The sequence below is a fragment of the Phyllobates terribilis genome, unplaced genomic scaffold, assembly GCF_046119375.1.
Source record: "Phyllobates terribilis strain yellow unplaced genomic scaffold, ASM4611937v1 Scaffold_3__8_contigs__length_932513732, whole genome shotgun sequence".
Taxonomy (NCBI): domain Eukaryota; kingdom Metazoa; phylum Chordata; class Amphibia; order Anura; family Dendrobatidae; genus Phyllobates; species Phyllobates terribilis.
Window position 1 is genome coordinate 506,686,203 of NW_027362763.1, and position 205,079 is coordinate 506,891,281.

The 205,079-nt window shown below is 43.6% G+C and overlaps 1 protein-coding gene and 1 non-coding gene across 9 annotated transcripts; one reads left to right on the top strand and one right to left on the bottom strand.

Annotated features, from left to right (window-relative positions):
- Positions 1 to 6,795: 6,795 nt before the first annotated feature.
- Positions 6,796 to 6,867, bottom strand: TRNAE-CUC (transfer RNA glutamic acid (anticodon CUC)). Its single transcript has one exon. It is a non-coding gene; the product is annotated as a tRNA-Glu (tRNA).
- Positions 6,868 to 35,264: 28,397 nt separating this feature from the next.
- Positions 35,265 to 174,864, top strand: NCOA7 (nuclear receptor coactivator 7). Of its 8 annotated transcripts, none has more exons than XM_073676019.1 (16): positions 35,267 to 35,663; positions 67,398 to 67,535; positions 93,527 to 93,732; positions 126,034 to 126,113; positions 129,361 to 129,468; positions 133,092 to 133,196; positions 136,664 to 136,789; positions 137,595 to 137,779; positions 140,365 to 141,245; positions 143,583 to 143,751; positions 150,352 to 150,499; positions 166,093 to 166,227; positions 169,236 to 169,388; positions 171,577 to 171,672; positions 171,924 to 171,997; positions 173,135 to 174,864. In XM_073676019.1, the coding sequence occupies exons 2-16, from the start codon at positions 67,486 to 67,488 to the stop codon at positions 173,268 to 173,270; spliced, it is 2,652 nt and encodes an 883-aa protein (XP_073532120.1). In that variant the 5' UTR covers positions 35,267 to 35,663; positions 67,398 to 67,485; the 3' UTR covers positions 173,271 to 174,864. The 8 variants fall into 8 exon arrangements, with proteins under 8 accessions (XP_073532125.1, XP_073532120.1, XP_073532124.1 ...); XM_073676023.1 differs by having other exon boundaries at positions 140,398 to 141,245; XM_073676021.1 differs by having other exon boundaries at positions 67,401 to 67,535.
- Positions 174,865 to 205,079: the final 30,215 nt, after the last annotated feature.

Genomic DNA, 205,079 nt, shown 5'->3' on the forward strand with positions numbered 1-205,079 from the left:
TCCATAGCTGTGTGTCCGGCAAATTCTCCTGTTCTGTCCACATCCACTGTACTACTAATTTAAAACTTGCTCCAATTACACCTCTGGCTCCTCTGTTTTTAGTATTTACCCTGGGCTCCAACACCACTAGTTGCTGCTTAGAAGTGCCGTCTGCACAGTCAACGCTTGCTCCAGTGTTATTGGGGTTCAGTAACGTCAGCTGATCCCCAGCTGTGTGTCCGGCAAATTCTCCTGCTCTGTCCACATCCACTGTACTACTAATTTAAAACTTGCTCCAATTACACCTCTGACTCTGCTGTTTTTAGTATTTACCCTGGGCTCCAACACCGCTAGTTGCTGCTCAGAAGTGCCGTCTGCACAGTCAACGCTTGCTCCAGTGTTATTGGGGTTCAGTAACGTCAGCTGATCCCCAGCTGTGTGTCCGGCAAATTCTCCTGCCCTGTCCACATCCACTGTACTACTAATTTAAAACTTGCTCCAATTACACCTCTGGCTCCTCTGTTTTTAGTATTTACCCTGGGCTCCAACACCGCTAGTTGCTGCTCTGAAGTGCCGTCTGCACAGTCAACGCTTGCTCCAGTGTTATTGGGGTTCAGTAACGTCAGCTGATTCCCAGCTGTGTGTCCGGCAAATTCATCTGCCCTGTCCACATCCACTGTACTACTAATTTAAAACTTGCTCCAATTACACCTCTGGCTCCTCTGTTTTTAGTATTTACCCTGGGCTCCAACACCGCTAGTTGCTACTCAGAAGTGCCGTCTGCACAGTCAAAGCTTGCTCCAGTGTTATTGGGGTTCAGTAACGTCAGCTGATCCCCAGCTGTGTGTCCGGCAAATTCTCCTGCTCTGTCCACATCCACTGTACTACTAATTTAAAACTTGCTCCAATTACACCTCTGGCTCCTCTGTTTTTAGTATTTACCCTGGGCTCCAACACCGCTAGTTGCTGCTCAGAATTGCCGTCTGCACAGTCAACGCTTGCTCCAGTGTTATTGGGGTTCAGTAACGTCAGCTGATCCCCAGCTGTGTGTCTGGCAAATTCTCCTGCTCTGTCGACATCCACTGTACTACTAATTTAAAACTTGCTCCAATTACACCTCTGGCTCCTCTGTTTTTAGTATTTACCCTGGGCTCCAACACCGCTAGTTGCTGCTCAGAAGTGCCGTCTGCACAGTCAACGCTTGCTCCAGTGTTATTGGGGTTCAGAAACATCAGCTGATCCCTAGCTGTGTGTCCGGCAAATTCTCCTGCTCTGTCCACATCCACTGTACTACTAATTTAAAACTTGCTCCAATTACACCTCTGGCTCCTCTGTTTTTAGTATTTACCCTGGGCTCCAACACCACTAGTTGCTGCTCAGAAGTGCCGTCTGCACAGTCAACGCTTGCTCCAGTGTTATTGGGGTTCAGTAACGTCAGCTGATCCCCAGCTGTGTGTCCGGCAAATTCTCCTGCTCTGTCCACATCGACTGTACTACTAATTTAAAACTTGCTCCAATTACACCTCTGGCTCCTCTGTTTTTAGTATTTACCCTGGGCTCCAACACCGCTAGTTGCTGCTCAGAAGTGCCGTCTGCACAGTCAACGCTTGCTCCAATGTTATTGGGGTTCAGTAACGTTAGCTGATCCCCAGCTGTGTGTCCGGCAAATTCTCATGCTCTGTCCACATCTACTGTACTACTAATTTAAAACTTGCTCCAATTACACCTCTGGCTCCTCTGTTTTTAGTATTTACCCTGGGCTCCAACACCGCTAGTTGCTGCTCAGAAGTGCCGTCTGCACAGTCAATGCTTGCTCCAGTGTTATTAAGGTTCAGTAACATCAGCTGTTCCCCTGCTGTGCGTATGGCAATTTCTCCTGCTCTGTCCACATTCACACTACTACAGATTTTAAATTTGCTCCAATTACACCTCTGGCTCCTCTGTTTTCAGTATTATCCCTGAGCTCCAACACCGCCAGTTGGCGCACAGAAGTGCCGTCTGCACAGTCAACACTTGCTGCCGTGTTATTGGGGTTCAGTAACGTCAGCTGTTCCCCTGCTGTGCGTACGGCAATTTCTCCTGCTCTGTCCACATTCACACTACTACAGATTTTAAAGTTGCTCCAATTACACCTCTGGCTCCTCTGTTTTCAGTATTATCCCTAAGCTCCAACACCGCCAGTTGGCGCTCAGAAGTGCCGTCTGCACTGTCAACACTTGCTGACGTGTTATTGGGGTTCAGTAACGTCAGCTGTTCCCCTGCTGTGTGTACGGCAATTTCTCCTGCTCTGTCAATATTCACACTACTAGTCTACTACTGATTTTAAAGTTGCTCCAATTAGGCCTCTGGCTCCACTCTGTTTTTAGTATTTACCCTGGGTCCCAGCAGTGTCTTTGGCACGGGTACTCCCTACTGCCCAGCCTGGTTCCAGCACGCCAGCTGTTTCCGGGTAGTGTCAACGACACTTTGCCTCCAATGCTTTGTCCTGTCGTGTTGCGGTCGGGTTAGCCGACTCTATGGTGCCTGCAGTTTAGGTGACTCCTATGTGGGCTGCGGGATCTGGCAATGAAGGCTGTTTCCATAGTGCCAATAGGCCAAGCACCCCCTGTAGGACTGTGGGTTTCGGTAACTGCGGCCGGCTCACGGCCTTGCAACTTTTTTTTTCATGGGTACCTTCTGCTACCCATCCGAGTTCCAGTACCGTCAGCTGGTTCTCGGCAGTGCCTTTGGCTTAGGTGCCTCCTTCTCGGTATCCAAGTTCCACCAACATCTGCTGGTCCTTGGTAGTGCTTTCTGGCACAGGTACCTCCTGCTTAGTAACCGAGTTCCAGTACCGTCAGCTGGTCCTCGGTAGTTCCATTGGCTCTTGTACCTTCTGCTACCCATCCGGGTTCCAGTACCGTCAGCTGGTTCTCAGCAGTGCCTTTGGCTTAGGTGCCTCCTTCTCGGTATCCAAGTTCCACCAACGTCTGCTGGTCCTTGGTAGTGCTTTCTGGCACAGGTACCTCCTGCTTAGTAACCGAGCTCCAGTACCGTCAGCTGGTCCTCGGTTGATCCATTGGCTCTTGTACCTTCTGCTACCCATCCGAGTTCCAGTACCGTCAGCTGGTTCTCGGCAGTGCCTTTGGCTTAGGTGCCTCTTTCACGGTATCCAAGTTCCACCAACATCTGCTGGTCCTTGGTAGTGCTTTCTGGCACATGTACCTCCTGCTTAATAACCGAGTTCCAGTACCATCAGCTGGTCCTCGGTAGTTCCATTGGCTCTTGTACCTTCTGCTACCCATCCAAGTTCCAGTACCGTCAGCTAGTTCTCGGCAGTGCCTTTGGCTTAGGTGCCTCCTTCTCGGTATCCAAGTTCCACAAACGTCTGCTGGTCCTTGGTAGTGCTTTCTGGCACAGGTACCTCCTGCTTAGTAACCAAGTTCCAGTACCGTCAGCTGGTTCTCGGTAGTTCCATTGGCTCTTGTACCTTCTGCTACCCATCCGGGTTCCAGTACCATCAGCTGGTTCTCGGCAGTTCCTCAGCCTTCTTGTACCTTCTGCTACATTTCCAAGTTCAAGCTTTTTGAAATGGTTCTTGGTAATCACTCTGGATCTCCTTGACGAGGACCATGAAGACGAGGACCCTGAAGACCACCCAGAAGAAGACGAGGACCCCGAAGACAAGGACCCTGAAGACGAGGACCCTGAAGACCACCCCGAAGAAGTCGAGGCCCCCGAAGACGACGACCCTGAAGACGACGACCCTGAAGACCACCCCGAAGAAGATGAGGACCCCGAAGACGACGACCCTGAAGACGAGGACCCTGAAGACCACCCCGAAGAAGACAAGGACCCCGAAGACGACGACCCTGAAGACGACGACCCTGAAGACCACCCCGAAGAAGACCAAGAAGATGACCCTGAAGAAGATGACCAAGAGGACAAAGAACAAGAAGACAACCACCAAGATACAGAAGAACAAGAGACAGAAAACCAAGAAGCAGAAGTACAAGAAGCTGCAGAACAAAAAGCGGAAGAACATTAAGCATAAGACTAAAAATCAGAGCAAAAGATATTATCTAAATTATGCGCAGAAGATGACTAAGCAGTGTATGGGGGTGAGTCCGTTCCTCCTCGTGGTGCCCCTGGAAAAGACCTGCTGCTGCTGCAGGCAAAACTGAACGCGGACAAATCCTGTTGTAAATCTTTTGTAACGGGCAGAATGAAAGGTGTAATGTTCAAACTTTTAGAGATAACAACTACAGGAATGCCTGTCACAAATAAGAATATGATGAAGAAGAAGAATATGAAGAAGATGAAGAAGTAGAAGATGAAGAAGAAGAATAGTTGAATAAGAAGAATATGAAGAATGTAAAAAAAAAAGAATAATACGAAGAAGGTGAAGAAGAAGAAGATGAAGAAGGTGAAGAAGAAGTTGATGAAAAATATGCTGATGCTGAGGATGATGAAGGAGAAAGTGTGGGAGAAGTAAAAAAGGTGAAGAGCATGGAAGTAGTGAAACATAAATATCTGACAAAATATAAAAATACTTAACATAGTCAATATTTTCGTAACTCAGAACATCTTAAAAAAAATATTAATTCCTGCTATTCCATTTGATTGGGCTAAACCTCTATGCCTTTACTGTCTCCCCCACCTCCCCCAATACATTCTACATTATTCTTAGTTGTTTTCCTTCATGTAGAATTAACCTACAAGGAAAGAAAGGGTTTATTTTCATTCCGATATTTGTGTCCCATTGACTTGCATTGGTTTCCGGTATCGGAATCGGCGATATCCGATATTTTTTTGGTATCGGTCCGATACAATCTGCTCCGATATTTCCCGATATCGGAAGGTATCGCTCAACACTAATGGTGAGTGCTATACTAGAAATGGACAGTAGGTGGCACTAGTGACAAATACATACAATACATGGTGAGTGCCCTACCAGCTATGGACAGTAGGTGGCACTGGTAACACATACATACAATACATGGTGTGTGCTATAACAGCTATAGACACTAGGTGGCACTAGTGATAAATACATACAATACATTGTGAGTGCTATACCAACTATGGACAGTAGGTGGCACTAGTGACTAATACATACAATCCATGGTGAGTGCTATACCAGATATGGACAGTAGGTGGAACTAGTGACAAATTCATACAATACATGGTGAGTGATATACCAGCTATGGACAGTAGATGGCACTGGTGACAAATACATACATAACATGGTGCGTGATATACCAACTATAGACAGTAGGTGGCACTGGTGACACATACATATATACAATACATTGTGAGTGCTATATCAACTATGGACAGTAGGTGGCACTAGTGACAAATACATACAATACATGGTGAGTGCTATACCAGATATGGACAGTAGGTGGAACTAGTGACAAATTCATACAATACATGATGAGTGATATACCAGTTATGGACAGTAGGTGGCACTGGTGACAAATACATACAATACATGGTGAGTGCCCTACCAGGTATGGACAGTAGGTGGTACTGGTGACACATACATACAATACATGGTGTGTGCTATACCAACTATAGACAGCAGGTGGCACTAGTGACAAATGCATACAATACATGGTGAGTGCTATATTAGCAATGTACAGTAGGTGGCACTGGTGACACATACATATATACAATACATGGTGCGTGCCCTACCAGCTATGGACAGTAGGTGGCACCGGTGAGGCATACATACAATACATGGTGAGTGCCCTACCAGCTATGGACAGTAGGTGGCACCGGTGAGGCATACATACAATACATGGTGAGTGCCCTACCAGCTATGGACAGTAGGTGGCACTGGTGAAGCATACATGCAATACATGGTGCGTGCCCTACCAGCTATGGACAGTAGGTGGCACCGGTGAGGCATACATACAATACATGGTGAGTGCCCTACCAGCTATGGACAGTAGGTGGCACCGGTGAGGCATACATACAATACATGGTGAGTGCCATACCAGCTATGGACAGTAGGTGGCACCGGTGAGGCATACATACAATACATGGTGAGTGCCCTACCAGCTATGGACAGTAGGTGGCACCGGTGAGGCATACATACAATACATGGTGAGTGCCCTACCAGCTATGGACAGTAGGTGGCACTGGTGAAGCATACATGCAATACATGGTGCGTGCCCTACCAGCTATGGACAGTAGGTGGCACCGGTGAGGCATACATACAATACATGGTGAGTGCCCTACCAGCTATGGACAGTAGGTGGCACCGGTGAGGCATACATACAATACATGGTGAGTGCCCTACCAGCTATGGACAGTAGGTGGCACCGGTGAGGCATACATACAATACATGGTGAGTGCCCTACCAGCTATGGACAGTAGGTGGCACCGGTGAGGCATACATACAATACATGGTGAGTGCCCTACCAGCTATGGACAGTAGGTGGCACCGGTGAGGCATACATACAATACATGGTGAGTGCCATACCAGCTATGGACAGTAGGTGGCACTGGTGTTACATACATGCTTGCACGCCTTTCCTGCGAGCCTGCAATAAAATAAAGAATTATATTTAAATAAACAAATACATTTCATATCAAGGGAAACAAATGAAAAATACCTTGTAGTCAATGACTGTGATCAAATGAGAGTGAAATGAGACTAAGATACTGAGGTGACCCATATATTGCACGAGTGTGCATAGAATATCATTTACACAAAGCACTTATGTACAGATTTGATACATAGTTCATATATGTTCAAGATCATAGCAAGCAAACATTAATATAATATATTAATTTTAAAAAAAAATCCACCCCAAAAAAAAAAAAATCTTATTCCCTGACCGGGAATCGAACCCGGGCCGCGGCGGTGAGAGCGCCGAATCCTAACCACTAGACCACCAGGGAAGCTGCACAGTGTGGGTTCTGCAGGATACATCAGGTTAGAGGGCATGTGTCTGCTGTTTGCTGATCCTTGTCTTCTGGGTATCTCCAGTAATAATTGCATACGCGTTTTCTGCGCAGATATACAAAGCCTCATTTGGCATGTGCCAGTTTTACAATTGGATTCACATTGCATTTGTTGTTGAGGTTTGTAGTTTTCTCTGTGGAAGCTCTCAGCATATAAAGTACTTTAACCCCTTCCTGCCATGGTAATTTATTTTTTTTAGAAATATAAATTGAAAAAATCCATAATTTCCTTAAACTTAAAAGCTGTTTTTCACTCCTTTTTTTCCCTCCCTTTCTTACTTTCTTACAAGACTTAACTATTGTTATTTTTTCTATTTTTTTCCCTGGAATGACTATTTTTGTCTTTGAATGACACCATTCATTTCATCATATAATCTGAAAAAAAAAGGAAAAAAAATCCAAGCGCGGTGAAATGGTGAGAAAAACTTTAATTCAGCCATTGTTTTTGGGGGTTTCACCTCTAGGGAACGTTCCCACGTTCAGGACCCGCTGAGGCCCCGAAGCTGCAGAACGTCCGCACTATTTTATGCAAATTAGCAGACTTTTTTTTACACATGCAGATTTTCCCCATCTAAGCAAGTCTATTGGGAAAATCCACATGCGGACTCACAAGAGAAATTGACATGCTGCGGATCTGAAAGACGCACTGCATGTCAGTTTCCGCGGGTGATCCACTGATGTACAGACACGCACAGTGGACATGCGATTTCTAGAAATCCCATCCACTATGCTGTAACATCTGGACGCTGCGGGTTTAATGCTGCATAAGTCCGCAGCGTCAAAACCGCAGCAAATCCTGAACTTGGGAACGCATCCTTGCAGTTTTCTTTACGTGGTAAAAAGGAACCATCAATATGATTCTTCAGATCAGTACAATAATGGAGATACCAAACTTGTATAGTTTTTTTAATTATCATAGTTACTTAAAGGGGTTGTCCAGGACTTTAACATTGATGTCCTATCCTTAGATAGGTGATCAATGTCTGATGGGTGGCAGTGCGACACCTGGCACCCTTGATGGTCAATTGTTCCCGGTGTCGATGGAATAGCAGCCACGGCTAAGTACTGCACATTCATTCCCTATTGATTTGGGGTCATGGGTCCAATGATGAAAATGTATGTCATAGGTTATTAAGGGGTTAAAACAATTCTGTACTTTGTAGGGAAAAAACTTGGTTTGCGTTGGTATTATGGAGCTGTACATGGGCTTGGGTTTTTGTGACATGGTATAATTTGGGGTACATATGACATTTTGATAACTTTTTCTAGTATTTTTTGGAGCTGGTGTGAAGAATGAAAACCGGTAATTTTAGTGTTTCAATTCTTCATGTTTTTTACAATGTTTACTTTATGGCTTAAATAATTTTATATTTTGTGCCAGCTCCATACAGTTGTCCACTACTATGATATTGATGACCTATCTCTAGGTCATCAATATCAGACTGGTCGTGGTGTCAGGTGTCAAGCCCTCACCGATCTGATATCAGTGTACACAATGAGTTGTCGACACTTATAATACATGTTGCTGCCTTTTAGTATAGGTCCATGATCAGCTGTTATTAGCTCTGGTGGAGACCAGACGTACATTGTACTGACCTGAAACATCACAGCTTAGTACACTATGTAGAGGCCATTCAGAAGAAAATTCAGTAGAACTTGTATTTTATTCATTGAAATATCTTCTCATTGTGTTCTTACCAGTCAATTGGGAGGTCATATTAAGTAACTGACAGATTCCTCTGCATACTTATACAGGGAAGGCCACCAATGATTGACTCCTAAGCACAGATTAAGCAGATTCAATTAATGAAATACCAGATATAGTACTTGGACAACCCCTTCTTGAACTAAACGTTTGGCCCCGATAAAATAAAAAACCTATAATCACCTCCCGTGCCAGCACCGTTCCAGCCAGTGGGGTACCGCGAATGGCAGCAGGCCACGCCATTGAAATGGGTCCCGTGAGCCAGGGGGGTCCACAGCGGGCCTTCACCGCAGTGGGCCCCGCCTCCGACCGTCAGCACCCGCACTGCTCGGGCCACCTGCACAGAATGACGGGGGTGGAAGCGTCTGCTGATGCTCCCTCTCCCATCATCATTGCTTGCGCTGAAGGCCAGAGGGCGGGCTCAATGCGAGCAATGATGTTGGAGGAGGGAGCGTCAGCCGACGCTTCCACCCCCATCATTCCTCCTCCGCGCCTGACGTCTCAGAGCAGAGGGCGTGATGACATCATTACAGGGCACCCGCTGCTCTGAGATGTCCGGCGCATCACACCACACGCTGAGGAGACTGAGCATTGGGTGGAACCAGGAGAGGTGAGTACTGTGTTTATTTTTTTAAATCAGTGACTGGTGGCCATAATACAGTGTGGGGGTGTATGTATTATATTGTGTGAAGGACCATGGAGGTGCATTATATTGTGTGGAGGACGATGGGGGGTGCATTATACTGTATGGAGGACCATGGGGGTGCATTATACTGTATGGAGGACCACGGGGAGTACATTATACTGTATCGAGGACCATGAGGGTGCATTATGCTGTATGGAGGACCATGGGGGTGCCTTATACTGTATGGGTGCCTTATACTGTATGGAGGACCATAGGGGTGCATTATATTGTGTGGAGGACCATGGTGGGGTGCATTATACTGTACATAGGACCATGGGGGTGCCTTATACCATATGGAGTACCATGGGGGTGCCTTATACTGTATGGAGGACCATGGGGTGCATTATATTGTGTGGAGGCCCATGGGGCTGCATTATATTGCATGGAGGACCATGGGGAGTGCATTATATTCTATAGAGGACCATGGGGGGCATTATATTGTATGAAGGACCATGGGATGCGCATTATATTATATGCAAGGCCATGGGTGGTGCATTATATTGTATGCAGGACTATGGAGGGTACATTATATTGTATGGTGGACCATGGGGAGAGCATTATATTGTATAGAGCACCATGGGGAGTGCACTATATTGTATGGAGGACCATGGAGGGTGCATTATATTGTATAGAGGACCATGGGGAGTGCACTATATTGTATGGAGGACCATGGGGGTGCATTATATTGTATGGAGGACCATGGGGAGAGCATTTTATTACCTGGAGTACCATGAGGAGAGCATTTTATTATATGGAGGACTATGGGGAGTGCATAATATTCTATGGAGGACCATGGGGAGTGCACTATATTTTATGGAGGACCATGGTGAGTGCATTATATTCTATGGAGGACTATGGGAAGCGCATTATACTATATGGAGGATTATGGAGGGCCATTATAATAAGTGGGGGTCCATTATACTGTATGCAAGCAATTATACAGTGTGAAGGTTTGTGTGGGTCCATCATACTGTGTGGGGGCCATTATACTATTTGGAGGGCTAGTGTGGACCATTATACTGTATGTAGGCCCATTATACCGCATGGAGGGCTTGTGTGGGGGTCACATTTGGGGGATCACACTATGTTGGGGTCACCATAATTTTCCTTGGGAGTTGACATGGGTTCCAGTAGGGTCATTATACTGTGCATGTTGAGGAATTCACCATGGGGGTATCATACAGTGTCTGGGGGCATTTTTGTTTGCATAACACTTTATGGAGAAAAGTGTTGGAGAAAAATTACTATGTAAAGGCTGGAAAGTTGTGAGATATGCTCTTCTGTGACTGTGAAAATTATTTATTTTTGAGGGGGGGCCCAATTAGAACTTCTGCTATGGGGCCCCATGATTTCTACGTATGCCCCTGGTTCCAGCGGTATCAGCACTGGCAGTCCCAGAGCTCTGGTGTGGTGGAATGACACTTGGTGCCCAGTGACCAATCAGTGCTGGGGTCACTGGCCCTGCCTTCGTACAGATTGAACATGAAGAGGAAGTCAAAGATCAGCTGAAGCCCAGACTTCCTCTTCATGTTCAATTCGTATGAAGGTGGAGCCAGTGATGCCAGCGCTGATTGGGGGACGAGCATCAAGTTTCAGTCCACCACATCAGAGCCCTGGGACCGCGAGTGCTAACACTACTGGAACAACACCAGCACGGGAGGCAGGTATAGGCTTTTTTATTTTATCTGAGCAAAACATTTAGTTCAAGAAGGGGTTGTCCTAGTAGTGGACAACCCCTTTAATCTAATCCCCAAATTTATAAACCAATCTGTTCCGGTTTGCCTCATCTCTAACATTCTGAAGGCAGAATTGCCTATTCCTTCCGACCACTTATATACATTAACTTTGGACAAACATGTATATGTTCTCAGTGGGCAAAGGGGAGTAACTAGATGGCCGACACCTTTCTAGGTCATCTTATCTCCCATGAAAACAAGGCATCAGGCATAATGAAATCCAACATGTCTGTTTCTAGTTTACCCTAACATTTGTCAATGTGAGGACTTTGGACACCCTCATAAATATTATCTGGTTGTCTGATTCGGCCAAAATGGCTTCTTCATACAATGTTCATCTAATGCACATATGTCAAACTTTGGTCCTCGGGCCAAATCTTGCCAGCAGGGTGAGCATATATGGCCTCTCCCTCTGCATGTGATGTCTCAGCACAGTGGGTGCGATGATGTCATTACAACGTGCCTGCTGTTTCGGGCAGCGCAGAGGATCAGCAGATGCACTGCAGAGACTGGAGCAGTGGTGGAACATGGAGAGGTGATTATTTCTTTTTCATTTTTATTTGAGGCCATTATACTGTATGGAGCACTATAAGGGGCCATTATATTGTATGGATCACTATGTGGGGCCATCATACTGTAAGGAAGGCAATGCAGGGCCATTATACTGTATGGAGCACTATGTGGGGCCATTATACGGTATAGAAGGCAATGCAGGGCCCATTATTCTGTATGGAGGACTATGTGGGGCCTTTATACTGTATGGGGCACTATGTGGGGTCATTATACTGTATGGAGCCCTATGTGGGGCCATCATACAGTAAGGAAGGCTATGCAGTGCCATTATACTGTATGGAGCACTATGTGGGGCCATTATACTGTACGGAGGACTATGTGGGGCCAACATACTGCATGGAAGGCAATGCAGGGTTCATTTTACCGTATGGAGGACTATGTGGGGCCATTATACGGTATGGAGCACTATGTGGGGTCATCATTATACTGTATGGAGCATTATGTGGGGCCATCATACTGTAATGAAGGCAATGCAGGGCCATTATACTGTATGGAGCACTATGTGATGCCATTACACTGTATGGAGCACTATGAGGGACCATTATACTGTACGGAGGACTATGTGGGGCCATTATACTGTATGGAGCACTATGAGGGACCATTATACTGTACGGAGGACTATGTGGGGCCAACATACTGTATGGAAGGCAATGCAGGGTCCATTTTACTGTATGGAGGACTATGTGGGGCGATTATACTGTATGGAGCACTATGTGGGGTCATCATTATACTGTATGAAGCATTATGTGGGGCCATCATACTGTAATGAAGGCAATGCAGGGCCATTATACTGTATGGAGCACTATGTGGGGCCATTACACTGTATGGAGCACTATGAGGGACCATTATACTGTACGGAGGACTATGTGGGGCCATTATCCTGTATGGAGCACTATGTGGGGTCATTATACTGTATGAAGCACTATGTGGGGCCATTGTACTGTATTGACCACTATGTGGGACCATCATACTGTATGGAAGGCAATGCAGGGGACATTATACTGTATGGAGCACTATGTCGTGCCATCATACTGTATGGCTGTATGGAAGACAATGCGGGGGCCATTATACTGTATGGAGCACTATGTGGGGCCATTATACTGTATGGATCACTATGTGGGGCCATTATACTGTATGAAGCACTATGTGGGGCCATCATACCGTATGGAAGGCAATGCAGGGCCCATTATACTGTATGGAGGACTATATGGGGCCATTATACTGTATAGATCACTATTAGGGGCCATTATACTGTACGGAGGACTATGGGGGGCCATCATACTGTATGGAAGGCAATACAGGGGCCATTATACTGTATGGAGCACTATGTGGGGCCATTATACTGAATTGGGCACTATGTGGGGACATTATACTGTATTGACCACTATGTGGGGCCATTAAACGGTAGGGAGCATTATGTGGAGCCTATTATACTGTATGGAGCACTATGTGGGGCCATCATACTGTATGGAAGGCAATGCAGGGGCCATTATACTGTATGGAGCACTATGTCGGGCCATTATACTGTATGGATCACTATGTGGGGCCATTATACTGTATGGAGCACTATGTTGGGCCATTATGCTGTATGGAGGACTATGTGGGGCCATTATACTGTATGGAGGACTATGTGGGGCCATAATGCTGAATGGAGCAGTATGTGAAGCCCATTATACTATATGGAGGACTATTTGGAGCCACTATACTGTATGAGGCACTATGTGGGGCCATTATACTGTATGAAGCACTATGTGGGGCCATCATACTGTATGGAAGGCAATGCAGGGCCCATTATACTGTATGGAGGACTATATGGGGCCATTATACTGTATAGATCACTATGAGGGGCCATTATACTGTACGGAGGATTATGGGGGGCCATCATACTGTATGGAAGGCAATGCAGGGGCCATTATACTGTATGGAGCACTATGTGGGGCCATTATACTGAATGGGGCACTATGTGGGGCCATTATACTATATTGACCACTATGTGGGGCCACTAAACTGTAGGGAGCATTATGTGGAGCCTATTATACTGTATGGAGCACTATGTGGGGCCATTATACTGTATGTAGCCCAATGCAGGGCCCATTATACTTTATGGCGCAATATGTGAGGTCATTATACTGTATGGAGCACTATGTAGGGCTATTATACAGTATGTAAGGCAATACAGGACCCATTAAACTATATGGAGTACTGTGTGGGGAAATTATACTGTATGGAAGGCAATAAAAGGCCCCTTATGCTGTATGGAGCACTATGTGGGGCTATTATACTGTATGGAGCGCTTTGTGGCACCATTATACTGTATGGAGCGCAATGCAAGGCCCATTATACTGTATGGAGAATTATGTGGGGCCATTATACTGTATGAACCACTATGTAGGGCCATTATACTGTATGGAGCACTATGTGGGGCCATTATACTGTACGGAGGACTATGTGGGGCCATAATATTGAATGGAGCACTATGTGAAGCCCATTATACTGTATGGAGGACTATGTGAGGCCATTATACTGTATGGAGCACTATGTGGGACCATTATACTGTATGAAGCACTATGTGGGGCCATTATACTGTATGGAGCACTATGTGGGGCCATCATACTGTATGGAAGGCAATGCAGGGCCCTATTATACTCTATGGATCACTATGTGGGGCCATTATACTGTATGGAAGGCAATCAGGGCCCATTATACTGTATGGATCACTATGTGGGGCCATTATACTGTACGGAGGACTATGTGGGGCCATCATACTGTATGGAAGGCAATGCAGGGGCCATTATATTCTATGGAGCTCTATGTGGGACCATTATACTATATGGAGCACTATGTGGGGCCAGTATATTGTTTGGTGCACTATGTGGGGCCAGAATATTTTATTGACCACTATGTGGGGCCATTATACTATAGGGAGCACTATGTGGGGCCTGTTATACTGTATGGAGCACTATGTGTGGCCATTATATTGTAGGGAGCACTATGTGGGGCCATTATACTGTAGAGAGCACAATGTAGGGCCCATATACTGTATGGAGCACCATTTGGGACTATTATATTGTATGGAGCACTATGTGACGCTATTATACTGTATAGAGCACTGTGTGGTGCCATTATACTGTATGTAGCCCAATGCAGGGCCCATTATACTGAATGGCACAATATGTGAGTCCATTATACTGTATGGAGCACTATGTAGGGCCATTATACAATATGGAAGGCAATGCAGGGCCCATTATACTGTATGGAGGACTATGTGGTGTCATTATACTGTATGGAAGGCAATACAAGGCCCCTTATGCTGTATGGAGCACTTTGTGGCGCCATTATACTGTATGGAACGCAATGCAGGGCCCATTATATTCTATGGAGCACTATGTGGGGCCATTGTACTGTATGTAGCCCAATGCATGGCCCATTATACTGTATGGCACAATATGTGAGGCCATTATACTGTATGGAGCACTATGTAGGGCCATTATACAGAATGGAAGGCAACACGGGACCCATTATACTGTATGGAGCATTATGTAGGGCTATTATACAGTATGGAAGTCAATGCAGGACCCATTATAGTGTATGGAGGACTATGCGGGGCCATTATACTGTATGGAAGGCAATGCAGGGCCCATTATACTGTATGGAGGACTATGTATGGCCATTATACTATATGGAAGACAATGAAGGGTCCATTATACTGTATGGAGTACCATGTTGGGTCATTATACTGTATGGAAGGCAATGCAGCACCCATTATTCTGTATGGAAGACTATGTGGGGCTATTATACTGTATGAAGAACTATGTGGGGCTATTATACTGTATGGAGCACTATGTGGGGCTATTATACTGTATGGAGGACTATTTGGGGCCATTATACTGTACGGAGGACAATGTGGGGCCATTATACTGTTTGGAGTACTATGTGGGGCCATTATACTGAATGGGGCACTATGTGGGGCCATTATACTGTATTGACCACTATGTGGGGCCATTATACTGTAGGGAGCACTATGTGGGGCTCATTATACTGTATGACACAATATGTGAGGCCATTGTACTGTTTGGTGCACTATGTAGGGCTATTATACAGTATGTAAGGCAATACAGGACCCATTATACTGTATGGAGAACTATGTGGGGCCATTATACTGTATGGAAGGCAATACAGAGCCCATTATACTGTATGGAGGACTATGTGGGGTCATTATACTGTATGGAGCACTATTTGGGGCCATTATACCGTATGGAGCACTATGTGGGGCCATTATACTGTATGGAGGACTATGTGGGGCCTTAATACTGAATGGAGCACTATGTGAAGCCCATTATACTATATGGAGGACTATGTGAGGCCATTATACTGTATGGAGCACTATGTGGGACCATTATACTGTATGAAGCACTATGTGGGGCCATCATACTGTATGGAAGGCAATGCAGGGACCTATTATACTGTATGGATCACTATGTGGGCCTATATACTGTATGGAAGGCAAAGCAGGGCTCATTATACTGTATGGAGGACTAATTGGGGCCATTATACTGTATAGAGCACTATGAGGGGCCATTATACTGTACTGAGGACTATGTGGGGCCATCATACTGTATGGAAGGCAATGCAGGGGCAATTATACTGTATGGAGCACTATGTGGGGCCATTATACTGTATGGAGCACTATGTGGGGCCAGTATAATGTATTGACCACTATGTGGGGCCATTATACTGCAGGGAGCACTATGTGGGACCATTATACTGAAGAGAGCACAATACAGGGCCCATATACTGTATGGAGCACTATGTGGAACTATTATATTGTATGGAGCACTATGTGAGGCTATTATACTGTATGGAGCACTGTGTGGTGCCCTTATACTGTATGGAGCACTGTGTGGCGCCAGTATACTGTACTGACCACTATGTGGGGCCATTGTACTGTATGGAGCACTGTGTGGTGCCACTATACTGTATGTAGCCCAATGCAGGGCCCATTATACTGTATGGCACAATATGTGACTCCATTATACTGTATGGAGCACCAGTGGAGGTAGAGGGGGGGTACAGTAGGGTGATCATACCATGCATGTAAAGGGTGTTCTGTGTGGAGGAATTCACTGTGGGTCTTACTTTGTTTGGGGGGCACATTTGTTGGCATCATACTTTATTATCTGAATTATTCAAGGTTGTTAATGCTTTGTTATTACTTATTTAAATTAGGCCATTGGGTCATATGCTTTTTACTGCTCTTATGTTACATATTATATTCCAATATACTAGGATCTATTAATTAAGCTGTACTTTGTTCGAGGGACAACCCCTTTAAGTTTATGTTTGATGACAAGGAAAAACTTCCTCAATTGTAGACATTTTTTCAATAAATATCAAGGTTGCCCCGTGACTTGTCTAAGCTTTTAATTTTGGCCCTCTGTGTATTTGAGTTTCAAATCCCTGATCTAATGTGTATGTGCACCTCCTAAATGAAGTAGCAGCACAGTTAAAGTGTTGCATCCCCTTGTGACAAAATCACTGGCAAAGTATGTGATTAAACACCTGTAGACAGGGAGGAGGTCAGAGGATAAATTCCCAGCCTTTTAGAGCATTTGGTGTGGGGTGGGCCTGGAGGTGAAAGCTCTGAGCTGATTTGTCATGTGAAGGAAAACTAAACATTGGGTTGTTTGTTCCTGAAGCGGGCGGTTACCTGTAGCAACAAGGACTGTGCAATACGTTATGTTTTGTTTTTCCAGTTAGGTCGGGAAGGCCATGTTTGTTTTGCTAACGTTGCCGTGGTTTATGAAGTGCTCTTAATAAACCACAGAAGATTTAAAGAGACAGTGTTCTTGTGTCTACCTCTATGTGCCACCAAGTGAGCTGATCTACTACACTTTAAAAGGGTTGTCCAGTCCAAAATGATAAGTCTGCAGTCACTCTGTGTGTCCAGAAGTGAACGTCTGCAGAAGTGATCAGGAGCTGTGAGTGAACCGGGCCATTACTTCCGACATTGACGTATGGTACAAGGGACAGCCAAGGGTGGTGCAACAGATGGGTGGGGGCCTACTTGAGTGCGGGATGCCCAGAGAGCATTGATTGACTTTGTGAAAAGGACTTGCGGCCTAGTGGGAATAACCAGAGAATCCTGCAAGAGCCTGAAAGATAAAGGGGATAGTTAAAGAGATATACTTGTTACTGTGAACATTGTTCTCATTTGAAACTAGATATATATTACACAGTGACGCCATGCTGCAAGAGTTACAGTGCTTTGATAATAACCAGGATATTATTGTATAATGGACATTGTACCCTGCAAATACCCTGTTGCTCACGAATCACTCTTTGTTCCAAACACTCCCTTCCCGTCTTCACACTCAGAATAGTTAAGCAATTTACTTCAGCCTTGTCCTTGTCTGCGAGTTGCATCCAGTGACCTGCTTACAGGTACGTGTGCTATTGCTTATTTTTGCTGATGGATCACCAAACCATTATAAACAATGCGCCTTTTCGCAAGTCCTTTTTATCCACAAAAAAAGAAATGGAGACAAGTCCTACTTTGATCTGTCCTGCGGATGAAATTTCAATGGCCATGTAAAAGGAAAATGTCATCCACGTGCTGTCTATATTTTATCGTTTAACGAGAAGGAGAAGCTTATTTATTTTTTTTTTCATACATCAAAAACAGATGTAACACGGATTGTAAAAACTGACATTGATCTAAAAACGGGTCCAGATTACTATAAAAAAAAAAACACAGACCATTTTTCACCTATGAAAAAAAAGAATGATTGAAACCGGCCTAAGGCTGTGTGCCCACGATGTGTTTCCGCGGCGCCATTTCAGCCGCGAAAATGCATTAAAAATGCATGTTAAGTTGTCTGCCATGTTCCCCAATGATAATCCGCATGTGCTGCAGAAATTTTCGCTGCGGATTATCATTGCAAAAAAATCCGCAGCACAACCATTTCTTGTGCGTAATCGCGGCGAAATCGCTGCTGTTGACTTGCATTGAACCACATAAAATCCGCATGCATGTTATGTGGTTCAATGCGCATATGGTACCCGAGTCTGGAGAAGAGGAGACTCTCCTCCAGACCCGGGTACCATTAGTAGAAAAAAAAGAATAAAATGTAAAAAAAAAACAAAAAAAAAACATTATACTTACCTCTCCAGCAGCCCCTAGTCTCCTCTCTGGTGGCTTCCTCTGTCATCAGTGTCCCGCGGTGTTCTGAAAAGACCTGCGGTGACGTCATTTAGTCATGTGATGGTCACGCGACCGCTGACGTCGGTGGTCGCTTGACCTGTCAGCTGACTAATTGACGTCAGCGCAGGTCCTTTGAGAACACTGCGGGACGCCGAGGACAGAGCACGCCACCGGAGAAAGAGACCGGGGGCCACCAGATAGTATAATGTGTTTTTTTTATTTTTTACATTTTAAATTCTTTTTTTTTTACTATTCATGCTGCATTTAAAGCAGCATAAGTAGGTCACACACTATAAATCCATGCCAGTTGCATGGATTTATATTGTGTGACCAAGTTGTCAAGCACTTTCCAAGTGATGCTCAAAATCGCTTGGAAAAGCGCTTGAAAAAACGCATGCAGAAATGCATGCAAAAACGCTTGAAAAACGCTTATCCCTGGCAGAAAATACGCATGTAAAATCCGCATGCGTTTTTTTCTGCCAAGGAGATGCAGAAATGCTCAGGAAATTTCTGCTTCATTTCTGCATCGTGGGAACATAGCCTTAGGCTATGTGCCCACGTTGCATTTATGAAGCAGAAAATTTCTGCTGCATAAATGCAAGTCCTCTCCCGGAAAAACGCATGCGGAATTCCGCACGCGTTTATCGCGCATTTTTCGCACGTTTATCACGCGTTTTCCACATGCGGAATTGCCTTGCGTTTTTTATGCATTGGACTAAGGCAATTCCGCTTGCGGAAACGCAAAATTAAATGACATGCTGCGGATTTTTGAACGCGGCATAAACGCTGCGGAAAAATCCGCAGCATGTGCATAGAAGTTGCGGAATCCCATTGGGGACCATGGGGTGCGGATATACATGCGTTTTTCAAGCGTTTACGCTGCGGAAATTCCGCAGCATATACGCTTGAAAAATGCTACGTGGGCACACAGCCTTAGGCTATGTGCCCACGTTGCATTTATGAAGCAGAAAATTTCTGCTTCATTTCTGCAAGTCCTCTCCCGGAAAAACGCATGCGGAATTCCGCACGCGTTTATCGCGCATTTTTCGCGCGTTTATCACGCGTTTTTCACATGCGGAATTGCCTTGCGTTTTTTATGCATTGGACAAAGGCAATTCTGCTTGCGGAAACGCAAAATTAAATGACATGCTGCGGATTTTTGAACGCAGCATAAGGCTATGTGCCCACGTTGCATTTATGAAGCAGAAAATTTCTGCTTCATTTCTGCAAGTCCTCTCCCGGAAAAACGCATGCGGAATTCCGCACGCGTTTATCGCGCATTTTTCGCGCGTTTATCACGCGTTTTCCACATGCGGAATTGCCTTGCGTTTTTTATGCATTGGACAAAGGCAATTCTGCGTGCGGAAACGCAAAATTAAATGACATGCTGCGGATTTTTGAACGCAGCATAAACGCTGCGGAAAAATCCGCAGCATGTGCATAGAACTTGCGGAATCCCATTGGGGACCATGGGGTGCGGATTACCAAGCGTTTTACAAGCGTTTCCGCTGCGGAAATTCCGCATCAAAAACGCTTGAAAAACGCTACGTGGGCACACAGCCTAAACGCTGCGGAAAAATCCGCAGCATGTGCATAGAACTTGCGGAATCCCATTGGGGACCATGGGGTGCGGGTTACCAAGCGTTTTACAAGCGTTTCCGCTGCGGAAATTCCGCATCAAAAACGCTTGAAAAACGCTACGTGGGCACACAGCCTAACAGTTCCTTCGTACAAGCTGACTCCTTGATTCGGTGGCCATGCTGGACATCCTCCTTTCTTGATTCTTAACAGTTTTTGCACATTTTTGCTTCAGAATGTAGTCAACAATACATTTCTTCCTCTTATCATAAGTTTTTCCTGTTTTAGTGGAACAAGTAAACATCATCTGACCACCACCATTACGGCATGCTGTGATTTTAAAAACCTGAGTGCCTGGATTCCCATGTCAAGGCTTCAGAACTAATAAAAACACAAAAATGAAATCTAGATGCTAATAGTTCGCTGTGGTAACTAGGTGTCAGAGCACAAAATGGGAAGTGTTGTCATCAGGAGCCGCCGCACACAATTCAGGGAACACCAAGTTCTTTACAACAGGCAAACATTTACTGGTCAGTTCAAGTTCATCATGTGGTGACATGTGGGATAGGGCACAGCATTTCACATTTCCTTCCTCCTTAGGACGATACCTATTCAGCCCTGCCACCCATTTGTCCTGGACTACCCCTAAACCCGCTGACTCCATCAGCATCAAGGATTTCTTGTCCATTTTGGCAGTGCACCCAGGACCAGCCACCTGCCCCTCATGTAATTCCATGTCCAGACTCCAGACATTACAGGAATGTCCATCAGGGAACTCAATACTGCCTCCCACTGAAGATTGGCCCCTAGCAGCCCACTGCACCTGAACTTGACCTTGACACTTCACTTCTCATCAGGAAGTGCCCCATTTTTTATCAACACTAGTTCCCACCCACAGGGATAGTTCTATCCTTAACTATTTCCTAACCTATAGACTAAACCTATTGTTTTTATCCTATATCCTATGCTGTTGCTAAACCACTTACTATGTAAACTGGTACTTATGCTATCCTAAGCTAATCATCTGCTTATCCTGCACTATACACTACTCACATTGTACAGTACATTAACACTTTACATGACTCATATGTTGTACATTACATAGGACACACATCACTATTACATGCAAAACCTCATGACACTATACACATGGCACAATTATTGTCTTCAGGGGCAGGAACAGGGTAAGACAGTCTACATCCCTACACACAGGCAGAAAGTTGCCAATTGGAGATGCGTAAGATCAACTTCAACTCATATTTCCTGAAATTCACAGGGGCCAACAAATTCAAACACTGTGCAATTCAATTCACAAGGGTCACCAAAATAATGCCCAGCGATATTTTACAAACTGCTGAAGACTTAGTGATCGGGTTTATGACAACAGGCACAGCTGTGCGGGCTTCCCCATAATGCCCTGCAGCTATCACATCACATGGTCTGGCGCAGTCAATCAGACACACAGTATAAAAGATGAGGGCAAGCTACAGCAAGTAGCGCAGTACATAACACATCGCTGGAATCAGGGTCTCTGCCTCTGGATTATGCTGCTCTCTGATTAGGTGGCAAAATCTTGGTTACAAATAGCCTTTAAATGTATCATTAGTACTCAACTGTATATAAGGAATATGTAGCACCCTGAGGATTCGGCTGCTACAGGGGTATTGCACCTCAACCCAGAGGTGTGATATTCCACTCCCGGGTAAGGAAGGAGTGTGGAACTGAGCTCAGATAGACTGCATGCACTACATACATCCCATTTCAGAGGAGCAGGCCGACGGTACTCCCACTTAGAAATGTGCAGGTACAACCGAGCCTGTTCCTGGCTGGAGTGGGAGGGGGGTGGTACATCCCATGTAGTGTAGGGGCAGATAGGGGGAGCAGTTTGGGTAGTGATAGGAGCTCATTGGGTGCTGGTCACCTGAGCTCACACATAGAGGGATATATAAGGAGGGCACCAACTAAGATCAGGGTCAGACGCTGAGAACAAGTCAGTTGGAGAGGAGAGAGAAGGAAACAGCAGCCCTGGAGAGAGAGAGAGGAGAAAGAAAGAGAAAGACCCAGAGGGGGAAGACTGAAGGGACCCAAGAACCCAAATTAGAGCACCGGGTGAGGAGTCAGCACAAGGGTACCGGAACCCAAGCTGGTGGGGGCAAAAACATCCCTAGCCAGAGACCGGAGGCTGTGGGCAGCATCTGCCACGGCCACCCACTACATCCACCCTGAAGGCATACCACATGGAGGGTCAGGGAACCTAAGGCCAAGGGTTGCCCAACAGAAGGCCCGAGGGAGCTGGACCTAGGTGGATCACTGGTGGGGACGGCTGAAGAAAGGACAGAGGGAGAGCTCAGGGCCACGCTCCGGACTTGTTTGGGGGTTGGCCGGATCCAGGACCTGGTGGACGCAGCACGGCTCGGGTGGTCACTAACAGCTGGAGTGACCGAAACATCAGCAGTAAGTAAACTCCCTTAACTGCACAACCCGAGTCTGTCTTCATTGCCGGCTGCACCGCACCACCACAACCCCCATCCTCTGCGCCTGTCCCCTCTGAGGCTATACCCCTCCCGTTGGGGGTTATCTCACCAAGCTGCGCACCCACCATCAGCCTCAGCGGACCCTGCAGCAGCGGCGGCCACAGTGACCGCATCACAACGGGTGGCGTAGTCGACACAAAAGAACTTTAGTAACATCTGTAAAGCTGCCACATAACACTTAGCTTGACGCCCTGGGCACGGGACCGGGTCACAGCCGCTCGGAGACTACAACCCCCCATCTGATCCGGTGCCGGGTATTCCCCTCAAAAAGGAATATGTCCCAGGGGGCGCGTCAACTTTGGCGTAGTCGGCAGGATTACGTGCCCGCAACACCCGGGTACTGCGTGCCTGAAGAAAAGTGCAAGTTTACCTCAGAAAGAAGTCTCCCGCCGGTTCCGGAGGGTCCACGCCATCGGACTCCATCACCAGTCGTTTCCCGCCGATTGTCCGCCATTTCCAGCTTGTTCCCGCCATCTGCCGAGTTTCCCGCCACTGGGAAGCGATTCCCGCCAAAACCGCAGATTTCCCGCCTTGGAAGAGCAGCAGACGCCATTATGGGCGTGCCAAAGGAGGGCAAGAGGCCACATCCCATCGTGGGCCGGGACAGAAAATGGCGCCAAAAGTGGAAACCGCCCCCACCAACAGAGACTGTGATGCTAGAGGTGTCTGTCAGCGTGAAAGAACTACCCCTGGAGCTGACAGTCACCGAGTTGCCCCGGGACCGCCCTCGAAGTGGGAGGAGACGAAAGAAAAGAGAAAAGATGGGTGTCGCTTGGAGCAGTCTAGAACGAGCGCACCCGGAGGCAAGGTGTCCAGAGCGAGAGCACCCGGAGTCGAGGAGAGGAAGAGTAGACCCGGGAATGAAGCGGCAGCAGCGCAGCACCGGCCCGCTGGCCAGGAGCCTGCTGGAAGAAGAAAGGGGAGAGCAGAGCAGCACCGACCCGATGGTCAGGAGCCTGCTGGAGTCAACAACCCCGCTAGGCTTAGCGGAGATCCTGGCGCAGCTTCCCCGAGATCGGGAGTGCGCGCGGAGTGCCCTGGAGGGCCTCGCGGGAAGGATGGCCCGAGTGCAGAGGGAGATCCTGGCGGAGTGGGGTCGGGAGATGGCCCAGCAAGCTGGAACCCGTCCACAGAACCCGCTCCCTTGGAAGAAGACACCGACTGCCTCTGCGGATGACGCGGGAGGACCCAAGGCCGGAGACGGCGCAGAAGAGGGAGCGAGACGCATGGCAGCAGGTAAGGGGGACGCCAATACCCCATACCGGAAGACCGCTTATCTGCCCCAGCTCCCCGTCGCAGAGCCCGAAGGTCCCCCGGCCGTACCCGAGACCGCCATGACACCGCCACCGACTAGGCCCCGACCGGAAGCCGCCGTCGCGACCCCGGTGACGTCACGCGTCGTGACCCGGAGCGTGGCGAAGGAAGAGGAGGAGCCTCCGGCCTGGTCGCAGGGCCTAGCGTTTCCGGGCGCCGCATCCCCAGCAGAGCCATCTACCTCCGCGGAGCCTCCGGCCTGGTCGCAAGGCCAGGTAGCCCAGGGCGCCGCCATGTTAACAGTTCCATTTACCTTCCAGATGCCCCCGGCCTGGCCGCAAGGCCTGGGTAACCTGGGCGCCCCCACCATCACGCCCGCACCCGAAACACCAAGGGTGCCATATCTGGGAGAGGACCCCTTCAGCCAGCTGGTGTGGCTGGAGCGACAAAAGAAGTTAGGTCCCCTGTGTGAGCCCCTGATCCCGGCTCCAAAGCCCGTGACTCGGGTCTCGCCTCCACTAGAAGAAGCCCAATTCGTGTGGGACCCCACGGGAGAAGATTTGATGGGGTTCACCGGAGAAACTCGGGCAGCTGCAGCTGAACGCACAGAGTGTTGCCGTCAACAGCTGGCAGAGTTTCAGAGAGAACGGGAGGAGAGGCGGGTCAGAGAGCAATGGGCCCAGACCCGCAGCGCGGAGCAAAAGAGTCGGACCAGAAGGGACCCCTATGCAGCAAATCGTCCCCGTACCATCGGGACGGTAATAAAGTTTAATGCGCAGCATGGGTGGGGCTTCATAAAGGACCGGAACACCATGGGTGACGTCTTCGTTACCCGACGGGACGTCGAGTCCCACCTGCCAGAGGGTCACAAAGGGCGTGACCTCTACGTCGGTGACGAGGTAACGTTCACCCGGCACAAGTGTGCCAAGGGACCTTACGCCCTCCACGTGCATCGCCTGACAGAGGAGGAGTTGCGGTGTAGGGAGGAGGAGCCAGAAGACCCGGACGGGTTCAAGGCTAGAAGGTACTATGACTGAGATAGTACAAAGGACTGTATATAGTTACCTGTCGGGGTACCCAAGTAACCGTGGCTGCTTTAAAGTTTAGTCCCCGTTGGGACCAGTGAACAGTTTAACCCGTGTGTCCCCTACCCAAACCAGGCTGAGGACTGTGAGCAGCCATCCCTTTCCCTTTACTTGGCCGGGGACTGAGAACGGCCAAATTCCCCTGTATATAGTTGCGCTTCCTAAAGCGCCCCCTACCGGTTTTATAGGAGAAACCATTTTTCTAGAAAGACTGTCGCACTTTTCCCGGACACACGTTGCACAGTGTCCGGAGGAGGAACCTGAAACCAGAGAAGTCTACGAGAATGTTTTATATGAAAAGTTATATATAATGTTTATATGTTTTATATGTTCATATAAAAATTTTGTATGTTTTGGTGTTTTGTCTTACAGCCCGAGGACGTGCTGTGATTTACCAGGGGGGAATGTAGCACCCTGAGGATTCGGCTGCTACAGGGGTATTGCACCTCAACCCAGAGGTGTGATATTCCACTCCCGGGTAAGGAAGGAGTGTGGAACTGAGCTCAGATAGACTGCATGCACTACATACATCCCATTTCAGAGGAGCAGGCCGACGGTACTCCCACTTAGAAATGTGCAGGTACAACCGAGCCTGTTCCTGGCTGGAGTGGGAGGGGGGTGGTACATCCCATGTAGTGTAGGGGCAGATAGGGGGAGCAGTTTGGGTAGTGATAGGAGCTCATTGGGTGCTGGTCACCTGAGCTCACACATAGAGGGATATATAAGGAGGGCACCAACTAAGATCAGGGTCAGACGCTGAGAACAAGTCAGTTGGAGAGGAGAGAGAAGGAAACAGCAGCCCTGGAGAGAGAGAGAGGAGAAAGAAAGAGAAAGACCCAGAGGGGGAAGACTGAAGGGACCCAAGAACCCAAATTAGAGCACCGGGTGAGGAGTCAGCACAAGGGTACCGGAACCCAAGCTGGTGGGGGCAAAAACATCCCTAGCCAGAGACCGGAGGCTGTGGGCAGCATCTGCCACGGCCACCCACTACATCCACCCTGAAGGCATACCACATGGAGGGTCAGGGAACCTAAGGCCAAGGGTTGCCCAACAGAAGGCCCGAGGGAGCTGGACCTAGGTGGATCACTGGTGGGGACGGCTGAAGAAAGGACAGAGGGAGAGCTCAGGGCCACGCTCCGGACTTGTTTGGGGGTTGGCCGGATCCAGGACCTGGTGGACGCAGCACGGCTCGGGTGGTCACTAACAGCTGGAGTGACCGAAACATCAGCAGTAAGTAAACTCCCTTAACTGCACAACCCGAGTCTGTCTTCATTGCCGGCTGCACCGCACCACCACAACCCCCATCCTCTGCGCCTGTCCCCTCTGAGGCTATACCCCTCCCGTTGGGGGTTATCTCACCAAGCTGCGCACCCACCATCAGCCTCAGCGGACCCTGCAGCAGCGGCGGCCACAGTGACCGCATCACAACGGGTGGCGTAGTCGACACAAAAGAACTTTAGTAACATCTGTAAAGCTGCCACATAACACTTAGCTTGACGCCCTGGGCACGGGACCGGGTCACAGCCGCTCGGAGACTACAACCCCCCATCTGATCCGGTGCCGGGTATTCCCCTCAAAAAGGAATATGTCCCAGGGGGCGCGTCAAATACAATAATGTGAAATAATGCAGATTGTAGGCCCTGGTGGTCATGTAAATTGCTATGCTCAGACTGTCAAGGAGATGAGTGACATCATGAAAGAAAAATTGATGTCACGAGTGTCCAGCCTGGGTATCCCAGGCATTCTCAGTCGGACCTATAGTACATATCAATTCAAACTGATATATGTGATAATTATCCCTTCCACGCGACTGTCAGGATGGAAAAGCAATTGGAATAGGAATATACTGAGCTATTGTAAGGGCATCTTGTGCAAGTTGTAGCAGATTTTTGCTCTGGAATTCAGCTGCAAAATGTCTAGATATAAAGCGTCTGATTGTACAGAAGAAGTGCCATCCCACTAATGTATTAGAACGGCGCAAGAAAAAAACCTCTGTTTAATGTGCACTTTTCCAGCAGACCCAAGGCTTCCTGGGCCTAATGCTCCATCTCCATATTCTCAGGAGAGCAGAGCTTCACTGCTGAAACTGACTGATGGCTGTGAGTGAGTAGAACCCAGCAAGAGGAAAGCGCTGCTGATTAGCTGAAATAATAAAGCAAAATACTGAACAGCTAAAGTCAAACTTCAGGTTTGCATTTAAATGTTGTACTGTTAAAGATATATTAGGGCCACTTATTTGCATATTTTTATTATTAGTGAGTCTGGGATTGGGATCCCTAATTACAGAATAGGTGACATTCACACAGGTGAATTTGCTGTGGGTTTTTTGTGGGTACGGAATATCCACAGAGGACGTAATACAACAGACTAGCTGCAGTTTTGCAGAAACATTTCTGGCGGATTCGTCATGGGCAAATCTGCCCTTTAAATTTTGCACTTAAAGGTTTATTCCACAATGATAGAAATATAATAACAGTGGGCAAGGGACAAAGAGCAGACAGGCGATGGCTCCTCTGCGTGTAATCCAGGCTTCCTGAGGTATGTCTCTGCCGTTGTGTCGCCGCCATTGCCCCGGCCCTTTGTTGTTTGTCTAAAGTGCTGACGTCACATCCACAGAGCTGCAGCCAATCACTGAGCTCAGCAGCTCGTGCCATCTACATTGACTCAGTGATTGGCTCCATAAGTGTCGACATGACGTCAACGCTGCAGACAAACAACAGAGACTGGAACTGCAGTGAAAACTCAAAGCTGGACGCAGGAAGAGTAAGTAAAGCATCAATTATTTTTTACACTGAACTACTCCTGGGGACAATAATTTACTTTAAAATGGAAAACCCTTTTAAGGCTATGTGCCCACGATGCAGAAATGCTCAGGATTTTTTCCTGAGTGTTTCTGCATCTCCCTGGTAGAAAAAAACGCATGCGGATTGTACATGCGGATTGTACATGCGTTTTTCCTGCCAGGGACAAGCGGATGTGAAGCGTTCTTCACATGCATTTCCGCATGCGGGTTGACAAGCGCTTTCCAGGCGATTTTAGCATCACTTGGAAAGTGCTTGACAACTTGGTCACACTATATAAATCCATGCAAACAGCATGTGTGACCCGAGAGAATGGTAAAAAATAAAAATATACTTACCTTCTGATGGCCCTCGCTGTCTTGCTTCGCTCGGTCCCGGCTGCCGGCAGCGGTAGAGTGAAGGACCTGCCGACGTCAGCGCAGGTCACATGACTCTGACGTCAGCGCAGGTCCTTCATTCCATCGTGAAGTGCCGGGAAGCAAGGAGGAGCGCACAGAGGGCCGCCAGAAGGTAAATATATATTTATTTTTTATTTTGTTCTTTTTTTACAGCTTTTTTAATGGTACCTGGGTGTGGATGAGACTCTCCTCTCCTCTACACCGGGGTACCATCCGCACATTAGAACGTGCCAATTACGCAAGTACAGATGCAGTCTTGCGGAATTGGCGCGTTCTAATGCAAGTCAATGGCGGCGAAAACGCAGCACTTCCGCAAAATAATTGGTAGTGCTGCGTTTTTTTCCGCAATGATAATCCGCAGCGGAAATTTCCGCAGCATGTGCACAGCACATGCGGATTATCATTGAGGGACATGGCAGGCCTTCTACCATGCGTTTTTTAAGCGTTTCTGCAGCGTTTTTGCCACTGCGGAAACGCTTAAAAAACGCATCGTGGGCACACAGCCTTAGAGAGACTGGAGGGGTCATGTGAGTAGAGAACTTTTTGCAATCTTTGCAGAGTTCTTCTATAGGCCTCATTCAGACGTCCATTTTCCACGTATGTGTTCTATCTGTGATTTTTATGGAGAGAACACGTACCCATTAAAGTCTATGGTGCTAATCACATGTCCGTGTTTTTTGCGCTCTGCAAAAAAATCATGACGCGCCCCCTGGGCCATATTCTTTAGGGGGAATATCCGGAGCCGGATCAGATGGGAGTTGTAGTCTTCCGAGTGGCTGTGACCCGGTCCGTGCCCAGGGTGTCAAACTGAGTTGTATGTGGCAGTCCTACAGATGTTGCTAAGTTCTTAATGTCGACTACGCCACCCGTTGTGTTGCGGTCACTGTGGCCGCCGCTGCAGCAGGGTCCGCTGAGGCTGATGGTGTAAGTGCAGCTTTGATGATATAACCCCCAACGGGTGGGGTATAGCCTCAGGGGGATCAGGTGCAGAGGATGGGGGTTGTGGTGATGCAGTGTAGACGGCAATCAGAGACAGAGTCGGGTTATGCAGTTTAGGATATTTACTCACTGCTGATGTTCTGGTCACTCCAGCTTCGAGTGACCTCCCGAGCCGTGCTGCGTCCACCAGGTTCTGGATCCAGCCAACCCCCAAATAAGTCCGGAGCGTGACCCTGAGCTCTCCTTCTGTCCGTTCTCTGGCCGTCCCCACTATTGATCCACCCAGGTCCAGCTCCCTCGGGCCTTCTGTTGGGAGACCCTTGGCCTCGGGTTCCCTGACCCTCCACGTGGTATGCCTTCGTGGTGGATGTGGTGGGTGACCGTGACAAACGCTGCCCACGGTCTCCGGTCTCTGGCTGGGGTGTGTTTTTGCCCCCACCAGCTTGGGTTCCGGTACCCTGTGCCGACTCTTCACCCGGGGATTTAAGTTGGGTTCTTGGAGTCCTTTTCTGCTGTTTCCCCCTCTGGGTCTCTCTCTCTCTTCTCCTCTCTCACTCTGGGTCTTTCTTCTCCTCTGCTCGCTGACTTCCTCTCTGCAACTGACCCTGTTCTTAGTTGGTGCCCACCTTATATACACCCTCTATGTGTGAGCTCAGGTGACCAGCACCCAATGAGCTCCTATCTTTACCCAGGCTGCTCCCCCTATCTGCCCCTACACTACTTGGGATGTACCACCCCCCTCCCACTCCAGCCAGGAACAGACTCGGTCGTACCTGCACATTTCTAAGTGGGAGTACCGTCGGTCTGCTCCTCGGAAATGGGATGTATGTAGTGCATGCAGCCTACCGAGCTCAGTTCCACACTCCTTCCTTACTCGGGAGTGGAATATCACACCTCTGGTTGAGGTGCAATACCCCTGTAGCAGCCGAACCCTCAGGGTGCTACATTCCCCCCTGGTAAATCACAGCACGTCCTCGGGCTGTAAGACATAACACCAAAAACATACAAAATTTTTCATAAACATATAAAATATATAAAACATTATATATATAAAACTTTCTCGTCGCCTCTGGCTCCTCCTCCGGTCACTGTGCAACGTGTGACCGGGTACAGTGCGACAGTCTTTCTAGAAAACATGGTTTTCCTATAAAACCGGTAGGGGGCGCTTTAGGAAGCGCAACTATGTACAAGGGTATGGCCGTTCTCAGTCCTCGGCCAGTTAAGGAGGGAAAGGGAATGGCTGCTCACAGTCCTCAGCCTGTGGAATTAAGGGTAAACGGGTAAACAGTTCACTCAGCTGGTCCCAACGGGGACTATATTTGCAGTAACAGTTTCTTTATACCCCGATCGGGTAACTATTTACAGCACCTGCTCCGCTGTACCCAACAACGTCTTCCTCCTGCTCCTTCTTTGGGGATCTCAGCTTCAGACCCGTCCGGATCCTCTTGCTCTTCCTCCTCACATCGCAGCTCCTCCTCTGTCAGGCGATGCACATGGAGGGCGTAAGGTCCTTTGGCACACTTGTGCCGGGTAAAGGTGACCTCGTCCCCGATGTAAAGGTCACGACCTCTGTGCCCCTCCGGCAGATGGGACTCCACGTCTCTGCGCGTGACAAAGACGTCGCCGGGGGTGTTGTTGTCTCTGATGAAGCCCCACCCATGCTGCAGGTTAAACTTTATTACAGTCCCGGTGGTACGGGGACTGTGCGCTGCACGGGGGTCCCTCCTGGTTCGGCTCTTCTGCTCGGCGCTCCTTATTTGGGCCTGTTGTTCCCGGACCCGCCTCTCTCTCCGCTCCCTCGCAAACTCCTCGAGCTGCTGTCGGCAACACTCAGCACGCTCCGCTGCAGCTGCCCTGGTTTCCTGAGTGAACCCCATTAGGTCTTCTCCGGTGGGGTCCCACTCAAATTGGGCCTCTTCAAGCGGGGGCGAGATCCTTATCACGGGCTTCGGAGCCGGAATCAGGGGTGCACACATGGCCCCAACTCTCCTCTGGTGCTCCAGTTCATAATACCTCTGGGGCCAGATGAAAGGTTGCCCGTCCGGCCACGTGTGCTGGGCAAACAAGTCCTCTCCCAGACGCGGCACCCTTGGTTTTACGGGTGCGGGCGCGGTGGTGGTGGCGCCCGGGTTGCCCAGGCCTTGCGGCCAGGCCTGGGGCACCTGGAAGGTGAAGGGCACCGTTAGGACGGCGGCGCCCTGGGCTACCTGGCCTTGCGGCCAGGCCGGAGGCTCCGCGGAGGTAGGGGGCGCTGTTGGTGATGCGACGCCCGGGAATTCTAGGCCCTGCGACCAGGCTGGTGTTACTTCCTGCTTGGTCACGCTCGGGGTCGGTGCGTGTGACGTCACAGGGGTCGCGGCGGCGGCTTCCGGTTGGGGCCTAGTCTGCGTCGGTGACATGGCGTTTTCGGGCACAGCAGGGGGACTTTCGGGCTCTGCGACGGGGAGCTGGGGCAGGCAAGCGGTGTCCTGATTTGGGGTATAGACGTCCCCTTTACCTGCCTCCATGCGTTCGGCTCCCTTTTCGGCGCCGTCTCCGGCCTTGGGTCCTCCCGCGCCGTCCTCAGAGGCGGTCTGTCTCCTCATCTTGGCTGGCGTGCTCCGGGTCTTGGTTTGCTGGGCCATCTCTCGGCTCCACTCCGCCAATGTCTCTCGCTGTACCCGGGCCATCCTCCGTGCGAGGCCCTCCAGGGCAGTCTGTGCACACTCCCGGTCTCGGGGGAGCTGTGCAAGGACCTCCACTAGGCCTAGTGGGGTCGTGGTTTCTAGCAGGCTCCTGACCAACGGGTCGGTGCTGCTCTGCTCTTCTTCCAGCAGGCTCCTGGCCAGCGGGCCGGTGCTGCTCTGCTCTCTCGCCATCTCCGGGTGAGCTTCTCTGCTACTCCTTTCCAGGCTTCCTGCCTCCGGGTGCGCTCGCTCCAGACTGCTCCAGGCGGCACCCATCTTCGTTCTCTCCTTTCGTCTCCTCCCACTTCGAGGGCGGTCCCGGGGCCACTGGGTGACTGTCAGCTCCAGGGGCGGTTCTTTCACGCTGACAGACACCTCTAGCATCACAGTCTCTGTTGGTGGGGGCGGTTTCCACTTTTGGCGCCATTTTCGGTCCTGGCCCACGATGAGAGGTGGCCTCTCGCCACCCTCTGGCACGCCCATAATGGCGTCCGCTCTTCCAAGGTGGGAAACCTTTGGAAATGGCGGGAATCGCTTCCCAGTGGCGGGAAACTCTGCAGATGGCGGGAAAAAGTTGTTAATGGCGGACACCTGGCGGGAATCGACTGGTGATGGGGTCCGATGGCGGGGACCCTCCGGAACCGGCAGGAGACTTCTTTTTGAGGTAAACTCGTTCTTTCTTTCAGGCACGCAGTACCCGGTTGTTGTGGGCACGTAATCCTGCCGACTACGCCAAAGTTGACGCGCCCCCTGGGCCATATTCTTTAGGGGGAATATCCGGAGCCGGATCAGATGGGAGTTGTAGTCTTCCGAGTGGCTGTGACCCGGTCCGTGCCCAGGGTGTCAAACTGAGTTGTATGTGGCAGTCCTACAGATGTTGCTAAGTTCTTAATGTCGACTACGCCACCCGTTGTGTTGCGGTCACTGTGGCCGCCGCTGCAGCAGGGTCCGCTGAGGCTGATGGTGTAAGTGCAGCTTTGATGATATAACCCCCAACGGGTGGGGTATAGCCTCAGGGGGATCAGGTGCAGAGGATGGGGGTTGTGGTGATGCAGTGTAGACGGCAATCAGAGACAGAGTCGGGTTATGCAGTTTAGGATATTTACTCACTGCTGATGTTCTGGTCACTCCAGCTTCGAGTGACCTCCCGAGCCGTGCTGCGTCCACCAGGTTCTGGATCCAGCCAACCCCCAAATAAGTCCGGAGCGTGACCCTGAGCTCTCCTTCTGTCCGTTCTCTGGCCGTCCCCATTATTGATCCACCCAGGTCCAGCTCCCTCGGGCCTTCTGTTGGGAGACCCTTGGCCTCGGGTTCCCTGACCCTCCACGTGGTATGCCTTCGTGGTGGATGTGGTGGGTGACCGTGACAAACGCTGCCCACGGTCTCCGGTCTCTGGCTGGGGTGTGTTTTTGCCCCCACCAGCTTGGGTTCCGGTACCCTGTGCCGACTCTTCACCCGGGGATTTAAGTTGGGTCCTTGGAGTCCTTTTCTGCTGTTTCCCCCTCTGGGTCTCTCTCTCTCTTCTCCTCTCTCACTCTGGGTCTTTCTTCTCCTCTGCTCGCTGACTTCCTCTCTGCAACTGACCCTGTTCTTAGTTGGTGCCCACCTTATATACACCCTCTATGTGTGAGCTCAGGTGACCAGCACCCAATGAGCTCCTATCTTTACCCAGGCTGCTCCCCCTATCTGCCCCTACACTACTTGGGATGTACCACCCCCCTCCCACTCCAGCCAGGAACAGACTCGGTCGTACCTGCACATTTCTAAGTGGGAGTACCGTCGGTCTGCTCCTCGGAAATGGGATGTATGTAGTGCATGCAGCCTACCGAGCTCAGTTCCACACTCCTTCCTTACTCGGGAGTGGAATATCACACCTCTGGTTGAGGTGCAATACCCCTGTAGCAGCCGAACCCTCAGGGTGCTACAATCACACATACACATCCATTTTTGATCGGCATCTCGGATCAAAATTACCCATACAAGTGTACGAGTCTGTAAAAATCACAGACAGCACATGAATGGCATCGATGTGCAGTCTGTGTGCTGTCCATGATTAACATTGTAAATTATAGGCGCTACTGTCCCTTTTGTCTGAATAGGACCTGCAGATTATGCACAACACTATTCACATGTATGGAACCAATTTTCTTGTTGCAGAAATTCCAGCTGCAAATCTGCTACATGTGAATATACAATTAAAGGGAAGCTGTTACTTGACTCATGCTGCCCAAACCACGGACAGCATAAATCAGAGCCTGGCTGTGTAATTGTTTCAGAGATATTATAGTTAGAAGATCGTGGCGCTGCTCCAGGTGATTGACAGGTCTCTTGCTATGGGACAGACCTGTCAATCACCTGGAGCAGCACTGCGAGAAGCTGGCCGAGGGCAAGTCACATCTCTGCCTGTAGATGTGGCCAGATCTAATAACTATATTTCCTGCAACTATGTAGCCAGGCTCTGAATCATGCTGCCTGCAGATTGGGCAGCATGGATTAAATGACAGGTTCTTTTAAGACTGTTGAAAGTAAAGCTGATGCATATATTAGACTTTTTCTAGTTTCCTGCTATAGAAAATGTTGCACCTACTTTATAAATCTGACATTTATGATGATTTAGACAAAACTCCGATATTGTGAAAAAAACGGAAATTCTGAAAAAATAATGGTGCACGTCTATGACCATTTTTTATGGTGCACGTCTATGACATTTTCTACTCCAAATCTCATCATCCTAGCCGAACATAAAGCTCCCGGCCGATACTGATGCTTAGGGGCTGAATTGTGCACAGTGTTACATGTAAGAATACATTCATACAATCGTATTTTCAGTCTGTTATTCTATAGGGCTGTTTTATCCCATGGACCGAATGCATGAAAAAAATGTCAGAATGAGCTAGTCTCAAAAAAATCAAATCCCATAAAGATAAACCCATTTGTTGCAATTCTTAACAAAGTAAACTGTAATTGGTCTTATAAATTGTATTATCTGCTGATATAAAACCGGATGTCATATGAATGTAAAATACAATGCCATGTGGATCATACAGGGGGTCTGTAAGGCAGAGCTCTGCTGGGCTCTCACTTGTCCTGGCTCTGCAAGCATGTCTGGTGATAAGGGGAGAGATGAAGCTCACCAGTGGGAGTATGGGGTTTGCAGGGTGGTGTGAGGGGAGGGGGTAACAAGGTACCCTCCCATAGAGCAACTAGCCCAGCTCTGCTCCCCTGCTTAGCCTCACAGAGCTGGCATGTGCCACCTTGCAGCTGATCCCTGGGAGGAGAGTGGTGCCTATGGGGTGTGAGCAGCAGACAGGCTGTGTGCCTGCATTGCACTGGGGAGGAGGAGAGCAGGAAGGAAGGAGTGAGGAGGAGGAGGAGGAGGGATTGTGCGGACTGCCAGATGCTGCCTTCTATTGCTGATCTGCTGCTGCTGCTGCTGTGATCTTGGACCTGCTGCATGTAAACACAGTGTAATGTGGCAGATCCCCCCGCAGTGCTGCTGCCCTGTGGAAATCCTCCTACCCAGAGACTGAGGCATCTTCTGCAGCACAAGCCTGGCACAGCTGGTGAGGGAGCCTGAGGTGGGTGCTGGATTATCAGAGCTGTACATATGTGTGGGCATAGGGCAGACATTGGCAGCTGTTATTCTATGTGCTGACCACGCCTTGCATGCTACTGGTGTGCTAGCACAGAGCAGACTGGTGGGAGGAAACTGACAGGTGGGCGGGGCTTCCATACAGACAGCAATCTATGGGCTCCTGCTGAATTACAGTCATGGGTTAATGAGCTGTCAGAACTCATAAGAAACTGTACATGTGATGTGTAGAATATTAGTATGATGGGCAGACAGCTGTACGGGCCACCTAGCCCACTTCTGCCCCATGTGATCCTGACTCAGTGTTTTACTAGATGACTTTTTTGTTCTACTGTTTTTAATGCTGAACATTTCACCTTAAGTGACGTCACTGTGCTCGTGATGACATCACCAATCCAAGTAGTCTTATAATACACATAAAGCAGTGCTAGTAATGTGCCTACCATGCCAAGGACTTATTGGCAATGATTGTGTCACTGGGGCCTTTATGCAACAAATGAGATAACAAGACTGTCCAAGCTTGGCTCATTTTTCCCCTTTCTTTTTTTGGAAAGGGCTGACTGCCAACCCTGCCCCTCAAACAATGGTTTAGAAGCTGCGTAAGATCTAACAACAAGGTTAGAAAAAGTGGATGCTCCTCCTGTTGTTGACAGCAGAATGCCAGATGGTACCCAGGTAGAGCCAGCCTCTAATGAGTGCAAACATGTAACCAGGCTGGCATCAGTGATGCAACATATGAAGAGCAGCCCTAGTGTGGCACAGGACCTACAGCAGCCACCTCAGCCTGGAAGGAGAAAGCTAAGGAACTGCTCAGAAAAGAAGGAAATCTGAGAGATTCCTGAGGCCTTTGCCTTTTACATCATTGGCTTCTTGTAGGGTGTGCTGACAATCTAATCTAATGCAATGCTTCTCATGAAGCGCCCCCTAGTTGTTAGTGAGGCACAGCAGGGAGGCAGCTAAACTGCAAAGGTCTTTCTCTGGCTGCAGCAACCTCTGTTTTAGCAACGTAATTGACCCCTTTTGGGCTTATTTTAGCATCATTTGAAGTTGAGCAATATTTATCATTTTGACAAGGACCTTGGCCATGGTTGGTGACTTGACCAGTGAGGAACTAGTAGAAAAAGACTGACAATATCTGAGCTAATGTCCATAGAATTGGCAGCCCATAACCCTAAGGCCTCATTTACATGTCATGTACGAGAAAATCGGATCAATTATTCTGATCAGAATGTGATATGAGTTTCTTCTGATTTTCTCGTACATGGAGAAATTAAAAATGTTAATTTCTCCACCTTCTCCATTCTGATAGTCTGTGCAATCTGCACTCTGATGTCATCTGAGCGCAGTCTCAATTTTGACTTGCATTGCCGATTTATTTTGATCTGACCCTCGGATCAAAATCTGAAATGTGTCCAATATTTTCCACGGACCACTCACTCCAAGAAAAAAAATCTGACGTGTGAATGGCTCTATAGACTATCATAGGTATCTGTGAAAATCATAAATAGCACTCATACAGAAAAATCTGATGGCGGCATGAGCCCTAAGGCTGGAATTACTGGAAATATGACAAGCTCACACAGCTTGGACTTTTCCTCGGGAGAAAGCATCTGTTAATCGACAGCTGTCAAATGCCTGTGACCACCTTGGATGTCTCATACATGATCTATATGTAGGATATAGGCATGGTGGACAGGCACATTCTGACATTTCTCGTTCTAAACTATCTGAAAACTTTTAATAATATAATTAAAAAGGTCAACAGGATGTGAAACATATGCCATACCCCTTTTGTGCATTAAAGTAAATGGGGTCGAGGTGCAATACCCACCACACCGCATGGAAGAGAAAAAGTCGAAATGGGATGGGAATGGTCAAACACATTAGCTGCTGGTAGAAAACAAGGACTTGTTCTGCACTTGCCATAACCCATGTGTTATTTAGTAAATAATATGATAATATTTACAGGTGATGACTTTTACTTCATCATGTAAATGATAGAGCTGGAAGAGAAGATATAATCTACTAGTGCCAGGAAAAACCTTGTAATATTTTTCAACATGTGACCGCTCTATTGTTAAAAGACATATAATAAGAGTATTATTAAAATACTAACATAACAGGATATTTAATTAGCCATGTCTCCATACTGACGTGTCTGGAATACTGGAAATAATGATAATGTTTGTTTACATGGCACCAAGATATTCCACAAAACACAATATTTTTGTGATATATTATGATACATCTTTATTCCTTCGCAGTACTCGTATCTTCATTATTTTATCCACTGCATCACATTCACAATGGACTTTATTTGCGGATGCAAAATAAAAATATTTCTGTGATGCAGAAGAATGAATGTTCTTATATTGTGTAAACTGTTTGCATAGGACTCCTTCCTTGTTCCATATTCAATGCGCCATTGTTTGGCTATTATTGTATTCTGTGTATTCTGACGTGTTATTTAGGCTTCATTTGGGAAATCCGTTTGTCTGTTCCGTTTTATGATGAGCTTTTGTTTCTGTTCTAAAAACTGACACATGCAGGGAAACGTGCAGACCCCATGATAGTCAATGGGACCCTTCTGCATTCAGAAAAATAAAAATGAATACTCCAAGCCAAGCACAAAAAACATTGTTTCTTCTAGCTCGGCTGGGACAAAATGTTGCTCTTATGTGATTCCTCTGCCAGATCATGACCCCAGCAGACCGGTGGGGAACTCATTGCTAACTACTTAGGAGTGGTGACGGTCTGGGAAGTGGGTACCATTATTTTTTCTCACCTCCTGGGGTCCATTATAAGGGAGTTGTACAGTTGTCGACAACCCCGTTAAAGTTCAAAATTATATAATACAATAGAAGTTTAAACGGTGTCAATTTAGACATTATATGCATGTCACAGTATCTCTGTATCTATAGTGGCATGTAAAAGTTTGGGCACCCCTGGTCAAAATTACTTTTAGGCTGTGTGCCCACTATGCGTTTTTTTAAGCGTTACCGCAGTGGCAATTGTGCTGCAGAAAAGCTTGAAAAACGCTTGGTAGAAGGCCTGCCATGTTCCCCAATGATAATCCGCATGTGCTGTGCACATGCTGCGGAAATTTCCGCTGCGGATTATCATTGCGGAAAAATCCGCAGCACTATCAATTATTTTACGTCAATGCAGCGTTTTCGCCGCCATTGACTTGCATTGAATCGCTTAATATGTGCATGACTACATGTTCACATGCCGATATTAAGCGACCGCTGGCGTCGGCGGTTGCGTGACCTGTCACATGACTAAATGACGTCATGGCAGGTCCTTTCAGACCACCGCGAGACACCGGGAAGACCGGACGCAGCGGAGAAAAGACCGGGGGTCATCAGAAGGTGAGTATAATGTTTTTTTTTTATTTTTTACCATTTTTAATCCTTTTTTCAACACTTGGTCACACTATATAAATCCATGCCGGTTGCATGGATTTATATAGTGTGACCAAGTTGTCAAGCACTTTCCAAGTGATGCTAAAATCACTTGGAAAGAGCTTGTCAACCCGCATGCGGAAATGCATGTGAAGAACGCTTCACATCCGCATGTCCCTGGCAGGAAAAACGCATGTACAATCCGCATGTATAATCCACATGCGGTTTTTCTGCCAGGGAGATGCAGAAACGCTCAGGAAAAATCCGGAGCATTTCTGCATCATGGGCATTTAGCCTTATTGTGAATAGTTAAGCAAGTTGAAGATGAAATGATCTCTAAAAGGGCTAAAGTTAAAGATGACACATTTCCTTTGTATTTTAGGCAAAGAAAAAAACATATTTTTAAATTTCTTTTACATTTTAAAAATCACAAAAAGGAAAATGGGCCAATGCAAAAGTTTGGGCAGCCTGCATAGTTAGTACCCCCTTTTAAAAGTATCACAGCTTGTAAAGATTTTTTGTAGCCAGACAAGAGTCTTTCAATTCTTGTTTGAGGGATTTTCATCCATTCTTCCTTGGAGAATTCTTCCAGTTCTGTGAGATTCGGTCGTCTTGCATGCACTGCTATTTTGAGGTCTAGCCACAGATTTCAATGATGTTCAGATCAGGGGACTGTGGGGGCCATTTTAAAACGTTAAGCTTGTGCCTTTTGAGGTAGCCGATTGTGGATTTTGACGTGTGTTTAGGATCATTATCCATTTGTAGAAGCCATCCTCTTTTCAATTTCAGCTTTTTTACAGATGGTGTTATGTTTTCATTAAGAATTTGTTGAAATTTTATTGAATCCATTCTTCCCTCTACCCGTGAAATGTTCCCCGTGCCATTGGCTGCAACACAACCCCAAAGCATGATTGATCCACCCCCATGCTTAATGGTTGGTGAGATGTTCTTTTCCTAAAATTCTGTGCCTTTTTTTCTCCACACATACCTTTGATCATTGTGGAGAAAGAGTTCTATTTTAACCTCATCGGCGCCCAGGACTTGTTTCCAAAATGCATCAGGCTTGTTTAGATATTCTTTTGCATACTTCTGATGCTTGAATTTTATGGTGAGGAAGCAGGAGAGGTTTTCTTCTGAAGACTTTTCCATGAAGGCCATATTTGTGCAAGTGTCGCTGAACAGTAGAACAAAGTACTACAACGCCAGAGTCTACTAAATCTTTCTGAAGGTTTTTTTGCAGTCGAGTGGGGGTTCTGGTTTGCCTCTCTAGCAATCCTATGAGCAGCTCTCACTGAAATTTGGCTTGGTCTGCCAGACCTTATCTTGACCTCCACTGTTCCTGTTAACTGCCATTTCTTAATTACATTTCAAACATAGGAAAGGTCAATTTGAAAAAGTTTTTTTATCTTCTTATAGCCTTCTCCTGCTTTGTAAGCCTCCACCTTTTTCATTTTGCTAGGCAGCTGCTTAGAAGAACCCATAGCTGCTGTTGTTTGGCGCAAGGTTAGAGGAGGCTGGGTTTTTATAAAGCTGATAAATTTGCATCACCTGGACTTTCGTAACGATGATAGTGAACAAGCCATAACCCTAACAGGCTAATTATGGTCTGAAACCTTGGTCAAAGTTAACTGAGCACATAAATCTCCAAGGGTGCCCAAACTTTTGATACAACCCATTTACCTTTTTGTAATTTTTAAAATGTAGAAAATGACTATATATTTTTTTTGCCTAAAATATTAAGGAAATGTGTCATCTTTAACTTTAGGCCTTTTAGAGATCATTTCATCTGCAACTTGCTTAACTGTTCACAATAACAGTAATTCTGATCAGGGGAGCGCAAACTTTTACATGCCACTGTAAAGCTCTTATCTGATACTAGGAGATCTCACCTGAAATTTAGAAGTGGTTCTAGCAACTTCTTTTGGAGCAATGCAGATGAGCTGTATATGACGCGCCCCCTGGGCCGTGGGGTACCCGGTGCCGGGCCGGTAGATGCTGGGGGTGGTAGTCACTGTGGCGGTGACCCGTTCCGTGACCCAGGGCGGTCAATCCAAGGGGAATTTATATGTATAGGTGTTAATGTCCGACTACGCCACCTGTGGAATGCGGCCAATGGAGACCGCCGCTGCGGAACAGTCCTCTGAAGCTGGTGGTTTTGCAGCAAGGGTGGTATAACTCCCCACAGGAAGAGTTAGCTTCAGGGCAGTGTGTGGATGATGGTGGTTGTGCAGGGTGTCAGTAATAACCACAGAGTCAGTGTAGTGCAGTCCCAGGGTCTTTACTGATGACAATTAGACAAGCCTGGACTGGAGTACTGGCTAGAAGTAAGAGTCCGGTCAGCCTGGAAGCAAACATAGAGTCCTCCTTGCCAGATGGAGTTGTAAGCCTGCCCTTCTCACTATACTCTTTGGCTTTACTGCTTGTAGCTGTGTTGTAGCCCACGTCCCTGAGTGTGACGTTCTGTGCTCACCCGTATGGCTGGCAGCCCGGGCCTTGCGCATGCGTCGCTCCTCCGTGGCGGTGCTGGTCCCTCTGTGCTGCTGAGCCTCCGGGCGTCTGATGGGGCCAGGAGACCTGCAATCTCCTGCCCCACGGTATCTGCTGCTGGGCCTGCAGTGCCCCACAGCCTCGGACTCCGGTGTCCGGTCCTCTGTGTATTTCAGCTAGGACGAGCTTCCTCAGCTCCAGTCCCTAGCTCCTCTCTCCTCGATGTCCTAAACTCAACTCCTCACACTAAGACTAACTAACCCCGCCCCCAGATCCCAGTTGTCAAGGGGAGGGTCTCCCCTTGCTGGTCTGGAGCCAGGAAAGTGTTGCATGTGTAGTGTACCTGACTAGGGGACCCCTGCTTGCTTCCAGGCATGGCAGTACCTCTTTTGAAGGATGCAATACCACTGTGGCAACCGGACCCTCTGGGGTGCCACATATTTATAAACTTGTATGTAAAAAAAATATTTATCCATTTGCTTTGTAATAGAAGGCAAATTTATCTAAAAGGGCAAAGCCCCACTGGATATTAACCCTCACTAGCAGGTTATAAAAATTAACATTTATTTCATTTTGCTAAAAGATAGGTATATCTTTATAATGGAGAATAAAATACTAATATTTGCCTATAACAAAATTATTAATGTTCAGATTAATAAAGGTAGTGGTTGCTTATCAGGAATATAATAAGTGGCACCCCGGAGTGCCATCCAAAGATAAGAGGCAAATATTATCAACGCCATTGTCCCATGCCCTGATGACACCATGTAATCAGTGAAACATGTCGGAGGGACATGTGCTTGCTGTTTAAGTTTTATACTGATAATATTTGCCTCTTATCTTTGGATGGCATCTCGGGGTGCTAGCTATTATATTAATAATAAGTAATCGCTACCTTGAATAATCTGAACACTAATAATTTCGTCATAGGCAAATATTAGTATTTTATTCTCACTCCATTCTCAAGATATACCTATCTCTTAACAAAATGAATTACGATAAATTTTAAGTATTTTAACCTGCTACTGAGGGTTAATATCCAGTTGGGCTTTGCTGTTTTGGTAAATTTGATGTATAATATATCCCTACCAGGTTAATTTATCTTTCTAGGATTTTCACTTGTAATAGAAAGCAGTTCATGTCATATCTATGCAGCGTTACTGATGGTGTGAAATAAAAATAAAGATGGCAAAGACAACCGTCTAATCTCTGCCAGCTACAAACCAAATGTGCTGAGGTGTCGGGTTCTCTGAGTGTTGTTATTAGTTCAGATGTGGGTTCTGATGTAAATTCTGATTATGATCCAGTCATTGTAATTATGACATCATATTGGAGCCTGATGGCAAGCAGCATGATCATTTGGGACAGAGGGGACCACTTCGGGATGTAAGCAAGGCCCCAAGAAAGCTATTTAAAGGGAACCTGTCAGCTGTTTCATGCAGCTCTAACTACAGAAAACTTAAAAGAGCAAGAGGCTAATTTATTGCATGAGCAATAACAAATATCTGCTTGAAAAAGAGCCGGGCACAGGAAGTAATGTCCACGGAGTGGTTCCCATCCAGCTTCTCTTGGCTGAGAGGTCACTCTATTTGTGTATTGGAAGAGACTTGTCCGTCAAGCCGAACCAGGTGGGGAGAAGACAGATGGGAGCAGTCAAGGGAGCACTTCTGCCGATATCTGGACATTTCTCGAACTTCTGCCAATCAGCTTTTATTGGCGCCGGGCAGAAGTTCTGGGATGCTCCGGAACACAGCAGCTCCGTCATTTCTATAGTGATCGAGGCCAGGTACTACAGATCCATCCCCTATTCAAACGGATTGGATCTGTAGTGCTCTATTCAAATGATTAGGGGGTGGATCTGTAGTATCTGGCCGCAGCCACTATAGTTTTTTTTGGAGCTGCTGTGTTCCAGCCGGTGCCGGTAACAGTTAATCGGTGGAAGTGCCGAGTGTCGCACCCCTACCGATTGCATATTGATGGATAGGCCATGAATAAATAAGCAGTGGCCAAGCCCTTGAAATCCCAATTACTTTTTCTCTATATAAATAAATATATTGTCTCTTAAGATGCCCAATTGGGATGTACTCCATGATGGCATTTATTCAAGACTAAGGAGTGCTACCACATGTGACTCATCTATTTCATTGTCAAATATGCAAGGTCTTTTCCTTTACAAAAAGGAATTTTTTGTGACATCACTCAATAGGTGATATGTCCATATTACAGGGGCAGCACAACCTTTTAAATAACACAATAGGAAATGGAAGACATCACAGTTTTATTTTAGAAAACAACAAACCGGTCAACAGTTCTTTTAGTCATTTTCTGACAATTTAGACACAGATATACTGATTATATGGAGCCGAAGTACAGAATAAATCAAAAGGCATCAAAGGGCAATTCATGGTTTAGTCATTTATTTTGCATTAGTCATGCTGGAATCCTGTTTGTGGGACTTGACTCAAGCTATTCATACAATGTCAGGCTCAGTTTTAATTTTGGAAAACACTTCTCTTTATCTTTTTATATGTAATATAAAAAAAATCACATTTTACCCATGAAAACGCATTGCTTATAATTGGAACAAGTGTCCCCTGTACCTCTGTTAGTTTGTAGTTATATTAGTAACAGACCCGTATACTGGTGTTTTATTATTATAAAAGTCTATTAGAATAGTTAGCTTCATTATTAGATTGTTTTTTTTCTGGTTGTTTATACGAACGAACCATCGTTCCCAAACATATGCCAGTCTGAACTGGCTATTTAGTCTTACAAAGGGGATACTTTTAGGTAAGACATCATGTTTAAAGGGTATTCCCATGTTGTACATTTATGGCATAGCCTCAGAATATGCAATAAATATAAGGTTGATGTGGGTCCTACTAATAAGACCCCCATTTATGTTGTGAACAGAACCCTGTCAGTGGAGAGGTGGTCCGTATGCCTATATAGATGTGCAGGTCTCCCCATTTGTCTGTATAAGAATTCTGAGCACCACTTCACTTACAGTTGGGTAGTTGTGAGTTATATTAATGGGACCTATACATTTTTGGCTTATACATTGGATATGTCATAAATATATGAGACGGGAATACCCCTTTAAAGGAACTACTACAAGTGGCTGAACAAAAATCAAATGATAACCACCTTTTCAACATGCATTAGCTGGGCGTTAGATGCAGAAAATGATTGCATATTATTTTCATTCACTCAATGGCCCCAGTTGTCAAAATCGGTTATTTCAGCTGATTTCTCTCCAGTGCACAATGGTATCTTTAGAAACATAGTATGTCTTATTATATAACAGTCATTTGTAAGATCTGAGAAAGGTAAATCGATGTAATCTTATCAGGAATATCAAGCGACAAGTCTTGTGTTTCCCAATGAACAAAGCAGTAGCGGGCAGGGCCAGCTGTCCTTTCCCCTTGTACGTCCATGTTTACCTGTACCCTTCACTTACATGCTGTCAGACGTTTCATTATTACAATCTTACAATCAATACAAAGATATTTAAAAGAAAATAAAAAAGCAACAAGGTTATGAGTTAATGAGTAGAACGGTTGTTTGGGAGCCGACATGCTGCTATCTCCCCAGTAGTGATATAATATATGGTTGGAAAAAGTTTGGTTCTGGTGACCTTCCTAGTGCTACCTGTATGTTGGCTCCCTGTGTATGAGAGTGTTTCCAAGAAGTAACAAAAGTTAGGAGTTGACCACTACCTTACATGTCCCTTTCATCTGAACTTACTGCCATAGATAAGCATTTCACTAAATACATTGTTGGGCCAAATCCTTCAGTAACCTGAGCTGCCGTTCTGGTCACATAATGTCTGGCGGAAAGTCTCCTGGCTTCCTGTGATGTCACGTCAAAATCTACTTCAGCTCTGGGGTCTGCAAACTGATCGGTGGGTGGGGCTTGCTGTATCTGTGGGCGTGGCTTCCCTGTGGTGAGCGGAGCTCCGTTCAGCAGAGCTCATGCTGTTCCTGTGCATGCTGCTGCAGACACAGCCTTCACTTGTATCTGTCTGTATACAGCGGGATGTACAGTATATACATAAGAAAATAGAAACAACTTTGGCATGCCGCAAGTTATCTTTGCAACTTCAAAATTTATTAGTTTAAGCCCCTTATGGCAAGGCAGATGATATACCAACGTTTCGGGCCCCAAAAGGGTCTTTATCAAGGTATCTGCTGAGTGCCGGGGTGCCTGGTATCGGGAAAGCGGTCAGTGACGCCACGGCCCTTTTGGTGCCGAAACGTTCGGCCATCTGACTCTTCCCTTGAGGATTCTGGGGTATTTTGGGCCCAATTATCAAATGTGTTTTTGCCAGAATACTGATGTAAAATACCTTCAAATGTCACAAAACTGCGAATTTTGAGGTTTTCATATCAATTTCAGGAGGTCCGCCAAAATGGGTAGAACTGGGGTGGGGCGGGGCATAACAATAAATTCATCAAAAGTTGTGGTGTAACCTTACGCCTAAAAATGTATTCTAGTCACTGGTGTAACATTTCTGCCGGAGGAGCATAACAGTGACAAGATGTGCAGAATTCTTGAAGTGATGTCCGTCTCTTAATGAATTATGTGCATCTTGCTCCACCATTAGGTCTGACATACTAAATGCCAGTCTTAATGAATTAGCCCTTAATGAATCAATGTGGGCATGGACCTGTGAAACTTTATGTGGTCACTGACTTGTGACATTGTGTGTTATGGGATCCCTTTATTTGTTATGTAGACAGTGTGACTTTCCCTGTTATTGGGACAACACGGGCAGCACATAACATTGTAAGTGCCCATATTTTACAGCTACAAAAGTTGTGAAGTGTGTAGTCATGTTTTACATCTCATGATGGTTTTAGAACAGATGCTTTTCCTTATCTATTGTGTAATTCTAACATTTGGAGAAGTTTTATCTACAAAAGGAAGTGTTTTCTGGAGTCAGGAAACATGCCATGTGACCTGGAACATTTTCTTTGTAAAAATCAAGTTTCTCATGTTATAATATAAATCGAAGCGGCGTTATGTCATATGCCAGGAACCAAAAGCACGCGGTGGAACCAATTGAATTGGGTCATTTGGGGCTTCATCATGGTGACCATAGTTTGTGTAATGTAAAAATTGATAAGAGTCCTGAGCAGGAGACCCCCTGGAGGGACTAAGGAACTAATTAGCTTAATAGTAATTTAACACCTCTGTCCCTTTACTTGTGAATGACCAATGCAATTATTAGAAAATCTTATATGCCTGTAGGATTTTATATAAGATGTTTGTTAGATAATTAGAATAAAAATAAAATAATATGGAGTTGAATTTGGAGCCATTCATTTGCCCCTGGGGGCTACTATTTTCAATAGGTTCACAAATACCTTACCCTGTACTGCGTTTGCTATGATAATAATCTGTATTATGCAAGTTATGGTTGCACACTTACACATTGTAGATGGAGAGTAGGTTAATTATTTCATAAGGAAATCTGTTAATAAAGACAAACTAAACACCTCTCAAATGATCACATTTTGATGTTATTTTCTATGAACTCAGAGAATTGAACTCCACTTATCTCGTCAGTATGTTAACAGGTAGAAATGTCCCTTTTTACAAATATGACATGTTTCAGAGCACATTTGCCTGTCCTATGCTGCATAGAGATAAACCCTTACACAATAACACATTGGCACGCATGGTGGAATGTTCTAAGGGTCAACAATAGTGCTGGGGAGGCTAAGGTCAGTTCCAGAATACTGCTTTTTTTAATAAATCTGTCCCAGCAGAGAAAAAGGAGGATGGAAATAATTATGTTTTGGTTTTTTTAAGGACAGGAAATATGTATATGACATTTTTAAGGGTTCTCCAGAAAATATATGTGCCGCAAAGAAGAAATGTGTTGTTTACAATGACCACGAGCAAGAATGAAAGTGAAGCTGCAGTTTGACAGATCTGTGCTGTAATTACAGGTCCTGTATTGCTATAGTCTTGTGCGATCACTGAATATAGCCTTTAGCATTGTATTATGAAGTATTATTGAAGACATTTAGACATTGCTCCAAGCTATGTGCACTGATGTCTGCAAAATGTAAGAAAATTTAATGAATCTTAGGATATACTGATTAGCGCCATGGAATAAATGGTGCTACAATAATAAATAATAATAATATACTGATCAACAGCCAATTCCTCTGTTCATGGCAAGGATTGGACTTCTCCCTTGGATGACAAAGAACAACTTTGCCTAAGTCTTATTTTAATCATCTGGACGGGGTCTGAGCAACAGCTGAAGACGTTCCATGAACACTTTAATCGATTTCATCCCACCATCAACCTAACACTCAACTATTCCTGTACTGAAATTAACTTTTTGGACACCATCACCAAGCTACAGAACAATGAAATTGAGACATCCTTGTACCGGAAACCAATCGACCGTCCTACATACCTTAAATGGGACAGTTTCCATCCAAAACACATAAAAAACTCTATTGTTTACAGCCAAGCCATCAGATACAATCGGATATGTTCCAATCCTATGGATAGAGACAAACACCTTGATGGCCGCAGAAAGACCTTTTTGAATCAGGGCTACCATCCAAGAACAATTGAGAACCAGATTACAAGAGCCACCAGAATATCAAGGAATCATCTCCTACATTACTAAACCAAACAAGAAAGCAATCGGGTGCCTCTAGTAGTCACCTACAATCCAAATCTGGAGGTGCTCAGGAGAAACTACAACCCTTACTACAAAAAGATGCCCGATTACAATCCATATTTCCAGACCCCCACTTCTGTTTTTCAGGCAGCCCCCAAATCTAAGAAGCATCATTGTCAGAATCTCCCTGTCATCTCCTCTAGCTACAGGAGAGCTACACCTCTGATTCAGAAAATTTAAATTGAAAATTACTTTTGTCAATTTCAAGTTATTTCATTGTGCATTGTGAGGTTTTTTTACTTTAACAGAAGGAAAAGTGAAAAGAAGAGGAATAAGAACAAAATGAATGTAGAGGATGTCCTCTCACCTGTTGGATTTCACTATGGGTACAATACCACTCGTTGCTCCTGCAGAGGGAATCTCAACTCTCACTTCAGGAGTTTAGAGAAGAGAACTGATATAAAGGTGCAACCACCACCAACGGCAATGGGTGTCCTAGTGTGGTGTTTGTCCAGAAGATTAAACCATCATAAGTAAAGTTAGTATATAGAACTTGATGCCTTATTTGGATAAAACTGCAATGTGTTTTGATTCCAAACTCAGGAATCTTTCTCAGGCATAAAAATACATCTGTTCGATTTTAAATATAAACCAACTAATACCTGACACGTGTTTTGATTTCCCCTCCTTAACTCCCTTGTGTTTCCTCTGTGGCTGAGTGAGCATTTTGTGTGACTGCTATTTCTGTTTACCCTGTCTGTATTTCTCTGTCTTGTCGCAGTATCATTCTTTTGTACTGTCTTCCTCCCTGGGGGGAGACGGGGTCATTATCAGGGCCTGCGCAGGAGTTAAGAAGATGCTGGTGGCTCAGGCCTCCTCACCATCAGAGGTACCCCTGAGATAAGGGAAATTCAGGGCTACATGTACACGTTGAGTTTTTTGGTGAGTTTTTTTTACTTCCGTAGTTGTAAGCCAAAACCGGGAGTGGGTGAAAATGCAAAAGTGGTGCACGTGTTTCTGTCATACTTTTCCTCTGATTGCTCCACTCCTGAATTTTTCTTTCAAATTCTGAGATAAAAAACTGACCAAATACTGAATGTGTGAACGTGGCCTTTATAGTTCTCAAAATATAGCAAAAACTTTTTTTTTTTTTAAAAAAAAGTGTGTCTTTTAGTGTGTGATAGCAACCAAACATAAAAAAAATAATATAACTCTGGTATCGCTGTAATCGCACCGATCCGAAGAATAAAGTCGTCTAATCACTTATGTCGCACAAGGAACAGCGAAAAAATAAATTAAAGCAATTCTTCACCTGCTGTTGATTTGTTCATTCTGCCTCCCAAAGATTGCAGTAAGGCTCGGCTCACATTTATCCTGTGCTCTACGCTGAGCGCTTACACCGGAGTTTCCATGTAAATCTCTGAAATACGTGATTCAGATGGAACAACCGGTGGAAGATTCCCTATAATGAGGCAGATGGAGACACTGAACACCGTCTGGCCTATGATCCCTCTTTTTAAAGCACGGTCCGCCACAGTTTTGTGCACTTCTGAAAAGAAAGACATCACTGAACAGAGGCCAGACTAAGTCTATAGTAACCCTGCTGCCTCAATATAGTGAATGGAAACCCCTCAGAGGTTTCATCTGAATCACGTCATTTAGAGATTTAGATGGACACCCCAATGTAAGTGCTCAGTGTAGAGCATGGGATAAATGTGATCCAAAATGCTATGTAAAACGTTCCCAATAAAAGCTTCAACTTAAACCACAAAAAAAAGCAAGTCACCACTCAGGTACATCACCTGTCAATGGAAATATAGGGGGCTTCCATGTTACTGGTAGCACAAAGGCTCTGGACAAGCGCTATGGCCCTCGGCCCCTAAAAGCCCAAAACAAATCCAGCGAATTCTGCGCTCCCAAATCCAAGTGCCCCTGTCCCGTTTGAGTCCCACAGTGTGAATAAAACCCCATTTAGCATCAACATGTTTGGCATTTTTGTAGTAATGAGAGCCTGCTTAGTTTATGGGTATGTCTCCAGAAGCATGAGCTGCTCATAATGTAGGGGCACTACAATGTACTGGGCACTACAATGGCTGATTGGCAGTTTTCACTTGGCAACAGCCACTACTGCTTGTTTCTGGAAAACACCCATGAAGTCTAAATCGTCACTACACCTGTAGATAAAATCCCAGAGGGGTTTAAATTCCAAAATAAGGTCACTTGAGAGGTGATCATACTCTGCTGGCACTTAAGGGCTCTGTATATAGAGTTTGCAAACAATTCTACGATCAATTGTTCTCCAAGAGTCAAATAGTGTTCCTTCCCTCACAAGTCTCGTCGTGTAGCTAAGCAGTACTGAACAGCCACATATGGGGTACTGCCACTTTCATCACAAATTGTGGGACAAATTTTGTTGCCATTTTTATCCATTTCCGTGTCAAAATGTAAAATTGTGGGCTAAAACAAAATTTTTGTAGTAAAAATGTAATTATTTTTTCTTCACTGTCCAATGGTATAAAATTCTGTAACACACTCATGGTATTAATATGATCACTGAACCCTTAGATGATTTCATTGAGAGGTGTAGTTTATAAAATGGGGTCACTTATGTGAGGTTCTGCTGTTCTGGCACCTCAAGGTAGTGTTTGCCCACATATGGGATATTGGCGTACTCAGGAAAAATTGCATAACAAATTGTACTGTTCATTTTCTCCAATTATCCCTTTTGAAAATTAAAAACTTGGGGCCAAAGCAACATTTTAGTGGAAAAATGTTAATTTTTCATTTGCTCAGCCTAATTTTATACAATTCTGTTAATCGCCTGAAGGTTAAAATTCTCACTACATTCCTAGATGGATTCCTCAAGAGGTGTAGTTTCCAAAATCTGGTCACTTGTGGGGGTTTCTGCTGTTTTGGATTGTCAGGTGCTCTTCAAATGTGACATTGCATCTGCAATCTATGCCAGACAAAATTGAGATCCAGAATTCAGTTGGCGCTCCTTCCCTTCTGAGCCCTGAAATGTGCCCAAACAGTAATTTTTGACCACATATGGGGTATCGGTGTACTCAGGAGAAACTGCACAAAAATTGTACAGTTCATTTTCTGCTGCTAGCTTTGTGAAAATGAAAAATTTGGGGCAAAACCAACACTAAGCTCCTTCAAGGGTGTAGTTTCCAAATGTGGGGTCACTTGTGGAGGGTTTCCACTGTTTAAGTACATCAGAGGCACTGCAAATGTGACATGGCATCTGCTATTTGTTCCAGCCAATTTTGCACTCCAAAAGTAAAATGGTGCTCCTTTTTTTTTCAAGCCGTGCTGTGTTAGTTTTCCACCACATAATCCACCACATCAATGTACTCAGGAGAAATTGCACAACAAATTGTATGATACATTTTTTCTTCTTACCCTTGTGAAAATGAAAAATTTGGGACAAAACCAACATTTTTGCAGGAAAAATTTATTTTTTCATTTCCTTGGCTCAATGTTATAAAATTCTGTGAAGCACCTGTGGGTTCAAGGTGCTCACAACACCTCTAGATAAGTTCTTTGATGGGTCTACTTTCCACAGTGGAGTCACTTTTGGGGGGTTTCTATTCTTTAGGTATATTAAAGGCTCTGCAAACAAAACATGGCATCCACTATCGATTCCAGACAATTTTGCGTTCCTAAAGTCAAATGGTGCTCTTTCTCTTCCAAGCCCTGCAATGCCCCTAAACAGTAGTTTTCCACCACATGTGGGGTATCGGTGTACTCAGAAGAAATTGCACAACAAATCGTACTGTCCATTTTCTCCTGTTATTCCTGTGAAAATGCTAAATTTGAGGCTAAATCTACATTTTTGTGGGAAATAGTACAATTTTCATTTTTTCCTTCCACTTTGCTTTAATGTACCTGAAGGTTAAATGCACCTGAAGCCTGAAGGGTTAATAAACCTTTGAATGTGGTTTTGGGCAGTTTGAGGGGTGCAGTTTTTAAAATGGTGTCACTCTTGGTTATTTTCTGTCATATAGGCCCCTCAAAGTCACTTCAAATATGATGTGGTCCCCCCAAAAAATGGCAGATTGAGTCAGCTCACGCACATGGCAATCCAAAGCACGGAACCAGCTGTGCAGCAGGGATCCAAGTAGAAAAGGTAATGTTTCAGCGTCAGGATTAGATTAAAAATTTACAAATTTATTGAACAGAAAAAATATATAAAAACATTACCATAGGTCACCAGCCTAACCCGAATTCATGCATAACCGCAAACGCATTTCAGACCTGCGTCTTTAATCATTGCATCACATCTAATGTGATACGCCACTTCTGGGACAGCTGGTATTTTTAGGCTGGGATGGGCAATATGACAATATGAGCCTGCAGCTGTCTGCTTTACCTTGGCTGGTTATCAAAAATAATGGGGACAACCCACTTCATTTCTTTAAATTATTTATTAGGTTAATCCATGTACAGTAAACTACACACGCAAAGCACTAATTATATATCTCATGGACATCTATCTACCAATCTATCTAGCTACCTACCCCATATCTATTTATCTAGCTACCCCACATCTATCTATATCTTTGCACATCTAATAACATACCAGAGACAGACAAAAATGCATGCTGCAAAAACGCATATAAAAACGCAAGGATAAACGCAAGTGAGCTGTGGTGCGGGATTCATGCGGAGATTCAGCTGCGTGAAAGTCTGAACAAACACTGATCGTGGGAACAGACCCTTAGAGTAATTTTAGCTGACACCTTAAAACCTCTTTAAATTTCCCTCTGCTCCAGATGTCAAAGCATCTGGAGCAGAGGCAAAGATGCCAACATATGTAATGTAACGTTTTGGTCAAACTGAACTGATCAAACATACACTTAGGTGATTGAGGACCACTAGTGAAAGACTGTAGTTGTCAGGAATGCGACCGCTGTCGCTAGGAGAACAGCGATGTGACAGTGGTCGCATTTCTCAGACCACTACAGGCTTTCACTAGTGGTCATCACTCACCTGCGTGTATGTTTGATTAAGATCAGTTCGACCAAAGCGTTAAATTATATATACACTGCAAATTCGACTGTTAGATTAAAGAATTTATCTACATTATCGACTCAGAAGTGCCTTTACTACATGAATATTTATGGGTTGGGACCATATTTGAGCACCTTTATACCTGTGGAGTGTTGTATTCCATAAATATAGAATTTATGCCCCATCGATCTTAGGTTTCTTGCAGAGTTGAGCAAAAATATTAGTAGGACCCTGGTTTAACAGCAATGTTAGTAGTCAATGGCCATTAGACGACAGCCCTGCAAATCTTTTCCTACCTGCTGGTATTTTCTAATTAGCAGAGCTAACTAATCTGAAGAGGTGCCAACGTTGCTGGCAATTAGCAGGAAGTTCTCAGGCCTCTGGTCCAGTGGCCACGATTTACTGTCATAGTCGCTGGACCAGGGTCTTGCTAGTCTTTTTGTTCATCTCTATTTATGTTATTTACCGTATTTTTCGGACTATAAGACGCATTGGACCATAAGACGCACCTAGGTTTTAGGGGAGTAAAATAGAAAAAAAATGTAAGCAAAAAATGTAGTCATGATGCACTGTTATGGGGGAGGGGGTCTGCTGCTGACACTGGTATAGGGGTAATGTCCCCCAATTCTGTTAATATCCTCCATCCTGGTATATATGGCCCCTCCTTCCTTTTTATACATGGCACCCATCCCCATCCTGATATGCATGGCACCCCAATCCCCCATCGTGGTATGCATGGCACCCCAATCCCACATCGTGGTATGAATGGAACCCCTGATCCCCATCCTGGTATGCATGGCACCCCTGATCCCCATCCTGGTATGCATGGCACCCCGATCCACATCCTGATATGCATGGCACCCCTGATCCCCATCGTGGTATGCTTGGCACCCTCTGATCCCCATCCTGGTATGCAAGGCACCCCTCATCCTGGAATGCATGGCCCCCTCATCCTGGTATGCATGGCCCCCTCATCCTGGTATGCATGGGACCCTTCATCTCTCATCCTGGTATGCATAGCCCCCCTCATCCCTCTTCCTGGTATGTATGGCACCCTTTATCCCTCTTCCTGGTATGAATGGCCACCCTCATTGTTCTTCCTGGTATGCATGTCCACCCTCATCCTGGTATGCATGGCACCCTTCATCTCTCATCCTGGTATGCATGCCCCCCCATCCCACTTCCTAGTATGCATGGCACCCCTCATCCCTCTTCCTGATATGCTTGGCACCCCTCATCCCTCTATCTGGTATGCTTGGCACCCCTCATCCTGGTATGTATGGCACCCCTCATCCCTCTTCCGTGTATACATGGCACCCCTCATCCCTCTTCCTGGTATATATGGCCCCCCTCATCCCTCTTCCTGGTATGCTTGGCACCCTCCATCCCATACTGCACACAAAAAAATATACACTTCTACTCACACTGTGAGATGCTGTGCTGGAAGAGTCACTGCTCCCCACGCCAGGACTGTGTGCATGGGGAGCAGTGACCATTCATTCTCCCTAATAGTGCGCACACTGTACCTGCAGCGCGGCTCCTGCAGTGGCCGGCGGTCTGCGTGGCTGCTATTAAAATCGGGCACTTGGACTTTAATAGCGGGCACACTGACCGCTGGCCGCTGCAGGAGCCGCAATGTGGATACAGTGTGAGCGCTATCAAGGAAAATTAGCAGTGAATATTAATTTTCTTTAGTAGCGGGCACAGTGTAGGCTGCAGCAGGCGATTCCTGCCTCCTGTGCCCGCTCCTCTGCCACTGCCGCTCCCCCACACCGCAACCACATTCGAACTATAAGACGCACCCCCACCTTCCAAGATTTTGGAGGAAAAAAGTGCGTCTTATAGTCTGAAAAATACGGCACATTACGTTAAATAAAATTTTGGAAACAATTCAGTATGACACAACTGCAATGCATGAGCTCTTAAAAGGTACCATGTTTCGGGTAAGGGTATTTTAAGCACTAATAGCAGACACAGAAAGCAGTGAGTGATTTTGCCATTCTCGTGTTTACCTATAGCAATGTAGTGTCTAGTTTTGTGGGTCATTACTAGACAATAGTGGATTTTCAGTTGTGTTGGGAAACACAATTACTGAATCAACATGACAAGTAACATTTTGAGTTGTCTTAAATATTTCTTATGCAAACCATGACTTGTTTTGTTGTACTTTGTGAGTTATGACTTTCACTGTGTGACCTTTGCGGCTTTTAGATTCTGCAATTAATCACAGAGTCAACGTAATTACAGTTGGCTTGTCAGATTTTATGGTACGTGAAAGTTTTATTGTTTCATGGTTGATACTTCAATTGAAGTAATAGTTTCATACACTGCTCAAAAAAATAAAGGGAACACTTAAACAACAGAATATAACTCCAAGTAAATCAAACTTCTGTGAAATCAAACTGTCCACTTAGGAAGCAACACTGATTGACAATCAATTTCACATGCTGTTGTGCAAATGGAATAGAAAATGGATGGAAATTATTGGCAATTATCAAGACGCACTCAATAAAGGAGTGGTTCTGCAGGTGGGGACCACAGACCACATCTCAGTACCAATGCTTTCTGGCTGATGTTTTGGTCACTTTTGAATGTTGGTTGTGCTTTCACACTCGTGGTAGCATGAGATGGACTCTACGACCCACAGAAGTTGCTCAGGTAGTGCAGCTCATCCAGGATGGCACATCAATGCGAGCTGTGGCAAGAAGGTTTGCTGTGTCTGTCAGCGTAGTGTTCAGAGGCTGGAGGCTCTACCAGGAGACAGGCCAGTACACCAGGAGACGTGGATGGGGCCCTGGGAGGGCAACAACCCAGCAGCAGGACCGCTACCTCCACCTTTGTGCAAGGAGGAACAGGAGGAGCACTGCCAGAGCCCTGAAAAATGACCTCCAGCAGGCCACAAATGTGCATGTATGTGCGCAATCGGTTAGAAACCGACTCCATGAGGGTGGTATGAGGGCCCGACGTCCACAGATGGGGATTGTGCTCACAGCCCAACACCGTGCAGGACGCTTGGCATTTGCCACAGAACACCAGGATTAGCAAAGTCGCCACTGGCTCCCTGTGCGCTTCACAGATGAAAGCAGGTTCACACTAAGCACATGTGACAGACGTGACAGAGTCTGGAGACGCCTTGGAGAGCGATCTGCTGCCTGCAACATCCTTCAGCATGACCAGTTTGGCAGTGGGTCAGTAATGGTGTGGGGTGGTATTTCTTTGGAGGGCCGCACAGCCCTCCATGTGCTCCCCAGAGGTAGCCTGACTGCCATTAGGTACCGAGGTGAGATCCTCAGACCCCTTGTGAGACCATATACTGGTGCGGTTGGCCCTGGGTTCCTCCTAATGCAGGACAATGCCAGACCTGGAGTGTGTCAGCAGTTCCTGCAAGATGAAGGCATTGGACCTAAATACGATTGATAACATCTGGGACACCATGTCTCGCTCCATCCACCAATGTCACGTTGCACCACAGACTGTCTAGGAGTTGGTGGATGCTTTAGTCCAGGTCTGGGAGGAGATCCCACAGGAGACCATCTGCAACCTCATCAGGAGCATGCCCAGGCGTTGTAGGGAGGTCATACAGGCACGTGGAGGCAACACACAATACTGAGCCTCATTTTGACTTGTTTTAAGGACATTACATCAAAGTTGGATCAGCCTATAGTGTGTTTTTCCACTTTAATTTTGGGGGTGACTCCAAATCCAGGCCTCCATTGGTTAATAAATTTGATTTCCATGGATGATTTTTGTGTGATTTTGTTGTCAGCACATTCAACTTTGTACAGAACAAAGTATTCTGTAGCGCTGGCGTCCCTGCCCTCTGCTAGGCAGGGACGCTGCTCCCCTCACCGCTCTGCTGTCAGCGCGCGCTCCGTCCCGGCGTCCTCTCCCCGCTCTGCTGTCAGCGCGCGCTCCGTCCCGGCGTCCTCCTCCTGCTCTGCTCCGTGCCCGGCGTCCTCTCCCCGCTCTGCTGTCAGCGCGCGCTCCTTCCCGGCGTCCTCCTCCTGCTCTGCTCTCAGCGCGCGCTCCTTCCCGGCCCCTGTGCTTAGGGCGCGCGCGCGCTCCCCTCCTCTTAAAGGGGCCGCGCGCGCCGTCCTAAGGAGTCCCCGGCCAATGGCCGGAGGACTTCATCATATATAAGGCACCTCCTCCAAAATGGAGGTGCCCGAGCAATGTTGTTTGCACCTGTGTCTCACCTGTGCTTCAGCCCTCAGGTCCCGTTGCCAGTTACCTGCCAGTTACCTGCCAGTTACCTGCCAGTTTCCTGCCAGTTTCCTGCTAGTTACCTGCCAGTACCTGCCAGTTACCTGCCTGATTCCTGCCTGAATACTTGTTACCTGTCTGCCAGTCTGAGGTCCGACGGTCTGCCTTACTACTCCTGTCAGTCTGTCTAAAGGACCAGCCTGCCCGCTCACCTGGGAGCGCATATCAGCTACCTGCCTGCTTGCCTGAGGTCCGACGGTCTGCCTTACTACTCCGGTCAGTCTGTCTATGGACCAGCTTGCCCGCTCACCTGGGAGCGCTTCTCCGTTATCTGCCTGCTTGCCAGCCCGGAGGCTCCGTTGTCACGTGCTGTGACCACCAGCTACTCCAGACTCTTGCCCGCTCACCTGGGAGCGCATCTCCGTTACCTGCCTGCTTGCCAGCCCGGAGGTCCCGTTGTCACGTGCGGTGACCATCAGCTATTCCAGAGACTCTTGCCCGCTCACCTGGGAGCGCTTCTCCGTTACCTACCTGCCTGCCAGCCCGGAGGTTCCGCCGTCACGTGCCGTGACCACCTGCTATTCCAGAGACTCTCGCTTGCTCACCTGGGAGCACACATCTACCACCTGCCTGCTAGCCTACCCGGAGGCTCTGCCATCACAGGTCGTACCTACCCCTTACCCAGAGACTGCCCTGATCACTTGCCGTAACTCCCTGTCCGTTCACCCAGAGACTGCCACCCGCTCCCTTACAAGGGCCGCCCCCTTGTATAGTAGCTCAGAGGTTCCGCCTCCCGGACCCGTTACAGTCCGCCTCCCGGACCCGTTACATATTCAATGAGAATATTTCATTCATTCAGATCTAGGATGTGTTATTTGAGTGTTCCCTTTATTTTTGAACAGTGTATAATGATTTATAGTTTTAAAATTTTTTAAATTATGTAAAGTAGTTTTAAAACAATCACAGCTAATGGACATTGTTGTTCACTGGCAAAAGTATCGAGCAACTCGTTGCAAGTCATTACATTTCTTTTTTTACATTTATTCCCAGACAAGAAGTTGAATTCACTTTTTATCAAATTTCACAATACAGACACACACATTTTTAAACAGATCTTTTAGCTTCGATGGTGTACTTACTTTGAAAATGCATGTTAGAATGGCTTTATAATTCTTTTTGAAAATATTTCCTGCCTGATATTAAAATGGGCATTTTATGAATCCAGCTCTAGCTTGACTCATAAAATACTAATCTTAATAAATGCATTACACAGCCATTGTCACTTGGATTTTCAAAGTAAGTACACCAGCCTCATCAAAGTCTAGGAGATATACAGTGGTGGCCAAAAGTATTGGCACCCCTGCAATTCTGTCAGATAATACTCAGTTTCTTCCTGAAAATGATTGCAATCACAAATTCTTTGGTATTATTATCTTCATTTAATTTGTCTTCAATGAAAAAACACAAAAAGAATTGTCCTAAAGCCAAATTGGATACAATTCCACACCAAACCTAAAAAAGGGGGTGGACAAAAGTATTGGCACCCTCAGCCTAATACTTGGTTGCACAACCTTTAGCCAAAATAACTGCGAACAACCACTTCCGGTAACCATCAATGAGTTTCTTACAATGCTCTGCTGGAATTGTAGACCATTGTTCTTTGGCAAACTGCTCCAGGTCCCTGATATTTGAAGGGTGCCTTCTCCAAACTGCCATTTTGAGAACTCTCCACAGGTGTTCTATGGGATTCAGGTCTGCACTCATTGCTGGCCACCTTAGAAGTCTCCAGTGCTTTCTCTCAAACCATTTTATAGTGCTTTTGGAAGTGTGTTTTGGGTCATTGTCCTGCTGGAAGACCCATGACCTCTGAGGGAGACCCAGCTTTCTCACACTGGGCCCTACATTATGCTGCAAAATTTGTTGGTAGTCTTCAGACTTCATAATGCCATGCACACGGTCAAGCAGTCCAGTGCCAGAGGCAGAAAAGCAACCCCAAAACATCAGGGAACCTCCGCCATGTTTGACTGTAGGAACCGTGTTCTTTTCTTTGAATGCCTCTTTTTTTTTCCTGTACACTCTATGTTGATGCTTTTTGCCAAAAAGCTCTACTTTTGTCTCATCTGACCAGAGAACATGCTTACAAAACGTTTTAGACTTTCTCAGGTAAGTTTTGGCAAACTCCAGCCTGGCTTTTTTATGTCTCGGGGTAAGATGTGGGGTCTTCCTGGGTATCCTACCATACCGTCCCTTTTCATTCAGACGCCGACGGATAGTACGGGTCGACACTGTTGTACCCTCGGACTGCAGGGCAGCTTGAACTTGTTTGGATATTAGTCGAGGTTCTTTATCCACCATCCGCACAATCTTGCGTTGAAATCTCTCGTCAATTTTTCTTTTCTGTCCACATCTAGGGAGGTTAGCCACAGTGCCATGGGCTTTAAACTTCTTGATGACACTGCGCACAAAAGACACAGGAACATTCAGGTCTTTGGAGATGGACTTGTAGCCTTGAGATTGCTCATGCTTCCTCACAATTTGGTTTCTCAAGTCCTCAGACAGTTCTTTGGTCTTCTTTCTTTTCTCCATGCTCAATGTGGTACACACAAGGACACAGGACAGAGGTTGAGTCAACTTTAATCCATGATAACTGGCTGCAAGTGTGATTTAGTTATTGCCAACACCTGTTAGGTGCCACAGGTAAGTTACAGGTGCTGTTAATTACACGAATTAGAGAAGCATCACATGATTTTTCAAACAGTGCCAATACTTTTGTCCACCCCCTTTTTTAGGTTTGGTGTGGAATTATATCCAATTTGGCTTTAGGACAATTCTTTTTGTGTTTTTTCATTGAAGACAAATTAAATGAAGATAATAATACCAAAGAATTTGTGATTGCAATCATTTTCAGGAAGAAACTGAGTATTATCTGACAGAATTGCAGGGGTGCCAATACTTTTGGCCACCACTGTATTTTAAAAATGTATGTAGTTTGTATTGTGAAATCTGGTGATAGATCTGCTATAATAATTTCTGGATCCAGCACAGAAGGATTTTTTTTTGCAAAGCCTTGGGCAACTGATGCCAATTGCATTCCTTATTCATGTTTCTATGGAAGATGAACCAGAGAATGTCAACTATTTCCATGGCAAGGCGAAATTGAGTAGCCACAAGCTGATTAGAGACCCATGGAACTGCAATTCCAAGATTTTCTGAACATACTAATATGAGCATAGAACTTAAAAACTATGAGGAACTGAAACAAATAAGCCGCAATTCATTAAAACGATCACACCAGAAAACAAACGTATACTTTTTTTTTATCTTGAGAAAAGTGCTGTTCCGGTTCCGAAACGCGCTGGAACAATAAGAACTATTTTGAAAAACAAAAGGCTTCTCATTTATTGCAGCGCAGCCCATTCAACGTGATATTGTCTTCCTCTACCACACCAGAAAACAAACGTAAAATGCTTTTAACAGCTGTATGCGCAATGGAGAGTTGTGCAAAAATTGTGTGACTTTTTGCATTTTCTCACTAGTTTCGGTAGCACTGTCAAAGTGAGCAGAGCTTTGGAGGAGCCGGAGTGGGGAGTAGCTATGACCACACATCAAATTCATCAATAGTGGCAGTATTCCTTATGTTAGCAATGTTACTCGAGTCACTGACTGGAGTAACATTTCTGGCAAAGTGAATGTCACTGATAGTAAACATCAAGCTTATCAAGTGTTGTACCCTTCTTAATAAAATCAGTGCATCTTATTCTTGCACGCCCCACATACGTACGAAACACTCTTTATATTGTATAGCCAAAATTATGTGAATGCCCACCAACAGATGTGTTAATTCGAGCATACAGCCATTCAATCTCCATAGACTGATATTGGTGTAAGCATCCATCTTACTGATTGACTTTATATGTGATATTCTCATAGGATTCCAACTTTTCCTCTTCCAAAAGGAAAGGGGTGCGAAAGGACACATCTTACCATTGTCACTTATATTTATAAATAAACATGTGTTAATGCAATAATTTTCTGGGATAAATACTTCATTTTCTGGAACAATTTCAAGGGTGCCAACACTTTCAGCCATGACTGTATGAACCAATACCACCTTCCTCGGTGCCTGTGCTGCATTCCAGAAAGTTGTATATTATATCCTGACTACCCTGTATTTTCCCCAAAAACCTTTTTGAAGTGCTCCAGCAAGGATATGCAAATTCGGACGGTCCAGTCTGAAGGGTGTCATTGCTGCGGCGCCTGTCTCTCCTCTCCCCTGATAAATGTTGTTCTCCCGCTGTGATTGATGTGGATGACATGTCCTGCGTTATCCACATAGTTGAATGAAATCTCGCGCCTGCGCAGTGACATCGCCCACTTATGCAGGCGCACTTTGCTCTGACCTGTTGCGGGCAGAGCCACTAAAACCTAACTGAGCATGCGCCAACACATGTCTTTCCGGCTCATGCTTACTGGAACCGTTTCGCTCATATTGATTTGTTCCCTGCTGCTGGAATTAAACTCATCTTCTGCGATTTCCGGTGGCAAGGAACTAAACAATATGGGCAAAATGGTTACGGACTGCAAAAGGTTACATTTTTATGATCCGTGTATATTATTACTGGAGACCTGGCGCCTTCCAGTAGATGTCGCCATTCCTCAAGCACCATCTTAATGTAGAAAAGTTCACGATCCCCAATAGTATAGTTTCACAAATTTCTGAAACACGGGCGCATTGCACAGACCAAAGGACATGACGAGATACGCGTAGTCACCATCATGGATATTAAAGGCCATCTTCCATTAAATCCTCGTCAAGCCAGGTGGGCACTCTTCTTCACGCATTTCAACATTGAGTTGCACTGCCATCCTGCGTAGAAGGATTCATGCTGTGGAGAAGAATGATAAAGCAGATGTCTTGTCTCAATCATTTGACGTGACTGACTCCGATGAAGAATCACAGCACATCATTAACTCATCTAGGATTTTTGAAATGGCTCCTGTTCTTTTAAAAGACATTCCTCCAGGTAAGACCTTTCTTGCTATTGCTAGGAGAAGGACAATTCTGTCCTGGGGAATCCAAATTTGCTAGCCATGTGGGAATACGTAAGTCTACCAATGTGATTGCTCGTTGCTTATGGTGGTGGGACTTTGTCACTGCCTGTTCACTGTGCACCAGAAACAAAACTCCCAGAAACAAGCCTGATAGTCTCCTTCAGCATCTACCGATTCCTTCTGTCCCCTGGCAACACATTGCCATGGATTTCATCATGGACCTGCCCCCCTTAAAGGGTTAAAACACTATCTGAGTCATGGTGGACCGATTCTCCAAGATGGCTCACTTCATTCTCCTGGTCGTCCAGTTCTTTCAACGTGTATTTCATCTCCATGGTCTTCCTCTCCAAATTGTTGCAGGGTCCAGCTCACATCGAAATTTTGGAAAGCTCTTTGCAAGCTGCCGAATGTCCAGCTTGATTTCTTATCTGCATACCATCCTCAGACTAATGGACAAGTGGGACAGGTCAGTCAGGTTCTAGAGAACTACCTATGCCAGTTTATCTCTGCCCGTCAGGATGATTGGGTGCAGTTGCTTCCCTGAGCAACAATGTTCTGGAGTCTTCCGGAGCATCTCCATTTTTCGTTGTATACTTACAGCATCCGCAAGTGCAGATGTCTCCTATGTCTGCTTCCTCTGGGGTAGCAGCAGCTGATTCCTCTTATGGCAAATTCACTTTTCTAGACCCTATAATCCTACCTCTACATCTGTTCCTAGGGTCCCTTGGATGTGTATAAGGCATCTTGGATTCTAAGAAGGTTCTGGGGAGGACCTTTTAATTGGTGGATTGGAAAGGATTTGGTCTTAAGGAGAGATCTTGGGAGCCTGTGGAAAACGTCTGTGCCCGTACCATTCTTGAGAGGTTTCTCTGCTGGTTTGGCCAAAATAGGAGTGGGCATAAGGGGGGTACTGTTACATCGGTAACTCACACGCCTTCTCACTGCAGTCACCGCTCTGCTTCTCCTCGTGTCAGACCATCTCGCTGAGTTACCTCTTGGAGCACTGCCAGGATTTCTGCATTTTCCTGCTATCTCCACCTGGCTACAGGGAGGTGCGGCCCAACTATGCACAGGAATTTAACTCTCCTGTGTCCTGCAGAGTTCTGTTTCCCTGGCCTATCCTCTGCCAGCAGGAGATATATTAGGCACCTCCTCCCTCCACTACTTGCCTGAGCTTAGGTTCTACTTTGCAGTCCCTTCTAGTTTCCTGTCAATGTGTTTCCTGTTTAATCTCTTCTGTTACCGATTGTTTAATTGTCCTGTCTGTTTTCTCTGCTCCTGACCTCGGCTTCATACTCTGACCCTGTGCTGCTTGACACGATCCTGGACTGTCTGACCATGTTTCTGCCTTGGCCCTTTCTACCTTGTGTTCTGCCTGTGACCCCTCGGTCAGCTGCTGCAGAACTGGGAACTACCCTGGAGTGGCACCTGGTGGCCGCCCTGGCAGCCAAGTTTATCCTCATCATCAGAGGCTATAGTGAAGACCTGGTAGCCACATTGTAAGCCCGGCCTGTGGCACAAAGGTTAAACACCCACCGCCGCCACAGGGACTATGTGGCCTCTTTTCCTCAGACTAACTTGTTTGCCTGAAAATAACGTTACACCAGGCTGCAGTACTTCCTATCTTGTTTCTTGCATTTCTTTGTACACTTCTACTCTCACTACTAGCAAAACAATGTGTGTTCTGGTATCAGTACTCATCATAGCTGACAAGTAGTTCAAGTATTTTTCCAATATAATAACAACGTTTTTTTTGACAGTCCCATAACCATAATATATTATGGGGTTTTGGAATTATATAAGCAATACCAAGCAGCCGAAAAAAAGAACCAGGAATGGTATGAAGTTGTATTTATTGCAGCAAGTGAAGTCAATCAATTACAAGAAGATAATGAGCCATTATCTTCCATGTTTTTTATACGTTGAGCATACATTAGCTTTACATTTGTGTGACGGCTTGGTTTATCCCTAGTAATTTCTACTCCAGTCTGACTCAGCAGTGCTACAGTCACTATAAGGCTATGGTCACACTATCAGTATTTGGTCAGTATTTCACATCAGTATTTGTAAGCCAAAACCAGGAGTGGGTGATAAATACAGAAGTGGTGACGTGTTTCTATTATACTTTTCCTCTGATTGTTCCCCTCCTGGTTTTGGCTTACAAATACTGATGTAAAATACTGACCAAATACTGATAGTGTGACCGTAGCGTAAATGATAGATAATGACCATAACTGACCTGCATGGAGAATTCCCATGTTTAGTCACTAATCAGTTTAACAGTAGTGTGTAAATGCTAAGTGGAGGAGCAACATATTTTCGCCATGTAAATACCGTGCTCCTACTGAAGCCCAGTTTTATATTTTTTTCTCTTATTAAGGTGGCATCAGTGTGAAGTTTGTATTATTATTATTTATTATTATTTATTATTATAGCGCCATTTATTCCATGGCGCGTTACATGTGAAGAGGGGTATACATAGCAAACAACAAGTACAATAATCTTAGACAATAGAAGTTGCTGACTGGTACAGGAGGACCCTGTCCGCGAGGGCTCACAATTTACAAGATATATGATTTACACTTCGTAACTGAATTTCTGTGTATTTATAGAAATTATTAATTGAGACAGTAGTAGTAATTCCAAGCACAGCCACCAATAATAGTCTACTGTAAGGGCTCGTGCAGACGACCGTATTTTCGGTCCGATTGCGATTCGACAAAACATCAGATCGCACTTGGACTAAAGTTAGTCAAAAGGGCCGTGCACACATCAGATTTTTTCCTCAGACCAAGCCAATATTTATCTGATATTCGGATCGCACTTGGCCATGCAAGTCAATAAGTCTCTGGAAAACTGCTCTCGGATGACATCTCGGTACAGTTCGATTTCCACGGATTGATAGAATGGAGGAGTTGGAGAATTTTTTTTCAATATTTTCTTTTCATCAGAGAGAATCAGATCACACTATGCTCACACTTTGGTCAGAGTTTGATCAGTGCGTGATTTGCATAATTGGCCTGATATTTTCAGATGAGAGAATACACAGTTATTTGCACCTGCCCTAATACAAACCAGTGTGAAATCCAGTGTAAACAATAAAGAGGCTGCAGTACTGGCTTGAACCTCCGCATCCCTTTAAACAGTTAATCAGCGAGGGTGCGAAGAGTTGGACTCCCACCAGTCTAATATTGATGGCATATCTAAGAATAGGTCAATCGGTTTTAATAACCTGAAAAACCCATTTAATCATTGTAATCTAAAGGCTCATTTACACGGACTGATAATCTTTGTTGTTAACAGATCGCCCCATGTAAACAAGGGATGTTCTGCTCACAACATGCATTCTATATGGGGGATTTTATTTACTGTCATTCTGTCTCCATACAGTTTTGTCAGTTCTGGTGAGCCACGTTGTTCCATATAGTCAGGCCCGGCGTCAGCACCCGGGCAAGTGCCAGAGCCCTGAGCAGACGGGAGGGGGGGGGGGCAACTCGCCGTCGGGCACCCCATCGCACTATGGGAACCATGAGTGGAGGAGAGCGGTGTCAGCGCCCACTCCCCCCCCACACTTGCTTAAGGCCCCAGCAGCCAGTATCCTGTATGGAGCATTATAAGGGGGCCAGTATCCTGTATGGAGCATCTTATGGGGGCCAGTATTCTGTATGGAACTATTCGCCGGTTTCTGAGCTATTGTGGAATTTACAATAGATATCGCTCATTTAATGTATAGTTATTTAATCTGTATTTAATTATTTCATTTACATAATAGATATAAATTAATGCAAATATTCAAAGGGAAAGTAGTGTGTATATAGTATGTTAGGATCACCAAAATCACAATCGATCTAATAGTATAAATTTTATTGAACAAGGTCTAGAACAAACAATTAAAAACCACAAAATGGTATATACTGTAGAATCCAGTTACTCCATGTGAGGAATAGCGAACCCCCTCCCTGATATAGTTAATTAAATAAATCCCCAGAGATCCTGAAGATACATGACTAAATAAATACACAAAGTCAAATTACATCTAGATGCACTGCCCCAGGCTAGTACATGATACACACATATAGATATGGATAACACAGCTCAAGGCAATAGTAACAGAACCTGTGTAAGTGTCTTGAGTACACTACCTTAGAGAATTATATATTCAGCAAATGCATAAGTAAAGCGGTTCAAAAATAGTTTCCCTGTGTAGAAACCTGTGCAATTGCCATCTATACATACATACTATATACGCACTACTTTCCCTTTGAATATTTGCATGTGTTGTTTTAGTGCGGGTTCAGTGATCCCATTTAGTATTGGTAGTGCCCTCAGTCATCTTTCTAGTCTAAATAGATATAAATTAAAGTAATAAAAACTGAATAACTTGTAGAACACAAGGGTGTAAAGGCATATGTATCATAAAGGCAGACTGTGTAGCTTCTGAAAAGGCTCATGAGTAAAAGGCTCAGCTCAGGCTCGCTCGACCCCCTTTTTCTGTGAGCTAAGTGGACTTACACATGACATTACATGACCAGTAATGGGTTGCAGAAATGTTAAAGTCAGTTACAACCCTAGTGCAGTGAAACGTGCTAAACGCACAGATCCAGTGTGCAGTTTAATGCACCATATCGAAATTGACAATGCAGAAAAGCACCTGCAGGCAGAAGTTGTGCAATGGTCTAGTCCTAGCATCTATCATAGACTTTGTAACCGAATAATTGTGCCCATTGTGTGCATGTTTTTTTATGCAGTGGTTATGTTTTTCTCTTGGCACATTGTGCGCGCCATGTGACCCACTTTATGTCACTGAAGTTTATTGCTCCCTCTGTCCGGAGATGCAGTTGATGTCTGATCACTCGGAGAGCAGGTTGTCTGTTCAGGTCTTTAAATAAACTTCTTTGTGTTGTTAAAGCAGGAAGAATAGCAGTGGAAATGAAGCAGTGAATAGAAAACCCATCTCTTAACTCAGGAACTTGTTCTGGCTGCTCACAGTATATATCATGGACAGCAAGGAAGAGAAGAAGGAGAGAAGACCAGGCTACTTTGCAAGGTTGGTTCTTTTATTGGTGCAATTAGAATGTATGTACTTCTGTAGATAAGCTGGCCTTACACATTAAATGTACAATATATCGACCATGCCTGACAATTTCAGCAGAACCAGGTGGCCATCAAATGTATATGGAGGCCTTTCCAATCTCCCCTCATAGTAGATGACTGATTAGGTAAGGACCTGTCATATTTGATTTCATTTGCCTAATCATTTGTTCTTGTTGAGAGCAGCTGCCCCCCAAGGTGTCTGGCAGTGACTTACTCTCCTTTTCTTACTGAGAACTTTTTAAAATTTGAGCTAGCATACATGTGTATACATAGGTTGAGTGAGCTAGCCGTTGACCGAGCAAGCATTTGGTCAACCATTATCTAAATCGAAAAGCCAACCTAAAGCTGGCCATACACAGGCAATAGCTGTCAGCCGAACACTCATTCGGCTGACACATGTCTCTCATGACTCCCCCATACACAGGAAACGCTTGATTTGGCCAAGCATTGGTAGGATTTATTGGGGAGAGAGGAGAAAGCTGCTGTCACGCATCTTCTCTTCCCAAGAGCAAAAAGGTCGGGTGTTTGAAACTGTCCAGTAGTCCACAGGGGAAGCTATAAAGGCCCCTCGTGCACCTTAGCTGTATGTATGCGATATGACAGCTTGCAATATTATATAGTCTTATATACAATTTTATGTATTAGTTTTGATAATTGTACAATAGTACAAAAAATATCCAGTCAGTCAAAATTTCTTAAAAACAGTTGAAAGAGAACCTGTCAGCACAATTGTGGAATATAAAGTAACGACCTGGCTGCAATGGCGCTGTAATACTGATTACATTGAGATCTTAGGTGAAGAAATCCGCTTTGTTCTTCTTTAATCACCATTTAAAGTTTTCTGCTCATTAGATTTTGTTGCTCAGAGGCCGGACTGTACACTGGGTCTTCTCCTCCCTGTCTGTTATTCCCTCTACCTGCCTCTGGTGTTTAGGTGTCAGGTCACTGCTTTTTCAGGGATCTACATCCTATGTTTATCACAGTCAGGGATGAGAAGACCCCGTGCACCAAAATCTAATCAGCAGAAAACTTCAAATAGAGATTAAAGAACAACAAAGTAGATTGGTATCAAGGTAATCAGTGTTATAGTGCCATTATAGCCATGTCTTTACTTTAGATTCCAAATTTGTGCTGGCAGATTCTCTTTATAAAGTTATAAAAGAACAAAATAATCCTTACTCTCCCTTACTGATCCCCTGATGCTGAATTTTCACCCCTTCTAGATCCCCTGTCCAGATAGTTTCTACACCAGCACTGATGTCCCTGACACAGACATACTATTGTTGTAGCCAAACACTATTTTTTGCTATTTTAACTTTTTGTTTGATTGTTTTCTTTTGTTGTTGTTTTTTTTTTTTTAACAAATAATGTGGCCTGACTGGATAAACACTATAAAGCTTGTATTAAATACTTGTAAATAAAACAAGAAAATTATACATAAGGTAAGTTTTAATCTATTTGACTTGTTCACTTTTTGGGGCTTTTACCTACACTACCGTTCAAAAGTTTGGGGTCATCCAGACAATTTTGTGTTTTCCATGAAAACTCATACTTTTATTTATCAAATGAGTTGCAAAATGATTAGAAAATATAGTCCAGACATTGACAAGGTTAGAAAAAATGATTTTTATTACAAAGAATAATTTTCTCCTTTAAACTTTGCTTTCGTCAAAGAATGCCCCCTTCTCAGCAATTACACCTTTCTATTCAGTAGGACTATCAGCTGTGTATCCACCAGACTTCTGCACAACACAACTGATGGTCCCAACCCCATTTATAAGGCAAGAAATCCCACTTATTAAACCTGACAGGGCACACCTGTGAAGTGAAAACCATTTCCGGTGACTACCTCTTGAAGCTCATCAATACAATGCCAAGAGTGTGCAAAGCAGTCATCAAAGCAAAAGGTGGCTACTTTGAAGAACCTAGAATATAAGACATATTTTCATTTGTTTCACATTTTTTTGTTAAGTATATAATTCCACATGTGTTAATTCATAGTTTTGATGCTGAACACCGACAGATGCTGTCCCTCAAAGTCCTCAAGTGTAGAGGGAGATCTACACCAGAGAAAACGGAATGATCACAGCAGCATGACTGGCTGTACATATGCAGTATGTCTGCCCCTGTAAATATACACCTAATATTCAATATAAATATCTTAATCTATAGTCTCAATAAACTTTATTGCTTGTGTTAGCAATCAAGTCTGTAGCATATAGTTTATTCTGCTACTTATCAGGCGTTATTAAGAGTATACATTTTGTGTACTCTGAACCTTTTTTCTTATCTGAGCTGCTTCTGACGGTAAGGTGTGTCTTGTCTGAAAAAATAGGGTACTTACAATTAACCCTCCGTCACATACAATATCGGTTCTAACGAGTTCACATACAATGTGACTGTCAGGCGCAGGCTAGAAAAATACCTATAATATCTAATGTTTGCAATTTCAGTGCTCTAAAAGTGATCAGTGACCTTCATAGGGATGTAATAAAAGAGACTACACATAATCAGGTGCAAAAAAAACCCATTTACTTAACATAAAACTAATAACTCTGAAATACAAACATTTCAAAACTCCTGCCAAATAGTCCCCAGTTCGACTCTGTCAAAAAACTCTACAAAGAAAATTTATGGAAACAAACTTAATTTTAAGGTACCTTAAGTACTATTAAACACATATTCAATCAGAATTAGATCCTGAAGTTTCCCCAGAAAAATTACACTTGCAGAGCAAAGAGCAAGAATTACACATCATTTTTGCATGTGTCAGGCAGATTGCATTATGACATTTGTGACATTCATAATTAGAAAGCCTCCTGATTCCGCTTTCCGTGGTGCAGGTGGTGCATCTCCTTCTTTTGGGAGGTGGTGCAGGTGGTGAATTTTCACTATCATCTTCTGGGCGGAATCTTGAGCTGAACTTGAAGGCGAGAGGGGATACCGATTGTTTTCATACTTCTCCTGCGTAGCTCTCCAAGCACTAGTTCATGGGCCAATTTTTTCAGATAGAATCGTCTACGGAGTGGTTCAAGCTTGTTTTCAAGGTAAATGACTTGTGAATTTATACCACCCAAATTCACCATAGCAAAAAATATGACCATTGGCCAGCGTTTGGTGTTGCTGCTGACGTTGAAAGTTGAGCACATCTGATCAGCTGTATCAACACCCCCTTTGGTTGCATTATAAAATGTAATTATCTCCGGGTTTTTTTGTGCCTCAGTCCCAGGATCGATGGCATCATCATCATGAAGTGTTGATAGAAGAAGTACAATTTTTTTTGCTTGTGGTACATAGGAAACCAAAACCTTTCCATTATGGAATGCAAACATACTGCTGTACTGTTGTCTCCCTTTCACACTTACAAACTGTGTAGGCAATTCTTTTTTATTTTTTCTTACAGTTCCGACATATGAAAGCTTCTGCATTTTCAGATAATCAATCAGATCACAATTTGAAAACCAATTGTCAGCTGTTATATTGCGACCCGATCCAAATAAGGGCTCAGCCAGTCTTTTTACAACATCACTGGGTTTGTTGCTGACACAGTAAGGACCTTCTGGTTGTTTTCCTGCATAAACTTCCAGGTTGTAAGTGTAGGTCTTACTGGCATCAACAAGGGCATACATTTTTATTCCATATTTGTTAGGCTTTGATGGAATATATTGACGAAAGGCACATTTACCACGAAAACCAGGGAGCATTTCGTCAATAGTGAGATTCTACCCAGGGCAATAGCTATTTTTACTGTTTTCAACAAATTTTTGGAATATATCACGAATTGGAGCAAGTCGGTCATGTGTTTTACGTTCGGTTCGGGTAGTTCTGTCGTCAAACCGAAGGCAACGAATTAGAAGCTTGAATCTGTTTATGGACATAACAAGGCCAAATTTTTCAACTCCATCCCCATCTTTACTCCAAAGTTCCTCCAAACTTTGTCTATTTGCCCTATAAGCTCCTGCAAGGTATAATAATCCAAAAAAGCACGCAGTTCTATTTCATCTGTGGCCTTGATGGTTCTGTTGCAGATGAACTTGTCCTTTATAATGTCTATATATTGGTTGGTATATGTGACAATAGAGTCCAGAATGTCATCTGTGAATAAACTATTCCAGCATTCAACTGCAGTTTTTGCATTACTTGCAGTTCCTATAACTGCAGGAAGGTGAGTAATAATGTTTTGAGGTTCCCTACGTTTTTTCTGGAGTGGCTTCTTGTTCCATTGGGTTTTTTCATCTTTTCCCATATAATAAGATTCTACATCTTCATCATCATCACTGTCACCATCTTGCTCTGTTTCAGAATCCACTTCACATACTTCCACCTCATCATTAGAATCAATCTCACTTTCCTCTCCTAAATCCTCATTCAGTGTGGGGTCTGCATCATCTAACAGCATGTTTGTTACTTCCTCAACATCAAGATTTTTTGATAAATTGTACATTTTCCTCTCCATTTCAGCAGATAATCTGAAGCAAGAGAAGGAATATGTGTTAGGGAACTACTGTATATGCCTGAGCAGCACACTTTCTTTTTTAATCTGCCTTATTTCTATGAAATATCCTCACACTTTGTGCTATACATTCATAAAACAAGCTAAATAAACAATTGTGATGAATAAAAACATAAAATACCAACCTTATTGAGTGTGACGTGTTCACATACAAAAAGCCTGAGAGATTAGCGCAGTTATATCTGTCCTCCTGAAGCTCTGCAATCCAACTGTGGTATGAGGTTTCACAGAGCTGCTAGAGACAGACTACCTGGAGGGAGGGGATTTCCTCACAATCTGGTGAGGAAGCAGAAATGAAAGTAAAAGAGATGTGCCTGTCAGGCCTATTGTATGTGAAGGAGGGTTAAATATGTAAAATTAGCTTATCATGAGGCTCTTAACCCTGTAAATGCTATCAAGTCAGTCCCATAGACAATGAAAACGAACAGTAGCACACATGGGTGGCCACCACTTCATTAAAAAAACGGACAAGCATAAGGATCCAAATGATTTTGACAAAGGCCAAGATGTGTTGTCTAAACAACTTGGTCACAGTCCAAAACAGCAGGTCCCATGGGAGTTCTTGGTATGTAGAGGTTAGTACCTACCAAAAGGAAGCACAACATTTGGTCCAAGGAAGGACAACCTTTATGGACAGTATACTACAGTATTATGTTTTTTATCACTCTATAATGTACAGCTCAAATCAAACAATAGTGACTGTAATATCAGCCCTACCTGAAGATACAAGAAGATATCTTCTGTTGTTAGATCCTTAGAAGTAGGAAATAATTCATATTTAATTTCAAAGATCTTTTCCAACCTAGAATTGAGAACGTATTGCGTCCGGGCAAGAGGCTGTTGTGCAATCAAATGGACCTGGTGGCAGAAAGCTGTATTTTGGGAAATGTTCTAGGATTTGTAGATACGAATGCCGTTCCCAATAATCATGTTGGTTGTACGGTTGATTTTTTTCTATTTGACTGTCTTAGAACTATTCTTTTCCACTTCAAATGTGTTCACACATATCCATGAGATAAAAAAAGCTATAATAATAGTTGTTGTCACCACAGACAAGCCTATTAAACACGCAGTGCCACTATCCATGGCAACTCTGCTGTCTGTCAGCAGCTTCGCATTAGCAGCTGTGTGTGCTTATATATTCTTACCACTGCCCTTGGAAAGGGCTTGCTGAAAATTGGGTGGAAATGCAGCTGCTATTGTAGTTATATTGGACGAGACTCCCAAATCTGTCAGGACTGGAGCGGTGTGATGTTGTAGACCATGTACAGTGTGCCGCTGAAGAAGTTTTCCAAGAATGTAAAAATGATTCCTTTAGACAAATCATATCAATATAAGGCTGATGTTAATGTGGTGCCCTATACCCTGGACAGTCGGGGGTCACAATATTATATTATGTGACCACTGGATGTGACATCATATGAATGACATATATGAAATGAGTATTCTATGAGTAGAATAAATGCAGAAACTCCCATCTACTCCATTAGAATTTCATATTGAACTTCTACATGGAAATAAAAAAGCATATTCAGTACTTACCAGGGGCGTAATGATCGCAGTCGCAGAGGGCGCAGAAGTCAGCTGCCGGCTATGGAAGAGGACGCCGTATGTCATGTGAGCAGCGTAAGGTAAGTAGAATTGTTTAATTATTTTTATATTTGTTGGAGAAGAGCCGCAGAACAGGGACATTATTACTGGAAGATGCCCAGGATGGCGCACATTATATCAGGATGGGGTACAGGATGTAAGGGGCCCAGGATAGGGGCATTATACCAGGATGGGGGACATATATTACTGTAAGGGGTTCAGGATGGGGGCATTATACCAGGATGGGGGACATATATTACTGGAAAGGGTCCAGGATGGAGAACATTATACCAGGATGGGAGACATATATTACAGGAAGGGGCCCAGGATGGAATACATTATACCCGTAAAGGCAGACATTATACCACTAAGGGGCTAAGGATGAAAGTATTATACCAGTATAGTGGACATTATAACTGGAAGGGGCCCAGGATGGGGGACATTATACCAGTAAAAGGACCAGGATGGAGGACATTATACCCGGAGGGAACCAGGGAAAGGGGACATTATTACAGGAAGGGGTCAGGATGGGGGACATTATTACAGGAAAGGGACACAGGATGGGGGATGTTATTGCGGGAAAGGGGCACAGGATGGGGGACATTATTACAGGAAATGGGCCCAGGATGTGGGACATTATTACAGGAAAGGGCCAGGATCAGGGACATTATTACAAAATGAGGGACATTGTTACATGAGAGGGTCAACATGTATGTCTTCAAGTGGGGGCCCAGGTCTAAATTTTGCACTGGGACCATCAGTCTTTAGTTATGCCACTAGATCTTATGTTAAGGATCCGGGTGGTGGAACCTCTGTGCTGTGATACAAGGAGGGGCAATTGACTGGGGACTCTTTAGGATGGCACGCGCAGCCCCTTTAAGAGGGAGGGAGCGCACACCGAGTACAGTGCTCGGGGAACTGCGCGTGGTGCGCGCACCCCGGGCAGATGCAGCAGGGGAGCCGGAGGATGCCAGACTGGGACCGCGGCGGTGAGGGGATCGGCGTCTCCGCTGATGCTACAGTGTCCCCCCTTTATGCCCCCTTTTCTTTAGGCCCACAAGAAATTTTTCTAGAAGACGAGGAGCATGAATATTCTCCCTGGGCTCCCAAGACCTCTCCTCAGGACCAAACCCCTTCCAATCCACAAGAAAGAAAGTCTTTCCTCTTACCCTGATGGCCAAAATATTCTCTACCTCAAAGACGTCCTCAGCGGAGACTGGAGCTGGAGTGGTACCTAGATCATCAGAGAAAGGATTAAGGTCAACAGGCTTGAGGAGAGACACATGAAAGGAATTGGGAATCCGTAAGGAGGCAGGGAGATTCAGCTTGTACGCAACTGGATTTATTTGGTTCAGAATCTGGAAAGGACCGATAAACCGCGGGCCCAACTTGTATGATGGTATCTTGAGATGGACATATTTGGAGGAAATCCAGAGCTTGTCTCCCGGACGAAATAGAGGCGGATCCAGACGTCTCTTATCAGCGTGCTTCTTCATCCGCTCGGAGGACTGAAGAAGCGCAGATCTAGTGTCTTTCCAAATCACCGAAAAGTCACTGACGAGAGACTCTGCGACGGGATTGTCCACTGAAGAAGAGACAGGAAACGGAATTCGGGGGTGTTGACCGTAAACCACAAAAAACTGAGACTCAGCAGAGGACTCATTCACATGGTTGTTATAAGAAATCGGCCCAAGGCAGAAGTTCTACCCAATCGCCATGGTGAGCGTTGACAAAGTGCTGAAGAAAACTGGTAAGGATTTGATTAATACGTTCCACTTGACCATTGGACTGAGGATGATAGGCCGAAGAAAAGTCCAAAGAGACATCCAGCAGCTTGCACGTGGCTCTCCAGAAGCAAGAAGTGATCTGAACGCCTCTGTCTGAGACAATGTGGAGGGGTAAGCCGTGGAGACGAAAGATGTGACGGATGAAGTCCTTAGCCAGCACAGGTGCGGATGGAAGACCAGGCAAAGGATGAAGTGAGCCATCTTGGAGAAGCGGTCAGCGACCACCCATATGACGGTTGAACCGGCAGATACCGGAAGATCAGTGATGAAGTCCATAGCAATGTGTTGCCAAGGAGCAGAAGGCACGGGAAGAGGAAGAAGACGACCAGCTGGGAGGTGCCTAGGTATCTTGGGTAGCACAGGAGGAACAAGCCGCAACAAAATCTGCAACATTCTTGCGCAGGGTGGGCCACCAATAATGTCGGGCAATGAGCAGAAGCGTCTTCCTCTGGCCGGCATGACCAGCCAGTTTGGACGAATGACCCCAGAGTAAGACCCTCTTCCGATCCTGAGCCGCTACAAAGGTCTTACCAGGAGGTGGATGAGACAGGTCAAATGGAGCAACAGTCATTATTCTGGAGGGGTCAATGGTGTGTAGAGGCTCCTCCTCTTGGTTGGTAGACAGAAAAGAGCGGTCGGGGCCACTTTAAGATGGCAGACACCTTCTCGGGACCCATCCGCAGTCCGGTTTCAGAGATGATATACCCCAAAAATGGTAGGGAGGTCTGCTCAAAGAGGCATTTCTCTTATTTAGCATACAGGCGATTCTTCCGGGGCCTCAGCAGTACCTGATGAACATCTCTCCGGTGAGAGGGCAGATTAGGGGAGAACACCAAGATATCATCCAGGTACACCACCACGCAGGAATACAGGAGATCTCAGAAGATGTCGTTCACCAACTCCTGGAAGACGGCTGGAGCATTACAGAGACCGAAGGGCATCACGCGGTACTCGTAGTGACCATCCCGAGTGTTGAATGCCGTTTTCCACTCGTCTCCCTGGGTCTCGGCCATGACAAGGGGTAGATTCGCCCGCGAGGAGGTGAAGCACCAGGTATTAGGTCGATGGGGCAATCATACGGCCTATGAGGTGGTAGTGTCTCTGCCTCCTTTTTATCAAAGAGGTCCGCATATGACCAGTAGGGTGCCAGCAGGCCAGGTAGGTTAGCTGGAGTAGACGGAGGTCGAGCAGAACGAACCGGAACCAGACAGGACTTATGACATTCCTGACCCCAACGGAGCACCTCACCCGAGCTCCAATTCAGGACGGGCTCATGTCTCTGTAACCAAGGCAGGCCAAGCAAGAGGGGATGAGAGAGACCGGACAGCATGTAAACGGAGATCCTTTCTGAATATAGCATTCCCACCTGAAGAGTTACAGGCTCAGTGACAAACAAGATGGTCTCAGAGAGAAGCTTTCCATCCACAGAGGAAACCGCTAAAGGATCAGCCAGACGTATGGTAGGAATCTGATATCGCTCCACAACGGCCTGTTGAATGAGGTTTCCAGCAGCTCCGGAATCCAGATAGGCAGTCTTGAAGAAGCGGATCTCACCACTGGTAACCAAAATGGACAGAGTCAAGGGCGGAGATGAAGAACTTTTGCCTAAGGACGACCTCTCCGAGTGGTCCTAGACACTGGAGACACCGAACAGGAGCGGATAAGATGCTCTGTACTGCCACAGTAGAAGCAACCTGGCGAGACTTGACCATCTTAACTTGGTCTATTTGCATAGACTCTGGAGAAGACACCGGAGGGGATGCTGGTTGCAAGACTAGCCTTTGGAAGGTTGGTGCGAGGCGCAGGGGTCTTCTCTCACGGGCCGCTTCCTTAGAACGCTCCTGAAAACGGATGTCAAGCGGTGTAGCTAATGACACCAGGTCGTCCAGAGAGGGAGGTATGTCACGACCGGCTAGCTCATCCTTGATCCGTCTGGAAAGGCCCTCCCAAAAGGTGGACACCAGAGCCTGATTGTTCCAGGCAAGTTCAGATGCGAGGGTGTGGAAGCGCACAGCATACTGTCCCACAGAGAGACTCCCTTGGCGGAGTCGAAGAAGAGAGGAGGCAGTCGAAGATTTTCGTCCGGGATCATCGAACACCTTCAGGAAAGCCCGCAAGGAAGGCCTGGAGGCTGGACACAAGAGGATCCCCTCTCTCCCACAGAGGGTTAAGCCATGCCAACGCCTCTCCGGTGAGATGAGACATGATGAATGCAACCTTGGCCTGGTCGGAGGTGAACTGGTGTGCCAGGAGCTCAAAATAAGACTATCATCACAACTCTAGGTGCATTCCAGGCTGAGATACAGCCTATTGAAGTGACCCACTCTTTCTTCTGCCATCAGTCAGTGAAAAGTAGGAGAGGCTTATGCATCCTTATGATAGAAATTAGCAATCAAAATTGACTGGGTGGTGGTAGGGACCAAAATGAATTGTCATTATGGGGTCCTGAAATTCCTAATGGCAGCCCTGATTATATTCCATAACTCTCACTTGTAAAATGTAGAAAAATATTTAGATTTGAGAGTCCTCAGTAGTTGACACCTTTTAATGGTAATAGTAGTAGTCTCGAAAGCTTGCAACTTGTTACATATAATTGGCTAACTGAAAAGATGGTAACAAGTTGCAAGCTTTCGAGACTACTACCATTGAAAGGTGTCAACCACTGAGGACTCTGAAATCTAAATATTTTTCTATCTATTGGCTAACACGGTACAAAAATATATATTTTCCCTGTTGTAAAACGTGCAATTTTAACAACTCGTATACATTTGTGATTTGCTGATATGCAATCTTTTTGGTTAACCAAAGGTGAATTTCCATAAAAAATGTACCACTTATTATTATGATTTATTCCTATTACTTGACCTTGTCTCAGTAAACTCAGTGAAGTAACAAGTTTATATCAAAATTGTCACATTCACATTTCCATCTCTTTGTTTTATAGAAATAATCTTTATTTTATGTGGGATAAAGTAAACTTCCTTCCAGTGTGTGATATGAATTCCGCTTGTTTCTTTTCTGTTGTCCTGTTGGCATTAGTGAAGTACAGGGCGTTCATTATGTCTATTATTTTGGGAATACATTGCTGTATTATGCTTATGTCAAAATACGATGAGCTGCCAGAAAAAAAATTAAAGTTCCTACTTTTGTAATGCCCAGATGCACAACACAAGGCATTAAAATCCTAAAGTGTAGTGTAAATGTGCTATTCCCTATGATCATTGTTTTTAAAGACTTTGGCACCAGTTAATTCCCACATAGTGGTAGTCTATTATGTCAATACAGTGAATGTGTGCAGTAAATATGACCTCATTAAACAGCTTTTTGTCTGGTTGAGCAATTTCAACAAAAGGGGAATTTAAGAAGTTGACCTTTTCCATTGAACATGGAATTCCTGAAAATGTAAAACTTGAATGACCTTATTTTGTGTTCATATTGACGTTGGTCTCTCCATTCAGGGCTCAAATGCCTTGCTATTTTTGCATTAAAGTGATGGCCACCATGACAAAACCTGATGGACCCAATATCAGAAAACAGAAAATGATGACACAGATGAGAACCCACCTTATAAATAGGGATGTTGGATGGTATGCCCTGTTAAATATAAAATGGTGTAGGTGCCGTTAGTGGTAAAGCAGGTCTGCACTCAGGGATGGTGGAAGGGTACAGGTGTAAACTTTAGACAGTTGGGAGAACTTTAAAGGAGTTTTCCCACGAACTAAAGTTCATTTTAATCAATATATCTTGGAATAATTTCCACAATTGGATGTGTTTAACCCCTTTCCAACGTGGTACGTAATAGTACGCACCACGTCGGAACCCCAGGGTCAGCGCTCCGGCGCTGAGCCCGCACTGAACCAAGCACATGTCAGCTGATTTATACAGCTGACATGTACCCGCAAGACCCATGGGTGTAATCGGATCCACCCACGGCTGTTAACTAGTTAAATGCCGCTGTCAATCTCTGACAACGGCATTTAACAGCACCGCGCCGGAAGCGTGTCGCTAACTCCGCCCATGCTGTATGCAGCAGAGCCAATCAGGCAAAAAGTAAAAAAAAATGTTTTTAAAAATATTAAAAAAATAAAAAATATATAAAAGTTTAAATCACCCCCCTTTTGCCCCATTCAAAAGAAAACAATAAAAAAAAACACATACACATATTTGGTATCACCGCGTTCAGAATCGCCCAATATAGCAATATAAAAAAAGAATTAATCCGATCGGTAAACGGCGTAACAAGAAAAAAATTCTAAACGCCAGAATTACGTTTTTTTGATCGTCGCAACATTGCAATAAAATGCAATAACGGATGATCAAAAAAATCAGATCTACCCCAAAATCATATCAATAAAAACGTCAGCTCAGCGCGCAAAAAATAAGCCCTCACACTGCCCTAGATCATGAAAAATGAAGACGCTAAACCTATACATGTTTGGTGTCTACAAACTCGTAATGACCTGGAGAATAATAATGGCAGGTCAGTTTTACCATTCAGTGAATGTGGTAAAAAAACAACATCTGTGGTATTGCACTTTTTTTGCAATTTCACCACACTTGGAATTTTTTTCCCTTTTTCCAGTACACGATATAGTAAAACCAGTGATGGAGTTCAAAAGTACAACTCGTCCCGCAAAAAATAAGCCCTCACACGGCCATATTGACCGAAAAAATAAAAAAAGTTATGGCTCTGGGAACAAGGGGAGCAAAAAATGAAAAAGCAAAAACGGAAAATGCTCATGAAAGGATTAAATAAAATGTCCATAAACTGAGATAATGTTATAAATGTGCCCCTGCTGTGTACTGTGCAATGGCTGTGTCTGACCGTACAGGAACATGGTCTGATCATACTACATCTCCTGGGCAAGGGAAGAAACAAAAGAGTATACAGACATTACAACACGGGATCACAGCCGATTCTTTTTGTGAAGCAAAACATTTCACTGCCTGTTTTTACACAATGTTTTACCTCAAAGAAAGAATCAGCTGTGATCCCGTGCTGTAATATCTGTATACTCTTTTGCTTCCTCCCCTGCCCAGGAGATGTGGTATGATCAGACCATGTTCCTGCAGGGTCAGACACAGCCATTACACAGTACACAGCAGGGGCACATTTATAAGATTATATCAGCGCAGGAACATTTTATTTAAACATCCAATTGTGTAAGTTATCATTATGCTAAGATCTATTGATTAAAATGAACTTTTGCTTGTGGGAAAACCCCTTTAATTGAAAGTAGATAACGAGCTTGTTGGTCCACAATCTTTGAGGAGACAACTATTTCAACAGTTTAGAGGTAGTCAGTTAACACTTTCAACAAACGGAGCACACTTTTGACAGTCTGCTTGACTTTACTTCCCTTAAATTGGTTGTGCAGGATTAACATATTGATGACCCACCCATGGAATAGGTCATCTACATCAGAACGGTAGAGGTCCAATAAAACCAGCATCCTTACCTGGGGCCAGATGTACAAAGCAAGAAGTGCTCCTGTTCAAGTTAATGTTAGATAAGGTGCAGTACCTGGAAGTGACCACTAGTCAATGAGCCCTGCTTATCCCACTATAACGTTTACTGGGTTTAACAGGGGTTGAATACTTGACAACTGCTTAGAGATTATGCTGTCTAAATATTTGACAGGATTAGTAAATTTGACCCAGTGGATATGTTTTGCTCAGAATGTTTCTTTTCCAGCCTTAGGGTACAAGTCTGCAGTCACTTTATGTGACTTCAGACTTGTGAATCCTCACATCGTACTCACTGCGTGCTTTGATAATTCTTTAGTGCCGGCGCCAGGAGCTGCGTACAGGTGACCCCATGTATGCGATTTGCATATATGTTGTCACAAACCGAATAGACATACGCAGCCTCGCACAATGCAACTGTATTGAGCAAGGCCGGACACGTCTAGTTGGAATGTGACCGGGAGTATGCATATCGAATACTTGTACGCACTGTGAGGATTCACAAGTCTGTAGTCACATAGACTGACTGCTGCCTTGTACCCCAAGATCAGACAACCCCTTTAAGGCAAACGTGTCACATTTTAAAGTGAGTCCAATCTGCAGACGGCATGATATAAAGTGGGAGAAGCTGAGCAGATTGATATAGAGAGACAGCTGTTAATGACTGACAGCCATCTCTGTATGCGCACATATATGGGACACTGAGTCACTGCCCACTTGACTTAAAAATTCAGAATGAATAAAGCACGTTTATATAAAATATTTTCCCACAAAACTATATAGCAATCTGCTCAGCTCTCTGCTTTTTAACATGCTGCCTGCAAACTGGACTGCATTTTCATAGTGAAAAATTCCTTAATGCGAATCTGTCACCAGGTTTGACCGATATGAGATATGGCCACTACCTTTCAGTCCTCATATACAGCATTCTATAATGCTGTATATAAGCCCCCGATCCGACCTGACAAGAAAAAAGCTTTTATTATACTCACCTGGGGCGCGGTCCTGTACGAGGGGTGTCACCCGTCTTGGTCCGGTGCCTCCCTTCTTCTTGCGATGCCTTTCTCCTTCTCACTTCGTGTGGATGACGCATTCTATGTCATCCACACAGTCTCCGAGGCATCACGCTCTTGTGTAGGCATACTTCTCTGCAATGACTAGGGCAGAGTAAAGTACTGCAGGGCGCATGCGCCGGGGCTCTTTGACCTTTCCTGGCGCCTGTGCACTGCAATACTTTGTTCTGCCCTCGTCAGGGCAGAGATGTACGCCTGCGTAGGAGCGCGATGCCTGGAGGACTGTGTGGATGACATAGGGACTAGCGATGAGCAAGCATGCTCGTTACTCGAGATTTACAAGCATGCTCCGGTTTTTTCCGAGTATCTTCATGCGTGCTTGAATGTTATGTTTGAGTCACTGCATGCGCATGATTTGCAACTGTTGACAGCTTTAATACATGTGAGGAATGCCTGTTTGTTTGTCATTCCTCACATATATTAAAGCTGTCAAACAGTTGCAAATCATGTACACACAGTGACTCAAACATAACACCCGAGCACGCCGAAGATACTCGGCGAGCACTCGAACATGTTCGCCAAAAGGGTTAACAATACATGCTCGCTCATCACTAGTAGGAACACGTCATCCACATGAAGCAAGAAGGAGGACAGCATAGCCACAAGAAGAGAGGCGCTGGACCAAGACCAGCGACTCCCCTCGGACTGGACTGTACCCCAGGTGAGTATAATAAAATGTCTTTTTCTTTTCTTGCAGGTCGGATCAAGGGCTTATATACAGCATTATAAGAATGCTGTATATAAGGTCTGAAAGGTGGTGACAGATTCCCTCTAAAGTCTTTATGCTGCATGCCTGCTAACATGGCACTGACAATAGGGCTGTTCTAAGATTCTGCACTCCCTGTGTATTTATGTTCTTGAAATAACCTCTAGCAACATATTATGTTGATGATAGAAATGCATAATTAATTCTGGTTTAGGTATTACTTGTTCTAGCATTCAGCTAGGCGGCTAGATTCAGATAGTCCTGGTTGGCACAATAATGATTGTTATTTCAGTGATCTTGAATACCAATCATTGATTGTGTCCTCATTTATTTGCTCTTATTCATACAGTGCAGTTTTGAAAAATAAAAATTGCAAAATTGTACAATGTTTAAAGTACGATTTTTAAAATTTCACCAGATTTCACTATACGAACTGCATATATTATTAAATCGATCTCTTAAAGAAGCACTCCTCCCATCAAAATTTGTATCCTCTTAATATATTGCAGTTATCATATTATATAGCTCTGTGTACTTACAATTGCTTATTTTGCCCTTCTACCCAGGAATTCTTCTCTTTTCCATTAGGTCTATGATATCACATGATTAAAACCTGACTAGCTGAATCCTTCTCAGCTCTATCTACAAACAGGAAGTCTATTTTCCATGCTTGAGTCATTACTACAAAGTATGGCAGGGGTTGAAGCGGTGCAGCTGGGTCAGAAGATAAAGGGGGATGATTCATCCAAGGAAAAGAGACTTCCTGTTTCTACATAGAGCAGAGAAAAGAGACTTCCTGTTTCTACATAGAGCAGAGAAAAGAGACTTCCTGTTTCTACATAGAGCAGAGAAAAGAGACTTCCTGTTTCTACACAGAGCAGAGAAAAGAGAAAAATCAACTGCGTAGAAAGGCAAAATGAGCAATTGTAAGTACACAGTGCTATACAATATGATGATTGCTATACATTAAGAGGATAAAAACTTTGATGGGAGTGGTTCTTTAAACCTGAAGAAACAGGTGTACTTAATCTGAAAATCCATGTTAGAATGGCAATAAATATGTTTATTTATATATATACTGTATATATGGAATTTGTCAGCTGTTTTGCTATTTAATCTGAGAGCAACATAATGTTGTAGCAGAGATACAAACATAGCCAGAAATATGGAATATAGAGAGGACCATGTTCCTTTAATGCAGGAAACTCCCAAAATAATTTGATAATTTGACAAATGAATAAAGGGCGTAAGGAGCATAGAAACCGAACTATGGAGTACACTACAATAAGTCACTTGCCCTGTTTATCATAAAATATTTATTTATTTTTTTCACTTATATAGCGCCATTAATTCCACAGCACTTTACAGACATTATTGGCACTGTCTCCATTGGAGCTCACAATCTATATTCCCTATCAGTATGTCTTTGGAGTATGGGAGGAAATCGGAGAACCCGGAGAAAACCCACGCAAACACGAGGAGAACATACAATGTTGTCCTTGGTGGGATTTGAACCCAGGACCCCAGCGCTGCAAGAATGCAGTGCTACCCACTGAGCCACTGTAAAATACAAAACTTTATTTAAAGTATATCATAAAAACAGGTTCAAGTAATAGTATGTCATGAAAGAAACAAAAAGTGGAGCGGCATGAAACAATACAACCATTGGGCGATAGCACAAGCAGTATTATAAGGTCTATTACTAGGTCAATAAGGGTATTGCTTTCAAGTAAATTTTGTATCACAGTGCACAGGTCAACATCATAGAAGTATACCCAATATATAAGATGGGGAAGAAGAAACACGCCTCAAGTATGACTTGTATAGGTCTGATGACAATGTGATAAGCACAAGCACCACCCGCTGTGTATATAATAATAAATAATATCCCTGTCGATCATAATTAGTATATATATGTCACATATGTGTCACAGCAAGGAAGAAAGTGCCAAGTGCATATGTATAAATAGAGGCGCAAGAAAGATAAAGATGGAAAATGAAGATGAGGAATCTTCTTACCCATGAAGTATAATGGTGCTTGTGTGTGACGCCAAAGTCCCGATGCACGTTTTGCGTTTGCTTCCTTGGGGGGGTGTGGACAATGTGTCATGTGTGTCACATGAAAGGTATATATACCCCCGGTCCCTGTCATCCCCAAAACACGGAAAACCTCTGCCGCTGCAGTGGGTGTCTGAAGGTGGGACTTCTGCCACCAATTACGTCAGTTCCGATGTCCCGGTCATGGTGCGCGTCAGGAAAAAGTTTCCAGTGACGTCAAGTGACACGCACCATTCGGTGTGGACACCTTCAGCGACGGAGGCGGGCAGGAAGGTCCGCACACATACGCTGCAAGCGGTGGCCGTATTGGGTGAGTATTATGTGATATACATATGGGACATGTTTGAAAAGGGCAAGAAAATGGGCATACTAATGGCAATGAATATTGCACGGCCATATTGGGTGAGAATTATGTGATATACATATGGGACATGTTTAAGAAGGGCAGAAAAGCGGGCAAACTAATAACGATAAATATTGCACAAGCATATGAATAGGGAAATAGGAGATAAAAATAATATGTGCCAGAGAGAACAATATCAAGGAAGGAGCATGAAAATTAAAATGAATGAAAAATAAAGAGTCTCTTAATACCTAATTCTGAGAAAGATGGATAAAGAAACAAAAAAGGGGTGTAAACATATAAAACAATATGAATACGACAATGACAGAAAATCTGATACAGTCCCAAAATGCACTATAATCAAATAGAGTCCCATAATGCACTAAAAATGGGGAATATCCACTGAAGTGCTAATGTGGCCACTAATATCAGGCCACCACATATAATCCAACCCCCAGTCCCACCCAGAAACAAGACATCATGGCCACAAGCATTGGTACACGTGTTGGGGAACAGTTCGTGACGTGAGGCCCACATAAATCAAGCCACAAGGACATGTGGCATAATAGACCACATGATCACTGCTGCATGAGATGTAGTCTCTGATCTGATATTTTTGCTTGCCCTCAGATGAGAGGAACGTGGTTGCGTGTTCAATATTGCGACATGCCAGGCATGATCCACACGGATAGCAACCATGTCATGGTTTGCCCGTATAAAAGGGAAAAGAGGGTCGGGCCACATAATGGCTTTTCACTAGTAGATCTTTCAAATTATTGCTCCTTTTGGCTATAACCAGTGGGCTCTCAAGTAATAAACTGCCAAAAGTGGGCTCGGATTTAAGAATTGGCCAATGTTTATTCAAGATATTCCGGATAGCATCCCAACGATTATTATAAGTTAATATAAATCTTATTTGTTAATGTTGTAGCAGAGAGCCTGATTGTAGGGTCTTTTCACTTATTAAGCTGTGTGCTGTAGTTTCAATACAATCACTGTTTTATCAGCAGGAGATTATTACTGCAGGAGTAGGTGTCCAGATAGTCTTTGTAACCTAGCCCGCACCACTGATTGGCAGCTGACAATGCACAGTGTTCACAGGAAGTCTCCAATCTGTGCTGTGGGTGGGTTATACACAGATGAGCATTCATAGCACTGCTACATCTACAGCAGAAAAAACAGGAATTTTGGCAAAACTGCACCAAGCAGTAAGTGGAATCAGACTTACAGAAAATTACTAGAGTCAGGCTCTCTGTCTCTACATCTTACTGCTCTTAGATTCAATAGCAAAAACCTGCTGACAAATTCCCTTTAATATCAGGATTATTTAGCCATTCTCACATGGATTTTCAAAATAAGTACACCAATCTCATCAGATGTAGAGATCTATTTAATAATAATAATAATATGCAATTTGTATTGTGAAATATAGTGACAGGTCCACTTTAAGTAGACTATTCTGTGGTATACGACTAAAAAGACGGGCACTGCCGGAAGAAAAAAAAATCTAATGGAGTCCAAAGTGGCATGTGGGTTCCAATTGTATGACTGAAATCTATGGCTTCTGTAGGGGCACGTCTGAATTCAATTTTACAGGGCTTCAGACGAAAGTTAAGATTTGGGGGCTCAGATGTGGTCAGCATATCCCTTTATCTTTGGGGCGATGTGATGCCGACACATAAAAGCAACCCACAAATGAGTGCTTATACGATCGGTGTTTACACGGACCAATGGTCATGGTTGCTGCTTTTTTGGTTTAAAGGACACATGGAATGATTGTTTGTAATAATTGCATACTACAAAGTATAGAATATTTAGCGCTCAGTTAAAGGACTTTTATTCAAGTTCATGTTATCCATGAAAACTATTTATTGGAGTATAGATTTAGAAGAAACGGGAGCGGCACATTGTGGGCAGCGACAGTCCCTACCCCACTTGTCGGTGTGAGGTGCACATGTGACCCGGCTTTATAGTGGAAATGCAGTATATCATGGTGGTGTACCAAATGAAAGTGCTACCAGTTTGCAGGAATACACTGCAGTTCATCATTCTCTATTTGCATTAGGATTAGGCTTTTATATGGTTTCTCCTGTTGACTTTGGATTTATCACGACAAGCACATAGTGGTGTTTACTCTTCTAATCATTGAAATTGAGTTTGACAACAGAACATATCTGGAGTAATTAGTTTATTATTCTGCCTCAAAGATGCCTTTTGTCTCTTCGAAAAACATTAAGTCCCGTATCAAATTTAATAAGAGCTAATTAGAAGCATCGTGATAAAACATTTGTGCGGAAAATTAGTTTGGCCATTAGTTCAAAATTAGCTCTGGATAGTTTAGAAGGCTTTACTGTGAAATGTGGGCGGTGAGTGGGTTTGGATCAGATCTGAAACTGCAAAATCTGCATCAAAACTACACAGTATGAACACAGTCCAAAGGACTACTACGAAGAAGTTAATACAAGCTTTGAGACCAAATAAGCCTGCTGAGATCTTATATACATACTCAGTATAACTAGGCTAGAATACAAAATTCTCAAGAAGATAAAACAAGCTTATTGGAGCACAGTAGCTTTAATAATATATTACCAGTAACAAAGGGCATAGTAATTGCTTTGTTTGGTATGTAGACACGATCAATGTTATCAGATTTCTTAGGTATTGTCCACATGACTTAGGGGTGAAAAGGGACACAGTGACAAGTGAGGGTCATCGCTGTGTGTATTGTTTTTGTGTTCAGAAAAGCCTTGTTGGTTTTCTATCTCCAACTTTCCATCCATTACACAAAACCAGCAGTGGGTTATAAATGCAGAATTGGTGACTTGTTTCTATACTTTTCTCTGATTGTTCCTCACCTGGTTTTGGCTCCCACTCCTGAGAACAATACTGACCAAATACTGATAGTGGGGCCGTGGCCTTAGTAGCATTATAGTGTTAGAACACTGTGAACATATATTACGTATTCAGAGAATCTGAATAAACTCCAGACCTGGCTCTCTCCTTTTACTTCTATGGGAGTTCTGAAAATAGACGAGGACATTATCTCATAATGAAGCTGCAGTGGTTTCACAGTTGTTAGAGAAGAAAAGCCCAGAGTTACCCTCCATTTAAAAAAAGCCAGTTTTGTTTCTAAACATTCCTTCTAAAGTGAATCTACCACCTCAAGAGAAATTTCAAAGTCATAAGAAAGCTAAAACACAATAAAACATTTCTTAAGTATATATAATTAGGAAAAGTAAAAAATGTCCACTGTAATTTTGGCCTCAGAAGAGTAGGAGCGCTGTTTGACTTTTGGAGTGCAATTTTGGCTAGGACAGATTGTTGCATTCACAGAGCACCCAAGATGTCAAAACCGCTGAAACTCCCCATAAATTAACCCACCTTGGAAGCTACATACCCTCAAGAAATGCATCGGGGGTTAGTGTGACCTTTTTGGATCTAAAGCCAGTGCAGTGGTCTCTGAAAAAATCATTCTGTTTCCAACAAAATGGCTCTGGCATCAGCGCATGCACGGTCGCATCTATCATCAAGTGTAGAGACTCAATCTGCGCATGCGCCGCCCGCGGTGTACAGAGGACCAGCATGGGAGCATCCAGAAGAAGACATTGTCTTATATTGAATTATTATATATTTTAATGCATTGATGGAACAGTAGGGTTAAACTTGTTCTCTTTTTAATGATAATACCGATCTGAGGTATCCTGTGTGCAGCGCTGATGACAATGTCTTCTTCTACGCGCTCTCGCACTGGTCCTCTATACGCATTGGGAGGCACGTGTGCAGATTGAGTATCTAGACTTGACAGATGTGACAGCGCATGCGCCGGCGCCATTTTGTTGTAGAGACCACTGCACTAGCTGCGCAGGTGCAATATTTAAAGTAGGAAGCAGCCCACTGGCGGATCAGTGACTCGTCATTCACACAGGAGGATGAATAAGGGACCAGAGCCACAGGCCGCCCCGATGCATGAAAATATAATTAAATGAAAACTTCAAACAGATTAAACAAAAACCTCAAAATGGATTCCTTCAATACAGGTATCATTTTAGTTTAGTTGGCAAAATCCTGCTGACAGGATCTCTTTAAGCTGTGTGGCCCCAATGAGTTTTTGACGCTGTGTTTTTTCCCTGAATCAAAAACACAGCGTCTTACAGCTCCAGCAAAGTGGATGGGATTTACAGAAATCTCCTGCCCGCTGTACTTTGCTTTTACGCAGTGTATATTTACCTGTGGTGCGTGTTGCAACATGTCAACTTCTCTTGTGGGTACGCTGAGATTTCTGTGCAGATTTTCCCCATAGACTTGCATTAGATGTGGAAAATTCACGGGTAAAAAAATGCACTTGTTTTTAGTGAATGTGAACCGCACATGACTATGAATAAAGCTTTGTTAAAGCGAGGAAGTATCAAAAACAAAACAGCTTTATTTAAAACGTGTAGCTATAAATCTGGGGAACAGAGCGCACAATAGGGTGATACCCTATGGAGGGAGAGTAGGAGAGTGCTGGTTACACTCTCCTGGTGGAGTTGTGACAGGCACAACTCCTATGAAGGCATGAAGAAAAACAGCTGCTGCTCCGCGGCTGGTGGATAAATCCTCCAGGAGATATTGGATCCAGTTGGGTCATGTAGGTGGGCTGCGCTGCTGGAGTAAATCAATTCTCATAAAATGATGATGATGATGATGAAAAGGCTTTTTATTAACAACGCGTTTCAACACCATACCGGCGTCTTTTTCAAGTAGACATTTGGTTTGTTTACTTGAAAAAGACCCCGGTACGGCGTTGAAACGCGTTGTTAATAAAAAGCAATTTCATCATCATCATCTTATAAGAATTGATTTACTTCAGCAGCGCAGGCCACTTACGTGTCATCCAACTAGATCCTTTATTTAAAACATGACATACCAACAAGAGACATCAAAAACATTATAAAAATGCCTGTAAAAAAAGCAGTAAAAAATTGTATAAAAAAACGCAAGTAACCTAATATGTAATAGGTGCAGAAATTCTGCAATATCAAAAATCTACTAAAACGTCATTGTCCGAACGCAGTCTTAAAGGGAACATGTCAACTGATACATGCTGTCCAGACCATGGGCACCATGTATCAGCCACTGGCTGTAGTATCTCAGCCATGTACAGTATGTTTGTCTCTAAAACATACTTTTAAGGCCACTGCCCCATTTTCAGTATTCGGTCAGTATTTCTCAGTAGTGGGAGCCAAAACCAGGAGTGGGTGATAAATGCAGAATTGGTGACTTGTTTCTATTATACCTTTTCTCTGATAGTTCCTCACCTGGTTTTGTCTCCCACTCCTGAGAAAAAATACTGACCGAATACAGACCAAATACTGATAGTGGGGCTATGGCCTAACAGTAGCCAGAAACCGAGCCGAGCTATTGACTAGTCATACAGGCTGGTTCGCTGTCGGCTTCTCCCCACCTGCTGAGAGTGACTGACAAGCCTCTGCCTGCACACCCGCAGGAGAGGCTTGTCACTGTCAGCTGCCGGGGTCCTGCCTGTAAGACTGGTCAATAGCTCGGCTTGGGCCCCGGCAGCTATTAAAAGTATATTTTTCTCTAAAACGCCGCAGCATGTATCAGCTGACAGGTTCCCTAAAATGTGCCAAAACAGCAGAAGCCCTCCCCTGCCCCCCCAAAGTTACCCAATTTCAGAAACTACTCTCCTCAACAAATTCATCTAGTGGTGGGCTAAATGATTTCCCCATTGTATTCTACAACTAGCGACTTGATAAAACGATGAAATAGGCCAAATACAACCAGATCTGAGCACAATGCTTACATCTACCATTTAGATGCTGTGTAACATGAGCTCCTCCATCACAGTTTGTACCTCCCAAAATCCCACCACATTTTGCGCTTACTCTGAAGTCATGATAAAATCTTTATCCCTGTAATACTCTGGTAAATCAGCTGATTTAGTAATGATGTGTATTTGAGAAAACTTCTATACTTTCATATTTTGTCACTTTTTGAGTTTTTCTACCTAATCTCTATGATAGTGTAGTGTAGTGACCCATTTGTTAGGAAATCTTGCCAACTGTTTCCAGTGACAGCTTTGCAGAATTGAGAATGTGTCTCTGGGCTGTGCAAGTTAGCTCTTCTACCAAAGAGAAGAAAACTGTCTTTTTAGTGCCACCTTCATGTAGCTACCCAGAAAGTTATTGTTAACCCATTAAAGAGCCTTGAAAAGAGGAAAGAAGCACTGTTAAATGCACTGAAATGGTTACAAAGTAGCAAAAATGTTGTGCTATTGGCTTTTGGAATAAGGCGTAGTATATAACAATGATGATGAAACATCATTTTACTCACTGTGTGTGAGTTTGGGAGCATCCATTAACATGCATACACAATTATTATACTTTTGATGATTAATTTTACTATTGAGCAACTACAGTGCTCTCGGTCAATGCAAAAGTTAATAAACCTGAAACCTGAATACTTCTGAAAGTAAAAGTGGGGATTTGTCTTTCTTAGGAGAATATCTATGTGTGCAGAATTATTGGGTAACTATTAGTGTACAGAATTATTATGCAACTAAATGAAAAACATACATTTTCCCATCTCAGTTGTTTATTTTCACCTGTTAAAGTGAGAATAATAACCAAACAACTCAAAATCTACAAAAATACATTTCTGACGTTAAAAAAATATATCAGTGACCAATATAGCAATATAGCCACCCTTCGTTCTATTAACAGTCATAAGTCTTCCATCCATGGAGTCTGTCAGTCTCTTAATCTGTTGATGATCAACTTTTTGGGCAGCATCAACCGCAGCCTTCTAGACAATGTTCAGAGAGGTGTACTGTACCTTTCTAGAAATCTCCCATTTAAGAGGGGTCCGCAAGTTCTCAATATGGTTTACAGTAGGTCAGGTGAGGAAGGAGCCATGTCATTATTCTTTCATCTTTAAGGCTTTTGCCAAGCAGTGAAGTACTTTGATGCATGCAATGGAGCATTATCTTTCATAAAAATCATTGTTTTCTTAAAAGATGTAGACTCTTTCCTTCCTATACCACTGCTTAAAAAAAGTGTCTTCTAAAAACTGGCAGTAGGTTTGGGAGTTGATTTTGAGTCTACCTTCAACTTCGAAAAGTTCATCTCGCTCATCTTTAATAATACCAGTCCATAGCAGTATCCCACTTACACCTTGCTGGTGCCTGAGTGTAAGTGGGGGTCTTTGGCCCCATCCATCTGGTCTGTCAGGAGTCACTGTAATCTCATCAGTCTATAAAACCTTTGAAAATTCCGTCTTCAGTTATTTCTTGGCCCAGTCTTGGTAGAGGCGGGGTTACACAGACTAGCCAGACTGCTATGCATGTGAGACCTAGTCCTCTACTGATAATCTCATGCTGATAAAACAGTGATTGTATTGAAACCACAACACACAGACTAGTATGTGACACATCCTTGGAATCAGGCTCACTTCCCTATATTATGTTGCTCTCAGATTATATAGCAAAAACCTGTTGACAGATTCCCTTTAAATGGAGTATGCATACTTTTGGCTTGTGTACCACATGTAGGTATATGTAATGCTGGACATTCCATGTCCTCTGAAACTTTAACTGTAGCTACTACATGGTATGGGGGAGGTATTTGATTGTAAAATATCTTAGTAATGTTTTGAAGGCTACATTTTTTGTGTCATGGAATTAGTTTATAAGACATGAAGCTGTGCTAAATCATTCATCTGTCAGATCTACAAGGTTACCAACAGACCCCCATTGACTTATATTGGACCGGAGAGAGTTTCAGGACTTTTTACTGCGAGAACTGTGCTGCATGTGCTGATGTTCATGCTTTCAAAATGGCATAAACCATGATGGAACCAATGATGGATGCTCAAGGCTTAGTATGTCGAAAACAATGTAAACCAGATGGACATGTCCACTCTGGGGTTTTGTTAGTCAGTATATCTTTTGCTGTTTAAAACTCAGGAAGAATGGAGCGGCACTTCATCCCTTTAACTGTGTTATTTTATTTCAATTAAATATCATAGGAACTTAACAGGGTAGATGTTGGACAACGCCGTTTCGGGTGAACATACGCTTCCTCAAGGCTCTCTCTGCTAGCCGATGGGAGCACCATCTACCCTATGCAGTCCATATAGAGCGCATGGTTAAAGGGACGAAGTTCCTATACTTTCTTCCCTCACTTTTATGGTTATTCTTATATCGTTTTGCTGAGCACAATGTGCCTTGTTAAGAAGATCTGTGTTGCCCATATTGTTGGATATGTCCTAGAGTAAGTAGTTGATATATAAATCTCACAGTGCCATTGAGAGTTTAATACTTGTTTTTTTATATCTTTTGCTGTTTGGTTGTGCTGGATATTGGCGTTTTTACATAATTGATAATTTATTCTTTGTTTAAATTTGTTAAGGTTGAAAAAACGAAAGACAGCAAAACAAAATCCAGAGCTTACATCCAGTAATTCACACGTCGATCCTCCTCCCAGCAAAGATGGCAGTTTGACGGTGATTCTAGGACAAGTTCCCGAGAAGGCACTGAGTACTGATGAAGAAAAGAAAAAGAAAAGAGGTCAAGGGAAACAGTCTCGTCGTACTGAGAATAAAAGGCACAGCACGGGTATGAAGGTTATTGTGACCCATCCGGCTTTTATCTAGCACTTTCTCATGCCTAATATCTAGATATTGTAAATTAGTAACAGAATACAAAGTGTCACAAACAAGGAGGTGTTAATCATCCTTCTGACCATTTTAAGATTAATTTAACATCATTTTCGGTAAGAAGCTGACTGAAATTCGTCCCTGCTCATACCTAACCTTCTGTTTCTGTGAAACGCTGCAGCGTATGCGTTAAACAGAGGCTGTGGTATGTTGTAGGTATGGTATATTGTAGCCATTTAAAATCCTTGTTGATCTGTGGGCATGTGGAGCCCCCCACTGATCATTCAAACCATTGGGCAGAAGTGTTCGACTCATGCAGGAGCATGCACACAGCGGTGTATCAAAGTATAACTCTGTGTACTTTTACCTTACTGCTGGTTTCTGTAATTTCTCAGCTAATAACTTATCAGGATCCTCTACTGTAGCCTCTTGCTACTATCTGCAGACCATTGTACTTGTTCTTAAAGAGGTTGTCCATTATTGTTACATTGATGGCCTATACATCAATGTCTGATCAGCCAGAGTCCGACACCTGCCACCCCTGCCGATCAGCTGTTATTCGTGTTGGCCGCTGGCAGTACCTATTTACAGAGCTGGCCGTCTACTTGTAGTGGCTGCCGAGGAGAACTGCAAATCCGCCTATTGATTTAAATAGGAGACAGATGTGCAGTACCAAGCCCAAGCCACTATAAGTAGACTGCCAGCTCCACAAGCAAGTACATGCAGCAGACGGCCACCGCCGACACCGATAACAGCAGATGGGGGATACCAGGTGTCGGACCCCGACCAATCAGACATTGATGACCTATCCTAAGTATAGGCCATCAATATAAAAGTAGTGGACAACCTCTTTATTAATCTTCCTAGTTTTAATGTCCATTTACATAAATCGACGTGTAGCATAATACGACTGCCGATCGGTAAACTTTTAACGGTCAGGCAGACCAAAGTAAATAGTTCTTGGCAGTGCGAGTCTGGTTTACAATGCGCTGTCGAGATCGATGATTTGTTTATTACAGCACAAAATATCATTTCAGCGTATTGCGCACCCATCGTGTCATCGGCAGCCTGTTTACACAGCAAGATAATAAGATTGTAACAAGCAAAAGATTATATAGGCAGGACAGCATAGGATCACAGCTGATTCTTTCTATGAGGTTAAACATTTCCCTGTCTGTTTTTAAACAATGTTTTACTTTAAAGAAAGAATCAGCTGTGATCCCATACTGTAATGTCTGTATACTCTTTCGCTTCCCCCCTGCCCAGGAGATGTGGTATGATCAGACCATGTCCCTATACAGTAAGACATAGCAATTACACAGCACGGGAACATGTATAAGATTATCTCAGCACAGGAACATTTTATTTAGACACATCCAATTGTGGAGCTTATTATTATTCCAAGATCTAGTGATTTAAATTAACTGTTGTTCGTGGGAAAACCCCTTTAATGTGCAATACCATGCACAGCTACAATCGCATGGTTGTCACTGTGATAGATATTGTAGGCAGGTCAACCACAATTTAATTTTAGGCTACATTCACATATATGTGTGACACGTCCTAGTACTGTCTGATGTTTTATCAGACAGCATTTGGACCCGTAGAGTAGAATAGATGGATCTATTAAAATAGCAACTCTCAGTGTAAAATCCGTGTGGCTCCGAGCATGTCCTATTCTGATACGATTTTGCGGATCAGACTCGACCATTAAAGTCTTTTGGGATCCATATAAAATGGATGAAACACCGAAGACGGACTTTGTACTTCAGAGTGCCATCCGAGCTTTATCTGTTTTTTACTGATGCATTGTTAATTGTCAATGGATATCTACATTCCTCTAGGAAGTTGCTGTGTCAAGCACTGCAGTGAAGTGACCAGGGTACACCATCAAGTGCTACACCCCATGGTTCCGCTGATCACTAATATATCAATGTAATATCATGAAAGAAAACTCTTTAATATATTGTTATAAGAGTCCTAGCATGTAGTGCACAGGTATTGTTGACAACTGATGCCATGATGTCATAGGGCTTCCTCTAGATCAAGGATGCACAAAATTTTCAGGTCCGAGTGCCACCTGGTCAGATTGAACCAATCCCAAGGGCAGCAATAAAACTTACATAGGGTGTTATCATCAGAGATATTTTTGGCATATCAAAAGTATGTGATATTTCCACACCCCAGAACTTCCACCTATCAGATGTAAGGGGTCGCCTTCTCTCCATTTGTTACTGCTTTGCAGTTAATGGGATTAAAACTACATAAAACTACAATGAAAGGGAAAAATCTGAGAACACCTGTGATCAGCTTCCAGACAAGCAGATATGTGACTATATGGTTGGAGGTTGCACAGATAGCATCTCAGGCCGCACTTGGTCCCAGGACTGCTGGCTGGGGCCCCCTGCTCTGGAGGGAGCAAGCTGATGACGGACTTTTATTGATCACATTGAACACTGATCAATTCACTTTGCCATCATTTTATGTAAAAAACATACAGTAATGGACAGGTATTTTTGAAAGGGAACTTATCACCAGGAGAGACCCCTTTAACGTCAGGGATTTATTAGGTGCCTTTAGAAAAACAAGTCAGCAGAAGATGTTTCCATTGAGCGGACGTCTACCTCATATTTTGTGATAGAGGATTATAAATTACCTGTTCATGAGGATGCTACTTCCCAATTTGACACTACTATATTGGTATTGTTCTTCTTGCTTTCCTCTTTTTACTACAATTACATGTATTGTGTACCAGCTGATTTTTGTCAGTCACACATGGTGTGCAATAAGCACAGGGCGATCAGCTAAGTTTACAGGGAATTAGGTATTTTATTTGCAGAAATCTACCAGTCAGATTAAAAGGATCATCCCGTGCTACCTTCTCCTGTAGTACATACTGCATTTTCGGATCAACCAGGAAAAAAACTGATGAAATATGGGAAATGCCATGGCGTCTACCACTGATAGGACTACTGAAATTGCACTTGGTGAGTAGTAATATTTCAGTCTGGGTCCTCACCAGCAATATTTGCTACATTCCCCTAATGCGATCACCATACTTCTCAAGTTTTTTTTTAATTAGGTACAAGAGGCACGTGTCTATGGAAACCCTTTGGGTAAATGTGTCTGTTGCTCAGGAAAGGGGTAGATTATAGTTGATGCAGAGGATACATGCCAAATCTGGCCCTCAGGGTGGTTTTATTTGGCCCGCGACACCAGAACCACCACCCCTATGTGGGGCTATTATTTTGTATGAAGGACTTTGTGGTGCATGTAATACTGTATGGAGGACTATGTGGGGCCCATTATTCTATAGTGGGGCCCATTATACTGTATAGAGGACTATGTGGGGCCCATTATTCTATAGTGGGGCCCATTATACTGTATAGAGGACTATGTGGGGCCCATTATTCTATAGTGGGGCCCATTATACTGTATGGAGGATTATGCGGGGCCCATTATTCTATAGTGGGGCCCATTATACTGTATGGAGGACTATGCGGGGCCCATTATTCTATAGTGGGGCCCATTATACTGTATGGAGGACTATGTGGGGCCCATTATTCTATAGTGGGGCCCATTATACTGTATGGAGGACTATGTGGGGCCCATTATTCTATAGTGGGGCCCATTATACTGTATAGAGGACTATGTGGGGCCCATTATTCTATAGTGGGGCCCATTATACTGTATAGAGGACTATGTGGGGCCCATTATTCTATAGTGGGGCCCATTATACTGTATAGAGGACTATGTGGGGCCCATTATTCTATAGTGGGGCCCATTATACTGTATGGAGGATTATGTGAGGCCCATTATTCTATAGTGGGGCCCATTATACTGTATGGAGGACTATGTGGGGCCCATTATTCTATAGTGGGGCCCATTATACTGTATGGAGGACTATGTGGGGCCCATTATTCTGTATGGAGGACTATGTGGGCCCATTATTCTGTATGGAGGAGTATGTGGGGCCCATTAATCTATATGGAGAACTATGTGGGCCCATTATACTGTATGGAGGACTATGTGAGGCCCATTACACTGTATGGAGGACTATGTGGGCCCATTACACTGTATGGAGGACTATGTGGGGCCCATTATTCTGTATGGAGGACTATGTGAGGCCCATTACACTGTATGGAGGACTATGTGGGCCCATTATACTGTACGGAGGACTATGTGGGGCCATTATACTGTATGGAGGACTATGTGGGCCCATTACACTGTATGGAGGACTACGTGGGGCCCATTATTCTGTATGGAGGACTATGTGAGGCCCATTACACTGTATGGAAGACTATGTGGGCCCATTACACTGTATGGAGGACTATGTGGGGCCCATTATTCTGTATGGAGGACTATGTGAGGCCCATTACACTGTATGGAGGACTATGTGAGGCCCATTACACTGTATGGAGGACTATGTGGGGCCATTATACTGTACGGAGGACTATGTGGGGCCATTATACTGTATGGAGAACTATGTGGGGCCATTATACTGTATGGAGGACTATGTGGGGCCATTACACTGTATGGAGGACTATGTGAGGCGATTATACTGTATGGAGGACTATGTGGGGCCATTATACTGTATGGAGAACTATGTGGGGCCTATTATACTGTATTGAGGACTATTATTCTGTATGGAGGACTATGTGTGGCCCATTTTTCTATATGGAGGACTATGTGGGGCCCATTTTTCTGTATGGAGAACTATGTGGAGCCCATTATACTGTATGGAGGACTATGTGGGGCCATTATACTGTATGGAGAACTATGTGGGGCCATTATACTGTATGGAGGACTATGTGGGGCTATTATACTGTATGGAGGACTATGTGGGGCTATTATACTGTATGGAGGACTATGTGGAGCCATTATACTGTATGGAGCACTATGTGGGGCCCATTATACTGTATGGAGGACTATGTGGGGCCCATTATTCTGTATGGAGGACTATGTGGGGCCCATTATTCTGTATGGAGGACTATGTGGGGCCCATTATTCTGTATGGAGGACTATGTGGGGCCCATTATTCTGTATGAAGGACTATGTGGGGACTATTATTCTGTATGGAGGACTATGTGGGGCCCATTATTCTGTATGGAGGACTATGTGGGGCCCATTTTTCTGTATGGAGAACTATGTGGAGCCCATTATACTGTATGGAGGACTATGTGGGGCCATTATACTGTATGGAGAACTATGTGGGGCCATTATACTGTATGGAGGACTATGTGGGGCTATGATACTGTATGGAGGACTATGTGGGGCTATTATACTGTATGGAGGACTATGTGGAGCCATTATACTGTATGGAGCACTATGTGGTGCCCATTATACTGTATGGAGGACTATGTGGGGCCCATTATTCTGTATGGAGGACTATGTGGGGCCCATTATTCTGTATGGAGGACTATGTGGGACCCATTATTCTGTATGGAGGACTATGTGGGGCCCATTATTCTGTATGAAGGACTATGTGGGGACTATGATTCTGTATGGAGGACTATGTGGGGCCCATTATTCTATATGGAGGACTATGTGGGGCCCATTATTCTATATGGAGGACTATGTGGGGCCCATTATTCTGTATGGAGGACTGTGTGGGGCCCATTATACCGTATACTGGTTGGCCCGCGACTTTGTCCAAGTTTTTCATTTTGGCCCTGTATGTTTGAGTTTGACATCTGTGATATAGAGAGTCTGTGCAGTAGTCTCCATTCAGTAATTACATTGATTTGATGTAACTTTATATATAGATGATTGCTTTACAAGTTGAGGTTCTGGATAATATAAAGCATAATTTTTTTATGTGGATTTATTAATATGAAGGAATATAGCCTATGTGGCTACTTTGCCAAGATATTGTATAATAATGGACTTAAACATTGCAGAGTTGTTCAGGTCTATTCAATGGCCCAGGAACCCAGACAGAGATGAATGGGGACCCGAGTATGGAAGTGAACACTGTTACATGCAGTGGCATCCAGGCCTTGGTTAAGTAATAAAAAATACATACTTTTAAGTGTACAATAAAAAGTGTACTGGTCATTAAAAAAGTTCCCTTTGGAATACATTAAAGTGTTCCTCTAGATATACTCTCACAACTGCATGCTGGATGGTACAATTTCCAAAGCAAATATACAATGCTGAACAAGTACTGTGTACAGGGCCTATTAATTACAACAGGACCTAAACAAACATAATGCTTGCTGGACATTTTTTGATAAAAAAATGTCGCATTTACTGTGCACTGATGTCTTTGCCCACTTGATGTTGGAACATGCAAAAGAATATGCTTCGACATACACTTCAAGACCTCACAAGATTTTAGTAAGTTTACAACTTAAGATCTGCAGCAGTCACCTGGGCATGTTAGGAGTTGCAATTTTTCCAGATCTCAAAAGATTGAGGGCCACTTGTTGCCGTGTAGTCCTAGCCTTTAGCTGGACTGACCAGCGATGAAGAAATCTATTGCAACTGTTTGGTCAACTCTTCCGTGGCCGATCATGGGTAAGGAAGCAGGAGTGGTTGCCCAGAATGTGAATTTCTGTAGGGGCGTTCCTAGGGATGCTCATTTCACAGTAATCATGCAAAATGCTTGTTGGTCAGTTGAAGTGATCTTTTTATTTGCACAAAAGATTACCATTCTTGAGATCACGTCTTCCTGTGTAAATAGGACCTGTGTTGCCAAGAGCAATAGCAGTCTATGCACAGTGAGTGATCTGATTTTTCAGGACACATCTGAAGCGGGGTCTGGTTGTGTAATCTGGCTGTTAAACAAACATGTTGCCATTTGGCGGATGTTTAATGCTGCATTATGCTGCGCACTATGAAGCCGACTGTCTCTACCACTGCTTTATGTCTCCCATCTCTCTCTACAGCTCTCCTAAATGTACAAAAGTGTCCCCTGTCAAAGAGAAAAAACCCTAACATTACAAAAATTTTTTTACCTTTTTACTTGCATTTTCTTTATCGTTAGGACATGGGTTTGGCAATACAGTAATTACATAAAAAGCACGAAAAATTTAGTAGTAAAATAAAAAGTAAAAAATATATATTAAAATAATGTTTAACTTTTTACTTTAAAAATGTTATCTCAGATTTCATCAAAAAGCAAACGGTAAATTATAATCACATCAGTATTTTAATATACAATATTTAATATGTAATAATTGTACTTGGGGGATAAGCATGTTCAATACTGGACTGGAGGAAGGGATTCAATAAGTGATAACAGTCCACGGGTTAGAGGGGCCCAAAATGCTTGCCTTCCTATGGGCGCTTGCAACTCATGTTATGTTACTGCTTTAGATGCATCTACTATGTGGTGTCCAGCATTTAAAAAGAAAAATATCCCGAATATGACACAACTTGGTGACAAATGCATATGACGCGCCCCTGGGCCTGAGTCGCGCAGCGTTGCGCACGCGGGAGCCTACCCGGAGCCGGATCAGATAGGGATCGTAGTCTCGTGGCGGTGACCCGGTCCGTGCCCAGGGAGTCAGACTAAGTGGCGGTATATTAGCAGTAGATGTAGGACGACTACGCCACCCGTTGAATGCAGCTATGGAGCTGCCGCTGCAGGGCAGACCGCTGAGGCCGGTGGTAGGATAGTGCAGCGTAGATGGTATAACCCCCAACGGGAGGGGTATGGCCTCAGGGCAGCCGACGTGGATGATGGGGGTAGCAGGAACCACTCAGAGACGATGCGGTGTAGTTCAGGGTCTTTACTGGTGATAAAGATAGACCCTCCCGGAGTACTGGCTAGCGGTCGGGGCCTGGTCAGTCCTTGAGCAGATGGGATCCCCCTTGGCCAGGCGGAGTTGTAGGCCTCCCCAACTAATTGTACTCTTCTGGCTTCCTTGCTAGAGGCGGGTAAAGGTAGCCCATGTCCCTGAGTGTACCGTGTGGTGCTCACCCGTATGGCCGGTGACTCGGGGCCTTCTAGTGGCTTCCGCTCCACGACGGCGGTGCTGGTCCCACGCGTGTGACCGTGCCTTCGGGTTTCTTGGCCAGAGGACCTGAAATCCCCTGCCGGGCGGTTTCTGCTGCTGGGTCTGGGTTAATCCCCACAGCCTCGGACTCCGGGTCCGGTGGTAATTCTTCAATCAGGGCGAGCTCTTCAGCTGCCAGCCCCTGATTCCTTTTAGCACTGCTCCCACTGAGCTCCTGATCTTTCTTTCCTAAGCTGCTCCTCTTCTTCTCTCTAACCCTGCCTCAGCCCCAGTTTTATATAGGGGAAGTCCTTCCCCTCCCAGGACCGGGCAGGAGGTGTGGCATGAATAGGATTCCTGACCAAGAGACCTCCCACCTGCTCTCAGACATAACATTGCTATTACTGTGGAGACCAGACCCCTGGAGTGCCACATTCCCCCCTAGTGAAAGTTAGTACTCCGGGACTAAACATACTTTTGTAAACATAACAAGGTGCAAACAATAACATTCTAATAGAGACAACACATAAGGTGGTCACGGCGTGTCCGCAACCGGGTGTAACTTTTGAGGAAAACAAGGGTGTCCATTTCACCAAAAACAGGGAGACGTAACCAGGTAGGGGTCTGTCCTGCCCCGAGTCCTTAACAGTCTTTCAGTCCGTCCTGGGTTACGCTCCAACTATATACACAAAGGATTCCCGGTAAATCCACCAAAGACTCCTATAAATAACTAGAAACACATAATTATACACAAGCAACAATAAACAGGTAAATATTAATAAAATAGCTTGAACATTTTAGATCCTCCACCGTATGGGCAGCTGGCCTCTAGTGACCCTAGTGGACCTACGGAGCTGGTTGATTGGTCCTGAGCTACAGGGTATAGGAGCTGTCAAAGGTAAACTGGGCAGCCGTCTACGGACTCTTTGGCTCACTAGGGGTATGGCAGGCTCACTATAAGCAGAGGGTTGATTTTCCTGGTCTGCTTGTGTGAGGCCTTCTGCCTCCTGGACCGGCTGTTCTTCCAGCTCCACCTGTGTCTCCGTAGGCACTTGGGATACTGGTTGGAGGAACGTGAGGACGGGTACCACAACAGCACCATTGACTTGAGTCCAAGACCGAGGGAAGTCTCCGAGCACAGTACTAACCATATCTTCCCTTTCCTCTACGGGTCGAGGGTCTTCTTGTTCCTCTTCAGGGTTCCGTAGCTGTTCGGGACACTTCTTTAGGTGATCCCGGGATACAATGGCTGTGGTTTCCCCTCCGTCTTTACTGATTGTACAGATCTTTGGGTTGTCGTGGCTTGAGGGCAGTACGTTGTACGGGTCCTTCTCCCATTGGTCGTCCAACTTGTGGAGCCGTCTTTTCCTCTTCAAGACCTGCTCTCCGGGCACCAGGGGAACAGCGGGAGCATACTGGTTGTAAGTTTTCTCTTGTCTTTCCCTAGCTTGACAGAGACTACGCTCCACGCTCTCCTGTACTTTTCGGTATTGCCGCTGCCTCTCTGTGTCCCAGTTGGCTTCTGGTGAAGTGTCCTCGGGTGTCAGGACTCCCATCTCCAGATCAACAGGAAGCTTACCAGGTCTTGCCCTCATTAGGTAAGCCGGGGTACAGTTGGTGGAACCTACAGGGATGTGGTTGTATAGGTCCACCAGGTCGGGCAGCTTCTCAGGCCACAGACTGCGTTCTTCCAGGGGCAATGTTTTCAGAAGATCTATCACCACCTGGTTCATTTTATCACAAAGTCCATTAGTTTGCGGGTGATAGGGTGTTGTTCTTATCTTCCGGCATCCATACATGGTGCAGAACTCCTGGAAGACCTCCGCTTCAAAGGCAGGCCCCTGGTCCGTCAGCACCTGCTCCGGGTATCCATGCGGACGGCAGAAGTGCTGCTGGAAGGCTCTAGCTGCTGTGTGAGCCGTTAAGTCCTTGACGGGGACGACAACCAAGAACCGGGAGTAGTGATCCACGATGGTTAACGCGTAGACGTAGCCACTCCTGCTTGGGGTCAGCTTTACATGATCCAAGGCTACCAGTTCCAACGGCTGTCTGGTGATGATGGACCGCAGGGGAGTCTTCTGGCTGGCACGGTCCCTCCTTCTTAAGTTGCATGGGCCACAGTCTCTGCACCACCTCTCGATGGTTCCTCTCATGCCTACCCAATGGAACCGCCCGCGCAGCAGAAACTCCAGCTTCTTCCATCCGAAATGCCCAGCTCCGTCGTGGTATGCCTCCATCACCATAGCTGCGTCTCTTCTTGGCACCACTACTTGCCAGATTAGTTCATGCGTCCGGGAGTTAACCATTCTGCGGCACAACTTTCCCTTATAAAGGAACAGTCGACTCTTCTCAGCCCACAGTTGCTTGGCTTCCTCCGGAGCGTCTGGGTCAAGGCGTGCATCTGGCCGAGTCAGCATCTCCTTTACCAGACGGACGGCAGGGTCACTGTCTTGCGTCTCCACCCAGTTGTAATGAGGTAAGGGGTTGAACGTAGCGGTTTGCTTACTTCTTACACGGTGGGAATACTGGATAGTCCCATGACGGTGGAACGCGGGGAGCTCAACTTCTTCCAGTTCCTCTGAATCTTCCCCTACGTCCGGTAGGTTTGGCATCCTGGACAGGGCGTCTGCGTTGGTATTGGAGCGTCCTGCCCGGTATTTGATTGTAAACTCATAGTTGGACAAGCGGGCCATCCATCTCTGCTCTAGGGCACCGAGTCTTGCAGTGTCCAGGTGTGTCAACGGGTTGTTATCCGTGTACACGGTGAACCGGGAAGAAGCGAGGTAGTGCTTAAAGCGTTCGGTGACTGCCCACACCACTGCCAGGAACTCTAGCTTAAATGAGCTGTAATTCTCAGGGTTTCTTTCGGTGGGTCGCAGTTTTCGGCTGGCGTAAGCAATTACCCGTTCTTTCCCCTGCTGGATCTGGGATAGTACGGCTCCTAGCCCGATGTTACTGGCGTCGGTGTAGAGGATAAAGGGCTGGCTATAATCAGGGTACACCAGGATTTCATCCCCCGTGAGGGCCATCTTCAGCTGGCGGAAGGACTCTTCTTCCAACTTCTCCCATCTGAAGGGCGGCTTCTGGTTCTTGGCCTTCCTGGACTGGCCTATCAGGAGGTCCTGCATAGGAGCTGCCTTTTTGGTGAAACCGGGAATGAACCTTCGGTAGTAGCCTACCAACCCGAGGAACTGCCTCACTTCCTTTACGGCTGGAGGGGCTTGGCCATTCCTTAATTGCGGTGATCTTATCAGGGTCGGGAGCCACTCCGTCAGCACTCACCACGTGTCCCAGGTACTGCACCTTTGGCTTCAGGAGGTGACACTTGGAGGGTTTCACCTTTAGGCCGTAACTTGCCAGAGCTTCGAACACTTCCGCCAGGTGCTTCAGGTGGTCCTCGTAGGTCTTGGAGTAGACGATGACATCGTCCAGGTATAACAGGACCGTCTCAAAGTTCCGGTGTCCCAGACAGCACTCCATCAGTCGCTGGAAGGTTCCTGGTGCGTTGCAGAGTCCAAACGGCATGCAGGTAAACTCGCTAAGTCCCATCGGGGTGGTGAATGCGGTCTTCTCCCGATCCGCCTCTGCTACAGGAACCTGCCAGTACCCGCTAGTGAGATCCAAGGTGGAGAAGAAGTTAGCAGATTTTAAAGCAGCCAAAGACTCCTCTATTCTTGGTAAGGGGTACGCATCTTTGTGTGTGATACGGTTAATTTTCCGGTAATCTACACACATTCTCATGGTGTTGTCTTTCTTTTTAACCAAGACTAGTGGAGCTGCCCAGGGGCTACAGCTATCCCTGATTACCCCAGCCTCCTTCATGTCTCTAAGCATCCCCTTGGCGTGTTGGTAGTGTGCAGGGGGTACGGGCCGATACCTCTCTTTTATGGGAGGATGGTCTCCCGTGGGGATGTGGTGTTCTACCCCCTTGACTCGCCCGAAGTCTAACGGGTGTTTACTAAACACTCTCTCGTACTCTTGAACCACCCGGTAGACTCCCTGTTTCTGGTGGGAGGGAGTGGAGTCAGTACCCAAATGTAGTTGCTGACACCAATCCTCCATTATTTTCTCAGAGCCGTTACCTTCCTCCGGATGAGATGGAGGCAAGGGTTCCACAGACTGTATAGAATTTTGGTTGATAGTATATAATTTGGCTAGCGTAGCATACCGGGGCAGGTATACTTCCCTTTTCCCAATATTTATTATGCGAACGGGTACCCTCCCATGGCGTACATCAACTACCCCCCGGGCTGTCAAAATGGTGGGCCTACTGTCTGAGTAGACTGGCTCTACCATGGCCTGGTAATCTCTACCTCTCAGACCAATAGCTGCCCGGCACCAAATCATCATTTCACTTTTCGGGGGTATGGCAATAGGGAAAGGGTCACACATTCTTACGCTACCAATCTCACCGCCGGAGAGTTCCACTTGTTGCCGTCGCATCAGTGCCCGGATCTCTTTCTGGAGCACTCGCTGCTGGCCAGAGCTGGCGTTCTTGGCAACCTGCTGTAAAATGAAAATCACCTCTGCAAGACAATTTTCAATCACATTAGTTCCTAGAGTTATCTTTGGGTGACTCTCGCGCTTGTCAATGTCCACAGTGATCAGTCCCTGTGCTGCCAGTTCGACTCTACCGATTTTAATGGTCATCTCTTTAAATCCGATCTGCGGCACGGGTTGACCATTGCTGGCGATGATACTCAAGTCGTCGTCAGGGTAGCGGGTTATATCCGAGTCATTCCAGTACTGCTTAAAGAGCACGTACGGGATGGTGGTGACCTGTGACCCGGTGTCCAGTAGGGCACTCATAGGAATGCCATCCAGCACCACAGGCAAGACTGGACGTCCTCCCACATATTTGTCGCGCCAGCTCGATGGGCCTGGTGATCTTTTTCCTGGGGGTTGGCCCTCTACCCCAGGTTGTGCCAGTTTAAAGGACAGTACCTTGCCATATGTCCGGGTTGATTGCAGCGGCGGCAGATGGGTTGTCCGTCCTCGTTGTACTGGTCGCTGGGTCTTCCTCTGGCCGGTGGGGTCCTCCTTGGTCGACGCCACGGGATGTCCTCCGGTCCGGATGCCAGCTGGATCTTCCCTGGAGTGGAAACCTGTAAAGACTGCACAGTTCGGGTTAGAGCAGCAACGCTTTTAGCTAGCTCTTGGACCTGAAGGTGCAGGTCTGGAGCCGGGTCATTGTTCAAAGCCTGCGCATCAGCCCCCACAGGCCCTGCCGACAAGGGCGCCGCCTCCTGGTGGTAAGTGATAGCTGGGCGCCTGTGGGTCACAACGCCACCCGGTGCCGGTTCTCGGAGCACCCGGATGGCTCTGTCCTTGAACTGTGCAAAGTCCAGATGAGGATCCTGTAAGGCTATGGCCCGCAACTGGGTTCGGTGGACATTGCAATATAGTCCCTCTATAAATTGTTCGGTCAACAGCCTGTCCTCGTTTCCCACGCTGTCGGGGTCGGTCTGCTTAATGGCTCTCAGGGCCTCTTGTAGGTTTAGTGCATAGTCCCTTATACTCTCATGTGCTCGCTGCTTGCACCCATAGAATTTAAGCTTAATCTCGGCTGAGGTGCGGGTATCAAAGGTGTCCCTCAGCCGGGTTAGTATCCCCGCGACAGTCCTCCTCCCAGGTGGCCAGGACTTTACCTCCCTTTGGGCTGCCCCGGTTAGTTGGGCCACCAGGATGCTCACTTTTTGCTCTTCTGTGAGGGGGTACACCTGGAAGAGGCTATCCAGCTTTTCTCTAAAGTCATTCAGGGTATGTGACTCCCCTGAGTATTGGGGTAGCCAGGCTGCTCCCAGGATATAGGGCATGGTAAAAGGCATGACTGCAGCAGCGCTGGCGCTGGCGGGGGTTGAGGCAGTGAAGCTCTCCTCCGTATCCGACATCTTCCTCCCCCCTAGTGGACCGTGGCCTACCTTGCGATGATCCTCTTCCGTAGGCCGCGGCTCCGCAGTGGATCGTCAGGGTTGAGGACCTTCCGTCGCGCTCCTGTGACGTCAGCGTCTGCTGGGCTCCTTCCAGGACCTTACGCGACGTCTGGACGTGAGGCGGGGCTTCAGTTCTCGCGCGCTTTTGGAGTCCACGCCCCTCTTCTTCCCGCGCGGCGTCTTCAAGATGGCGTCCAACGGCGGGAAAACTCCACGGAAGGCGGGAAGAAGGCTGAAAATGGCGCCGGATGGCGGGAAAACTTCACGGATGGCGGGAAGAAGGCTGAAGATGGCGCCGGATGGCGGGAATCTTCACCACAGGTTAGTTTAAAAGTCTCTTTTTCAGGCACGCAGTACCCGGCGGTTGCGGGCACGTAATCCTGCCGACTACGCCAAAAGCTGACGCGCCCCTGGGCCTGAGTCGCGCAGTGTTGCGCACGCGGGAGCCTACCCGGAGCCGGATCAGATAGGGATCGTAGTCTCGTGGCGGTGACCCGGTCCGTGCCCAGGGAGTCAGACTAAGTGGCGGTATATTAGCAGTAGATGTAGGACGACTACGCCACCCGTTGAATGCAGCTATGGAGCTGCCGCTGCAGGGCAGACCGCTGAGGCCGGTGGTAGGATAGTGCAACGTAGATGGTATAACCCCCAACGGGAGGGGTATGGCCTCAGGGCAGCCGACGTGGATGATGGGGGTAGCAGGAACCACTCAGAGACGATGCGGTGTAGTTCAGGGTCTTTACTGGTGATAAAGATAGACCCTCCCGGAGTACTGGCTAGCGGTCGGGGCCTGGTCAGTCCTTGAGCAGATGGGATCCCCCTTGGCCAGGCGGAGTTGTAGGCCTCCCCAACTAATTGTACTCTTCTGGCTTCCTTGCTAGAGGCGGGTAAAGGTAGCCCACGTCCCTGAGTGTACCGTGTGGTGCTCACCCGTATGGCCGGTGACTCGGGGCCTTCTAGTGGCTTCCGCTCCACGACGGCGGTGCTGGTCCCACGCGTGTGACCATGCCTTTGGGTTTCTTGGCCAGAGGACCTGAAATCCCCTGCCGGGCGGTTTCTGCTGCTGGGTCTGGGTTAATCCCCACAGCCTCGGACTCCGGGTCCGGTGGTAATTCTTCAATCAGGGCGAGCTCTTCAGCTGCCAGCCCCTGATTCCTTTTAGCACTGCTCCCACTGAGCTCCTGATCTTTCTTTCCTAAGCTGCTCCTCTTCTTCTCTCTAACCCTGCCTCAGCCCCAGTTTTATATAGGGGAAGTCCTTCCCCTCCCAGGACCGGGCAGGAGGTGTGGCATGAATAGGATTCCTGACCAAGAGACCTCCCACCTGCTCTCAGACATAACATTGCTATTACTGTGGAGACCAGACCCCTGGGGTGCCACACATAACCATCCCATATCCAGCAGGACAGTCCTGGATTAAGGTGCATATTCCACTTGGGTTCCATAGTCTTTTAGTTTCCTCAAATCTTCTCTGTTGGCACACGATCAGTCGCTGACCTGCCAGCATGCGTTCTTCACTTGCGGTACCCAGCTTTGTTCTCTGCCTCCTTCATCATGCAGTTCAGAGTTGAGGGATAGCGGGTATACTGGGTAGAGGCAGCACTGGTGTCCAAGTGAGGAGAAGAGGCCAGGCAAACTCAAGTGTCCCCAGGCACCTCCATAGTTTCGTAAATAAATTCTTTACATGTGACTCAAGTTCCTTAAATATGTCTTATACAGTGCTTGTATCACCCCATTATTAAGGAGACTTGTAGCCCTCAATCTTTTGAGATTCTGGTAAAACTGCAACTCCTACCGCAGGAGACACATTGCAGCATTGGATATAATGAATTCCTATGTTGTGACCGGCAACATAGTCCGACTGCAACACAGAGTCACAAATGTTTCCAAATAAGTTGGACTTTCCGTTCCTGGTCGGAAGTTGCGACACACTTGCCTAGTTGTGAGTGCTAGTTGCACGCGACATGCAACTTCAGAACATCTGCAAATTGGCATCTTTTTATCTAATGTGTATGCCCAGCTTAAAACTGCAGACTATTTTAAAACATAGACACATAGACAGTCTCTATTCAGGTACTGACTTGTTCATGTGTTCTGCTTTTGCAAAGCAAGTGTTTGTGACTGACAAGACACACCCTTGTCACCATGTCAAACAACATGTAAGACAACATGAAAGACAATATGTATTTCTGCTCAAAGCCATACAAACACCTTTTGACAATTTCACTTTTTTTTTTTTCTAATCTCATCTAAACAAATCTTTTAAGGGGAATGTGATCTGCCACTAGCATTTTAGAGAGCAGAAGAAGCTGAACAGACTTTTATATAGACTTTTATATAGGTTTGTGGTTATTGTTAAACACTGATTAGGTCAAGGACCTGACTGGCCCACCGACTGATCGGGGAATCCCCTGGTGGGCTCCTCATCTGTAGCGTAGCAGAGGTTTCCATACTGGAGCCACCGCTAATTTCAGCTTTAATCTCCTGGCATCAACATGTGTCAGGGAGAGTCACGTGATCTAAATATTAATAATAAGAACAGCAATACATTTAGTATGAATACAAGCTGTTTAACAAGTCATACTTCTCAATATGTGACGTACATGTATAGCACATTTCGTGTGCAGGTGTATGGAGCAGTCTGAGGAGCTGAGCGCACTCCATATACAGTGGGTGTATGAAGCAGTGCTGTTTAACTACTTAGAAGTTGTTGTCAATCTCTGACAGTGTTGATCTTTGAGGGTTAAAGAGGTATTCGCATCTCCAATATGTAGTAGGTGTAATAATATCAATATTAGCAAATACAACCAATTAGAAATGTAGTGTAGTTTTTCTGATTCACTTTGTCTCTTTCCTCATGTGCAGACATTGCAGGACCTTAGGTGTCCATGGTTACGACCACTATTGGGTGATGTTTGATACTCCCCTTTTTATCCTTTAATCCAATTATGTAATTGCTGAGGACTATCTCCCTTATTTTTTTTCTTGATTCTCTCCTTTCTGACCCATCATTATTTTATTATTGATGTTTTTAAAATGATATTTTAACAAAATCATATTTTTCATTCCAACTTTTGGGTAGTCTTTAGTTACTCCATTTTGTTCTTTGTAGGTATCATATAAAAAAACTGGCGACAGAGTCCCATTAAAGGGGTTGTCCACTACTTGGACAACCCCTTCTCATTACTCATGTTTGGCTAGTTAAAACAAAAACACCTATACTCACCTCTGGTGCCGACACTGTTCCAATGGTATTGGCGCTCACTCTCCCGCGGCTCACATGAGGTTGTTATGTCACATGAGTCCTGTGCACAATCAGTGCCAGCTTCACTGTCCCCATTACTGGAAGACCACAAGGCCATTGACGATCAGGATCACACGATTGTGATTGCGGGGTGCCAATGGGGTTAAAGAAGAAGCTCCCTCTCTCTAATAACTATCTACATGCAGTTTTTGCTCTTGGCAGCAGCATCTAGAGAGGTTAAACGGCCACAATTGGTGCCAAAACCAATCATGGCCAATGCAGCAGCATGTCAGCTATAGTATACAGCTGAAGCCTGCTGCATTACCTAAGGAGACACTATTCTCTTATTCAGCAAATCAGTAAAAAAGCATATAAGTGGTCATTAAGGGGTAACTCAATAAATATAACAAGCATTACCATGTCTAATATAGACATACATACATATATACTATGTATATACAGTCAGGTCCAGAAATATTTGGAGAGTGACCCAAGTTTTGTCATTTTAGCTGTTTTCCAAAACATATACAGTTATACAATCAGTAAGGGCTTAAAGTGCAGATTCTCAACTTTAATTTGAGGGTATTCACATCCTAATTGGAGTAACGGTTTAGGAACTACAGTTCTTTAACCCCTTAAGGACCTTCGGATTTTCCATTTTTGCATTTTCGTTTTTTGCTCCCCTTGTTCCCAGAGCCATAGCGTTTTTATTTTTTGGTCAATATGGCCGTGTGAGGGCTTATTTTTTGCGGGACAAGTTGTACTTTTGAACGACATTACTGGTTTTACTATATCCTGTACGGGAAAACTGGAAAAAAATTCTAAGTGCGGTGAAATTGCAAAAAAAGTGCAATACCACAGATGTTTTTTTTTTTTTACCACGTTCACTGAATGCTAAAACTGACCTGCCATTCTTATTCTCCAGGTCATTATGAGTTCGTAGATACCAAACGTGTATAGGTTTTTTTTTTATTCAAGTGGTGAAAAAAAAATCCAAAGTTTGCTTAAAAAAAAAAAAATAGCGCCATTTTCCAAGACCCGTAGCGTCTCCATTTTTCGGGATCTGGGGTCGGGTGAGGGCTTATTTTTTGCGCACCGAGCTGAAGTTTTTATTGATACAATTTTGGGGTAGATCTGATGTTTTGATCGCCCGTTACTGCAATGTTGCGGCGACCAAAAAACGTAATTCTGGCGCTTAGAATTGTTTTCTCGTTACACCGTTTACTGATTGTATTAATTCTTTTTTTATATTGATAGATCGAGCGATTCTGAACGCGGCGATACCAAATATGTGTATGTGGTTTGGTTTTTATTTTGAATGGGGCGAAAGGGGGGTGATTTAAACTTATTTTTTTTACATTTTTTTAATAACTTTTTTTTTTTTACACTTTTTGCTTGCTTCTATAGTCTTCATAGGAGACTAGAAGCAGCAACTGTCTGATCGCCTCTCCTACATACAGGTGATGAGCAGATCACCTCTATGTAACAGAAATACTCCTGTGCTATGAGCGCCGACCACTAGGTAGCGCTCATAGCGATCAGTACATGACAACCACTGGGGTCTGCTGCCGACCCAGAGTTGCCATGCCCACCCATCAGTGACCCGCGATCACGTGACGGGGTCACAGATGGGCGGGGTAAGTGACGCGTTTCCGGCGCAGTGATGTTAAATGCCGCTGTCAGAGATTGACAGCGGCATTTAACTGGTTAACAGCCACGGGTGGATCGCAATTCCACCCGTGGCTGTTGCGGGCACATGTCAGCTGTAATAATCAGCTGACATGTGCCCGGTTCAGTGCGGGTTCAGTGCCAGAGCCCTCACTGAACCGGGGGTGATAGCCTGGTGCGTACTATTATGCCCCAGGCTTTAAAGGGGTTAATATTTAGATGCCTTTTTCAAGTGACCAAAAGTAATTGGACAATTATCTCAAAAGCTCTTTAAAGGGCTGGATAGGCTTTTCCAGGTATTGTGAACTCAAACATGCGGTCAAAGGAGCTCTCAACGGAAGAGAAACAGACCATCATTAGGCTGAAAAAAGAGAAGAAATCAATTAGAAAGATAGCAAAAATGTTAGGACTGGCCAAATCAATAGTTTGATACATTCTGCAAAAAAAAAAAAAAATATGCACGAGTGATCTTGGGAACTCAAAAAGGCCTGGATGTCCACAGAAGACAACAGTGGAATATGATTGCAGAATCCTTTCCATGGTGAAGAAAAAACCTTCACAACATCCACCCAAGTGAAGAACAGTTTTCAGGAGAAGATGTTTCAGTATCTAAGTCTACCATAAAGAGAAGACTTCATGAGAGCAAGTACAGAGGGTTCACCACAAGGTGCAAACCATTAATCAGCCTTAAAAATAGACAGGCCAGAACAGCCTAGTTTTGAAAAAGCATTCTTTGGACTGATGAAACTAAGATCAACTTGTACCAGAATGACGGGAAGAAGAAAATATGTAAAAGGTTTGGAACGGCTCATGATCTAAAGCACACCAGATCCTCTGCAAAACATGATAAAGGCAGTATGATGGCATGGGCATGCATGGCTTCCAATGGCACTAGGTCACTAGTGTTTATTGATGATGTGGCTGAAGACAGAAGCAGCATGATGAATTCTGAAGTGTACAGGGCGATACTTTCTCCTCAGATTCAACCAAATGCAACAAGGTTGGTTGGAAGGCACTTCACAATACAGATAGACAATGACGCAAAACATACCGTGAAAGCAACCCAGCAGTTTTTCAAGGCAAAGAAGTGGAATATTCTACAATGGCCGAGTCAGTCACCAGATCTCAATTACATTGAGCATGCATTTCACCTGCTTAAGACAAAACGTGAGGCGGAAAGACCTACAAATAAGCAACAACTGAAGTCAGCTGCAGGAAAGGCCTGGCAAAGCAGTACAAAGGAGGAAACCCAGGATTTGATGACATCCATGGCTTCCAGACTTCAGGCAGTGATTGCCTGCAAAAGATTCTCTACAAAGTCTTACAAATTAACATTTTATTTATGGTAAACTTAATTTGTCCAATTACTTTTAAGCCCCTGAAATGAGGAGGCTTTGTAGAAAAATAGTTGCAATTCCTAAACGTATCACAGGATATTTTTGTTCAACCCCTTTAATTAAACCTGAAGACTTACACTTCAATTGTCTCTCAATCATTTCATTTAAAATCCAAAATAGTGGCATGCAAAGCACAAATCATGAAAGTTCAGTCACTGTCCGAATATTTCTGGACCTAACTGTGTATATATCAGTTCTGTGGAGTCAGAGTCGGTGTCCATTTTGGTGGAGTCAGAGTCGGAATCGGGGTCTGTATAAAATGGACCGACTACCTCTTGAAGCTCATCAAGAGAATCCCAAGAGTGTGCAAAGCCGTCATCAAAGCAAAAGGTGGCTTCTTTGAAGAACCTAGAATATAAGACATATTTTCAGTTGGTTCACACTTTTTTGTTAAGTATATAATTCCACATGTGTTAATTCATAGTTTTGATGCCTTCAATGTGAATGTACAATTTTCATAGTCATGAAAATACAGAAAAATCTTTAAACGAGGAGATGTGTCCAAACTTTTGGTCTGTACTGTATATAATATATATATATATATATATATATATATAATAGTGTATACAATGGGGAAAATAAGTATTTGATACTCTGAGCATTTTGCTTGTTTTTCCACCTACAAAGAATGGAGAGGTCTGTAATTTTTAACGTAGGTAAGTACACTTCAACCGTGACAGACTGAATCTAAAAAAAAATAACATGATTTTCACAGAATTAAATTACATTCTATTGCATGAAATAAGTATTTGGTACAATAGAAAAACAGAAATTAATATTTGTTACTTAAACTTTGGTTTGCAATTGCAGAGGTCAGACATTTCCTGTAGTTCTTGACCAAGTTTGCACACACTGCTGCAGGGATTTTGGCCCACTCTTCCATACAGATCTTCTCCAGAGCTTTCAGGTTTCAGGGATGTTCCTGGACAACAGTGAGTTTCAGCTCCCTCCAAAGATTTTCTATTGGGATAGGGTTTGAAAACTGATTAGGCCACTCCAGGACCTTGAAATGCTTCTTACGGAGCCACTCCTTAGTTGCCCGGGCTTTGTGTTTCGGGACATTGTGATGCTGGAAGATCCACCCACTACTCATCTTCAATACTCTTACTGAAGGAAGGAGGTTGTTGGCCAAAATCTTGCAATACATGATCCCATCTATCCTCCCTTCAATATGGTACAGTTGTCCTGTCCACTTTGCAGAAAAGCACCCCCAAAGTATGATGTTTGCGACACTATGTTTCACATTTTGGATTGAGTTCTTGGGGTTGTACTCATCATTCTTCTTCCTCCAAACACGGCAAGTGGAGTTGATGCAAAAAAATTCCATTTTGGTCTCATCTGATCACGTGACCTTCTCCCATGTCTCCTCTGAATCATCCAGATGGTCACTGGCGAACTTCAAACAGGCGTGGACATGTGCTGGTGTGAGCAGGGGGACCTTGCGCGCCCTGCAGAATTTTAATCCATGATGGTATATTGTGTTACTAATGGTAATGTTTGACACTGTGGTCCCAACTCTCTTCAGGTCATTGACCAGATCCTCCTGTGGTTCTGGGCTGATTCCTGACCTTTCTCAGAATCATACTTACCCCACGAGGTGAGATCTTGCATGGAGCCCCTGATCGTGGAAGACTGAAAGTCATCTTATGTTTCTTCTATTTTCTAATAATTGTGCCAACAGTTGTTACCTTCTCAACAAGCTGCTTGCCTATTGTCCTGTAGCCCATCCCAGCCTTGTGCAGGTCTAGAATTTTGTCCCTCGTGTCCTTAGACAGCTCTTTGGTCTTGGCCATGGTGAAGAGGTTAGAGTGCGATTGATTCAGTGTGTGGACAGGTGTCTTTTATACAGGTAACGAGTTCAAACAGGTGCAGGTAATACAGGTAATGAGTGCAGAGTAGGAGGTCTTCTTAAAGAAAAACTAACAGGTGTGTGAGAGACAGAATTCTTGCTGGTTAGTAGGTGATCAAATACTTATTTCATTCAAGAAAATGCAGTTTAATTATTTAAAAATCATACAATGTGATTTTCCTTTGTTTTATTTTTATATTCTGCCTCTCACAGATGAAGTGTACTTACGATAAAAATTACAGACCTCTGCATTCTTTGTAGGTGGGAAAACGTGCAAAATTGGCAGTGTATCAAATACTTATTTTCCCCACTATATATTTATATATATATATGCTTTAGCATGTCCTGCATTGGTTTGTCACTAAAATATTGCCACCATGTCGTTGGATCACTACATGACACTCTAAGGCATTGATATATGTGATGTAGGAGTTTGGTACTCACTCAGCCGCGATTCAGGTAGGAACAGGAAACATTTTCAGAAAAATGTTCAGGCAGGTTTATTCTGACTTCATAAACCGCTTAGCATAGGCAAACAAAAGACAGCCTTTTCTGACACAAAGGGAAAACACAAAGCACAAGGTCCATGCAATCGTGCGGGTTCTCCCGCTAGAAGTCAGGGTCCAGTTCTCAAGGCCTTAGCACAGACCAACACACAGGAGATCCACACGTCTCCAGACACAGACACCAAATGAGACACTTGGCCTCCATTTTATTTACAACAAACCACGCCCCGGGGTGGGGATATGTAAGCAGCCACTCCCACCCATCTCTTATGACTGCCCTATTAACCCTCTCAGCACTATATGTGCTGGAGCATACTTTTCCAGTTTCACATCACCGAAGCTACCAACCTTGGTGATACATATCTCCCGTTAAGGATCTGTCCGGTGGCTATCTTACAGTGGGCAAATAGAGTGGGACTTGACACCTACTAATTGTTTATACTATTATACTGCGGAGGACACTGTGGCCCACACTCACCAGCTGGTGTGTGGGGGTTGAGAGGGAATGGTGGTTCGCCACCCACTCCCCAGTCTAGCAGAGAGCAGCTCTGGCTACACAGACAGTCAGCCCCCACATTGGAATGCTGTACAGAAATGTACAGCTTGATATGGGCTGTATTAAGCAGAGAAAGGGGAGAGAAGGAAGATTTTTCATACAAACTCACTCCACTGTGCCCTGCACCCAGCGTTGTAATAGATTTCGGCTCCCGTTACACTAACCTGCACGCTTGGCTCAGCTGCTTCTGCTTCATCAACCTTTGGCCGGCTGCTCACCAGTGGAGCAACACGCATAGAGACCTCCACATTGGTTTGTCCTGGGTAATTTGTGTATTTGAAATAGCTCATGCCTTTTAATTACAACTATCATTCCTAATTCTACTAAGTAATTATCGTGAGCGTGGATCTGCTTGCTTCCAGGCATCGGGGCGGTGCAGGGAACAGGTACATTGAATGACACCCTGCTCTGCACATGCGCGTCAGAGCAGGCTGTCAATCAAGTAGCAGGCGAGTGATTACAGCACTCACAATATAGTGAGCGGTGACTGTTACAGCTCCCTGCACCGCCCCACTGCCTGGAAGCAAGCAGCTTCAGGGAGAATATAACTTCATTTTCTCCCTGTAACACCCTTTCTGAAAACCATTCTAACATGATTTCTATACTATTTGCCTTTAGATTACCACTATATCTGCAGGTAAATAGCATTCCTGACAGGTTACCTTTAATATCTTTGTCATTTGGATTTAGGCTTTTTGAGTAGGAAAGAAATGAGACCAGAGGTTGGATTTACCTGAGGCAACCTGTGACAAACTCCCTTTTATCACGTAGACACCTAATCTCCTATAATACTGTGCTAGGCTGGCACATCCTGCTCTGCTGTTAACATCTTTGTTAAAGTAGGCTGACAAAGGTCAGAGTACAAACCTAACACTATATAAACATGCCTAAATAAATATTTGCCTCGCTATATTAAATATTAAAAGATGTTGGTTTGCCTTTGATTTGCCAGTATTTACAGAAACATAGAAAGGTTGAGTTGGAAGGGACCGCCGGGGTCATCGAGTCCAACCCCTTGATCAATGCAGGATTCACTAGATCATCTCAGACAGATGTCTGTCCAGCCCCTGTTTGAAGACTTCCATTGAAGGGGAACTCACCACCTCTCGTGGCAGCCTGTTCCACTCATTGATCACCCTCACTGTCAAAAAGTTTTTCTAATATGTAATCTGTATCTTCTCCCTTTCAGTTTCATCCCATTCCTTCTCGTCTTTCTTTGTGCAAATGAAAATAAGGATGGTCCCTCTAAAGTGTGACAGCCCATGGGATATTTGTAGACAGCTATTAAGTCTCAATCTTCTTTTTTGCAAGCTAAACATTCCCAGATCCTGTAACCGTTCCTCATAGGACATAGTTTGCAGTCCGCTCACCATTCTGGTCGCTCTTCTCTGAACTTGCTCCAGTTTCTTCATGTCTTTTTTTAAAATGTGATGTATCCCATCAATTTCTGTTCCTAATAAAATATATGGGGATTAATCATGACATTTACGGTTGCAGCATCCACTAATTTATTCTGTAAATCAGATGAAAGTCATCCATCCAAGCCTATGGGTGCGCAAAAATAATCAAATGCCATACAGAGACACAGTATAGCATCCTATTTTTATGGATAAATTGAGATTCAGTAACAAAGGAAACTGTAGATGGTCATGTAAGTGATAAATAGCTGCTGCCATAAAAAAAACGGATTGTACACGGATGACAAGTGAAAAAAATCACCAAACTTTTTGGGATGAAACTGAACGATTTTTTTATACACTCATGTGAACCTACCCTTAGAAGCCTAGTGACAGCAATGCACATAGGTAGTGTCAAATACCACCAAATTTAGTCAGCCTTGGAAATAACGTACGACATTGTTTAGTTGATGTAATAGTGAGCTACCCTATGTGGCATACCTGACAAATTCTTGATAGTATGGGTTACTCAACAACCCAGTTAAAGGGAGTGCATAATCAGAAAATGACATATCGATTAGGTCAAGTCTTTATGTTATATGTATTTTCTTTTTATTTGGCAATGTTTTTTTTTTATATAACGATCGTTATTAAAAAATAAATAAAATTAGTTATCCTTCAATTTTCATACTAGCCAAAAGGGCTATTTTAGACTCATACGTCCTGTCCTTTCAGCAAGAGTTTACACCTTACTGTTATTACAGAGGCAGGGTTACAATGACAGGTAACATATCTATACTAGATTGATAACACAGGATCCACCAATCACAATAGGCGATGTCACAGCCGACCCTGCTAGTCTCTCCTTCACAATGACCTTTGTAGATGCAATTAGATACATCAATACAAAATATAGGGTCGTGATTCGCCCATTGTAGCTATGTACATATGTTATCTCCTGAAACAATAGGATGTATGAATCTAAAAAAGCACAAATGGCCACTGTGAAAATGGCAAGGTGTAGTTTTTTTTATTATTTTGAATATAGTTTGTGACATAGTTTTATTTCTTTATTTAATAGGTTACACAAGGCTAAACACACCCTTTGATGCCACATGAAAGCACTAAAGGGGGCAAGTTTATAATATGTGGGGGGTTGTGACATTAGGTATCTGCATGATCTCCATCTATCTACTTTACTGAACTCTTTGCTTTGGGCAACTTCCTGTCTGCTCTGTTGCCTGTGTTTCAACCAACTTTATTAAGACAAAAACGCACGAGTCAAAAACGCTTGCGGAAAAAATACATACAAAAAATGCATAAAAAGTATTAGGTGGGTTTTTTTTTTGGATTACTGGGTTTGTAATGGGGATGTCTGATAGACACCTCACCATTACTAATGCCATTACTAATTAAACAATTGCTAATCAGGAAGAGCTGAGCAAAGCACCAAAATTGCACATCTGATGGATGCGCCAATTCTGGGGCTGGTATTTTTAGGCCATGGCCCCACTATCAGTATTTGGTCAGTATTCGGTCAGTATTTTTTCTCAGGAGTGGGAGACTAAACCAGGAGTGGGTGATAAATGCAGAATTGGTGACTTGTTTCTATTCTACCTTTTCTCTGATTGTTCCTCACCTGGTTTTGGCCCCCACTCCTGAGAAAAAATACTGACTGAATACTGATAGTGGGGCCGTGGCCTAATACTTATTGTGGGCACGCATCCTAACGATCTATCAATAGCTAAGCCCAATGGTCACTACTCCCTGCTGTTTCTCCTGGATCTCTCTGCCACTTTTGACACTGTGGATCACCAGCTCCTCCACACATCTCCAGAATCCAATATTTTCTCACCTTTGAAACTGCAAAAACTCTTACTGTCGCTCTTATTCATTCTCTTCTGGACTACTGCAACTCTTTACTGATCAGTCTCCTTCTTAGGCCACGGCCCCACTATCAGTGTTTGGTCAGTATTTTTTCTCAGGAGTGGGATAAAAAACAGGAGTGGGTGTTAAATGCAGAATTGGTAACTTGTTTCTATTATATCTTTTCTCTGATTGTGCCTCACCTGGTTTTGGCTCCCACTCCTAGAAAAAATACTGACCGAATACTGACCAAATACTGATGGTAGGGCCGTGGCCTTACCAAACTTTCTACAATCATCTCCAATCCGTCCTGAATGCAGCAAAGGTGTTATTTCTGTCCAGAAGCTACACAGATGCCTCCACCTTGTGCCAGTCATTGCACTGGTTACCCATCTGTTACAGATTACAATATAAATTTATTGCTCTCACCCACTTCCTTCTCCAAGACTTCTCTCATGCCGCGCCAGTTCTCTGGAATGCACTACCCTAGACAATCCGATTAATACCTAGTTTCCACATTTAAAAACACATCTCTTTAAAAAGAACTATCACCTCACTTCACTAATGTAAGTCTTCCCTGTTCCCTCTTTCTAAATTTTCCTCAGACTCTGACCCTTCCTACTCATTTGTCTCCACATCCTCCATGCTCCCAATAGCACTTCGTAACTGTACTTAGACACGTTCTTGCTGATGATCGAATCAAGCAGCTTTATATCATAACCCCTATTTATTACAATGGTGGCTGCACCATACTTGACAAGCACTTTTTACCTATTGTGTCCCCCATATTTCCTCATAGATTGTAAGCTTGTGAGCAGGGCCCTCACTCCTCCTCTAATGTTGAACAATGTGTTACACTATGTCTTTAGTGTTTGTACATGTCCCCGCTTAATTGTAAAGTGCTGCGGTATATGTTGGCGCTATATAAATAAAATTATTATTATATCATTATTATTATATTATTAGTATTTCTTGAATAGGCGAGTCTCATCTACAATACAAAAGAGACTAGTCCATGCTGTGATTTATTTTCTTGTGGATATTTGGTCAAATAAATTGATCCAAGGGCTGTCAGTTTTTTCACCAAAAATGCAGTCATGTGAACATAGCCAAAGAGTGATAGAGCTCATGAGTCCAAGCATATTCAATCTCTGCTCACCAGCCAGTACACTTTCGAAAAGGATTATATAGCGTTTCTCATGTGGATTTTTACAGTAAGTACACCTGTCTCATCAGATCTGAGAGATCTATTTAATAATGAAATCAATTTGTACTGCAAAATATGGTGACAGATCCGCTTTGAAACTCCTCCGACCATGCCACTGCGGTAGCCTATTTTTATGAGAAACTAGAACACCGTTCTTAGCAGAGGGTGCGGCAGGAAGGGAAATGGAGGCAGGATGATTACACATGAAAAATATATAGTCGTCGCTTTAATGGTTTTACTTTAGAAAATTGAGACATAAAAAATAGATATTATATATATATATAATTTTAATATTTTATAAAGTATTTACATATAAAAGATATATACATATATACTTTATAAAATAGTAAAATCAATAAATGTATTATAAAATAATATATACAACTTTGTAATTTATAGATATGACTATTGTATAGAAAGAGTCATAGTTTTGTCAATAAGGCATCAAAAGGTTAAGGACATTTTGTAATTAAAGATAAAACCTAAAGTTATGATAAATAATTCCATAGAACAGACATATAGAAGAGTAGTTGCCAATAGCAACCAATCATAGCTTTCCTCTCATATTCCTGAGAAGGTTTTGAAGCTGAAAGAAGCCATTTGATTGGTTAATAATGGCTTCTGCTCCCGCACTTGAGGCTCTTGACTTTTTCAGAGGAGACATGTTCAGCTATAATAATGACCGATAACTGGGAGTTTTCTGGCATTTCAATAAAGTTTTGCTTTACAAAAAAAAAATGTAAGGCAGGTCTGTGCACACATGGTAGCCCCTTCAGTGTGAGGGGGATGGGCGGCATGATTGCTGGACCCGGGGCTGGGTCTGGATCCAGCTGGTCTGAAGAAACAATAAAGTAAGCCGGTCCTTGCAGCATGTACAGAGCGTGCTGGCAGCAGCAGGGGCACCATGTTCGCCGTGGAGTGTATGCATGACGCTGACTGGAGTGGTGGAGAGCTGCCCTGTGAGCCGGGCACTGAGGAGCAGCAGGCACCACAGGCTGGGCACCAGTGCTCTGCTCCCAGGACCCACGAGGACCCCCTATGTGACCCCTGCTACTGGTGGTCCACAGACTGCAGCCAGCTCCCCTACTGTGACAGTGGTAGGTGTGCTGGGATCTGTAGTCCTATCTGCTCCTCACATGCATGCATTGTGTTTTACCCTTCACAAAGTAGTTGTGGACCACTAGCCTTCTACTAGTGAGGGGCCATGGGTGTAAATGCCACTGCTGTAGGGCCATGCTGGGCTTCTGATGGGATTTCTTCTTGTAACACTTGCTATTATATTTATTTTAAGCCCTTGAAAAAACCAACAGGAAAAAATGCCGTATCTAAAGCATGATGTACTCTGGAGAATAAAGTGCAAATACTGTGGATGTGAACTACTCCATAACTCGCACAATCTGGCTGCAGTGTTACCTACCGACTGCAAACTGTCAAAAAAAAAAAAAAAAAAAAATTTAAAACTTGCTCCAATTTCTATTTTTGTTACTCCACACCCTTTAAAAATTGGACACAGTAGATGAGTGGTGTAGCCAAGGACTTTTTAGACCCTTCATTAACCTAAATTTACACTTCCTAGGAAGTAAAGTTATGTTCACACTTTTTTTTTTTTTTTTTTGGTCTTTTTTATGCAAATTTTCACACTTTTATGCATTTCTGGTGCTGTGTGTGCCCTTAGGCCACAGCCCCACTATCAGTATTTGGTCAGTATTCAGTCAGTGTTTTTTCTCAGAAGTGGGAGCCAAAACCAGGTGAGGAGCAATCAGAGAAAAGGTATAATATAATCAAGTCACCAATTTTACACTTATCACCCACTCCTGGTTTTTGCTCCCACTCCTGAGAAAAAAAACACTGATAGTGGGGCCGTGGCCTTAGTCATAGAGAATGCTAACCGTGTGGAAACACACAGTGCCAGAAACGGTTAAGTAATTTTTCTATCACCAGCATGTGGATTTTAATTGTCTGACATGTATATGAAATAAAATTTGAAGATTTTATCTAATATATACTTTATTTTTTTTGGGATGTGCCGATCAACTTTATTTTTCTTGGACAAGAGTCTTGGGTGGCGCAAAGGTTCCCAATTATTGTCAAGAATAAACATGCAGCAATGGATCAGTGAGACTTCACTTTTATGATGACCGCATCTTTTGTCATGGTTGGCAGTACTCGTGTAAACGGGAATCTATAGTCGTAGTACTGGAAACGGGAGGAAAGACGAGCAAACACACTTGTGCCAAAATATATTCCGGTCTTGTGCATGCTAATAACATACATTATCCTCAATTGGTGCAAGTTCTACTGATCTATAAAAGACACTTTTTGGTCTCGTTTTTCGTTTTTTGCAAAATGCAAACGTTTGCAGCAAAAGAGAACCACACCGTGTCATGTGACATTCTAACAGAAAACGCTACATGTAAATGATACAAAAAATGTGAGCACTCGGCATGTGGTTTGGCGATGGCATTTTTTTGTTTAGTATATCATAAAAAAATCTCTCGAGTGAATGGTTTACATCTAAATCCAATCTTGGTGGTTGGGATTGAACGGTGTGGTATAATCGCCCAATCTGTATAAACTTGTTGAGCGATCAAGAAAACATTGTTTCTTTACTACTTTTGCACTTACTGTAACATCATTAGTAAGCAGCACATTCCCTCATGTCACTGGGGGACATGCTACCGATAGTAATGAACTCTATGAAGGGGGAGACGTAGCAGAATTTAATTAGCCTTCAACAAGCGCTATCAGATTGGTACATCATTGGCTTATTATGGAAATTTTATGTGCCAGTGAAAAAGCCTTTAGAGATATTCTTATAGGTGACTGGGGCTGTAGGACTGGTTTCCTTTCTATAGTAGGGGTACTCCACCTGTGGCTCTAAAGCCACCTGTGGTTTGCTGGCCCATGTGTGGCTCGCAGATGTCTGCTAAACTGGTGCATTAGCACAAAGTGTAGCAAACAGCTGGTGAGTTGTACTTCTGGATACACATGTGGTAAGCTGCACAGAAGTTAGACTATTATTTTGAGGGATGTTGATGTTGGATGCCATACTGTTCTTTACGTGAGCATTCCAAATGGGCATAAAGTGGAAATCACTGGATGTAAGTGTATTGCCTATAAAGGAGGGTGGCACGAGGTGCTTTCTGCGGGGAAGCTTTGACTGTCACTATATAGGTAATCATGGCTCTGGTTATACTGTGGTGGGGGAGGGTGGATGTGGCTTGTAACCATATCTCAGAACTGAATGTGGCTCTCTAGGTAAGAAATGTTGCGGACCACTGGTCTATAGAGAGCCCGGTTATCCAGAGCACAATGTAAACAAACCATTCCCTTCCAGCATGTATAGTATGTAGCAAATATGTTGTTCATCTGCAGAAGTTGTTCTGCATTTTTCCCAGACTGCTGAATTTAAAAGGGTTGTCCAGGCTTTGGAGTTGGTCTGCAGTCACTGTATGTGCCACATTCCGACTAGACGTGTTCAGCCTCGCTGGATACAAGTAATTTGAGCAAGGCAATGCACGTCTAGTAGGCATGTGACCAAATGTATGCAAATCGCATGCTCCTGCTTCTGGCAGCAGAGAATACTGACTGTTTGCAGTGTGAGGATTCACAAGTCTGTAGTTGCATAGATTGCAGACTTGATCCCCCAAGCCTGGACAACCCCTCTAAATATTTCATAGGTACCTAGTGATACTCATTAGCGACAGAGCCACTGATGTGTGGCCCAAATGCAATGTGTACCTGGCCTTCACACAACACCACTGCACAAGAAATGTACACCTAGAACTGTTCTCTCTGGCTATAAATGTGCGATGGTTAGCTCCGGTCTTCTTTGTGACACTTTATATTACATAGTCCATTGTACCGTATATGTGCAGAGCTGGCCTCTTGCTGGTTTCTGAAACACAATAACTCCTGTTTTTTGTAAGAAAATTCTCATCTCATGGTAATGACCACCAACACTTGTCTTCTGCTACAAGAACAAGTATGAAGCCTACTTTCATGTCCACAATTACTTTTGGCTATGAATCTTACAGAACGTCATTGTGAAGTACAAAGTATGGTATAAATTTCTATGAAAATAGACATTGGGCTAACAGGTTCAATGTCTTTCCCAGTTTTGTGGGGGTTTTTTTTGTTTAAAAAAAAATCAGTCTGATATTTCCGAGTAGCTTTATTTAAATGCCGTCACCTTATAGCATTGTTGTCCACCATGCAATAAACTTCCTTTCTTCATATAGAACTTTGTAGCGGCAACCATTTAGGCTTCATTCAGACGTCCGTGAATCGTGTTCCTGTTCTATCAGTGAATTTTACAGAACATCTACGCATTAACCTTAGTGCTGATCGAGTGTGTGTGTGTGTTTTGTGGACCTGTCTGGAGAAAAACTCCCTGTGACATGTCTAGTTTTACTTGCAGTCACAGATCAGTATTAACCATACTCATTTGTCCACCCCAAAATAATTTTCCAAGAACTGAAATCTGTCTATAATCCTATTCCCGCTCCCATTACTGTGCAGTGGGCTACTGCCTAAGGTACCACCAATTGTATGTCCCAGATTATTGTGCCTGCTCCTGCCCCAGGTGTCGCCCATCGCTAAGTCTACTGCACACATCCCTATGCTGTCCAGGAGGAAGCGCTGGTGACCACCCAGTTGGCGGATTATATTAATTTTGTTTTTGTTTTACTTAAGGAGAAATTCAAAATAACAAAAATGAGAAGAAAGAGAAAAAAATGGTTATGAAAAAACCTCTGGGCACCACTGAATACATAGTAAGTAGCATGCTGTGTCTGTTAACAAACGCTATTTTTTTGGGTTTGAGGTTGAGTTGCTGTGTAGAATTTTTAAAGCAGAATCAATATATATGAAAACTCGTATGCGCTGCGTTCTACATTAGAAGCACAGTAAATAGGATTTATAGAAATCCTGTGCCCACTGTGCTTCTTTTTGATGCCGCATAAACTCACCCGCGGTGCAGGTTTACGAGCCGCAGCATGTGATCTGCAGCAGAGACACTAGTCTCCGCTGCGTTTTCACCCATAGCCATTCATTAGATGCAGTAAATTCGCAATGAACACATACGGCTTTAACTGCGTGATTTAGACGCAGCGAAAATGCGTTGCGTTTTTAAGTGGAGAGTCAAGTGTTTCTGCAATAAAAATGCTTAAAAAAACCCTTGCTTGAAATCTGCATAAAGAAAAGCAATAAACAGGTTAGCTTGCTTTTCCTTATATTCGGGAAATAAAGCACCATTTTTGCACGTGGGAACATGGTACCACTGAAACTTGAAATCACTGTTTTATCAGGCACAGCAGTGATGGGAATAGTTGCACCTAGCATATTGTAGTATACAAAACTGTATATTGTAGGAACTAACTGATGCCTAGTTTTACTTTGAGATTACTCTGGATGCAAGTAAACCTTAAATCATATGTTAGGAAATTGCTTTTCAGTAACATGTTAAAGAATTGCTGATAATGCCTTCACATCCAAGGGACTAGATAGATATATCTCTCTATCCATACCAGGATTTGTCTGCTGAGGGATTCACTTATGAGTTGGTATAAATAAAAATAAAAAACTTGCTATGAACACTTAAGGAGTTTTGTTTCAGAGAAAAAATTACAGTACAAGGGGCTTAAATTTCTGCTGCATGTGAATTTTTTTTTCTTTTTATATATTTTTTTTTCCTTTGGGAGACATGCTGCTAACTTAACCAATGCATTACTTTTGGAGAGTAAAGTTATTGCGAACATCAAGATAGATCTATCTCTAGATATCATTTGTCTGATTTTATAAGTCATGCTGCTTAGTGTTTTTATATTACTTCCTGGATTGAATAACAATTCTTGAATATTTCAGCACATTAAAAGGGTTGAAAACACTGTAGCTTAAAATTTACTTGCATTAAGAATCTTCATTATGGAAAAGAGAGACAAAACCACTTGGCTATGAAGTGGGATAAAACATTCATAAAGAGCTATTCCTAAAACGTGCTGTTTGAAACCCCCAAAATCTGTCTAGTTAAAAGGACCCATAGTGCCATTAACCTGGCTCCATAACATGTTAGAGCCTTTTTGTGACCCAACGTGTTTATATAAATATGCACATATTTGTTCATAATGAAATTCTAAACTGCTGCTCCACTTATACAATTGAAGCCAGACTAGACCAGTGAGGCGTTTATTCAGAGATTACTCTGGCCTCAGCAGCTGCCGGCACGCCCCCTGGGCACGATTGACGGTCCCTACACTGTCACATCTTCCCCGATCCTTGCTATTGCCTAAGCAGTTCATGCTCCTCCCAGTATCGCATATAGCAAGCGCCTGAGACATCACTAAAATGCTTTCCGGTCTATAGTTAATGAGTAGGTTTTATCATCCATGGAGGATATGAAGAAATGCTCTTTAAAAATTTAAATACTTTAAAAAAGAGCAGCTAATTCCTTGTTATAGTGAATTGTGATGTTCCTTTATGACTAATAGATTTCAATCCTATTTTTATATTGAAACATTCGTATAGTTCAAACGCATATTTGTAAGTGTGTATGTTTCTTAATTCTAGCCACAGTTTGCGTTGCTAAGAAGGATATTATTCTATAGTCTGTGAAACTATTTGGTCGCTATGGTTTAATCTAATCTTTCCAGGTTGTATTCACCATGTAAAGGGCTGAACACCTAATTCTGTTTAAGCCATTGATTTTGAATGTGTTAATAAGAAACCAAAGCAGTTCTCAGATGCATTCTCATGTCTAGGCAGCATTGTGGTGTGTGGGTGTTTGTTGGTTTTTGTTTTTTGTGAGGAAGGTGGGCGGGGGGGAAATATTGGATGTGAAGGAGAGATGCAATCAACCTATTGTTTTAAATTTTTTTTTTTTTTTTCTTTTGTGTTGCATACATCTATCCCTATCCAGAAATGTTAGATAATGAATCTCTGTTTAATAAAATAATTATAATACGGATTGATGTGGAAAGAAGGGGAGGGGTCTTGCAATTCTCACTGGCCTCTGGGACCTTTTTAGACTCTAACTTGGTGTTTTTGGAAATCCACATGTAAGTCACCACAATGGTCAGAAGTCATCCCTATTTCTTGAATTGAAGTTTCTATTGAGGAGGAGCTGTGACTTAACCCAGGATTCCCCCAATCACAATAGGTGATCAGCTGTGCATAGAGGTGTTGGCTGTCATTGTAATCCTGCCTCTGCTGATATGGCACCTTGCTGTAAACCCTTCCTGAAAGGACAGGAGTCTAAAAGTAAAAAAACCACAATATCCAGTTAAAAACTGCAAGATTGTAAATTGACTTTTAAAGGTAGCCTGTCTGGCGATTCATGCTGCCCAAGCTTCGAGCCTAATGAATTGATCTGGTTGTTGCATTCAGGTATATTGTTCTGTAATTCTCCAGCATTTCAGAGAAAATATACTTTGGAGATCTGGACAGGGCCCATAGTTCCAGCGTTTCAGCCAGGCTGCGATTCATGCTGCCTGCGGTTTGAGCAGCATGAATTGCCTGACCAGTTCACTTTTTAATAAAGATCATACTTAAAGTTAAAAGTTTTAGATCAGGTTTTTATGCTGCAATAGGTCGTCTTTTTATGATCGCATCCCTAGGTGTTTTACTTCTACTTAGAGCTTTTTGTGTTTATGGTACTTTCAGAGACTGTTTGTTTGATATAACTTGGCCAGGCAGAACCTGTAAGTTACCATTTCTTTCTCATTAACCCTTTTACTGCTAGTGCTCCCAGCTGATGGTTCTTAAATCTGAGACTAGTGTAGTGAAAATCTAGGGCTGAATGGCTAAATCAATTTTCTCTCTAAATGGATCAGATACTACAGTAATATCTAGCTTGTACTGCAATTCTGATGTGGATTTCCGAAGTACATAAGCCTTATCAGGTCTAACATCTGTTTTAATAATGCATTTCATTTGTATTGTGAAATTTGATGAAAGATCATCTTTATAGTAGTGTTGAAGATTGCTTTTGAATTATCTAAAATTAACCAAATTGACTCTTCCTAGGCATCGAACATGGACACCTTGAACTCTATAGCACTGAGATTCAATATCACTCCAAATAAACTTGTGGAACTGAACAAGCTCTTTACACATACCATTGTGCCGGGACAGGTAATCTTCACTAGACTGCCTTCTGTCAGCAAATCATGTCCCATTCACTTCTGTATATTTTGTCATCGCTACTGCCTTTGTTCCAGCAACTTGCCTCCAGAAGACTAAAACTCAATTGCACACAACCTAAAATGCATTTTCACTGCACGATTATCGAACGCTCGTTTCCTGATAACTGTGCTGTGCAAATAGTTCGTCGGGTGATCGGCAGCTTAACAAAACGCTCCTCGTCTGGTAAATTGATCTTTTTGACTGGCTTGAAGGAAACGGTCACATCCAGAAATGCTATTTACCTGCTGCTATAGGGTTAAGATGCTGGTCATTGGAGGAAAAGTTTTATTCTCTGTGCAGTCACTCCCTTCCAGTTATTGGGGCTGTGCAGGGAGCGGTTAGTCACTGCTCGCTACACAGTGAGCGCAGCTGTAATCGCTCCCCGGCGGTTTGTCGGCCTGCTTTGCACAAACTGTGTAGTGAACGGCACTGTGCACCGCTCTGACTGCAAGTAGATGTATGAAGAATAAAATTGAATTTCCTCCCTGTAACCGCTTCTTCAGTACACAAGGTTTAACACTAGAACTACTGATGGAGTCATTTTGACTCCTTTCGTTTTTTATTTCTCTTCTGTGACTACATTTTTCAGAATTCCGGCTTGAAACTCGGTGACTTTTCCTCAAATATGATGTGAAAAAAGATTTTGTGAGAATAAATAATTTTGGTGAAAAATTTGCGCGTTTTTTTTCAAAATTTACCAAGAACTACTGAAGGGAGTCATTTTGACTCCCTACTATATTTTGAGGTCCTTTTGTCACTAAATGTTGCTATAAAGTTTTGTGCATAATTTTTTCACTCTGTCTTATTTACCCTGATGTTCATATAGATGTAGTTCAATTTACATGTCAACTTTTCACATTTTCCTTGTGTTTTACCTGCTTGTATTACTGTGTAATGCTGAACAAAATAGCTTGTTTACTCTAGGCTCTTATCTTATGCTAATGAAGGGTGGTGTTTTTCTAAGGTCCTAGCAGGAGACAGTATTCTGGATAGTAACTTTACTTTCAGTTCAGCTGAAGAGACAAAGAGAACAGATGCAGACATACGAGCTCTGAAGACTCATACAGGTATGAATTGTTATGAAATAGTTTAGCTGTCTGTCAACTGATTCAGCCCACCTACTTTTGAAGGTGGCAGAACAGTTATTATTTCTTTTAGTTTTCACTTCATTTCTATTTTTCAGCAGGGAACTATATAGAATTATGGAATTTGTGAGGAATATGGAGAGAAGGCGTGACAGCCAAAATATTCTTCGAGAAGCACCTGGCCCTACAGGATACGCCAGAAGAAATATCATTATCGATAGTCCTTTGAGCGCATGGCGTTTATTTTTTGATTCATATATATTGACACATATAAAGAACTGTACGCTTGCAGAAGCATGCAGGAACAATAATTTACAGTTTACTCTATCTGATGAGGAGCTAGATGCATTCATTGCGATATTCTATGCTCGTGGAATATCTGGCACGAACCGTCACTCGATTAGCAGTATTTGGTGTAATGACTGGGGAATACCGTTTTGCAAAGCGACAATGTCTAGGGACCGCTTTGTTGAAATTATGAGGTTTCTCAGATTTGATGAGAAATCTACTCGATCGGAGAGACTGCAAACGGACAAGTTTGCTCTATTTTCTACTGTGTGAGACAGGTTTATTGAAAATTGTATTGCGTGTTACAAACCTGGCCCATACATAACGGTGGATGAGCAACTTTTCCCAAGCAAAACTAGGTGTCCATTCACGCAGTACATGCCTTCCAAACCAGATAAATATGGCCACAAATATTGGCTAGTTGTTGATAAGAGGAGCAAATATCTGGCAAATGGCTTCCCTTATCTAGGCAAAGATGACACACGCCGTGCTGAGGACCGTTTAGCTGACCATGTGGTAATGAAGTTATTGGACCCGTTTTTGAAAAAAGGTCGCAATGTTACAACCGATAATAATTTTACTTCAGTAAAATTAGCTAAACAGCTAAAAAGCAAAGGAACAACCATCGTGGGAACACTGAACAAGATAAGGCGAGAAGTGCCTAAAGAAATAAAATCCATGAAAGAGGAATTGTACAACACTAAAGTGTTTAGAAATGAAGACAATTTTACACTTACAGTATATCAAGGAAAGCCCAACAAAAATGTTGGCATTTTGAGTTCCGTCCATCCAGATGTTGTTGTTGCGTCTGATTCCGCTAAAAAAACTCCAGAAACGGTAAAGTTTTACAATGAAACAAAATATGGAGTAGATGTAGTGGATCAGATGGCACGAAAATATACCACACGAACATGCACAAGGAGATGGCCTGTTCATGCATTTGAAAATGCCTTAGACTTTGCGGGTATAAATGCATGGATAATATTCAAGGAGATTACCCACCAAAAAATGTCACGCAAGGCATTTTTGCAAACGCTTGTGAGAGAGTTGAGTGGTCCTTATGTCACAGATAGGGAAAAGGGTTCCACGTCCCAAGTTTCTACATGCTCAGAAGTGATGGTTCAAACAAAATTTTGCCAGATCAAAGAAAAGTGCAAGAAAAATAGATCTGTTGGAAATTGTAAGACTTGTGGTAAGTCTTTGTGTGGGCAATGTACTGCCATAAATCAAAGGCAATGCCTAAAATGCGAAACACCAAACGTTTAGAAGGTGAATTCTGCGCCATATTTTCATTTTTATGCTCCTCCACCTACATTTTCTCTGCTTTTTGTTCTTCAGTTGTTGTTTATATGTGTGCACTTGAATAAAAAAAAAATGTTTGAAAAACGTCTATTATAATTGTTATTTTCTGTAGAAAAATAAGAAAAGCAGAAAAAAAACAATCAAAAGCATTACTGTTGGATCTCACAATAATACATTACAAAAATATAATTATTAATAAATAACCACAAATGAAACTCTAAAAATAAACGAAAACAAGCAAGGAGTCAAAATGACTCCTTTCAGTAGTTCTAGGCGGCGTCACAAGTCCAGTAGTCCTAGTGTTAAAGGCCACTTACCTTATCTGTGTGAACAGGACCCCTGCTGCCGAGGACAATGGCCTCCTACAGTATGTGTACTGTATTACAGATGGTTCTGTGTGCATTGTCTAAGCCTTTACAATCTTTTTACTGCAGGCATGCATATTTGTAGAATCCTAGAATCACTTCTATTCGTTAAAGCTAAAATAAAATCTTTCCATTTATATTTTTACATCAATTCCATTTGACCGAAGATTCACTAAATTACAATATCTTTAACAGAGAGGATGGTGGCATGTATTGTGAAATGGTATAATTTCTTCACTTTCCTTGTTAGGAAAGAGGTAGCAGACTTTGAAGTGGTTGTAATCAATGTGAGCTAGACAAATTGTTTACGTCAGTGAAACTAGTGGTAAATGTCATACATGTACTGTGGGTGGGAATGGCGTTCTTGTCCCTAGTGTCAGTATTGCAGTGCACTGCCTACTTTCTATTATACTACTCAATCTCTAAGGGAAAAATGCAGTAGAAAAGCTTGGGGTTTCCCTGAATATGGCTTTTACTATGTTAGTTGAACTGCCAATTCCAAAACCGTTTTTATTTAAAAATGTTTTCGCAGGTGCTTTATGTTCCAGTCTGTGAGCCTTACCCCAGTGTAAAAAATGCAAATCCTGGCATTCTTGCTTCTCCATTGTCATCAGATGCGGAGTATGATAAACTACCAGTGAGTAACTATTTCAGTATGACAGCCCACGTAGACCCTTTGAACAAAGCACTTTCCGTTGTGTAACTGGTAAAAATGAACTACCTTTGTGTCTAGTGATTAAGACTGTGCATGGATTACTCAGCGGGGTCTTGCTAGTAGATGTGGCACCCCCATGCTTAAAGTTTGGTTTTTTTTTTTACATTTTCTTTATCTACGGTATTTCCACAAATGTATCATGCCTGAGTGGTCATCTGTAATAGATGTGTGAAGATGAAATGATTGCCAATCACTACTATTTTGCATAACAAAAGACTTGTTACTGGGAATGTGACATATTTAAAACAACATTGGTTTGAAGTCAGTCTGTCTATCAGTAAACACACAACCCCCAACCCTCAAAATATGGGCATGCAAACAATTTGTCAGTTGCTATTGAGTAACTAGCATTTTCATTTATATGTAACGGAGAAATGTAAAGATGTTCACCAAGAACGCAGTGTAAATTTTCATTTATTTTTTTTCTCCAGCTTGAGTCCGATATGCTCAGCCAGTTGAGATTTTCTTCTGATGTCACAGCCCTTCTCCTCCGCTCACTGAGGTACATGTACCTCAACCATCCTTCTATCAGTTTAGACACTGGTCCCGAGGGCAGTGTGTGTTCTGATTGGAGCCTTCCTGACAAGTGACTAGGACAGGCTACTGTTTTTAATAAAAAAAAAATTGCTTGGTTACATAATTCATTCTTGGAGAAACCCTTTAAGTGCTCTGAGCATGACGGCACTTCCTGAGCCTCTGACTCTGGAGGTTGTTCACCCACCCTCCTGCAGTTTGATGGCTCACTGTCTGGTCTTGTTACCTGGCACCTGATGTAGCACAGTGAGCTGTCAATCAAGCTAAGGAAGCTGATGCTAGACAGAGGAAAAACCTCAGTCAGAGGCTCTTTCACACCTAGAGCACGTAAATCAGAATTGTAAATTTATACACCAATTAATTATCAGGTATGCAACAACTAATTGAAATGTAAATCCATAAACCCCTTTTTATATCTTCTCAGACCAGCATGTGCATATACATGATTTTGTGGTGTTGGTCTTGCTGACAGATTCCCTTTAATCTTTCCATTCAACCTCAAGGAGACGCAAACAAAACATACATTACATTGAGACACCAGCTAAATTTATCTAACACTTCTACCTAATGTTTTGTAGATTTCTGCTGAAAGTCTCTGATCTCAGAACTTTTTAAACCACAATCTGTAGCAGTGGCTGATATTGGGTGCGTTTTTTACTACCACATAGACTCAGAGCAGCATGAAGTAACTGGTATACTGATCTGAACAATGTGTATATGTTGCCTCTTGCAGTGGACAGCAATCACTTTGAAGGCAGTCTGGTGTATTAATGATATTCTGGCTTCCCCTGCCCCCTCCTCCTCCTCCTTTGATGCTGATGGACAGAATTCTCCCTATACAAAGTAATATGCCAATTGAGGCCTTTATTATGAATGCACTGAACATTCCTCAGTGCTGGCTGTAAGGGTTAAGCTTAATCTATGGTCATAAATAATACATTGTTAAAAGGGTCGACCAGAACTTGCATATTGATGTCCTGGTGTTCTTCTCAGTACATTCCTTGCGTCCAGCTGCCGCTCGAGTGTTGGGGCCCCCACCAATGTCATTTGGATGACCTACTCCATGGGTGGGTTGGCAATATGTATGCTCTGGAAAAGGTCTTCAGTATCAGCGAGCCTGTCCCTGCTGCATGAAGTAGCAGAGAGAGTACCTCTTTAGAGAACTTGGTCTTGTATCAGAGTTATAGTCAAAATGTTTCTGTAACGTTAGATCTCCCCATACATTAATCAGCTTTCCATTGAACATGTCACCTTGGTGTACTTGTCATTTGTAAAGCAATTAACTGAGGTGAAGTGAACATCTGAGATTATATATATATATATATATATATATATATATATATATATATTATATTTTTAATTTTAGCTTTAATATTTTTCTGTGAGAGGTTAAAAGGTTCCCACTCTAAAGTATGAAGTAACAACATATTGCTAGGATATGGACTCGCTTTAGGGTCATTGGATCCTTTCACTGCATATCTGCACTCTAACATCCCGCTTTTTGCAGCTCCGCAGTAAATGTGAATAGGGCATGCTGTAAGCTCATTGCATAGCTGGTGGCTGAGAGCATAGCAATGCAGGGAACATTAAAGTTTGTATGGGCCATAATGATTAAAGGGGCTGTTTGGGACTTTGACACTATCCTTAACCCTCCGTCAGGGGCAACTGATCTGACAAGCGCAGCTCGCTTAGTTTTATTTCTCTATTTTCAGTGGTTTGTCTGGTTAATGTTACTTTTCTGGTTAGTAAACTTTTTTTTTTTTTTTTTTCCACCTGATTGTGTATTCTCATTTATTACATTCCTATTAAGGTAACTGATCACTTTTAGAGCATTGAAATTTAAAAAAAAAAGGAAAATATAGCCAATTTTCTAGCCTGTGCCGGACAGGCACAATGCCCCTAAGCTTGTTATGAAACATATTGCCCCTGACAGAGGGTTAAGATCACTTGGGGTACGACACCCAGCACCCCAAGCAATCAGTTTTTCCCGGTGCCCGCACCCCTGCTTCTGGAAGTAATCAGTTGCAGAGCTGCACAGCCAAGTCAACGCTCTAGTGGCCGCAGTTGGGTGCTGCGTATCCGCCCCCTATTCAAATCAATGGAGGTACTTGGCCGTAGACACTATGCTGCAAACGCAGCTGCGTAGCTGAGCATTTGCAGCACCTGGAACGGTTGATGGATGGGCGTGCTAGGTGTCACACCACCACCGATCAGATATAAATGATCTGTACTAAGGATAGCCCATTGGTGTAAATTTCCCACACAACCCCTTTTTAAACGCTTTCTCTAAGAATTTATTTGTGCCCCCCTCCCAGGTTACGACTGTTTATTTTCGGTGTGGTGTTCTTGTTCCCCCTTTATCACAACCAGTTCTCCTCCTCTGTCCCTGGTCTTTGCCAGCTTTCAGCCGTGACGACATGATTACAGAACATGTGAGTGCTGCAACTAATCACTGCGGTCAGTGGTGATGCAGAGTTGGTCTTTATGGGACCTCTAAGCCCGTTTGCCAGCAGTGGTCCAGTGTGCTATAGTCAGGATATCTGTGCTGTAGCAGGTTTTAAAAAAAAAAAAAAAAAAAAATTAAATAAATAAAAAATACAATTTAGAATCCAGGGGCTATGAGCAAAGCTTTATTTTTCAACATTGAAGGTAAAGCGTCCAAATGCTAGTTATAGGACTGAATTACGAGTGCTAGGTTCCCTGTAGTAGTTTCCAGCACAACCCCACCTGACTCCCAACACACTACTTGGGAACTGAAACTTCTAGTAGTCTAGTAGGGCTTTATTTTAGTCCTTTTGACTTAAGCCAACATGAAAAAATGTTATTCAAATGGATCTTTTATTTTTCACATAAAGGATGCAGACATGGCCAGAAAGGCAACAAAACCTATAGAAAGAGTCTTGTCGTCTACTTCTGAAGAGGAAGAGCCCATTGTCGTGAAGTTCTTGAAAATGAACTGTAGATACATCACAGATGGGAAGGTGGGTTGTGTCCAGGTACTTGTTGTTAATTAACGGTGATAGCACTTGTATGTTGCCAGTTTTTTGGTTTTTTTTTTTCTTGTTTTTCAGACTTACATTTTATTTTTAATTTGTTAAATTTAATTATAACTTGGGACGTCATATCTTTTAATAGGTCACAAACTACATTTTAGAGGGGACTTGTAAAGGCCATCTCTAAAGTGCTGTGGACTATGTTGGCGCTATAGAAATAAAAATTATGACTGTCTATCATATTCCTCTTGCCAGAAGTACACAGTAATATCTGAAGCTGCTCATCTGGCAAGCCACATGTTGGACCTTGCTACTGATTTCATACATGTGGTGTTGTCACCTTGGTGCCAAGTTTAATATCCTGTTTGGAAACATTTTGGCCAAATTTAAGAAGTATGCGACATTCACTTTTTTTTTGGGTGGGGAGGGGGTTATAATCTAGTGAATAATTTTTATAGTAAGATTATAATATTTGCAGTTGATTATATAAGCTGTATACATTGAAACTGAAAAACTTACTTCAGCATGCCCATATAACCTTCTTGTGTAGTGTACATCGTATAACATGCTCCACAAAAGTGGAAAAATTTCTATACTTTTCAGAAGGCCAAACCGTCCTTCATCATGACTTAAGGACCGTGTGGCCATTGGAAACCCGTGTTTTTTTTTTTTTTTTTTTTCTACATGTTTTGTGTAGTCCTTTTGCTATTTTAAATTGAAATTGCTGTTTTGTTGACTTCTGGTTTTAATCACGCGTTCAATACTGAATGTAATTTGTCAACTTTGTACACAGGGTGTTGTTGGCGGAGTCATGATAGTCACTCCCAACAATGTCATGTTTGATCCCCATAAATCTGATCCACTGGTAATTGAGAATGGCTGTGAGGAATATGGACTGATTTGTCCCATGGAAGAAGTGGTATCTGTTGCACTTTATAGTGACATTTCACACATGAAGATTAAAGATGCGTTGCCATCGTAAGTTGCAAGTACAGTCCTGTCCTTCATTTATTCTGCACTATAGATGTATCATAAAATAACTTACCTGATCTTTATCTTGGAACTCCATTTTGTTGTAAAATTGGTTCACAATTTATAATATGTATTCTGCAATTATTACCTTTTTATTGACCGGTTATAAGGAAAAGAAGAGAAAAAAAATTGGGCGTTGGCAAGCCCCTTCAAGAATCTGCACTGCAACATCTAAGTAAAAAGCAATAGTTGCTTATTTTCCAGGGAAGCCAATTTTGGTTTTATTGTGGCAAAATGCTGACAAATGGGACATGCTGCAGCTCTAAAAGCCTGAAATTTGGCCTCAGGAGCTGCTGCATGGATTTACTTTTAGGGCTCATGCCCATCTGCATTAATAAAATCAGTCCGATGTTCCTGAAAAGTTGGACGAGTGTCATGCAAGTACGACGCGATCATTTTTTTTTTTTTTTCCCCTCTTATCTACAGTAGCATCCATATGACATGGGTATGCGATTTTAACATTAGCTTTTACATAGAGTAATTCTCTAAATATTCTTCAATACATAGAAATATGTGAGCAAGATATATAATCAGTGCTTCGTGTGTGTGTAGCTTACTGTACATGTATTAAGTAATACACTTATGAGAAAAATGGCGTGGGGTCCCCACTAACTTTTATTAACCAACTGAGTGAAAGCCCCCCCAACCCCATTGCTAGCCACATAGTCAAATTGTAAAAAATACACAGCCAGAATAAAGTCCTTTTAATTGAAAGAAAGACATTGACACAATTATTTGAAATAACCTCCCTCCCCCACAACCCCTTTAACCACTTTAACCCATTTAGTATTGAACCTGTCCTATGGGAAAATAATCCATTTGTCCCACGACTAGTGTAGCTCTGGTACGATGCGACCGTTCAGCCTGGCATCCAGAAGAGACACTGAGCTGTGCATGATAGTGTAGCATCACTGCCTTGCGGTGATGTGAGAAGGGTCATAGGAGTTGATAGCTGATTAACTCCAATCACCTCATTGACTGTAGCTCCATGAGAACTTTTTCACGGCGCTAGCAAGGTCAGGGGCTGTTTATTTGAAATAATGGTGTCAATGTCTTTCTTTCAATTAAAGGACTTTATTCTGCTTATGTGTTTTTTTTACTATTTAACTATGGGGTTAGTAATGGAGTCTTATAGAAGCCTCTCCAATACTAACCCCTGGGCTTTGTCAGCTGCCAATATAAAGCTGTCTGCTTTCCATCAGCTGGTTACTAAAACTTTGGGGAACACCACAACATTTTTTTTTCTTTAAGTTATTGAATTATTAGCTACTGTATTTTTATGGACCATAAGACGCACCAAGGTTTTAGAGGAGGAAAATAGAAAAAAAAATTAAAGCAAAGAATGTGGTCATGATGTATGGTATTAGGGGAGGGGGTCTGCTGGTGACACTGTTGTATAGGTGATGTCCCTCAATTCTGTATCTATATCCCCCATCCTGGTATACAAGGACCCCCCCCCTTCCTGTTATACGTGGCCTCCATCCCCATTCTCATATGCATGGTACCCCCATCACCGTGCACACAAAAAATGAACAATTCTACTCGCCCTCCTTCTCTCTGTTCCAGCGCTGCATCCTGTTCTGCTGCCAGCTGCTGATCTCGGCGTATGAGCCGCGCATGACATTACTGCCATGCGCCCTCAGACCCTGAGATCAGCTGCCGGAATAGTCACTGCTCCCTAACCTCGGGACTATGGGCATTGAGAGTAGTGACTATTCACTCTCCTTAATAGCGCACACAATGTCAGCCCATCCATGGCTTTTTGCAGCTGCTGTGCGATCATTTGTGCCCACTACCAAAGAAAATTAATATTCTCACTCCGTGCGAGTGGGGAGGAGTGAATATTCATGCTCTTTGGTAGCGGGCACGCGTGATTGCTGACACTGTGCGCTATTAAGGAAAATTAATATTCAGTGCTCGACATGCCCATGTGCGTGAGGCGCAGTGAATATTAATTTTCTTTTAACAGCGGGCACAGTTTTAGCCGCAGTAGTGGCTCCTACCTCCTGTGTCCCGTGCCTCCTGACCTTTGTTGGCTCACTATGTGCTCAATAAAGAGTAAACTAATCTAGGAAGTCTGAAATCTTGCACCGCATTAATATGACAGTGACTTCTAATTATATTGATATCAGACCAGTGGGACACTCGCATATGCTCCTTTTTATATACTGGAAACTAATTAGTAAATTTTACATTTCTTTTTATACTTTTTGTTGGGTTTTTACTAAAGTTATTACCACCATATTTGATTTTAATCAATCAGGTAATAAGTTATTTGGTATTTATTGGTTGTACTTTATTACCACTAGCCATGTCATTCACTGCACATTTGCCATATTTTATTTTGTGACTTTGTGTTCATGTTTTCAGTCTTTATGCTTACCATCATTTTACATTGTGTACCTTTTTTTTTTTTTTTTTAAAGTGTATATATATTTTTTTAGTTACATTTTAGTTGTACTCTTTATTTTTAATTTATTTTAATTTTCATTTCTACCATTCCACACCCATCCAACATTTTCCGTCAACAGCGATATACCCAAGGATCTTTGTCCTCTGTACAGGCCTGGAGAGTGGGAAGATCTCTCGTCTGAAAAAGACATCAATCCATTCAGCAAGTTCAAATCCATTAACAAGGAGAAAAGGCAAAATGAGGTTACTGGTGTAGGAGGAACCACAGAAAAGCAAGAGACTGCAGAAGTAGCCAGTGAACATAACCCAGATACAAACACTACAGCAGATAATCTATCCAAAGTGCACTTGAATGTTGATAATGCAATCAGAAAAGAGACTGAACAAAAATCTTCTGACCTAATGTTTGATTCCGAAACCAAAAAAACTGCTCATTCTCCAGTAGAAGAGGACTTTATAGAGTTGGTAGACTCTTTGTCACAGCAGAATAATATTTGTAAGGACTCCGAAGGACATGCAGTAACTCTTTTGGTAGAAGGGTCCAAAACTTCAAACTCTGCTTCTTTAGAGGCAGATATCAATTTCAATGGGAAGGTAGAAATAACATCTGAGATGTTCACCTCTGACTTGTTGGGGAGAATACATATTGGTGGTATGACTTGTGAAAAGGAAAATGAGGAAACCAAAAACATAGAACTTTGTTTGAATCCGACTGAAGTGAGCACATCCCATTCTTCCGAATGTGTCACTACTACTGATAAACCACAAGTAAAAGACTCCACTTGCATGCAGTTAAAATCTAAAGAGCCGAATGAGGAATGCAGCATGGTAGCTTTAAATGATGAGAACATACAGCAGCAGTCGGGTCATGCTACAGAGGAATCTCCAGATTCAATGTCGCCATGCTCACCTGAAGACACTAGCCAAAAAGAGACCCAAATGGACAGCGAGTCTGAACTAAAACTGTGGCTTCTGAAAAGAATGCAGGGACCCATTGAAGGTGAGATTTTGTTCCTGCTTTTTCACTGTGATCTCATTATTGGAAAATAATGCACATAATGCCTCTCCAAAATCAGTTTGACCTAGGTGTATGCACTGACCATATGGAATTGCAGAGGTCCAGATTAGTGTACTGTGTATAGTACACTTGCTGACCTTTAGCCACAACACTGCAATTCATAGGTTACTGTAACTATGATTGCAAGAAGTGCAGTACCAGATCCAAACCTAGATCATAAATTTAGTAACAGAGGTAAGCTTACTGCGTAGATATTTCTATGCTTTTCACTTGCACCTGGTGCCATTACCGATCTTTAACTAGAAAATGCTCCAGTAATATTTTATCAAAGTAATTTTATTTAATTCCAACTTGGTTGAATCCATATATTACCCCTCTTCATGGGCACTTTGGTCATGGGATCTCCAGTCAGCACAACAGTCAGTAGAGAAGCGGTCAGCACGATTTTGTAACGTAAAGACATGGCTGTAATACTGATTACATTGATGCCTTTGGTGAAGAAATCCACTGTGGTGGTCTAGTCAGCATTTGACATTTTTTTTTTTTCAGCTGCTCTCCTCCCTCTCTGCTCCTGATCTGTTTTGAGTCCTGCAAAATCAGAATTGCCCAGCCTCCACTAATGACAGTTTGAGCAGTTCTCCTAATGGCTGCTCTCACAAAGCATGGGTTTCTTTTCAAACATTGCGCTCAGTGGGAAAAACAGAATAATAATCTTGTAGTTGTGATGCCCTTTTTTTTTTTTTTTTAATGGTTAACAAAAATAAAATAAATGATGTTACAAAGCAAGCTTTTGCGGCTTCTTGGGTATCTTCAACAGGCATAGTATAACAAAGCAACTAGAGTTCTAGTTCTCTTCCTCTCTGAAGAGACAATTTGCATATTTCCCAGAGAAGCATTGCAGCTTTAAGTCTCCTCACCTCACGTGCTTAACATGTCGCTCTCCGCAAGGAGAAATGTTAACCCTTAGATACCGGTCTGACGCCTCTCATCCAGCCAAACCAGAACTCACACTTTGTACTGATGAGGGGCAGTACCCCGAAACAGTGTCTGCAAATTGAGTTTCTGGTCTTGGCTTTTTAGCCTAAGTCATGTGACAAGGCTTGTTAAAGGGTCAATATTGATTTTTTTAGGATTGCTACTTCCAATAGGTGGCACTAGAGTTCTAGTCCTCTTACTTTCAAATGTCTCTTCAGAGAGGATCTGAAAAAACACCCAATGTATACACAAGAAGAGCAGAGGCATGTCATAAGAAATGGTCATTTAAATAAATAAACAAACAAACCAAGCTTAGAGTGAATTCCTGATTTAGATTAGTGGTGTGAAAGTTTTATGGCCCCAATATCCATGTAAGATCAAGGGCCTGGTGCCCTCAGTCTCTGGAGCAGATTCTTCAGATATTGTAGTAAGTCCTAAATCCTCCTGACAGGTTTAGTCCTGTGTGGAGGGAATCAGACTCTAAGTTTGTATTCTCAGACCCTTCAGTGTTTTTATGATTTGAAGCTGCCTTCTAATATGACAACTGTTTATATGGTCATGCATCACAGAAATGTTTGGCCACAGGTAAATGTTTTCTTTGCAAAGGCAGTTATCTGTGTAGATATAGTGATAACACTTCAGAACAAGCACTGACATACCATTAATTTCTCCGCACTAAGGCAAAGCTTCCGAACCAGAATTATCCCTAAACAAGGGGTGCCTGCTGCTCCATAAGCAAGGAAATGAAAGGCTGTGAAGCAGTTGAGAACAACCCTTTCAGTGTAGACCAGATGATATTCTCTGGCTTTTTAGAAACTACACCATGACACAATCTCCTATCAGGTCTTCCTAGTTCTGACTCCTTCCTACCTAGCTTCATCCTCCTTGTGTGATTCCATGCTTTCTGTAGGCCCATGAAGCCGTCATTGGTTTAGAAAGACCACAGAAACCATGTATGAATATGTTCTGCTGGTGTTTGGGCTGAGGTTCAAGTTGTTGTAGGAAGGTTGGGGATATTGTGTTTTACTGCAGGGAGGCTTCTGCTGCATCCAGTTGGCCAACAGCCAGACACATCGGTGCGGCGGTGAAGTGTATAATGGAGCTTTTAAAATGTATGTATATCCACAGTGCATTAAGGCATCACTTTTGGTGCTTGCGCTGTACAAATCCCCCAGTAGATGCTCAGTTAAAACTGTAACAGGATATATATTTGGTATCGGTGCTAGGAGCTTTCACCAACTGTATTGTAAATTATAGCTTTAGATCATAAAGTTGTGGAACAGGAACCAAACTATATAGGTGTCAGAATCCAATATGAAATCTAAATGATTTTTTCTCTCCCAGATATGTTGCCATCTAAGGAAGAAAAGAGCAAGATCCCTCCTATGTTTCTGTGTGTCAAGGTGGGCAAACCAATGAGGAAATCGTTTGCTACCCAGACTACAGCAATGGTGCAGCAGTATGCAAGGAAAAGAAAACAACCTGAATACTGGTTTGCGGTTCCACAGGAGAGGTCTGTGTTTTGTGCATCCATTACACACGTTATTTCCTTGGTGAAATCAAGAGTTTATTTTTTTGTAAAGTCCAGGAGAGTGAAGGTGATCACCAGTGTAAGGATAATCAAAGCTGTAGGAACTAGAAGACATGGAGCTGCTTCAGGCAGTCTCCTAAAGTGATAGATCATATGCTATGTACTACTCCCAGAACATTTATTCATGGAGTTATCAAGCTCCACAGAGAACTGAATCCTAGCGCCATTCAACATCTTTTATCGGGAGCATCCCCCATCCCCACCCACCTTTTAATCATAAAGTGATGGCATACTTTGGGTATTAACTTTAAAAATTGAAGGTAAACTTGTGAGTGGACAAAATATAGTTTTCCTGACCCTCTACTGCCATTTGTTTCAGAAAGCCTCATTAGTTCTATAATATCTATGTTCACATGCTGCGTTTTGCACTTTTTTTTTTTTTTTTTTTTTTTCCTGCAGCCAAAATCTGCTCTCTTGGTAAGAAAAACAGTGTCCAAAACACCCATTTTTGTTGTAATTTTTTTTTTGTATGGATTACATGTCTACATTACAAGTAAAACCCCACCTTGCTTTTTTTCATTGATTTCTAAGGGTGAACAAATACTGAAAACGAGATGCTGTAATTAAAAAAAAAAAAAAAAAAAAAAATACAGCAGCAGTTTAGTTCAATTAGGGGGGAAAAGCATATACAAGAGATTTCTGAAATCTCATAGCTTTTGTGGTTACTGCTAAAAGCGGCTTTTAATTTTCTAAATAAAAAAAAATGCAACATGTGAACATAGCCTAAGGAAGCATGCTCTTACTGGCTGGTGCATTCAAAAGCTGAGCACCCACAAATGGCATTCCCATCAGCACCCAGTTTTGAAAAAACAAATGTCCGTTAAAGAGGTTGACCACTACTGTTCAAAATGCCCCCAATGTACTTAAACTGTGGAGTGTGGTGTGTGTTTTTTTTTTTTTTATTTTTATTTTTTTGTAATTGCCTTGCGTTGTCTTTATTGCATGCGAGTGGCACTATCGCTGATCGCCAACAGGCATCACGTGACCCCGGCTGCAGCCGGCTCTGGCATCCGCTGATGTCAAGTCGGGCATGACTCAGTGACGTGCTCCCCGCGGTGGATGCTGGGCTGTTGGCGAGGTTTCCCCGCGCAGTGGATGCTGGGCTGTGACCACAGCCCATCAATCAGCATGGAGCGTGTCACTGAGTCATGCCTGACTTGACATCAGCGGATGTGCAGCCGGGGTCACGTGATGCCTGTGGGCTTTATAAATAGTGTTCAAGTGGTGGAGTGGAAATTAAGGGAATGGGGTATATATACTACCATAATGCATGAATAGAGCTAATCTTTCCCTCCGGATTACAATTGTCAAACTGACTTAACTAAAATTCCAGTTGACTTATTTACTTTAACCCCTTCATGACTGGAGCATTTTTGTTTTTGCTTTCCCCCCCCCCCCCCCCCCCCTTCCATCTAACTGTTTTGTGTTCCGGTCAATATGGCCATGTGAGGGCTTATTTTTTGCGGGACAAGCTATACTTTTTGACACCGTTGGTTTTACTGGAAAACAGGAAAAAGCTCCATGTGTGGTGGAATTGCAAAGAAAAGTGTGTGTGTGTGTGTGTGTGTGTGTGTGTGTGTGTGTGTGTGTGTGTGTGTTTTTTTAACACAATGTTAACTATATGCTAAAACTGACCTGCCATTGTGATTCTCCAGGTCATTACAAGTTCGTAGATGCCAAACATGTATAGGTTCTTTTTTTAAGTAGTAAAAAAATCCAAAGTGCATCATTTTTCGGGACCTGGGGGTCTTTTTTTTTTTTTTTTTAAAAAAAACTCCATGGGAGACTAGAAGCTATGATGCTCTGGTCACCTGTGCTACACCGTCAATCCAATAATCAGTGTGTGTAGCAGAAATGCTCAATTGCTATGAGGGCCGACCACTGGGCAGCGCTGATGGCATCCTGGCATTGATGACCGCAGTGGTCTCCTGCAGAACCCGGGTTGTCATGCCAACCCATCGGTGACCCGTGTTCATGTGACACAAGCACCGATGGGCCGGACTAGTGACGTCCTTCCGCCGCGGCCCCCCCCCCCCCCCAATCCAGGGCCAATCAGCTAAGGAAGTACAGGGTTTAGGTTCGCGTGCAGCGATTGGTGAGGAACCTATACAGTGATGTTGGTGGAGACAGGGTAGTATCAGATCAGCCTAGGAGGTCTCCACTCCCCCCTTTCCCTAGAGTTTGGGCTCCCTTTCCCCCTTCCCTTTGTGTTGCACTTAGTCTTTCAAACACCTTGCGTGACAGTTACTAGCTTTTGATCAGATTGTTGGCTTGTTTAACTGTTGTGTTATCTAATTTTGAAGGCAAAAGTTGCAGACTCTGCATTCTGAAAATTATGGATTTCTTGCATCTTACTGATGTGAATAAATTTGAGTAGAGTTGAATTCTTCTCATTTCACAGAAAAATGTGTGTGTGTGTGTGTGCCACTGGCAGACATTTTTCTGAATCGTAGTGGGGCATCAAAAGGTTGTGTGTGTGTCACCTGTCCAGTCCTCTTATTCTGATTTCTGCCGCTCTGAAATCCCCTGGGCAGATCTGCACATGAGCGCACAAGGTGCCAGCTCATTGTTGGAGGTCCACAGATTTCAGCGCGAGCGATAGTTAACCGAAAATAACATACTATGTTTTATTATGCTCTGGGATCCCGCCAAACACCAAATTGATCCGTTCCTCTGAGTGTATAGTTTTTATTTTACTCACTTGTACAGCACCATATTTATGCAGTTACATAACTCTTCCATGATCGCTAGTGTAGTCTTGAGGAAATAATGAAAGTTTCTGAAGTTTTTCTTAACACCCACCAAATTAAAAATGTTAGGGGCTTGTGTTTTTTTATTTTGCAGAAAGAGGGAGTGCATAAAATGTTGGAAAAACCTTTGTTTCATCAGGGGGATAGGAAAAGATGAAGCTACCCACTTTTTTTTTTGGGCATTGTTTTAATTTATTGAATTTCATTTTTACAGCATTTACTGTGGAACATAAATGTAATGTTGACTTTATCTGGGCAGTCAGTTCAGTTACAAAAATATCAAATGGAGTTCTTTTTACAATCCAAAAGAAAGGCCCAGCACATCTGTTGGTATTATGATAGAGGGGCAAATGTATGCTGTGGTCATCATCAAACAAAACCTAGAATAAAGACCTAATATGTAGGTACACTGCAGTAAAGTATATAGTAGCTTATGTACAGAAAAAAACCCATAGGGGACTTTTAACAACATAAAAAAAAAAAATATCTATAGATAGATAGATATAGATATAGATATAGATATAGATAGATATAGATATCTCCTTAAGCCTTCCCACCTCATACTGTACTCCAGGGGAGGGGAACCTCAGGCCCGCAGGCCATAAAAGGTCCCTGGGCAGATTCCCGGAGACTGTAGTACTTGGCTGTATTTTGCCAGCCCATTAATTTCTTCTTTCTCTGTGCACACGCAGTGTTCATTACTGAACCCTGAGGCGCGTGCAATGAAAGATTGCGTCTACACCAGTGCCAGTACTTTGTGGGCGGAGTTGGTGCACAATATGTATGGCCCCCGAGCTGTGTCTCTTTGCCGTAAGAGCTGTGTGAAGTCATAAAGAAATATATCTATATATTTTATTGAAATTTTACTTCATTTTTTTTTTCCTCCCTGATGTGGGATTTACAAAAAATGCAATGCTGAAATTGAGGATCCCAGTGCTTTGTGGCTGCTCTCATCGTGAAACGGCAAGGCCTCCTCTTTGCTGTAATCAAGCACTGCCACATATTTTACCAAGCTGGTACTGAATGGTGACCTCATAAGAGCAGTTAGCTGCTTAAGGTCCGTTTACACCAGAGATGTCAAACTGAAACATACGGAGGGCCAAAATGAAAACATGGACAAAGTCGCGGGCCAACCAGTATACAGAATAATGGCCCCGCATAGGCCTCCATCCAGAGTAGTGGGCTAGAGTTTGGCAGGTATGGTTTACATGAACAGACCAGCGGCATTAAATAACTAGCCGGTCCCCCCCCTAAACGATGCACACATAACGATCTGTAACAGAGCACTGGCTACCATTGCTCTCAGCAGCACAAGTTTAGATTATACAGGACGATCTGCTGTTTTGAACTATTATCTTTTTTTGCAGCACAAATGCTTGTTTGTTGAGTGATCGGCAGCTTGTTTGCACTGCAAGACTATTGTGAAACGAGCGTTCCTCGGGACACTCGTTCAGTCACTCCGTATGAATGCTCCTTTAGTAAAGTATGCGGTAGTTAGTGCTAAGAACACTCTCTTACTGTAAGCCATAAAAGGTTTGGGGATCCCACAAACCAGATGTTTGGACATGTCTTTTACTAAAAATACTGTTATATTGTTAATAGATGACCTTAATAAAGGAGTGGATGGTGGTGGCCCCAGACTGATTATTTTTAAAAATAAAGGGCAACCCCAGATTGGTGATGGGTACCCTTTAAGCCATACAGTGAGGTGGTGAGACTAGGAAGCACTGTGCAGTGAGATGGAAACCTTTTTGTCTGACATGCATTTTCATTAAGCAGCAGAAATATTGGCACGTCCAGCTACTACCACTCTGCAGCTCGCACAACTGTAAACCTGGCACAGTTCAGCTACTTGCCATCTGCTGAGTAGACTAATACAAGTTGAATCTCCTCTTTTTAATTATTGAAAGGTTTAAGGATAAAATGTAGAGACACTAACCCTTATAATCTAGCTATGATACAGCCTACTGTCATGTCAGATTTGCATAGATGCGTACAATTTTTCACTTTTTTTTTACTATAATGTACTGTATTGCTAATCAGGTAATTTAATCTTCTACTTTGCAGCCTACATTCTCCCACATTCTCCCAGCAGACTGAGATATACTGTGTGCTAAAACTTCATTAGCCTTTTTGTCAGCAAAGCCTTGTAGTAATTTGGCAGCCACCACTAATTACATATTGTACAAGTTCTACCTCTTTGTTCTGCACTGCCAGAGGTTTCTATAAAGGCTTGCCCCACTCTCCCCATGAAAATAAAAAATGGACACTTGGCTAATCCAAGTGTGCATGTGTAGACAACTAGCCTCTGTTTATTTTAAAGTGCAGGTAGATATATTTCGGTCTAAAGGGTAGCGTTTCTCCTTATGGAGAGTGACACACCAGCTCTGGCACGTCAATGTAAGGAGGCTTATTCGCTATGCAAATTGCCTCTTCAGAGAAAAAGAGGACTTGTACTCTATAGCGCCACCTGTTGGAAGCAGCAATCCTACAAGTCACAATCAACTGACGAGGGCCAACAGCCCGAAACACCGTGTCTGCAAATTGAGATTCTGATTAGGCTTTTATCCTAAGTCATATTGCATGACTCGTTAAAGGGTTGATTGTGACTTGTAGGATTGCTACTTCCAATAGGTGGCGCTATAGAGTACAAGTCCTCTTTTTCTCTGAAGAGGCAATTTGCTTGTTATATTTACTAATTCATACGTGATGGGGACTTTGTGTTTCAGGGTATTTTTGGAAATGGCAGCATGGAGATGGCTAGGAATCATTTTTGACAACATATCCTCTTGTGTAACGGGACATGTACTGCTGAGAACAATCTTACTGATCATTCTGTGCGCTTTGGAAGTGTCTTACCTAATAGTTGCAAGCCGATTGTAAATCCATTTCTAAGTAGCGGATTTGTGGTTTACTTACTGCCATCTTGTAGTGGCCTAAAGGCTCATGCAGCCGTTGTGCTCCACAGATCACAGACCGCAATTCATGGACTGGCCAAAGGTCTCCCAACTGGAGCATGACTGCTTCACCTATTTCTAGGATGCGGTCTTGCTTGGTCAGGAGGCCTGTGTCCGGTCTGTACACTGCAGTCAATGATCAGACAGTCACGGACATCTGAACAAGAGGGTGTGTGGAAACTGCTCTATAATTAACATCAATTTTTTTTTTCCCTTTCTTTTACACTAGAAGTTTCCAAGTGACCTACTTTTCTACTAACCTACTTTTGTACTTGCCAATCTGTAGCCAAGGCAGAAGCAATATCTTGACTTTTCCCTACTTCAGTAAAATCTAATGATTAACTAATTTGTACAGCACCTGCCTATATAAGTAGTTGTGCTGTCCTAGATCCATGCTGCTGGATTTTGCAGGGATTTCTCCTCTCAGTATGGGTGTCTCGTACAGCATTCAAGAGTGAGTAATATGCATAGGGCTAAAACCCTCTGATCACAAGAATGAGTGTCTTTGCAGAGCAAATAATGTGGTTCTTAAAAATGAAATATAAAATCATTACTGGTATACAAACATCCAGTAATTTCTTACGGAATATGTATATCTGTTATTGAAAGCTGACCATAAAGCACAAGCCTATAAATATGGAAAAATATATTTGTATAACTCTACAAATAGAAATGGCTTGATTCACCACTGTCATTCATTATAGCTAGCTAAGAACTAGTTACGTCTGGAGTGTCTAAGAACAAACCTCAGTCTTGTATCAAAAGTGCTCCCATATGTATTCCTTGCCCATTCTTCTCATCCTCTTCTCTTGCAGGGTGGATCATCTGTACACCTTCTTTGTCCAATGGTCTCCTGAAGTCTACGGAAAAGATGCAAAAGAGCAAGGATTTGTGGTGGTGGAAAAAGATGAACTTGATATGATTGACAACTTCTTCAGTGAGCCCTCTACTAAAAGCTGGGAGGTAAGACTATGACATCTTTGTAGGACTCCCAAGATTTGCCTGTCAAAATGTGTGCTAAACTTGGTAAGCAAATATTCAAATGTAGCTAGGGGCCATACACAGGGCTGTGGAGTTGGTATAAAATGGACCGACTACTAAAATATATAATAAATTGGGTACAGTGCAGTTTGTTGGGAATATTTTTTCATCCGAATTTTGGAAAGTTATGAAATGTCCTATTCCTGATCTAAGGGTCTAGACTTTTAGCTGAGATGAATCTGTGCTGCAGTTTATGTACATATGTAGTGAAGCTTCTCCTCTACAGGGGGGAAAAAACACACAGGGAAGGAATGCCTGCACTCATCTCAGAACTTCTGGAGTGAACAGGAAAGCAGGGAAAAGAACAGGTTCTTGCTATTATAACTGATAATGCTTCAAACATGATAGTACAATTAAACTGAATGGGAATAATGAAGATGAACAGCAGCTAGAAGAATATCTCAGATTCAGTATGTTGGAGATGGAAGGCCACAGTCCTGTTCCCATAACGGAGGAGCAAACAGATGTTACTACAGAAAAACAGCAAAATGATTCTTTACAATTAGATCTTTTTGAAGCTGCTTCACACCTCTCCTATTCATCACGTGCCCGGTGTTGTGCACACGCTGCCGCTGGCAATAAGAGATAGTCTGCAAGAGGGACCTGCTGCAACTCTGACTAGCAAAGTGAGGAAATTGGCTATTGCTGCCAGAACCCCCTATAAATTGATTCCATTTTGAAGAGACTTGCTGGAAAAGGGGCAATTGTGGAATTACAAAATTTTCACTTGCTCTCAAAGAAGTCATTCATCAAAACTGACTGTACGAGGCAATTCCTTTATACCCTGAAACTGTTAGAGATGTTGCCCATGTGGTTACTGCTTTGCCATCAACCCAAGTTAGTTCACTAGCCTTAAAATAATTAGGTCAGCTTTGAGGTCATCGATGGAAGCGATACTATTTCTCAGAACAGCTTAACACGTCACTCTCCGCAAGGAGAAATGTTACCCCTAGATACTGGTCTGACGCCTCTCATCCAGCCAAACCAGAACTCACACTTTGCACTGATGAGGGGCAGTACCCCAAAACAGTGTCTACAAATTGAGTTTCTGGTCTTGGCTTTTTATCCTAAGTCATGTGACAAGGCTCGTTAAAGGGTCACTATTGACTTTTAGGATTGCTACTTCCTGTAGGTGGCACTAGAGTTCTGGTCCTCTTCCTCTCTGAAGAGACAATTTTGCATATTTCTCAGAACAAATTCATAGACTGAACTAATGTTGTTCAGTATGTTTTTGCTGAAAACTGTTGTTTTTTTCCACTTACTGCATAGTGTATAATAAATTGTAAATATGCAAAAGGTATTTTTATTCTAAAGTTGTATTCCAACAAATACAATAATCAAGCTATTTAGATAAAATATATCAGCATGATTAAAAGCCTGATGTTGCCATTTTACTACAGTAAATTTATCACTTTAAACTTAAACATGAGCCATGTATGAGGGAGTTTGAGTCATGGAAATTGAGGAGACTGGGGTTTGGCTTACCGACTCCACAGCCCTGGCTATACACTGCCACTATATACGCTAGGTGAAGAACTCTGACTGTTAGTAAAGTAACTCTATACATAAACTGTACAGTTAGAGAAGTTCTGTGGCTGGCTACATCACTGAAACGGTGTGTCAAAGAAATATCTGATGCGCTGTTCCAGTCAACTGAACGCTTTCTGGACTTGCCTGCCATTTGGTTTGTCATGCGACCAGCTTGCATCGCTTCTGGAGGCAGTGCTGCGGCGTACGCTGGATTTGTGGGGTGAAACAGGCTAGTATGCCATTTTGATATTTAACAACTCGTGCCTAAGGACAAAAAAAACTTGGCACTAGACAACCCCTTTACAATGATTGTCTGGATATAAGACAATACCTCCCAGAGAGAATGCCATATAAATCTCTGTGCAGACATTGCACCACCAAGTAGTGCTCAGTAACTTTTGTCCCTGAAGCCAGCAGAACTGTAAATGAATTATATAATGCAGGCAATGACTAAAGTATAATATAAATAGTGTTTCCAAAAATCATTTAAAGGGGTTGTCCGGGAATTTTCTATTGATGGCCTATGGGATAGGCCATCAATATAAGTCCTGGACAACCCTTTAAACTGGATCTCTCTCCAGATTTCACAAAGTGCATAATTTTTTATGAAATATAGACTTAATGACTGGTGTTCACACTGAAAATCCATGTCAGAACAACTGTATACTCGCATTATATAACCACAGTAGAAAAGCTAGTGTGGTGCCCAACCAATTTAGTGATAAATAGCGGAGGGATAAAATTAATAAACTTCATTCAAAATATTTAAAATCGGACCCAAAGTGCAAAATGTGCACCACATGTATAAAATATACCATGTAGTACTAAAATGGTATAATTAAATACCAAATAGGGCAAACAAAGCCCTATATAGGTGTGATCCTATATTATAGATGTGCCCACCTCATAAGGTGAGACGGTAGAGTCGTAACATAGATAAACTCCACCACTAGATCACACCAAAATTAGTATGATTCCAACCCAGTAGTAGAACACAAGCAAAGCAAAGTTCAATATGCAAGATCTACACTTTAAGTATGGCCATATGGAACCGACCAGCTAACTTGGTACATTTTAGATCAGCCAAACAAATGTAAATGTTTGAGGCAATCAATATTAATTGTGGTTAGACCTAAACACATAACCACACACGAATCATTCCACTATATATTTGTAGTATAAAAGAGTACTATCAATATATAATCTACTTATCTGATCCTCTATTACTGGTGGTATATCTAGTGATCTATATCTGGTGATCTAGTGGTGGAGTTTATCTATGTTAAGACTCTACCGTCTCACCTTTATGAGGTGGGCACATCTATAATATAGGATCACACCTATATAGGGCTTTGTTTGCCCCATTAAGTTTGGGTATAATTTGCCCTATTTGGTATTTAATTATACCATTTTAGTACTACATGGTATATTTTATACATGTGGTGCACTTTTTACACTTTGGGTCTGATTTTAAATATTTTGAATAAAGTTTATTAATTTTATCCCTCCGCTATTTATCATTTATATAAGCACAGCTAAAGTGTGACAGCGCTCGGGAGTCAGTGTATTCAATCTCTGGCCAGCCAACCGACAGTTGCAGCTTGTATGGAGCACTGTGACCTCTCGGCTGCAGGGAGGAGGGGCATTGAGCTGTCAGTCAAGCTAGGGGGATGGTGATTGTGTTTACATCTTAATTACACAGCCTTTCTGGCATAGATGAAAATACACCCGCTTCATCAGGTCTTATATTTTTCATGATGTATGAATCTTGGTCACAGATCCCCTTTACGTTTGCAGAATGTAGATCGAAGGATGATTTTGAATTGATCCACTGGATGTAAAATATATAAAATGAGGCAAGTTTGAAAAAAAAAATCTTATGTCTTCAGCTCTTACTACACATCAGCTCTGTATACATGTCTGCTGTATTATCTTGAAGTCATGTTAATGTCTTCCAATATTTAACATGCATACTACAGATTTTAGCAGCAAACTGGACCAGTCCCAAGAGCCAATGTTGCTTTGTGTAGGCAAACCGTAAAACAGCAAGTGTTTTTTATAAGCTGACCCAAAATATTAGAAACCTGTAACACCTTTTGGTAATTATGCACCTTGCTCTGGAAACTTGCCTAACCCTTGTATAGCTTATACAATATTTAATATTTAACAGTCTTACAGTTTATATACAAATCGGTAGAATGACTGTCAAATCTGCATTGGCAGTTCAGCCTGGACCCATTAAAACAAAAATTACCAGGCTAAATAGTAGACCTATGTCCAGAAAAAAATGGCAGATGCAAGATTGAAAACCCATTCAAAACTGAAAATGAGCTTTTTTTTTTTTTTCCCTTTTTTTTTTCCCCATGACTGTACCACATGAGAGAGGGGATCCACCAAACAGGAAACCTACTAAATAAAAGGGTGGCACCTCTCCCCTGCATCAATTTGCTTCCTGTCCTTGAGTTAACCTGAAGCTGAACAATCGAGAATGGAAAATCAAGAAAGGAAACTTATCCAGGCCCGGCTCAGTTGTCTGGAAGAACTGCTCCTTGCCTGTAGCGCCGGTGTCTGGTCCTGGAGGAGACCTTTCGGATGTCTACCTGCTGCCCCGTCGTCTTGGGTCTGCGCAGGGTGCACTGGGAGAGCGTATTGGAGACTTCTTCTGACCTAGAAGTGTTGGTTGCACTTCTGGAGGATAGGTTGCAGTGGCTGGTCCCTCATTTAAAATGGGGTCTGACTGCCAATAGAGCAGGACTGCTCCAACTTTCCTTCCCTTGGTGATGAGGAGGCGCAGCAACAATGGCAGCACCAGCATCGGGCAACAGTAGCAGAAACGACAGTAAGACCAGCTAGAGACAGAGTGGGTAGTGAATCCACCACCTCCAGTGAAGAAAAATCATGTGATTTGATCCAGCCTTTGAATCTGATATCCTTATTACACGTCGGGATTGTGAGTGATCTTCATGAAAGATCACAATGTTAATTAGGGCCTTTTTTATTTATTTATTTAGTAGGAAAGGCTTAAGAAATATAGCACAAAACTTTAGCATAAGGTGTGTGCGCTTTGAAGTGGATATGTTACCTGACATGGCGGAAAAGACTCTGCTCAGCATGCATACAAAAAACTCTGCAGAATCTCCCAATTTTACCATGGACTCTATCAGTTATCAGGTTAGAAGTTAAGGATTCCCTTAAGACCCTTGTCCATAAGGAAAGTGATAAGAAGGGAAGAAAAAAGTCCAGGAGATTATCAACTGATTCAGATGAATCTATGAAGTCAGAAGCGTAATGTAGATTTGATTCTTCATCCTCTGATGGCGGTACAGGGGGTAAACAGTGCTTTCCTACAGAGATATAGACAGGTTAAGGCTGTGAGGACTACCATGGGCAACTCGGATGCTAAGACCCCCAAGTCAATGTAAGATATTATGATTGATGCAAAAAAAACGCACATTCCTAATTTAATGACAAGATTCTAGCTCTTATTAAGAGGGAATGGAGAGGACTGGTTCACTACCCTCGCCTTCTAGAGAAGGTACCCCTTTGAGGAGGAAACAGCCCTATGGAATAAGATCCCTAAAAAAGATGTAGCAGTGGCCAAATCGTCCAGAAGATCTACATTGCCTTTTGAGGATTTTGGTATTCTGAAAGACTCTCTGGATATAAAGGCAGACTGTTACTTAATCATTGTTCTCTGCGACCTGTATGGACAGATTTATGATCTGGAAGGTAAACAAAAAGATAATGTTACATAGTTTATAAGGCCGAAAAAAGACAAGCGTCCATCCAGTTCAGCCTATTTCTTGTGCACTGCAGCTATTCCGCAGCGTTGATCCAGGGGAAGGCAAAAAAAAAAAAAAACATGCGGTATAGGCCAATTTACATCATTGAGGAAAAATTCACTTCCCGACACCAATCTGGCAGTCAGATTAAATCCCTGGATTAATTAACTATCACTAAGCATAAGATGTAATTATATTGTTCTCAAGAAAGGCATCCAGGCCTCTCTTGAACTCATTAAGTGAGTTGGACATCACCACTTCCTCTCCCAGAGAGGTCCAGAGTCTCACGGCTCTGACCGTAAAGAATCCCCTTCTATGCTGGTGCAGGAACCTCTTTTCCTCCAGACGCATAGTGTGCCCCCTCGTCTTTGTCACCATCCTTGGTATAAACAGGTCATGGGAGAGATCTCTGTACTGCCCCCTGATGTATTTATACATGTTTATGAGGTCTCCCCTAAGCCTTCTCTTTTCCAACGTAAATAGGCCTAATTTTGACAACCTCTCTGGGTATTCTAGTTCCTCCATTCCCTTTATTACCTTAGTCGCCCTCCTTTGTACCCTCTCTAGCTCCAATATGTCTTTCCTGAGCATCGGAGCCCAGAACTGTGCACAATATTCTAAGTGCGGCCTTACCAGCGCTTTATACAGAGGAAGAACAATGTTCTCATCATATGCCCCTATTCCTCTTCTGATGCATGCCATGACTCTATTTGCCTTCGCAGCTGCTGCCTGACACTGGGCACTCCAATTTAATTTGCTATTAACAAAGATGCCCAGGTCCTTCTCCATGTCAGATTTCCCCAACGGTTTCCCATTTTAATATGTATGGGTGACTGCTGTTTTTCTTTCCCATGTGCATGACCTTACATTTATCGGCATTGAACCCCATTTGCCATTTTTTGGCCCAACTCCCCAATTTATCTAAATCCTCCTGCAGCTGTGCCCTATCCTCATCTGTATTAACTACTTTACAAAGTTGAGTATCATCTGCAAATATTGCTATTTTACTATGCAACCCTTCCACTAGATCATTAATAAATATATTAAATAATATAGGGCCCAAGACAGACCCTTGAGGCACCCCGCTAGTAACCCTGACACACCCTGAGCTTACTCCATTGATAACCACCCTCTGCTTTCTATCACTCAGCCAGCTATTTACCCACTTGCACACATTATCCCCCAGACCAAGCATTCTCATTTTATATACCAACCTTTTGTGTGGCACGGTATCAAATGCTTTGGAGAAGTCAAGGTATACAACATCCACTGACTCTCCCCGGTCCAGCTGTGAGCTCACCTCCTCGTAGAAGGCCATCAGGTTTGTTTGGCAGGAGCGATCCCTCATGAATCCATGTTGATATGGAGTTAGACAGTTATCATTAAGATATTCTACAATAGCATCTCTAAGAAATCCTTCAAACAATTTACCCACAACAGACGTTAAGCTGACTGGTCTGTAGTTCCCAGGTCTATAATGTTCCAGGGGAAAATACCCTGGCTAATCTACCAGTGATGCAAGGAGCAGCAGCTTTTCTTGTGGATGCATCAGTAAACTCGGTGAGGCTAGCGACCATGTCAATGGGCCTCTCGTAGGGCGCTATGGATGTCCAGTCCATGTTCAATGCCGTGTGATGGGGAGTTGCTCTTTGATCATGTTCCTGATGACATCCTGGATAAAGCTGGTGATAAACAAACTAAGGAATCCTCTTTCTCCAGGATAATAAAAAAAAAAAAAAAAAAAAAAAGAGGTCCTTTCGTAAGATAAGCTACAGCCGCAGAACAACTTGGGGATCAAGAAAAATGGGACAAAAGAGCAAAAAATATAGGTTTCATGTTTTGGGGGAGGGGTAGGGAGCAAAGTCTTCCCAGTGACTGCATTCCCCAGGTAGGAGGAAGGCTTTCCCTCTTCCTGCAACTCCACCCTCCCCTTCCCTCTTCCCCACCTGGGAAAAAATTTCATCCAATATGTTAGCGCTATATAAAAATAAAGATGATTATCCAATGTTTTCTAGGCCTGAGGTTGGAATTTTGGACTGTCCCTCCACGAACCTTCACAGTAACCTCTCCAGAGGTCTTGCGAAGTTGACTCTGTAGGCAGGAGTTCGGGGGAAAAAAAAGTCCTCAGAGGTACCAGTAAAAGAAGGAAGGGGTCTTGCTCTCTGATGGTAGTAATGGAAGAAATTTTCCAAATAGCGGAGCAGCATCTTTTGGCATTAACAGGATTGCACATAATAGGAAAGGAAAACGACAGGGCAGACTTCCTAAATCTGAATCAACTGAGACAAGGAGAATGGGCTCTCAGATGGTATGCCAGCAAATTGTAGACCTGTGGGGCCTTCCAAACAGACTTGTTTGCAAGCAGGAAGGCAAGAAAGTTCTGTTTGCTAGATCCAAGGGAAAATCCCCATGCAGTAGATTCCTTCCAGATTCCATGGAACTTTGACCTGGTCTATGCTTTTCCTTCAGTAATGATTATTGCAGCAGTGCTAAGGAAGATCGGGGAGGACCAGGCGATAAGTCTAGCATTGTCTTCAGCCTGTAGAGTTAGTGATATACAGGCCTTGTCAGTTAACTCCTCCCTCCCTCCATTTACACTGATTTTTGAAGATGGGCTGGATCTAGCTTTAAAACAACCCTATCCTCCAATGGTACCCATGAAAATTAAGATGCCAGATTATTCTTCCATCTTTTTGTAATAATCCTAAGAAGCCAAAGGAGGCAAAAATTCAACACACGATGTTAGGAGGACTTGTATGTCAGTAACAAAACAATGGAGGAAGAGGCAGTCATGGTCTTTCCAAGGCTGTAGGAAAGATCTTAAAGTTTCAAGGGATACCCTAGCTAGATGGATTAGGGAAGCCATTAGATTAGCCTTTTTCCTTTACTGATGCATCAGTCCCAGAGAATATAAAGGCTCATTCTACTCTGGCTGTCTGGACCTCTTGGGCAGAGCAGGCTGTGGTGTCCATTGACCAGATATGTGAGGCAGCAACATGGTCCTCTCCTTCCTCCTTCTATAAACACTATAGACTTGATCTTTCTTCCTCTGCTGATCAATCCTATGGGAGAAGGGTTCTACAGGCAGTGGTCCCTTCCTAAGGTGGACTTGGTCTCTGTAAATCTTTCATAAGCTGTCATGGGGGGGAGGGCGGAAGGAAAAGACTAAAAGGCACCCTTATATCTCCCTCTTCCTTCCTATCACTGGGTTTGTGTACACTAATTCAATTTAGTTGTATAGTCCAAAAGGTTGATTTAGTGACTGTATGTACATAGAACTGTCTGGAGGTCCTCTCATGCTCTGTAACCCAACTGACTGAAGGGAGAGGGGCCACCCTTCTATTCAGTAAGCTTCCTGTCCTTGTTGAGCAGATCTCTTGTGTGGTGCTGTCATGGGCTCTGGAAATTCCCACTACTGGTAAGTAATTTTATTTATATTTTTTTAATTTTTTTCTTTGATCTATGATTATGTAGGTTACACGTGTCATGTGGCTAGTTGTGGACAGTCTTGGTTAACTTCTTTCTGTTCAGACATTTTTGCCGTTGTACTTGATATTTCTTCATCTATATACATTGCTCAAAAAAATAAAGGAAACACTCGAATAACACATCCTAGATCTGAATGAATGAAATATTCTCATTGAATACTTTGTTCTATACCAAGTTGAATGTGCTGACAACAAAATCACACAAATCAATGGAAATCAAATTTATTAACCAATGGAGGCCTGGATTTGGAGTCACCCCCAAAATGAAAGTGGAAAAACACACTACAGGCTGATCCAACTTTGATGTAATGTCCTTAAAACAAGTCAAAATGAGGCTCGGTATTTTGGCCTCCACGTGCCTGTATGACCTCCCTACAACGCCTGGGCATGCTCCTGATGAGGTTGCAGATGGTCTCCTGTGGGATCTCCTCCCAGACCTGGACTAAAGCATCTGCCAACTCCTGGACAGTCTGTGGTGCAACGTGACGTTGATGGATGGAGCAAGACATGATGTCCCAGATGTGTTCAATCGGATTCAGGTCTGGGGAACGGGCAGGCCAGTCCATAGCTTCAATGCCTTTATCTTGCAGGAACTGCTGACACACTCCAGCCACATGAGGTCTGGCATTGTCCTGCATTAGGAGGTACCCAGGGCCAACCGCACCAGCATATGGTCTCACAAGGGTTCTGAGGATCTCCTCTCGGTACCTAATGGCAGTCAGGCTACCTCTGGCGAGCACATGGAGGGCTGTGTGGCCCTCCAAAGGAATGCCACCCCACACCATTACTGACCCACTGCCAAACCGGTCATGCTGAAGGATGTTGCAGGCAGCAGTTCACACTCCACGGTGTCTCCAGACTCTGTTACATCTGTCACATGTGCTCAGTGTGAACCTGCTTTCATCTGTGAAGAGCACAGGGTGGCAGTGGCGACTTTGCCAATCCTGGTGTTCTGTGGCTAATGCAAAGCGTCCAGCACAGTGTTGGGCTGTGAACACAACCCCCATCTGTGGACATCGGGCCCTCATGGAGTCGGTTTCTAACAGTTTGTGCAGACACATGCACATTTGTGGCCTGCTGGAGGTCATTTTGCAGGGCTCTGGCAGTGCTCCTCCTGTACCTCCTTGCACAAAGGCGGAGGTAGCAGTCCTGCTGCTGGGTTGTTGCCCTCCTACGGCCCCCTCCACGTCTCCTGGTGTACTGATGTGTCCTGGTTGCGCCTCTGGACACTACGCTGACAGACACGGCAAACCTTGCCACAGCTCGCATTGATGTGCCATCCTGGATGAGCTACACTACCTGAGCAACTTCTGTGGGTTGTATAGTCCGTCTCATGCTACCACGAGTGTGAAAGCACAACCAACATTCAAGTGACCAAAACATCAGCCAGAAAGCATTGGTACTGAGATGTGGTCTGTGGTCCCCACCTGCAGAATCACTGCATTGAGTGTGTATTGATTGCCAATTTCCATCTCTTTTTCTATTCCATTTGCACAACCGCATGTGAAATTGATTGTCAATCAGTGTTGCTTCCTAAGTGGACAGTTTGATGTCACAGAAGTTTGATTTACTTGGAGTTATATTCTGTTTATTTTTTTGAGCAGTGTATATATGTACCTCAAGTCTTCAGAGGAATTTCCTCCTTCACTTAATTTTTTTTTTTTTTTGGCATTTTTCCAATGAAGGGAGTGTTTTTTTCCATAAACGAAAGTCATGTAATCTTATCAAAGATCTACATAGTGTAATGTATTTAAGCAACCATGAGAAATGAATACCTCTGTAGTCACATGTATGGCACAGGAGGATTAATTCATGTACCTGCTTTGCTAGATTCATATGGGCTGGAGAGTTTGTATTCAAAACCTGCCATGTGATATTGAATAATCCATTTTTAAAGGGGGTATTCTCATGTTATCGAACTGGTATAGTCAGCCGAGCATGAAAATAAGCAATTTTCCAGCTTTGCTTATTTCTTTCTCCTGTAATGAAAGCATTTCTTGTATAGTGAACAGCTTGTTTCCAAGGAGGTGACTACCAGAGCCTGGCCAAAAGTACACTGAAGCCTCCTCGTTTACATCCTTGAGTCAGACTCCAACAATATGATGCCAATGAGAGGTCCTCAATAAAATAGTTCCAGAAACCCCTGATTATAACTTATTTCCTCTAGTATTAACAGGGCTGTTTCTAAGAGTCAGTTAATCCCTATTCTCAAGCTATTCAATAACTTGTTGGGTATCTGACTGGTTCCTACAACAATCTTGAGATTGGGAGATCTGGAGCCCCAAGACCAAGTGTATATATGTATGTGTATATATGTATGTGAATATATATTTATATATTCTCATACAGCTCAAAAAAAATAAAGGGAAAACGCTAAAATACCACATCCTAGAGATCACTGAAATATTCCAGTTGCGAATCTCCTATACATAGTGGAATGTGATGAGAACAATAAAACATAAAAAAGATCAATGTAATTCAAAATGAATATCCATGGAGGTCTGAATTTGGAATGATACTCAAAATCAAAGTGTAAAATAAAATCAAATTATAGCCTGATCCAACATCAGTGGAAATGATGCTCCGTAGTGTGTGGCCTCCACGTGACTGTATGACCTCCCTACAACGTCTGGGCATGCGCCTGATGAGGTGGCGTTTGTTCTCCTGAGGGATCTCCCAGACCTGGATTAAAGCATCAGTCAACTCCTGGACCGTCTGTGGTGCAACGTGGCGTTGGTGGATGGAACAAGACATGATGCCCCGGATGTGCTCTATTTGGATTCAGGTCTGGGGAATGGGTAGGCCAGTCCAAAGCATCAAAGCCTTCATACAGGAACTGCTGACATACCTCAGCCACATGAGGCCTAGCATTGTCATGCATCAGAAGGAACCCAGGGCCCACTGCACATCGTCTCACAATGGGTCTGAGGATCTCGTCCTGGTACCTCTGGCGAGCACATGGAGAGCTGTGTAGTCCTCCAAAGAAATACCTCCCCACACCATTACTGACCCACTGCCAAACCGGTCATGCTGGAGGATGTTGCAGGCAGAACGTTTTCCATGGCGTCTCCAGACTGTCACATCTGTCACGTGCCCAGTGTGAACCTGCTCTCATCCGTGAAGAGCACAGAGCACCAATATGAATCTGCCAATCGCCCTACACCGTGTTGGGCTGTAAGCACAACACCCACTTATGGACGTCTGGCCCTCATACACCCTCATGGAGTCTGTTTTATGATAGTTTGAGTAGACACCTGGATGTTAGTGGCCTGCTGGAGGTGTTTCTTCATAACTGGATAGGTTGATTTCACAGAAGTGTTATTGACTTGGAGTTGCATCAAAAAAATTAAACAGTATGTATTATATACTATTCCCGAAAGACAATAGTTTGTGGCTAAATGCTTAAGGGGAGTAATGGAGAGAAGTCTTCAGCATTACATATCACGACCATTTCTCATTTTCTTTTGTTGCAGTGTACTGTCTCTTGTAATTCTAATGCAATTCAGCACCTGTATAAAACAAAACCTCCTGCAATGAGACATTGACAGTGGTCCCATCAAATGCATCTCGAGTGCGATTCGTGCCAGTATTTAACACATCTGCATTTTAAAATCCACAAGACCCAATCTGCTTACAGCTCTTGTTAAAGGTGCTACGTACCTCCTTAAAGAATAGAATAAGATCTACTGCCGCTAATGGCATACAAATATTCTTATATGAACAGAGGAAGAGTCTACTTGTACTGATAGCAGTAGTAGGTATTGGGTTCCTGTCCCTTCTAAACAATAATGGGGACATGATGGGGTCTGGTGTGTTTTTCTAAAAACTCTAGACTCATGGGCCACTCTTGTGATGTCTGGAGGTTTTGTATGTACATGGGAAACTAGTATAAATCTTTGTTTTCTTTATTTTTATAAGTGCTGGATTACATTGGATTTGTTTTCTTGTATTGAATTTGTCCCTGCAAGTTGACAGATTTCCTTTACACTTGGTACTTAAAGTACCAACCAATGCATTGAATAAGGGCGGATGGTAAGCTATTTGTCACGGTCTTGGTCAGTAAGTACTTTGCGTATGTAAACCAGTTTTATTAATGTTGACACAGTAATGATCTAGTTGCTACAGCCTTTGTATGCTGTAGGAACAGTACATTATTATTAATTTATTATCTTAGACTAATTTAGATCAGCCAACTTTTATTGGTGCTTACACTTTGACTAGCAGATCATTTGTTTTTGTTGATGTTTTGTAACTACCTGATTCTATTGGTGTTGTGTGTTTTTTTTTTTTTTTTTTTTTTTTTTTTTTTTTGTGTAAGTATTTATATCTGGCATTGAATAGCAGGCTTGGTAGTGAGGGGCAAAATTAATATTTGCCTATATTCACACCATTTTTATTGTGGAAGTTTAGGGTGTGGACTACATCTGTGCTTGTTTAATTAGTTTAGTTTTCTTTTCCAAAAAAACCCGCTGCTTTGCTCTTTTTGGAGTGTGTTTTGCAGCGTTTTTCATTTTCTTGTTGCATTCTATGGGTGAAAAATGGTGCAAAATCAATGCAAGAATTGACATGCTGCAGATTTAAACACAAAAGCTGCCATTATCAAATTCAGTCAAGGGAGAAAGAATGCATGAGATTTCTCCAGTCTTAGACTTTGGCTGATACTTTTTTTTTTTTAAAGCTTTTAATTGTGCATTAAAAATAGAACGCTGCATGTGAACATAGCCTTGAATAGGAGAATATGAGCAAGTTTGTGCTCCTCTCGACTTGTCTCGCTCCTAGTTTTACCATACCGAAGAGCAAGCCTTCTGTCTTCATTGACATCACTATAGGGTGAATAATGCACTAAATCCACTAATATAGGTAAGTTGGCCAGCTATAAAGGTTCAGTATGCATTAAAAGCTGATTTCAATAAGCTCATGAATGTCAACCATAACTCATCTGTCATATAGAATATTGACCTAAAAGACTTGATGGTGTTTAGTTCAGTCAGGGTTTTAAGACTGTGTAAATTAAGAAACAAAATTACTGACTATAGTACTGCTGATTTTTAGTTCCTACTTGCTCCTCTCAAGCCTCTGTGCACACTTCCTAATTTACACTAGGTTTCTTTTGGACACCAATATATTGATATAAATGGTTGTAATGCATTAAATCTTCCTATATTAATGTTATGATACATTATTCATGGCTCTTAATATCTTCCTTGGAAGAGATTGTGGAATGTCTGGAAATTGTTTCTTTTTATAAATGCCATTGTTGTTTTTAATGCAGTTTTGTCAGCCAATAGTTAACCCAGCTTGCGGAAGTAAAATTCCTTTCTTTATATTTCCCCATTTCTTTTTGCTTCGCCTTCTGGATTTGACTCATTAAAAAAATGGCTATTAAACTATTGTGTTTTTTTTAAAACCGAACGGTGTTTTTTTTTCTTAGAGGTTGTCCCTACTTATGAACAAGCATACATTCAATAATTGTTTGTGCTGTCATACTTGACCAAGTACAGCACTGTGCTATCTCCAGCAGGCCAATAGAAAATTCTCAAGATGGATGGGGGTCCCAGTGTTTGGACCCCTAGCAATTGGCACCCTGTGGACAGGTGGTGATTTACATGGAATGACATCCACCCCCCCCCCCACCTCCTTTTTAATTTTTTAAAATCTAGGGACCAAAAAACTCAAATCCAAGCAAAGACCAAGTGCAAAATTATAACGTATTTTGCTGTGGATTTTATCCCAGGTATAGTGGCTACTGCCATGTACAATCGTATGAGTAATTGTACATGGGTTTTGGGAAGTACCAGATTATAGGTTTCAATTTCTAGTTATTGTTTGGGTGGGTTGTTGATGTGCCTGCATAGAAAAGATAAGGTACACTCTGCAGTAGCTAGATTTGTCCTCTTCGTGGGGGCGAGGTTCATTCTACTGTTTCTTTTGTTTTGCATACAAGTGGAGATGACTATTTAAATGTAGTTTGAAGACAAAAAAGACAAGAGGATCTAATGGAACTTTTACCGTAATTCTTTAAACATTGTTTTGTAACACAACCATTCCACCACTTGTTCAAATCACTTTACACAAGCATTGATGGAGGCAAGCTGCTTCTTGTTCACAACCCCTCCTTCTGAGCAGGAAATAGAAACTTACTGGTATACAGCTAAAGTGAAACCCCATTGTGGCTTTCGACTTCTGCTCCATGCTTGCAGGAGCATATAAAGGTCCCACGTGGCTGCAGGTTTTCAAAGATCTCTCCAGCAGCTAAAATGAAGAGTCCTAGCAAAGCCCTCAGTGTCAAAATCCTCTACATCGCAAATGGGGTGCAAGAACCTTATGTACAGGTAGATTATTTAACAGGTATTTTTATTTTGCCTGATTTTATTTTTTTTATGAAGCAGACACTTCAGGGTCTTTAATGCGTTATGGAACAGAACAACCTAATTGTCTGAGTTTAATAGGGTTATTTTATCTTGACAAATAAGAATATTCTCAAGTTCACCGCATAACCACAGTGAAGAACTGCTGTTTGTGTAGCAAGAATTGCATTGATGGCTTGACTGTTGCAAGATGTAAATCAGATCTGCATCACATGTGACTAGCATTGGTAAGAGTACCACAGTCTAGGGTCATGCGGTTGAGGCTTTGCATCTTAATTTCCCTTTTCAAACTGTTTTTACCAAGTTAAATAGGAGATGAAAAATAACTTTTTTTTTTTTTTTCATAGATCATCACTGTAGAAGAGGCAAAGCGTAGGAAAAGTACCTGCAGCTATGATGATGAGGAAGAGGAGGCACTTGAGGATTATCTGCCCGAGCTAAAGCAGAAAAGCAATTTGCTGGATGAAACTTACATTGAGAAGGTATAGACCATAAAATTTACGATATTCCCTAAATCTATTATGAAGTATACTGTAATGTTATAGAAATCTTGTAATTTGGAATGACTGTAAATTTGCATCTGAAATTCTGCTCCGGTTTTCGTTCTTAGCCCATGTCGAAACCTAAAGGCTATACCAGACATCCATATGTAAATCATATATTTTTTGAAGTTATCTAGTAGTTTTCTATGTTTAACAGACTGACCTAGATAATCTCCATAGCAATCACAAGGATCTTGCCTGACGCTTATTTCTCACTGGTTTATCTTAAGGCGCATAAACCTAAACGTGTATTGTAATTTAATTTTTTTTTTTTTTTTGTGTAGCTGAAGCTACCATACCATAGCTACAACTACCTATCAAATATGCACTGTGATCCGCTAATATGCTAGTCATGTAAAAGGTAGCGAAGGAGGGGTGAGCCACCAATTCTATTAAGTAGGTGATCACATTGAAAGTAGTCTTGCATTGTTTGGCTATCTCAAGTTAGGTCGTATGGATCCCCATTTTATTGGCCAGATAGAACTACTTGCTGATGTAGGTCATGGTCGCCCATTCACTCGGGTAGGCATTTCACTGGTAAAACCTGTACAGCTGCACAGGAGCCCAAGAGTTAAGGGGGCCTATTTCCACCTCCCAAAGCAGATGGAATTGTGCCTTTATGATGAGCTATTCGACTGCAAAGGATCCATATAGTCTTGCACAGGGGCCCTCTTTGGACTGCCACTGTTAACTTTAAGGGAATCTGTTTGGGGGCTGAATGCCTGCTGACCATTTATATGTGCATCAAACATAGATTGACCACATGGATCATGTCCATATAAATATTTAAACATAAGGACAGGATGCAGTTAAACTGTTCAACATCAAAGGGATAGATCAAAATTAAAGAGAAAAGACATCTGATGACCAAAAGGTAAAATACAATATACTTTAATAGAAAAAAGCTATAAAAACCGTAACATACAAATATCAAATGGCAACAAATACATTTAAGATGGGCCCGAATGAGGCACCACAGACAGAACTCTACACAAAGAAGAAGCACATAAGTAAAGGTGCGGACAATAAAGAGTGCAAATTGTACTCACTCATAAAAAATAACCAAATAAACCTAAGCCTAGGTCACACAGATGTTAAAGTGCACAGTGCTAGTATTACTTTTATATAGAAAATATCCTATACCTAAAAAAATAATTAGAATGAATGTGCCCCAAATACTCCGAATAAGTCAATCTATGGTGCCACAGCCCCTACGTGCGTTTTGGCGACGTGCCTTCTTCCGGGGTGTACTCCTCTTTATTGTCCATACCTTTTATGTGCTTCTTCCTTGTGTAGAGTTCTGTCCTTGGTGCCTCATTCTGGCCCACCTTAAATGTATTTGTTGCCATTTGAGATTTGTATGTTACTGTTTTTATAGCTTTTTTTTCTATTAATAAAGTATATTGTATTTCACCTTTTTGTTCATCAGACGTCTTTTTTAATTTTGATCTATCCCATTTATATGTGCATGTAGCCCTTTCAAATAAGGGTTCAGCAATACCTTTTACCTAGTCAGTCCGTTCTGAAAGCTGAAGGGCTGCCACCTCATACTTAACGAACGGCTCCTTTTGCTTGAAGTCATATATTAAAGAAGCTATCAGTCAGGCAGGAGGAGGCAGCACTGGGCAAGGAATAGAGCTAGAATGACAGAGGCTTCAGATCTACAGCCTCATTTGCATATCCTTTCAAATGCTAATTTCTCAGTAACAGGAACAGATTGGCCATGTAAATGTATAGCAGAACTTGTCTTAAGCCCTCCTTCTGACTTCACATGCACATGTAGCCCCTTCAAAGACATGTGACAGATGTGGAGTGTCCTTTATCAATCAATGAAGAAAATACTAGTTCTTAGGAAAAAACGTGATGGATAGTTTCTGGAGAAGTTGTGACTTTAGGATATCTATCTATGTAAAAGACTCTTCAGATTTACAAAATGCCACAGAAAAGTTGTGATTTTTGAAGCATGTTCTGCTTTTAGAAGCAGGTATTTTTAGCTGCCTAAAAAGATGTCGTGTGCACATACCACATAGTCCAGCTATATCCCCAGACATTAACATTGCAGTAAATTCATAAGGGAATGTCTGTCCAAACTCTTAAAGGAAACCTGTCACCAGAAGAAAAAAAGCTATTAACCTGCAGATAGGGTGTTTAATAGCATTAGTAATCTGCCCACACTTGGCATACACTGCAGGGAGAAAATTTACTTTTACTCTCTCAGGCAGAATTCTGTTTCAGTCATGGGGGAGGGGAGGTGGGGGTTTGTGTCAGATCAGTCACCGCTCTGTCGAGCCACAGCTGTAACTGCACCCCCGGCCCTGATTGACACTGGCTCTGCATTAAGGCTTGGCTCTGTCAGGGCCGGGGGCGCAGTTACAACTGTAGCTCTGTACACTCAGAGCGGTGACTGATCTGGAGCCACCCCTGTGTCTGAAACCGCTCTGTTAAGTATGGGTGCTGGGCAGGTTACTAACGTGTGTGTGTGTGTGTGTGTGTGTGTGTGTGTGTTTACAGGTTCCCTTTTTAAGGTGCAAATATGGATCATGGCACTTTGAATAACTGCAGTTAGATTGTCTTTCTGTTTTGGTTCTCTAGCCAGCCATGTTGACCGCTCAATTAATGCCCAAGTCCTTACCTGGTTTAAGTCTGTCCCTGTGTTCTACAATGGAGGTTTTTGTTGTTTTTTTAAACTTCTCCCCATTTTCAAAACTCCTTAATCAGATTCATAAAATTCCTTGAGTGTATGCCATGTTGGCAGTGTTATTGGAATAGGACATGGATATAGGTTATAAAATTTCTTGTACGTTATGAGGGCAACGCTGTATAATGCCATCTTCTCTACTAACAAGTTCTTCAAGGTGTGTTTTTTTTTTTTTTTTTCTGTTCTTTTTAAACCCTGTTCACTGTAAACCTGTAACTGGACTAAGCAGAGTGCACTTTGTCTGTAACAGCTTGCCCATAGACTTCCTGCCAGGGTTCAAGGATATCCTTGGCATCTAGTTTACAGCACACAGCAGCATGGAACCAGCCTGAAGACCTTGTACAGAAATTTATCTTCTCTGGACAGTCCAGTGCTCTTGGTAATCAAAGACATGGACAACCAGGTATGTGCATGAAACATGTATGTAATATTACAGTGAAAGAGCTGTGCAATGTCAGATTTGTGATCAACATGATGGTAAGGGATTGAATCATACAGTAGAAGGTTCCTAGATTTTTTTTTCTCCCACTGGCTAATTGTCATGATTCTTCGGTTTGTGATCAACTGTAAATTTTAATTACTGCTTCCATCAATATTTCCAAGTAGCATTGCTATGTTGTATATACATGGCTATACCTTTTTATAGGTGAGCATTGCCTTTTGAAATGATGCCGGTCTGTTTTGCATTTGAATTAATCATGAAGTCTCAATGAATAAATCAAAATGCAGTAAGCTCCCCCTAGTGGCAGCTGCTGGCATCTGAAATTTTACTTTTGATTTGAAGCCCACTAAACCTAGATATTAATGGTAGATGCAAAAAGCGGAGATCAGAAAAGTGTACTTGTTCCTGAAACTGTCATGCTTGTAGGAATCCAGCCAAGAAAAGAAGTTGTTTTTCCAGCTGATTTCTTCCATTCTCCTCTAGCAAGTCTAAAACGGGGAGATGATCTTGTCTCCTATTTCAGGATGATGGGGAAGGAGGGAGAACGTGGCTGAGCTTCTCGGATGTAAACGGGGTTACAGAATTGGCATTATTGTACATTCAGTGGGTCTCATAATAGACTTTTTAGAAGATGCACCATTATAAACTTAAGGGTTTTCTACTTCTAGGATAAGCCCCCCTTGATCTAAATGTTTAACCCTGATTAAAATAAATCCTATACTCGCTCCCGGCTGACGCTGTTGCAGCGGTGTCGGCAATCGCACTCCCGGGTCATTGTTGTGATATGTGAGCCCTGCGCCCAATCAGCACTGGCATCACTGGCCCCATCTTTGTACGAAGTGGGCATGAAGAGGAAGTCAGATCCGCTGCAGCTCAGACTCCCTGTTCATATTCAATTTGTATGAAGGCGGGGCTAGTGACCCTGGCGCCCATCAGCGCTGGCATCGCGTGTCACAACAACGATCCGGGAATGCGAGTGCCGACATCGGTGGTGAGTAGAAGCTTTTTTTTTTTTTTTTTTAAATCTGGGCCAAACATTTCGATCAAGAAGGGGGTTGTCCTAGTAGTGGCATACCCCTTTAATGGTTGTCGAGTGCCACTTTTTTCTGTATTGGATGTGAACTGTGCCGATGCCGTTACAAACCCACTTACCCACTGATTGTGCAAGTATCCTGTTCTTTACAATGGGTCATGTGTATACCTGCTGATCAAGTACTTGTCTTGGCAGGTATGTAGGGTCTTAGTCATAGGAAGTTAAAGGGGTATTCTGGCACCACACCTTTCTGCTCAATGTCGCATGTCATGGTTGCTGTGGGTAATACGGCTCCTTAGTGGTCAAGTAAGCACAGTACATAGCACCCTGTGCCCTGCTTGTGCAGAAGCTGTAGTGTGACTGTCCATCCCATGGAATTGTGGGAAACCAGAATCACATCTGCATGATGCATAGGCCCATCCACTCAGATTCAGAACAGAAGATGATTTGCATGAAGATGCTGATCAATGGGATCCTACAAAAATATAGTATGAAAATCAGTACAGAACTTGTATCAAGAATGGAAATTCTCTTTACATGTAGGCGCCGTACATTATTGGTGTAATATTATATTAAAATGCCTACAGTAAAAGGCAAATGACACTTAGCTTTTAGACTGTCGGTTTCTTTTGCTTGTTATACATTGATTACTGTACATGTTGTGTAATATTTTGGAATGTGATTCTGGAATTTGAGATTTCCTAATCCAAGTAAAACATTGTTGGTGCATGTTCTTATGGAAATTCTTCTCCAACCTTCATTTTGTGTGTATTTTAAAGGGGTTTTCCAGGTTAAAGACAAATTTTCAGAAGTCATTGGGCATACAGATTAATGAATCATGATGGATTGCAATGTGCACTGTCAGGATCCCAATTTCCAGCGTGAGTGGTCATATCACCATGCTGGTCTATTGAGAGGAGCGTAGGAGGATCTGACCACCAGCTTGTGCTGGAAATACAGGGGACCCTGACAATGTGTCATGATTTGGGAATCTGCAGCCAAATGAAATGGGGATGACTCTGCTCTGCTAAACATCTATGCATGTGTACTGTTATGTATATGGTGTATGTATAGAATATTTGGTGTAAATCTGTTTCTTTTCCACTTTTATACCAGGTATTTGGGGCTTATGCAACACATCCTTTCAGGCTGAGTGATCATTATTATGGCACAGGGGAAACATTCCTGTTCACATTTAACCCTGATTTTAAAGTAAGTAATTTTCTGTTTTCATGTAGTGGTGGAAGTCCAAATCTGTGCTGTTCTGCTATAACCGCATTCACAAGGAGAACTTTGAGGACTAGGAACTGAATAAACGTCTATCTATGGTCCTGTTATGTAAATTGTGATTGCTTTAGAATGAATAACTGGCTAGATAATGGTCGATTAAAGAAAGAGCTGGTTATTAATGTAAAGTGAGACTTCTCGTTCTTCTCGCCTAAAATGATTTCTTGTTGTTGCAGGCATTCAAATGGAGTGGAGAGAATTCCTACTTCATCAATGGAGATACCACTTCCTTGGAGCTTGGAGGCGGAGGGTTAGTATTCAGAATTAGAGTATTTTTTAATGAACCTCCCTTTTGGTAGTTGTTGGTATTTACATAAAATGGAATCCTAAACTGATCTGTTTACTGTAAATCATAGTAATGCAGGAGTTAGTCTGACTTTTTCATCATGGGATCTACCTTCTGTGGCGCCCAAGGGCCATTTTACAGGGTCCGATAATCCTCAGAATAAGTGTGGCAGCCTTCAGCCAAAGAATATAAGCAAAATGTTTCATGTGCCTTTTTAGAAAAAAAAAAAAATTTCCGGAAGTGCATCTTCCTGTGAAAACTGGATGTACTTCAGATGTGCAAACTGTATGGGGGGGTCCACTTGTATTATTGGTTGTCTGCCCTCCTGCAGTTATATTGGTAGACAGTGCTAGTTAACTGGTACCATTAGGTGATCCTAAAAGGAGGTCATAGATGGAAATATATGTGAAGGACTCATTTTTTGCATGATTATATTTGTTCCCCTGTTGCTTGTCTTCTCACCACTTTAGTGATGGTAGTTACTTACTGTACTTGCCTCACTCCTGGTACATGATCCGGTTGCTACTCTGCTTTACCTTGCTTTTTGCAAGACTAATATAAGCCTTTTGGTAGAAACTATATGAGGAAATACTGTCTTTTTAACTGAAGTGAATCATTTACCAGATTTCACTATACAAATGCATATATTGCATACATTGTGACTAGTCGGGTGTAGTTACTGTGAAATTCTGTGTCAGAATGGCTGTATAATATGTATTTTGAATGTTTCCTGCCTGATATTAATCCTTTTTTATGAATCTAGCTCTACAGGCTCATAACACCAGGCTTATACAGTATTCTTCCATAGATTTTCCTAAATACACCACCCACATCCGGTCTAAGATCCATAATGCATGTAGTTTGCATTGTAAAATCCAGTGAGATTGCTTGAACAATGAGGAGGTCTGTTGGTCCTTCCAATAAAATCAACTTGTAGGTTTGAGTTCTACTCATTGGATAGCACTGCAGTAATGTGTATTAGTTTCTGAATCTTAAAGGAGATCATCTGCTGCCCAATGGGTAGCAAAAGTTGGGCAATGAAAATGCCACTAAATACTGTAGCATAATGGTTATGTAACCTTTAATACTTGTTTTCTTCAGGGGTGGATTTGGACTGTGGTTGGACTCTGACTTGTATCATGGACGCAGTAACACCTGTAGCACATTTAACAATGATATCTTGTCCAAGAAAGAAGACTTCATTGTGCAAGATCTAGAAGTGTGGACCTTCGAGTAAATGGATACTGGACCATATGAGAAGATGTACATTTCAGTCGTTCAAGTAGAAGAGATTTTGTCAAGACGAGTAGTCGTCTGACACAGCGACCAATAAACCTGCTTATCGAATAATATTCCTGCTAGAATTGCACTGAGGAATCCATGTTTTTAAAAGAATGCAAAATCGTTCTGAACACTTCATGACTGCTTTACGCAGATTGTGCAGGACTGGGAGTGCACATTTTGGTTATTGAAGCTTTGTATGAAATGCTAATGCCTAAGCCTCCACCTGTGCATCGAGGAAGCGCCAGACCATGAAAGAATTGTAGAGATGCTGCGTAATGTTACAATAATGTGCGATCTCCAAGAGGAGGAAAAGCATCACCTAAGGGAACGATGTTACCACACTGTCCAGATTATTTATTGCTGACCATGCGTTTTTAGATATTCATTCATGACACTTTTTTTTAAGGATTTTATGTAATTAGTACGTACTTCACAGATATTTACACTACAGTGCCCAATGTATAATGCAGCCACTATAGGGCAAGTACTGAGGTTGGTGGGGCTCCATCCTTCCATGCACTGTGCATTGCTGCTGTACCATCATAGTTGGTGATAAATGCCGTCTTAGAAGCCTATGTGCATGATATGGAGCAGCAGGCATTGCCATTTTTTATATTTATATCTGTCCTAGCTGAGAGAATGTGGACAGAAAGCTTAGAGATGTGATATATGGCAGTTTATTCATTGCAGGGACGAGTATTGTATTGAGGAACGCAGGTCGTTTCTGAAGGCTGCTTATTTTATTTTTGTAACTTTTAAATTTTGGTTTCCTACACTTCTTCCTTTTTTTTTTCTTCTTGAAAAGTAAACCTTTTAGTTGCTTTAGAAAGCGTTGCATCTGCTTTTGTGCGGGGGGTTTGTGCTGTACTTGATATGATTGTTAAGATAAATGGTAAGCAATTACTCTGACATGCTGAGCGAATTCTTTTAATAAAATGGATATCCAGAAATAGACTGTAATGATCAATGTACACCATCATTGTAAGTGCTTGCAATCTAGACTTAATACAGATTACCCACTTTGTATGTATTTTTAGATGCCACAAAATTGCAGTTGGACCACAATCTCTGAATAGTTATCAGTTTTCTCAAATGCTCATTAGCCTTTAAAAGAATCTATCAGCAGATTATTGCCCCTACATCATGCTGATCTGATTGCATAGAGCCTGACTCCAGGGATATATCACTTATTGGGCTGCTTGGTGCAGTTTTGATAGAATCCCTGTTTTCTGTGCTGTAGATGCTGCCCTGTGTATAACCCTGCCCACACCACTGATTGGCAGACTCCTGTGTACACTATTGTCTGCAAGCTGCTAAATCAGTGGTGGGTGTGGGGTTACAAAGACTAGCTGGACTACCTGGCATGTGACACTTAGTCCTGCAGCTATAATCTCCTGCTAATAAAACACTGATTGTATTGAAACTACAGCAAACTGCTAAGCAAGTGACATCACTGAAATCCCACTTTGTGCTCGTACATTATGATGCTCTGAGATGATATGGCAAAAAACCTGCAACAATTTCTTTTTTTTTTTTTTTTTTTTTTTGACAGTCTACTACAGAAGTAACACATTAGTGTCCTGGTTTCAGCTTGTAGCTGCTACTCCAGATTTATTATTTTTTTTGTACTGATGTGATGAATCCAGATGGACCTAATTTATTTTTGCTGACCATGTAAAAACTCAGCCCAATAGGCTCTCTATTCACACTTGGGTTATTGCCCAAGGTCCCTTTCACAGGGCGGTATTGTGATCAGTATTTGTAAGCCAAAAAGCAGGAGTGATGCACAAAATATAACAGGAAGGCTTGTACCTTTTTGTGATTTTGCATCCATTGAGATTTGTCTTACAAATACTAATGCAGAATATTTAGCGAAAATGCCAGGGTAAAGACTCATTCACAAGGCAGTGTTATGATATTCTGTATCATCGTAGTTGTTAAAATTGTAGAGAGGCGTTTATTAATGCCCCCCAAAACACTTTTCTAATGGCAAGGGAGAATAATTCCAGTTAGTCCTCATTCATCAGATTTCATTGATATTTGGTTAATGACTGTGAAATCTGCTACAATATTATGGGGAATAAAGAGGAGTCTTCTGTCTGTGGAATACATTATGCTTTCATTTTGATCCATTCTGAAAGATCTGTGATGGATTATTGTCTGATCAGAAGCCTTGACACCGATGTGATCAATCTAAGCACATGAAAAATGTGTTGTGTGGCTGTCAGATACACCATAGCCTAATGTTTGCATCTTGTATATAAGGAAGATTAGTGTGTTTTTTAAAAAGATTTGTTACGTTAAAGAGAATCTCTGCTGAAGAGGGACTGAGCCTAGAATATTAGGGCTATGAATGCTCACTTTCCTAATAATTATCAGCTGAACTGCTCCTGGTACTGTTATTGGCCATGTCTAATTGACTAATGCAAGTTTTGCAGCCTTTCTGGGAAAACCATTTACTATACCGTGCTTATGCAACTGATTTCCTAAAGGCAAAAGAAATGATTCAGGCTAAGGTACATAGACTTAAAGCATTTAAATCAAATACTTGTGTTAATGGGAATAGCCACCCACTCCACCCACCAAAAAAAATTGAGTGATTTAACTCTTCAAAGACAAGTAATGCAATAAATTTACATGGCCAATCCATTCGGTTACTAAGAAATCAGTGTTTGCATTGATATGCAAATGAGGCTGAATGGCAGACTATGGTAGATCTAAAGCCCCTGTCACTCCAGCTCTATTCTCTACCCAGAACTGCCTCCTCCTGCTTGATTGACTGCTCCTCTGACAGCTTCTATGCTGCATGACTTCAGACAGTCAAGCATAAGGTGGTGGTACTGAGTGGTGAAAAGGGCTGGAGTGATAGCATTAAAGCCTCTACCATAGTCTTTCAGCCTCATTCACATATCAATTCAAATGCTGATTTCCCAGTAATGGCGATAACTTTGGAGCATAATTCAATGTTTTGTTTTTTCTTAAGCTCATTATCCAAACTAACTACAATATTATAGCAACTATGTATAAGATTATTGTTTTCTAAATGTGTGGGACAGTTGTTATAACAGTCTGGAATTGTCCTTTTTAAGAGTAATTTCAGCAGGATTTCACCCTCCAGACTACTTATATGCGCATATAGCTCTTTCAAAACGAGCCCAACAAGACCTGTACATGCGGAGTCTTTGTTTTGTTTTTTTGAACGGAGAGATCCGTGTTTGAATTGGTATACCAGATAAGCTGAACGACTATGGTACATCTGAAGCCTCTCACTCCAGCTCTATGCCACTGTGCAGTGCTGCCTACTCCAGTTTATCTCCTGTTTCCTATTTTTTACAAGACTTTGCAGGAGTTTCATTATCATTACAAGCTGGATTACAATGACTAGTACCAACTTTAGGCCACAGCCTCTCTCAGTATTTGGTCAGTATTTTTTCTCTGTAGTGGGAGCCAAAACCAGGAGTGGGTGATAAATGCAGAATTGGTGACTTGTTTCTATTATACCTTTTCTCTGATTGTTCCTCACCTGGTTTTGGCTCCCACTCCTGAGAAATACTGACAGTGGGGCCGTGGCCTTAGGCTGTATTTGCACACATCTGTTACAGAGCATCTTTTAACCATAGTAGCCCTGGGCTGCTGTGACCTTTTAATGTAGTTTCACCTGCAAAATCATGTGGCTATTGTGATCGACAGTCTTGCAGGTACATGGTTGTGCAGGAAAACGATGGAAAGACCACACTGGCACAAGACTGCTACTGGTAAAAGCTGCAGCATGACTTCTGAGCGTGAACCCTTCTCTTTACAGTGACTTTTCAACACACTCGAGGGAATGCCACTAGGTTTTTGTTTTTTTTAATAACCTTATCTGAGAGCAGTATAATGTCAAGAGAGACCCCCAATTGCAGCGACGCATCACTTACTTTACTAGGTGCAGTAGTTGATGCTACCAGTTTTCTCTGCTGTAGATGAAGCAATAATCAGAAAGCTGAACCTGTCCACACCCCTGATTAGCAGCTTTCTGTATACATTGTATATTGACAGTAAGCTACTACTCAGTGCTAAGGGCGTGGTTGCATCAGTGATAATCTCCTGCTGATTAAACACTGATAGTAGTGGAATTACAGCACACAGCCTACTAAAGGCCCCGTCACACATAACTAGATCGCTAGCGAGATCGTTGATACATCACTGTTTTTGGGACGCAATACCGATCTCGCTAGCAATCTCGTTATGTGTGACAGGTAGCAACGATCAGGCCCCTGCTGTGAGATCGCTGATCGTTACAAAGCCTCCTGGACCATTCCTGGGTCGTTGCGCTCCCGCTGGGCAGTGTGCATCGCTGTATTTGACACCTTATCAACGACCTCGTTAGCGATTCAGAACAGACACGTAGGCGTGCATAAATTGGACTTTTCTGCGCCCCTCGTCCCCCGATTGGTGGTCGCTACAGCGTTCTCATTTTCCGCCGTGCATAAAGAAGGCAACAGAATAGCGATTCCATCCTTTGTTTCTGACCTCGTGCTGGATTGCAGATCCTAGCAGAATTCTCTGGACTGTTGATATCCGTTCATGCGACTGAGTCCTGATTTTGTGGATCGTTGTAGTGACCAAGTCCACCCAATCAGAACGCAGTAGTGTCCACCAATCGGAGATGAGGGGGCGCGGAAAAGTAATTTTATGCACGCCTTTGTGACACAGTACAGTCCCTATCAAGGTGTGGATCGTTGAAATAGCTGCTGTGTGAAAGCGTCCCGACGACCGCCGAGATCGTTGGTTAGATCGCTGGGACAGCTGAAATCGTTGGTAAGTTCTGCATGTTTGAAAGCTCCCCAGCGATCCCAAAACCGTGACGTAATAACGATCTCGTTATGTGTGACGGGGCCTTAAGTGACACATCACTGAAGATTCTTTGCCCCTACTTCATGCTGCTCTCAGATTACGTAACAAAAACCTGCTGACAACTCCCTTTTAAAGAACAAATGTATGAGTTAAGAATAGCCCCATTGGCCAGTGTGAAAAGTGCAAGTTTTTTTTTTTTTGGTACAGATTGTTATGGTGCAGAAAAAAACAGTACTTGGACTATGACTGTTGGACATGTTGAAAGTAGCCGTAGGCTAGGTGCAGACAGACATAAATTGCCTCATAAAAGAGAAAATCTCTGGCCAATAATGTAAATCACACTCTGATCAAAGTGTAATCACGCTGTGCTCCAATTCTCTCAGATGAGTGGAGCATACTGTGAGGAGAAGATGGAGGAAAAAAAAAGATTCTCCATTATTTTAGGCCGCGAACATCTGACTGCGCTCAGATGTTGTCAGAGCGCCATACAATTGTTTCCACGCCCTCATTGACGAGTGCAATCCTATTGTCTGATCAAACTCTGACATGTGAACGGCCTCATAGAAAAATTGGCGACAGAATCAGACATGTGCACGGCCCCGTAGAATAACATGGGGACAAGTGCTATCCATCAAAGCGATGGATAGCAATCATCCAATTTGTTACTGCTGTCCTCACAAGCCCTTGGGGTATGTAGAGTGAGGGACAAAAAAGCTAATTTTGGGAGAGAAGCTTCAAAAGTGGAAAGCATGGAATAAAAGAGAGAAATTTAGACTAAGGAGTCATTTTTATGAATCAAAACCCTTAAGGTCGCATTCACACGTTCAGTATTTGGTGAACATTTGTAAACCAAAGGAAGTGAGGTCATGTGTCTGTTATACTTTTTCTCTGTTCCACTCCTGGGTTTGGTTTACAAATGCTGGATGTGACACAACATTGAGTTCCTTTTCTGTATTCATGGGAAGACTGACTGCTACTAACCAGAATACATTGCTACTCTTTATAGATATCCAAGTACTCCATTTAAGAGATTAAGTGGAAACCCACCAAGAGGCCACATTTCTGACTTCTTAGAAACACAGACCATGCGCCATTTGAAAGATCTGGCTTAACTTAAGTGAACTGCCTCATGGCCATACATGACTGTTGGGTTTCCCTACTTGAGCGAAGTCTTCCAATCTGAGCATGGTCCCGGTTTTGCGAATGTGTGTATGCAGCCTTACTGTTGGTTGCCTGGAAATGTTGTAAGATACAGCCAAATGCCTTCACTTACTAGAGGACAAACCTCAATGGCAGATGTCTACAGCAGTCTGTTTTTCTGTTCTACAGCTACGGAAATTGGTTTCAATAGAGCAACAAAGCAAGTGCCAGAACAGCTGTGCGGGAAGGTTGATCATCTGTCCTCATAGCAATAACTTTCTCCTGGGACATCTTGATAGAGGCCAAATAATCTCTAGTCTAGATGCAGTTATTAACCTACAATTTTAATAGAATAGTCTCCTATCAATCTGAAAAATGGTCAGTACCTGGGATCGAATCCAATTGCTGTTTGATTTTTTTTTCACAGACGCATTACAGATTGTGATCCGACACTTATTTCAATATCTGACTTGTCTGTGATTTTGCACAGACATGTGAATAGCCCCATGGATTATAATAGGTACGAGAGCTACCTATGAAAAACACAGATGTTACACAAAAAATGAATGTCAGAATAAGCCCTAAAGTGAGAGGATTGGGGTGTTGCAGTAATGAATGCTATAATGTGACCACATATCACTAGTCATAACTATGCCCAGTACAGGAGAACCAAAAAACAGGCAGCACTGAAGAAAACATCAGGTACGCGCTACTCAAAAATATGCTTTTTAAGACCACAACTGATTAAAATTTCCTTCATTCCCTTTCTATAAAAAAAAAAATCCTGATGGTAAAGCCATAAACTATAGGATTATAATTAATAAATCCGGGGCATACAGCAGCATTAAATCGGAGTATAAAGTCTACATTCACACGTCCATGTGGGGCGGCCTGTGGGTCTCAACCACCTAAATGAGGCTGCCGTGTTCGGGGATCCATGACCAGTGTGCGCATCATGGACTGTGCTCGGACCGCAACACACGGATGTTGGAATTTAAAGAAATCTTTCACATTTCACATTCTGCGGAAAAAATACACATTGACCGGCATTGTGGCTTTCAAAACCACACAATTTTCGCAACAAATCCAACCTGACTGCACAAGTCCTCACAATTTAGATTGTTCATTCTTTTTCATGAAATAAAACCTACAACCAACCTTCACAGAAATTCACATTTTGCCTTAGTTTAATATCTGATTGATAGGGCTTGTGTCCACTCGAATACTAAGCTGGGGTCAGTGCTTTATGGTGCGCTCTATTTGCAAGAGAATAGTCCGAACATTTGTTTATTTCCTCTGGTCAATATTTGCTGGAGTGGCATGATTGGATATACAGGTAACACCACTATTAAAACTGCTGCCATTGGAAGGATTACTGATGTTATGCAATGCCTGATGTGCAGTATGTAATGCAGTGCTACTGTGTTTTCAATAAAGGAACACCATACACCACTTCTACTGGGATTCATCTGTCTATTAATCGTAACTGTTCACATCATAAGACATCTCCTGGCCACAAAATAACACCAAGATGTTAAGCGTACGTAAAATTACTCCAGGGTGGAGGACAGGAATACATTTGCACCAAATTTTGGAACTTTTCAAAAAGTTGCAAATGATGAATCAGGCATTAACATGTGGAAACCCTAAACTCTGCCCATAGTAGAGAACTAAAACAATAAAAAAACAACAACATGCAAACACATAAAAAAGTCACAAATGGAAAGATAACTATGGTGCAAAGCAAAAAAATCACAAGACACAAAAAACTCAATGAAACAAAAACCAGGTGCAAATGCAATAATGGACTGAGCCCACTGTCCTTTAACTATTTACCTTTCATACTGTAGAAACTTCATCCTTAGACCTTTTGGGTGAAATATCCTGTGCTCCACACACAACATAAATGAGGGATGTAGTTATTATGCCCCTTGATTGCTTTAGGCTGCATTCACATTTTGCACCCACAGCGTGTGAACATAGCCTAGGAAAATTTCTCATTGATGGAAAACATCATAGGATTAGGCCTCATGTAGACGCCTGTTTTTCACGTACATGTTCTGTGTTTTTCATGTTTAGAACACGTACCCATTATATGGGGCTGCGATCCGAAGTTTTATTGGTTAGCACTCGAACCAATGTTATATTTTGGTGCAGATCTGAGATTTTTTTCTACAGACTGAATTGGGCTGTAGAAAAAAAAAAACCCGCACAAGCTGCAAGTGGCTCTACAATTTGGATCACGAGATACCATTCAAGCCTATGGGAGTGTGTGAAATACAGTATCGGACTGCACTTGGATGACATCCGAGTGAAGTCTGACATCTATGGACTCAGACAATGGAGAAGATGGAGAAATTAAGTTTTCCATCTTCTCCACACCTGTACTTCAAGTTTCACAGAGAATCAGATCACACTAAGATGACACTCGGATCAAATTCGGCGCAGAGTTTTAGCTTAGTGTCATTAACCGGCCCGATTCTCTAACATGAGAGAATCTACGGCCATGTGACCCCGGCCTAAAAATGGATGCTCAGACTAAGAAATACATCCAGTACACTGTTGAAAAATGGTCTGCTTTTCCTTCTTCTGATTGCCAGGCCTCTCATGCTAGGCGGGGACTTCCAGCTCTGATGAGGCCCTGGACATTAAATTAGTGGAGAATAACTTCTCTATACAGATTTTCCTGGGAAATTCAATTTTCAAACAGGCAAAATTGAGTTTTGCCTGATTTACTCATCTCTAATTATAACACTTGTCAGGTCAGAGGACCTGGAGACTTTCCAGAGGCTGAACAGACACACCACACCAGCAGGCCGAGAGCCATAGCTCCCAACCGTCCCGTTTTCGGCGGGACTGTCCCTCGTCCCGTCACGGCTCAGCTGTTCTCCCGGCTTACCCCTCTCTCCAATGGTTTCATCGCTCCATAGCTCCATCTCCTCGGGGGGCAGGGCCGATCATCTCCTCAGTGCATAAATTAAATTATATATTCACCTCCTCTCACATCTCACCCAGGACTATGAACTCAAACTCCCTCTCCCCCTTGCATCACAGTATCAGCATGCTTCCCAATGTTCACAGGCTTCTTGCTCTAACCACTGAGCTACAGCCTATAATGATAAAGCTAGGAGAATTTGGTTATCATGACTCTACATTGCAATGAATCCAGAAGCAGAGTTTCTATCTCCATAGAAATACATTATATATAACAATGTGTTTTTATCGTGCCTGTATACAGAGGTGAAGAAAAATATTTATCTTGTTCTTATAAGGCTATGAGCCCACGATCAGGAAGAGCAGCGGTTTGGACGCAGCTCACCTGCACTGTGTCCAAAACGCTGCGTTCTACATTACATCACAGTGGATAGGACTTATAGAAATCCCATGCCCACTGTGCTTCTATTTGACGCAGCGTAAACTCACCCACGGCGCAGATTAACAAGCCGCAGCACGCCAGTTTCTGTTGCAGTGACGCTAGTCTCCACTATGAAATTTCCACAATAGAATGTATAGGGTGCGATAACTCCACATGGTTCAGTGAACACATGCGGATATTCCTTTCGTGATTATAAGGCAGCATTTTGGATACAGCGAGAATACGCTGCGTCCAAAGCGCTGCTGTTCCTGATTGCGGTAATATAGCCTAAAAGCATTAAAAAAAATAAGCAATTACAACTTTTTTTTTTTTTAAGTGTCTACTCAGGTCTTGAACACACAACCTTCACATTACAAATAGATGGGAGCATGAGCAGAACTCCATGCACTTGATCTGTACTGCAGACTCAGACTATAGGCTGATAGTACTGATAGAAATACACTGCTGTGTACAATATATGTATTTTTATTCTACAGGGAGAATCAGAGTATGTGCCCACGATGTGTACCATCCTGCGGCTGCGACGCTGCGGAATAGCCGGCGGCGGCTTACGCTCAATATGCAAATGAGCAGCGTCATTTTTTTTTTCACCTGAAAACTTTTCTCATAGAGGTTAGGTCTATGGGGAAGCCCGCATGTGGACCCGCAGAAGAAATTGACATGCTGCGGTCTGGAAAGACGCACCGCATGTCAGTTTCCGCGGGTGAGCCGCAGGTGCCCAGATACGCATAGGGATCATGGGATTTCTAGAAATCCCATCCACTATGCTGTAACATCTGGCCGCTGTGGGTTTGACGCTGCATAATACGCAGCGTCAAACTCGCAGGGTCTCCGAATCGCACATACCCTAAGAGATTTTTTCATCTTATAAAATTACAAAAAAAATAACAATGAAAAACACTCGATAATGAGAAAAAAATGTTATTTTTAATGCGTGTATTTTTAAATAATAAACATCACAAATCAGCAAATAACATGGACATATTTGGTATCCCTGTAATCGTAACGACCCGCACAACACATCGATCAGATTATTTACAGGGATCAGTAAATGACGTAAAAAAATGGCGTAATTTATATTTTTCTCTATTAAACCCATAAAAATGTCATAAAACGGTGATGCTGAGGCCGTGTTCACACGTAGCGTAAATGCTGGTTCTTTCTGCATGTGTCCGCTCAACACAGTAACAATCTTCTCTGATTATTAGCGTTTGCTGCATTTCTTTCATGCGTTTTCCCGCTTATTTGATGCGATTTTGGGGAAGATATGAAGCAGAGTTTTTAACGCTTTTTAACAGTACAGAAAAGTTTTGATTCTTATTGTGGAGTTCGGTGCGGTTCCTGCAGAAAACTAAAAACACAGTATTTCTGCAATGTGTGAACACGGCCTTACAGACACAAAAAAGCCAGATATTGTATAATGAAGCTACATAAGGATGAGAAAGTTCTGGCAGCTCCGACTGTGAATGAAGAAACAAAAAATAATCCTCAGGTCCCAACTAGAGATGAGCAGGACGCACAGATGATGTCGCGCTGCCCTGGGTGATCAAAACCGCAGGGGACGCCGGATGGTTAGAGATTGACGGCCTCCTGTCCAGCCGCTGGGTACCACTGACCTGGACGCTGGACCAGAAACTCGGGAATCCATCCGCTCATCTCTAGTCCCAACTGTCCTGGATACAGCAGACAGTCCTGACTTTGGGCCTCCGCCCTGCATTCTCAGGCGTCTGCTGAATGCCCCTCTGACAACTCCTCCTGCCAGGGAGAAAAAAAATGGTAAATGGGCGTGGATTAGGGTGTGACCAGGGGTGTGGTCAAAATTTGCGCACCGCATTTTATAATCAAAGGGCTCGTCCAGGTTTGAGATGAAAGTCTGTAGTCATTCTATGTGACTGCAGGCTTCTAAATTCTCACAGCGCATGCACTGCACACTTTTAGTATTCTCCCGACATAGAGCGACTGCAGACTCATCACAGATCTGGACAACCCCTTTAATGATCCTAACATAAATAAAAGTATGAGAATTAGTATCACAAAAAACATCTACATCCAGGTACCTTTTTAGATGAACATCTCCAGAGACGACGTCTCTTTCTTTTCATCATGTCCAGACTCCATGATGACTCTTCTCATCCACAGCTCGTCTCTGCAGACTTCCATCTTCTCCGGTCTTCTGCAGCACATCCTCACATGATGCCCTTAAAGATAGCAGTGTCATTATAATGCTCCTGAAAAAAAAATATCTGCCCTACACTGAGCCCCTGAATAAATAATTGCCCCTCACTATATTCCCTGCACAAAATATGACACCACATTGTCCCTCTTATGGTACATGCCCTCCACACTGCCCCCTCCTTTCCATACTGGGCCCCCTTTTCACACTGTCCTCTTACACTGTGCCCCCCTTATAGGACCCAGTCTCTATTTTATGCCCCCTCATCACTCTCCCCCTCCTTAGCATGCTGTCTCCTCCTTGCTGTGCCCTTACACTTTCCACCCATGCTACACCCCCCCCACCACACTACTCAGTCTTTATTCTGTGCCCACTCACACTTTTCTCCCCCATCCTGTCTCCCCACAAATTCCTGACTCCCCATACTGTGTGTGCACCCATCCTCCCACTTGCTCCCCGTACATTTCCCCCCTTCACTCCCCATACTGCGTTCGCACCCATACTCCCCATTCTGTATCTGCATCAATCCCCTCACTCACCATACTGTGTCTGCACCCATCTCTCCCAATCACCATATTGTGAATGCACCCATCCCCCCCATACTGTTTCTTCATATATGCCCCCTATCTCCCCACTTTCTCCTCATAATGTGGCTTCAAATCTCTCCTGTTCTCCATATTTTCTAAACCTGTCCCTCCTTTGCTCCCCAAACTTGTGTCCTCCTCCCCATTACACTAAATCTTCCCCACCCCTCTCCCCCACACTAAATATTGCCCCCCCACAGCATAAATATTGCCGACCCCTCACAGCATAAATATTGCCCTCCACAGCATAAACATTGCCCCCTCACAGCATAAATATTGCCCCCCCCACAGAATATATATTGCCCCCACAGCATAAACTTTGCCCCCTCACAGCATAAATATTGCCCCCCCCCACAGAATATATATTGCCCCCACAGCATAAACATTGCCCCCTCACAGCATAAATATTGCCCCCCATAGAATATATATTGCCCCCCACAGCATATATATTGCCCCCCCATAGAATATATATTGCCCCCCACAGCATAAACATTGCCCCCACACAGCATAAATATTGCCCCCCCCACAGAATATATATTGCCCCCACAGCATAAATATTGCCCCCTCACAGCATAAATATTGCCCCCCATAGAATATATATTGCCCCCCACAGCATAAATATTGCCCCCCCATAGAATATATATTGCCCCCCACAGCATAAACATTGCCCCCACACAGCATAAATATTGCCCCCCCCCCACAGAATATATATTGCCCCCACAGCATAAACATTGCCCCCTCACAGCATAAATATTGCCCCCCCATAGAATATATATTGCCCCCCACAGCATAAATATTGCCCCCTCACAGCATAAATATTGCCCCCCCATAGAATATATATTGCCCCCCACAGCATAAATATTGCCCCCTCACAGCATAAATATTGGCCCCCCTCACAGCATAAATATTGCCCCCACAGCATAAACATTGCCCCCTCACAGCATAAATATTGCCCCCCCATAGAATATATATTGCCCCCCACAGCATAAATATTGCCCCCTCACAGCATAAATATTGCCCCCCCATAGAATATATATTGCCCCCCACAGCATAAATATTGCCCCCTCACAGCATAAATATTGGCCCCCCTCACAGAATATATATTGCCCCCTCTCTTTTCATTGTCTTTAGCTCCAGTGTGGAGCACTTATCACCATCTGACGACATCTTATTTATATGGCAGGGAACCGAACTTGGGCTGGCATGTTTTGTGGAAGAGTTGAACGGTAATTCACAGAATATTTAATTGACTTATAAGGCACATCAGCAAAAAAATCAAGTTTTTGGATGTGCAACTGGAAATTGATAGTATGGGCATGATCCAGACTGATGTATTTAGGAAGTAAACGCACTACTTCAGTAAACGCACTACTACATGCGTCGTCGGCTCATGCCCATCATACTATTAGGGCAGTCCCAGTTGGTCAATTCCTCAGGATGAAGTGGATATGTTCAACCAAGGAGAGATTCGAATCACAAGCTGATGACTAGAGAGAAAGGTTTAGATCCAGGGGCTACAGTAACCGTGTCATCAAAAATGGGTATACTAGAGCTAAAAAAAACTCTAGACAAGATCTGCTATTTAAATCTAAGAAGATCTTACCAACTAATCCTGAGATGAGATTCCTCTCCACCTATAACTGTTAGTGGAATAAAATGCAGGAGATCATCTCTAAACACTGGTCAGTACTACGAACGGACCCGGTATTAGCTTTACATTTGTCTGAAACACCACTATTCTCGTCAAGGAAAGGGAAAAACCTGAAGGACATATTAGTAGATAGTCATTACATAGCAAAAGTAAAAAAACCCTTAAATCATAATAACATCAAACAAAAATGGGGCTGTTTTCCTTGTGATGAGTGTTTGGCCTGCAAAGAAAAGAATATTATAAGGAGTAATAGCTTTAAGTCAGCTGATGGTAGCAAAACTTTTGATATTATTCATTATTATTTCTTGCACGAGTACATACTTGATATACTATGCTACTTGCCCCTGTCAGAAAATCTATGTGGGACTTACTAGTAGGCAGCTTCGTGTTCGTGTCCGGGAACATGTCAGAGACATCCTGAATGCACAAAAAGTTGAGGATGTATCTATGCTGAAAACTCTGCCCAAACATTTTCTTATCCATCATGGCAGTAATCCACGATTTCTCAAGGTCAGAGGCATTGACCGTCTGCACTGTGGCATCAGAGGTGGAAATTTGAAACGTATGTTGGCACAAAAAGAATGTATGTAGGTGGATTGCTATTTTAGACACCATGTCCCCGACAGGATTAAATGAAAAACTTAGCTTCGCTCCTTTTTTATGAGAAGGAATTGTCCTTATGATTGTTTTTAATTATGTATTAAGTATGTCTCTGTCTGTGTTTGGAATTTTTTAGCTGTGCTTATAAAGCTCTTCTTTTGTGGTGCGGGCCTTTCTGGACAGAGGATGAAGAATCTAAATGATGGAGAACATTCTCTTTTGAAAATTAAGGAAGATTTTTTAGGATGATGAAATTGACAGATTGGAGAATACATGATCAGATTAAGAATCAAGACAAATGAATATTGGTGAAAATGGACGTTATTTATTTTATACATGTATTAGTCCTTTTTCTCTTCCAATCTGTTGTTTTGAGTTATTCTATCCTTCCTATAAAATGATACCAGTGCTGGGTTTTATAATTGCGGGATGGTTATGCGGTGGGGGGGGAGAGATGTTTTTAAAGGAGCTGGTTAGACATGATTTAGACAATTTTTTATGTATGTACATGTATATGTATGTATGTATATACATATATATGTATGTATATCTATGTGTATATACATTTTTTACACATTTTTTGCTTTTGGAAAATATCCAAAAGCCATAACCATTGGGTTCAGGGTTGGTTCACTACATTATATTTATTTCATCTGTTTTATATTTTTTTATGTTTTTCTAGTGTTTTTTATGTAATATTACATTTAATCACTATAGTGGGGAAAATAACCCCATCACTTGTAAACACATGTTTTATTGTTTTGATACATGTTGGAAAAATGTTATACAGTGGATACGTGTCTATATCCCAATCCAGTAATAGAAGAACATGAGATATGGGATATAGTCTACCTGCTGCACTAGTCCATTATAGGGGGGTCTTACTGACACTGAGAGCAACGACATACTTACACTGGGGAGACACTTAGCATCACTTTTGGGGTTCTTTCACAATGTTATATAGATTGGACATCTATAGGCAATGATCTTAGTATCGGCCTATGTAATTATGTCATACATTTTTATATACTGTCACATACCATACACTGACATACCCCCTGCGCTGTAACGGACCCGAGCAGTCGAGCCCTGAATGTAGTGTGTGCATACTACAGTTATATGAAAAAGTTTGGGCATCCCTATTAATCTTGAACTTATTGTTTTATAAAAATTGGTGTTTTTGCAACAGCTATTTCAGTTTGATATATGTAATAACTGTTGGACACAGTAATGTTTCTGCCTTGAAATGAGGTTTATTGTACTAACAGAAAATGTGCAATCTGCATTCAAACAAAATTTGACAGGTGCATAAATATGGGCACCTCACCAGAAAAGTGACATTAATATTTAGTAGATCCTCCTTTTGCAAAAATGACAGCCTCTAGTCGCTTCCTGTAGCTTTTAATGAGTTCCTGGATCCTGGATGAAGGTATTTTTGACCATTCCTCTTTACAAAACAATTCCAGTTCAGTTAAGTTTGATGGTCGCCGAGCATGGACAGCCCTCTTCAAATGATCCCACAGATGTTCAATGATATTCAGGTCTGGGGACTGGGATGGCCATTCCAGAACATTGTAATTGTTCCTCTGCATGAATGCCTGAGTAGATTTGGAGCGGTGTTTTGGATCATTGTCTTGCTGAAAGATCCATCCCTTGCGTAACTTCAACTTTATCACTGATTCTTGAACATTATTGTCAAGAATCTGCTGATACTGAGTGGAATCCATGCGTCCCTCAACTTTAACAAGATTCCCGGTGCCGGCATTGGCCACACAGCCCCAAAGCATGATGGAACCTCCACCAAATTTTACTGTGGGTAGCAAGTGTTTTTCTTGGAATGCTGTGTTTTTTTGCCGCCATGCATAACGCCTTTTTGTATGACCAAACAACTCAATCTTGGTTTCATCAGTCCACAGGACCTTCTTCCAAAAAGAAATTGGCTTCTCCAAATGTGCTTTTGCATACCTCAGCTGACTCTGTTTGTGGCATGCTTGCAGAAACGGCTTCTTTCGCATCACTCTCCCATACAGCTTCTCCTTGTGCAAAGTGCGTTGTATAGTTGACCGATGCACAGTGACACCATCTGCAGCAAGTTGATGCTGCAGCTCTCTGGAGGTGGTCTGAGGATTGTCCTTGACTGATCTCACCATTCTTCTTCTCTGCCTTTCTGATGTTTTTCTTGGCCTGCCACTTCTGGCCTTAACAAGAACTGTCCCTGTGTTCTTCAATTTCCTTACTATGTTCCTCACAGTGGAAACTGACAGGTTAAATCTCTGAGACAGCTTTTTGTATCCTTCCCCTGAACAACTATGTTGAATAATCTTTGTATTCAGATCATTTGACAGTTGTTTTGAGGAGCCCATGATGCCACTCTTCAGAGGAGATTCAAACAGGAGAACAACTTGCAAGTGGACACTTTAAGTAGCTTTTCTCATGATTGCATACACCTGGCTATGAAGTTCAAAGCTCAATGAGGTTACAAAACCCAAAAAAGTGCTTTAGTAAGTCAGTAAATAGTAGGTAAGAGTATTTAAAACAAGAAAATGATAAGGGTGCCCATACTTATGCACCTGTCAAATTTTGTTTGAATGCAGATTGCACATTTTCTGTTAGTACAATAAACCTCATTTCAAGGCAGAAACATTACTGTGTCCAACAGTTATTACATATATCAAACTGAAATAGCTGTTGCAAAAACACCCATTTTTAGAAAACATTAAGCTTAAGATTAATAGGGGTGCCCAAACTTTTTCATATAACTGTATATATGGATGTCTCCACTTTTTCCTCTGCTCCCTCCGCAGTTCAACTTATATTGGGCACTGATGACTGGCTCGCGCATGCACGTCACACTCTCACGGAGGAATCCATTGACGGCTTCAATATACTTAGTGCGCATGTCCGTGACGTCAATATGGGATTTCCCTATGACGTGCGCGCTACGTGAATGCCGGAAGTGGATTCATTCCTTCCGGGAGTGCAGGGTGACACGCATGCGCAATTAAGATCGATCCGTGAGAACTCCACTATAAGAAGCAGCACAGCATAGTGGTGTGAGTACCTCCTTGCTGATAAAGCCAACGCGAAACGCGCATCCAAGGGTGTCTCCTGGGTGGGATTGCCACAAGCAGAATGGGTAAGTCATATCAATACAATCCATAGCATGAAAAAAGTTGCATAACCACACAGTTACATAGCTTTTCACTTGTATCCTATGCTGATGGCAGGGACTGATTTTATGTGGGGTTATATCAATAACATGTTTGTATACATGAGAACATGAATTTAATTGGATGATTTGCTACATCATGTGTGGTACTTTCCATCTTGCAGAGACTATATACTGAGTCTCTCCAATTACACCTCTATTTATTCTTTTAATCATCTTTGTGATAATTGTATTTATGTATATCTAATAAAGCTATTGTTATTTTATTAAGCGTACGACTCCGATTGGTGCTTGTAGGTCATACACCATCTCGGTGTGCAGCCGGGCCGACCAGTGACGTCAGCAGCGTGATCACATGACCTGATCACGCTGCTAATGTTGTTCTGAAAGATGCAAGCACAATTGATCACTGGGAGTCAGCATTGCACCATCCGTGAGTCGGCTGTCAGCTTGACACCCTGCTCAGAGAACGGTCGAATCCCGGTCCCAGGTGCGGCAGAACGCAACCGCTGGAGGAGACACTACGGACCACCGCATTAAGCAACCCAACTGCGGCCCCCCTACCGGCTGCGCCCGGGGCACATGCCCCTGCTGCCCCCTCCTACATACGCCTCTGCAGTTTCTCTGAAATGCTTAAGTGTTTGAGAGAAAAATGTACATGGCTGCAATCAAGTATCCAAGCTCTGATTTGTGCTTTATGTATCAGATCACAAGTTCCCTTTAATATTTATTGAGGGCTGTTGTGCGCAGGATGCTGTGGCACAGTGTGGTAGATTGTGTGTCAGATGGGACAGCACTGACATCTTCACATCTTCTTATCACTCTCCTGTATTTGTACAAGCCAGTTACAAAAATCACAATATTTAAACCTTTCATTGCCTTCCTCATCACCCAATTCTTTTAGACAGGTGCAGAAAGGCAATAAATGGGTTAAACCTCCTGTCTTGTACAGATAACTTATATAAACACAGGACAGTTATGAGACTGTGTAGTGAGAGTGACCTCCTTCACATGCCATAGATGGATAGATGGAAACAGAGGTCATGTGGAATGTGTATAAGTAACCACTGGACTTAATCAATGTGCTTCAGCATCATAGGGATCTAAATATTAATGCAGAGAACAATGAGGTTTTGTGCATCTCTGGAGTGAACGAGCAGTCTACTACTGGCACCGGCCCATCTGGCTTTTGCTGGAATTGCTAGATGGCCAGTCCGGCCTTGCATGTGAGCCATACCCCTGTGGTAAAGACCATAAAAAGTAGCACTAAATAACTATTCAACATTGATAGTGTCTTTAAAGATGTGTAAGCTGCCCCACTAATGCAACCCCATACCAGCAGAGATGTAGGCTTTGGAACTGTGCTGATAACAAGCTGGATGGCCCTTCTCCTCTTGAGTCCGCAGAACTAAAGAATTCAAACTTTGATTCATCTGACCACAGAACAATTTTATATTTTGCCTCAGTTCTTTTTAAATGAGCTTTGACTCGGAGAAGTGCTTTCATGATAGAGCTTTCACTTACATTTGTGGATTGCACAGAGAACTGAGTTCACAGACAATGGGCACGGTGGCTCAGTGGTTAGCACTGTAGGTAGCCCTGCAGAGCTGGGGTCATGGGATCAAATTAAACATCTGAAAAGAGTTTGTAAGTGCTCCCTGTGTTTGTGTGGGTTTTCTCAAGGTTCTCCAGTTTCCTCCCACACTCCAAAGACATACTGATAGGGAATTTAGATTGTGATTCCCATAGGGAACAGTGATGATGATGATGTCTGTAAAGTGCTGTGAAAATTAATGGCGCTATACAATTGAGTAAAATAAATGCATTTCTGGAAATATTCCTGAGCTCTAGCAGTGATATGCACAACTCAGGGGTGTACATAGAAATCATGGGGCCCCATTGCAGAAGTTCTATTTTGGCTCTCCCCCCAAAAAAAATAAACCCTTAATATTTGCGGGGTCACAGAACAGCATATCTCACAACTTTGCAGCCCTTACAAAGTCATTTCCCCCTATATATTCATCCATATAGCATTATGGGCACCACATAGTCCTCCATACAGTAATTTGGGTAACACATAGTCCCCCATACAGTATTATGGACACCACATAGTCGTCCATACAGTATTATGGGCAACATTTAGTCTTCCATACAGTATTATGGGAACCACATAGTTCTCCATACAGTATTATGGGAACCACATAGTCGTCCATACAGTATTATGGGCAACATTTAGTCTTCCATACAGTATTATGGGAACCACATAGTCCTCCATACAGTATTATAAGCACCACATAGTCCTCCATACAGTATTATGGGCCACATGTATTGCTCCATACAGTATAATGGGTCCCACATGGTACTCCATACAGTATAATGAGCCCGACATAGCACTCGATAAGGTAAAATGGGCCCCAAATATTGCTCCATACAGTATAATAGGCCCAACATATTGCTCCATACAGTATAATGGCCCCGCATAGTGCTCCATACAGTATAATAGGCCCCACATAGCACTCCATACAGTATAATGGGCCTCATATAGTGCTCCATTCAGTATAATGGCCCTCATATAGTGCTCCATTCAGTATAATGGGCCCCATATTGTGCTTCATACAGTGAAATAGGCCCCATATATTGCTCCATACAGTATAATAGGCCCCACATATCACTCCATACAGTATAATGGGCCTCATATAGTGCTCCATTCAGTATAATGGGCCCCATATAGTGCTCCATTCAGTATAATGGGCCCAATATAGTGCTCCATTCAGTATAATGGACCCCATATAGTGTTCCATACAGTGAAACAGACCCCATATATTGCTCCATTCAGTATAATGGGCCCCATATAGTGCTCCATACAGTATAATAGGCCCCATATATTGCGCCATACAGTATAATGGGCCTCACATAGTCCTCCATACAGTATAATGGCCCCACATAGTGCTCCATACAGTATAATAGGCCCCACATAGCACTCCATACAGTATAATAGGTCCCACATAGCACTCCATACAGTATAATGGGCCTCATATAGTGCTCCATTCAGTATAATGGCCCTCATATAGTGCTCCACTCAGTATAATGGGCCCCATATAGTGCTTCATACAGTGAAATAGGCCCCATATATTGCTCCATACAGTATAATAGGCCCCACATATCACTCCATACAGTATAATGGGCCTCATATAGTGCTCCATTCAGTATAATGGGCCCCATATAGTTCTCCATTCAGTATAATGGGCCCCATATAGTGCTCTATTCAGTATAATGGACCCCATATAGTGCTCCATACAGTGAAATAGACCCCATATATTGCTCCATTCAGTATAATGGGCCCCGTATAGTGCTACATACAGTATAATAGCCCCAATATATTGCTCCATACAGTATAATGGGTCCAACATAGTGCTTCATACAGTATAATAGGCCCCATATATTGCTCCATTCAGTATAATGGGCCCCGTATAGTGCTACATACAGTATAATAGCCCCAATATATTGCTCCATACAGTATAATGGGTCCAACATAGTGCTTCATACAGTATAATAGGCCCCATATATTGCTCCATACAGTATAATGGCCCCATATATTGCTCCATACAGTATAATGGGCCCGCCATAGTGCTCCATACAGTATAACAGGCCCCATATATTGCACCATACAGTATACTGGGCCCCATATAGTGCTCCATACAGAATAATGGGCCTGACATAGTGCTCCATACAGTATAATAAGTGTAGTGCCGGCGTCCCTGCCCTCTGCTAGGCAGGGACGCTGCTCCCCTCACCGCTCTGCTCCGTGCCCGGCATCCTCCCCCCGCTCTGCTGTCAGCGCGCGCTCCGTCCCGGCGTCCTCCTCCTGCTCTGCTCTCAGCGCGCGCTCCTTCCCGGCCCCTGTGCTTAGGGCGCGCGCGCGCGCGCTCCCCTCCTCTTAAAGGGGCCGCGCGCGCGCCGCCCTAAAGAGTCCCCGGCCAATGGCCGGAGGACTTCATCATATATAAGGCACCTCCTCCAAAATGGAGGTGCCCGAGCAATGTTGTTTGCACCTGTGTCTCACCTGTGCTTCAGCCCTCAGGTCCCGTTGCCAGTTTCCTGCCAGTTTCCTGCCAGTTTCCTGCCAGTTTCCTGCCAGTTACCTGCCAGTTACCTGCCTGATTCCTGCCTGAATACTTGTTACCTGTCTGCCATTCTGAGGTCCGACGGTCTGCCTTACTACTCCTGTCAGTCTGTCTAAAGGACCAGCCTGCCCGCTCACCTGGGAGCGCATATCAGCTACCTGCCTGCTTGCCTGAGGTCCGACGGTCTGCCTTACTACTCCGGTCAGTCTGTCTATGGACCAGCTTGCCCGCTCACCTGGGAGCGCTTCTCCGTTGTCTGCCTGCTTGCCAGCCCGGAGGCTCCGTTGTCACGTGCTGTGACCACCAGCTATCTCAGAGACTCTTTCCCGCTCACCTGGGAGCGCTTCTCCGTTACCTACCTGCCTGCCAGCCCGGAGGTTCCGCCGTCACGTGCCGTGACCACCTGCTATTCCAGAGACTCTCGCTTGCTCACCTGGGAGCACACATCTACCATCTGCCTGCTAGCCTACCCGGAGGCTCTGCCATCACAGGTCGTACCTACCCCTTACCCAGAGACTGCCCTGATCACTTGCCGTAACTCCCTGTCCGTTCACCCAGAGACTGCCACCCGCTCCCTTACAAGGGCCGCCCCCTTGTATAGTAGCTCAGAGGTTCCGCCTCCCGGACCCGTTACAGTTTGCTCGGGCCATGGAACCCGGTGGCACCCAAGCTCCCTCGCTCACGGACCTGTGTCATGAACTGTCCCGTCAAAGGTCCCAACAGGAGTCCATCCTGGGTCACCTGCGGAATGTCAATACTCGCCTGGACACTCTGACTGCACCACCTGCAGCCACTGCCAGTACCATGACTCGCAACCCGGCAGCTCCGCTACCCACTAATACCATGGTAACCTATCCCGGTCCCCGGCTGTCTGCACCTCCTCGCTTCGGAGGCGACTCCGTCCAGGCTCGGGGCTTCATAAATCAGTGCACCCTGCACTTTGAACTTTTGTCCCATCAGTTTAATTCCGACCGGGCCAAAATTGCCTTTATCATGTCCCATCTCACCGGGGAGGCCCTGGCCTGGCTAAATCCTCTATGGGAGAGAGGAGACCCCCTGGTGTCCAACTTGCCTGCTTTTCTCTCGGCTTTCTGGAAAGTCTTCGACGAACCCGGACGGAAGACCTCATCCGCATCCTCTCTGCTACGCCTCCGTCAGGAGGGTCTCACCGTGGGCCAATATGCCATACGGTTCCGCACCCTTGCCTCGGAGCTGGCCTGGGATAACGACGCTCTGGTATCCGTCTTCTGGGAGGGTCTGTCCGGTCGTATTAAAGATGAACTTGCTGGTCGGGACATTCCTACCTCTCTCGATGATCTAATAACCCTTGCCACCCGGATTGACCTACGGTTCCAGGAGCGTGCCAAAGAGGTCACCCGTGAGAAAAGGATTCCACGTTTAGCTCCTACTTTCCAGAAACCCGTCATTCCCTCCATCTCTCCCCAGGTACACTCTCCTGAGCCTATGCAGGTCGACCAGACCAAGATGGTCAAAACCCGTCAGGACTCACGCCGTGCCGAGGGGAGCTGCTTCTACTGTGGCAGTAAGGAGCACCGGATCCGTGCCTGCCCGGAGAGGTCGGGAAACGCCTGTGTCTAGGTTCGCTCAGAGAGGTCCACCTAGACAAGAATAAATCCTCTCCATCCCTGCTGTTGTCAGTTTCGATCATCTACGGGGAGAACCGTTATTTCGAACTAGCCCAACTTGACTCTGGAGCAGCCGGGAACCTTATTTCACAGTCCCTGGTTGAGAAATACCGCATCCCCACCAAACCTCTGGCTGTACCCTTGTCTGTCGCTGCCGTGGATGGGGGCCTCTTACCTCGCCCCATTCAACTCATCACCGAATCCATTACCCTGCAGGTGGGAATGCTGCATTCTGAAAGTATCTCCTTTCATGTTCTGCCTGGACTCTCTCACGCCCTCTTGCTAGGTCTGCCCTGGCTCCAGAGACATGCACCCGTGCTAGACTGGCAAACCGGAGAGGTCCTTCGCTGGGGACAAGACTGTCATAAAACCTGCCTGGTTCCCGTCCATCCCGTCCGTCCCTCTCCTACCCCAGCTAATCTACCTGGACTTCCGATTCCTTATTGGTCTTATGCAGATGTCTTTAATAAAAAGGAGGCAGAGACATTACCACCACATAGACCATACGACTGTCCCATCGATCTGCTACCCGGTACTACTCCTCCCCGTGGGCGTATCTATCCTTTATCCGCTGCTGAGACCCGGTCAATGTCCGAATATATTGAGGAGAATCTGGCCAGAGGATTCATCCGGAAATCTACCTCCCCGGCGGGAGCAGGCTTCTTTTTCGTCAAAAAGAAGGACGGCTCTCTCCGTCCCTGTATAGACTATAGAGGCCTAAACCTGATCACGGTGAAGAATAAGTACCCCCTTCCGCTCATTCCAGAATTATTTGATCGTCTGAGGGGGGCTAGGATCTTCACCAAACTGGACCTTCGTGGGGCGTACAACCTGGTTCGTATTCGTCAGGGGGATGAATGGAAGACGGCATTCAACACCCGGGATGGCCACTATGAATACCTGGTAATGCCCTTTGGTCTCTGTAACGCTCCTGCCGTCTTTCAAGAGTTGGTCAATGACATCTTCCGGGACCTTCTCTACTCCTGCGTAGTGGTGTACCTGGACGACATCTTGGTCTTCTCTCCGGATCTCCAGACTCACCGGAGGGACGTTCGTCAGGTCCTGCTCAGGCTAAGGCAGAACCATCTCTACGCTAAATTTGAGAAGTGCCTCTTTGAGCAGACCTCGCTTCCGTTTCTGGGCTACATTATCTCTCAGACCGGCCTACAAATGGATCCTGAGAAACTGTCTGCCATCGAGAAATGGCCCCGACCGGAGGGGTTGAAGGCCATTCAGCGATTCCTGGGCTTCGCCAACTACTACCGCCTCTTCATACCACACTTCTCTTCCCGGACGGCCCCAATTTCTGCGCTCACCCGTAAAGGTACTAATCCCAAAGAGTGGCCACCCGAAGCAGAGGAGGCCTTTCTTTCCCTTAAACAGGCCTTCTCTTCCGCCCCGGTGCTGCATCGCCCAGATGGCAACAAGCAGTTCTTCCTGGAAGTTGACGCCTCCTCCTCTGGAGCCGGAGCGGTACTTACTCAAAAATCATCTTCCGGGAGGATGGTAACTTGTGGCTTCTTCTCTAAACTCTTCTCCTCCTCTGAGCGCAACTATTCCATAGGAGACCGAGAGTTATTGGCCATCAAACTGGCATTGGAGGAGTGGCGTTACCTGCTCGAGGGGGCTCTTCACCCGGTAATAATTTACACTGACCACAAGAACTTGGCTTACCTCCAGCATGCCCAGAGACTTAACCCGCGCCAAGCCCGGTGGTCCTTGTTTTTTGCTCGTTTTGATTTTGTCCTTCATTTTCGCCCGGCAGACAAAAACGTCAAGGCGGACGCCTTGTCTCGATCCTTTCTGGTGTCTGATCTCGAGGAGGATCCGAAACATATCATCGATCCCGCCAGAGTAATGCAGGTGGCTCCCGTGAGTCTAAATCGTCTTCCTCCTGGTAAGACGTTCGTACCAGTACCTGATCGGGAGAAGATCCTACACTGGGGTCATTCGTCTAAACTAGCTGGCCACGCCGGTCAGAAAAAGACCCTCCAGCTTATTACCCGGCACTACTGGTGGCCTAACCTGCACAAGGATGTAATAGACTTTGTTTCTGCCTGTGTGTCCTGCGCCCGCAACAAAGTTCCGAGACACCTGCCGGCCGGCCGCCTCCTACCTCTGCCAGTACCTGCTGCCCCCTGGCAGCATATAGCGATGGACTTCATTACTGATCTGCCCGTCTCTGCCGGTTGTACGGTCATTTGGGTGGTCGCTGACCGCTTCTCCAAGATGGCTCACTTCTTTCCACTGCCAGGTCTTCCGTCTGCACCCGAGCTGGCTAAAGACTTTATCCGCCACATCTTCCGTCTTCATGGCCTGCCCCGTCACATCGTGTCGGATCGTGGGGTACAGTTCACTTCCCGTTTCTGGAGAGCCACTTGTAAATTGCTGGACGTCACCCTGGACTTCTCCTCCGCTTACCACCCACAGTCTAATGGTCAAGTGGAGCGGATCAATCAGAACCTGACCAGTTACCTTCGGCACTTCGTTAATGCCCACCATTCTGACTGGGTGGATCTCCTGCCATGGGCCGAATTCTCGTACAACAATCACGAGAGCGAGTCTTCCTCCAAATCCCCGTTTTTTGTAGTCTACGGTCAGCATCCTCGGATCCCGTTTCCCGTCTCCACCTCGGCGGACAATCCGGCTGCGGAATCTCTTGTTAACAAATTTTCCTCCATATGGGAGAGTACCCGGTCCGCACTCCTTCTGTCATCCGAGCGTATGAAAAGACACGCTGACAAAAAACGTCTGGACCCTCCTCAATTCCGCCCTGGGGATAAAGTCTGGCTCTCGTCCAAATATGTCCGGCTCAAGATCCCTTCCTATAAGTTAGGGCCTCGGTTCATCGGCCCACTGGAGGTCATCAGTCAGATCAACCCGGTGGCCTATAAATTGAAACTCCCGGCCAACTTACGGATCCCTAACTCCTTCCATGTGTCTCTCCTCAAACCTGTAGTGCTTAACTCTTTTTCCAAGTCTACAGGTACGCCTCCTGCTCCGGTTTCTGCTGAGGACGAGTTTGAGGTAGAGAACATTCTTGCCGCCAAAAGGGTAAGAGGAAAGACCTTTTTCCTGGTAGATTGGAAGGGGTTTGGTCCTGAGGAGAGAACGTGGGAGCCCCGGGAGAACATCCATGCCCCTCTCATCCTAGCTAAATTTCTGTCTGGCCTAAAAAAGGGGGGGCCTAAAGGGGGGGGGTACTGTAGTGCCGGCGTCCCTGCCCTCTGCTAGGCAGGGACGCTGCTCCCCTCACCGCTCTGCTCCGTGCCCGGCATCCTCCCCCCGCTCTGCTGTCAGCGCGCGCTCCGTCCCGGCGTCCTCCTCCTGCTCTGCTCTCAGCGCGCGCTCCTTCCCGGCCCCTGTGCTTAGGGCGCGCGCGCGCTTCCCTCCTCTTAAAGGGGCCGCGCGCGCGCCGCCCTAAAGAGTCCCCGGCCAATGGCCGGAGGACTTCATCATATATAAGGCACCTCCTCCAAAATGGAGGTGCCCGAGCAATGTTGTTTGCACCTGTGTCTCACCTGTGCTTCAGCCCTCAGGTCCCGTTGCCAGTTTCCTGCCAGTTTCCTGCCAGTTACCTGCCAGTTACCTGCCTGATTCCTGCCTGAATACTTGTTACCTGTCTGCCAGTCTGAGGTCCGACGGTCTGCCTTACTACTCCTGTCAGTCTGTCTAAAGGACCAGCCTGCCCGCTCACCTGGGAGCGCATATCAGCTACCTGCCTGCTTGCCTGAGGTCCGACGGTCTGCCTTACTACTCCGGTCAGTCTGTCTATGGACCAGCTTGCCCGCTCACCTGGGAGCGCTTCTCTGTTGTCTGCCTGCTTGCCAGCCCGGAGGCTCCGTTGTCACGTGCTGTGACCACCAGCTATCTCAGAGACTCTTTCCCGCTCACCTGGGAGCGCTTCTCCGTTACCTACCTGCCTGCCAGCCCGGAGGTTCCGCCGTCACGTGCCGTGACCACCTGCTATTCCAGAGACTCTCGCTTGCTCACCTGGGAGCACACATCTACCATCTGCCTGCTAGCCTACCCGGAGGCTCTGCCATCACAGGTCGTACCTACCCCTTACCCAGAGACTGCCCTGATCACTTGCCGTAACTCCCTGTCCGTTCACCCAGAGACTGCCACCCGCTCCCTTACAAGGGCCGCCCCCTTGTATAGTAGCTCAGAGGTTCCGCCTCCCGGACCCGTTACAATAAGCCCCAAATATTGTTTCATTCATTATAATGGGCCCGACATAGTGCTCCATACAGTATAATAGGCCCCATATATTGCGCCATACAGTATAATGGGCCTCACTTAGTGCTCCATACAGTATAATAGGCCCCATATATTGTTCCATTCAGTATAATGAGCCCTATATAGTGCTCTATACAGTATAATGGGCCCGACATATTGCTCCATACAGTATAATAGGCCCCATATATTGCTTCATACAGAATAATGGGCCTCACATAGTGCTCCATACAGTATAATAGGCCCCATATATTGCTCCATACAGTATAATAAGCCTGACATAGTGCTCCATACAGTATAATAGGCCACATATATTGCTCCATACAGTATCATGGGCCCCATGTAGTGCTCCATACAGTATAATAGGCCCCAAATATTGTTTCATTCAGTATAATGGGCCCTATAAAGTGATCCATACAGTATAATAGGCCCTATATATTGCTCCATACAGTATAATGGGTCCGACATAGTGCTCCATACAGTATAATAGGCCACATATATTGCTCCATACAGTATACTGGGCCCCATATAGTGCTCCATACAGAATAATGGGCCTCACATAGTGCTCCATACAGTATAATGGCCCCATATATTGCTCCATACAGTATAATGGGCCAGACATAGTGCTCCATACAGTATAATGGGCCCCATGTAGTGCTCCATACAGTATAATAAGCCTTAAATATTGTTTCATTCATTATAATGGGCCTGACATAGTGCTCCATACAGTATAATAGGCCCCATATATTGCGCCATACAGTATAATGGGCCCCATATATTGCTCCATTCAGTATAATGAGCCCTATATAGTGCTCTATACAGTATAATGGGCCCGACATATTGCTCCATACAGTATAATAGGCCCCATATATTGCTTCATACAGAATAATGGGCCTCACATAGTGCTCCATACAGTATAATAGGCCCCATATATTGCTCCATACAGTATAATAAGCCTGACATAGTGCTCCATACAGTATAATAGGCCACATATATTGCTCCATACAGTATCATGGGCCCCATGTAGTGCTCCATACAGTATAATAGGCCCCAAATATTGTTTCATTCAGTATAATGGGCCCTATAAAGTGATCCATACAGTATAATAGGCCCTATATAGTGCTCCATACAGAATAATGGGCCTCACATAGTGCTCCATACAGTATAATGGCCCCATATATTGCTCCATACAGTATAATGGGCCAGACATAGTGCTCCATACAGTATAATGGGCCCCATGTAGTGCTCCATACAGTATAATAAGCCTTAAATATTGTTTCATTCATTATAATGGGCCTGACATAGTGCTCCATACAGTATAATAGGCCCCATATATTGCGCCATACAGTATAATGGGCCTCACATAGTGCTCCATACAGTATAATAGGCCCCAAATATTGTTTCATTCAGTATAATGGGCCCTATAAAGTGATCCATACAGTATAATAGGCCCTATATAGTGCTCCATACAGAATAATGGGCCTCACATAGTGCTCCATACAGTATAATGGCCCCATATATTGCTCCATACAGTATAATGGGCCAGACATAGTGCTCCATACAGTATAATGGGCCCCATGTAGTGCTCCATACAGTATAATAAGCCTTAAATATTGTTTCATTCATTATAATGGGCCTGACATAGTGCTCCATACAGTATAATAGGCCACATATATTGCTCCATACAGTATCATGGGCCCCATGTAGTGCTCCATACAGTATAATAGGCCCCAAATATTGTTTCATTCAGTATAATGGGCCCTATAAAGTGATCCATACAGTATAATAGGCCCTATATAGTGCTCCATACAGAATAATGGGCCTCACATAGTGCTCCATACAGTATAATGGCCCCATATATTGCTCCATACAGTATAATGGGCCAGACATAGTGCTCCATACAGTATAATGGGCCCCATGTAGTGCTCCATACAGTATAATAAGCCTTAAATATTGTTTCATTCATTATAATGGGCCTGACATAGTGCTCCATACAGTATAATAGGCCCCATGTAGTGCTCCATACAGTATAATAAGCCTTAAATATTGTTTCATTCATTATAATGGGCCTGACATAGTGCTCCATACAGTATAATAGGCCCCATATATTGCGCCATACAGTATAATGGGCCCCATATATTGCTCCATTCAGTATAATGAGCCCTATATAGTGCTCTATACAGTATAATGGGCCCGACATATTGCTCCATACAGTATAATAGGCCCCATATATTGCTTCATACAGAATAATGGGCCTCACATAGTGCTCCATACAGTATAATAGGCCCCATATATTGCTCCATACAGTATAATAAGCCTGACATAGTGCTCCATACAGTATAATAGGCCACATATATTGCTCCATACAGTATCATGGGCCCCATGTAGTGCTCCATACAGTATAATAGGCCCCAAATATTGTTTCATTCAGTATAATGGGCCCTATAAAGTGATCCATACAGTATAATAGGCCCTATATAGTGCTCCATACAGAATAATGGGCCTCACATAGTGCTCCATACAGTATAATGGCCCCATATATTGCTCCATACAGTATAATGGGCCAGACATAGTGCTCCATACAGTATAATGGGCCCCATGTAGTGCTCCATACAGTATAATAAGCCTTAAATATTGTTTCATTCATTATAATGGGCCTGACATAGTGCTCCATACAGTATAATAGGCCCCATATATTGCGCCATACAGTATAATGGGCCTCACATAGTGCTCCATACAGTATAATAGGCCCCATAAATTGTTCCATTCAGTATAATGGGCCCTATATAGTGCTCTATACAGTATAATGGGCCCGACATATTGCTCCATACAGTATAATAGGCCCCCTATATTGTTCCATTCAGTATAGAGGGCCCTATATAGTGCTCTATACAGTATAATGGACCAGACATATTGCTCCATACAGTATAATAGGCCCCATATATTGCTTTATACAGAATAATGGGCCTCATAGTGCTCCATACAGTATAATAGGCCCCATATATTGCTCCATACAGTATAATAGGCCCTATATATTGCTCCATACAGTATAATGGGCCTCACTTCGTGCTCCATACAGTATAATAGGCCCCATATATTGTTCCATTCAGTATAATGAGCCCTATATAGTGCTCTATACAGTATAATGGGCCCGACATATTGCTCCATACAGTATAATAGGCCCCATATATTGCTTCATACAGAATAAAGGGCCTCACATAGTGCTCCATACAGTATAATAGGCCCCATATATTGCTCCATACAGTATAATAAGCCTGACATAGTGTTCCATACAGTATAATAGGCCACATATATTGCTCCATACAGTATCATGGGCCCCATGTAGTGCTCCATACAGTATAATAGGCCCCAAATATTGTTTCATTCAGTATAATGGGCCCTATAAAGTGATCCATACAGTATAATAGGCCCTATATATTGCTCCATACAGTATAATGGGTCCGACATAGTGCTCCATACAGTATAATAGGCCACATATATTGCTCCATACAGTATACTGGGTCCCATATAGTGCTCCATACAGAATAATGGGCCTCACATAGTGCTCCATACAGTATAATGGCCCCATATATTGCTTCATACAGTATAATGGGCCCCATATAGTGCTCCATACAGAATAATGGGCCTCACATAGTGCTCCATACAGTATAATGGGCCCCAAATATTGTTTCACTCATTATAATGGGCCCGACATAGTGCTCCATACAGTATAATAGGCCCCATATATTGCGCCATACAGTATAATGGGCCTGACATAGTGCTCCATACAGTATAATAGGCCCCATATATTGCGCCATACAGTATAATGGGCCTCACATAGTGCTCCATACAGTATAATAGGCCCCATAAATTGTTCCATTCAGTATAATGGGCCCTATATAGTGCTCTATACAGTATAATGGGCCCGACATATTGCTCCATACAGTATAATAGGCCCCCTATATTGTTCCATTCAGTATAGAGGGCCCTATATAGTGCTCTATACAGTATAATGGACCAGACATATTGCTCCATACAGTATAATAGGCCCCATATATTGCTTTATACAGAATAATGGGCCTCATAGTGCTCCATACAGTATAATAGGCCCCATATATTGCTCCATACAGTATAATAGGCCCTATATATTGCTCCATACAGTATAATGGGCCTCACTTCGTGCTCCATACAGTATAATAGGCCCCATATATTGTTCTATTCAGTATA

Excerpts from the sequence above, each read along its gene's own strand:
- NCOA7 (XM_073676019.1), top strand. The coding sequence starts at position 67,486 with ATGGACAGCAAGGAAGAGAAGAAGGAGAGAAGACCAGGCTACTTTGCA. Across the intron at positions 143,752-150,351 it reads TTTGCGGTTCCACAGGAGAG|GGTGGATCATCTGTACACCT; the intron begins GTCTGTGTTTTG and ends CTTCTCTTGCAG. Across the intron at positions 166,228-169,235 it reads ATGAAACTTACATTGAGAAG|CTTGCCCATAGACTTCCTGC; the intron begins GTATAGACCATA and ends TGTCTGTAACAG.